Genomic DNA, 288,358 nt, shown 5'->3' on the forward strand with positions numbered 1-288,358 from the left:
GCCAAAATGACAAGATTCTCTTCACCTCACACTAGTGTTAGAGAAATCTCAAAGGTCACCTGGCTTAGTAGAGCGAAGCCAATGTGGATGGTTCTGCTGCACCTGCTGTGGTGCCATCATAAATATCTCCAACTTTGAGGAACATCTATCATGGATTACTTTTTTAGTGAAATCACTGATAGAGGAAGGACAGCTCCCAAGGGAAGTCTCCTAATAGCTAGTGAATAGGATTTACTAACGTTATGTGTGGAAAATGGTGAGCATTAAGGCAATTCACTTCACTGACAGTAGGATGGACACTAGGTCAGCGGAATGAAGCAGGAAGGTTGTGCAAGTCCCAAAAGAGGCTGCTATAAAAGGCACCCTATTTCATCTGTTCTGTTTCCTTGAACTGAGGGTAGTGATGCTGATCACCCACTTAAAACTTATGTTCTCCTAAGCAGTAATTTCCAGTCATCACCTCTATAGGATGTGTTTCACCTGCACAATGTCATAGAGCTGGGGCAGGCAACAGGACTAAGCCTTAGTCAGAAACCAGGTCTTCCCACACCCCTCCTCTCTGAGGCCACAAGGGCTAATTTTTCCTTTTCTGTGCTTGGTTTTTCTCTAATCATGTCACTTTTTACATTGTATTGATGTATCCCTTACTTGGTTCCAGAAAATCATCAATATTATGCTGTGCTGTAATCCTTGTCTTTCACACCTACTAGACTGGGAAGCCCCGGAGAGAAGCATCTTTTTTTAATCGCTATTTCCTCATCACCTTGGACCTTTTGGCACTCAATCAATGCCCGTTAATAGAAAGAGAGAAAATTGAAAGACAGCACTTTTCTCAAAGAGGAGAAATTATTACATCAATTTGGCTCCGAATAAATAATTAAAGAACAACAAAAAGAATAAAGAGAATCAAAGAAGACTGTGAAATTTACCATACTGTGCTTATGCAAATGCAAAGATCTGCCTTGTTTCATCATGAAATATGTTATGTTCCTGGACAATTTATACTGATAGTGAAGGGATTTCTCTGGCCAATTAAACATTTAGATGGTTAAGTATACTTGCACATCATTTCTTGTTACCAAAGATGTTCAGTTATTCAAAACAAAGGGATGGAATATAAAACAATAAGGAAGAGAAAAAAATTGGTCTGTGGCTCCTCCTCCCGACAACCCCCTCCCAACGGTGATGAAAAGGAGAAACTGTCTTCTCCCCCCCCCACCCCTTCTTCCCCCGGGAGACTATCCTTGCAGTATTTTAGGCTGTATTGAAATTGTTTTCCTTAGAAGCGACTTTTTTTTTTTTTGGTCTTAATATCAAATAAAGAGCTGCTGCTATTCCTTTGGCTGGCGCACCCGGGGCCGAGGACAAAGGCGGCACCGCTCCACCGGTGAAAATACACACTGATGATGGCTCAGCGTCTGGGGACGCGCTTTCCCTGGTCTGCGAAACGCACACACCTTGAGTGACAGCGACTTCTCCACAGGTTTTTCTTGAGGGAACGACCCCTCGCGACCCTTCGGTTTTCTCTAGAAAATTAACAAAGGAGGTCGCCCGCAGAAGGGGAGAGGGACCAGGAGAGGCGATCCGGGGTGCGTTTGCGGGCACCGGGGATTTCAGCCCGTGCTGTGCGCGCCGCCGCGGGCAGCGGACCGGGAGCGGGGGGTGGCGACCGAGAAGCGCTCCAGACCCGAAGGTGCAGATGGGTGTGAGCCGGCTCTAAGCCTCAGCAGCTGCAGCAGCAGCAGCGGGCCGGGAACCACCTGCAGCCGAGCACACTCCTGCTCTGGGCCAGAACGCTCCCCGCGGAGCCAGCGCCGGGAGCAGAGTGTCGTCTGGCCCCGGCGGAGGCACCACGTGGAGGACACCAGCTGCAGCCAGATGTGCCAGACACCCACTGCCAAGGAGGCCCTGGCGAACAGCTCTTTCTCGCTCCCAGGCCCCGCCAGTCTTCCCAGCTCGCAGCCTGTATCCTCCTAAAGGAAGCCCGACGCCTCCGCCCGCGCAGCGGTCCGGCAGACAGCCTTTGGCGCCCAGGCTCCAGGAGGCTTCATCTAGTCAAAACGCTTCGGCAGGAGGTTTGTCCCCGCCCGCGCGCCGTGCCGCACCGCACCGGCGGTGTGTAAAGGGCGCGCGGCGGAGATGGGCGAGACCATGTCAAAGAGACTGAAGTTGCATCTGGGAGGGGAGGCAGAAATGGAGGAGCGGGCGTTTACCAATCCATTCCTGGATTACGAGGCCGCTGCCTCTGCTGTGCTTGCCGCCGGAGCGACAGAGGAGACTGGCAGTATTCGACCCCCGCCCACCACAGAAGAACTTGGCCTCCCTTTTCACAACGACGGAAAGGTAAACTGTACCCCAGCGTTTTCCCGGCCTGGGCCCGAATGTAGGGGGTGGGGAGAGTGCTGGCATTGGTACCGTCCAGTGGCCCCGCCCCAGGAGGCGCGTGACGTCACCCGCCTGCGCCATGGGCCGTACCTCGGTCGGGTTCTGTGAGATTGTTGCTTTTCCGGTTCTTCTAGCTCCTAGGCTGTGGTGTTCCTTTTTGTTAACCACTTTGGGGTTAAGTCCCCGGTGGCATCTCTTGTCTTTGAAAGACTGGTCTGATTAGTACAGTTACAGTGCGCTCTATTTCTTGGTCCTTGGAAATGACTCCGGGTTGTGTGTAGACTTATATTACTGTTGGCTGCAGAATTTACCGACTGACCGCTTGTTCTTTACACGTTTTTCCTAAGGCGAATTTCATCACTGTACCTGACTTTATTTACGGTAAAGAAATAACAGCTACAAAAAAAAATTATGAACAGTTTTGTCATTTAGATTGCTCTTGTCTAATTATTTTACTTAATAGCACCTTGCTGTTGTCATAGCTTGATTATTTAGCGTCTTTTACCGAAGACTACACCCAGGCGTGGAAACAGGGTACCTGGGCAAACGTTAATTTGCGAGAAGAAGCTGGAAATAAAAGAAGACGTGCACATTAATATTACATTTCCTGTTCAGTAAAATCATACGTTTGGCGGTTAACAGCTTTATTGAGATATAATTCACATGCCGTACAATTCACCCATTTTAAAGTACAATTTACAGATGTGTAACCATCGCCACACAATTTTTGAACATTTTCATCTCAAAAAGAAACTAATACCCTTTAGCCATCACTCCCTACCCCACCAGCACCCTTCCACCTAGCCCACTAATCTACTCTGTCTCTCTAGATTTCCCTGTTAGTACTTTTAAAGAAATTTTTGATTATGGTATTTTATAGATAAGGGCAGAATTTTTTTCCCCACTGATTTCAATTTTCCAAGTCCGATTCACCTTCCTGGCTTCTCATGTATTTTATATTGAAAAAGGGATATTGGTCAAAACTAAATAGAAGGTAATTTTGCATAGAAACTGGTCTAAATGTAATCTTAGGCAAGTTACTTAAACTTTGTAGACTTCACTTTATTTATGATTAGAAATTGTGAATAACAATTCTGAACTCAGGGACTTTGGTGATTAAATAAAGTATATAAATTGCCTGGCAAACTGCCTGATCCTGCCTAGCAGATTCAAAAAATTTTAGCCTCATTCTTCCTTCGTTAAAAGTTAAAGTCTTTCGAGTTCTTGCCTGCCATGCCGGAGACCCAGGTTCGATTTCTGGTGCCTGCTCATGCAAAAAGAAGAAAAAAGATGGTGTCATGAAAGTCAAGGGAAAAGGACTTTGAGGAATAGATGTAGTCAAGCTGCCCTAATGCTGCTAATGAGTAAGATGGCACTTTGCATGGCTGGCTTTTTCAGGGTGGGCCACAGAGGCTCAGCAGGCAGAGTTCTCGCCAGCCATGCCGGAGACCCGGGTTGGATTCCCGGTGCCTGCCCATGCAAAAAAAAAAAAAAAAAGAAAAAAATTTAAGTCTTTTGGCTTAGAATTCGTATGCCAATATTGCTTTTTCTGTAGGTTTTTTCTAGTTTCAAATATATATATATAACTGTTACATTTGTGAGTTAGTGTTTAAATTTCCTAATTTAAATCAATCTTTAATTGATTTAAAAATCAATCTTACAAGCATTTAAAAAATCATGTTTATTACCAGTTTCTATGTCAACACTGTCCTTGGGTAAAGAGTTTCCTGCAATGTTCAGTGAAATATGAGTGAAAAGAATTCCCAACAGTTGTTAGATGATGGTAACAGTCTCAAAGACGTGGGAAGCAGATGAGTTTCAGTGTTGGCTTCGCAGATAGCCCATACTTGCAGGTTCAACACAAAGTTCTAAAGTTGTATATTTTGCTTTTCATCATTTATATCTGATAGACATGATTTTGACCTCAGCTATATGCCAAACTTACTTATGTTTAAAAGAAAATTAAACCACAGATAACTAATGGGGCTTATGACATCTCCATGCAGTTAAAATAAGTTGGGGCAGGGACACATCCCAGTTCTTTGAAGTAATGAGTTTCATGCTTTGGTTGTGATTACATGCTAAGAAAAAAGGTTAATGGAAATTGTTTTGCTCTTGAAGCTAAAAATGAAAGAACGTTAAAAGGAGAGGAATAGTGATTTTGAAAGGTGGAAAGAATGCTTCTTGACTATCAGTTCGAAGGCATATTATGAATATCAACTAAGCACTCCTGTCTTCCACATAGATACTTATATGATAGGCAAGTCTTTATATTTTTATATCTTAAAATATTATGTTATGAATATAATTAAGATGGAAGATATCAAACTGTACATTTGCTTTGATAGAAATAAAATTCCATGAAAAAGAGGGTAATTTATTCATATGTAAGTTAGGCATTGAAGAATAATTTTCTCTTGATGATGTGTGCTATTTCTGAGTAAAGATTAAATAAAATCTACCAACACAATAACAATTTGTTAATATGCATTCTTTAAGCCGTTTACCTGATCTCATTTGAATTTAGCTTTGTGCCTTAGATATGTGTGGTATAATCAATCAGTCAATCAAGTATATTTCTGATTCTAAAATCAACTGAAGTTTGTTTCTCTGAATCATATTTCCATATGAAGTTTTTTGTTATATTAGTAAAATTTTGACAATACTGATCCAATTGCTATGGAAAGTAACTCATGAATTGATGTTGAAGCAATTTTTTTAATTTTGGAAGTTGTGGAAGCATACATTATTGGTTATTTATCTAAAAATTCATTTCTTTTCTTCCTTTTTTTTTTTTTTATTTTGTTGCGGTCATAGACTTCAGGAGCTGAATTGTGATTGATTATAGGCCAGTGATTCTCAAAGAATGGTCCTCTGACCATATCAGATTACTTGGTGTATCATCAGAGTCCAGTTAGGAGACAGAAACCACACAGTAATTTGAATAGAGAAAATCTCATATAAAGAATTATTAACTGTGATGAGATTGGAGTAACAAGGAGTTGGCTCATAAAAAATAAAGAGAACTCTAAAGAGTATAGAGATAGCAGACATCAGAGCATCCATGCATCTAGGACTGAGAGGACACAGAACAGGCCCCCTATATTAGTTATCTACTGCTGTGCAACAAATTACCCCAAATCTTAGCAACTTAAAACGATAAACATTATTTCAGACAATTTCTGAGAGTCAAGAATTCAGTTGCAGGTTAGCTGGGTGGTTCTGACTCACAGTCTGTCATAAGGCCACTGTTGTAATTTGCTAGCGGCCATAATGCAACACACCAGAGACAGATTAGCTTTTAATAAAAGGGGCTTTATTTCATTAGTTCTTCAGAGGAAAGGCAGCTAACTGTAAGCTGAGATTCTTTCTTATGTGGGAAGGCAGCTAACTTTCAACTGAGGTTCTTATGCGGGAAGGCACAGGGTGATCTCTGCTGGCCTTCTCTCCAGGCCTCTGGGTTCCAACAACTTTCCCTGGGGTGATTTCTTTCTGCATTTCCAAAGACCTGGACTGAGCTGCGAGTGCTGAGATGAGGTATGCTGAGCTGCTTGGGCTGTGCTACGTTGAGCTCTCTCATTTAAGCACCAGCCAATTAAATCAGACATCATTCATTACAGAAGGCACACCTCTTAGCCGACTGCAGATGTAATGAGCAACAGATGAGGTTTAGGTACCATTGGTTCATGTCCACAGCAACAGGACTAGGTATCTTCACCTGGCCAAGTTGACAACTGAATCTAACTACCACAGCCACAGTCAGGCTTTCAGGTGGGGCTGGAAGTCTGCTTCCAAGCTCATACAATGGTTATTGACAAGTATTTTGGGCTGTTCACTGGAAGCTTCAGATTCTCACCACATCCACCTCTCCAAAGGGCTTCCTCATGACATGGCAACTGGCTTCCCCCAGAGCAAGCAATTGAAGAGAGTGTGTGCAAGGGCATCCAAGATGGAAACTGCAATCATTTTATAACCCGCAGAAGTGACATATCATCACTTCTGCCATATTCTATTCATTAGAAACAAGTCAGTAAATCCAGCCCATACTCCAGGGGAGGATATTACACAAGGGCATAAATACCAGTTGGTGAGGATTATTGGGGATTTGTCTTAGGGCAGCCTCAAAGCCCCTGCCAGGACTGCGAACTCAAACTGGCTAGCAGAGAAGTTGCTGTGATGTCATGCCAATGAAAGTTGCTGGTAATGCTTCATCCAGAACTATCAAGGAGTATTACATTTAGTGAAAGTAAATGTTGTTGGGCCACAGAGGAAAGATTAATTCTACCCAGTGGCGTTAGGGAAGGCTTTTCAGATGAGGTGAAATCCTTACTCCTTGAAAGAGTAAGTGGGAATTTGCCAGGGTGATGAGGGAACTGCATGAATAAGGATTTAAGAGACTTTTAAGAGCATGGCAAGCAGCAAAATATAACTAGAGAAGAGGGAGGATGAATATTGGGCTAGCAAGCCATCACCAGAATGCTGCAGACTCTAGGAGGAAAGCAAAGCCTGGTAATACTCTGATGTTGGGCCTCTAACCTCCAAAACTATGAGAAAAGAAATTTCTGCTCTTTAAGCAAACCAATTTGTGGTATTTCTCATAGCAGCCCTGACAAACTAAAACAGTCCCAACCTTAATCTTGTCTGCAAAGTCTTCTTTGCCATGTAACATAACATATTCACGGGTTCCCGGGGTTGGGTGTGGCTATCTTTGGAAACCATTTTAACATAAAAGTCCTTGGTATTTGATTAAAAGCTTGGAGTCTGGAGCTGGCTCCCTGGGTTCAAACTCCAATTCTGCTCCTTATCATATGTGTCCCTTGTGCTAAATTACTTTACCTGTCCCTCTGTGCCTCATATTTCTCATCTGTAAAATGGGGATAATGAGCGTACCTTTTTCATAGGGTTGTGATGACAGTAACGATGACTGATGGAAGGGCATCAACAGACTTAGGCAAAGGATGCACATTCATTTCATGGCATTTAATATATAACTTACTACAACATGACAGCTATGAAGGAGGCTCTGCAACACTTTTCTCATCAGAAAAAAAAAAGACTTCGTGACCTTCTAGTTTCACAAAGTGCTCTGCTGATGAAAAGGTCTCTTAGGTCCTACAGGAAGCACCTTTCCAGTCTCACAGTAGTGGTTAATGCTTGCCTATCCCCGCTTCATGATTCTGAACACTCGCACTCCTTGCCTCACAGAGCAAGTAAAGGAGAATAGACCCAGTAAATCCATGACGGTCTTGCTTCTGCAAGAATGAATTAAAGATCATTTTTCAAGGTATACCATTTTCCTAGCAGCTCCAGATTGTAAACATGTCTGAAGCCCACAAATATCAGCCTGCATATATGTGCAGGCTTATTATACCATATTGTATATTGCTCTTCTGGCATTTATTATGTGGTATAATTATCTTTATATTTGACTCATTAGACCAGGAATTCTAGAGCATGGGAATTCTATTTTATTCATCTTTTTCTCCCAATAACAGTACTTTGGTACATGGAAATCATTCAGTATTTGTTTTTCTAAAAGAATAACTAAATGAAATAACTTAATAATAAACCCCGAATTTGCTAATTATCCACATTTTGTTTATTTTCTCTTGATTGTTTTCTGTGTATCTGAAACTTACAGAAATATACATAATGCTGAAGTATTTCATCATATGTTAAATTGATATACACCTTATGCTTGCTAAGCTTTTTCCCAAAATAAAGAAATTTTGGGTCTTTTCTTCAATGACAAGTTTTTTTAATGTTAATCTGTCCTAATCATCAATAACATAATATTTATATCTACTTTTTTATTTTTTCCAAATATAGTACAAGACATAGCTTATGAACTTGTTGACCTGAATTCACACCTTCTATAAAATCTAGAGGTGAGGCAGAGAATTACAGAATATATGTATGTGCTCAAGTTTTAGGAAATGATAAATTAGGAAATAAATTATTCACTCAATCATTCTTGTTAAGTACATGTAAAAGTATCGTGGCTAAAGGAGAATAAAATCTCTTGAAACTTTTTTCAAAAACATAACTGGGGTAATTTTGTTTATTTAAGTATCACTCAGTGTCTGTCCCTCTCTTTCTCTTACTCTCAAACACACACACACTTATATACATACAAAAGAACTCTCCTGGTTCTGAAATTTGTTACTAGGAAAACATGGTGAAGAAAAGAAATAAATCTTGTCATAAGCATGCATTGTGCATCATTTGGAATAATAGGTGCAATGACTGCCTTACAAGGACTTCTATAACTAGTTATTAATATCCACTGCAATATATTTTTGCTTTATAACAATTTGGGCATTCTTATTTGGGAAAATTGTCTAGCATCTAGGAAGAGAACATTTCTTTCTGATTGCAATGTAACTGTTAAAAATCAATCTCAGTCAGAGATTAAACCTCCAAATTTAACTACTCCTACTGTTTCTATGTTGTGTGACAATATGTTTTTATAGACATGTGATTGAATGAAGAGTGTAAATCTTTTGAAAATCTAAATGTAAAGTGTAGATGAAAAGCCAAGCACAGAGTTTCACAATTAAAAAAGCATGGCATGGGGAAGATCAGAAGCTTTGGAATCAGTCTAGTTAGAGCTCTAAGAGCTCTGTCTCTTACTATTGCATGACCTTGAGTAAACCTCAGTTTTCTCACCTAAAGAAAATAAGAATTTCTGGGTCACTATAAAGATTAATTGAAATATCAGATATAAAGCACTTAGTACTAGGCACATAATAATTGTACAATAATTGTTAGTTATCTTTATTATAGTACCATTAATAAATTAGATGAACCAGTTATCATTTCTCCTGGTATAGTAATCTCTATAAAAAAATTAAATTGATGCATAAGAAATTTTCTTCTTTATTCCTTTACTGTAACAGCATGAAGCTTTGCTTCCGAAACAAACAAATTAAGTCTTTTTTGGGGAGATAGTTAGAAAAAGAGAAAATAGAATTAGTACCTCAGAGCAAATGGCTAAGAAATTATTTCTGCAATGAAATTTTGACAAATATTAAAATTAGAGTAAGGAATCATAGGCCTCAGAGCTATATGCCAGCATTTATGTGGAATGAAGAGTTATTGGATTTGGAGAAAGGTGATTGTTAAGCACAGAGTTGTTAAGGAATCCACAGGGGACAGAGAATCAAAGCTTAACAGGTTTATTGAAGGGAGTGAAAGCAGGCAGAAAGCAGGGAGAAAGCAGGCAGGTAGGAGCCAGCAAAAGGAAAGAAAAATGTCTCCAGCTTTCTTTCCGACAGCTTGTGGTCAGAGGAAAAACCGCACCAAGAGGGGTGAGGGGTACCATGCATTGTAGGCATAGCCGGGAGTTATCAGGCTGGAACAGACCATGACCGCATGTTCATGGTTATCTGGTCTTGCTTCTGGTGCCTGGGGCATTGATACATCCCTGCTCATCTATCTTGCCGCTATATCAGGTCCTGTCAGAGAAGCTGCTGAGGAGGGGCCCCCAAGGTCACAGAATCCATTTTATATGTCAAATTGTTTTTCTGAGACCTGACAATGATCATGACAGGGCTATCACTGTATATGAATATAACTTAGGCCTGTGTTCAGTTACGATAAAAAGAAAATTCAGCTTAGAAAATAACAATGTAATTATTTGTTCCATAAAAAAGAACTCTAAAGGTAGGTGATTATTTTAATTCCCTAGGCTGCTAAAACCAATTACCGTGAAATTGTTCGCCTTAAACAATGAGAATTTATTAGCTTACAGTTTGAGGCCAAGAAAATGTCCAAATCAAAGCATCATCAAGGCCATGCTTTCTTTCCGAAAACTAGCTGCTGGTGATCCTAGCTCCTCTGCTACATGACAAGGCACATAGCAACGTCTGCTGGTCTCTCCCTTCTCTTCTGGGTTTTGTTTCCTTCAGCTTCTTGCTTCCTGTGGCTTGCTCTCTATTTGTCTGAATTTCATTGTTTTGTAAAAGAGTCTAGTAAAAGGATTAAGACCCATTCAGATTGATGTGGGCCACACCTTAACTGAGGTAGCCTCATCAAAAGGTCCTACTTAACAATGGATTCACACCTATAGGAATGAGTTAACTTTGAGAAAATGTTTTTCTGGGGTATATACAGCTTCAGACCACCACAGTGACTCTTGGTGTTGATTCATTTCAGCCCAGTCATGGCCAGCATTCTACAATTATTTTGTTTTTTCTCCCATGTTTGCTGGGTCATCGTTCTGAATGGCTGCTGCAGCTCCAGAAATGTCCAAGTTTACAACTGGGTGTAGGAAGGAAAAAAAGGGGAGTGCCAACTGTGTCTTTCTTTTAATTAAGAAAAACAAAAACCTTTCACGAGCTCCTAGAAGACCTGCACTTAAGTGTCGTTGGCTAGAACTGTATCCCATGGCCACTACTGGCCATGAGGATGTCTAGGAATGCAAGTGACTCTTTGAGGCTGGATTCATTGCTGTTCTGAATGTAATCAGGATTTGGATAACAAGGAAAAAGAGTGTTGGTAATAGATATAGGCTAAGTACTATCAGAGAGGGATTACTCCAATTTTTTTCATGAAAATTATTCTGCATCTCTTTGGGTACAGTACAAACCAGAGGGCAAGACTAAGGAGGTTTAAGTCACCAATTTGGGGTCAAAAAGTCAGTAAATAATTAGAAAATTAGATAATTATTTTTCTTGATACATTCATTAACAATAGCAAAGTAAAATACATTTACAAGTGCATCATTAAATTTGTGGGGAATGAAAAATCCAGAAAGCATTACAGTAAGCAAGGATTGGTAAATGAAATGCTTGTATAGTATTTGTTGAATATTGAATTGTATCCGCCATAAAGGTATGTTCAAGTTCTAACCCCTAGTCCTGTCCATGTGAACTCATTTGTCAATAGGATCTTCAAAGATTCTGTTAAGGTGAAACCAAAGTGAATCAAGGTGGGCCTTAATTCTATATGGCTGGAGTCCATATAAGCAAAGGAAATTTGGACACAGAAGCAGAAGCAGAAGCCAGAGAAAGAGACAGAAGGAAATAAAAGGTCATGTTACAAAAGCAGAGACTGAGTTATGGATTGCTGGCAAGCCACCACCAAAATGCTATTGGCTTTAGAGATAGCACAGCTCTGCCAATATTTTGATTTTGGACTTCTAACCCCCCAAACTGTTAGACAATTAATTTCTTTTGTTTAAGCCAACCATTGGTGGTATTTTGTTGTGGCAGCCCTGGCAAGCTAAAGACAGTATTCTTTATATTACCTTTGAGATGGGTCAAGTTATATCAGCCCTGCATTCATTGTTATACTATCTTTATCATTTTAAGTAAGCATATTTATAAATATTTTCATAACATTGCTCTTGGCCTAAGATCTCTAACTCAGTTTTTCACATAAGAAAAGGTATTCAGCCACCATGGTTGAGTAGGAATTATTGTAACTTACCTATTACTTAGAATAACATTCAATAAAAGAATATAATTTAGAAAGCTAACTGATTTTTTCATCATGTAATAGAATCCATTGTCCAGCCCACTCATTATCATCTTAGGCAATTGGCAAATATAATGTTAAAGAAAAAATATCATCTTTGATACCTACATTATATAGAAATATGTAGCTGTAAGCGTATCCTCTTTGGCATAACTGGTTGGTCCTAAAATCAATAGTCTTATCACTAAATGCTCAATAAATAAATCACTAAATGCTACACTGATTTGAAAATGTGGATAGAAATTAGGGTGGGTTAAAGGGACTATATGAACCTGGAGCACACAAGCCAGTACATGTATTACAATTTTTTTTTAATTTAAAAGGCAGTCATAACCCAGTTTAAAAATGGGCAAAACACATGAATAGACATTTTAAAAATAGGAAATAGAAATGGCTAAAAAGCATATGAAAAGATGCTCAGCTTCACTAGTTATTAGGAAAATGCAAATCAAACCACAATGAGAGACCATTTCGCATCTATTAGAATGGCCACTATTAAGGTGTTGAAGAGGATGTGAACAAATAGGAACACTTATTCACTACTGATGGGAATGTAAAATGGTACAGACTCTGTGAAAGATAGTTTGGTGCTTCCTCAGGAAGTATAGCGTTGCCTTATGACCTGGCAATCCTGCTACTCGGTATAAGCCCAGAAGATCCAAAAGCAGGGACATGAACAGACATTTGCACACCGATGTTCATAGCGGCTTTATTCACAGTTGTCAAAAGGTGGAAACAACCCAAATGTCCATCAACAGATGAATGGATAAACAAAATGTGTTATATACTTCGATGTAATGTTACTCAGCAGTAAGAAGAAATGAAGTCCTGAAGCACATGGCAAAACGAATGAATCTTAAGCCATTATGTTAAGTGAAATGTCAGACACAAAAGCACAAAGATTCTATGATCTTATTGATATGAACTATAATATGTAAACTCATAGATATAAAATATGGAATAGAGGTTAACAGGATATAGAATAAAGCTAGAGAATGAGGAACAGTTGCTTAATATGTGCAGGATGTTTAATAGGTTGAGCTTAAATGTTTGAAAATGGATAGAGCTGATGGTAGCACATTATATGATGATAGCACTAAGAAGAATTAACAGTGCTGAATTGTGGGTAAATGTGGTGGAAAGGGGAAAGTTTAGAAGGAAAACTGGAGGTTAAAACATGGAAATGTATAATACAGTTAATCTTGCAGTGGATAATGACAGTGATTAACTGTACAAATATAAAAAAGTTATTTCATGAAATAGAGCAAATGTACGACACTATTACAAGGAGTTAACCATGGAGGGGTGTGCTGGTTTGAAAAGATGTATGTCCCCTAGAAAAGCCATGTTTTAATCTAAATCCCATTTCATAAAGGCAGAATAATCCCTATTCAATACTGTATGTTTGAAACTGTAATCAGATCATCTCCCTGGAGATGTAATTTAATCAAGAGTGGTTGTTAAGCTGAATTAGGTAACAACATGTCTCCACCCATTTGGGTGGGTCTTGATAAGTTTCTGGAGTTCTATAAAAGAGGAAACATTTTGGAGAATGGAGGGGATTCAGAGAGAGCAGAGGATGCTACAGCACCACAAAGCAGAGAGTCCACAAGCCAGTGAGCTTTGGAGATGAAGAAGAAAGACATCTTCTGGGGAGCTTCATGAAACTGGAAACCAGGAGAGAAAGCTAGCAGATGATGCCATGTTCGCCATGTGCCCTTCCAGCTGAGAGAGAAGCCCTGACTGTGTTCACCATGTGCCTTCTCACTTGAGAGAGAGACCCTGAACTTCTTGAACCAAGGTATCTTTCCCTGGATAGATGCCTTTGATTGGACATTTCTATAGACTTGTTTTAATTGGGACATTTTCTCGGCTTTAGAACTATAAACTAGCAACTTATTAAATTTGCCCTTTTAAAGACATTCCGTTTCTGGTATATTGCATTCTGGCAGCTAGCAAACTAGAACAAGGGGTATGTGGGAAAAAATGTACCGATTGCAAATTATGGCCTATAGTTAACAGTTATATCTTAATATTCTTTCATCAACAGGAACAAATGTACCATGCCAAAACTATGTGCCAATAATAGGGAGTATAAGGAGTATGGGGTGTTTCGCTTTTCTATTTTAGTATTTTTTTTTCTGGAGTAATGAAAATGTTCTAAAATTGATCATGGTGATGAAAGCACAACTATGTGATGATACTGTGAACAATTGATTGTATACTTTGGATGATTTTTAAAGCATGTGAATATATCTCAATAAAATTGCATTTAAAAAAAAGGGAAATCTGACCCATGATGTCTCATCAAATTATAACATTCAAAATAGGAAATTTTGATCTTTTTTTTTTTTTAACATGGGCAGGCACCGGGAATTGAACCCGGGTCCTCTGGCATGGCAGGTGAGCATTCTTGCCTGCTGAGCCACCGTGGCCCGCCCAGAATGACTCTTTAAGTGATTGTCATTAATGGTAAGCTTGTGAAAAGGTCTCTTGTCTAATAATATTTTGTATTTAAGAAAAACCTCACATTTTGTGGAGCAGAATGCCCTTCACACACAGAAAGTTCATAAACATTTGCAGTCCTGAGTGAATAATTGTAAACTAAGCACTAATGTAACCAGCCCCAAAGTCAAGAAAAATAACATTATGAACATTTCAAAAGACCCAGTATTTCCTTGTTCAGTTACAACCCATGCCTTCACCATTAGAGGTTGCACTATCCTGACTTTTATGTAATCACTTTCTTGTTTTACTTTATTTATATTTTTGCTACCAAGATAGGCATCTCTAAAAATTATAGTTAAATTTTCCAGTTTTTGAATTTCATATAAATGGGACCATAATGTATGCCATCTATTTCTCTGTCTTCTTTCAATCAATATTATACAGGTTCATTTTATTCACTATTATATTTTAGTATATCATTGCACAAATATATAACACTTTTTATTTCTATCTTCATTCTACCCTTAATGAACAAGGGGGTTATTTCTTGTTTGGAGCCATTATCAAGAATGCCATCATTACATTTTCTTCATGACTGCTAATGTATACGTTCACACATTTTTCTGGGACATACTCCCAAGAATAGAATGAATAATGGGTTCACACGGTATATGCATCTTCAACTTTGTAGGGTATTCTAGTTTGCTAGCTACAAGAATGCAATATACCAGAAATGGAATGGCTTTTAAAAAGGAAAATTTTAAAAGTTCCTAGTTTACAGTTCTAAGGCTGTGAAAATCTCCAGATTGAAGCGATCTATAAAAATGTCCAAACCAAGGCACCATCAAGAGATTACCTTCACTCAAGAAAGGCCAATGAGTTCAGTGTTTCTCTCTCAACTGGGAAGGCACGTGGTGAACATGGGGAGATCTCTGCCTACCCTTCTCTCCAGGTCTCTTGCTTCATGAAGCTCCCTGGGAGGTGTTCTCCTTCATCTCCAAAGATCTCTGGATGGTGGACTCTGTGGTTCTCTCGTCATTCTGTCATGGTTCTGCAGCTCTCTCCTCATCTCAAAAAGGAACTGTTCTAGTTTGCTAGCTACCGGAATGCAATATACCAGAAATGGAATGGCTTTTTAAAAGGGGAATTTAATAAGTTTCTAGTTTACAGTTCTAAGGCCGAGAAAATGTCCCAATTACAACAAGTCTATAGAAATGTCCAGTCACAGGCATCCAGGGAAAGATACCTTGGTTCAAGAAGGCAGATGAAGTTCAGGGTTTCCCTCTCAAGTGAGAAGGCACATGGCGAACACAGTCAGGGCTTCTCTCTCAGCTGGAAGGGCACATAGCAAATAAAGCATCACATGCTAGCTTTCTCTCCTGGCTTCTGGTTTCATGAAGCTCCCTGGGAGGCGTTTTCGTTCTTCATCTCCAAAGGTCGCTGGCTGGTGGACTCTCTGCTTTGTGGTGCTGCAGCAGTCTCTGCTCTCTCTCAATCTCTTTCTCCAAAATATTTCCTCTTATAGGACTCCAGTAAACCAATCAAGACCCACCCAAATGGGTGGAGACATGTCATCCCCTAATCCAGTTTAACAACCACTCTTGACTAAATCACATCATCCAGGGAGATGATCTGATTACAGTTTCAAACATACAGTATTGAATAGAGATTATTCTACCTTTCCAAAATGACATTTTGATTAAAACATGACTTTTCTAGGGGGGCATACTTCCTTTCAAACCAGCACAGGAACTCTCTCCAAAATGTCTCCTCTTTTATAAGATTTCAGTAAACTAATCAAGACCCATGTAGAATGGGTGGAGACATGTCTCTGTGTAATCAAATTCAATACTCACAACTGATTCAGTCATACCTCCGTGGAGATGACCTAATCAGGTTTCCAACATATAGTACTGAATGGGGATTAGAAGAAACTGTTGCTCCCACAAGACTGATTAGGATTGAAGCATGGCATTCTAGGATACATAAATCCTTTCAAATGGGCACATAGGGTAATTCCAAATTGCTTTCCAAAATACTTGTCCCAGTTTACACTTCTACCAGCTGTGAACTGTTTGCTTGATTTCTGTAAATTAGTTGATCATTGTCACACTTTAAAAATTTTTACCCATTTTGTATGTAATTATCCTTCATGTGGTTTGAATATGATGGGGTTTAGATTTTTTTAAATATATTTACAGCCTTTTGGAAGTTCCTATTAAAAACTTTTGTCAATTTTTTTTCAAAAAGTAATCATAAGGAACTCATACGTCCAGTAAGTTCCTACCAGAAAAATCTCCATAGTATGTGTATAATATAAAAAGCAACAACTGGAAGGCACTAGAGAGCAAATAGAAGCAGATCAGAGTGCAGCTGTTTTTTGTATTAGGTTCTAATTCTGTGATATATGATTGTATATACTTTTGTACTATGTCCAAGTTCTATAGGCTACAATTGTAGTATGTGATTGGGAGAGGCATGTCTTTTATCCTGGAGCTAAGTGCCATTTGCATAGTTCATGCAGTGGCAGCAGAGGGTATCTAAGGAATAATACGTTTTCTCTGGCCAGAAGAACCAAAAGACTGAGGCTTGGTAACCATGGATGCTAAAGAGAATGGGGGGAAAAGAATAAGCCAGAGAAGGGACAGGCCCAAAATTCTGTGTAAACTTATTTAACCACATTTTGAGCTATGCATGCCTGGAGTAGACTCAAAGAAGTTCGGCTTAAGACAGAAGGTTGGAACTGGGACCAGAGCTGCTACCCAAGAAACAGAGTTTACAATTCAAAATAGCTAAGATAAAGTCTACAAATTAACATTCCAGGTACAATCCAAAATTACCTGATATATGAAAAACCAAGAAACACATTCTCAAGATAAAAGAAAATTAATCGCATTCAACCCTGAAATGAACCAGATGCTAGAACTAGCAGATAAGAATTTTTAAGTGACTATTATAACTATACTCAGTGAAAGAAAACGTGCTCTGGGTGAATGAAAAACTAAAAAATTTCATCAGCAGGAAAATAAAAACCATAAAGAAATTCAAGAACTGATAAATATAATATCAAATTTGAAAATCATTAGATGGACTTAACAGATGGAGAGGGATGACAGAGGAACAAGTGATTGAACTTGAAAGCCAATCAATAGAAATTATCCAAGGTGAAAAATAGAGAAAAGATTGAGGAATAAAAAGGGATCAGGGCTTCTGGCACTTGTTAGAGTATATCAAACAGTCCAGTGTTGTGTAATTGGCATTATAGAAGAAAAGCAGAGAAAAAATGGGGTAAGACAATAAAGAGGGTGTTAAATCTTTAGTATTTATCTTTATTAATTTTATCCTGAATCACACACAGGTTTTTTGAATTACAAGCTAGATTTCTTATTCTTTACCAGAGCAAATAGTGAGCGTGATTCCCTGTGTCCCAGTTTTACCCCTGTACTGACACAGTGAAAGCCAGGTCAAATGCCTATACATGCAAAGTCTGTATTATAGGTGAGGAATGAAGAAAAATGATTTTTCTGTACTTTTTATAAAGTGAAAAGGACAAACTGTCTCTGCCCTCTCCTTCTGAGAGAGAGAGTCTCCTTGGAAACATCTACTCTAACCCTTTGGAATGTAACTAAACCTCTCCGAGGAAAATATAAACCCATAGTAGTCTCCAGTTTCTCTACTCAGAAATGTCACCTAGTCTAGGGCCTCATCCCCCCTTCAAATATGAAACAAATACCACCAGGGTTAAATAAACCTCTCTGGAGTTCTCACTGTTTATACAGTCGTAAATTAACTCCTAAGACTTGCTTTGAGTCCATAATCCCAAATTACAGTAAAATTTGCTCTGAACGCCCCAACTGTACAGAAACATAAATACTTCATTATGATAAATGAGTCGATTCATCAGGAAGACTTAGCAATCATGAATTTCCCAATGCCTAATAAAAGAGCTTCAAAATGCATGAACAGGGCGGGCCGCGGTGGCTCAGCGGGCGGGGTGCTTGCCTGCTGTGCCGGAGGACCTCGGTTCGATTCCCGGCCCCAGCCCATGTAACAAAAAACGGAGAAACAGAATACAATAAAGCGAGAAAGTGTTTGGAGATGTTTCCCTTTCTTCCTTCCTTCCTTCCTTCTATCCTTCCTTCCTTCTCTCTGTCTTTCCTTTAAAAAAAAAAAAAAAAAAAAAAAATGCATGAACAAAAAATGACAGAATTAAGGAGAGAAAAATATGATTCCACAATCCTGGTTGGAGATTTTACTATTCCTCAGCAGTTTTTTACTGAGATTTTACTATTCCTCAGTCTAGTAAGAACTAGACAGAAAAAACATCAGAAAAAATCTGAGCAACACTATCAATTGCATGTTTAAGAATGTTGACAAATTTCCCTTGGGATACACTACCAGCAGTGGGTGAGAATACGTGTTCACTTTGCTCTTACCAGTGTTGAAACTTAATATTTTTTTATTCTTGGATCATTTTGAGAGGTAAACCATGCTTCTTGGGTTTTTTTTTACATGGGCAGGCACCAGGATTTGAACCCGGGTCCTCTCTCTGGCATGGCAGGCGAGCATCCTTGCCTGCTGAGCCACCATGGCCCGCTCTGCTTCTTGTTTTTATTTGAATTTCATTAATTGTTAAGTGGTTGAGCATTTTTTGTATATGCTTATTTGTCATTTGATTTTTTTTCTTCTGTAAGAGATGTGTTTAAAATTTGGGGTCTATTTCTGTGTTATGTTCTTTTTCTGATTTATAATATCTTATATTGCAAATATTTTTCCTTCCTCATCAACTTTTAGCCTATGTTTTTTATGTACTTTGCCCTATAGAAGTTAAAACATTTATGTCAAATCCATCATTTTGGTTTTTTTCATGATTTCTTTCTTTGATTCTGAAGTTACTTTTTGTGATCTCACTTAAGTTATAATTTATATAGGATTTATCTTACTTTACAATTCACCTCATAGAAGCCAAGGTAGAATCCAACAAATGAAGCATTGAAGTGGGCCAGGTAATATAACTTCTTCTGTTATGTTCTTACTACTTAGACTGCAAGTTCAAGTATTTATTACAACAAAACTCTATTCTTGGGCAATCTGAATTTATCCCTTCTCTTGATTTTCAGATCGTTCATAGTTTCACAAGGCGGATCCAGAACAAAATCAAAGATCTTCTCCAGCAAATGGAAGAAGGTTTGAAGACAGCTGATCCTCATGACTGTTCTGCTTATACTGGTTGGACAGGTGAGAATATGGGTTATAAGTAAATTGTGTGTTTTATTCTTGGGTTATGACAGATAAGACTTGGTTTTTGTGGGGTCAGAGTCGTTAAGGAATCCGCACAAGACAGTGAGTCAAAGCATAACATATTTATTTATTGAAGGGAGAAAGCAGGTGAGAGTCAGTAAAATCTGCCAGTGAAAGGGAAGAAGATGGCTGTGCCTCCTTGTTCTGGAAGTTACATTTTTCAAGGAAAATTACTCCGGGAGGGGAGGGTTTCTACTACGTGGTGTGTCGTCCCTTGATTGGATAGGGGCTCGTTGATTTATGATCTGATTAGTTGCTAGGGTTCTGACGCACTACTCTCCTTTGATGTGCAGCTGCATGTACCATCAAGGGTTATCAAGCAGGAACAGGCCTTGACCAATGCCTGTGGTTTTTATCTGGTCATGGTTCATTCACCTTCTGGTGGGTAGGACGTTGGTATGTCTGGGGATCTTGCTGCCACATCTGGTTCTGCAAAAGAAGCTAAGGGGCCCCCTAGTTAAAAAGTCCTTATATGTAAAATTCTTTTTCTGAGACCTTACAGTTTTTAAGTTTTCTTTCAAAATAATGTTATATTTATACCCTTCAAATGAAGTCTTAAACTATGTCTCTGTTGATGAGATGCTTTGGAATTTTATTTCTAAAGATAAACATTCTGCATGAAGTTTGAACTTTAATATGTAATATGAAGTATATGGTATTCTCTCAGTAGTGCTAGGGAAATAGGGGCGAGGGGCAGTATGGAAGCAAGACTTCTCAACATGTAGTTTTGACTTTCAAATCTGTACATTTTTTTTTTTTAAGAAGCAATCCCTAAAACTGAAAACAAATTGAAACAAATTGGAAACATCTACTTTTAAAAGTCTGTTAATGAAAGGGAGGGGTAAGGGGTATGGTATATATGAATTTTTTTCTGTTGTCTTTTTATTTCTTTTTCTGAATTGATGCAAATGTTCTAAGAAATGATCATGATGATGAATATGCAACTATGTGATGATATTGCGGAAAGAATGCTATTCTTCAAAGATGATTGTTTTGCAACCTAGAATGAAATTATTGATAGATTGAAGGATTATCAATTAATAGAAAAGCCATTTGGTAAAGTTGATGGGGAACTCGACAGTCCAATAATGGCACACATACTACTTTCTACTCCTAAGAAGGAAGAGCTTAGCTTTACCTTGGAGCTATCAGGGTGCAACCATCCTAACCAGGTACCAATTTTAGCATCTCTAGTGGTGGAATAACCAATATTGTATGATCTCCTAATGTTATCCAAAGGTAGAACATTCTCTAGGACACTTAGCTTGGCCTCTATAGCTAAGGGAGAAAGAAACAGTTCCAAAAGAAAAGAAATGTCTTAAGGGATAAATAACCAGAAACAGATTGGATTCTGGTTTGGCCCACCCAGCCAAAAACAAACAAACAAACAAACAAAAACATTTGGGATAGTTGGGGAAGCATAAATATAATGTTTGTGTTCCCTTGACTAACATTTTCCCAATGGCTTGGCTCCTGGTTTTTAATACCTAAAAAAAAAAATGTTCAGCAAGGAATTATTTCTCTCAACACAACACTTTTGAGGTAGTGTTTATATGGCACTTAATGACTTAATGCAGTATTTTTTTATAAAACCACGTGCAGGACAGTCTTTGGTTACACTTAAATACAAATTGGCAAAACATCAGTATCAAGGTAGATGTTTTGAAAAGTGCTTCAGATGCCAAGAAAGAAAATGTATGTCTCAGAGGTTGCTGGAGTCATGAGAGGCACCACATATCATACTTGTGGGAACCATTCTCTGCAGTACCATTTTTTTGGGGGGGTTGGGGGGGGCCTCTTTGTTTTATTGTTTTTCTTTTTGCCTGATGTTGTAAATAAATCTCCCAAATGTTCAGGAAGTGTGGAAGAAAACTGTAGAGAATGAAGTAAAGCAAGTGAGGAAAGGAAAACAGTGGTAAAGGGGATGTTACTGCATGTGAGGCGACTGTTAGTTTGCACCTGTATTGTTTGGCAAACTGGAAGCCATTGTTAACATCATACATTCCAGCCTCATAAAGATTGTTACTTGTATAAAGACTGCTGTGTGTTAGGAAATTGATTGGTGGTTTTGGATTGGAGTTGAATTGTAAGGCATTATGATTTTTCCCATTTAAAACAATGAGAAATAGATTCCTAGTGAATATAGAATAAGGCATAAAGAATGTCAAATTTTCCAGAACAAATTTGTGCTGTTAAGTGGGAGATACCCGTAATTATTAACTTTGTTAGTTATTATAATACTATGGAGTATTCAGGGGTAGAATGTCTTGATCCTTGCCCTTCCCTTTTTACAGGTTTTTGTTTACTTTAAAATGCTTAAGCATTACATATATATATAATTATAGGTTTTTAGACTGACAGGTTAACTAAATCAGCATCTTATTTTTAAGATGGCTTAGTACTTATTTACAAACTTTTTTATAGTGATTATTATGTTTGAAATTTGTAAATATTTAATTTTTAGCTATCTGTTTCCTAAAATACTTACAATTAAAATTTTTTGAGTACAGAAAAGTCAAGGGGATAAGTAATTTATATTGAAGGATTTTTTTTTCCCAGAGCTTTCAAATATGCTGCCTTTAGATCTGTTTGACTTACAGTCTGTAAATGAATGGTTGTAATGACAAAATTCTCAAAAAAAACACACACAAACAGGTGATAATGTTAGAAAGAACACTGTACCTGAAGGAGGACAAACGCTCATCCGAATGTGGAGGAGAAAAGAATTTATTCATGATTTTGCAAGAGCGGGCACCCAGCCCAACACAAAATGTGGCTGGCATGCCAATCGAATGCCAAACGATTATACCCACGCCTACCTCGCAGCCCCCTCCCCTGTTTCTCCGTTGATTGGATACTCCAGAGGTTACAGCCTATCCAGATAGTCTAACTAATTTGAACTTCCCACCTAAGGTGCCCACTTTGATTATGTTTTACATTTTAATGGCCCTGGCCGTTAAGTTCTAGGCTTGCATCAGAGGACTCCCCTTTCCCTGCCTGTATCATCTTGTGTGAAAGCTAAACTTAGCTTGATTCTTACAGTAAGGACTAATTTGAAAGACTAGTAGGGCCCCTTGAATAGAAGAGTTTTAGAAGGAAAAAGCCAGCGATTTAGAGAAATTGAAGCAAAATGAAGAATAGTAAAAGTGAAAGTAAAATATTAGAGACCAGAATATTGGAGAACTTCACTTCAAATATTAATTCTTTTCACCATGATTTCATCTGTTTCAGTACTTTTACCTAAAATACACTTTATTAAGTACATATAAATACTGAAGAAGTTTTTTCTGAGCTGTCATATTAACTTCTTGGGCCCAGGAGTAAAACTGTGCTTCTTTAAGAAACCAAATATATCATTTCCTAAAGATTTTCAGACAAAAATCCCTCTCTAGTTCATTTGAAGATGTGGGTCTGTTCTTTAAAGTAGAAAAGTGGAATAGGTGACAAGCAAGCAGGTACCTCCGCTTCTTACATTGCCCCGCATAAGTATCTGGTTGACTGACTGGTCAAATGTATTGTTGGTCACTAAAGAAAATTGAGAAATAGTAAAATTAGGAAGAAGATGTAAAATCTAGAAAGGTAATCATTTGATTTGTTATAAACTAGAAGGAATTTCTTATGTGAGAAATAAAGAGAAAAGGATCCAAATTAGCTTAAGATACAAAGGAGAATGAATACAAACGAGTAGGAAGTGGTATATCGTCCATCGTCTAAAAGCTATTGAATATTTGTGCCAGAAAATTAATAAGATAATGTTTCAAGTTTTTTCCACCCTGTTTTTTAGTTTTTGAGTTTTTCATTCTAAATATATGGTATGTGTTTGGTTTGATTTGGTTTGGTGGTTGTTGTTTTTTTAATGTTGCCCCTTTGGAAACGCAGGGTTTATGTAGAAGGTTTTTCACATAATTGTAAGATACTCTGATGGTAAAAAGAAAAGGTACTAATGCTTTTCTCTGGGGATGGGGGAATTATTCCAGGCATAGCCCTTTTGTACCTGCAGTTGTACCGGGTCACAGGTGATCAGACGTATCTGCTCCGATCCCTGGACTATGTGAAAAGAACTCTCCGAAATCTAAATGGCCGCAGGGTCACCTTCCTCTGTGGAGATGCTGGGCCTCTTGCCGTGGGAGCTGTGGTCTATCATAAACTCAAAAGTGATTGTGAGTCCCAGGAATACATCACCAAGTGAGTGTTTAAAACTGGAAATCTATTTTCCCAATTCTCAATTGCAGCTTTTGCTATACAAAGATATTAAAAAAGGAAATTATTTTTAATTCATCCACTGTTACAAGCAGGCCTTTCTAAAATGTAAGAGATTATTAATCTTGAGCGTCATGGTGGGATCATATGCTTCCTTGCATTTTTTTTTGTGGAAATAAACATGTTTTTTTGAATTACTTTTTTTTTCATTTATACTAAAAGTAATTTTTGTTTGCTTGCCTTCAGTGCATGAAAATTAGCACTTATCCTTACATCCACATGATAACTAAATCTTCAATTCAACCTTTAAGCAACTGGTTAGACATACCAATTATGGAACAGTTGAGGCGTATTAACTTTTATTGCTCCTATTGTTTTATATTCATTCCTTCTTCAAGAAGCAGAAATCAGGGTCTCACTCCCAGGGTCTGGAAGAGTATTTGGCACATGCTGGTCAGCTGATGTTTGTTGAAAGGCAGAATGACTCAAGAGAATTCATAAGCAGTGGCTACATTTTAGTAGCATTTTAATTTAGATTTTAAATCACTTCCAACTAATTCTGGATTTCAAAATAGAATGTCTTCTCTTACATGGTTTAGAACAGACATAAATGTTTTGTTCTTAATTTTGACATCTGAGAGAAGAATTAGTAAGAGAAGATGTTATTATTTTCTGTTTTATACAAATTTTATTAAAATCATAGTCTTAAATAAACATAAATAACAGGTAATTCCTAAAGTGACTATGTTTCTTACCATTTCCAGAGGAGATGTTTTAGGTATTCTCCAGGAAAACAATTTTTTTCTTGTTGGTTAGACTTTTGCAGCTCCAGAGAACCATTGTGTGCCGAGATTCAGACCTTCCTGATGAACTGCTCTATGGACGGGCAGGTTATCTGTATGCTTTACTGTACCTGAACACAGAGATTGGGCCTGGCACCGTGTGTGAGTCAGTTATTAAAGAGGTATTGTGGAATTACTGACAATTTGAACCTCTTAACCATCTCTTGTCTCTACCATTTGAACCTGTTTGTTATCATAGAATTATTTTATTGAATCCACAAAGGCGGTGGATTCTTTTGCCTGATGCACTCAAATGACCAATTCCTGAGACACTGGGGTTTCAAAGAGAAAAAAGGTTTGTTACTAGGTGCATAATAGGAGAGCACCTATCTGCCCAAAGTCTGTCTCCGGAAACTGCAGTAATTCTGATAGTTTTATTAGAGAAAAAGATGGGCAAGGCTTAGGGTTATGGCATAGTGGGCCCAGATAATGTAATTAGAAGTGATCTACTTATTGAGCATATGCAGATTGAGTACATGCCTTAGTCACAGAACTTATGTAAGAAAATGGTGGAGATACAGGTAAAAGGGCACAAATGAAGGTTAATCACAAGGTTTTTACAATCACAAGGACAAAAAATAAAGGCTATACAAACATTATCAGAAATTAAGACAGCTGGACTACAATTTAGAGATTATAGGTATTTCCCTCTGTCTACTCCAGTAAACCAGAAAGCAAAAAGTAATATCTATATAATGATTTAGTAATCCAAACGTTTCATCCCTGAAAACCTAATTTCTCAATTACAAATGAACTTCTAGGTAGGATTAATTTTTTAAAGCATCTCAAAAAAAGATTTTTTAAGAAGTTCTTGTTTTCCTTTTTAAAAATCTATACTCTTCTTCAGGCTGTTTTGGTTTAGCTGTTCTAAATGGAATCAAACAGCAGCAACTTCAAAAAGATTGCATGTTTCTTTTTTTTTCCAGGTGAGACTGGCCCAAGAGGGTTTTTTTTGTCTTGTTCCACCATAGCCCAAGGGTATGTCCTTATCTGCAAGACCAAAACTAGTTTAGCTCCCATCCAGTAGACAGAGGGAAAGAACAAGTAGAGGATAAGCAGCTTCCTTTTTAATGACGTGACCGAGAAGTTGTCCACATCATTTTTGCTCGCATCTCATTGCCAGAACATGGTCAAATGGCTATATCCAGCAGTTTCTCTCTAGGAGGCCAAATGCCCATTTACAACTTAGAGGTACTGTTACCAAAAGGACGAAGGGGAGAATGGATATAGGGAAACAAATAATATCTCTGCTACATATCATTCCAGACAGGATAATCTTTTGATCTAACTAAATTCTTCATGTCATAACATATCTCATTTCATCAGCCTTTCATAGAGCCGGTTCCTCCAGCCTTTCCAGGGAAATATACTTAACCAATCTTTCTTTTGGTAGAAACATTGCAACTACAAGACAACTGTGTAGTCTATAACAATTTCTATCATAATAGAGAATACCCTTAAGAAACATTTTATAGTAAGTTTTTCTGGATTCTGGTAAATGGTTTATGGAAAGAACTTTTGATTTCTTGGTGAGGTTTCTTAATATCATTTTCTTTTCTGAGATTGTCTTCTGATTTCTCTATGCCTGCATTTATTAATTTATAAAATAAAGATAACTGTTAGCTAATAACTACGTAATGATTTTTAGATTAAGCAATAAATATATAATTTACATATAAAGACTCCACATCCTTATATAATTTATATGCATATTATATATATAATATTAACTATTTATTTATATACATAATATTAATTATATATACTATTTACTATTATGATTAATATTAGTGTTAATTAGACTAAAACAGTATTCATGTAAGTTTCTTAGATGTATGCTGTCTCATTATCTCTGTAGGTAGTCCAGGCTATTATTGAATCGGGTAAGACACTGTCAAGGGAAGAGAGAAAAACTGAGCGCTGTCCCCTATTATATCAATGGCACAGAAAGCAGTATGTTGGAGCAGCCCATGGTATGGCTGGAATCTACTACATGTTAATGCAGGTAAGTAAAACTAATCTGAAACACTAATAAAGTGACCACTTTACAATATATTAGATCACATATGAAACAGGAAATGAAATTCTTAGTACAAAATGAGCAGGCTGAAATGAAATAAGGCCTTAATTGGAATTGTGGATGTTTGAGCACTGGTTTATTAACCAAACCAGTGAATTCCTGAGAGCAGATTCTGTATGCAGTTTTGTACCAAATTTGTTGTTTATTGCCCACATTTTTCTTCTGTCCATCTCCCCTTGCTGAATGAAGTAGGGCCTTCATTCAGCAGAGAATGAATGAGGGAATTTCTTTCTTTAGGGAGCAGAAAGAAATTCTGGAATCTAGGCTGGGCCTATTGTTTCATATTCAGTTATCCTCAACTTGCCTTCCATTGTGTTCCCAAATTTCACTTTTTTATTGTTGTGGTTGTAATCTTGTCCCTCAGTTTTCCCTCATACCTACTGAATTCAGTGCTGACTCTTTTCAGGCAGTGAGAGCCCCACTCCAAATACTACCTCAGCCCACACTTCCAGGCTGTGGCCTCTGATCCCCTTCCTGCCATGTACACAGCCTACTGTTTTGTTTTGTATTTATAATGAAGGCTTCCTTTATTCTACTGTTCCCATCACGGTGTAGTTAATTAGCGTGTTCAGAATCACACAGCTAGTCTCCCTACCTCATATTATCAACAGCCCCTTCCAACATGAAAAAGTTAGAATCCCTTAGCCCAGATAACTCTTAAGAGTGGGATAGAAAGAGCAAAGGAAATAGTGGAGTTATACAGAGAAGGTAGGGTTCAATAAATCACTATGACTGCTGAATCATTATATTGATATTTCTTTTAGTCTCCAGTACCTTAGAGCAGCTAGAATTGAAAACCTAAAATTGTGGAATTGTAACCCATACCAAACTCTGAAGTCTGTCTAAAACTTATTATTGTGCTGTGCTTTGAAATTTATTGCTTTTTTGTATACAAGTTATTCATCACAAAAAAGAAAAAAAGTTGATTGTAATGACAAAAAAATATTGATTCCTTCTAACCTCCTATATTCTGGAACAACTACAAGGAAAAATCTGAGAGGATGGTATGGTAGCCCATGACAAACTCTGAAATCTGTCTTGTAACTGCTTGTTGAAGAGTGCTCTGAAAATCATTGCTTTTCTCTTTGTTTTTTATATATGTTATATTGTACAATAAAAAAAGTTAAAAAATAAATAATAAAAATTTTAGAAATCACAAAGCTAGTAAGTCAAGGAACATGAATTAGAATTCAGATCTGTTTGAGTAAAAAGTCCATGTAGTTTTTTTTTACTTCAAGTTTTTTTTTCAGTTATTGCTACTCACAAAAGGAAAACACAGATTTCATGTCTACACAGAGCTAAAACCCCTTTTTCTGGTAACTAGTTGTCTTTGTGTTTTGTTCTAGAAAGTGAAACATGCATATATTCCAATTTGTGAATTTTCTTTATAGTACAGTCACATGTTTCCAAAATAACCAAAATTCTATACTTTTTAAAATGACACTATTATTGGGGAAAGTTAGTAAATGTTGTGTTTTAAGAGTGGCTCAGGAATCTTTTTTTTTTCTTTAAGTGATAATACTTTTAGGAAAAGCATAATTATTTGAGGACTACATCAATGAAACAATAATCTAGCTTACATTCACGTGTTCAAGTTAAATTTTTTAGATGTTACAGATTTTCTTGAAAGAAACATAAATTTTAAAATTTTCCATTCATCAGCTTTTAAAGTGAAGAACATGGAAACACCATTTGGTAAATATTCCATTAAGACATTTCCATCAGTTTTCTCACAGAGACTCTTAAGCAGCATTAAGCTGAAGCTGGCTCAGAAGGGCTGACTGTGTACCTCTCTACCCTGCTCCACATCACTGCTGGTGTAGTTGAAAACACTACTCCCAGGTATCTACAGTTCACTTCCATTTGGAGACTATCAAAGCAAAAGAGCAACATGCACAAAAACTTTTATAACATCACTTAAACAGAACTCCATTTGCACAATGGCAGGAAAAAGACAGTTCTGCCCTTTCCTTGGCTTGAAAATCATCTGACCCAGAAACCTAAACTCTTCAATGAAACTAGGAGACATCTGGAACCCCCAATTACAAATACCAAGATGAAAGCAAAGTGGCAAATGACCTAACAGGTTGCAGGAAGGCCACACAGAAGTGCCTAAAGAGTACAGTGCCAGAAAGAAGCAGCAGTTTGCCCTGCAGGACCCTGAAACTCGGAAATGTAAAGCATCATGTACTGTAGGAGGTAGCATCAGATGTGTGTCTGTATGGGGAGTGAGACCTGGGCAGCTGGAGGAGCACTTGGACCTCTGTCCATACCCTGACTTAGCACAGTGAGGTGACTATTCACCCACACCCACACCCACCCTCCACTCCAGTTCCTGCTAGAGTGAAAGAAAGTAGATCTGGAAGAATTGAATCAGCCTTTTTGACTCAGGAAAGTCAGACACAGAAGAGAATTGAAATGAAGCATAGAAACAAAACTAAGCACTTGAATTAATGCTCATCTAGTAAATGGTGAGACCTCCCCTTCCCCACAGCCAATGTCATCTCCCTACTCAGCTCTAGACTGCATATAGCTAGTCTTATGTGCTACCACCCCAATTGGTAATCCTGCCCCTACCGTAGTTAAGGGATTAAAGAATCCTTTTTTTTTTTGAGAAACAGTCCAGATAAAAGATTTGTGGGTATAAGCATTTGAGTTTCCAGTGGTAAAGTCAGCTAGCCATCTGCTCACCCTTCACAATTCGACCTGCCCCCCTATGCAGAGAATACATGTAGTAAGCTAAGGACCAGGTAACTGGTCTTTGGGAAGAAAGTGTTACCTTGATAATGCTTTGATTTGTACACTTTCCAAGTCTCAAAGCTATAAGCTAATAAATTCCTGTTGTTTAAGCCAATCCATTTTGCTGAGTGGCCTAAAAAATTAAAACAACCTAGAAGTGGAATTCCCGGTTCACGTGGTAATTCTGTACTTACTTTCTGAGGAACTGCCAAACTGTCTTTCACAGTGGCTACACCATTTTACATTCCCAACAGCAGTGAGTGAATGTTGCTATCTCTCTACTTCCTCTCCAACAAATTGGAAAGGAGGTAACACTACCTAACTCATTCTGTGAAGCCAACATAACCCTAATACCAAAGCCAGATAAAGATATTACAAGAAAAGATAATTACAAAGCGATTTATCTTATGAATATAGAGATAGAGATAGAGATGTAGAAATCCTTGACAAAATACTAGAAAATCTAATCCAATAATGGATTAAAAGAATTTATGCTATGTTCAAGTAGGATTTAGCCCAGATATGCAAGGGTTGTTCAACACAAGAAAATCAATTAATATAATACACTACATTAACAGTGTATTATACTGTTATAAAACAGTTGACTGGGAAAAAAACACTTGACTGTCTCAGTTGAAATAGAAAAGGCATTTTACAAAATCTAGTATTCTTTCTTGATAAAAACACTTAAAGAAATAGGAATAGGAGGGTTCACGGGTAGTTCAGTGGTTAGAATGCCCGCCTTCCATGTGGGAGACCTGGGTTCGATTCCCGGACCATGCACCTCCTAAAAAAAAAAACAGGAATAGGAGGAAACTTCCTAGTATAATAAAGAACACATACGAGCAACCCACTGCTAACATTATACTCAGTGGTGAAAGACTGAACACTTTCCCTCTAAGATTTGGAACAAGACAGGGATACTCCAGATTCTGACGCTATGAGTTTCTGTATTCTAATTATTTCATGTCATTGAGATCATGCAATATTTGTCCTTTTACATCTGGCGCATTTCATTTAACATGATGTCTCCACTGTTACTCAACATTGTACTGGAAATTCTAGCCAGAACAATTAGGCAAGAAAAAGAAATAAAGGCATCCAAATTGGAAACAAAAAGATAAAACTTTCACTGTTTGCAGATGACATGAAAATCTTTTAAATTGTGAAAATGTTTGGAAGGTAAATTCAAAGAAATTTCCCAGAAAGAAGACAGAAATGAATAATGGAGAAGGAAAAAATGTTTAAAAGTTAGAGAATTAATCCAGGAGGTCCAACATCTGATGAATAGGAGATCTGAAAATTAAGAACAAAATGTGGTGGGGAGGAAATTTTAAGAAAAATGAGAGAAAATTGTGTTCTAGAGGGGGGGTACAAGTATAGTTCAATGGTAGATTTCTCGCCTGCCATTTTGGAGACTCAGGTTCAATTCCAGGTCCATGCATTTCCCACAAACAAGCAAGTAAAACAAATAAACAAAAACAAACAAATATCTTGATATTCTCACAATCAGTGGGGACAACCAAAGCAATAGGCTGAGCCCCCAATCTTGGTGTTTGTTCATATGAAACTTAACCCTGCAAGGGATAGGCTAAACCTGCTTTAAATTATGCCTTAGAATCACCCCCAAGAGAACCTCTTTTGTTCCTCAGATGACCTCTCTCTCTCAGCCAACACGACAAGCAAACTCACTGCCCTCCCTCTCTCTACGTGGGACATGACTCCCAGGGGTGTGGACCTTCCTGGCAACATAGGACAGAAATCCTAGAATGAGCTGGGACTCTTCACCAAGGGATTGAGACAACCTCAACCAAAAGGGGAAAGAGAGAAATGAGACAAAATAAAGTGTCAATGGCTGAGAGATTCCAAACAGAGTTGAGAGGTTATCCTTGAGGTTATTCTTACGCATTAAATAGATATCATCTTTTTAGTTAAGGTGTAACAGAGAGGCTGGAGGGAACTGCCTGAAAATGTAGAGCTGTGTTCCAGTAGCCATGTTTCTTAAAGATGATTGTATAATGATATAGCTTTTGCAATGTAACTATGAGATTGTGAAAACCTTGTATCTGATGCTTCTTTTATCTACCTTATGGACAGATGAGTAAAACATAAGGATTAAAAATAAATAATAGGGGGAACAAATGTTAAAATAAATTTAGTAGATTGAAATGCTAGTGATCAATAAATGGGAGGGGTATGGAGTGTGGTATGTATGAATTTTTTTCTGTTTTTTTTCTTTCTTTTTCTGCATTGATGCAAATGTTCTAAGAAATGATCATGATGATGACTATACAACTATGTGATGATATTGTGAATTACTGATTATATGTATATAGAATGGAATGATTATATGGTAAGAATGTTTGTATTTGTATGTTGGTACATTTAATAAATAAAATAAATTTTTTAAAAAATGATAAATGTGATAAGCCATGCACAAAGGAACAAATATTATATGATCATACTTATATGATCCAATTATAATAAGCAAACTCATGGAGTTAAAATCTAGAATATAGGGTACCAGGAGATAGAATGAGGGTAGAGAAAGGGAAGCTGATACTTAGTTTTTGCAGAATTTCTATTTAGTTTGATTGTAAATGTTTAGAAATGAATAAGGTGATGGTAGCACATTATTGTGAGTGTCAGTAATAAGGCTGAATTATGTGTGATTATGTTTGAAAGGGGAGATTTAGGGTTGTTTATGTCACCAGAATATATACATATGTTCACTATATAACACACCGAACCGTGTTGTGGATGATGACTGTGGTTAGTAGTACCAATATGTGATTGTTCTTTCATGAACTGAAACAAATGTACATCACTATTATAAGGCGTTAACAATAGGGTGGTATATGGGGAAAAAATACACCTGTACGGGTTTGAAGGTGTTATGTACCCCAGAAAAGCCATGTCCTTTAATCTTTATTCAGTATTGCTGGGTGGTATCTTTTTTATTGTTTCTGTGGAGATGTGACCCACCCAGTTGTGGGTGGTAACCTTTGATTAGATGGTTTCCATGGAGATGTGTCTTCCACCTACTCAAAGTGGGGTTTCTTACTGAAGCCTTTTAAGAGGGAACCATTCTGGGAAAAGCTTTCTAGCTCACAGAGCCAGAGACCTTTGGAACAGAAGGAAAATGCCCTCAGGGAAGCCTTATGAAATGAAGAGAGAAAGCTAGCAGAAAGAAACCATGAATTTCATCAGGTCTTTCTTTGGTGTTCAGGTATCCTTCTCTGGATGCCTTAATTTGGACATTTTCTTGGCCTTAGAAGTGTAAACTTGCAACTTAATAAATTCCCTTTTTAAAAACCAAATGTTCTAGTTTGCTAGCTGCCGGAATGCAATAGGCCAGAAACAGAACGGCTTTTTTAAAAAGGGAATTTAATAGATTGCTAGTTTACAATTCTAAGGCTGAGAAAATGTCCCAATTAAAACAAGTCTATAGAAATGTCCAATCTAAGGCATCCAGGGAAAGATACCTTGGTTCAAGAAGGCCAATGAAGTTCAGTGCTTCTCTCTTAGCTGGAAGGGCACATGGCGAACATGGCAGCATTGCTGGCTTTCTCCTGGTTCTACAAAAGGGACTCTTTCCAAGATGGTTCCTCTTTTAAAGGATTCCAGTAAGCAACTCTGCCTTCAGTGGGTAAAAACACATCTCCATGGAAGTCATCTAATCTAAAGTTACCACCCACAATTGGGTGGGTCACATCTTCATTGAAACAATCAAAATGCTCCCACCCAGCAATATTGGATGATGATTAAAGGGTATGGCTTTTCTGGGGTCCACCACGGATTCAAACCAGCACACCAAATAAATAAATGAGTAAATAATAGGGGGAACAAATATTAAAATAAATTTAGTAAATTGAAATGCTAGTGATCAGTGAAAGGGAAGGGTAAGGGGTACAGTATGTATGAATTTTTTTATTTCTTTTTCTGAATTGATACAAATGTTCTAAGGAATAATCATGATGATGAATATACAACTATCTGATGATATTGTGAATTACTGATTATATACGTAGAATGGAATGATCATATGGTAAGAATGTTTGTGTTTGTTGTTATGTTTAAAAAAATTTAAAAATTAATTAAAAAAAAAAACGGGGTCAAGGTGGCAGCTTAGCAATGCGCGCATTTTAGTTTGTCCTCCAGAACGACTACTAAATAACCAGAAATAGTGCAAAACAGCTCCTGGGGTCACATTAGTGACCGGACACACAGCGTACCCCAGTCTGGACCAACTGGACCAGCTGCGAGCCCCCCCAGAACCATGAGTTCCCCAAGCCAGGGAGGCCGGCGCCCCTCCCCCACAGGCTGCTTCCCAGAGGGGAAAGGAAAGAGACTTGACCAGCACCAGGGACTGAGCCCAACCAAACGCCAATTGTGGAATTAATTAACAAATTCTGGCAACTAAAAATAGGCCTCCAGCTCAGGTGAAACTGGTCAAAGCAGAGGTCGCTCATTTTTGCCCCGGTACCAAGGGGGCAGGGCTGACAGAAAAAGAAAAAAAAAAAGGAAACAGGTTTTTGTGGCTGTATTTCTACAAAGGCTTGACTGCCTTTGGATACAGCAGCAGGACTTCTCAGGCTGCAACCGCCCCAGGCACAGGCAGAAACAAGCTCCTTTGAGGACTTATCTGGAGCTTGTGCCTTCCTCAGGGGAGGGGTGAAGCCCAACTCAGGTGGAATCCTTCCCTCAAGGAATTCAGACACCAGGGCTTGATAATTTGAAGCCATTAAAACGAAGCTACAACCTCTGCTCGGTCTCCACCACGTCCCCAGCAGGGAGAGTCTGACAAAGTTAAAGGTACTGCATCATCTTATGCTGGTGGGACCTGCAGGCAAACAAGCACCACATACTGGGCAGGATAAGAAAAACAGAGCCCAGAGACTTCACAGGAAAGTCTTTCAACCTGCTGGGTTTCACCTTCAGGGAAAACCAACGCAAGTAACTCTTTCCTCCTGATAAGAGGCCAGTTTGGTCTGGGAAAATCCGGCTGGGGTCTATACTACCTAAGTAGACCCTCCTAAGGGGGATGGGGGTGGGGGGAAGGTACTGTACAAACAGGGCAAGAAACAAGAAAACAAGAACTGAAAAATTCTCCTCTGTTAAACAAAACCTAAGCTAGAGGTTCAGATAAAGCTGAACTGAATGTCAAAGAACAGATAGACAACAAATCCATCCAGCAAGAAAACCCTAGGTAAAAGAAGTGAAAGCAATCTCCAGAATAAACTAATTAAGGTAATAAGCCTAGATGCCAGCAAAAAATAACAAATCACACTAGGAAAATTGAAACTATGGCCCAGTCAAAGGAACAAACCAGCAATTCAAATGAGATACAGGAGCTGAAAGAATTAATTCAGAATATGCAAACAGACATGGAAAACCTCATCAAAAACCAAATCAATGAATTGAGGGAGGATATAAAGAAGGCAAGGAATGAACAAAAAGAAGAAATCGAAAGTCTGAAAAACATATCACAGAACTTATGGGAATGAAAGGCATGGTAGAAGAGATGAAGAAAACAATGGAAACCTACAATGGTAGATTTCAAGAGGCAGAATATAAGATTAGTGAACTGGAGGACAGAACATCTGAAATCTGACCAAAAAAAGAAAATATAGGGAAAAAATTAAGCAGGGACTCAGGGAATTGAAGGACAATATGAAGCCCACAAATATACGTGTTGTGGGTGTCCCAGAAGGAGAAGAAAAGGGGAAAGGAGGAGAAAACTAATGGAGGAGATTATCACTGAAAATTTCCCAACTCTTATGAAAGACCTAAAATTACAGATCCAAGAAGTACAGCATACCCCAAAGAGAATAGATCCAAATAGATGTACTCCAAATCATTTACTAATCATAATGTCAGAGTTCAAAGAGAAAGAGAGAATTTTGAAAGCAGCAAGAGAAAAGCAATCCATCACATACAAGGGAAGCCCAATAAGACTATGCATAGATTTCTCAGCAGAAACCATGGAGGTGAGAAGACAGTGGGATGATATATTTAAATTATAAAAAGAGAAAAGCTGCCAACCAAGAATTCTATATCCAGAAAAACTGTCCTTCAAAAATTAGGGAGAAATTAAAACATTTTCAGACAAAAAATCATTGAGAGAATTTGTGACCAAGAGACCAGCTGTGCGAGAAATGCTAAAGGGAGCACTAGAGACAGATGTGAAAAGACAGAAGAGAGAGGTGTGGGAAAGAGTATAGAAAGGAAGACTATGAGTAAAGGTAAAAAGAAGAAAAATTAGATATGACATATAAAATCCAAAAGGTAAAAAAATGGTAGAAGAAAGTACTACCCGTGTAGTAATAACACTAAATGTTAATGAATTTAACTCCCCAATCAAAAGACATAGACTGGCAGAATGAATTAAAAAACAGGTCCCGGGCGGGCCGCGGTGGCTCAGCGGGCAAGAGTGCTTGCCTGCCATGCCGGAGGACCCCGGTTCGATTCCCGGCCCCAGCCCATGTAAAAAACAAACAAACAAACAAAATATAATAAAATAAGAAAATGTTTAAAGATGTTTCCCTTTCTTCCTCCTTTCCTTCCTTCCATCCTTCCTTCCTTCTCTGTAAAAAAAAAAAAAAAAAAAAAAAAAAAAAACAGGTCCCATCTATATGCTGTCTCTACTCAAAGGACATGAGGGCAAGGCAACAAACGGACATTTGCACACCAATGTTTATAGCAGCATTATTTACAATTACCAAGAGATGGAAACAGCCAAAATGTCCATCAACAGACAGGTGGCTAAACAAACTGTGGCATATGCATACTATGGGATATTATGCAACTGTAAGACAGAATAAAGTTATGAAGTATGTAACAACATGAATAATCCTTAAGGACATTATGCTGAGTGTGATTAGCCAGAAACAAAAGGACAAATACTGTATGGTCTCACTGATATGAACTGACATTAGTGAATAAATTTGGAATATTTCAAAGTTTATTTCAAAATACCTGTTTGTCTGGTTGGGCAAGGGCTGGCCTGTCTGTTGCAATGAGGAAATTTCATAGAATTAGATCATGAGCATGTCAGCTACATCCGCAGCTGATTCCATTTGTAATCAGCCAAAGGGGAGTGTCTTTTGCAATGAGTGATGCTTAATCGAATCACTGGAAGCCTTTTAAGGAGGATTCAGAAGAGACAGGCTCTATTCCTGCTTTGGCTGGTGAGCCTCTCTTGTGGAATTCGTCCAGACCCTCCATCGGAGTCGTCAGCTTCACAGCCTGCCCTGCAAATTTTGGACGCTGCATTCCTGCGGTCACGTGAGACACTTTTATAAATTTTATATTTGTGAGTGTTCCCTGTTGATTCTGTTTCTCTAGAGAACCCTAACTAATACAGTTGGTAACAGAAACCATCAGGAGATAGAAATAGGGTAAGATATTGGGTAATTGGAGCTGAAGGTATACATATTGTGCAACAGGACTGAATATAAAAACTCAGAAATGAACAGCATAATACTATAATAACTATAATACAATTATGCTAAAACACTGAAGGAAGCTGAGTGTGAGAATTATAGAGGGAGGAGGAAGGCTGGGGCCATAAATGAAATCAGAAAGAAAGATAGACAATAAAGATTGAGATGGTATAATCTAGGAATGCTTAGAGTGTATAATGATAGTGACTAAATGTACAAATTTTAAAAATGTTTTTGCATGAGGAAGAACAAAGGAATGTCATTACTGCAGGGTGCTGAAAATAGATGTTAATGAATATTTTAAATTTTCAACTTATGTGTGAGACTAAAGCAAAGAATGTTTATTTGGTACAAAATTTATATTTTGACTAGTGCATTTCTTAATATAATTTATGTAGATAGCTTGGTTGAACACCATAAGTACATGGAACCTTGGGTAGGACATGAGATTTTGTTGGTTTGTCCAGAGTGATGCCCTAATGAATCCCAGAGTGATTTGATCAGTGAGTGGAAAAGTATTTGCAAAGTCCCCTTTAGGAAATGATGAGAACGGGGGAAAATTCAACCTCCCCAAGTTGAATTCTTAATATTCTCATAAGCAATGTGGACAACCAAAGCTATAGGCTGAGCCCCCAGGCTTGGGGTTTGTTCGTGTGAAGCTTAACCCCACAAAGGATAGGTCAAGCCTATTTAAAATTAAGCCTAAGAGTCACCCCCAAGAGAACCTCTTTTGTTGCTCAGATGTGGCCTCTCTCTCCAGCCAACACAATAAGTAGACTCACTACCTTCCCCCTGTCTACGTGGGACATAACTCCCAGAGGTGTGGACCTTCCTCACAGCATGGGGCAGAAATCCTAGAATGAGCTGAGACTTAGCATCAAGGGATTGAGAAAACTCTAGAATGAGCTGAGACCCAGCATCAAGGGATTGAGAAAACCTTCTCGACCAAAAGCGGGAAGAGTGAAATGAGACAAAGTGTCAATGGCTGAGAGATTCCAAACAGAGACGAAATGTTATCCTGGAGGTTATTCTTACGCATTTAGATATCACCTTGTTATCCAGGATGTAATGGAGAGGCTGGAGGGAACTGCCTGAAAATGTAGAGCTGTATTCAGTAGCCTTGTTTCTTGATGATGATTGAATAATGATATAGCTTTCACAATGTGACTGTGTGGTTGTGAAAACCTTGTGTCTGACGCTCCTTTTATCTACCTTGTCAACAGACGAGTGGGACATATGGAATACAAAATAAATAATAGGGGAAACAAATGTTAAAATAAAAAAAAAATTCAGCAGATAGTACCACAATAAGGGGATACGCACATGGAAAAATAATGAAATGTGACCCCACCATACAGCATACAAAAAAAAAAAAAGACTATGTTCTAGAATAAAAGGATATGGACTGCCTTATCGAAAAAGCCTACCGAGTTTCTGCACAAGGAAGGAGGGGAAGCACCATGGTACATCATTGTGAAAGCTTAAAATAGGAGATAAAGAGATAATTCTTAAAACTTCAGAGAGAAAACAACAAGATTCATATGAAGGTTAAAAATCAAAATGGCATCGGACTTTTCAACAACTTTATTGGAATTAAAAGATAAGGAGAAAATGCTTCCAAATTCTAAGTAAATATGATCAAGTTCTGCCCAGAAAAATTGTCAGTCAAGTGTGGGGTAGAACAAAGGCAATTTCAAACACCACTCTCAAAAAATTCACTTCCCCTATACCCTATCTCAGGAAGTTACGTTGTCTACTAAAACAAGGGAGTGCACGAAGAAAGAGGAAGACATGAGATCCAGGGAAAAGAGAATCCAATTCAAGAGATAGGGGAATGGAATCCCCTGGAAATCGGCAGGTAGAGGACAGCAGTTGTACAGAAGACCTGAGACCTGTAAAAAATTGGAGTAAAGAATAAAAGAAGAAACAAAAATTACCATAGGTTTGACTATATGGAAGCTTTATTGAGAGACTTTTTATGGAGCTGTTGGTAGATATGAAAAGGCTTAGCCAGCAGTTCAGAAAAAATGAAAAAGTGAGAAATTTAGAAAAAGCCAAAAGTTATAAAAGAAGATAAGTAATTTATTACATTCCTTATCTCAGTAGCAAACAATATTTATATAGTATTTTTATATAGTATAATAAAGAACACAATGCATATGGAATTTATCCAATGATGGTGATACAGGATAAAATTCTCTTGGGAAGATTAAGAAAGGGAAAGTATCCTTATAAGCCAAAGGGCAAACCATAGATGATCTGACTAGAATTAGTAAATCAGGACAGAATCATGTAAGTATTATTTAGAAATATTGAGGTATATATAAACAAACAGCTAAAAAAAAAACAAAAGAAGGAAGACCTCAGTGGTATCCTGGGAATGAACAATGTGGTTTTTTGTGATAAGCTTTTTCATACCTTTTGACTTTTAAACTCTGTGCATGTATTATTTGGATAAAAGTAATCTTTAAAATATCATTTTTCTTTATGCAAATATACTGCATGACCTATGTGCTTATTGTTTATAAAAAACTAATTTATTCTCTAAATGTGTGCTGTATAGAAATACCTGGCAATTTTTATAATGAATGAATATGCTTTAAATGTATTAAAATTGTTTCACCTCTGAAATTTAGAAGTACTGGTGTTCCTCAAATTGTCTCTTTTCTTCATGCTTAACAAAGCTAACTTTTTGTTAAAGAAATAAGGTTTGCATTTTATTTTATAGAAGATGAAAGGGGTCGTGTTGCAGATTTTTATTAGCTTTAATAGAATAATAAAAATTTTCAAGCAGTATTTAGTTTCACCAATATAGTTTAATTTATATCTCTTCTGGTTATTTGCCCGTAGAACCAAAAAAAATTAAATCAATGGCCAGAGACTGATTCTCTCCTCTAGAGTTTACCAATAATTCGGATTTGAGTGGACTCTAAAATATGTCATACCAAAGGCATTTAATAATACAGCTGTCCATTTGGTTGTTACCACCAAGTTTTTCATAGGAGCCTATACAGTAATTTGAGACTCTCTCAAAGTTATTTATTTATGTCCTTCATAAAATTATGTCTTAAGATTAGTATTCCCCAAGTGTGTTTTTAGTCTTAGTCTCTACAGCAAAACTTTTAACATGAATTCTATTGTAAATTCTAAAATGTGACATGTAATGAGAGCTTTTAGTAAGTAATGACTATTATTACACCCAAATTATTGGATGAATGAATGAAGTATTTTTTTCTCATTTAATCCTACAACAATTTAGGAATTATCATAGGTATCCAAACTACAAAGTGAAGGGCACAGACCTTCAGACTGTCAAGTGTGCCCAAGACTTCTCACCCCAACTACAAGGAGTTAAGATCTAACTACAGAATTGAGGCGAGAGTCCACACAAGACCACCCTCACTTCTGACAAAACTACAAGTATAGGGCGATTTCCAAAGCTGCCTTCAGGTTTGATAAGCCTATAAAGGAATCTGGGAGGGAGACTCACAGGACTCACTGAGAGCTATTACTCTACAGTTATGGTTTATCACCCAGGGAAAGGTTATGGATTAGAATGGGCCAAAGCAAAAGGCACATTGGGCAGCCTGTGAAGATTCCAGATGCAAAGCTTCTGTTGTCCTCAGAGACATTACCCTTTCTCAATTAATGTATGACCTTAAATACAGAATCCTGCCATACCAGGAAGCTCACTGGGCTACAGAGTCCTGGATTTTTATTGGGACTTCATTATGTAGGCGTGTAATTGTCTAGGTAATTGAACTCAGTCTCCAACTCTCCTCCCTCCCAGAGGATCACATGGCCCAAGGAACGCACCATGAGTCACCTTATCAGCATAAACTGCCAGGTGTGTACTGAAGGAAGGACCATGAATAGCAAAGACGCTTCTACCACTCAGGAATTCCCAAGAATTTAGTTTACCTTCCAGGAGCTGAGAGAAAGGCCTGATCTCTTGGACACACCTAATTCTTTACTACACAGAATTGAGTACTATTATTATCCCCATTTTGAAGAGATGCTGGGCATAAATAATTTTCCTGTGGTGACAAGCCAGTAAGGTACACAGCTTTTTAGGAGAAAGACTCACATGGGAAGAAATCAGAGATTCATGTTAAAGCAAAACAACGAAACAGAACGCTTCTTAAACCTAGGTTCATACAAGATTCCACTTGGTCTTCCTCACTACTCTATAGCGTGATTTTACTTCAAGTGGATACTCCTATTTCATCAAGGAAAAGAAGAATTATGTTCAATACATTTTAGCACAAATACATTTTTTTCATTAAAAAGTTGAAACAAAAAAAACACCTCTGTCAAAGTCTTCATTAACCAAATAATTAAATTAATCTTAATTTCTTTTTGTTCCTTAGTATTCCAGGTAATTGAGGCTTTATTATCTTAGGTACAATACAGTAATTTTAAGAACAAATAATTTAAATTAAGTGTTTTGTTTCTGTTTGTTTAAAGCCAGCAGCGAAAGTGGATCAAGAAACCTTGACAGAAATGGTGAAACCCAGTATTGATTATGTACGCCATAAAAAATTCCGATCTGGAAATTATCCATCATCGTTAAGCAATGAAACAGATAGATTGGTCCATTGGTGCCATGGTGCCCCGGGTGTCATCCATATGCTCATGCAAGCATACAAGGTCAGTATTTCCATCTTTTTTACAAGTATCCACTTTTCCCAGTATCAAGTTTTCAGCTTGATTTTGGTAAGCATATTTGAGTGCAAACTAAAAACCTTTTAGAATTAAATGTTTTTACAAAGTAAATCAAAAGTCTTTGTTTCACTATTTCTAACCACTGTAGTTGGTGCTGCAAATGTGTGTAGGTACGTGTGTTTAACAGATATTAAAGAAAACCTAGGTGACAGTATAGCAATGATTTTCATTCTAATAAGTCTGAGTATCAGGTACAGCATTAGAAAACATTATAAGTAAAATCCCTTTTTGTTTGATTTCTCTCTTTTTTTTTTTTCTCAAATAAGCCTTTACTGCTGGATTTTTATTTTTCAGGAGCTGGTAAATTTGAGTTTAAAATGGTGATAAATTATAAAATCAGGGAATTAAGAACATCCCTTTTGTTGGGGTACATAATTCACCTAATCGCAGCCACAATATTAATAATACTCTTGATTTATGTCCTGGACTAAGATTCATCATGTAAGTGGAAAGCAAGCAGTGCTTCTTTTGCAGTCTGAGTTTTCATTTAGGGCATCTTTATTTGTAATAGTTGATAGTAGGGATTATTGTTCATATACCAATAAAAAGTACACAACTGTGCCTACAGCTGTTCTGTTTGACACAATACTCTGGCATTGTACCTTAGGTTTGGAGGAATAGATGGAATTAACAGCAGAATTCATATTAAAGTCAGATGTTGACACTGAAAAAAATTTGGAATCTTGAGGTATTTGATGAGAATGAAGTACAATGCAATATACTCCTTGGAAATCAGAAGAATATAATGATTCATCTTCTTAACAAGACTCCAATTTTTAAATTAAAACTCTTAGTTCTCTTCAGACCACCACCTCCCCCTATTTAATAGTGCTCTAGAGCAATTATATAACCTCAGTGATGTGGAAATGAGTCTCTAATAATATTAATATCCAACAGTAGTGTCTGACTATAGTATTGGTGGTAAAGACAGGGATCCTTTAATATTCAATCAGTTGTACAAGTTTTTTGAAAATTACTTCTGATTGTCAAAAGCACAGAACCCCTTCACTTTAAAGAGGATCAACTCCAGCGTCTGGGTGCTCCTGGTGGCCCAGAAGCTCAGCTGCTGGAAATCTCTCTGGTGTTCGCAGAAAGCAGGTAATCAGGAGCCAGGGCTTCCTTTGAGGACCATTCATCCTGGCAGTGCCTTTTCCATTAGCCCTGTGACAGCCCCCTCCCCCCATTTCCACCATTGCTGTGGCCTTTGGGGAGCAAGCACAGCTGGGGCTCTGTTGCCAACAAGGCCACAGAGGACCAAGCCTGGCCATTCCCAGGAGGGCTACTGCTCAGAATACCATGTGAGCGCCTTCCCCTGCTCCCTATTTCCAATGCAGATATTTCTGTCTAATAGGAAGCATAGAGCCAGAGATGTTGAGATCCCATACTTAGTCTATGAAGAATAAGTTCTGTCTTCCTCTTTAAGATTCTCAAACATGAGGAAAGCAAGGAATATCAGACTCTTCTGTGGGTGGGTGGGTGGGTGGGTATCAAGGGTGATTTGAAAAAGCATTTCATTTTACCATTGAGGGTAAAAACATGTCATCATAGTGTGAACCACAGAAAAGAAGTATGAACTAAACCTGCCTGCCTGGTGGGAATAAGTAAGTAATGAGCTGTATCTTCTGCACATCTGTCTTTGTCAGTGAAATTTGTGTTTAGTGGAGGGGGCCAGGGGATCGTAAAAGCTAAAGAAACACAGCTCTAGACTAAATTTTCTCTCAAGTTTTTGTTACTTTAAATTAAAAGTGTCTGCATTCATTAAAGCCACCACTAAAAATTAAGAAATGTTTATCTTTTATGTAACTGCAAGTTTTCAGCCATTTCCCATCTTGGCATATATAGGCATAAGTTCAAGTGTACTTGAGGAACTTTTGCTTGAAGACATGAGTTTTTCAGGTATTTCAAAAAAATAATATCCTTTGCAGATAAAACTGTAAATTGAGTCCGGATACACAAAAATTGTTTTTCCTTCTTGAAAATGCTAACCATGTTTCAGTACTTAGCTAGGCTATAGCCTTCTCTGTATAAGCATGTATTAATTGTTAGTTAAAATTATATGATTTTAGATGGTCTTAGAAAATGTCATGGTTTTAACAATATTTTATCCTGTATTAGGAATTTTATTGCAAGTAATTTTATAGCAAATTCCATTTGTGGAGTAGAAACTATTTTGATGAGTAGTTACAGTCAGTTCTTGATTACATGACAGTAAATTATGCATAATGGTAGCAAATTCTGCTTCTGCTAATCACACATTTTGTGCCCTATAAACAGATACCAATATTGATAAAGGGAAATTGTATTTAGAGGAGTGAATACAATGCCCAAGAAAAAGATGTAAAGCATTCCAAAGTAAAGTTAATGTAATCATTTGACTCAATACTGAATATGGGAAACAAATATATTATCTCACCCTGTACCCTCCAAAGTAGAGCTGTGTTAGAAATACTGGCTGGTGGCCAACTCATGTCTATACATTAGGAAATGTTTTCATATAAATTATATTCCAAAAGCCTGTTGTAAATTGGTTATTTGAAACATGGAATGTCTTACAGGGATGTGTATAAAAGTCATCTGGAGAGGGCGGGCCATGGTTGCTCTGCAGGCAAGAATGCTTGCCTGCCATGCCAGAGGACCCCAGTTCGATTCCCAGTGCCTGCCCATGTTAAAAAAAACAAAAAAAAAAGTCATCTGGAGAGATTTTTGCAAACTATACTTTCTTTGCTTCTTCCTCAAGATTCTGATACCTCCATAAGTTTAAGCAGCATTTATGTAAATATACCACAGTTTGTTTATCCATTCTCTTATTTATGCACATTTAGTTTCTGGTTTTTTACTATATTTTACGTAAGTTGCTATGAAAGTTCTTGTATAGGCCTTTTTATAGACATATGTTTTCATTACTATTGGATTAATTCCTAGGGGTGGAATTGCTGGACCATAGAGTAGATATATGTTTAGTTTTATAAGAAACTGCCAGTCCTTTTCCAAAGTGGTTGTACCATTTTACATTCCCAAGAACAGCATAATAAAGTTCTGATTGCTCCACATCCTTGCCAGCACTTGGCATTGAAAGTCTTTATAATTTTAGTTATTCTGCTGGATAATATTTTATTACAGATTTAGTTTGCATCTTCCTGTTGATTAATGATATTAAAGCAGTTTTCTTTGTGCTTAGTAGTCATTTGTTTATCCTTCTTTGTGAAATGTCTGTTAAATTTTTTTATCCACATTGTTCTATTCGTTTTTGGATGTTTTATTTGGACTTTTTGTCTTTTTTATTACTGAGTTGTAAGAATTCTTTATATATTCTTGTCTTATAATATCTTTGCCTGATTTTGTTATCAGAACTATTCTGGCCACAAGCAATGAGTTGCAAAATGTTTCCTTCTTTTCTGTTTTCTAAAAGGCTTTGTATAAGATTGGTGTCATTTCTTGATTAAATATTTGATAAAATTCACCAATGAAACCATCTGGACATGGAATTTTCCTTGTGGGAAAGTTTAAATTACAAATTCAGTTTCTTTAATAGAATCCATTTTATGTCAGTTTGTTAATTGTATTTTTTTTTCTTTTCTAACTTTTTTTTTTTTGTATAAAGAAAAAAGCAATAGTTTTCAAAGCACTCTTCAACAAGTAATTGGAGGACAGATCCCAGAGTTTGTCATGGGCTTTATCATACCATCATCTCAGATTTTTCCTTCTAGCTGCTCCAGAAATAGGAGGCTAGAAGGAATAAAATTTTTTATCACAATCGACTCTTTTTTTCTTTTTTGTAAAAAAATAACATATATACAAAAAAGCAATAAATTTCGAAGCACCACACAACAATTAGTTGTAGAACAGATTTCAGAGTTCAGTAAGGATTACAATGTTAATTGCATTTTTTAATACATCTTGCTATTTCACCTAAATCATCGAATTTAAGGACACAGTGTTTTTCCTAATATCCCTTTATTAGCCTTTTCAAGTTTGTAGGGTCTGTAGTGATAGCCTCTCTTTCATTCTTTTTTTTTTTTTTACTTCTTTTTTTATTGTGAAATATAACATATATACAAAAAAGCAATACATTTCCCAGTACATTTTAACAAGTAGTTAGAGAACAGATTTTAAAGTTTAATATGGGTTACAGTGCCATGATTTTTCATTTTTTCTCTAGCTGCTCCAAGACACTAGAGACCAACAAAAATATCAATATAACGATTCTGCAGTCATACTCATTTGCCAAGTCCCATCTTCTCTGTTATACTCCTCCTTCTCTTTAACTAACATGTATACATAAAAGCAATAAATTTCAAAGTACATCACAACAATTAGTTGTGGAACAGATTTCAGAGTTTAGTATGGGTTACAATTCCACAACTTCAGGTTTTTATTTCTAGCTACTCAAGGGTACTGGAGGCTAAAAGAAATATCAGTATAATGATTCAGCACTCATACTCATTTGTTAAACCCGACCTTCTCTGAATAACTCCACCATCACTTTTGATCTTTCTCCAATTTTTAGGGGTATTTGGGCTAGGCCAGTCTAACTTTTTCATATTGAAAAGGACTGTCAATAATATGGGATAGGGGGATAGAACTAGTTGATGTTCTGGAAAGGCTGGCCCCTTTGCTTTTCAGGACTTAACTGGTCCAGGGACCAATCTGGAAGTTGTAGGTTTTGGAAAGTTACCCTAGTACATGGGACCTTTGTATAATTTTATATAATTCCCTAGGTATTCTTTTGGATTGGAAGGAGTGTTTTTTGTTTTGTTTTGTTTTTGTATGGTCGGGCATGGGGAATTGAACTTGGGTCTCCAGCATGGCGGGCGAGAACTCTGCCTGCTGAGCCACTGTGGTCTGCCCAGGAAGGAATGGGTTTGGTTGGGGTTTAGCAAGTTATGATAGATAGCAGTGCCTAACTGAAACATGCGTGAGAGTGACCTCCAGTGTAGTCTCTGAACTCCATTTGTACTCTCTCAGCCACTGATACTTTATTTGTTAAACTGCTTTTCCCCCTTTTGGTCAAGATGGCATTGTTGATCCTATGATGCCAGGGCCAAGCTCATCCTTGGGGGTTATCTCCCATGCCACCAGGGAGACTTTCATCCCTGGATATCATGTCCCATGAAGCGGAGAGAGCAATAGTTTCACCTGCAGAGTTGGCTTAGAGAGAGAGGGACACATCTGAGCAACAAAAGAGGTCCTCTGGAGGTGACTCATAGGCATACCTATTGGTAGGCTAAGCTTTTCCACTACATACATAAAGCTTCACAAGAGCAAGCCTCAAAATCAAGGGCTTGGCCTATTGATTTGGATGTCCCTGATGTTTGACACAGTATCCAGGGTTTCCCCGGTGGTAAAATTTAATACTTCCGTAATTTTTTTCCCGTCCCTCAGGGAACTTTTACAATATTTTTTGATTATCTGCTTAATGTACTCTAGGTTGTATCCAGGCATTACATTAAGCTATACAGGACGACAAGTTCTCATTCTTATTCTGGGCTCCCTGTGTTTGGATTGTTTATGTGATCTATCCAGGCAGATTGAATTAGATTATGTGCTATAGAAAACCGAGGTTCTAGACGTAATAAAACTTTCTTCCTTTAGTCTTTCATTCTTGATATAAGTAATTTGTGTTATCTATCTCTTGTCAGTCGAGGTAAATATTTATCAATTCTGTTGATCTTTCCAAGAAAGAACTTTTGGCTTTGTTAATTATCTCTGGATTTTGTCTTTTTTCTATTTCATGGATTGTGTTGTTCTTGTTCTAATACTTCCTTTTCTTTACTTTGTGTTTACTTTGTTCTTCTTTTTCTTACTTCTTACAGTGGAATTTTTGATTATTGATTTCATACCTCCATTTTTCTTAACATATGCATTTAAAGCTGTGCATTTCCCTATAAGCACTGCTTTAGCTCCATCCCCATTGTTATTGAATATTTTTGAGTGCCTTTCGTGATTTCTTTTTTGACCCTTGGGTTATTTAGAAGTATGTTGTGTATTTTCCAGACATTTAAGAATTTTCTAATTCTGTTGTCATCAGAAAGCATTCTGTAAGGTTTAAATCTTTTGAAATTCAATTGAGACATGTTATGGCTCGGCATTTAGTCTGTCTTGGTGAATGTACTATGTGCATTTGAATAAAATGTGTATTCCATAGTTGTTGGGTATAATGGTCTATAAATAACAGTAGGTCTAGTGGTTTTTCAAATATTCTATGACAGCAATCAGCAAACTTTTTATTTTTTTAATTTTTTTATTTAAGAAAACAAACAATATACTTAGAATCACCAAAAAAATATATCTCAGTTAGCTTAACCATAGGCATATTTAAATAAAATATCTATATAATCATTGTAGAACCTGTTTGCACAGTAAGTTTCATAAACCAATTTAAAATTAAGGCAACAAGAAAAAAATCTACAAATTCAGATATCAAGGTTCTTAAATTCTAAATATCAACACCATTTGATCAGCTATCAAAACTGAATGTTCTCAAAATATCTAGTAGAAAGCTCTTATAAATTAGCTGCATTGCTGTAGTAATGACCTACATTACTAACCATTTTTCTGATTTCAGGAAAATATGAAGATACAAATATTTTTGCAATTAACATCACCAACCACCTGAAATGGATATCTTACTTTATCCATAGGCATATTTTAAAAATGTGTCTAAGTAATCATCATAAAGCCTGTTTGTATAATATGTATCATAAACCAATTTAAAATTAAAGCAAGGAAGGAAAAAAATCTATAGATACAGATATCAGAGTTTCTCAAATTCTAAATATTAAACACTATCTTAAATACCATTTTCCATCAAAACTGTGCATTTCAAAATATCAAGTAAAAAGTTATTACAAATATCAGCTTTGCTGTAGTAGTGAGCTTGTTACTAAATATTTTCAAATTTTTTATTTCAGAAATTTATTTTGTCTAATATTACATGCCTGCCTATAGGTGTGTTTTTCTTTTACTTTTTTTGTTGTTGTTGTAAAATATAACATATATATACAAAGAAAAGAAAGAAAAAAGCAATAATTTTCAAAGCACACTTCAGCAAGCAGCTACAGAACAAGTCCCAGATTTTGTCATGGGCTACCATGCCCTCATCTCAGATTTTTCCTTCTAGCTACTCCAAAGCACTGGCAGTTTTATTAGAGTCATAATAACGGAATCAATCAGTATCTGTCCTTTTGTGTCTGACTTATTTCACTCAACATTACGTCCTCAAGTTTCATCCACGTTATCATGTTTTGGGACATCATTTTGTCTAAATGCTGCATAATATTCCATCGTATGTATATTCCGCATTTTGTTTAACCACTTTTCTATTGATGGGCACCTGGATTGTTTCCATTTCTTGGCAATTGTGAATAGTGCTGCTATGAACATCGGTGTGCAGATGTCTGTTCGTGTCTCTGCCCTCAACATTTCTGGATATATACTGAGTATTGTTATTGCCAGGTCATAGGACAAGTTAATATTTAGTTTTCTAAGGAATTGCCAAACTGACTTTCACAGTGGCTGAACATTTTACATTCCCATCAACAGTTAATAAGAGTTCTGATTTCTTGGCATCCTCTCCAGCATTTATAGTTTCCTGATTGTTTAACAGCAACCATTCTTATAGGTGTTGGGTGGTATCTCATTGTCATCTTAATTTGCATTTCCCTTATAGCCAGTGAAGATGAGCAGCTCTTCATGTGCTTTTTAGCCATCTGTATTTGCTCTTCAGAAAAGTGCCTGTTCATTTCCTTAGCATATTATATAATTGGCTATTTTGTTCTTTGGTTGTCAAGCTGTGTAATTTCTTTATGTATACACAATATCAAGCCTGTATCCGATATATGGTTTTCAAATATTTTCTCCCATTGAGTTGGCTGCCTCTTTACCTTTTTACAAAGTCCTTTGAGGCACAGAAGCTCTTGATCTTAAGGAGTTCCCACTTGTCTATTTTTTTCTTTTGCAACTTGTGCTTTAAGTTTTAAAGTTTAAGAAGCTACCTCCTATTACTAGATCTTGAAGCTATTTCCCTACATTTTTTTCTGGAAGTTTCATGGTACAGGCTCTTACATTTAGGTCTTTGATCCATTTTGAATTAATTTTTGTATAGGGTGTAAAGTAAAGGTCCTCTTTCATTCTTTTGGCTACTGTAATCTAGTTCTCCCATGTCCATTTATTGAAATGGCTATTCTGTCCAAGTTCAGTGGATTTGGGGGCCTTGTTGAAAATCAAATGTCCATAAATTTGATGGTCAATCTCTGCACTCTCAATTCTGTTGCACTGGTTAGTCTTTCTGTCTTTGCGCCAGTACCATGTTGTTTTGACCACTATGGCTTTATAGTAAGCTTTAAAGTCAGGAAGTGATAGACCTCCCAGTTCACTCTTCTTTTTTAGGATTTCTTTAGCTATTTGGGATCTCTTCCATATAAATTTGATAACCAGCTTTTCCAAGTCTTCAAAGTAGGTTGTTGGAATTTGTATTGGTATTGCCTTGACTCTAGATAAGAGCAAACTTTTTCTTGAAAAGCCAGATAATAAAATACTGCAGGCCTCCAGGCCATAACATAATCATGTTGCAATGACTCAATTCTGCTGTTGTAGCATGAAAACAGCCATAGACCATATGTAAATGAATATGCATGCCTTTATTTATAAAAACTGACTGTGTGGGATTGTAGTTTGCTGACCCTTATTTTACATCCTTTGGATTTGTTTGGTCTAATTGTTCTCTCAGTTACAGAGGGGTAGGGAAAGCAGAGGGGAGATGTTATAGTTGACTCTTATCATTACAAAATGTTCATCTTTATCTCTGGTAACATTCTTTGTCTTGAAGTCTACTTTTATATTTATTTATTTTATATTTTATATTTATACAGCCACTCCAGATTTTTTATGTTTATTGTTTGCATGAAACATCTTTTTCCATCGATTTTACTTTTGGCCTATTTGTCATTAGACTTAATGAGTGTCTGTAGTCTAACATTCTCAGGCTTTCAATTGCAATTTTTAATCAATATGTATATATATTTTTTCTTAATCCCAAGTTTATTTTTTAAAAAATACATCAAATACGAAGCAATCACATTCTACATGAAGGAAATTTGCTGAATTATTATTCAAAATTCATATAATTCCTCCTGGAAGTAAGCACAGGTAAGGAATATGACAATTGAGAACTTATAAATCTTTGACTTCATTTTCAAGAGGTAGCACTCAATGGAAATTAGAGGTAAATGCGAGTAAATGTTAACTGCATTTATTGCATGACAGTTATTTGGCCTTATTCATAACATTTTATTACAATTAATGTCCATTCTAAAATTCTTGACATTCATTAGGGTTTTTAGTACCCAGACTAACACCATCCCTTACCGAATCCATAGAATATTAAAGGTTCAAAAACATAATAACAGTACCTGTTAAAATTAACAGCACAAAAATTACCAAAATCACCTGCAGAAGTTCCAACAAATGTAAAATTCTACAGAATCAACAAAAACAAATCAATATATATTTAATGTAACTACTGATATGCTTGGTTTTAGCACTTCCATTTTTCCATTTGTCCATATTGGCTCTTTCTATTAAGTCCATATCGGCTCTCTTTTTCCCTCTTTGGGGGAGGGGTAGCAAGAAGAATTAATTGGATTTGTTTTTCTGAATTCCTTTTTAATTTCTCTGTTAACTTGTTTGGCATTTGTGTACGTGTGATTGCTATAGGGATTGCAATACACATCCTTAACTTTTCAAAGTGTACTTAGAGTTAACATTGTACTATTTCACCTAAAATATGAGAAAGTGGTAACTATATAGTTCTGTTGACCTCAATCCTTTACACTATATTCATCATATGTATTACATCTACAGCAGTATGAATACCCAATATAATGTTTTAATTTTTGCTTTAAATAATATATATTAAAGAATTTAAGCAAATTAAAAAAAAATTTTTTTACATATTTCTAATTTTCAGTGTTATTCATTCTTTCCTGAAGGTCTGGATTTCTATCTGATATTATTCCCTGTGGCCTGAAGAACTTCCCTTAACATTCCATGTAATCAGGTCTTTTGACAGCAAATTGATCTTCATTCTTCTTAAACTTTTCATTATTTCACCTTCAGTCTTAAAGGATATTTTTGCTGAATATAGAATTCTAGGTTACTAGTTCTTTTTTCCTTTTAATACTTTAAAGATACTGTTCCACTGCCTTCTGGCTTCCTTTGTTTCTGATGAGAAGTTAATCATGCTTTGAATTGTTCCCCTGTATGTATTGTGTTTTTATTCTCTGTCAGCTTTTATGATTTTTTTTTGTAATTATTGTTTTTCAGTAGTTTGACTATGATGTGACCAGGTGTATTTGTTTGTGTTTATCCTACTTAATATCCCTTGAGCTTCTTGAACTTTTACTTTTAGGCTTTCCACTGCGTTTCATAAATGTTTGGCCATTATTTTCCCACAGGCTTCTAAGGCTTTTAATTTTCGATTTTTCTTTTCTTCAGGTTGGATAATTTCCATTATTCTGCCTTCATGTTCACTAATAATTTTTTCCCTCATGTCTAATCTGCTGTTAAGCTGACCCAATGAATTTTTTCTTTGAGATATTAATATTTCTATATTCAGGCAGTGTAATTGTTAATTCTAAATTCTCAGACACTGAGCCGTTTGTATATAACATCGTCTTTCCCAGAAACTTCAGGTATTTGCGTGACACCTGAGACTCAGAGCTAGGGCTCTGAAGCTATGAAAATCAGCAGCACCTCACATAGGAATTGTTTAAAAAGTTGAAAAAGTGATCAGATATCAAGTAGAGATATGAAGAAAGCTGATCTGAATAGGACTAAGCTGTATCAGAAGACTGGGTAAAGGATGATATCCATATTTTAAAACGTCAACTTCTGTCTGAGACTAAAAAGAGAGGTATTTATTTGGTGCAAAATTTATATTTCATAATCTAGTGCATTTCCTAATTCAATTCGTATAGTCAGTTTAATTGAACACCATAAGTACATGGAATCTTGAATAGGGCATGAGATTTTGTTGGTTTGTCCAGGTTATTGTGATGCCCCGATAAATCCCAGAGTGATTTGGACAGTGAATAAAGAAGTATTTGCGAAGTCCCCTTGGGGGAATGGGGAGAAAGGGGAAAATATTCAACTTCCCCATTTGGAGAATTTCTGATATTCTTGCAAGCAGTGGGGACAACCAAATCAATATGCCAAGCCCTCGATCTTGGGCTTCACCCCTGCAAAGGATAGGCTAAGCTTTCTTAAAATTCGGCCTAAGATGGGGTACACGGGTGGTTCAGTGATAGAATGCATGCCTTCCATGCAGGAGACCTGGGTTTGATTCCTGGACCTTCTATCCCCCCACCCCCACCCCACCCCCAAAAAACTAGGCCTAGAGTCAGTCCTATTTTTTGTTGCTCATCTATGGTCTCTCTCTCTAAGCTAACACGGCAAGTGAACTCACTGCCCTTCCCACCTACATGGAACATGACTCCCAGGGGTGTAAATCTCCCTGGCAACATGGAACAGAAATCCTGGGATGAACCAGGACCCAGCATCAAGGGATTGAGAAAACCTTCTCAGCCAAAAGGGGGAAGAGATAAATGAGATAAAATAAAGATTCAGTGGCTGAGAAATTTCAAAGTTGAGAGGTTTTATCCTGGAGTTTATTCTTATGCATTATATAGATATCCCCTTTTTTGCTTATGGTGTATTGGAATGGCTAGAGGGAAGTACCTGAAACTGTAGAGCTGTGTTCCAGTAGCCTTGTTTCTTGAAGATGATTGTATAATGATATAGCTTTTACAATGTGACTGTGTGAATGTGAAAACCTTGTATCTGATGCTTCTTTTATCTTAGGTTTGGACCCAAGATGACTAAAAAATATGGATAAAAAAGTAAATAATAGGGGAAACAAAGGTTAAAATACTTTGAGTAGATTGAAATAATAGTGGTCAATGAGAGGGAGAGGTAAAAGGTATGATATGTATGAGTTTTTTCTTTTTTCTTTTGTATTTCTTTTTCTGAAGTGATGTAAATGATCAAAAAAATAATCATGGTGATGAATACACAGCTATGTGATGATATTATGAGCCATTGATTGTACACCGTGTATGGAATGGAATGTTTGCATGTCGTGAATGTTTGTATGCTAAGTTTTTACAATAAAACATTAAAATAAAAAAACATTTAAAATACTTTAAAAAAAAAAAAGGAAGTTGATGTTTTTCCAGGACCAGAACATCTGTTCTGTTCTATTTTATAATGTCTGTTTCTCTGCTGAAAGTTCCTAACTGGCCATTCATTATAAGTATAATTTCCTTTTTATCCTTTAAGGTAGTTTTCATAACTGCCTTAAAATCCTTCTCTGTTACCAGCATTTGGGCTATCTCAGAGTCAGTCCAATTTTTACATGAAAACACAGATTCAGAGAATTTTCAGAGACTTGCCCAAGTCACACAGATAGTAGTTGTGGAAAAGGGAATTCACTCCTTGTCTCTTAACTCCAGACCCCTTATTTTCCTTCCGCACTGCACTGTCTTTCCAAACTCCCTGCCATGACCCTTCCCAGGGAAACTATCATTTTAGAGAAATGATATGGAGAAGTAAATAGGTTCTATCTGGCCAAGTTATTACTACAATATAGAGCAAATGAATTCTTGATTAAATCTGGGTGATTTTTTTTCCCCTCTAATCCTTTAATTCTCAAATGTCTATTAAAAGTAGCTCTTGGCTGAGAGCTTAAAAGTCTGTTGGTAGTGTGGGAGGGGTGCTGCTGCTGCTGCTGCTTTGAGGAAACTAAAGGGTCAGTAGCAGGATGGGACATACCTCCAGTAGCCTCAGGCAGTAAGGATGGTGTGAGAGAAACCAAATTGATCTCTCTTTCAACCCTCTCAAACTCTGAGCATAGGACCAGAAGGGAGCAAATCAGATTTCCTTTGAGGATCAGCCTTGCCCTCCATATGATTTCAGCATATACCCTTGAAAACCATATATTTTCACCTACTAGCTTCAACTAAATAGTTCTCTTTTTTTGCATGGGCAGGCACCAGGAATTGAACCCAGGTCTCCAGCATGGCAGGGGTGAGAATTCTGCCTGCTGGGCCACTGTCACACCACCCCAGATAGTTCTTGAACATGGGAAAAAAGTGTTTCCCTTTACCATTAATTTTAGGAGGGTTAAGATACAAATGCTGGGGTGAAGTATTTGTGTTGGCATGTTAATATAGAAAGAATAATAATTAATTATAGCAAGTAAGTAGTTAGCACTTGCTGTATGCCAGGCAGTGTTCCAAGAGTTTTTTGTATATTACCTCATTTTAACCCTCACAACAAGCTACTGAGGCAAAGAATTATTATTAGTATTATCCTTTTACAGGTGAGAAAACTAAGGCATAGAGCGGTTAAGTGACTTGTCCAAGGTTGCACAGTTAAAGGTGTCAGAACTAAGATTCAAACCCAGGCAGTCTAGTCTGTTCCCAGAGCCCACATCTCCCCGCAGGATATGCTGCTTCCCTGACGATAAGAGGTCACCCCATTTCTGGCAATCTAGCTTTGAGAAGGGCGTTTCATCTCCCTGATGACTACATTCTACAGCAGGAAGAGTGACTAAACTGCAAATATTTCACTTGCTCTTCTCCTTCTCACTGCAGACACTGATTATAGTTCCTGCCTGTTTGTTTTTTCCATGAAGCCTCAGAACCCTTCTCAACAAAGTGTCCTCATCACTACTTATCAGTCACAATTGCATAAAACCTATTTGCCACCTCTAGGTACATAAAATCTCTATTAAACTTTTGACCTCTAATTCATTGGCCTAAACTCATTTGTGCTAGAGTGAAACAGGTCAAACAGGTGGAGAGCACTATTAACAGATGCAGAGGAAGGGACCAGGGAAACAAAATGAATGAAATGTGAGGAAAAAGAGAAGAAAATTTAAGAGAGTCTGGGGAGGTAGAAACAGCTTCCTCTTGAAAATTGTAGCTTTTGCATTCAGCCTCAAGTAGAAAATGAAGCTGAGTGCTCAGCTGGTTTATCTCTGCAGCTGTCCATATAATCACCTCAGTGGAGATAGTGCTACATTAAGTTCTACAGCTCAGTCGTAGAAGCTGTGTGCAGGTTTCCTTGTGATACAGCATGACAGATCTCACTGGTCCTAGTTGTGCTGAATTATATGGCCTGGGGGGAGAGGGAAGCATTGAATATTCTTGCTCTAGATGAAAGGGCATCTAGATGGGATCCTTTGATTGGCTCTACAAGAGCAGACGCTTTATAGTAGGATGTATGTCCCAGGAAATATAGAATGGTTTGTCTGTGACAGAATATCTTTTTTTTCTCAATATTTAAATTTATTTTTATTTTGAAAAATTTAAAGAAACACAGAAAAGTGTAAACATATATGCACCCAACACCCAGAAATAATAGGTGTTAATGTTTTATCATATGAGCTTTGTTTTTTAATTAATTAATTAATTAATTGATTTTGGTGGGGCATGGTCAGGCTCCAGGAATCAAACCCGGATCTCTGGCATGGCAGGTGAGAACTCTGCCACTGAGCCACCATTGGCCGCCCCAGAGCTTTGTATTTTTAAAATAAATTTGTCTTAGTATTTCTAATAAGTTAATATGCACTATATCTGCATACACACATGAAAACTAATTTAATCCTCATGGTGTTCTTTTTATTTCCCCCACGATAATCTTTTGACACATACCCATTATTACCCTCATTCTTATTTTTAAAGATAAGGAAACACCAATGATTTGATAGAAACTAGGCCTTGGTCACACACTAGCAAGTGGCCAGACTGAGGATTGGAGTCTTATTTTGATTGACTATTAGGTTCTATACTCCCATGTATGACAGATATCTTACCAAAGAGATGTAGCCATTTTTATTTCAATTTTAATTTTTTAAAACTGAATTTTAGGACTTGGCAAAATGATAAATTACAAAAGGGGCAAGAAGGGATGGGCTGATGGATTGAGATTATAAGTGCTATATATGGTGCTGCTAAGATTTTTTTTCCCCAATGCCATTTCTGGTTTCCTAACATCTTTGCATTTTTCTCACAAGAAGGGGAAAGTAGTTTGCCAACTCTGCATTGAAAACATCTGTGTAACACTGCTTTGTTGTTGTTGTTTTTTATTGCTCAGATTTTTAAGGAAGAGAAATACTTGAAAGACGCCATGGAGTGCAGTGATGTGATTTGGCAGCGAGGTTTGCTGCGGAAGGGCTATGGGATCTGCCATGGGTCTGCTGGAAATGGTTACTCTTTCCTGTCTCTTTACCGTCTCACGCAGGATAAAAAGTACCTCTACAGAGCTTGCAAGGTACGAACATCTCTGTCCAAGTACTCTGGACCCCCCAGAACATGAACAAAGCGCACAAATAGAAGTCCTGCCTCCTGGAGCATGTTTCTCCCAACCGTCTGTTTCCTCACGATGCCAGCCTTGTCCCTCTCTCTGTGCCGCACTAGCCTTTCCTAGAAAGTGGGGATAATAGTAGTGCCTACCTCCTAGGATTAGTGAGAAGAGTAATGAGTTCTGAACTAGTTCTGAAGTCACACTGTCTGGATAGAATTAGTATCTGTGCCATTTTAGCTCTAAGACTTGACATAAGTTTCATCTCCAAAGCTCAGTTTCCTGATCTGTAAGAATGAAAAGGAAAAAAAAAAATACTACCCACCTCCCGGAGTTGTTCCAAGAAGGATTAGTTTGAGATAATGTATGTGAAACTTTTAGCACATGCTATCTTGTTGAGGACCTCATCTTATGTTGCCTGAACAATTCAATAAACTGGATTCTCTGCTCCCACTCTTTGCACTGCAACCCACTCCCCACACACCAGCCTGAGCAACCATCTTAAAATGTAGGTGGGATCATCTGTTCTTGTGCCCTGTGTCCAGTTCTCCAGTGGTTTCCTATGCACAGCCGGTAAAACCCACACTCCTCTGTTGAATTCACAGAGCCCTATGTGCCTGGACCCTTGCCTCTTCTCCAACCCCATTACCCCGTCGTATCCCACTTTCTCATTCACTTTACTACATCTATGCGGGTTCCCCTCTTTTTATGGAGCATGACATGCTTATGCTCTTTGAGCCTTTTATCAGCTGTTTCATCTACCTAGAATGCACTTTGCCTTGAAATATGCATGGCAACTTCTTTGTCATCCAGATCCCAACTTAACCTATGATGTTCTTAGAGGGGGCCCCCAAGACTTCCTAACTGAAGGGATTCATCCAGTGATTCATGTGTATTTTGTTTGTTGAATATGTCGCACCAGTGGAATATACGCTCAGTGATTTTACTTGTCTAGGTCACTAACCTATACTGAACCCAGAACTGTGCCTCACACGCTTCATAAATATGTGTTGGATGTGTGGAATGAATGGCACAAAGCAAGACTCAGTATATGTTTGCTAGTATTTTTATTATTATACTCATCTCACAAAATATAGTTATATGCATGGAGAAGAAAAATTGGAAGAACATACACCAAAATGTTTACAGTGATGTTTAATAGATGGAGGCATTCTGAGTGACTTATTTTTGTATTTTTTGTACAGTGAATATCTGTTACTGTTATGAAACCTTCCTCAACCCAAATAGAGTAGTCCCTTCCTTCTTTGTGCCCTCTGAGACAGAACCTGCTCTCTGTTGTAGCACTCACATTCCCAGTGTGAGCAAAGTGCAAGAGGTAATGGGAGCACATTAAGAGGTGATCCCTAGGCTAGGACCCGAAGGACAATTAGAAAATAAGCAAAGGGCCTGGGTGAAAGAAGTTCAAAGCAGAGGAAATGTTTTGTACATTGGAGGTACAAGGCCCACAGTGGGGACTTCTCGAAGTTCATTGTGGCCAGAGCATAGGGAGTTGAGGATGAACAGAAGATGGAGCCAAGGAGGTGAGAGGTAGCTAGAACTGTGAAGGTTTCTGTAGGCCTTGATAATAATTCTAATAGATGATTAAATAGGTATGGGAAACTGGGAAAAACTTTTTGAAGGATGAGACCTGGCTTCTTTTTTTTTTTTTTTTTTTTAAAGATGAAGCACTTTACAGATGGGCCAGGAAATGGGTTGGCTTAGGGTGGTGGAGTACACTCCTGATAGGGAGAATAGCTTGTGCAGTGACACAGAGGCATGAAACAGTGTAGTGTATTCATGACACCATGAGCAAGTCAGTGTGGGAATGCAAAGAGAAAGAAGCAGATGCTAAAGGATAAAGTCAGGCAGGTGGGCAAAGTGCCATTGGCAATGGCAGGCAAGGAAAGTGCCCTTCCCCTTCAGAAGACTTTGCTTACACCATGGAATCACCTTGAGGAGCATGAAAATAATGTTTGGGCCCCACTGTAGGCTCCCTTAAGTGAGGGAGCCCCGGCATTTTAAGCTCCCAGGTGATTTTAATGTTCACCCAGAATTTTATACTGATTTGGAACTCCTCTCTTAGGAAGATTAGTGTGTTTAATGGGAAGAATGGGTTGGAAATTGGGTTTCCTCAAATTGTCACTTAATATTTAATGCAAGTAATGTTGCATCATCAACTGAGGCATTGGCCGTGACAATAAAGAGGAGATATTTAGAAACACTGAAATGTAGAACTGACAAAATTTAGCGAACTTTTTTTTAATGTGGAGAAGATGGAAATATCTGAATGTCTATCTGTTGTCTGATTAAGAAACCTGGTAGAAGAGCCATCAAAACAAGACAGAAGGGTGAGCAGATGTTTCCATTTGCCAGGGCTGCTATAACAAATACCAGAGACTGATTGGCTTAAAAAACAGAAATTTATTGTCTCATAGTTTTAGAGGCTAGAAGTTCAAGGTGTCAGCAGGATCATGCATTCTGAATTCTGTAGCATTCTGGTGGTGGCTTGCTAGCAATCCATAACTCAATCTCCACCTCTATCACATGGCTATCTGTCTCTTCCTTCCATGTCCAGATTTCCTCTGCTTATAAGGACACCAGTTGTACTGGATCAAGGCCCACCCTGATTCAGTTTGGGATGAGGCTCTTCAAAGATCCTATTTACAGATGAGTTCATATCCATAGAACTAGGGCTAGGACTTTACCATATTTTTGTGATGGACATGACTCAATCCATAATAGATTTTAGAGTGTAGAAAGGAGAATAAATTTCATTTGCATGTGTTGAATTTGATATTCCTTGTATTTATTACTTGTGGCTTTATATGCAAATGACAAAAAAATACTAAGTAGCTTAAGCAAAATACAGAAATTTATTAGAATGATATCGAAAACCCCATTGAAGAGGTCTGGGAAGAAAGAGTCAGAAGCTCAGAAGAAAGAACCAAGAAAGCTAGGGGATGAGGCATTTTCAGAGTGAAAAAAGTGGTCAAGTGGCATTTTTCAATGCTCTGGAGCAAGATAATGAAGTTAGCAGGAAGAGAATTGAAGTGATCAGTGAACATTACATTTTCTAGCAGTTTGAGAATGGCTGGAACCAGGGCTGAAGCCAAGTGTTTCTCAGCCAAGACCAGAGGAGATGACAAGTGGAGACCCAGCAGCTGGCAGTTTCAGAGCCATGGGTTTTTAAGCAGGATACAGTAAGTGTTTAGAGTTACCTCAGGAATTATTGCCTGAAGGGGCATGAGACAGTGCCTAGAGAGAAGAGTAGTGGTGTTGAGTTAGTCACTTTTTTCTACTTCAGTCTTCCCTACAGCCTTTTGAGGTAAATATCAACTATGCAGATGAGGAAGCAGGCTTAGAGAAGAGGGTAACTTACCAAATATCATCCAACTGAGAAGAGTTGGCTACATTCGAGCCCAGAGCTCTGTTCCTAACTGCTGTGTTGCCTGAGAATCTTTTGTTTTTGGTTTCTTGATGAATTCATTAGGGTATCTTATTTATCACCTGTCCCCCAAGTGAAATCTAGCTCATCTGTTAAAAAGAAATGTCCCCAAGTGTTGGTGAGGTGTGGAGAAATAGCAAACCTCATACTTTTGTTGGTGAAATGTGAAATGGAATAACATCTTGAGAAACAGTTTGCTGGCTCCCCAAAAAGTTAAGTGTAGAATTACCATATGGCCCAGGGATTCCACCTCTGTGTATATACCTAAAAGAACTGAAAGTAGTAACTCAAGCAGATATTTGTATAACAGTGTTCATAGCTGCATTATTCACAGTTGCCCGAAAATCCCAAGTATCCATCAACAGATGACTGGATAAACAAAATGTGATATATCCGTATGACAGAATATTATTCAGCCATAAGAAGGAATGAAATTCCGATACTGTGTGATAACATGGATGAACCTGGAAGACACCATTGTTGAATGAAATAAGCCAGAAACAAAAGGACAAATATTGTATGATTTCACTTATATGAAATATAATTTGTAGAGACAGGAAGTAGCTTAGGGGTTACCAGAGGAGGGACAGAGGTTTGGGGAGTTGTTATTTTATGGGCATAGCGTTCTTTTTGGGATGATGAAAAGTTTTGGAAATAGGAGTGATGGGAGCACAACGTCATAATGTAATTAATGTCACTATATTGTCACATGAAAGTGGTTAAATTGGGAAATTTTGTGTTGAATATATGTTACCACAACAAAAACTGAAGAAAAAAAAAGAAAGAAATATCCTTCCTTTTCTGTCTTTTTAGTTTGCAGAGTGGTGTCTAGATTATGGAGCACATGGATGTCGCATTCCTGACAGGCCCTATTCCCTTTTTGAAGGTAAAAGTGAACAAAAAGAATCATAGATTTAAGCATTTGGCTGAGTGAAATTGTTCCTTCTGTTTCATTATGGAGTAGCACTATTAAAATTGCTTTTGTTTCAGAAATACCTCTTAAACTATAAAATACTTGTTGACAAATTAGTTTTTTGTCAAAAATTATCTTGAGTCCCTTAACTTTGCCTATTTTTTGTGAACATCTTCCAAGTATTTTTAGATCTTTTGTTATATATTCAGACAGAACATAAAATGCTACTCATAATAGAAGATATAATGAATTTATTCCTCTGCATTTCTTCTATATTATGTATGTAATATTGCACTATTAATAGGAAGCTTGAATAGTTATTTAAATATATTTAACGAAAGAAGCATGCATAATTAATATTAGTAATGAGAAAGTATTATCAATAAGAATATTACTAATTAATAAAAATTACAAGGAGGAAGATTGAAGAAATTTTGAAAAGAATATCAGTGTAGGAAAATTGGTAAAAGCAACAACAATCAGAATCTTCTGCAGAGACAAAATAGAATATAATTCAGGGAAACAAAATTAAAATCCTACAAAGAGACCCAAATATTTATGTATATTTATATGTGTATATGTATGAATTAGATAATTTATAGCAAGCCACAGAAATCAAAGGGCAAAGTTTCAAGGTATTGGGATCAATTTATGATAAGTTTTAATACTTTAGAGAAATATCATATGCCAATTCCAAAATAAACTTCAGAAAGAATAAATGATTGGATCTTTTTTTAAATAAATGATATATGGGTGTTGAATTTTTCCAAACGCCATTTCTATGTCAACTGATATAATCATGTGATTTTTCTTCTTTAACCGATTAATATTGTGGATAACACTGAATGATTTTCAAATATTGAGCTAGCTTTGCATACCTGGTATAATCTTACCTGGTCATGATATATACTTATTTTTATATAATGCAGGATTCTATTTGTAAATATTTTGCTAAGATTTTGGGGTCTGTATTCATGAGGGGTATTGGCCTGTAGTTTTAAAAGTTTAATAGAATTCTCTGTGAAACCTTCTGGGCCTAAAGATTTCTTTTTTAGCAGTTTTTAAATTATGAATTCAACATCTTTGATAGTTACAGGGCTAATAGTTAGCTATTTCGTATTGAGTGATTTGTAGTAGTTTGTAATTTTTGAGGAATTGGTCCATTTCATCTATGATGTCAACTTTATGTCTGTGTAGAACTATTTGTAGTATTCTCTTGCTATCCTTTAGCTATCTGAATGGTCTGTAGTGATAAGCTCTGTTTTATTTCTAATATTGGTATTTTTTTAATGAGCAGAAAATGGGGCATTTGCTAGATCTTTTGAGGTGTATGATCTTTTTAATAACCAATCATTAAAAAAGCATTTTTCAGAAAAATTGTTAATATTCTATGCAATATTTTATTAATTTTATTAATACAATATTAATAAAATTGTTAATATCTAAAAATGTTAAAAGACAGCAGTGTACTTGCATCACACATCACAGAGTTCATGCCTGAACTCCAGATAGAGTTCATTCTGGTTTATAAATTCAAACTTATGATAACAACTTCAAATGCCAGTAGGTTACTGTCTATGAATGCTGTGGTCCCTAAAGGCTGGGAACAGATTCATCTGTTTCTCCTGGGCCTGCAAGTACATGGCAGACAGAACCAGAAATAGAGAGGGACTGACTAAATCCTGTTGGGTGGGCAGAGGGACAGTTATCCTGAGTGTCCTGTGGGCAAGTCCCTGCCGGCAGGGTGCTCATAGCCCTGGCAGCACTCCATCCATCGCATCTGTGCCCCACCCCACAGAGCCAGAAAGCAAGGCTCATTGCAGCACAGGTCCCTCCTGAGGCTGGTATGGGTCACTGTTTTGTTTTTTTTTATCTTTTTCTTCAGGGTTTTAACAGGTCAGTGGTTTTCAGGCATTTTAAATAAGCTGCTGGAACCCTTTCTTCAAACAAAAATATATAATTATGGCTGGGAACAGCTCAAATGTCCTTCCACAGGAAAATGGAGAAACAAGCTACTCAGCAATAAAAAGGATCAGACTACTGACAGGCATAAAGCATGAATGGGTCTCATGCACATTTTCTGAGAAAAACAGAAGCCAGACATAACAGGGTATATTCTGTGGAATTCCATTTTTATAAAGTTCTAAAACAGACAGAATTAGCCTATGGTGGAATAAAATCAGACCAGTGCTTACATTTAGGGTCTGGGGAGTAATAGAGAGGGGAGAACAGGCGCTTTCCTGGGGTGATGGAAAGATTCTGTATCATGATATCCTATAACCTTGTTCTCCTAAACCAAGAATATACACTTGGTTTATACAAAGTGTGCATTTGTCAGAACTCAAAGAAGTGGTTTATTACGTGTAAATTTTGTATCAAAAGCAAAACTGTAAACAAATAAAAAATCTAAAAGGGAGGACTGGCAGCATATAGCCTGGCGATAGCCTTCCCCACCCAACCTTCCCAACTAGCTTCTTGAGTGGAGTTTAAAACCGTTACTTGATTCCTAGAGCAATTTGAGGTTGTGATTTGCACAAAGCGAATGTCTGTTTCAAAACTACATTCTTAGAACCTACAGAAGGGCTAAAATGCAATTTTAGGGGGCTCTGAAAGGGGAAATTTTTTTCAATATTTTTATTTATAAACAACATACAAACACAAGTATTCTTAACATACTAACATTCCATACATGGTATACCATCAGGGTCTTACAATATCATCACATAGTTGTGTATTCATCACCATGATCATTTCTTAGAACATTTGCATCACTTCAGAAAAGGAAATAAAAAGAAAAAAACTCATACATATCATACCCCTTACCCATCCCTCTCATTGACTGCTAGTATTTCCATCTACCCAGTTTGTTTTAACATTTGTTCCCCCTGTTATTTATTTATTTTTAATCAATATTTTTTACTCATCTGTCCATATTGTAGATAAAAGGAGCATCAGACACAAAGTTTTCACAGTCACATTGTGAAAGCTACATTGTTATACAGTCGTCTTCAAGAAACATGGCTACTGGAACACAGCTCTACAGTTTCAGGCACTTCCCTCTAGCCTTTCTAATACACCTTAAACTGAAAAGGGGATATCTATAAAATGTGTAAGAATAACCTCCAGGATAACCTCTCGACTCTGAAACCTCACAGCCACTGACACTTTATTTGGTCTCATTTCTCTCTTCCTTTCAGTCAAGAAGTTTTTCTGAATTCCTTGATGCTGAGTCCCAGCTCATTTTAGGATTTCTGTCCACATTGCCAGGGAGATTTACACTCCTGGGCGTCATGTCCCACATAGAGAGGGGGAGGGTAGTGAGTTTGCTTGCTGTGTTGGCTGAGAAATAGGCCACATCTGAGCAACAAAAGAGGTTCTCTAGGGGTTACTCTTAGGCCTAATTTTAAGTAGGCTTAGTTTATCCTTTGTGGGATTTGGTTGTCCCCACTTCTTGCAAAAAGAGGGGAAATTTTATATTTTGGAATATCATAACAACAGCATCCATAACTTTTTTTGGTAGAGATTTTGATGTGAGAATCATCTTAAAATTTGAAGATACAAAATAATAATAATAATAAATTTTTTAAAAAATTTGAAGATACAATATTAAAGCCCCAAAACCAATTTAAATATAATAAATAAAAGAATGAAGACAAATGGTATCATTATCTGCTAGGTTCTAATATAAGGATTTCTACTGAGGAAAGAATTTCTGCTTTTTATAAACCATTTTGAAATTCCTTGGCACCTTTTCCCATGTCCTTACAGCCACTGGCAAAGGAAATGATCATTGTTACTTTGTTCTCACACACTGTCCTGACGCCCTTTCTTAAAAGCACCCATATTTTACATTGCAGGCATGGCTGGGGCTATTCACTTTCTCTCCGACGTCCTGGTACCAGAGACAGCACAGTTTCCAGCGTTTGAACTTGGTTCTTCGCAAAGGGCTAAAAAGGTGCAAAAAGACAACTAACTACCCATTTGAACCAAAAGCCACCAGGTCGCTTAGTGCCTGACACAGAACCAGCTGTGAATCCTGAAAAGAGAAGATCAAAAGCAAACACCTTCACAGGCCCCTTTTATTCAAAACACCTTCAAGTTAGAGCATGAGTGGCAGAAGCATCCCATCGGCATTTGTAACAGCGTTTCCCTTGCAGGTCTAAAATATGAATTCACATCCAGCCTCTCTGTAGTGTATGCATGTTTCTCAGTGTTGTCTGTAGGTGTACGTTGTTCTAAGCAGAAAGCCCTTCTCTTTACATGATTCCAGGGCAGACCATGCAAGAGTGTAAGGGTGGCAGCCACTCTCGTGTAAATAATATGTAAAGTAGAATGCCCTCTACATTTATAAACTGGGAACCAGTCAGCTGACGTCTCTCTTATGTGTCAGAAAGACTATCCACAGTGAAATCCTAGTAATGAACCTGTTTCAGCATTTGTCATGGGTACCTTTCAGATAAGCATGAGGGAAAGACCACTCAAAACAAAAGACAAACAAACAGAAACTGAAAAGAAGCCAGACAAGATAAGACGGGGTTTTGCTGGAATGTTTGGGGGAGCGTGCCTTTCCACTGTCCAGTTGAGTGCAGCCTCTTTGGGTTTGGTGCTCTCCTTAGTGTTTAAGAAACACAGCAGGTGAGCTGCAGCTCTAATAGGGCTCCTCATTTTTAGCAGAGATTTCAGGCACTTTAGGTATACTTTGAAAGGTTCATTGCAATGCAAGGCAGTTAGTGCTGCAGTGAATGGACTATATGAAGTCAGGGGTAACATTAGCTATGAATAACATTTCTAATGACCACCATGAATAAAGTAGCAGCTACTAAACAGTGTCAATTCTAGAACATTTACCCAGGTATGTATGATTAAAAGAGACTAGTTCTATTCATATTATAACTTATTGTATTAAGAATAGTGAGTACAATGTCAGCTGTCTGATCTGGCAAACAGAGAGACATTAAATTGGATCCGTGTTCTTGCAGTTAAACCTATTTTAAAAATCTGGTAAGTCATTCAAGTATAAATTTGATATGAATGCAGTCCTTATTTTTAGTCTACTGTTTGGATGATAAAATCTCACATTTGATGAAATATATTAACATGATAGCACTAGTCTGCATTTATACATATGAGAAACATAGTGTTCTAATCAAGAAAATTATGGTATTTGGCTTTTGTTAATTAAAAAAGTGGACATTAATTTGAATTAGCATGTCTTCCACAATATCATGATGTACATTTCCGTTTTTAGAAGGGTTTTTGTTATCATGGCACCCCGAGGTGGTCTAGGACTTTCACAGAAAGCTTCATCTGGCAGGCTAAGGCATGTGTCCTAAAAGACAAGATAGGACTTTCCTATGGTCTAGTCATTATCCACAGGGTACTAGCTAAACATTTTATCAGCCCTAGTTTTCACTCCTTTCTTAAGGAGAAATAAGAATACCTATTCAGAAGAAAAATCTCCTTCATGCCAGTTACAATTCTTTGGGTGTCGCAGAGCCAATTTGTATGGCTGACACACTGAACACGGGACCTTTCATTCCTAGATGATGTCTCTTCATGGTAGACACTACTGTTTCTAAGTCATAATTATTTTCTTTCATGTCAGATTGATGACTTCTAGGGTTTCCTCCCTCATGACTTTTCAGCCTGATTGTAGGCTGTCGGGGCCCCCCAGCACCCCATTGCCTGAAGGTGGGGCACATGCTGTCACAAATAAGCTGATAAGATATTGAAGTTCTTCTAGAACTTTTCATCCAGAAAACACCATTCCCCTTCTTCCCCATCCACCTCACCAAATGCAGCTCAAAAACGCCAACTTATGAAGTTTACTAATATGGTCCTGCCTGCCTCATCAACAGCTACCATTATGGCCTCAGCTTTCAGGCCCAGGCTGTCTCCTTCCTCAGTGGGGAGCTGCACACAGAGTTATCCTAGTGCCCCCAATTATTGCCTTTCTCAGCAAGGAAGTGGCAGTGTGTGAAAGCCGTGATACTGGCCAAGCATCACCAGAGCAGCAGCAGAGGGGGACACTTAGTTATCTTGACATCTAGCCAGAAACATTGATCAGGCTTTCTATCTAACATATTGAGGTGAAAAAATACTTGTGGAACGAATGTCCAAAAGCTGGATATTGCTCCAAAGGGCCAGGCTTCTGTTAGTGGAGATTTTATTTACAGAGTTGTTTAAGATGTCAGCTGGGTTGGGTTGACACCTTCCTATTTCTCAGCTAGCTCTTAAAACAGCTGTATAGTCCTGTGGTTATTTAACCCCCTTCCATTCTTTAACCCCCTTCCTTGAGTCTGATACCTGGCTTGCTGCTTGACCATAGTTAGCACACTCAACCCCTGAAGGCAGAGGAGGAATGGAAGGAAATTCAAAGGGCAGATGATTTAAAGGATTAAGTTCAATAATTCCAAGTGTTTGAATTCAGTTTTAGAGCATTCCACATTCATTTCTTGGTTTTGCCTGTGTCCAAACTGTGTTCTCCAAAATGTGTCTATACTTTAAAAATATGTACATGCACAATACCATTTTGAAATTTGAAGGGAAGAAGTTGATGTCTACAAAAAGTGTTTGGGATTCTTTGGTTTTGTTAGTAAAATTGTTGTGTGATGATGCCGTGTGGGATCTTCATTTGTTCTCACTTCTCTGCATTTGAGAGTGATGTTGGTTCTTCTGAAACCAAGTCCATGTTCTTCTGAAAATTTGGTTCTTCATTTTAAAAAAGGGCAACGCTCATGTTATGTACAAGGTAATACATCAGAGTGAGAGCTGAAGGCTCTTCACAGGCATTCATTGTTTATTCCACATGACCCTTGAAGCCTGGATGATGATGATAAAAGCCCGTTATGTGTTGAGCTTGTATTATTTTGGACCAGGCCCTTTACACTCACAGACCTTCTTAATCTTTGCAACAACCCTAGGAGATGGGTATTCCTGTTACCAGTAATACAAAGCTGATGGACTGGCCTGAGGGCACACAGCTAGGAAGTGACGGAGGCATTTCTCTCTTGCAGGGTCACGCTTTTAAATTGCACTTGACTCGGGATGCAAGGGAAGTTCAGTGGTAGATTTCTCACCTGCCAAACGGGAGTCCCAGGTTCAATTCCCAGTCCATGCACTTCCCAACAAACAAGCAAAATTAACAGACAAATAAAACAAGTTCAACAAATGGTACCCCAATAACAGGATATTCACATGGAAAAATAATGAAATGTGACCCTGCCATACAGCATACAAAAAAATAAATTGCACTTGACTACCTCTTCCCCTCCATAAAGGACACAGAAGCTAAAAAATATTGAAACCCAGGAGAGGCATGTGATTGGGAGGGTCCACTGGCCCCTGACAACTCTAATACCCACCACCTTCTTGACTAAAAAGGACTCTAATAAACATTTGTGGCATTTATGTACCACTTTTAACTTTGTAAGGCAGTTTCCCATTGATTGTTTCATTTGCTAAATCCACAAAAACAGTGGTGCAAGTTTAAAGTCCAGGTTCCCTGTATCACCTCTACACACTGTGCCCAGTTCATCCCAGCATCGTCGTTGCAGCTTCCAGGGGCCGTACCTTTTAAGGACCTCCAAGCCTGGCAAGAGACTGAGGTATTGTAGGAATAGAACCTGGATGGTCTTCAGGAGTCAACGATCACACTAAATTTTTATGCAAGGTTTTACCTGAATATGCATATGAATATCTTAGAAAAGATTCTAATTTTCTACAGAGTTTCAAAGTGTTCTGTGACCCAGGAAAAGGTAAGTGCCAAGTTGTGGGGTAAGTTACATATGTGGGCAAGATGGCTGTCAAAGCAGGGGCAGTGAATGCTGAAGAAGATGGGCACAGGCCAGGCAGCAGGAATCAGAAATCACCATGCTTACTTAGGACGACCTGTACCACAGCAGAGGATGCTGCCTGTGGTTCTCAGCTTTCCACTTCAGAGAGGAAAGCCAGATATCAATTCCGCCTGGACCGCCATCCCTGGTGTCTGTCAGCCTCTTAGCTGCTCCTTGGTACCCAGTGCTAAAGTGATGGGACGTGGGGCTAGAAAGTGCAAGTCCCGACTCAGCAGCAGTGCAGCCTTTGTGTGAACTAGACAGTGGCCTCTGCAAAGCCCTATTCCATTCACTGCCCCTTCTGATCGGAACATGGTTGCAGAATCCTGTGAGGCCGAGTTTTACAGATTCCAGCTGCCTGGGTTTAGATCACTAGAAGCACCTGGATGTCAGGTAGCTGGGGCTATGATGGGATCCAGTTTTCTTGTTCACAAAGATACTGCCCCATTTCTTTCTCCCAAGTAGGGATGGGAGGCTTGATTCATTCATTCAATGCATGTTTATCCAGCACCTTTAGTGTAGTGTGCCAGGTACTGTGTTAAGTATGAGAGTAAAAAAATTTCTTTAAAAATTATGGTCCTCTCCTTGTATAGCTCACACTGCAGCTTGATGATCCTGCCTAAATGAGTGTCCTCAAGCTCAGACGAGAGGCAGGTAGCTATCTTGACAGAACCTGAGACAGTATCCCTGCATTTAAGGGTGGGCAGCAAGCTTCCTGAGTAAAGGGTGGTATGGAGGACGAACAAAGTTAAGTGGTGGTCAGTTCCAGTGTGACATCTCCTGTCATCAAGGAGCGAACACTCTATGGCAAAGGTAAATATTCCTATTTTATAGCCAAGCCAACATAGCAGTGAGGCTCTGGAGTCAGAATGCTTTGCTTACCTTCCAGCTTAACCACTTATCGTATGAACTTGGGCAAACAATTTCCTAAGCCTGAGTTTCTAGAAAACTGAGACAATAACATCTACCTTAGTTAGTTGGTAGGAAGATAAAATGAAATAAAAAATGGAAAATGTGTCTAGCATGTGTAAGTGCCCATAAAAAGGGGAAGTGAAGGAGTTGATGTATGGCTTTTATATGAGGAAATAGGCTCACTCTCCAAGGTAATAGAAAGTAGTGGAACCAGAATGAAAGCCTAGATCCTTCTGATTCCAAAATGGATGTTCTTCTCTGTTTGGCAGGCCATGGCTTTCATCCAGCTGTGTGTGTGTGTGTGTGTGTGTGTGTGTGTGTGTGTGTCTCACTGCTTCACAGCCCTTCAAGGGGAAAAGATGCCACAGAAGCATGGATGTCCCAAACCACAGTTTGCAGGCTTACCCCAAATCCAAGAGTTCATGGAGATTGGGTTCTCAACGACTCTGGCCAGTTCTTTGTTTGGTGTCCCCATGGAGATCTACCTGTTACTGCGCCACCTCCCGCCCCTGCCCCTACCTGTTTACTCTGCCTTTCATCGGGTCACAGACTTCTCCCCACTTGAAGCTGGTAAATTGCAATGCTGGCCTCATGTCCATAGGGGTCCTACCCCAACCTTTTTTTCTTTTTTTCCTAAATCAGTGCTTTATTTTTTTAATGCAATTTTATCGAGATATAGTCACATACCATATAATCCATCAAAAATATACCATCATTGGCTGTCAGTATTATCACATAGTTGTGCATTCATCATTACAAACAATTTTAGAACATTTTCATTATTCTGAAAAAAATAAAAATTAAAAAGAAAACCCAAAACATTCCATACCTTACCCCAATCTTTGAAAGTATAGGAGAGTGTTTTAGTTTGCTAAAGCTGCCATAATGCAACACACCAGAGATAGAATGGCTTTTAATAAGGGGATTTATTTAGTTAAAAATTTATAGTTATTCAGAGGAAAGGCAGCTAGCTAGCTTTCATCTGAGATTCTTTTACATGGGAAGGCATAGGGTGACATCTGCTGGCCTTCTCTCCTGGCTTATTGGTTTACCCGGGGCAATTCCCTTCTGCATCTCCAAATGTCTGGGCTGAGCTGTGAACTCTCTTCCGACCTCTCTCTTTGAAGCCTCCAGCTAATTATATGAAACCTCACTCATTGTGGAAGGCACTCCCCTTAGCCAACAGCAAATATAGTCAGCCACAGATGAATTTCACATACTGATGATTTAAGTTCACAGAAACAGAACAATAGGGCATCATCAGTTGGCCAAGTTGACACCTGAATCTAACTACTGCAGAGAGCAACGTGTACCAAGCTACAAAACCATATATTCACCTGTAATGACACATTCACCTGCAATGTTTGCAGTTGGGCTCACCCAAAATGTACCCTAGAAAATGTTTTGAGGTTTTCATGGGGTCAGTCCAAGCTTCCTAACGCAATCCCCTGGACACCAGGTCTTGAGATGGAATAGGGCCAAGGTCTGAGCCTGAGAAAAATAACAGTCCAAAAAAAGCTGTTAGCTCTTTGACTTCCTAACTTAAAAAAAAAAAAAAAAAGGCTATTAGAACAAGCCACTTTTCTATCCTTCTATCCTTGGAAAATCACTAGATTATTTTTAACAAGGGCAAGCACCCTTCGGGGAGAAATTAGTGTTATGCCTTATCTTCAACAGATGCAAGTACTCCTAATAGTTCGAAGAAATAACCAGGCCTGCTTTTCAGACCATTTTCTAACAGAGGCTGCATTGAGGTTATCCAGCAAACACTTGATGCTGAGCAGTTGGTAACTAGGTGTGATGCCTGTAAGAGGGTGACAAGCTACACACATTCTCCCCAACAAACAAGGCACAGTCCTGGTCTCCTGGTCCCCTTGTGAGCTAGACTTCCCAAGAAGCCCTGCAGAGTCTCCAGTAGCAGGAGAAGCTATCAATGTACCATCAGAGCTTGGCTCTCCCTCAGCACCTGAGGTCAGTACTTGGAGATATTTTGTACCCTAGAGATGTCTTTATTCTGTCCTGACACTTAATTCATAGTTTGGCTGTTTATAGAATTTTGGATTAGAATTGTGGTACCTTTGTTGCAATTGGTGAGCCAGTATTATTAGTCATATTATTAACTGGTGTCCATTGTTTACATTAGGGTTTACTCTTTGTGTTATGCAGTTCTAAGCCTTTTTAAAATTTTTATTCTGATAACATGTACAACCTGAGATTTCCCATTTTGACCAGTTTCAAATAAACAATTCAGGGGTGTTAATTACATTCACAGTGTTGTGCTACCACCACCGCCATCCATTATCAAAACTTTTCCATCACTCCAAGCAAAAACTCTGTACCAATTAAGCACTAACTCCCCACCCCCAATTGGGCCCCTGGTAACCTATACTCTAACTTCTGACTCTAAGAAATTTGCCTAATTGAATTATTTTTGTATCAGTGAGATCTTACAATATTTGTCCTTTTATGCCTGGCTCATTTCATTCAACATGATGTCTTCAAGACTCTTCCATGTTGAACCTTGTATCAGATCTAATACCCGAATCTATGTATCAGAATTTCATTCCTTTGTACTGGTGACTATTATTGCATTGTATGTATATAACGTGTTTGTTTATCCATTCATCTGATGATAGTCACTTGAATTGCTTCCACCTTTTGGCAATTGTGAATAAGGCAACTGTGAACGTTGGTGTATAAATAACTGTTCAAGTCCCTGCTTTCCGTTTGTATGAGTACATACCTAGAAATGAGATTGCCTAGTTATCTGGTAGTTTTATACTTCATGTCATAAGGAACCACCAAACCGTCTTCCACAGCGGCTGCACCATTTTACGTTCCCATCAACCAGGTACAAGGGTTTATATTTTTCCACATTCTCATCAACACTTATTATTATGTTGTTGTTGTTTTTAATGCCTACTGAAATTTGAAGGTATTGTTCTGCTTATCTTCCAGTTTCCAATATTGCCTTTGAAAAGTTCATAGCCATTGTGATTGCTTTGTCATATGTGATCTTCTGTTTCGTATGTGATGAGTCTGTAAGTTGTAGAATCTTTTTTTTTTCCTTTCTCATGATAATGGACCTAGTCTTGGGTTCTTGGTGGATCCTTTTGATATGGAAGCTCATCTCTTTCAATTCTGGGAAAAATCCTTGAATTATTTCTTTAATGGTTTCTTCTCCTCTGAATTCCTTGCCTCTCTTTCTGGAACACCTATTATTTGGATATTAAATCTCCTACTATGGTTCTTAATTTCCTCTTCTATTTTATACCCCTTTTGTCTTTTTGCTTTACTTTCTGAGTAATTTTAATTTTATCTTCTGATCCTTTGAGTGTTCTTTTTTTAATTTCCAGGACTTTTACTTGTTCTCAAAGTATTTTCTTTATAGTATCTGTTCTTATTTCTTGGTTGCAATATCTTATCCCTTTGAGGATGTTAATTTGTTCAGCGACTATTCATTAAATGCCTACTCAATGTCAGGCACTATTGTGGGCCTTTGGAATCCGTCAGTGAATAAAAGAGGAAAATATCCTTTCCTTGTAGTGTTTACAATCTAGCAGGGGAGACAAACACTAAACATAAATAAGCAAATTTTCTAATATGTTAGAAGGTAATAACTAATATGGAAGAAAGATGAAGTAAGACAGCATAAGGAAGAGAGCCAATGGCAGAGGGTACAGATTACTGTTTTAAACAAGATGCTTGGGGTAAGACTAGAGACAGTGACATTTGAGCCAAGACTTGACAAAAGTGAGAGAGTTGGCCAAATGAATACATATCTGGGGAAGGAGCATACTAGAGAAAAGGGCCAGCTAGCAGAAAGGCCCTAAGGTGGGAACACGCCTCTCACTTTTAAAGAAAGTGAGGAAAATCATGTAGTCAGAATGATGTGAGTGATGAGGATGTAGTAAAAGTCACAGAGGACCACGGGAAAAACCATGCAGGGCCTTGAAAGGCCTTTCTCAGAAATCTGGCTTTTACTCTGGGTGAAATGGAAAACCATTGGAGACTTTTGAGCAAAGAAAGGGCATGACCTGATTTGTATTTTAAAGGATCACCAAGAGCATGGTAGAAGCAAGATCAGAAGACTAGTGCAGGAAAGAAATGATGGTGCTGGCTCATCACTGCTGTAGTTATGGCAGGGGAGAAGATAGAGAAGTGGCTGGACTCTTGATATATTAAAAGCTAGACCCATACGATTTCATGCGGATCAGATATAGGGTATGAAAGAGTAGATGAGGGGCTCCTTTTGTCCTGAGCAACCGGAAGGGTGGGAGTTGCAAAAAGCTGAGATGTGGAAGGCCGTGGGTGGAGGCGGCCAGGCAGGAAGACCAGGGGTTCAGGTTTTTGTGTTTTTGTTGTTGTTGTTGTTGTTGTTTTGACATGAACAGACTCCAGGAATTGAACCCAGGTCTCCAGCATGATAGGCAAGAATTCTGCCACTGAGCCACTGTTGCACTACCTAGGAGTTCAGTTTTAAGCATGCTGGGATTTGAGATGACTTCTAGACATCCATCTGCAAAACTCAAAGAGGCAGAGGGTGAAGTTTGCAGTTTGGAGAGAAATCTAGGATCAAAGTACCAATTTGGAGCCATTGGAATATCTTTGTTACTCAAAGCCGTCTTTAAAGCCATTATAGATCTCCAAGCAGGTGAGGGGAAGGAGAGAAGGGAAAGGGATGAAAAATGGAATCTTGGGCCACACCAACCTTAGAAGGTCAATAGAAGAGAAAGAAGCAGCAAACAAGGTTGAGAAGAAGCAGTCACAGACAGAGGAGGAGAACCAAGGGTGTTTCCCTGGAAGCCTGGGAGGAAAGTGTATATATGTGGAAAAGAGAGTTATCAATTGTTTCCAAAGCTGCTGCTCAGTAAGATGAGGGCTAAGAGTTGACAATTAGAAGTGATAGCATCAAGATTATTGCTGAATTCAATCAAGAATCATTTTGGTAGTTTGGGAAGGTTTGGTAATTAAGGGACATTGTGAGGAATGGGAGTCAGTAGAGACAACCCTTAAAAGAAGTTTTAAGAGAGAAAAGAAGCGAGGTCATAGCTGATGAGAGAAATAGGATCAAGAAAAAGGTTTGTCTTATATTGGGAAAAACAGCTTGTTTGTATGTTGTAGGAAGTGATCCAATGAGGAGGGAAAGAAAAACTGATGTTGTAGGACAGAAAGCAGAAAGGCAGAAGCTCTGCACGGATGTTTTTAAGTTAGCAAGAGGGATGGAGTGAGTGTCTGAGTGGCAGACTGGCTGTAGGTGGGAGTGCGAGCAGTTCATCGAGGAGGAGCAGGAGGCCCCAGTGTTGGTGAGCAGGTAGAGCGGCAGTGGGAACCAGGGCAGTTCTCTTTTGACTGCTTCCATTTTCTCAGTGCAGTAAGAAGCAAGGCAACAGCAGATGAGTGAGGAAAAAGGCAACAAAGTGTTGGGATTTGAAGAGAGGAGAGAAAGTGTGAAACACCTTTCAGGAGAGTGTGAGAGTGAATGGTCTACCTAGGGCTCTCAAAACTCAGACATGTCAGAAATCATGTCAGAAATTCAGGATGTCAGAGGTGGGGCCTGAGAACAAGTTCTGGGTGATGCTTACACCGCTGGTCTGGGGACCACACACATTCCAGGAAAACATTCCATTGGCTCTCTTCCAGGTTCTTCTAGTCACTCCAGAACCTCCTGGAGGTGGAGCTTAGAAGTATGGACTGATAGCATGGGCCCTGGGGCTGGGATGAGCTGAGACCAGTCAACATGTTTATCTGTTCTTTCCCAGCCTCGTTTAGAAATGTGTTTTGTCTTGTTTTAGTATATCTGAATTGCTTTTCCCTGCTTGTTGGCCTTAGTTTTCATCTTTCATATTAAAGGGTTTCCTCAGAAGCCTGCCCATAGGTTTAAGTGGGGGAATTCTGGATGTGGGGGAGTCTTGTCCAGGTGGTGTGATTCCAATAGATCTTCTCATCAGGGACCCCCTGCAGCCAGTGTCTTTAAGTCTTTCTTCCAGGGTTGATCTGACTCTGATGAGGAGAATCCCAGGCTCCTGCCTGCAGGGGCAGACCCTGCTGCCTTTGTTATTGGAGGGATGGGGGACAGGGCTGAGAGGCCACCTTCAAAGACCCCCCTGTTTTCAGGATGAGACTCTGACCTTCAGCAAGGTCTAATGCTCCCCTGCCCCAGCCCCAGCCAAAGACCCCATATTTTACTATCTCTAGAAAAGAAGACTCCAGTTTTGTGCTGGTAGGGGAGGGGGCAATGGGGGCTACACAGGAGGTGGAGAAGGGCATTTGACTGAGGTTTAGAGGATTTCCACCTATCCTCCTCATGAGTATCTAGGGAGGAGTATCTAGCCAGTCCCTGAGCTTTGGAGGTGGGGGTGGGTTCTGGGTGATTGTCAGGTGGTCCTTTCTCTCCATGCTTTGGGCTTAGGGTTCACTTTTGCTCCTTCTTCTCACCACTGCCCCCCAAGTCATTTGTCACCCATGTATCCACTTACCAGCTTCCCAAATTGCATGGCTGTTTTCCCTCCTCCTAGTCTCAGTCCTTTTGGGATACACTTGGAGGGACCTTACCTAATTGGTGGGCTTTGGGAGGAGACCAAAGTGCAAGTTCTCTGCCCTTGCTATCCACCCACAGGCTTACTTTTCTGGGTGCTTTGGCTGTTTAAAGGGCCAGGGAATGGCCAGGTATCCTGGAGGCTGTTCTAGTTTGCTGGCTGCCAGAATGCAATATACCAGAAACAGAATGGCTTTTAAAAGGGGGAATTTAATAAGTTGCTAGTTTACAGTTCTAAGGCCGAAAAAATGTCCCAATTAAAACAAGGCTATAGAAATATCCAATCTAAGGCATCCAGGGAAAGATACCTTGGTTCAAGAAAGTTGATGATGTTCAGCATTTCTCAGCTGGAAAGGCACATGGCGAGCATGGCAAGGTCTGCTGGCTTTCTCTCCAGGCCTCTTGTTTCACGAAGCTCCCTGGGAGGTGTTTTCCTTCTTTATCTACTAAAAGTCGATGGCTGATGACTCTCTGCTTCATGGTCTTGCAGCGTTCTGGTATGGCTTTCTTGTGGCTCTCAAAAAAAAAGACTCCAAAATATTTCCTCTTTTAAAGGATTAATGGGTGGAGTTACAACTCCATGGAAGCCATCTGATCAAAAGTTAGTACCCACGATTGGGGTGTCACATCTCCATGGGAACAATCAGAAAGCTCCCAGCCAGCAATATTGAATGAGGATTAAAGGATGTGGCTTTTCTAGGGTCTAGCACAGATTCAAACCAGCCCAGAGGCCAAGGTGGTTTTCATTTCAGTAATTTTTCTGGGACTTTTCCTTAGAAGCATTAAATGCTGCCCATCCATCCTCATTCTCATATCTGGAACAGAATGGAAGCATCCCTTTGCTCCTCTGTCACCATTATTAACATCCCCGTAATGTGCTGAAACCCTGCTCGGGCACTAGTGAGAGGTGAGACTGTTTGCCAGCTTAAATATTCCCTCATGTTGCCCCCACATCTCCTCTCATGTTTAGAAATGCTCTTGCTTCGACTTATTTTGCTGTCATCTTAATGTTGTGGTTTGGCCCCATTTGCAAACATGTTTCTTTTCATCAAATGGAAAAATTCACAGTTGAAGAATGCTTAGTGTCTACCAGACACCATGGGGACCCAGTTGCGTCACCTCCGCAGCCCTCCTGACTGCTCCGCAGACAGTGTTGTGCTTCCCTGGGCCATCGCTGAAAGAGCATCAAGAACACAAGCACTGATTCAGGGAGGAGGGAGGAAATGGGAAACGCCATGGCTGCAGCACAACTGCTTTAGAAAAGAGCCACCCCTCCCTGCCTCCATCTTGCCTCCCCTGCCTTGAAAACTATTAGCCCACATCGACATATTATGCTGATATGCCTGGAATTCCTTTATTAGGGAAAAGCCTTTCATTCCACATCTGGAGAGAAGTAGTAAAGCAAAGTGCCTTGGGGAGAAGAAGGTACTGTTTATTGGGTAATCCAGTCAGTATTTGTGGAGACATATCATACGCTAAATGTTGTGAAATGAACACTGACATCAGACTCTCTGGGTTCCAATCCAGGCTTTGCCATGTTCAATACTGCTTTAAAGGGTTGTAGGCAGAGTTAAATAAAATAATCTGAGCAAAGCACCTAGCATGGTGTAAATGCTCAATAACTTTTTCTGTTAAATAAGGGATTGAGTGACTGACATCAGAGCCTTCTCTGGGAAAGGAGTTTTTAATAATGGAACTCGTTGCTTCCAGAGCAAGTGCCCCATCAGAGAGTAGAATGGCAGTTCCCAGGCCCCACGTAAGTGACCTTTTTATTGGTCCTTTCTCTGTCTCAGCACTAGTTCCCAGTTTCTTCTGGAAATAACCACCCCTTCCTTCAGGGAGCTGCTCCTTCCACTTAGATGCTGCAGCCTCAGCACACACTCCCGACAGATGGCCAGCTCTCTCAGAGAGATGTGGTATTTAATTTTAAATTAGCACATTTTGAGTCATGTTCCCAATGGCCCACTCAAGAAAAATAGCAACAGGGGTTTTTCATGCTCTTTATTCTAGGCTCTCAGACATTTAATGGGTTTAATTGCTAGAATGCATTTCATTTCTAATGTATAATAATAATATTGGCCATATATTGAGCCAGGCACTGTGCAGTGCTCTAGATAAGCATCATCAGATTCAATTATCCCGTCCAGCCTTACTCAAGCCTGTGCATCAGATTCTCAGCCACATTTTACTACATCAAGTCCACTGAGAGTGGACAGAGTTGCCTGGTTTGTATAACTAGTAAGTTGTGGGGCAGAGATTCAAACCAGGTCTGACTTTATGAGAGAAACAGCTCCACATTTCAAGGTGAAGGATAAAAATGGGGACAAATCCCCATTCTCACTGAAAGGTGAGGGCTATGGGGAAAGATAGCAGTTCAATCATATCACAACACCTTGAAGCACAGCAGACAGAGAGAACAAAGCAGAGAAAAGTATGCTCAAAATCTAAGCAAAAATTCATGCATATGAGCTTTTTATTTTTGTTTTATCCACTGTCCAAATGAGGGTGGTTCTTGTTTTTTCAAGTCTGTGATACATTGGAAGAAATTATAGAGTATGAATTTTACTACTTTGCCTGTCCTTAATTACTACAATATATATACTACAATATAGACCTACCCCCCACACACACACACACATACACCAAAAAAAAAAAAAATCTGAATCTGATCAAGTTTTCTAACTAACAATTTACAGGAAGGACAGGGGAAAGAAGAACATGTTAAATAACACCATGGGGATGCAGCCAGCAAATTCCAGACTGTGGATAAATCTGCAAGACAAATGTCTTAGTTTCTTTTAACAACACCAACAGCAACAGCGACAAAAAAAAAAATGCAATGAGATAAAAAATATGGCAGATAAACCTAGAGCTTCAAAGAGATTCAGGAATCAATTTTACAATATGGATCTTATTTGGATCCTGATACAAACAATTTAAAAAACCAAAATTGTAAGACAAACAGGAGAAATATAAGCTCTGATCTTTAAACATGTTAAAGAATCACTGTTAATTTTAATAACGTCTGATAATGCTACATGCTGAAATATTTTTGGATGAAATCACACGATGTCTGGGATTTGCTTCAACATAATCCAGACATGGGCCAGAAAAAGTACAGCTAAATGAAACAAGACTGGTCGAGAATTAATCAGTGATACTTCAGGATGAAAACATAGGGATCCTTATCCTATTCTATGTTCTTTTGCAATTTTGAAATTTCCTCTGATAAAAAGTTAGATTTGATCATAGGACTATAATGGTCAGGAAAGGCCTGCGTGAAACCAGGATTCTGACACACAAGACCAGTTGGTTTGGCAGGAAGGGATGAGATAAGGCAGAGAAGGAGAGTGGAGTCTTTTGGAAAGAACTGGAAGAAAAGCAAGGTGTTCAGGGGACAGCCAAAATGTGTGCAGTGTTGGAAACTCAGTGCTCTGTGGAATGGAAGGACAGTCTCCAACCAATCTCAAGGCTTTGCCATTTTCCAAAACCACCATTTCAGTCTGATAATTTCTAGTTTAGGTTGATTATTCAGGACAAGCCTCCAAACTATCAGCAAAGCTCTAGACTATGATATAAAAGTTATAACATAAATAAATGAATTGATTAATTTATTCAAAGCTAGGGATCCCCCCAGATCCTTGCTGTATTAGTAATCTATTGCCATGTAACAAATTACCCCAAAACTTAGTTGGTTAAAATAATAATAAACACACACTATCTCTCAGTTTCTGGGAGGCAAAAACTCAAAAGCAGCTCGGCTGGAAATTCTTGCTCAGAGGCACCCATCAGGTTGCAGTGGAAATGTCAGTTGGGGCTAGAATATTGCTTCCAAGATGGTGCACTCAATTAGCTGGTAATTTGATATGGTTGTTGGTAGGAGATCTCCCTTCCTTTCACGTGGGCCTTTTCATAGACAGACTGAGATCCATAAGACATGGAAAGTGAATTCCCCCAGGGGAGGATCTAGGAAAGCCCAAATTGGAAGCTACATTTTCTCTGATGACCAAGCATCAGAAGTCACACCCATCAGTTCTACCCAACAATCTACATATTAGCCCCATGTAATTTAGTGTGGAGGTACCACACAAGGGCACAAGCTCCAGGAGTGCCACCTTGGGGGCCGATTACAGGATTCACATCCCTCCACCTGCAAAATACACTTAAATCATCCACAGCCCCTTGTGATGGTTAAGTTCTGGTGCCAGTGTGGCCAAGTGATGAGGCCCAGTTGTCTGGTCAGGCAAGCACTAGCCTAAACCATTGCTGCAAGGATATTTTGTGGCTGGTTGATAAACCAGAAGGTATTAAATCACCAGTCAGTTGATTGCCTCTGTGGCTGATCACATCTGTGATCAACTAAGGCATGCCTCCCACAATTAGATAATTCAATCAGTTGAAGGCTTTTAAGGAAGAAGACAGACTTTTTCACTGCTTCTTCAGCCAGCAAGCCTCTCCTGTGGAGTTTGTCCAGACCCTTCATCATAGCTGCCAGCTTCACAGCCTGCCCTGTGGATTTTGGACCCGTCCAATCCCAGTGTTGGCATGAGACACCTTTATACATCTTATATTTACAGATGTCTCCTGTTGGTCCTGTTTCTCTAGAGAATCCTGACTAACAGCCCCCAAAATGCTCATCCTATTACAGCATCAACTCAAAGTTCAGAATCTCTGGGCTCTGCTAGGCTGTGGGGACACAATGCCCTTCAGCTTCTTAGAAACCCTTGTGTTAATCTAAACAGTTCTGGAGGCATGCCCTTAGAATTTTCTGAATTCTCAACAAAAGATTTCATGGCTACGAAATGATTCTACGAGTAGCCATGAAATCTTTATATCATATTTTCCTGACAGTAACCTGGATTTTATCTTTGCCTGGAAGCCATTTCTTAATTTTAGCCTTATTTGCCATCTGGAGAATCTCAGACTTTATAAAGACAGCAAATGCAAATCCTGACTCTTTTATGTCTAATACTCTTTTCTGTAGTTTGTCTCCCTCCTCTCACATTTTACTATAGAGCAAGAAGCCAGATGGCACCTTCAGCATTCTACCTGGAAATCTTCTCATAGGTCATTCAGTTCCTTAGATACGTTTTCTATTTCTCTCTTAATAGAGATATCATGTATGGCAACAATTTTTTAAAAACAAAACATCTTGCCATATCTGTTTTAGCTTTCTCTCTCTTCACACACACACATCTGCTGCATCATTGTAGATATGATAACCCTTTACTTGCCATTATGCTTCTTCTAAAAAGATAAACACCCCACATAATTACAATACCTATATCATACCTGAAAAAACTAACCATGATTTCATCATATTATATAGCATCTAGACCATATTCGGTGTTCCCCAATTGACACAAAAATGTCTTTTAAATCTATGGTGGGTTTTCCATCAGGAGCCCATCTAGGTTCAAGACCCAGTCTAGGTTCATGCTTTATATTTGGTTATTGGGTTTCTATCTCTTCTGTTTCAGTTTCAGTTTCCTGGCTGCCAAGATAAATACCATGCAATAGGTTGGCTTAAACAATGGGAATTCATTGGTTCATGATTTCGAGACTAGGAGAAGTCCAAAATCAAAGTATTATCAAAGCAGTGCTTTCTCCCAAGAAGACTGTGGCACTGTGGGGCTGGCTGCCAATGATTTTTAGTCCTTGCTTTTCTGTCACATGGAAATGCACATGGCGGCCTTTCCTAGCCTCTCCCTTCTCTTCTGGGTCCCTGACATTCAGCTCTGGCTGCTCCTCCTGGCTTTCTTTACCTGAGGCCTTCCCTATACTATAAGGCTTTCAGTAAAAGGATTAAGATCCATCCTCAGTCATTTTGGTCACACTTTAGATGAAGTAGCTCCATCAAAAGGTCCTATTTTCAATGGGTTCACACCCACAGGAATGGATTAACATGTTTTCTGGCATACATAGCTTCAAATCACTATATCTTCTAATCTAGAGCAATCCCCCTACCTGTTTTTGGTTTGGTTTTAATGACATTAACTTTCTTAGGATTTTGGGACTATTGTCTTATGAAACTTGTCTGATTCGTTCCCCATGTGGTCTTTTAACTTGTTTATCCATCTTCTGCTTCCTCTAACCTGGAAGTTGGGTCTAGACTCCAGAGCTGCACTATCCAATGTGGTAGCCACTAGCCAGATATGTTTTTTAAATTTAAGTTGATTTAATGAAAACTAAATCAAATTTAAAATTCTGTCCAGGGCAGTGCAATGGTGGCTCAGGGACAGAATTCTGTCCTGCCATGCCAGAGACTCAGGTTCAATTCCCAAAGCCTGCCCATGCCAAAAAAAAAAAAAAAAAAATCAGTCCAGTTACACTGTCCAGCCACAGTTTACATGTTTACAAGTCACATGTGGCTGGCAACTATGGTATTGGACAATGCAGATAGAGAACATTTCCAACATCACAGAAAATTCTATTGGGCAACACTATTCTAGAGGCTCAATTAGATCCAGGTTAAACATTTTTGGCACAATGTCTTCTTAGGTAATATTTGGCATTTCATATGACATCACATGAGGAGGCCTGACAGGAGGTGCAGGGTGCCCAGAGGGACTATTGTGAACTGTGCTCATGAGACTTAGAAGTATCACACTCTCCCCAGCTTTGGACATCCTTCTCTGGTCCTGTCAGCCTGGATTCTACATCCCCTAATGGAAAAAGATTTTTAGGGAAAACAAATTAGAATCAAAGAGTTTTAGAGCAGAAGGGAACTCAGATATTATTTTATAAACAGCCAAGGAAACTGAGACTCAGAGGTTCAGGGCTTGCCCAAGGCCACTAGAGACCTTTGATGAACATTTCTGACCCCTGGCCAGACCTCATACATCAGATTAGAAAATGGATCTCATATCTTGTGGCAACTGAGATCAGCTGGTACTGCTACTACCTCTACTGCTACTAGCAATCATAATATACTTACCAATGCAAGACACTGTATTAAGCCTTTAATAAATTCCTTCACATAATTCTTACAACAGAAAACTTGATTAAATGGAATTTGTTTTTTCAGATCTAGGTATGAAACCTAGAATTGGTTCACCTGTTAAGCAGTTTAACAGTGTTAAAATTGTTGTGGTTCTCTTGGTCACAAAATGGCTGCTGCAGCCCCAGATATCACACCCATAATCAAAGCAAGGTGAATGAGGATGTGGCAATGTCAGCAATCTCAGTCCCATTTATAAGAAAAGTGAACGTTTTCCCAGAGGAGAGTTCTACGAGTTCTACATATCTTTCATTGGCCAGAACATTGTCACATGGCCACCCTTATAGCCAGGAAGGTTGGGAAAATGAGTAAGAGATTTAGCTTTTCCAGCCTCCATAGCAGAGACAGGCAAGGGAATGGGTGTTGGAAATGGGTGTTGGATATACCAAGCAACAATGGAGGTATTTCCATCTTTGTGGTTCTTCAAGGTGAGGAAAATGATGCTCAGCATGGCAGGATTCCTCACCTATGATTACACAACTGGTAAGTGGCAGGACTGTTTTGATACTAACACACATGATGAGCACTCACTGCACTCATTGAAGGCTGTGATAAGAACTGATACCACTTACACCCAGGAAAGGGTGGCAGGGGATGGTAAAATAGCATCATATATCAATATATATTTACCAAACCTACCCCATATACTGGAGTCCTCTTTACAAAAAAAAAGAAAAGATGATGATGAAGATGAAGAAGAAACAGACTTCTTAGAGAGTTCCAGAATTCAATTGTCATAAGGTGCTCCACTGTGGCTGGTTTCCATTTTTCTGATTGGGTTTCAGGCTTCCCTGGATCCTCTGCTTACTGAGGAATTGGGAACCTGGCATATAAGCTCTAAGATGCCCCTTGGACAATAGGCTCATTGTTGTGCATTCAAGGTCCTGCAGGGGACATGGATGGGGATTCCCTCTCAGTGGTTACTCTGAGTTAGGGGCCCTAGCTATGACCCAACCCTGGAGTCATGCATGCACATGACACCAAAAACCCACACGGGGTCTGTATTGGTTTGTTAATTCTGCTGAAATGCAATATACCAGAAATGAACCAGCTTTTAAAAAGGGACTTTATTATGTTAGAAATTTATAATTCTAAGGTCATAGAAATGTCCAAACTAAGCCATCTGGGGAAGGACACCTTGACTCAGAAAGGCTGATGTCTGGCACATGGGAAAGCAAATGGCTAGCATCTGCTGGTCTTTGTTCCTAGCTCTATTGCTTCCAGCCTCTCATGTCAATGGTTTCCTCTCTAAGAGTCTGTGGGCCTACACTTAGCTTCTCTGGAATACAACTCTGGGTTCTGGCTTGCTTAGCATCTCATGGGAAGGCACGTGGTGATGTCTGCTGGGCTCTCAAAGTCCTGGAGCTTCTGCATTTCTCAACGTCTAGGTCTGTATCTGCATCTGCATCTGAGGTTTCTCCAAAGCATTTCCCCTTTTAAAGGACCCCAGTAAATTAATTAAGACCCACCTGGAATGGGTGGAGTAACATCTCCATCTAATCAAAATGTGACACTCACAATTGGATGTGTCATGTCTCCAAGGAAACAATCCAATTAAAGTCACCATCCCACAGTATTGAATCAGGATTAAAACATGGCTTTACTGGGGTACATAACAGCTTCAAACTGGCACAGGGTCTGACTTGTGTATCACTAGTATCATAATTCCTCAGCAAACAGTGTGGGCAATCACAGTTTGAGGGACTGCAGTTTAATGTTTGTACTGAAAATATGTTGTGCATAAGATCTAATTATGTGAGGCCAAGCTCAGTTCCCTTACACTGAAGACAACAACTGTTGCTGCCCCTCTCCTAGAACAGGTAATGAAGACAGAGAGAAGTTACCTCTCCTCTCAGGACAGAATAGACAAGCTCTGGGGACCTGCCCCAAGCATGGAGACCTTTGTGAAACCGCCAAGCAGACAGAGGAAGGGTTAGTTGAGACTTACAAAAAGCAGGGTAGGTAGGCAGGTTGAAAGCAGTGATAACACAGTCAAATGCAAATGCAACCAGCAATAAAGTTCAAGCCACTGGGGTTGGTGCGAATAAGAAGTGGTAGAGTCGGTGAATCCTCAGAGCAAAGGGGAGAGGCAGCCCCAGACAGCCAGGCTGCCTCCATGTGTCTCCTGACTGATGGACTGAAGAAGGTCAGTGAGGAGAAGGGTTGCTCGCAGGTACCCATGGGTTTATTTGGAAAGTGGATACCTTAGAGAACTTTTATTTGCTCCACTCTCAATATACCTTTAATGCTCTAATTCATATTTTCTTCCTAACACTCTTTTTAATGAGAGTTTGATCTTGCCAGCCTTGGTTTTGCCAATCCCTGACTTTCAAGAAGGTGGTTTTCTACAGTCAAGGAGGAATTCCTGTAATAAAAGAAGCGAACTTGAACAAAAAGTGGCTTCCTATTTTCACTTCAGATTGGCAAATACATGTGGATTACCAATCATATACAGTGTTGGCAAAGACTGGTGAAATAAATCATTATAACCTTTCTGAAGGTAATATGTGTAAAAAGCCCTAAAAATAGTACATATGTTTGGCCCATCGATTTAAATCTAAGATTCTGTTCTGAGGAAATATATGTGTAGGTGCATGAAAAAAATAACAACCAAGCATACTCAGCATGGTATTATTTATAAGAGAAAAAAATAGCAACAGCTTGAGCAAAAAATGCAAATTGTAGAAAACGCATTATCTTGAAGTTCAAAATGACACAAACACAACAAAATGAAACAAAACACATACATGGTAAAATTATAAAGACAAGCAAGGGACTCAGAAGCACAAAATTTAGGGTAACGACTGTGGGTGATATGGAGGAAAGCCTCAGTTCTCTTAAGACAGAAGGTGATACAATGGTGCTCATTTTATTAATTTATTTGGTCTGTATTATCCATGGTTTGCTACAAAACTGTAGAAAAACCGACTTAGTTTGCCAGGTCTGCTAAAACAATTCTACACAACGGGTTGGCTTATACAACGGGAGTTTATTATCTTACAGTTTTGGAGGCTAGAAGTCCAACACTGATGTATTTGTAGGACTTGCTTTCCCCTGGAGTCTCTATTATTCCAGCATCTCCCATCACCTAGCAATCTCTTTCTCTGGCTTCCCCTATTTCTGGCTTCCATTTCTGTGTGGCATTTCCTTTGTTTATAAGGACTTCAGTTGCGTGGATTAAAGCACACTCTGATTCAGTTTGACCTCCTTTGAAAATCCAATTCATGATATTGGAACTCTGTATTTTATGCACGATTTTTTTGTAAACCTGCAACTTCTCTAATAAAAAAGAGAGCAATCCTGTTCATAAATGAATCCACACCTTAACTAATAGCATCTTCAATGGTCCTATCAGCAAGTGATTCGCACCCACATGACCTGGGTTAGGAGTTGAGCATGTCTTTATGATTCAAGGCCTAACAGCATCACAGTAAGGTGAACTTCTTGCGGGAGTCACAGTGCATATGGGAGTTGGCAGGCGACCTCGGCTCCATAAGGTCATCCGGGAACCAGGCCTCTGCCGTGTTCCACAGCCCCGGCATCCCCCACTGGATCTTCTGCAACCGGACTCAGGTGAGGGAGGGAGTGTCAGGAGGGCCTGGCCGGAGCTGTAGGAACAGACCTGGAACTGCTCAGGTCACCTGTATCTTCCCTTTGTTCAGCAATCCAGGGGGCTGGGAAAGTTTAGCCCAGAGAGAAGAGGGACTCGCTCTCTAGCATTGAAACTCACCTACCACATTTTCTTAGGCGTATGTTACACTCATTCTTTTGGATGTATAAAATATATTTTAATGTAAAGAGAAGAAATAAAATGGAACAACCAAAGAAGTCCAATAGAGAGGGTTGATTAAATAAACTGGGCAACCTGTGGCAGGGCACCACTTAGGCGTTAGCAATGAATATGGAAGAATGTAAAATGAAAAATGTTGGGTGGCGGTGTGTGTGTGTGGGAACGGGCTATGAAAGATTCCTATTTTGGTCCCTGTATGTGTTGTCTGCGCAAGAAAGCAAGAACATACAGAAACACGCAGAATTGTTCTGCTGAGATACTAGGATTGAAGTGTTTTCGTTTTCATTTTTTCTTTGTGCTTTTCTGTACCATATACATTTTCTACAGTGAGCATGTGTCACTTTCAGTAATCAGAAAATAAACACATGGTGTTTGTTTTGTTCTGAATAAAGAGTATCAGCAGAGGCCTTGCCAAGAAGATGTGCCTAGCAGGGACCCCTCCCGGAATCGCCCCCTCCCTGCCCCGTCGCCTCCCTGATCCCAGGCCGCAGCTCTCCGCGAGCCTTGCGGCAGCCCAGCAGAAACGGGGCGGCCCCGGGCAGGTGCGGAGCAAACGCCCCTCCGTCCGCCGCAGGTGCAGGTGCGGTGTCCGCGGGCTGGCTGGAGCAGCCAGCGGGGCCGAGTCCGCCAGGGGGCGCCGGGGGCGCGCGGGCGCCGAGGCGAGCTGGGATCTGGGGGTCCCCGGGGACACCTCGCTCCCGCCCAGCCGCCCCCAGCGCTCGTCCAGGCTGCCCTGAGCTCCCCGCCACACGGGCGGGTCGGAGAGGCCGGGGTCCGACCCTCCTTCCTCCCGCAGCGAGCCCCACGGCAGCCCCCACGCCCTATCCCACCCCCGCGGGGAGCCGGCGCTCGGCATTGTGGGCTCCCTCCCCGCTGGCTTCATGCCTCGTATCGCAACCCCTAACAGCATCCCTGCGTGCACCCGGATCCCACTTTCGAGGTGAGGAAGCAGGAACATCAAGAGGTGATGTGAGCAGAGTCATCTGGTGACGCATCGGGTGGCCCAGGCTCAGGGACTGGGTGTCCCGACAGGCCGTCCCTCGCGCTGCCCTGGACCGCCCCGACTCCGCGTGCGCGGTGGGTATGTGCCGCCTCCTCCGCGCGTCACAGGGCACGTCAGTAACGACTATCTGCGCATCTGTCCTCCGTCTCATCAAGATTCTTTTGTGCCCCTAGCCTGTCGCCTCAACCCCACCGCAAAGTCGGTGCCTCCTTAGATGCCAGAGGGCGCCGAGGCTGCCTTTAAGGAGCAGGAGAGGGTGGCGAGACTGGAACGATGGGAGCTGATGTCCGAGGTCCGCGCGCCCAGAGCTTCCCTCCCCAGACTATGGGGCTGACTCAGCAGATCAGACCGCGGGGGAATAAAGAGAGCCAAAGTGGGTAATAGGATGGTGCTCTCCCCTGAAATGAGGGTCAGGATCCCGGGGCATTTTCACACCTCAGGGTTGGGGGAGCAGGGCAGGTGAGCTTAGCTGCGCGCCTCCAAGTCGCTGTGAATGGATGGCGGCCACCTGGAGAGAGGGCCCCGACTTTGCTTCTCCTGGCAAGAGCCCAGAGAAGGGACTTGGAGAACTAGGGCAGAGAAGCAGTCAGGCAGGATTCCTCCAGCAGAGTGGTTCTGTCCACTGGCTGAGGTGAGCAAGTATCCCAGCCTGAGGGAAGGGCCTGCGGGCCTCCTGAGGAGAGTAGCCCTGGGTACCCCCAGGAGACCCCTGGACCACAGCAACCCTATGACCCTCCTACCCCTTTCCGCATACACACCTCTACACCTGTGTTCTGGGGCCCAGTCACAGGTGTCGAGGGTGTTAAGATGTCTCAGAGATCTTTGAGGTCCCTTATGAGGGTGTTAACTGAGGTGAAGTGCCCCTGGTGGTCTTTGGGGTTGAGAGCTAGGCTGAGATGAAGACGAGTTCTGAGAGCTGTCTGCACTTGGGCTGTCTTCTTGCACCTGTGACCAGCAGGTATCAGGCTGAGGAAGTGCTTCTTCCTGACTATGACAACGATGAAAAAAAAAGGACCTATTGCCTTGTCCCCCCCCCTTCCCTTTGCTGCTAGCATCATCCTCTTTTCAGGGCCATCTGAGTTTCCTTGGAGATCCCTTAAGTACGGACTTAGTTGGAGATTGCAGAGCCTGTCCTGCCTTCATTTACCAGACCCCAAGCTCTTGCTTTTGTGAGCACCACTCAGCCCGCCCCCACCCCTACCCCACAGGCTGGCTGCCCCTTCCTGGGAGTGTTCCCTGACAGCAGCTTGATGCCTTTTTAGGAACTGACCACTCAGCACTGTTGGACATTGCAGTGACGTGCTGAGTTGCTTTTTAGTATTCAAAGAATATTAGCCATTGAAAACAAATAATTAAAAATCATTTTAGCTGATAGATGCTTGGCTGATTGGTAGAAGGGCTGGTGATGTGCAATTCAGGAGAAAACTTCAAGTCCACCCGGAGAGCCTCCCTCCCACTAAGTGATAAAATGAGGGGCAGAAGATTCCTGCTTTATTATAAAACATTCTAAATAGAATGATGAGCCTTGTCTGGAAAAAAGCCACAGTGTAGTGTTTGCCACACAAAGGCAAAGGGACCCAGCAGGAGGCCCACGGCTGACCTTTTTTCCCCTGGTGCTAGGAAAAATTTCCAAGGATGCAGATTCCTGCTGATGTTGACTGGGGGATTACTGGTCATTTCTCCCAAGTCTGGGTTTCCAGTTTGCAAGGGCTCTTCGTATGACCTTTGATGGGAGATCCAGGGGCTCTGGTAAATCCAATGGGAGCCCTAGACTGGGAATGTTTTAACTTGACCGGCAATTGAGAAAAATGTCTAAACTGCTTTTGCAATGAGATAAGGCCAACAGCCAGCCTCCGAGCCCCCACGCCAGCAACCCTTACCGACAGGGAGCTCACTTTGCTGGGAAGCAGGCTCTAGGGTCATTAAATCCTGCAGCCAGCTGCTCCACACACACGAGAGTGGGGCCGAGAATGAAGGACACCTCTAGCATAGCTGTTTTCCAGAACATCCTTTAATTACCCTGACATCTGCCCACAGCCCACCTCTGCTCATTGCACTTGCTGATCCTTAGTTTCTGAGTTATAGTTCTCACCTCCCAGGCTGCCTTCTGTGCACATTTTCAATTTCCGTCTTCTGTGCTCAATCTTCTCCATCAATCAATCCCACCTGCCTTCTGTATTTCAGAAATTACTCAATTTCTGCTCTGGTCCTTTTTTGTCGTAAGAGTTGTGATGGATTTTCTTGGTTTTTTTTTTTGAAGTTCAGTGAATTTTAGAAAGAACAGATAAAAGTGAGTTCTCAGCTTATCACCTCAAGTCATGACCTCTGACTTGTAAATGACCCCTGCTTTCCTTTTACCTGACCAGAAGAGTCCAAGCAGGGTGTGTGTAAATAGTTCTGACCTTGCCACTAGGTGGCTGTGATGTGGGGCAAGTCGCTCCATGTCTTCGAACTTATTTCCAGTCCATATAAGGAAGGTCTTGGCTGACCCTCAAATCTGTATTATACCTTGTAATATACTTCTGTCACATAAAGGCAGTATTTGCAAACATAAAACAAACTGAGCCAGTACTTTTTCAGAATATGTAGTACAGTGTTGAAAAATAACGAAGATATTTTGAAATAAAAAAGAAAGCCCTGGGGAAGGATATTATGGAACCTGTGGGGTCTCGAGCTACCCTCCCAAGGGCCCGCAGGTAGCAGAGTTGGCTGCCTCGTATGGGAGGAAGTGAATCTGCAGAGGTGCCAAGGAGCTTCTGAGTGGAAAAATCAAGCCTGAGCCCTGTACATGTGAGGTTCGACATGTGAGAAATCTCTCCAGTGGATGGGCCATCCTGAGTTCTGCAGAACCTCAGAGGGCCGTAAGGAGGTGAGCCTGGAATACCAGACAGGTGGAGCAGATCAGGCCGGTGTGGTTCCAGCAAAGCACCCAGATGGGCTTTAGGGCAGCAATGGGGGCAGGCACCAGCCCTCACAGCACTAGCCCCAAGCTCCTGGGGCTCCATGGGACAGAGGCCTCAAGAGCAAGGTAACCTTTTCCTACTAATACAGACAGCTGGGTCCTCAAATGGTGTTGAAGGAAGGGGCAAGTTAGACTGGAATTGTGCCCAGGACCCAGGAAATCGTGGTTAAACAAAAAGTTCAGATGTGCACCATTTCCTATTCTCAGGTCAAAGCAATCATCGATGCTCTAAAATACGGTGTATAGCATAGCAGAGAAAGCACACCTTTTTTTTTTTTTTGCATGGGCAGGCACCAGGAATACACTGGTTTTTAAAAATGACTTTCAAAATCGTAGATTTTGTAGAATCTAGGTAGTGGGTATATGAGCATCACCTGTAATTTTTTTTCCAGCTTTTCTGCATGTGTTTACATTTTCCTAATACAGTGTTGGAAGTAGTAAAATAAAACATTTTTTGTAGTCAGGCATTTGAGGGACCCCTGAAGCATTAGGAAGCCTTCAGCTCTTGCGCACGGGTGTGGGAACCACTGGAATACATCAGCCCACTGGCCCTTCAAGCTCTCTGATCTCTAACTTCCCTAGAAGAAGCTGAAAATTCTGGGGACTCCTGCAGCTCAGCAGGCAGAGCATGGGGCTGATGTATTTTGGGAACTGTTCTACATATATTTTAAGACAGTATATATACAGTCTTAAAAGTCCCTCTATAACACAAGTTACGTTGAGGCTGCAGTTGTACGCCAAGATAGTTTTATCATAAATGCCACCTACCCTCTTTCCCATTCCCCAGCAAAACAATCAAAGCACATGGCCAAATTTACTTTTATTTTGCATACATAGGAAACAGGACCTTATCAAAAGAGAAGGGAAAAAGAAAAAGGGAAAGAAATGAGCCAAGGGTTGCAGAGGAAAAGCATGCACAGATCTGCTTCAAGTTTACTCCTAACCACCGACTCTACAGGACTCCAACACACCGGGGGTTGGGACTCGCTCTAACAGGTGCGTACAATCCACTAACAGGACAACGGAAGTGACGACAGCTGGGAATATCACCGGAAGTGGCATTTCAACATACAATAAGTGTCAGTGTTCCACTGTAGCAGGGTTCTAACAGGTTCCAGGAGAAACAGAATTTATCTTACGAAAATGGGGGAATATAAAATTGTTGAGCTTTACAAATCAATTTCTTCAGATGATTTGCTAGCAAAAAGATAACAAAATTCAGTCAGGGACGTTTGGGCGCCTATTCAGCTGCACCCTGGCCAAATGGAATTCCAGGGGTAGCAATCAATGTGCTTTCTATATCTAAATAAAAAAAGGACAGGGAGAAATTGACATTAAAAATGCAAAGTACATGACTTAGAGAAAGATGAACTTTTTGGACCTTGATTGTAAACAGCAAACATTGTGCTTTGTCTTCTCGTCTAAACCAAGGAGCAGAGCATGGGGAGGTTCTGTGGCCGGGACAGGCACACACAGGTCCACAAGGTGGTCAAAGAGACTGGAAGCATCTGGGTTCACAAACTGTGTTTCTAGAGGTTGTTTGTTTTGTTCCCAGGCATTTCCCTTGGAGTTTTCTGGGAAGCTCCCAGATTCCTTACCTTTAGGGTAAGTCCTACAGCAGTGACTTCTGTCAACGCTATTCCTCAGCCCCTCCCCCAAACAAAAACCCTGGCCGGGCATGGATGGCCAGTTCCTTGGTTTGGGGCCATGGAAACACTGAGAATCCACTCCAGTGAGAGGTTTCCCACACTGACATTCAATAAATGACAATTTCCTACCTACAAAATAAGCACCCTGCCTTTCCCACAAATACTACACATATCGGGATTTAAGTGTCCTGGCTACACTGCTTTGCCCTTAGTCTACACACCACGTCAGGTCTAAAACTGGGTTTGAATGCACTCTCAATGCTACCAACTACACAGAGGAAAACAGCATCCCTGCTCAGTGCTGTCAGTTCCTGGTGACTGCTTCAAAAACAGATCCTGGGGTGAGAGAGGTGGTTCTTACCCAGGGGTCTGCATCTCCAACCACATCTTGTTTATCATAATCTTGTTTAAATTGTCAGTGGAAAATCAATTTCATCTTCTTTGAAGAGATCTGCCCGCAATCCTGAGATTTTTGCTTTCCCATGATTTTCTCAGCAGGCTCCAATACATACCTACTGAGATCAAACACAACCACCTGGCTTGCCCCAGGCTGCAGCTGCCTGTCCTAATAGTGCTGGGCCACTTCACCTTTGCATTCTCTCTCCTAAAGGGCCCCCATGTGATTTTCCTCCTAGATGCGCCCCTGAATGGAAGAGTTCCACTTTGGAAGTGCCCACCCAACCCCACCACAGCAGAGCTGCCTTTGGGAAGGAGGCAGGAAACCCCTGGCCATGATAAAAGCCCAGATAAACCCTGAGCATCCAGGGAAGACACATTTTTGAGTCTGGTCTCAAAGCACAGGACACCGTATAAGTGGCTTCCATACACACACTAAAAAAGTTGGGGGGGAGAACTGTACTTTGTCCGTCAGACCAATAGTTCATGAAACGCAACGTTCCGGCTGGGGGTGGGCAGGAAATGACTTCCCATCAATGTAAGTTCATTTTCCTTGGAGATTTTCGGATAACTCTAGCCATCCAGTGCAGACCTGGCTCTGGATTTTATCTCCTTGCGGTGCAAGCTGCACAGGGCTCTGCCTTCTCAGCCCTGTCTGTGCAGAGAAGGCAATCTTCAGGACACGCCACTGCAACGTGCAAGGAGACAGGAAAGCATGAAGAGGTTTCATTTCGGCTGAACGTCTCTCTTGCCACTCCTTAAAGAGGAAGACTGACTGGAGAAGAGGCTCAAACACTGATCCTGACAGGTCTCATTTCAGCCAAGCGGCCGATACTCCCTGCCAGGTGGGGGAGCTTCCTGCCTGGGGCAGGGACTGAAGGGTGCCTTATCAAGTTCAGGCTGGGACGCCGGGCCCTGGGCTCTCTCCATATGTTCACTGAACACCTGGCTCTGCCTTGCCCTCTTCCTCTCCACCTCCCCCCTGAGGATCTGGCCACACCACCCTAGGAACGTGCAGCCCTTGGGGACTGTCACCACCCTCTTCCAGAGAGCACAGATTACATCAGACACAGAAGCAACAGAGGAGACACAGTGTGAGTTCAAATACTGCTCCTCCGTGGAAAACTTGAAAGGGAGCTGTGCTTGCTTTGAAGACATCAAAAGAGAAATTTGCCCTTAGTGGCTCATAAGACCATTCCTTGAAACAAACATTGAAGGGGACACAGAAGGCTGTTGGAGTCTCTCGGCCACAGGGAGCCCTCCCTGTCTCTCGGCGAAGATCCAGCAGTGCCCCGCTCACTTGGCCTTCACCACCTGTTCATACGGGGGTGGGGGCGTGTTACAGTAGGAAGGGGGAGGTGGGTAGGCCGTGCTTCCCTGGGGTGAATTGGGCTGGACCTGGAAGGCCATCGCCATGGGGTTCCCGGCAGGATTCATTCCCGGTCCTCCAGGGTCAGTGTAATACGGCGGCCCTGGCTGCTGCGCTCCTGCAAGACAGACGGCCAGATGTGAGAAAAGAAGCCAAAACCCGCCACCCAGCACACCCAGAGCATTTCCAGGCTAGAGGGCCCTTGGAGACCATCTGCCCTAATCACTGATTCAACTAATGCCATATTAAGCCCCTGTCCTCATGGAGATCATATTCTACTGGAGGCAGACAGACAACTGAAAAGACACCTAGAATCACAGCTGGTGGCTAAATGATAGGGAGGACATTAGCAGGAGGCTTAGACATCACTAACCCAAAACCTAAATAACAAAAACAAGACAGCCTGCAAAAAGCCAAAGAAGCAAGCTCCAAGGAAATTACAAACTAAGAGGTCCCATTATACATTACAGAGGCAATAAAACTGGGGCCATGGTAAGTTAAGTAAATTCATAGGTAACTGTTGGAAGAACTGGAAAAGAGGACCCTGTTTCCCCAATTTGCAGCCCAGAATTACCACCGGCAGATGCACAGCTCCTTTGAGAATACAGTTTGCTGTTTACATTTTGCTGTATCAGGCCATTTCTGATGAAAGGTCTCCACTCCCACCTGCTGGGTGAGGACAGGCTGGTTTTATCAGGATAAGGATCACCCATCATCCAGGTGAGCCTCAATTCACAGAAAGAGAGAAACGACCTCCTGAAGCAAAAGCCAGCAGGGCTGGGTTTTTGCAGAATCTCTATTGCCCCTTGATGCTGCTGGAGGGAAGTGACTCTTCAACAAGGGTGAGGAGATAGGTACAGGCCAGAGGGCAGGACATGGAGGGTCCAGAGAACACAGGAGGTGTTAGGAGAAATGGCTGGTCACCTTGGCCCAAATCTAGCCCTAACATTCTCTTTAATGGGTAGCAATATCTGAGCTGTTGTTTTTTGTTTTTTTTTAAATCATGCTTAATACTAATTGAGCTGTTTTTGAGCCTGTTTTTTTAATACAATTTTATTGAGATATATTCATACACCTTACAATCCATCCAAAGTATACAATCAGTGGCTCACAATATCATCACAGAGTTGTGCATGAGTCTATTTTTTAAGGTCTAGTTATTCTGAGCATGTGGCTGCCACTATGGAACACACTGGATAAATTTTTTTTTTTTTTGGCATGGGCAGGCACCAGGAATCGAACCCAGGTCTTCGGCATGGTAGGCGAGAACTCTGCCTGCTGAGGCACTGTGGTCTGCCCGGGATAAACTTTAAAAAGAACCAAGAAGGTGGGTGCGATGGCAGCTCAGTGGCAGAATTCTCACCTGCCATGCTGGAGACCTGGGGTCGTTTCCCAGTGCCTGCTCATGAAAAAAATAATAATAATAAAATAAAAGAACCAAGAAAAGAAGCTGTAGGAATATGGGTGTTTCCTGGGTTAAGCTAATTTCATAAGGAAACTGAAATCTATTTTGAGTTAGGCCCATGTAACCCATGGAGATACTCGGGGTGTCATACTGTGGAAGTCTCCCTCAGCCGAGGGTTAACTGAACTAGGGTCTGATTCCTGGAAAGATGCCCAACAAGGTGTGCAAAATGTCCAGCTGGCATGAGTCAAATCATGGAAATCTATTAATGTGCTGGAAGAGAGAATGTGGAACAGACATTTAAGGCTAGAACTACATTGTCGGCAGGGAAGCAGTTGGCTCACAATTATTACCTTATCAAAGACCCTTCATCTTGCACCTGCAGGACCCAGGAGGTGGCACCTGCGCCGACTGGAGCATCTCACTCTCTGCCCTGTGGTACGGTTGCTTACTGACCATTACCAGCCAAGACCCTGAGCTTCTCAAGGGCAGAGATTTTGTTTTCCTTATCTTTATAAAGAGATACCTTATACATTACAACTAAAAAGTGAAATTTAATAGGTATATGTCCCTAAAGAATTGGAAGGAGGGCCTCAAGTAGATACTTGCAAACGGATGTTCATGATAGCATTATCCACAATTGCCAAGACACAGAAGTGACCCACGTGTCCCTTGACAGGTGAATGGATAGACAACATGGGGCATATAAACACAATGGAGTATGATTCAGTCATGAAAAGGAATGAAGTTCTGTATATCCAACTACACAGATAAATCTTCAAGACATTATATTAGGTGAAATAAGTCAGACACAAAAGCAAAAATACTGTACAATTCTACTTATATAAAAGCTCTAAAATAAGCAAATTCATAGAGACCAGAAAGTAGATTAGAGGTTATCAAAGTTTGGGCAAGGACGGAATGGGGAGTTCATGTTTAATGGGCACAGAGTTTCTGTTTGGGGTGATGGAAAAGTTTTGGTAATGGACAGTGGTGATAACAGCTAAAAATTTGAAATGCAGTCAATCACACTGAATTGTACACTTAAAAGTGGTTAAAATGGTAAATTTGCTGTTATGTATTTTATCACATTTTTTTAAAGTTAAAGATTAAAAAAAAGAAGAGGGGATTTTAATATCTCAGGTAAGACCTAAAGAAGGCCTTTAAGTATCACAGAAGAGATGGACAGCAGAGAGCTAGAGAGGAAGTTAGGAGGCATCATTAAACGGACCTGAGGACTAACCCAATATGGAAGTGAATGAGAATGGAGAAAAGGTCCCAGATGAACGGACCCTGGTTCCGGGTCTGGAAAAGTAAGTGGGCCTCCACGCAAGGAAGTAATGCAGGAGAGGGCCAGGGCAGATGGAAAACTCCACACTGGACTGGTCAGGGATGGCTGAGGAGGCTTTGGGAATCTTGTGTGCAAGAGTGGTAGCGAAACATGGGTGTGGGTGAAACCACCACGTGTCTAGAGAGGGAGAAAAGATAATGGCTGAGAACAAAACCACCATTTAAAGACAGGAAAATAAAATGAATGCTGAAGGCAGGTAAGAAGAATGCCAGAGAGATAAGGAAGAAACAGGGAGAAGGAGATGAACTGGAAGATGCATTATGACAGCAGAGGGAAAAGGAGAATTTTCAAGACGGTAGAAGTGATTGGTACTCTCCAAGGTCAAAGAGAGGTCAAAACAAAAATTGCACACTTTCAACAAATGTGACATCTGGGAGTTCTCGTGCCCTCTGACCAATGGTTTTAGTACAGTGGTAGGTCCAAAACTAGGACTACGGTGGCTGAAAAGTGATTCAGGGTAAGGGGTGAAGACTGGATAACGTGGTAGCTAAGAGGGATGCAAAGGAAGATGTATTTTTAAGGATGGGAGATGCTTGAGCATGTTTATAAGAAAGGATTTCTAGGTTGAGAATATCCTTGAGATACTGGCTGTTCCTGACCTCTTGTCTTGCTAATTCCCATTTATCTTTCAAGTCTCAGCTCACAATCCCCAAGGCCAGGAAGTCCCACGTGACTGTCCACCACCTGCTTTCCTGGATGATCAGGTACCCCCTTCCCCTCTCAGCATCCAGAACAACGGATGCACTTCTGTGTCATAGCACTCGCCCCAGTGTAGTACAATTTCCTGAGCTTTCTGCAGATAAAGACAGGATATCGTTCATCTTTGTGACTTCAGAGCACAGGATAGCACCCGGCACGTGGCAAATGCTTTATAAATACATGAGATGAATGACCAAAGAAAGGATGAATGCCAGTTTTAAATCTGGGCTTTGTCTCCGTTCTATTGTACAGGGTGTGCTGGGAAGTTTCCTGAGGCACACATGCTTCTGATACCACAGGAGGCACTGGCTACCCCACCCCACCAAGCCCGGGCCAGCTCTGTCCCTTGCCCTTGAGTGTCCGAGGTGGAGGAAGGGGATGGCCACAACTCCCCATCATAGCTGATGGTCTGAGGAGCACAGATAAGGCTCAGGCTGGGTCTGGGACAAGCCAGCAGCATGGCCAAGCCCACACTGGAGAATAATGAGAGACAATGGCAAATGTGTAGAATTTAACTAGTATTTTCACTTTACAGTCACAACTCAAAGCTATTGCCACGAATATGTAGGAATTCCAGGCATTTGGAATATAGAAGAAACAGACCTTTTAGAATAGCAGGTGAAAAAAATGATGTGCTTGTCAAGAAAATGAACCCCTAGTGTGAAAAATCTGGGCAGTCACAGGGCTGGAGCATGGCTGGAAAGCCTGTGGCTGTGGCCAAAGGGCAGCAAGAGCTGAAGCTCTGGGTCCCTGGCCAGATGGAGGCAATGAGGCAAGAAAGAAACCAGCTCAGACAGAGAAGGCAGCTCCCCAACCCAGACATCTGCTAGCTGTCTGCTCATTTGGCCAAACGCAGAACTTCTGACAGACAGGACTCCGAGCTAACTGACCATTCCATCTCCTGCACAGAAGAGAAACTAAAAGGAGAGTTGACACAGTTCTGATCAAGGAGGGCGGTAGACTCATTTAGTGAAATGAACAGACAGAGCGTTCATCCCAAGTGTGAAAACCATCAAGACAAGGGTCGAGCGATGCCAGGTATGTGCCCGCAGACATATGGAAGGCAGTTTCAAAAATGTACCCCCAAATGTTAATGTGATTTCACAGGCACAAGATTCTGGAATGGAGAACACCATAAAATCATAATCTTAACTCCACAATCACAAATAAGCATGGCAAAAATAAACATTTGAAAGTTTCCAAACAAAGTCTGTATGATTGATTCTAAAGTTGGCATGCTTTCTATAAACACTATAAACAGCCATCCCCAGTCCAGAACCCGAAGCTCCAAACTCTAAAGAACAAAACTGGAAAGTGGGGTATTATAAGCAGAAACACGTATGGAATGTATCAGGAGAAAAGAAAAGGCCAAAGGAGCTGAAGCTTGGAGCAGATGTTGAACAAAAAAGAATCTTTTAAAATTTGTGCATGGAGAATAAAAAAGATTGAGAAACAAAGCAAATGGCAAAAAGAAGGATCTCAAATCTACTCTGTCAAAAAGAATGGTTTGCACAATGAAATAGGGAGAAAAACTATATAGGTGAAGGAAAACAAAAGATGAAGATTGAGAAAAGTAAGAACTGACCAGTTTTTCAGGGAGAAGACCAATTCAGATCACCTAACTCTGACAAGTTCTGTCTCAGCGTTGTGAGGGAAGAAAACCAGTCCTTAGAGAGGGTCTCATCATGTGCTTAACTCACTTTCTTGACAAATATAAGTATTAACTCACTTTCTTGACAAATATATATATACATTATGTCATTTAAGCCCTACAGAGATACATTATTCCCATTTCACAGATTGAACCAAAGGGTTCTTTTTCTCCTTGCAAGGAGGGACACTGCTGGATCTACAAGAATCAAGGAGCCATCTGGTAGCCAGTCAGAAAAGCTAGCAATGGAGGGGGCTGAGCTGCTGAGGTGGCAGTTGGGCAGATGGAAGGGACTGGTTCCCTGAAGATGCTGCTAAGCCACAGAGCGAAACCAGGAGCCTCCCTGCCTTGTGACTTTATCACAAGAAATAACAATTCTTTCTTTTTTAAGCTGGCTGACTTGGGTGCCCAAAGCACCAGAATGAACTCTCCCAGAGAACATTTTCATAATCAATAGACAAGTCTTCTTTACCTGTCCATTGTTATCAGTAGACAAGCCTTCATTATTCGCTCTTCATTTCCTACAAACCTTCCATAGTCTGGTTTGATTTTACATTGTATTTATTAATTTCCAACAATTACAAATATTTTTTATTTCAACTTCCTTGACTTCCTTTTTTTAAAGAAACCAAGAACTCCAATAGTTCTTGTTCAAGGTTATGACCAGATGGTTTACTGCATTTACTGTTTCTGTATATGTAGACAAATACACATGAGAACTGTGTTTATAAAACCTTTAACTCCTTCATTAGGTTTGGGTTGGGCTTCTTGATGTGAAAATTCCAGGCATGAAAAGGAGCAAAGGACACACTGAATTCCATTCACTCACCCTTACCATTCAATGGTAGGATGTGATAGAAAAATAATACAAAAATACTTGTTTCATTACTGGCTTTCAAGTCAGCTACAGCTACAAACACACCACAACCCTGATGTTTTCTCATTCCTAAGCCTATCTCAATGCAATCAGTCTTCCTATGTATTCATCTCCCTTTTATCTAACTAGATGAGCTGGCATGCTTTCTATACACACTGTAAACAAAATCATCCCCAGTCCAGAGTCTGAAGCAGCCAACTTTAAAGACTGCTTAAGCTCCTGTGCAAAGAAAGCTGGCCCTGGAAGCAGACACAGGTTTTTGGATCCTGGCTTCCAATTTAACCATGTGCAAGCTAGCCTAAGTGATTTTGTTTTTAAAGTAATTGTTTCCAAACAGAGATAGCTTTGTTTCTCCTACCTAATGGTTAAATATCTTTTTCATGTTAATACTTTAGTCAGAAATGCCAAACAACCTAATTTTAACTGGATTTCTTTTTTGTTTCACTAAATATGATGCTGGCAGTGGGTCTGGAATACATTTAGCTCATTCAACAAATATTTACTGAACATTTCCTATCCAAAAAGCATAGCTGGTAACTCTGGGGTATACAGTTGAGAACTTAAGCCCTTGCCTTAAAGAACGCCCAAGGAATTTCACTCCGGGCCTTTATTATATGAAGGGAGGAGACTGAAAGAGTTTTGATGAGAAATGTATATTGTATCTAAGCAACCTTTTCAGCACCTATTGAGATAATCATATTAATTTTCAACATACCTTTCAATATTAATAGCTTGCTTAAGCTTAAACTACCCTTTCTTTCATAGAAAGATCACGCTTGGTGTGTTAGTTTAAAACTGTTAGGTAACCCAGAAAAGCCATTTTCTTTCAATCCCAATCCAATCTTGTGGGGCCAGACCTATTGTTTAGGGTGGAGACTTGGATTAAATTGTTTGCGTGGAGACTGACCCACTCAATTGTGGGTGTGGCCTTTTGATTAGATGAAGATGTGACTCTGCCCATTCAAGGTGGATCTTGATTAGTTTACTGCAGTCCTTCAAAAGGGGAAACATTTTGGAGTTGCTTCAGAGCTGACACAGGCAGAGACAAAGACATCTGGAAATGCAGAAGTCCCAGGAGACGCTAGGAGCAGAGCTGACTCAGGCGCAGACATTTGCAGATGCAGAGCCCAGCAGATGTCGCCATGTGCCTTCCCATGAGATGCTAAGTAAGCCAGAAGCCAGAAGGATCCACAGGGGCTGAGAGAGCCATCTGAAAGCAGAAGTCTGGAGAAGACACAGATGCCAGCTACAGCCTTTCCGCATGATAGACATCAGCCTTTCTTGAGTAAAGGTACCTTTTTCTGGATGTCTTAGTTTGGACATTTTTATGGCCTTAAAACTTACATAAACTTGCAACTTAATGAATTCCCTTTATAAAAGCCAACCCAGGGGGTGTCGAAGGTAGTTCAGCAGTAGAATGCTCCCCTTTCATGGGGAGACTTGAATCTGATTCCTGGCCCATGCACTTCCCAAACAAACAAACGAAATTCAACAAATGGTGCTGCAATAAAGGGATACAGGGATACTCATTTGGAAAAAGAATGAAATGTGACCCCCCCCCACCCCCATACAGCATATAAAATAAAAAAGCCAACCCATTTCCGATATACGGCATCCCAGCAGCTTAAGCAAACTAAAACACTTGGTTATGATGGGTTTAATATTTTGACACGTTGTTAATTCCACTTCCTAAGAGTTTTGTATCTATGCTCATTAAATGTAATATAATTTTATCTTGGATTGGGTTTCTAAGTTACACTAACTTTACAAAATAAATCAGGCAGTGTGGGCCATGGTGGCTCACTGGTAGAGTTCTCGCCTGCCATGCCAGAGACCCAGGTTTGATTCCTGGTGCCTGTCTGTGTGAAAAAAAAAAAAAAAATCAGGCAGATTTCCCTATGTTTCTATACCATGTAGTAATTAATGCAGCATTGAGATGCTTTCTTAAAAGTTTTAAAGAAACTGTATGAATTGTAGGAGCCATTCTTGGAAAACATCTTCAAACTTTCCCTTGCTTTTTGGTTGGCTGAACATTTCAATGTCTTTATGTATCTTTGGTAATACACACTTTTGCATTTTACCAAGATTTTCCAATTCATTAGTGGGTTTTGTAATTTTACGTCTGTAAAATTTTTTAATTTCTCAGTTTTTAATTTCTGTAGCTTTTTAATTTCTCGGTTTTTTCTTTATTGATTAGACTTACCTATTATGGGGCATGCAATATCATTTATTTCACTGCTTTTTACCAAGCACTAAGTTTTCAAATCCACAATTCTATTTTTCTGTCTCGTATAATTAGTTTTTATTTTTACTGTTTGCTTCTTGTGGTTTTATTAATTTCTGAATCTCTTTTGAACAGAGAACTCAGTTCGTTTGCTTAAGACATTTTAAATTTTTAACAAAGAATAAGGCTCTACGCTGGAAGCTTAGAGAAACTGAGTAACTTTCCCAAGATCAGACATAGAGGGAAGACAGGAACTGAACCCACAGCGTTCAGTTCTGTTTTTATAGATTTATACTGTTTTACTGACAAATTCTTTTAGATGTTCCATTTACCCTTATGCTTTTTTTATTGTTTTTTTTATTTTTTATTTTTTTTCTATTATCATTTTATTTCTTTTTCTGTTGTCTTCTACCCTTATGTTTTGATCAGATTAATACCAATGCATTGAAATTCCTACATTTTTATTTCTATCATTCTTCCCTCTAATTTCTAAGTTTTTGTTTTATACACTTATAAATTAATCATTGAATACATGGGACTCTACACAATTGAATCTTCATTTTATGTGGTATTTTTATCAATATTAAAAGGTTTCCTTTGTGTGTGTTTATATTACTGAATTCATGGACTGCTTCTGGAAGGATACATAAAAAGCTGGTGGTGGAGGGAAACTGGGAAGGAGGGGAGGAGGGAGACTGACACTGCCTGTCTTCTCCTCACTCCCCAACACTGCACAGTTCCTCTTGAACCACACTGTTATCTATCATTACCAGAAGAAGAAAAAAAGACTTTCTCAGGCTCCCCCCTCAGGGTTTACAGAGATTAAAGAGCTGAAACACTGCTGAGACACACATGAGGTCTGTTTTAAGACACTGGGGCTCTAAATCCACAAAAAACAGCAGAGAGGTAAGCTTTGTGAGCAAGGCAAGGAGGAAATGAAATCCCTCCACTAAAAGTTTTTCACTTTTTCATTCCTGGTTGTATAAACCAGAAGTTGACTGTGGTTTAAAGACTGTTAGATGCACTCAAATTATTTTCCAAAAACCTACAACCTTCAGTTGGTTCTAGGCCAGATAAGTCCTGAAACCCAAAGGGACCAGCCTCTCCAGAATATCAACTAGTTCCATCCCCCATCCCATATTAGCAACAGCCTCTTCCAACATGAAAAAGTTGGAATGGGCAGAGCCCAAATACCCCTAAAGAGTGGGAGAAAGATCAAAGGAGAAGTTGGAGTTATGACAGAGATGATAGGATTTAACAAAATGAGTATAACTACTGAATCACTATAATGATATTTCTTTTTAGTCTCCAGTGTCTTGGAGCAGCTAGAAGGACAAACCTGGAATTGTGGAACTGTAACCCATACCAAACTCTGAAATCTGTTCTATAGCTACTTGTTACAATGCACTTTGAAATGCATTGCTTCTTTGTATATATGTTATATTTCACACACACAAAAAAAATGTTAAAAAAGTGATAGAGAAACAGTTTTGCTCCCTACAGATGTTGTTTTTTTAAAAATAGAAGCAAAAATAAATGTGCTAACAAAAAGAATCTGAGCAGATCCTGGAATGCAAGCCAGAAAGATGAGCAACAGGAACCACTTTATCCTGACAGAGAGAAGTATAAATTCCACTCTGGTCCTGCAGATTTTAAAGGTTCTTACACTGTTTTTAATGCTTACTTGTACGATGTCACTATTGCCATCACCACCCACCTTTCTCTTTGTTTTGCTCTTTATGAAGATTCTAGCATTTCCTGAGACAGCTACTGCCCTGCATCACCTGGAGAAAACACAGATTTGAATTCATCAGGTCCTGGGGGAAGGGGGAGGGCGGCCTACTGAAAGGCTGCGTTTCTCAAAAGTTCCCAGGGCATCTGCAAAAGTGGCTGGTCTCCACTTTTGAGTAATAAGGACTAGACACTTTATAAGTGTCTATTCGTCTTCATACAATACGCCAGGAGAGAAATCTGAATCACGAAGAGATTCGCTCCCTCCCTTCACTCCAACCATCAGTAAGTAAATCCTGCCTGCTCTAACCCCAGAAGAGACACCCCCGCCTGGTCCGAGGTCATTACCACCCGCCACCACCCTGGGCCCAACTGCTGCAGCCTCTTACTGCCCAGCCAACAGCCATTACCGGTTCCTCTGCTTCCATTTCTGATTCTCTACAAAAGTTCTCCAGGTGGCTATATAATCATCTTTGATCTCGCCACTTCTCTACTGAACAACCTCTCATGCAATCTTCTCTCTCTTCCATACTAAGCCCTTCAGCTGTCTCTCTCTTTAGAGAAGTAGGTAATTGAATTTTTTTTGGGGGGGGGGGCATGGGCAGGCACCGGGAATCGAACCCAGGTCTCTGGCATGACACGCGAGAACTCTGCCTGCACCGTGGCCCACCCAGTAACTGAATTTTGATTTTACACAACCCGATCATTTTTTTCTTCTTACAAGTGAGTTTTAACATATTTATAGTCACTGTCATATATATGCATAGTCTCCCTATTTTATGTTCATGTTTCTTTGTTATTTTCTTGTCTTTTTTAAAACTTTCTTTACTCTCTGTGCCAGTGATTTAGAATGTAGACATGTTGCTTTAATTCTAAGAGTGGATACTCGGAAGACTTATAATAAACTGTCAGAACCGATACTGGATTTTCTTTTGAGGAAAATTAGCGCCATGAACTTCATTCTACCCCTTTGCCAGTCTTTGTTACTGAATTTGAAGAAAGCCGTATCCTTTCCTCTTTCATAATGTGCTTCTCCAGTTTTTAGAATCTTGGGGGGAGGGGCAGAAATGTGAAACCGAGTTGCCCCAAAACAGGCTGCCTTAGTACTGATTTTGCTTTCAGTGAAGCTTTATGAAAACGGACTGGAGGGCACTTTGAGGCTATGGAGTAGAGAAGATTCTCCACCCATCTGCTGGGGTGGGGCGGGGCCTGGGACAGCCTCTAGGAATCCATCCAACTCTGAGATCTTATGAGTATGATTTTTCTCACCTTCTTTTTGCTTATGATGGATTAAAGGGAATTAACAGAACTTCCCTATCAGCCACAAACCCAATGATAACACGCTCTCTGTTTTCAGTAATAAGTATCTTTTTTAAGGGCTGCAAATGAATCATCAGCCCACCTTCTCACTCAACAGTCTTTCCTCAATAGAGAAGAGAGGGTTAAAATAATACCCAGCAAACAGCAGACAGAAAAGTGTTACTCTCCACCATTTGAAGTATTTTCTTAAGACATTAAAACTCTTTTCAAAAAAAAAAAAGGAAATATCTGTTAGAGGAAACTAAAAGTTTGCTGAAGATCAACTGAGAAGGTACAAGGCAGATAAAATGGAAAATGCATGTCACCTGTTCACTGAAGTGTCATGAGCAGTCTGAAGGCCTAGGAAGAGAGGAAAGGGATTTCTAGCTTCATCGTCTTTTACATTGGGCTCTATAGCTGCCACATTTTCCATCAGACCAGAGGTCAGAAGTTCCTACAGGAGCCCGGAGGGAGGCAGGGATTCTGTCTGTTTGATCACCACTGTCTTCCCGGGGCTAAGTTCTCAGTTTAGCACATGGTGCAGGTTCTCAAATGTTCCATGTTTTAGGAGTTGAATTGTGTCCCTGAAAAAGATATATTAAAGATCCAACTCCTAGCCCAGTAAATATGACCTTATTTGTACACAGGATCTTTGAAGATGCGATTAGTTAAGATGAGGCCAACTGGGTTCCCCTATTAAAGAGGAAATTTGGACACAGAGAAAGAAACAGAGAGATGGCCAAGTGATGGACTGAGATTGAGTTGTGCTGCCATGAAGCAAGCAACACCATGGACTGCTGGCCCTTCAACCATACGCCAGGGGAGAGCAGGGAACAGATTCTCCTTTTAAGGAGATGCATGGCCCTGACAATACCTTGATTTTGGATTCCGAGTCTCCAGAGCCATGAGACAATAAATTTCTGTTGTTCAAGCCAACTTGCCCATGGTACTTTGTTACAGCAACTCTGGCAAACTAAGACAGTGAGGGATTGAGGAATGAGTGTGCGTAGCACACCCAGGTGCCATTTTAGGGATCACGAGGCCCCTCCGCAGTAAGGAGCCTCTGTCTAGTTTGGCTCGTGTTGCCCCTTGCTCTGGCCACAAAAGGACCAGGTCACGGCCATGTCAGTGCACTTCCAGAGAAAAGGTGACGACAACAGACTTCAGTATATGAGACGCTGGTGGCGGGCGGGCTCTGGGAGATGAACCCGATGCAAAGGTGATCTAAAGAAGGCCCTCTTTTAAGGGACTGAGAAGAATGCAAATGAAGTGCATACCAGATCTATTGGTCTAGCCAAGCTTTGCATTTATAAATGAATGTGAAAGAAGACACTTCAGACCTGAGTTTTCCTCCCTGAGATATGGGGCAGTTTCCAAGAAAGTGGAACTGGACCAGGAAAGTGGGCTCAGATTCTGTCTCTGCTATGTGACAGGCAAATCCGAGAACAGTACACATGGGACCTAAATCTGCTAGAAGTTTCTGCTCTCCCTGATCTAAGAAGATTGTAAACATGAAAGTGGTTTGTTGTGATCGAGGCAACAAGACCGATTGCCTACCGAAAGGGCAAGATGTGAAACATGCCTTTCTTTTTGAAATATAATCTGTGTTGAAGTGTTATCTGCCCCTCCTTATAACAATCGACACCAAATGTGTCACATAGAAAAACATATTTTTATATACTAGAAAACCCTAGATGTATATGCACACTGGACAATGCAAAATCATAATAAATAGCACTTGAGTCGTTATACAAAGGGAAAGGATAGTGCCAAGGTTACAAGGAGGTGAACCAAGGTAAGAATGACAGGAAGTGAGAGACAGACCTACAAGGAGGAGAACTGGACAGACAGACTGAATTTTGTGAAAAAGTATTCCTGGTCATCAAAGTGCTATTCTAAGTTGTGAGACAGGAATGGTTTTTGGGTTTCCTACATGAAGCACCTCTCAGAATCACACCTTTCACCCCACCCCACCCCCAACCAATCACCTTCTGATTGATAAGGGATGTTCCAGTAGCTATAAGAGTATATTAGTACAGTGGCATAACTAAATATTTCCCATTACGTTTATTTTACCAAAACTATAAGTTAAAAAATAATTGCCTCTCTTCACCTCTTGAAGATGGGCACACAGAGGAGTGGGCATGCACAGTCTGGGTCCTCTCTCCCTACCATGTATTCAGTGGGGTGGGGGGCAGGGGGGACAATGAAGGAAACCTTAGAGCCACAGGGCTTAGAGAGGGAACATGTCCAACGGGTGTCTCTGCACAACTGAAGCACCGTTATGTTGAAGATGAATTACACTTACTCAACCCATCTCTAAAAACAGCTTGCGCTCACAACTGAAGCAGCCCTGCCTGTGTTTCAGCTCTGAATTGGAGGGTAATTAAACTGTCAAAACACACTCCCTAATCTTTCCATTTTTCAGGAGTTAGTGTCGTTTAGTCAAGCTACTACCATCACTGCAGGCTGACAGATTCATTATAGGATTGAGACATCAGAACAGACAGAAAACCATCAGTGAATTCACCATAAATGTACTGTTTGAAAGGAATAAAAATCTATCTCCCATCAGATATATGGATGATGGGTGAATGGATAGACAGATAGGCAGATAAGAGGATGGATGGACAGATGGATGGATGGATGGATGAAGTGATACAGCAAATGTAGCAGTACGTTAAAAGTTAGTGGATCTGGGTATCTGGATGGGGAGTTATCTGGCATTTTCTGTACGAGTCTTGTACTATTTTTGTACCTGTCCTGTAAGTTTGAAATTATTCCACAATAAAAAGTTTAGGAATGAATAATAGTGCTCAATAAGTATTTGCTAAAATTAAATATATACATCCAATGAATGCCCCATCAACATTCTTTGGGGGGTGGTACATTGTCCAGGAATCAAACCTGGGTCTCCTGCATGTGTGAAGGGCCAGGAGCAATCAATCAGGCCCAAGCAGGGAAAGTCCCCACAACATTGGGGCGGAATGTCCCCAAGAGTTAAACAATAACCAATGCTAGGAAACTGAAAGAACGGGATGTGTTTTAGCAACAACTAACGGCATTTTTCTGCTTCTATGATACACTTGCTTGCTAGCAACTGCAAAATCACAACATAATTTTAGCCTTTATAAGCACACCTTGAAAACCTCTAGCTGCTGCTCTCTGAATCTTCCTTCCTGGAAGTATCTGAGGCAGTTGCCAGCCGGCTAATAAAAACTCCAATTCAGCTTGCAGTTTTAAATTATGTGGTCTCTCTTTCGGTGCGCCCCACCACACATGGAAGGTGAGCATTCTACCACTGAACCACCCGTGCACTCTTCCCATCTACTGTAAAGTATTTCATTAAGAAAAAAGAAAATCAGACCTAAGTCATGCTAATACAGCGGTTTCCTGGCTGACTGTTCCCTTCAGTCTCTCTTTGCCTTTGTCCACCTGCACTGCTGCAATCGTGGCCATTCCACATGAAATGCTGCCCCTGCCCAGCTCCCTTCCCTAAGCATGGCCTCACAATGGTTTTACTGTAGAGATCCATCGCCTTCATCTTGGTGACCTATCACCCTTGGTGACCACATAATAGTCCACAAAGAAGAAATGCCATTACTTAATCATCATTTCCTTCTTCACCACTCAACCCACCTCCCTGCATTCAATCACCAGTTCAGCTGAGGACACCTCACTTCTCAGATCCTCAGGAAACCCAGCCCCTCCTCTCCTTACCCACAGCTCGGCCTTATCTCCGCTTCTTATCTGGTCTTACCTGTCTCCCCACCCTCCCCCCCATCTGGGTTCCTTATCATTTTTACCTTTGTTTTTTTACCACTGTTCTCAAACCCGTCCACCAGTGTGGACACAGGAGGTGGCATTGCTTAGCTAATGTTTTCTAAATGAATGGATAAATGAGGGCCTATCTTCCCTCTCTACCCTGGACAGCATAGTGGGCAGTTGGAGGGGGAGATGAATTAGGGGTAGTCATACTGGTTAAGGAACTTTGGACTTTCTCTTGCCATACCTTGCCCCCTCTGCAAATGCAGAGTAAATGAAATGAGGAGAACTTTTCTTCCTATAATTTCATTTTGCAGATCAAGGTGCTGAGGCTCAGAAGGGCTAGACCCACCCCAGGTCTCACAAAACTCAGGCCTCCTGACAACCTGTCCAGTAGATGCCTCTTTTTGTTCTCCAAACTACGACTACTCAGTTCTTCTCCTTTCCACCTCCTTGTATCCCTGCCAAGCCCCAAGGCCCAAATGGGCCCAGTGTAGGCCCTGAGACCTTGGACCAGCAGCTTCAGCCTTGGTCGCCTTGGGGTCTGGACAGGGTTAGAGCCCAATGTCTTAACCTCAGCCCCAGACCTTGTTTTGCCAGTTCCTTCTCCCTGTGCTCATAATCCTGCTGGACTGACACCTGAGAACCACAGTGCTGCCCCCATTTCTCTCCCTTCCCCAGCTTGGAGTCTCTTTGTGCAACATACAGATTCTAGGCTTTTCTCCATTCATCAGGTGATGCCGGAATTCAGGGATGATCCAGCTACAGCCCTGCTACATGTCCCCCTCTCAGTGATGGGAACCGTCCTTCAAAGCCAGCTGCCTTCTATTCTTCATTCAGAAGCAAAGCTCGGCAGAATACACCTCACCTCCCCCAGATGGCAGGAGAGGAGAAATGGAGCTATCCCAGCACCTCCACAAGCATGCACCCCCATCCAGGCAGATTCCCCCACCCTCCAGCTCTAGGTGCCCCTCCCAGAGATGATATTTATCGTATGCAGCCTATTAATGATGGTGCACTTGGCTTCTCTTTCTCCCCAGACTTCAGAGCTCCCCACCCTAATGTAATGCCCCACACATTACAAGATCTCAGCAAACCTCAGTAGCAGGAATGAACTCCACCCATGGGATCGAGCAGGAATCATTAAGAAACCAGCAGATTTTATTTCAACATCACGATTTCTTAAGAGTCAAATGAGAGCAATTACATTCTTCCCAAGTTTAGCACCGTTAACTCATGGCACAGCCCTTGATTTTGTAGTGAAATTATGGAAATTGTATCCTCCCGTGGAACAAAGCAAGCCTTATTATGTTATAGGATGTGCTGTTCTATTTTGGGATCGACTATTTCATACTTGTTACAGGCCTGTGAGGAGTAATAAAAATGGAAAGGTAGTGATGGCAAATTCAACCTGCATTTCGGGTGGAGAAAACGGCGAGTTTGGTGCAAGAAGTAACTGACTCACTACAGGAACAGAGGACCCCAAATCAATGTCTCCCAACAGGCTGGGGCTGGGCTTTCGCACCCCGGCCCCCCGGGGCCTGCACCACGGTGGTCTCTTTTCTGGCTGCTCCAGCATAACACCACAGCTTGGGGCTGGGTCACACCGCGCTGGGCCTTTGCCCCCTGCCTCGGGGAACAGCCCTTCACTTAGGATGATGGGAAGGGCCTGGGGCTCTGGCCTGGACAGCTTCTCAAATGGCAGTCATCGCTGGGTTTTCACTCTTTCCAGAGGTTCTCAATATTGTTTATTTGATGTCTCTCCTGCCCTTGATTCTCAGGTTTATTCCACTTTCAGAAGAATCCTCCACTTGGCCGTACGGTGGAGACCTGTCCTAAAGGCTGGTGGGGAAGAGAGACCACGCGGGCCTCGCTGGTTGATTCTGGTTCTCAGCCCTTCCCCCACCTCGTCCCAGGCAGATGTTCTCTCACACACTCATCAGGTCTAACGGCCCGTGGGGAAGCCATCCTTGAGCTGTACATCCGCCACCAGGTGTGTTTCCCGTTTATGAGGTCTCCCAGGGTCCGGAAGATCTTCTCCACAGCTCTAGTCAGGGCCAGTCACTATAAATGTATTTGTAGTGCTCACACGGCAAGCACACATGGTGGGGGGAAACGTGCAGTGCACAAGGGGGCGGTGAGGGCTGAGACCCGGCTGGGCACGCGTGTCCTGTGCTCCAGCAGGTAAGTGAGTCTGCCCAGACAGGCCCGGCTCCAGCTCCGAGGGGGGCCGGGATATATCCCAAGCTCCAGGCTTCCCAAGGGTGGCAGCCCCAGTTCCCTCGGCCTGCAGGCACGAGCTGAGTGCCTACCGGGTATCTGTGCTCGAATTGGGTGTGTGGGACACAGAGGGTCGAAGTGTACACAGGACTAAAGCACTCCCTGATTGATGGTGCCCAGCAGTTGGCAGAGAGCCTGGGAGAGGGAGCAGACAGCACAACGGAAGCGGGAAGCGGCCGGGACAACCTCACCACGAGGCAGAGCACCGCGGGACCCTGGAGGAGGCCTGGGAGGCTTCCAGGTCGGGTCCCAGCAGAGGTGAGGCTGGGGGCTCGGACGAGGCAGTGAGGGCCACTGGGTCTTCTGCAAAGGAGTCCAGGCTTGATTCTGTGAGCCAGTGGGGATCTTTAACCACAAGAGTAACTGATATACTTGCTGTTTTTCTTTAAAAAAAGATCTTTCTGGTGGCAATGGGAAACAGAAGAGACCAGTGTTGGGGAAAACTTTTAGCAGGCATTGCTCAGGGGCAAGACATGGGTTAAAAGAAAGCTGTAGTAGGATCCAATGAACTGTTTATTGGGTATGGTTGATAAGGGAGAGGGAGGATCCCAATTAGAGAGGCAGGTACCCTGCTATGCAGAAAAGAAAGGAGACAGGGCAAGGGAGCCCATGGGTGGCTGTTTTTCTTCTGGAAATACTGAGATACCCATGGAACATTCCTGTGGAAGGGTGTGACAGGGAGCCAGGAAGGCAGGTCTAACCACATGATCTGCTTACCACGTTCCCCCCAGTCTAGATGAGTAAGAGCGGTAGACCTTGGCCCTCATCTGCCATTTATGATTCAAGGACACATAACACACCATGTATGGAAAGTATGTGTGTGAACATTTATCAATAAAAATATCTACTTTTTTAGAAAAACAAGAACACTTAGCATTCTGCATCTGTGGGGTACAGGGGCAAGAGGCACCAAGTGGGACATTTTTATGCTTTCCCACAGCTAAAGATACAAAAGGAGAAAACTCATCTTTGCAATTGACTCTCCAATCTGCTTGTGTCCATCCTGATAAATACATATCAAAGGACTGAAAACTCTGACTAATCCAGATGAAATGCAATGAGTGATGGCTTTAGCCTCATAAAGTCCCATTTAATCAAAAGTTTGTGCATCTCCCTAGAATGAGAGTCCAAATTTGAAACTATTCTAGTATTTCAAAATGTGGAAGAACAACTTCCACTTCCATATAAAAAGTGGTACTAACCCTGAGTGAAAAGTCTAAGGTATAATTCCCACTGAATGCCTGTGTAAGAAACAGACCTTTCTGATTAACATTTAAAAAAACAATAATAAATATGATCACTTTTGTTAGTTTGTTTTTGGTATGGGCAGGCACCGGGAAGCGAACTCAGGTCTCCGGCATGGCAAGTGAGAACTCTGCCACTGCGCCACCACTGCCTGCCCAAATATGATCATTTTAAAAGAAAAACCCTGCAGAGTATCTAGTGGAAGAAAACTAGGAGAATCGATAAATGTGTGGCCAGCTCCATTTGCCCTGAGTCTCAAGAACGGCATATCCTCATAGGAAGAGAAGACACAAAACTTTTTATCTTCCCCTCTGACACTCAATCTCCCTATTTCCCTTAAAACCAAGTCATGAAGTTTCTAGAATTCTGTCTGCTCCCGTCCACAGAGCCCCGACACCACTCCCCCACCCAGGGGACAGCTATGGCCAGTGCAGAGCACGAGTCCCTGAGAGGGACACGCCTGCTTCCCAGCCCCACCTGCTCTGATTAGCAGGGGCTGCCCACCTTCCCAGGTCCCTGGTTCCCCTCCAAGGGCAGGGGAGGTACCCCACAAATGATGTCAAAGCAGGGAACCAGTCTGTGTGCTGACAGAGGCACAAATCCATTAAGAAACACCACCCCACGCCAGCCGCTGGTGGTTTGCTTCAGTCACCACCTGGCAGGGTTTTATAAGAAATACGCAATAGCCAACACTCTTTGACCTGGGATATCACTTTGGGTAACAGTCCTTAAGTAAGCCAAATATAACGTGTACAAAATACCTACACAGCAGCACTGTCAGTATCCAGGATACCAAGAAATGCTCAATAAATATTGTTGAATGAATGAATCAATAAAAAGGAAACAAAACAAACGATCAACCATAAAAGAATAACTTAACAGTATGGTGTGCGACTACATCTCCACACGACTGGATTAAAACAAAAGAATAAACAAATTCCCATTTGGTCACAGCATCAGCATCAGTCCAGAGGCACTAAGAATGACAGGGATGCTACTGTTTCTACATAAAAATGTACAGAAGAAATCATTTTTGAGGAAAAAAGACAGAGAACAATAACAGGCATATACCAACTGCATAAATATTCATTTAACGCTCGCCGGTGATGGGCGCCGGATCCAAGACACTGCCTTTTTTTTACCAGCACATGAGCAGGATCAAGTTGCTAACGGGAACTGGAAGGAGTAAACGCGGCCCGCGTTATCTCTTTCAGCACACGCGGGGGCACTGCCCTCTTCCACGGCGCGGCGGACACGGAAACCGCAGGGCGGCGGGGCTGGCTGACCTGGCGCGGCGTTCGGGGGCTGCCTGGTGTAGGACACGTTGAACGCCGGCTCCTCGATCAGCGGCGGGGGGTACATCCGCCTCCGGATGAAGAAGCCGGCTCCGCAGCAGAAGAGCACTCCCATCATCAGGAGGAACCTGGGCGAGAGCACAAACGTGAGAGGAGCGCGGAGCGGGCGGGAGGCGCAGACAGGCACATCCCAGGGGCCCAACGCCGGGACTCAGAGCTCGCGTGAGCCCAGACCTGTGAACGCTGCCCCGTGAATGGATGGATCAGAGAATGGGGCTCCACCCCTAGGCCTCCCACGATTTCGCACCCAGGACTTCCCCCAGGTGGCCGATGCCAGGCAAGTACTTCTGAGACATTCCTTTGAGGGAAGCCACTCCCAATGAGCAGCTCCATAAGTGAGCTCTAGGTCTCAAACAGCCCTAGTGGTTACCTGGGTTCACAGGCCTGGTGCGATCACTTCCCTGTCCATGGCTCTGACCTCTTAGGTCAATAGTCAAAACAGTTCCTGCCTTCCAGAGCCTTCCTGACTGCCTCGGCTGAGTCAACCTTTGCCTTGCATCCATTTCCCCCATTTTTCCATTCCTCACTGTCAAAGCAACAAAGGTGAGCATGGATCCTTCCTCACAGCTGTCTCTCCATTATTCTATGAACATCCACAAAGAAATAAAGCTACCCCTCCTACAGCACACCTTAGTGATGGAGAAACTGCAGGAATGGGGAGAAAATCCTTACCATCAAAGGAAGACCGCGGATTTAGAAACCCCTAGATTTTCAGTACAGTTGAGCATTTTCCCTACCAACACCCTAAAGTCTAACAGAAATAATCATCATGTGCTTTAAGGACAGGACCTTTGTCTAATTCATTTGAGGATTCTCAGTGACCATGGCATTATTAGCACTCAATAAGTGACTGCTGAATGAATGAATGACCTCTGCCTATCCAACATTTGACCTAGAGAGAAGGAGAGTCGTTCTGAGAAAGGCCAAGTTGACTGCCCTGCACAGACACTGCCAGGAGACTGGCCCATCTCTGAACTAAAATTATGATGGGACTCGCTGAGACTCCCCTGTCAGAACCTCCCGCATTATACCCAAACTCTGCATGGGCCAGACACTGCTTTGGAAAGGATGAGGACACCCCACAGATGGCTGCATCAGGATCATAAAAGAGATTTAAGGAAAGAGGAGATGATAAAGGCTTTGAGAATACTTTTAATTCCAACTCATTAATTCGATGTTAATTGCAAGTTCAGTTAAGTACAACCTTGGACCGGGAGGAGGACGATTGATCGGAGGTGCCAGACAGGAAATAACTTGGTACAGGCTGAAACTGTGGCCTTTCTGACCCACCCTCTCCTCCATTATTCCTCCGACAAGTCCCCTGCAGACACCTGCTGCGCCCCAGCACAGGCTGTGCATTACAGCGAGTTCAGACAGCTGAGTCTGTGCCATTGAGCTGAAGTTGTAGTGGGGGAGACAGGCAGTCAGCAACGAATCTTCGTGGCTAAGTCTTTACTTACAAGTTTGGTAAGGGCTGAGAAAGAAAAACAAGGGATGGAACAAGAGGTTTTCGCAAGGGTATCTGACAGAGTGGGGAGGTCAGAAAAGCTTCTTTTCCTTCAAAATACATCTAAGCCGAATCCTGAAGGAGACAGAGAAGTCACAGGGGAAGGAAGAAAAGAGCTAGGTGCAAAGAAGACCACTGGTGACTATGAAAACCTTGTGCCTGGTGCTCCTTTTATCCAGGGTACGGACAGATGAATAAAAAAATATGGATTAAAAAATTAATAATGGGGGGATAAGAGGTAAAATAAATTGGGTAGGTGGATACTAGTGGTCGATGAGAAGGAGGGGTTAGGGGTTTGGGATGCTTGAGTCTTTTTTTTTTTTCTTCTTACTTCTTTTTCTGGAGTGATGCAAATGTTCTAAAAAATGATCGTGGTGATAAATATACAACTATGTGATGACACTGTGAGCCACTCACTGTACACCATGTATGGACTTGGTATGTGTGAAGATTTGTCAATGAAAATATAAAAACAAGAAAAGAACAACACCAGCAAAACAGTTCTCCTGGACTCTGATATGAATCCAACTTCCCCCCCACCCCGCCTCCCTTTTTTCATTCATAGGTCTGAACTGTGACAGGCAAAGCTGAGAGAGTGAGAGGAGTGGGGAGAGTGCCCGAGTATGTGGAGGTGGGGAGGATGGAATCAGGAGGGTTTAGCAAAGAAACAAGACAATTCTCAGCATTAAGAATGCTGGAATCACAAAGAGAACAGCTTACTTAGCCTCTTAAAAACTAATTTCCTGAGGGCAGGCTCCGTGATAATCTTGCATTCAATACTGTATCCAACTGTAAACATCAGAGAGGGGATATAAGACATATAGAGCCTAAATGTGCCCAGGGGTGTTTTTACTCAAATCATGCTACTGGGAGCTTCCAAGAGATCCTGTCCCTGGGTTGGAAAATGCAGAGGCCCTCTAAGACCTTGGCCCCTTCCTGAGATGAGCCGAATGTTGGGTTATGCAGCCATAAACCAATCCCTCTACCCAAGACACGTAAAAATGACATTGCTGAGGCATGGAAGGAGGGCAGCTGCCTGTGGCCACCTCAGCCTGGCCGAAAGCAAGTGCAAGGCAGGGTCAAAACAGTCCCAGGACATGAGACAAACTACAGGCTCAAGTACGCATCATCAGATTCTGTCACTACTGAAATAGCAGTCTGAGAAGAACATATTTTAAAAGAGTGGCGCCAACAAGGGGGAAGCGGGATGAGCTTATTAAAACAAGGAAAGAGAGGAAGGGAGACATCAGTTATGGGAAAAGGGAGTGGTGTTAATAAGAAAAACTGTTCTTTGAAGTGCTGCAAGCTACAGATTGATAGTTCAGTGGATGTTCTCTTTCCTTGCAGAGTAGGTTTTGGAAACTTCCCAGGGATTAAGAGAAACAAATGTGCGTGCCTTTTCTAGCCTCACAAGTAATTTGTTTGTGGGTTTTTTTTTATTATTTTTTTTGCAATTCAATTGTTTGATTTTTTTTCAATTCTGGTCCCCCCGCGCCCCAGGGCTTAGCAGAGCAGGTCTGCACCCCGACTGCACATTCCAGTCCCTGTGCAGACACTTTAAAACAGGGACCCAGGAGGCAGCCCTAAGCACAGCAATGACCCGTGCCCACCTGGATTCAGTCCTTTTGGGTTTTCTAGCTGACTCAAGGGAGCTACTGCTCCACCTCTCTTAATCCTGATGATTTCACTCAGAGCAGATGACCTTCTTGATTAAACATTACTCAAAATTTGCGAGCTGGCAGGGACCTCTGAAAGCATTCTCCTCCAAATCCTTTGTCTTATGGGGAGAAGAGGGAAGTCCTTGAAAGCCCAGTGTGGGGCTGGGTGGCAGAGGGGCTTTCCCTTCGTGTCCACCCTCGTCCCCTTGTCCTCCGTCCCTCTCCACTGACACACCTCCCTCCACCATGTGAGTGTCTCATTACTCTCTACTCGCCTCCTACTCCTTTCTGATGACCCTGTTCCTGCAATGGGCTGTTCCTCCAGCTGGCATGCTGTGCTGGTCTGAAAGTATTATGTACCCCAGAAAAGCCATGTTTTAATCCTGAGTCCAATTTGTGGAGGCAGCCATTTCTTTTCATCCTGATTCAGTACTGTAAATCAGAAACTTTCAATCAGATTATCTCCATGGAGATGTGACACACCCATTTACGGGTGTGACCTTTGATTACATAGAGACATGACTCTGCCCATTCCAGGTGGGTCTTGATTAGATTACCGGACTCCTTTAAAAGAGGACATTTTGGAGAAAATAAGAAATGCCAGAAATGCCAGAGCCTCAGAGCCTACAGAAAGAGAGCTGACAGAAACTTCAGAGCAGAGCTGACCTGGCATCTGTCGAGAACAGAGACACAGATGTCTGGAGATGCTTGGAGCCCAGCAGACCTCACCATGAGATGTTAAGCAAGCCAGAACCTGGAGGGAGCCAAGGGAAGCCAAGAGATGAAAGCCAGCCCCAGAGAAGCAACGTGAGGAACCCCCACAGGAACAGAGGCTGAAAGCAACAGAGCCCAGGAGCAAGGGACAAACAGATGCCAGCCACATGACTTCCAAGCTGACATAGTTGTGTTCCAGACCCTTTGGCCTTTCTTGATGATGGTAACCTCTTATTTGTGCCTTAATTTGGACACTTCCACTTCCTCAGAACTTGTAAACTTGTAACTTATTAAATTCCCCTATTTAAAAACAGTTCCAGTTCTGGCATATCAAATTTCAGCAGCTTGCAAACTAACACACATGCCCTATCTCTGAAGACTCAGTCACAAGTTTTGTGTTTTTCTCTGACTTTTCTGGCACCAGAGACTCCTGGCTCAGTTTCCAGAGCACTGGTTATAGAACAACCCCACATATCTGTTTTAGACATCTCCCTCTTTCAAGGAGACGAGTTGCTTTAAGGGCATCTCCAGGAGACTTCTAGGAAAATACCTGGCATATATTAGGCACTCAATGTTTATGAAAAGAATGAATGCATGGAGTGGCATGCACACAGTGGAATACAAGAATCTTTCATAAGTCAGCTGGGGCGCAGGAAACACTCTCAAATTCACAGCTGAAGATGTTCTCTGGCAGTAGTCCCAATTTACAACCTTGATGTCAGAATTTAGCTCTAAGAACTTGACCTAATATTCTGGCACCTGCAACTCTGACCTTGCAAGAGCTTTATCTTATCTGATGAAATGCATGTGAGCTTCCCTATATATGCTGTCTCACTAAGGTGTCTGACTCAGACAGGTGACCCTGGCCGCAGCTCAGGACAACCTGGCTGCCAGTTCAGGTGCAGCTTCCTGGGATGGCCAAGAGTTGCTGTCCTCACTGCCAGGTCCTTCTGGATTCTCTGATACAAACCCAACTCCTCCCCCCACCCCCCCCACCCCACCCCCCACCATCCTTTTCAATCCTATGTCTGAACTGTGACATCTTTTCTTCATTTTTTAGGAGGGTTCCCACAACCTCATCTCCCATGCACCCAGTGCTCCAGACCCACCCAGTGCATTTCTGAACCCTTGCTGGAGTCATACCCTGGACACACCTGCCCATTTCGACCATTAAGGCCCCATGAGGGGAATGTCTGAGGGAAAGCATGCTCTGAAGTTAGGCAGAGCTCTGAAACACCAGCTCCCTCCTGGTCCTTCTCTCCTTCCCTTTGCCACTCATGAGGGATGCTCTAGCCAGCCCTACAGGAGGCCTGGTCAGGGACAGAAGTGTGACAGCTCATTCCCAACCCCCCATGATAAATGTCCATGCAAGGAGGCATTACAATGACAAGAAAATCTAAGGGAAATGGGCGTGGAAGTATTACATGTTCAAGGAGCATGATGTGCACAACCTACTCTCAAATGTTCAGAAAATAGATAAATTGATAGATGGACATCAGATCACTGATGGATAGATAGAATAATAATGATATGGCAAATGTGGCAAAATAGTAAAATTGGCGAATCTGGGTAACTGAGTGGGAGGTATGCTGGAGTTCTCTGTATGGGGTTTGTATTACTGTTGCAGTGGTCCTGAAAGTTTGAAATTATTTCAAAATAAAAAGTTTAAAGAAAAAAATATATATAAAAGAAAACCTTGGGAACTTATCGGTGGTTTCCTTAATCAAACACTGAGAGCAACTCTCAAGAGGGAAAGAGAAAATCTCACTAACTTTCAGACTCACAAACTGTATCATGCTCAGCAAAGGTCCTAAAATCTTTAAGCCTCAGTAAAGTCAGAATCTTAAAATCATTAAGAATCTAAAGTCTTGGAGACAGTGAAGTCTTAACCCTTGGTAGCATTTGCCTTGATGATATTATCACCCAAAAGTAATATGTCCATAAGGAGCAGAGGAGTGGGTGGGTATAAGAAATTCTCTTTTGGTTTTAAATAAATCTTTTCTACAATGCTCTACCATTTCTGACATCTGAAATAATATCTATTATGTACAGTCAAATAAATCTCAGAGATAACCCCAAGCAGGCATGGTCTGAGGATGTTTCTCTCTTTAACGGAAACGCACTCCCACCCTTCCTGGATGCTCTGTTTCCATCACCCCCTTGCACCTTCTCAAGGTACAACTTTAGAAACTGCAGACAAGTCTGTGAATGCCCCTGAATGGAGATGAAAGATGAACAAGGCATGTCAGCTGCTTATCTTGAAAGTTAAGACTGAGCTGACACAATGGGAATGGAGATTTCCAGACAAGAGAAACTTTATCACAAGTCTCAATTTGCTGGAGACTCTCTGATTCTTCCAGATGGTCAGCCTCAGCTCCATTTCAGTCAGTGGCCCCTATCCACCTCACACCTTTCTAGAAGGATAACTGTTCTTCCTCTGTCAAAAGCCCATGGAAATGGGAACGAGCTATCTGCAAACTTTGCAAGCACAGCTGCTTTCCACAAAGTCAACCCATACATACATGTGCTATGTTCCTGACCACGGCTGTCCCAAGGCCAGCCATCCAAGGTGCTGTAACTGAGGTTGTCTCAATACAATGCCGACAGCCCTGGGGTCAGGGGTTGGTGGAGAAAGGTGTCTGAGAACAAAAAGAAGAGTGTGACCTACCAGAAGTACCAGAGCCTCTGGATGGAGAGGGCCCGAACACAGCATCTCGACCCACAGCAATCCTCATAGGAGCGGCATCTGCAGGAGAGAGAGGCACCAGCTAGTTACCTTCTGAGATGGAAAGAACCACTGGGCCAGTAAGTGGTCCAGGTTAGATTTCAATTTAATCATTCCATAGTAGGGGCTGTGGAGGACAATGCGAGTGACAGGGCTGCCACCCCTGTACTTCATTAAATCAGCAGAGACAAAACGGAAGGTGCTGAGTTGGATACAGTCAATGGAATTCAAAGTACCGTATGTACTAAACACCCCACATGCTAAGCCACAATAGTTTTCTTTCTGGGGAGGCACTGCAACCAAAAACAGGCATGAAACCTGCCAGTTCTGCCCACCAGAGGAGCTCTTCAACAGCCCAAAATCAACACATCACTGATTCTGGCTCAAGGTTCAATACCCTACTATGGTCAAAAGATGGAAATACCACACAGACCAGTGAGGTTTAAAAACCAGAGGTTTTTAGATGAGCTGAACTGGACCCTGGTTATGCAACTTACCAGCTGTGGGACTTCTGGCAAGTTCTTCAACCTCTGTGAACCTCAGTGTATGCAAAAAAAAAAGGGTGGGATGGCAGGACCCCTTCCTGGTGCAGTTATATTTTTTAAAGCCCTCATTCTTTCATAAACTGCTGACAGTGATTATGGTTGTGTGGGCACCCCAACCCCCAACCCCACCCCAAATTCACTTGAGGCTTCAGTTCCTGGACAGAGGACAGGCTCAGGAGCTGCTCCTGACTCAGAAGAGCTGGCTGAGAAAGGATCTCACCAAGGCTTCAAAATGAGGCAACCTGGCCTCCATCAATATTTTTGCCCCTCTTCAACCCATTTTCCTTTTGAAAAGGAAAAATGCCATGAAAATTCAAGCCCTCTAGTTCGACATTTGGTATTTACAGAGAAGCTTTCATGACAGCAGATTTGAGTCCAAGGGGCAGCTGAATGGAGGGAGGGGTGAGTAAGCTGCTTCTCAGTTACATTAAATGATCGCATAATTATGATCTAGGTTCCTGCCAAATTTCTTTCTAAAAAAAAACCAAGTTGAGAGAAATATCAAATTCAATCCAAGATCTTGGGCACCAACTTTGAATATTATTCCCAAATAATTAGGCTTATTTTATGTAGAAAAATGCATGGAAAATAACTCCCTGGAAAATATTTAAGATTAAGAACAAGAAGATTATTTGGCTGCACCTCAGCAGATCCAAGTTTCAGTCCTGGTTTTCCCTTGTTTTTCAACCTTGGCAGCTCACTAGGCTGCTAGGGGTTGGTTATACCTCTTCTGAAATACCCAGTGACTTATTTTAGCTAAATCTCTCATCACTTAAAGGACAAACTGAGTGAACTGAGAGACATCCACCACACTCATACACACACACACATACATACATTTACACATACACATTCCATTTCTCCTCCAGTCAAGGTGAATTTGTTTCCATCTAATCCTTTCATGACCCATAATATGAATACAGCATCTTAAGTTGTTATGATTTAAATTGCAAACTCCCATAAGCTAGTAGTATTTGTCTCATTTCCTATAAACAGTATCTAGCACAATGAACTAAATGTGCGTTTAAAAATGTTGCTGGGTAAATAAACGGAAAGATTAAGTGCTAGAGAAATTGTGGAGAGAGAGGTATGCCTATTCAGTGTTGGCAGGGTAGCAGAATGGTGCGGTGTTTCTGGAGAGGCTTTTGGGCATCTCTCTTGACCCTCTCTCCAGGGCACTTAGGAGCTGGTCTGCACCCCCATCGTGGGTCCCTGGCCCTGTTTTGGCTGGAAAACTCTCACTTTGGAAAGTCCTCTTTGGGGTAACCCTTCTCCTTGAATTTACCATCCAGGCAAAAGCAGCGAGAGGCAACAAAAGGAGAGTTAAAAAGCTATACAGGGGGTGGACCATGGTGGCTCAGCAGGCAGAGTTCTCACCTGCCATGCTGCAGACCCAGGTTCGATTCCCAGAGTCTGCCCATGCAAAAAAAAAAAGCTATAGAGGCAAAACAAAACAAACAGAACAGATCAAGATTCCCAAAGAAGTAACAAAAGGAAAGGAAGCTTCCTCCCAGGAGTGAAACAACTGCATAAACAAAACAATCTTAAAAATTGTACTGCATGCCTATGGCAAGAATCAAATGTAGAAAAGTTGAATAAATTTGATCAGTTAAACATGGGCAACTGTAACGGTCTAATAAGCTGAACCAAGTGTTAAAGATGAGCCATAACTACAAAGCCAATCAACAACAAAACCCTAGACAAGAGAGAGAAACTGACCTACAGAATAAATACAAAAGAAAATCAGATACCTAGACAGGAGCAAAAAATTACAAGCCATGTTAAGAAACAAGAAAATATGACACAAAGGAACACATTAAAAAGATTAAGGAGAAACAGAATTTGGAACAATTAATCAAAGATGTTCAAAGAAATCTCCTAAATCAATTAAAAGAAATGAAGGAAAATAGGGCTAAAGAGATAAAGAGTATTAAGAAGACACTCTGAGAGCATAAAAAAGAATTTGAAGGTACATAACAGCAATAATGAGAATGAAAGTCACAACAGAAGATATTAAAAATACACCGGAAGCAGATGACAACAACAAATCTGAACGGGCAGAAGAAAGAATTGGCAAACTAGAAGACAGGACATTAGAAATTTTACAGAAAGAAGAACAGATAGAGAAAAGGGTAGAAAAGAAATTTCACAAGGTCTCTGTGATTTGAATGGCAGCACCCAGTGCACAAACATACAGGCCATGGGTGTCCCAGAAAGAGAGAAGGGGAAAGGCGCAGAAAGAATATTTGAGGAAATGATTGCCAAACAGTATTTCCAACTCTTATGAAAGGCATAAATATACATGTTCAGGAAATGCAACATAGTCCAAACAAAGTAAATACTAATAGACTGTTAGTCTATTAGTCTGTTAGCTTGTTTGAAGATCTGGAACAGGACAAGGATGCCCACTGTCATCACTGTTATTTAACACATGCTAGAGTTCTAGCTAGGGAAGTTAGGCAAGAAAAATAAATTAAAGGCACCCAAATTGGAAAGGAAGAAGTAAAACTTTCCCTATTTGCAAATGACATATCCTATATAGAGAAAGTTCCTAAAAAATCTACAAGAAAGCTACTAAAGCTAATAAATGAATCAGGAATATGGCAAGATACAAGATTAACACGCAAAAATCAGAACTGTTTCTATACACTACTAATGAGAAATCTGAGAAGGAAATCAAGGAAAAAATTCCATTTAGAATAGCAACTAAAAGAATCATACAATGAGGAATAAATTCAATTGAGGATGTAAAGGAGCTATACACAGAAAATTACAAAACATTGCTGAAAAAAATTAACGAAGACATAAATAAATGGAAGGACAGTCTATGTACATGGACTAGAAGATTAAATATCACTAAGATGTCAATTCTATCCAAATTGATATATGGATTCAATGCAATCCCAATAAAAATTCAAACAGCCTAATTGGCAGAAATAGAAGAGCCAATTATCAAATTTATTTGGAAAGATAAGGGGCCAAAAATAGCCAAAAACATCTTGAAAAAGAACAAAATTGGAGGTTTCACAATTGCTGGCTTTAAAGCATATTACAAAGCTACAGTGGTCAAAACAGCATGGTACTGGCATAAAGATAGACATATTGACCAATGGAATAGAATTGAGAGTTCAGAAGCAGACCCTTAGATCTGTGGTCAACTGATTTTTTTACAAGGCTGCTAAGTCCAGTCAACTGAGGCAGAACAATCTCTTCAACAAATGGTACTGGAAGAACTGGATATCCATACCCAAAAGAATGGAGGAGGATGCCTATCTCACACTTTATACAAAAATTAACTCAAAATGGATCAAAGACCTAAATATAAGAGCCAGGACCATAAAAATCCCAGAAGAAAACATAGGGAGGCATCTTCAGGATTTTATTGTAGGCAATGGTTTCTTAGACTTTACACACAAAGCATGAGAAACAAAAGAAAAAAATAGATAAATGGGATTCCTCAAATCATTAAAAACATTTCTGATTCAAAGGACTTTGTCAAGAAGGTAAAAAGGCAACCTACTTAGTGGGAGCATATCCCATAAGGGTTTAATATCCAGAGTATGTAAAATAAATCTTAAAACTCAACAATAAAAAGACAACCCAGGCAATGCAAGGGTAGCTCAGTGCTAGAATTCTTGCCTGTGATGCAGGAGACCCGGGTTCATTTCCCAGAGACTGAACATGCCAAAAGAAAATTTTTAAATAGGCAAAAGACTTGAATAGACATTTTTCCAAAGACGAAATACAAATGGCTAAAGAACACATGATTACGATGCTCAGCATCTCTAACCATCAGAAAAATGCAAATCAAAAATATAATGACATCATTTCACACCTACTAGAATGGCCACTAATAAAAAACAGAAAACTACAAGTGTTGGAGAGGATATGGAGAAATAAGAACACTCACTCATTGCTGGTGGAATGTAAAATGGATAGGTACTGTGGAAGACAGTTTGACAGTTCCTCATGAAGCTAACTACAGAATTGTCATATGATCTGGCAATCCACTGCTAGGTATATACCCAGAAGAACTAAAAGCAGGGACGTGAACAGACATCTTCACATGGATATTCACAGTAGCATTATACACAACTGCCAAAAGATGGAAGCAACCCAATGTCCATCAATCAATGAATGGCTAAACAAAATGTGGTATATACATATGATGGAATACTATTCAGCTGTAAGAAGAAATGAAGTCCTGATGCATGTAACAACAGGGGTGAACCCTGAGGACATGATGTTGAGTGAAACAAGCCAGACACAGATTGTATGATCTCAGTAATATGAACTAATAATAGCAGGCAAGCTCATAGAATTAGAATCTAGAATATAGGTTACCAGGAGATAGAATGAGGGAAAATGGGGAGCTGGTGCTTAATTTGTGCAGATTTTTTAATTAGGTTGACTGTAAGTGTTTCTAAACAGATAGAGGTGATAGTAGCACATCACTGTGTCTGTAATTAACAGTGTGGAATTATGCATATGAATGTGGTTTTATGGGTAATTTTAGGGTCATCTATGTCACCAGAAGGAAAGCTAGAGGATAAAACATGGGGCTGCATAACACAATGATCGTGTGGTGGACGATGACTACAGTTAATAGTGCAAATATAAGAATGTTCTTTCATGAACTAGACCAAATGTACATCACTATTACAAAGTTTAAAGGAGTGTGGGGGCAGGCCACGGTGGCTCAGCAGGCAAGAATCCTCACCTGCCATGCCAGAGGACCTGGGTTCAATTCCCGGTGCCTGCCCATGTAAAAAAAAAAAAAAAAAAGAGTGTGATATATGGGGAAAAAATATACCTAATGCAAACTACGGATTATCGTGAATAGTAATATTTTAATAGTCTTTCACTACTTATAACAAAGGTACTGCACCAATGCTAAGTTGTCAATAACAGGGGGTATAAAGAGTAAGGGGTTTTTCCTTTTGGAGCAATGAAAATGTTCTAAAATTGACTGTGGTGATGAATGTACAATTCTGTGATTATACCAAAAGCCGTTAATTGTACATTTTGGATGGATTATATGGTGTGTGACTATATGGTGTGATTATAGGTGTGCTTTAAAAAAAAAAATGCTGTGCTTTCTCAATGCAACAAACATTCACTGAGAAGATTCTAAGAGCCAGGCTGTGCGCTGCATCCTAAGGACAGAACATCTATACCCAGACAGAAATTCCTGGCAGTGAAAGAACTTTCCTTCTAGGGAAAGGAGACAATCAAGAGGAAATATACTAACTGTATTAGATGGTCGTCCGTGCAAAGAAGGCAGGTGCCCCAGGCTGAGAGCACGGTTGGAGTGGTAGGTAAGACTGTGTTAAGCAGGGTGTTGGGGCCTGACCCTATTGAGAAGGGCACCTAAGCAGGGACCTAACAGAGGTGAGTGAGCCATCCAAGGACCCTGGTGTCCTTGCAGGAACACTGGTTCCAGAGGGACCAGTGGCTCCCGGTCCCAGCTCTGCAGGCACCGCAGTTGGATTTGGAGAAGAGTGGTTAAGTGCAGGGTGTAGGACTGAAGAAAATGCCCAGTGCAGGGAGTGGGGGTGGGGGCTCCCCTGAATCTATATTGGGGCTGGGACAGCTGTGCCTAAGCAGTACAGGACCATCAACATGTGATCCTTGGTAACACTTCTTCCCCAGAACCTCTTTTTTTTTTATGTTGCATATACATAAAATATCCCATTTTAACCATTTTTAAAGTGTATATATCAGTGCTTTTAGTTCACAGTTTTGTGCTACCATCACCATCATCCATCACCAAAACTACTCTGGTTCTCTCTCTCAGCAGTCACTCCACGCCCCACTCCCCCTCCTCCCAGTCCCGGGTAACCTCTAGCCTACTTTCTGTTTCAATAAATTTGCTTATTCTTTATATTTGATGAGTGGAATGATACAATATTTGTCCTTTCATGTCTGGTTTATTTCACTTAGCAAAATGTTTTCCAGGCTCATCCATGTTGTAGCATGTCTTAGTACTTCATTCCTTTTTCTGGTTGAATAATGTTTCATCGTGTGGACAGACAGTATTTGTTTATCCATTCATCTCTGATGAACCAAGAATCTAAATGGTCTTAGGTAATAGCTGTAAATGCAAATGTCTATAAAGGGAAGAGGATTCAGGAGAGGTAAGGAACTTCTTGCTTTTAGAGTAGGGAGAGTTCAGACAATTTTAAACTAAAAGAGACAAGACTGTTTCCTATCATGAATTTGCAAAATCAAGAGTTAGCACCTAGGTTAGATTTGTGAAAAGTGTGATAATGTGGTTGGTAAGAGACTAAAGTAGTCCCTAAGATTCCCACTTCTGGTGGCCAGAACCGGTGTAACCCCCTTCCCTTGAGAGGGGGGTACAGTGAGTCTGGTAAGGTGGTCACTCCCTGATTAGGCTATGTTACACGCCAAAGGGGTCACTCTTAGTCACTCTTGTGATTGAAGAACGATACATAAGGTGGTTGGTAAATGAAAAGTTACGATTTAAGGGATGATTATGGTTGCTGAATCATTATATATTTTTGCTTTCTGATATACTGAGTGGACAGAGGGAAATACCTGAAATCTGAACTGTAATCCAACTGCCTTCATCTTTGAAAATGATTGTATAGCCTTTGTCTTCTGCTACTGTGATTGTAAAAACACTGTGACTAATGAATAAGCCAAGCCCTGAATCTTGAGGCTTGCTCTTGTGAAGCTTATGTATATAATGGAGAAGCTTTGCCTACCTATAGTTATGCCTAACAGTTACTCCTGGAGAACCTCTTTTGTTGCTCAGATGTGGCCCTCCTCTCTTTAAGCCCAATTCTGCAAGTGAAATCATTGCCCTCCCCTCTACAAGGGACATGACATCCAGAGGTGAAAGGCTCCCTGATGATGTGGAAGATGACTTCCAGAGATGAATTCAGATTGTGAGATCAACAATTTCACCCAGACCAGAAGGGGGCAAAGAAGTGTAATTAATAAAGTATCAGTGGTAGAGAGAGTTCAAATAGAGTCAAGAGGCTACTTAAAGGTTGCTGTTACGCAAGCTTCAGGTAAACCTTGCTACCTATCATAACCTGCCAACCCCCAACCAGGACCATTCCAGCCAATCCTAAAGAACACCTAGGGCAATATATAAGATTCCACAAGGGTTCCATGCACTACAGTAACTTTCCAGAAACCTACAACCTCCAGATGGGTCCCTGGTCGAGATAAGTCCTGAAACCTAGCCCAGCCTCTCCAGAATATCAGATAATTCCATCTCCCTACCCTATATTAGTGACAGACCCTTCCAAAATCAAAAATTTGAAATTGCCATAGCCCAAGAGGTATGGAAAGATCAAAGGTGATAGTGAAATTATACAGAGAAGATAGGACTTAACAAATGAACATGAATGTTGAATCATTAAATTGATAACTCCTTTAGTCTCCAGTATTCTAGAGCAGCTAGAAGTAAAAACCTGCAATTGTGAATTGTAACCCATGTCAAAGTGTGAAATATGTTCTTCAACTAACTGTAGTGCTGTGCTTTGAGATTTTTAGCTTTTTTGTATATGTTATTGTTTACAAAAAAAGAAGTAAAAAAAAAAGTCAATTGTGATGCTAAAAAAGTATTTAAGCCCTTTAGCCGCCTATATTCTGGAGCAGCTAGAAGGGAAACTATGAGTGGACTGTATGGTAGCCCATGACAAAGTCTGGGATCCATCCTGGAACCACTTTTTGAAGAGTGCTTTGAAAACTATTGCTTTTGTATTTCTTTGCTTTATATATATGTTTATTATACAATAAAAAAAGTTACAAAAAATGATTATGGTGATGAATACACAACTAAGTAGTAATATTGTGAGCCACTGACTGTGCATCATGTATGGACTGTGTGTGTGTGTGTGAAGATATGTCAATAAAAATAGTAAAAAAAAAAAAAAACCCTCTCGCAGCAGACTTGAGATTTTCCTGTTGGGTTTGAAGAGTTAGCTGCCACACTGTGGGAGAGCACTTGGCTAGGACCTGAAGGTGGATCTGCAGAAGCTGAGAGTGATCACAGGTCCCACAGCAAGGAAACAAGGGACCTCTGTCCTACAACCACTACTAGGATGTAAATTCTGCCAACACCTGAATGACCTGGGAAGGGACTGACCCCAAGTTCAGATGAGAGCACAACCCAGCCAGCACCTTCATGAAGCTTGTGAGATCTTGAGCAGACAAGCCCCTGTGCCATGCCAGGACTTCCAATCTACAGAATCTATAAGATAATAAATGTGTGTTGTTTTGAGCCAGTATGTTTGTGGGAATTTATTGCATATTAGTAGAAAACTAATGCAGATCAGAACAGAGGGTACAGGTTTTCAGCACTCCTTACATTCCAGACACAAGGTTATGCTGTGTCTCAAATGTCCAACTTAATATTCAAACCACCTTTATATGAGTTAAGTATTATTAGTCCCATGTTTAAAACGAGTTTAAAAACAGGCCACTGGGGAAGCCCTACCTCCTCTCAGCCAGGAATGGACTCTACCAGATCCATGAATATGCATCCTGCTGACACTGCCCCTCTGGCAATACTGAGGTCTTTCATTATCAAGGGGCCACCTTCTCTATACCCACTGGAGATTCTTCTTCTTCCTTGGCCCAGCTTTAATAAGCTGCCATGGACCAAGCCGTTACAGCTACTGATAGTGTGTTGTGATTGCACTCATTAACACAGATCAGCTTATGCTAACAAACCAACCTGAAGAGACAAAGAGATGCTGGGCAGTGAAGAATGACAGAGAAACAAAGAAGCTGAGAGTGTTTGGGGGAAGACCAAAGGGAAGGAAGGGTGTCATTGCCAGGGGGCAAATCAAGCCTGGAGGAGGGGGTGGGAAATTTGCACAACCCTGTTAACAAACAACTTGGAGGTAGACTCGTTTCCTTCCAGATTCAGCTTCTTTCATTCCCCTGGGGGTTCTGGGAGGCCTCTGGTCACTTTCTGCTGTGAATGGTACAGCCTGAAATGTCTTTTTAGCCCTCCACGCTATCTGCCTGAATGACACAGGATGGAGTCACAGGTCTGGTTATTGCCATTTTTGTTTCAAATTGTACTATAAAATGTCCTGTAATGATCAAACTATAAAATGTACAGCTCACACGGGGTTCCTCTCTACCAGGAATTCTCCGGCTTACCTGCCCACTGAGGAACAGCCCCAGCTGTGGTGGTGCTGAAGGAGGGTGGTGGGCGGCTGAAGAAAGGTGGAAAATAGGGATGGCAAGAACCTGTGGCTCTGGGGGACCCAGTGAGACCCACTGCCCTGCTGCCCTACGCCACCACAGAGATTTCTTGTTGTTACTGGACAAAGGCTGAGGATTCTTTAGCCCAATGCACTCAAATGACCAATTCCTGAGACACAAGTGTTTCAAAGAGAAAAAAAAGTTTATTACTAGGCACGTAGTAGGAAAGAAGATCGTCTATCGGCCCCAAAATCTGTCTCCCCAAACTACAGTAATTCTGATAGTTTTATATCATTAAAAGATGGGCAGGTTTTAGGATAATAAGCACAATGGCTCTAGATGATATAATTAGGGGTAATCTAATTATTGAGCATGTGCAGACTGATTACATGCTTAGTTACAGAACATATGTAAGAAAATGGTAGCCTTAATATGATGATGGGCATGATTTTTAGTATTATACTGAGGTATAGATGATTTCCAGGTTAACGTCTAAGCTACTGTGCACGTCAGGCCCATGTTGGTTAGATCCAGTCTCAGTTATCAAGATAATTTTGACATGGAGTACGTTCAATCTGGGCTGACCCACGACCCTTCATTAATACACATTAAAGGGGGACGTCTTTAGTGATTACAAGACTCTAAAGTTGAAAAACTGGATAACTGGTTACAAATGAAGGTTAGTCACAAGATTTTAAACAATCACAGGGGCAGAATATAAGGGCTATACAATCATTATCAGAGATCAAGGCAGCTCGATTACAATTTAGAGATTTCAGGAATTTCCCTCTGTCTACTCCAATATACCAGAAAGCAAAAAGGAATATATAATGATTCAGTAATCAAAATTGTCGCCCAAATCCTAATTTCTCGGTTACACTGTCTCTTTCTGGGGCCTACCCGGGACTGTATCCAGGGCTGCCTTGGCTTTTCTGAGCACAGCCAGGCTGAAGAGGTAGTTGGCGTCCATCCAAACCTGGTCAACATGAACTTGGTATGAAAAAGGAAAGCAGGTCCAGGGATAAAAATCAGTCATTGATTAAACTTTCAAGAGTGGGTTCAGCTAATAGTTATGATGACAAGGGTGCATTTGCAGGTCTGAAACCTAAAACCGCATAGCATCCTATTTCCCATGTTTGAGGAGGCAGTCGAACAAGCTCTGAGACGTATTTAGAGCTCCCTGTCTAGAAGTCTTGGCTGCATGCACACACATCGTAGCCTGAGACCATGTCTGTCCTAGAAGATGGGTAGTATAATGGATGGTGAGTTCTAATTCAAATTACTTTCTGTTGCCAAGAGTCATCATCTAAGTGCTTTTAGCTCACTTTTCAGATCCAAATTTGGAACATTCACAGCAAATACAAAATTATCCACTGATTATCTACTTTCAAAACACAGAGTGTCCTTTATGTTCCCATTTTGAGCTGAAGATCTATTCACTTCAAACATCCTTGTAGTTCATGTGAACTTCTGGTCTGTCTCCAGATGAGAATGCTTGCTGGGTGCCAGCCACTCCAAGGAGCATGCAATTGCTCATGGCGGGACAATGAAACCCCGTTCTCTTTGCTGTTTCCTTCCAGTGAACCTGCTGGTAAATTGGGACCTTAAGCATACACCTGCTGACATGCCAAACAGCTGCAATTATAAAGAGAATGCTAAGTGTAACATTGAGCTTAATTAAAAGTAGTAAACATTAGCAGGCAGTCTAGCACACTAAATAAACTCATCTTCTGATACAGAAGATCTAGGCTTGTAGTGACCCAGGCTTTAAAATGTCACTGGTACTCCAGAAAGCATCTGCAAGCCAAAGCCCACGGCTGGTACTGTACTGGATGCAGAGCAGTTGAGGACGGAGAGAACAGGATGTTCTCTTCTCATTCCACTCTGTGTGTCAGATGTACAAATCTCAGACTTTCAGAAGAAAGAACAAACATCACTCTTAACTAAATCCACCCTTCAGCATTTCTAATTATAGGCCTTGGACTGTGGTCACTTCACAAGAATAAAGGGAGCACTTAAATCAGCAGAAATGGATCCCTGGAATTGTTTCCTGTTAGCCAAGTGTTTATCACAGCACGCTAGGATCCAAGCAGAGACTTCCTACATGGAAGGTGAGAGAATGGGGCAAATCCCTTCTGAGCAAGTATATTAATTTCTAAGCAACTACAACACAAGAGATGAAATCAGGGTAGAGAGCCTCCCTCCTCCAGTAAATAGTAGGCAAAGCATCCTTATACTGCATAATGTAAAAGGAAGGATATGCTTGGACGTATATGTGCCATATGTTAAAAATGTGTCATAACAGTGACTAAATGCAAATATATCAGGGATGGTTCCGTTTGGAGTCTCAAGAGTCTAAGAAGGACACACAATACAAACAATGAACTCCAAGTAAACCATGGACTATAGTTAATAGCGCAATTATAAAAATGTGTTTTCCATCAACAGTGACAAATGCATCACACTAATGCAATGTGTTAACAATAGAGTAGTATATGGAAACTCTGTTTTTTATGCATGACTTTTCTGTAAACCCACAACTGCTTTAATAAAAAAAAAGTTTAATTAAAAAAAAGTGTAAGAAGTAAGCATGTGTCACACTTAGCACTATCTAGGAGGGAAAGGGTCTGGCCATTAGACATATGCATTCTTAGCCTTTGGATCATATACTCTCAAAAGTAGAAACAGATAACGTATCAGGTCAGGAAATAGTATTTCTAAAGTCAAAAAGACTTTCTATTAAAAAAAAAAATAGCCAACATCAGCCCATAAATGAGGACAATCAGAACATGGCATTAATACATGCAATGGAATATTATGCAACCATAAACAGGGATGGAGTTCTGCTACATGCAACAACACAGATGAACCCTGAACCTTAAAAAATGCATATGGAATGAAATAAACCAGGCACAGAGGGCAAATATTGTATGACCTCACAGATAATTAGAATAAACAAACTTATAGAGTAAGAACCTAGAACACAGGTTACCAGGGGATGGGGTAGGGGCAGGGAATGGGGAGTTAATGCTTCAATGATGCAGAGTTTCAACTTGGGGCAATGTTGGTGATGGATGGTGATGATGGCGGCACAACACTGTTAATGTAATTAATAGCAATGCATTATGTATTTTTGTGTGGCTAAAAGAGGAAATTTTAGGATGTATATATGTTACTAGAACAAAAATTTAAAAAAAAAACTCATAGGACTGCATAATACAGTGAACTCTAATGGAAATCATGGACTATAGTTAATAGTACCATGGTAATGCCATTGTTTCATCAATTGTAACGAATGTACCACACGAATGGAAGACATTAGTAATGCTGGTATGGGAACTCTGGATTTTCTGCATGATTTTTCTATAAAGCTACAACTTTTCTTAAGGAAAAAAAAAAAGCTAGATGTAAACTTTTCCATGTAACATCAAATGGTAATTCATTAGAATTTGTAATTTGTTCTCTTTAGACCAATTTGTCGAAAATCATGTCTGCAACCAAGGAACAGCTAAAACACAAGTAAAATATTCAAGATGAGTCTACACAGAGATAGACTCCGTGGAGGCTGCAATTTCTTGGTGTTAAATAACAGGGCATGGCTGAAAAAAAAAAAAAAGAAAAAGAATAAAACAAGCTAAAAAAAACCAACTTAATTCCTTAAAGAAAATGTAAGCTAATTCCTGTCAACCCCATTCTTCTTACAAGGCAATCTTCTCCCCACAACAACTCCAGTCCCCACTCCCAGCTTTCCCTTCACCCTGGACTGCAAGAACTGAGTCTCAGAAGGCTACTGTCTTCCTTCTGTATACTTGCCAGTATAACACTTTCTTCTTATCCAGTCCCAGCTGGTTTTGTTTGACAGGTTGGTTAGTCTCTTCGATCAAACTGTAGGTTCCCTGATAGCAGGACCTTTTTTTTTTTATAGCCTATTATATTATCATCTGTCAGTTTCCCCACGGAGCTATGGGCAGATGCTCAAAGACAGCTTCCTGAGTTAGAATCCTTGAATTAGAGGGTTATTGGAGACCTTCAATCAGCTGCCTTTGAGAAACGAGGCTCCTTGTAAAAACTAAACCAGGACCAAATAAGATTTCAGCGGAAAGCTCCAAACGGGAAGCAGAACTCTGGAGGGTGGGGGCAAGGGTCTGGCTTGGTCCTGAGCCCACCCACAGGCTCTGGATGAACCTCTCTGTGCAAACCTGAAGAGCTCTGGGCCTTACTTGTAGCAAGGATTTCACTTCCTCATTACACTCAGTGACTGAACTTCCCTTCCTGCTGAAGTACCTCCAGCCACAAAAACTGCCTCTTTTCACTGTATGTTGTTCCTTGTTAGTACCCAACATATAGGACCGTGAAAGAACAATCCTGTCCATGTTTGAAGAGGCTCTCATATTTTCCCACATCTCTTCTCCAGGAAAGCATAGACAGTTTGGATACAATGTTGATTTTCCATCTTCAGAGAGGATTTCAGATCAGTCTCATTTCCACAATTACAGCAGTCTAAGACAGTATTTAGCTATTTATTTTAGCAGCCATTACACTGCTGACTCATAAAAACTTTCTTTCAACTGAAACTTCCAAGCCTTCCTCAGTCAGTACATCCTGCCTTCCCTTCCTGTACTGATACAACAGGATTTGAGGATCTAAATATAGGACCTTATACTTATCCACAATAAAATTTAATCTTATGAAACCTGGCCCATTATTAGCTTATCAGGAGCTTTATGGATCCTCATTCTGTCACTCAAAACATTCACTATTCTAGTTTTCTGTCATTTAAGAGAAGTATCTGAGTCAGTTTGGTTGGGACCTAGGAATCCCAGTAGGTGCCCATCCTTTGTGCCATGACCCCGTGGCACACGACTCATGGAACACACTGCAACCCGATACCTCCACGATAATGTCAGGTGGAACATGAGGCTTGGACCTGAACACTTTACATGCCCTAAAGCTGTAATCCAAAACTTTAGATCTTCCCCAAAGCCTGGCACACGGTGTGGAGTAAGGAAATCAGAGAGAGAGTGAGAGAGCAGGAGATGGCCACACACCCAAGTGCATCCTGGCCTTGCTGGTCCAAGTAGTTGCCTGGAGGGGAGGCACTGTCGGAAGGAGAAGGCCTGATGCAAATGTTCAAACAAATGATCATGGTGATGAATACACAACGATGTGATGATATTGTGAGCCACGGATTATAACCAGGTCAAGAATGTTTGTATGTCAAGAATGTTTTTATGTTTGTTTGTTGTTGACAATAAAAATATTAAAAAATTAAAAATTTTTTAAAAAAGAGAAGGACTGAGAGGGAGGGAAAGGTAGAGAGAAGGGAGACTGTTAGCACCATGCAGAGGCCCAGACCCAGCACACAACTAGAAACTTCTAATTGGCTGTTCTGGACTCTGATCAATCAGATCAGTTTTACCTCCTGGATAAAAAGAAAGCAAAGGTGAATTTTACAGCATGTGAATTACATTTCAACTAAAAAAAAAGAGAGAAGGGAGTTGTTTTAGTTTGTAAGCTGCCAGAATGCAACATACCAGAAATGGAACAGCTATTTAAAAGGGAATTTTAGGGCGGGCCATGGTGGCTCAGCAGGAATAGTTCTCGCCTGCCATGCCAGAGACCCGGGTTCGATTTCCAGTGCCTGCCCATGCAAATAAAAATAAATAAATAAAATAAGATAAAAGGGAATTTAAGTTACAAGTTTACAGCTCTAAGGCCATGAAAATGTGCACATGAAGGCACTAGCAAGAGGTTACTTTCACTCAAGAAAGGCTGATGCCTTCTGGAACAGCTCTGTCAGCTGGGAAGGCATCTGGCTGGCATCTGCTGGGGTCTCTGGCTTCCAGACACCTCTGTCAGCTGGGAGGGCAATGGCAACATCTGCTGACTTTCTCTCCTCATTCCATAAGGCTTCCACAGGGGCACCTTCCTTCCGCATCTACAAAGGTCTCTGGCTGTGTGGGCTCCAAAGCTTTTTCCAAAATGTTTCCCTCTTAAAGGGCTCAAGTAAGCAAACCCATCTTGAATGGGTGGAGACGCATCTCCACAGAAACAATCTAAAAGATCCCACCCAGCAATTATTGAATGAGGATTAAAGAATTTGGCTTTTCTGGGGTACAAGACAGTTTCAAACTGGCACAAGGGTGATGGATCAATTGTTACAGCACATCGTTTTCATTCAAATTATGACAAAATATTGAATAGGGAACCAATAGTGAATTCCACTAGAGGCCTTCCTTGCAATCGCTATTTTAGTAATCATAGTTTTATAGGTACAACTAATGCCAGTTACAAACCCACCTAAGTGACCTATGTATTTAGACTAGAATCGCTATCTATAAGCTGAGATATCAAGTGAGATGCTGTAAAACATCTCCATGAAATCCAGATACACTAGCAGGTCCTAGATCACCCAGTCTCACAATTTCCTTAAAGACAATGAGACAACCTGACAGGACTTCAGAGGGGCAAACTCAAATTAGTTCCAAAGGACCACCAAACATCTCTTGAATGATCTATCCCAGATGATTCTCCCAATGGCCCCCACAGAGGCTCTCTGTGGTTGTGGGCAGATGAACCTACTTCCCTCCCATGTTTCACACGTGTCCTCTTAAAATCTGAGCGTGGTAGAGTGCTTGCTTCCTGGCACACTGGCTTCCTCTCCTGTAAACGAGATCATTTGTGATCATCATTACTTTCAGAGCATTTTCCACTAAATTCTCTTAAGGATTCTACCTTTCTAGAAGCCTAGCAGTTGACTCATGGCCATCCTTTCCCACCATCTATTCCTATCTTTCATCCAATCTATCATCCTAATATCTATTACTCACCACCCACTGTATAATAAGTGCTCAAATAGATTATTTCTTTCCAGCCTTATTACAGTATAACCTGGCAAAGTCTACGTCCAGCCTTGCCTGTGGGTCTCCAACCCACCATAGGGAAGTTCTCTTCATTTGACTGAGTCAGCAATAAGCCCCACACCCTGCAAGCCCCTCAGATGCAGGCACAGCTTAATAAGACTAAGGGAGGAGGAAGCCCAGGACACACCCCAGGAGCAAAAGGTGGGTACAGCATAATTAAAAAAAAAAAAAAGTGGGCACAGTCTGCGAAAAGCACTCTGGAAAGCCGTGATTCAACACTGGCTGCATATCAGAATCTCAAGGGAGCTTTTAAAAATGCCTATGCCTCTGTCCCACCCCCAAGCATTCTGATGCAATTGTTCAGGATTCTTTTTTTGGACTCCTCAGGTGATTGTAGAACACAGCCAGGATTAAGAACCAATGACTTAACTTCGGAGCCTCATTCCATTACTCCTTTCTGGTGTGTCCTGGGGGCGGTTGTCAGGTTATCAGAATGGCTTTTCTGGTCAGTTTTAAAATTGCATGTCTGCAAGAAACCTTTTTTTTTTTTTTTTTTTTTTTAAAGAACCTCTATCTCTACAAACACAAAGATTTTGGACTTTTCATCTTTCTTGCTGTCATCAAAAACTTTTACAGACCTAAGGTGGACTGATGGTTCTTTTTTTTTTTTCCTTTCCGTTTTCTTTTTCTGTCAATCTCAGTGGACAAGTCATGTCAGAATCTTTTCCTTCTTGCTCTGAGTTTGTTTCCCAATCTGGCCTGCTGAGACCAATGATCCTTTTGTCTCTTCCAGATTTTTTTTCTTTATTAGAGAAATTGTGGGTTTACAGAACAATTACGCATAAAATACAGGGTTCCCACACCCCGTGACCACCACCTCGCACTGGGGTGGAATATTTGTTACAACTGATGAAAGCACATTTTTATAATTGTACTATTAATTAAAGCCCATAGTTTAACTTAGGGTTTACTGTTTGTGTAGTGTAGTTCCATGGATTCTATAATTTTTTTCTGTTGCCATATATACGCTCCAACATTTCTCCTTTCAATCATATCCAGATAAATATTTCAGTGCTATTAACTGTGCTCACTGTGTGGTGCTATCAGCACCCCCCTCCCTTACCAAACATTTCCATCATTCCAAGTAGGAACCTGTATATTTTAAGACTTAATTTCCCATTCCCTATCCCCACCCCATCCCCTATATTCTATATTCTGACTGTGAGTTCACTTATTGTAATTGTGAGAATAAAACAGTGAGCGCATACAATTTTTGTCCTTTTGTGCCTGGCTTATTTCACTCAACATGATGTCTTCCAGGTTCATGCATGTTGTCGCATGTATCAGGACTTCATTCCTTTTTATAGCTGAGTGATATTCATCATATGAATATACCACATTTTGTTTTCCCATTTATCGGCTGAAGGACACATGGGTTGCTTCCATCTTTTGGCAACTGTGAATAACGCCGCTATGAACATCAGTGTGCAAATATCTGTTCGAGTCCCTGCACTGAATTCTTTGGGACACATGCCCAGAAGCGGGATTGCAGGGGCACACGGTGGTTCTATACTTAGCTTCCTGATGAACTACTAAACTGTCTTGCACAGTGGCTGCACCATTATGCATTCCCACCAGCAGTGAAGGAGTGTTCCCATTTCTCCACATCCTCTCCAGCATCTGTTCTTTTCCTTTTTTATAACAGCAGCCGTTCTACTGGGTTGGAGGTTATACTGCTTTTGATGCTCTTTTAACTTTGGCTTGGTCTGCACACTCCACAGCAAAGTCAAACATTATAGACTCTAAAGGAGGAGAGTGTGGTGGGATGGCCAGATCAGACCACCTTGAGGATGCCTGTCTCTTTAAGCCATTCCTCCAGGACCTCTATCATTACACACCTTCCCAAACTTCCATAAACCACAACGGCTGGTACTCGGGGTGGCATATGGGATTTACTTAGGGAAATTTTACTTTTATTTCTGTGGCAGGGGGAGGCACTATATATATATATATATACTTACTATAATAATTGCTAAAAATCAGTAGACTAAATGGGTTAGAAAGTGCTCAGTTCCTTACCATTTTAGCCCTTGAATAGCTCTTGTCTCTGAGCACAGCCACATCCAGGGTTGTGGTGAGGCGAGTTGGCCTGAGCGGCTTTGAAACTACTCCTCATCTTTGCTAACTCCAGGGTTTCTGAAATTCTATCCTTGTGTTTCTGGTATAGAGGTTTTTCTTCTTTTCTTGTTTCAATAAATTGCTGGTCACTTAAAATCAGTTCTATTCAACTCTATTCTAAAAAACAAGGGTCTGACCCTGCTAATTAGTGCTTGATTAACTGTACAATGAAAAAATCGAAGTCCTATAACCATAAAGGATTTTAATCTGATAATAAATTTCATGTCACTAAAAGAATGCAGGCATGATAAATGCAAATGGAATGATATGAGTTTGGCAATGAGATCCAGAACAGAGACACAGTCTGGCATCTATTATCTCAAAACTCTGGAAACTTCGATTCAGGCTGACACCCGGCTTACTTTCTCAGTTTTGCTTGGACTTGAGTTGCTTGCATATTGTCTATATGCTCAGGACTCTTAAATCTATATATTCTAGCTCTGAGGCTCTCTCCTGAGCACCAGAAGCTAATTCCCTGCAATCCATACTTTCTGGATGTTATACAAGAATTTAAAACTCAATATATGCACAATTGACTTTCTCCACTTACCCTTCTGCTAAATCCTTCTCTAAACCAGCTCTTCTCATGGACTCATGTCTGCTCGATCAGAAACCTCTTTCTTATTTGACTCCCTTCAGCTCCGAATCAGTTCTTTTGGAAAATACTTTGCAAACCCACCACCTTTTCCCCCATCCACATTTCCACTGAGTCAGGCTCTATATTTTTCTCTGACCACAACAATAGCCTTCTCATTTCAGCCTCCACCTCCCATCCAACTTGCTGTAACATCCAACCTGTAGGTATTACCTTGCTATTTGCAGAATCAAGTTTCAACACCTCAAAAGGTCATTCAAGACCCATTTCTTGATGCTTCACTGCAATTTTTCCAACTCAGCTCCTGTCATTTGCCAAGCAGTCTCAACTCTAGCCTCATGGTTCCCCAAATGTACCATACACCTTCACACTTCCATGCTATTTGTTCTGAAACTCATCCTCACCCATCAATGGTCGGCCAAAACTGTTATCCCCTCTCTGGGGCCTTTCTCAACACCATCTCCCAAAGGTCTTTGCTGAACCTCCATTTATATAGCTCTCACAGTGTGCAATATTATTGTCAACTGTCACAGGCACCTGTCTTTCACACCCCTCCACGAACTTAAGAGCAATCCTGCCTCATTCATCTGTGTACAGGCACAGCACCATACCTAGCATGGCTCCTGGCACATCATAAGTGTTTTGTATTAAGCAGGAGTGACATTGCCGTAGGAAGGAAGTTCACCATGGACGGGAAGAAACATTAAATAACATGAACTCAAACAGTACAAAGTGCATTCAGATTAAATGTTAACAAGCAGTGCCGGGGAGGATGCTTTGAAACAGGTGCTCTCACCCGCTGATGGCTAGACTGTATCAACAACAACCTTCAGGGAGAGAAGGCTGGCAGTATTTATTAAAATATAAAGTAAGTATAATCTTTGATCCAGCAATTCTATTTTTAAAAATTCATCCCAACATGAAAATAAGTTCTGGTACATAAAGATATATGTTGTTTACTGCCGCACAGGGGCAAATCCATAACCTCTTTGGCAAAATTCCTGGAACTAGATAGGTAGAGAATTCAGAATTTGGGGGATTAATGAATAAGTTACACATATGCTCTGTATTACATAGTACCACTAGCTAGAATCTGCAGTGAGCTACACAAGACATCATACTAAGTGGAATTTAGAAAAGAATATAAATAGCCTCATGTCTGTTCAAATCCATTCTTGCTGCCAAGTGAATTATTTAAAAATGTGCTTATAGCGCCATTTTAAATTTCAGAATCACAGATAAGGAACCATGGACCTTTGAAAGTACAATAATTATAGGGGAATGCAAAAGTGACTTATGGTATATCCCCAGGGAATACTCTGCAACTGCTGAAAAGAATGAGGGTTGATTTATATACTGATATGGAAGAATAGTCGCAATTTATAGCTAATGAAAAAAGTCATGTTACAGAATATACAGAAAAAGGTCACATTTCAGGGATCTAAAACTGTTAAGTGGAGAATCGCCAGAAAAAAATATTTCTCCCTGTTCTGAGGGCAGGAAAATGGCTCCAACGGACTCCATGAATCTTCACTGACAAAGCCAGCAACAAGAAGCCAGGGAGAACAGAAATTCTGCTTTAGAACATCCTCCCCAGGCTGCTAACCAAAGGGTGGGCCGTCGCAGCAGAAGCACTAGTATGTGGAGAAAGGCTGTGTGGACTGCACCATGAAGGAAGGCCACCCCAACCCTTAGCTCCACTTTTTCATACTGCACATCCTCAAGCCCAAACCCTACTCCAGAGAGAGGCTGGCAGATGGATTTCTGCCACACAGAGGGGAATCTCCATGAAGTCAAGGGTCTGACTCCGGAGCTGCAAGGGGAGACCACACCAGCATTTCCTACTGGACAGCGGCAGCCTCATGTCTCTGAGACCCTGGAACTGACCATAGCATGTCCAACTCAGGCACACAGGCCAAGTGACCGAGGCCACTGGCTCTGTCAAGCTTGCCTCTGGGATCTCAATCTGACACCTGAGAAGAACACTTCACTCACTAACAACATCAATTATCCACAATCTAGGAATGAACCCAGAGCAACAATCACGTGGAGTAATCTGAGTACTTATAGAAAAACAGTCCAATGGAAGACTTGGGAATAGGGACTGAAAATGGCCTGGTCAAAACTGACAGTTGGAAAAGCGCAGTATTGGAACAAACAGCCATGCCCAGGGATGGACACTCACTGTTTTTGGATAGAGTGAGGAACCATGAGCTATATGAGGGCTAGCACGAGCCTCAGCCATCCTTGACTCATGGGGACCCTAAATGTTGGATCTCTCTCCTTTTAGGGGTGTGTGCTGGTTTGAAATTGTTGTGTATCCACAGAAAAGCCATGTTCTTTATCCCTGATTCAGTATTGCTGGATGGGATCTTTTAAGTTGTTTCCAGGGATATGTGACCCATTCAATGGGGGGGGAGGGCTTTTGATTAGGTGGTTTCCACGGAGATGTGTCTCTACCCATTCAAGGTGGAGCTGCTTACCGGAATTCTTTAAGAGGGAAACATTTTGGAAAAAGCTTTAGGGCCCACGCAGTCAGAGACCTTTGGGGATGCAGAAGGAAAATGCCCCTGGGGAAATCCTTTGAAAGGAGAAACCTGGAGACAAAGCCAGCAGCATGTGCCTTCCCAGCCCACAGAGGTGCTTCAGACTCATCAGCCTTTCTTGAATCAAAGTATCTTTCTCTGGAATCAAAGTATCCTTATCTGGATGCCTCAGTTTGGACATTTTAATGGCATCAGAACTGTAAACTTGCAACTTAATAAATCCCTTTTTAAAAGCCATTCTGTTTCCGATATGTTACATTTTGGCAGCATTGACAAACTAAGACAGGGTCTGTCTGGAAATCACAGGTATTCAATATTAGTATATGAGATGAATGAATGAATGACTCTAATAGGTGCTATTAATTCTGTTCAACATATCCTATCTTCCTTCCTTGAATAGGTGAAGAAAATGTTTTTCATCCATATATTCCCTTCCATTCTCTCCCTTGAGCCAGGCGTTGTGTGGATTCCTTCACATTTCGGTGAAGTTATCTTCAAAAGTTTCCCCTATATACTTGATTCAGATCTGACCCAACAATTCAAATTTGCACACCCAGAACCCAAGTGCCCTGCTTCTCTGATGCATCCACATGGCAGCGAGAGGTGTGACCATTATATAAAAGACCCCTGAGCCATAGGCTAGCACGGCCGACTGTGCTGAAAGGTCCAACCACTACTCACACCTAGGCTCATCCGAGGAGCGTAGTTCCAGACCTTACCGAGACTCCACCAGCATTCCTTGAGGCGCTGGGCTGGATAGCCAAACACGGGCAACTGGGCAAATCTTTCAAACAGCGCACCCGCCTAAGACAGAGACGACGCCTTTAGCTGCCCCGCTGCTCAATGACGGGTAAGGGTTAGCGCTTATACTTGCTTGCCCTGACCTAAGACAGGCACAGTCCCCCCAAGGCAGGCCTTTCTTGTCAGCCGATCCTTGGTGTTTAAAAATAAAAAAGGGGGACCTGTGGGGAGCTGCCTAGGGCATCGGTGATCTGTCGGCCATTTCGTATCCTGAAGCCATCTTATGTACTAACCCAGTTAAGTTTCTATTTCTTCACTTCTGCTCTGCCCTTCTCGTAAATCAGCTGACCTACTAGAGCACCAGGGACTTTTCCGTATTTCCTTTTAAATCAGCCTATAGTATCATAGAGCTCTTCCACATCAGCATTTACTCACTTCCTCCTTTCCTTTAGTATAAATACCCTCAACCTGCCCTCAATAAATGAGACTTGATCAGAAAAAAAAAAAAAAAAAAGACCCCTGAGGATGCTGAGGGTATCAGGGTAGATGGCTCAACATCTCCAGGTGTTGGGTATTTCATCTGTACACTAGGGAGTTTCTTAAACTGCTCTCAACTTTCTAATAGAAGAGGGGTAAATCAGGGACCACAGTTGGGTCAAACCTTTTCCACCTGTCAGCTCTCCAGAGAGCCACTGGGTTATTCTCACTTTTATATCACTGGGATCCAGTCAAGAAGAGTCAACTCACTTTTAACCTGCCCTCAATTTTCTGGGAGGAATAGCAGATTTATTTCTAGTAATCAAGAATGGGAAACTAAGCCATCTAAGCCATCAGCTTTTTCTGTCTTGCTTAAACACACATGAAGATAGTCATCTGAATAAACATCCATGCACCTGCCTGCCAGAAAACTACAGCTTAGCAACTAATAAGATGTTTGAGGAACCCTGAAATCTGCAACAGCAGCTGGTACCAGGCTACAAAGATTCATGTAGACTGACTATGAGGTTTAATACCTTTTTTTCCACTGCCATGTCAGGACCTGCAGGAGAAAGACTCATGGCTTTGAAATAAAACATTAGGTGGTTGCTTTGTACTTGGCAAGCAGATTAGACCCTTAATGAGCTAAAATCCAACTCACATTTGTCTGCTTGTCTCTAGCTCCAACACATGAGTCTGTTTGGTCATTCTTTTCTTATTCTCTAAGAATATTCTCTTCAGCCAGACAGAGAGTGTCATGGAAAAAGCAAGAAGAGACATTAGAGATGAACAAGCACAGAAAACTGGAGCCCAGAGAGGTAAAGAGATTTGCCCAGCATCACACAGCGACCTAATGGCAGAGCTGGACTAGAGAAGGTCTCTTGATTTTCAGCTCCTAACATACTTTCCATCATCCAGAACGTCACCCAAATCCCTCTTTTCTTCTCTGTCCCTCCTCTAGCCCACCACTTGTTTCGGTTATGAAATGTACCCTGAATGCCTCCTCTGTGCCAGGCACTGTGTTAGCACAGACAACATAAAAATCAGTAAGACAGAAGCCATGCCTTCAACCAACTCAGACCAGCATGGTGAGTCAACATGAGACATTAACACATTGTTTCACGAATGTAGTAGATCCAGTGATGGAGTATATACTCCATCAGCACCAAAGAGAGGCACCCCTTCTACTGAAAGGGAGGGAAGAGAGAGAGCCCATTATCGGAAGCTTTCTGGAGGAGATTATACTGTTTTGAAAGAAATGCAGGACATCAATGGGGGGAAAAATGTGAAAAGGAGCTCTGAGGAAGGCAAGCACCATGAGCCGAGATAAGGAAACATAGGAAAGCATGGGGTACATGGGAGACAAGCATTAGTAACTGTTGCTAGAACATGAGATGTGAACCCAGGAGGGGAGAGGTGTTGTCAGGTGGGAGCCTAAACCACTGAGCAGCCTGGACGTCATAAGTAGACAATGAGTCGCCTACAGGCTTTTAGGAAGGGAAAGCGACGTCCTAAGATTTGTGTTTTAAGATGGATCGCTCTGGTCCATAGTGTGAAAGGCAGTTTAAGGGGAGAAAGATTAGTTTTGGGGAAAACCAGTTAGAAGACTGTTACCAAGCACAGATGAGGGAGGATGGTGGCCACATTTTAAGGCCAAAATTAAAGCAACAGAAAGGAGGTTAAGCCAAGGCAGAGAGCCTGGAGGGATTCCTAGGTTTGGGGATCTAGATAATGGAAGGCTCTCGTTACTAAGAGAGGGAGGAGGTGGTGGCAGGTGGGGGTGTGCAAGTCTGTGTGTTTGTGCAGATGAGTTCAGCTCTGACAAACTGGCCTATCCAAACAGAGATGCCCAGCCAGCCGCTGAGAAACTGACTCCAAAACTGAGGCAAAAGTCCAGGCTGAAGATAGAAAATGGGGGCCATGGACAGTTGAATCCGTGGGAGTGGAGGAGAATGTGCAAGACCCCTGTCAGGTGAGTAGAGCAGTGGCTCAAGGATGATTAAGAAATGGGAGAGGAGGAAATCACAAAAGGGCTGAGAAAAAAAGCAGAAGATCCAGGAGAGAGAATGATCCAAGAAGTTATGGGAATAGATAATCCCAAGAAGAAAAGAGAAGTCAATAGCATCCAACACAGGGAGGTCTGTGATAATGACTGAACAGTGAACGCTGATTTGGCATGGCCTGTAACAGTTCAGGGAAGAAGCCAGGGGAAAACTGCAAGTGGAGACAAATCTGACAAGGAAAGGAAGACAGTGGTAGCCGAAGGGGTATAGGATGAGGAGAGCTTATTTTTTTTTAGGACTGGGGAGACAAGTATGCTTTACACAGAGGGGGGAAAAGGGGCAACTGAGAAAAAAAGGACATGGCAAGAAGGTAGAACTGACAATTCCTACTTCTCACTGGACTAAATATTTATATGTTCTCTCCCCAACACCCAAACCCAGCTCTAATTTCTGAAAGCAGAAATCATGTGCGCATGGGTTCTGGGGCCAGACTGCGTGGGTGTGAATCCCAATTTACCAGTGACAGGTTACAGAGGTATAGGTTAGAAAAAGCATTCATCCTCTCCCTACCTAAACATCTTTGAAAACTGAGATCAGAAATGAGCCCATTCATAGGGCAGGCGGGAGGATTAAATGAGTTTATTCACGAACTTGCTTAGAAAACCGAATGGCACAAAGGGCTCGGTAAGCATCGGCTCTAGTTATTCACAATATATGTGTTTCAATTCCCTCACGATTGCCTGGCACAGCTGGCGGTCTCAGTCTCAGTTACACTGGGGGGAAAGTTCAGGAAGAGCGCTGCTCCATGCTGGTCTGAAGGGAGCAACGGGGGGACCTTGGGGGGACTCCTGGGGTGCGGGGAGAGTCAGGGCTCTGTGGTCCTGCTGTCCTCCCCACGTGACGTTCTACCACTGTTAACTCTGGAGGGCCCTGAGTTCCCTCATCCTCACTCTTGGAAAGGCACATGAGAGTAAGCCCTGTGCACAGACATCACCCCACCTTTCCTTCCCCTAGCCTCCTCCCATTCTCCAACCGCCCTAAGGCCACACCCTCCCTGCGGCCACACCCCCAAGGCCACACCCTCCCTGCGGCCACACCCCCAAGGCCACACCCTCCTTCTGAAGCTACACCCTCCCACATAAGCCAGCTGCCCCCAGGAGAGCCTGGAGCGGACTGCAGAGCCCTGGGGCTGGAAATCTTAGAGCCAGAAATCTCAGCAGAAAGAGCAACATTTCTCAAAGACAGCACAGATGCTGCTCCAATCCAAGAGGCCCCACCACCGCACATGCAATCGGCTACTTATGGTGCATGCCCTGTGGCCACTCAGGCACCAAGAAGCCCCCAGGAAACCTGAGGCAGACACTGGAGGCAGCTGGGAAGGAAGGACTCTACAAATAAGTCTTCAACAGGAGGCCACCGGCGAGATCTGTTCACCTCTTCAGCTCCTCTGTTTCTGCAATCAGAGGTCTGAGCTGGTCACCTCTGGACACTGGCCCACGGACCCTCTCCAAACTTCAGTGTGCTCACATCTACCAGAACCACGTTACAAATTCTAACGATGACATTTACATTACAGACCTTCTCAGAGTCTCTACTCCCTGCCTCACACACCGTCTTGCCTAACCCTCACAGAAACCCAAAGCTACCATTTCCTCAATATAAAAGAGAACTAAAGGGCGGTGGCTCAGCAGGCAGAGTTCTTGCCTGCCAGGTGGGAGACCCAGGTTCAATTCCCAATGTCTGCCCATGCAAAATAAAAAAGAGAGAGAGAGAACTAAAGCCTGCCCAAGACACTCAGCTGGTGAAGCTTTCTGTCTACACCCACCAACAGCACAGGATTCAGAACCCGTGACCGGGCAAGAGCTCAATAAATCTCGCTGTCACGGAATCTCCCAGCTATTTGACAAGTAAGGACTCTCAGCACTTCCTGCAGCTACCTTGGCATGAAAACAAGTGCTAGGATAGGAAAATGTATTTATACCCTTCTCTGACAAATGCCTTTTTTCTTTTTCTTTTTCTTTTTAGACAGAACTTTTTAGACTCTAAACATAAATAGAGAAGAAAATGCTCTTTTGGATCGATGCAGCCCCACACTTACCAGGTCCCATCACGTGCTCCTTGCAAAGTTCTGCATGGTATCTTCCCTCTCTTGCCTCACTAACATTCACACTGTGTTCCAAGCCACGCAGATAAAAGGGCCGAGTGAGCTAATGCAGAACCTCGCTGGTAGAGCAACTTAAGGAGGGAAAGAAAGGAAAGGAGCGGGGTTTGGTGAGTCCACATGCCTGGCCTATTTTTAAACCAGGAGAGAGCTAGTAAATCCTGAACCAAAGTACAAACAAAAGGCACATTTTACTTAAGAGCTTTTACAAGGGCAACCCATAAACAGGAAAGAAAGATGGTGAAGAGAAGGAAGGGTAAACGGAAAAAAATAACAGGTGACAGGCCTGGAATCCACACTGCTTTTCTGTTCCGATTCCAAAGGGACTTCCTCATAAATAAGGGGAATATTTTGTTTCTACGGATAATATACAGTCTCCCAGCTCAACACTGACAGAATAACAAAGAAATGAGAAAACCTGGACTAACGGAGGATATAATACAGCATAAAGAAATCAGAACAGGTGAGAGTGATTAAGTCTAAGACGCTATAGTGAAAACCTAATATTTTAAAATCTGCTTCTATTAACTTAACTTGAATCTGGAATGAGATTCAAGGGACAAGCAGAAAAAGCAAGAGAAGTGAAATCAGATTTTTAAATATAAGGGTAAGGAGAAGGTACAAAATGGAGGAAGAATGAAAAAGCTGGAAAGAGAGACTGGAATGAAGTAGGTGGTTACTTCTCTGAACCAGAATGGACAGTTAGAACACGAGCAAAGTGCCAGAGGAAGTGCCAGGCATTCAACTTTTGCAAGTGGAAGCATCAACCAGTGACCAGCCCCTCAAGACACTGCCCTGAGTCAGTGACTGCAGAAACCACTGCAGCTGTGGCAATGCAACGTGGCCCAGATTCTGGGAGCAGTTAGCTGGGGCCAGGCCTGGCAGGGGAAACCTCCTTCTCTAACAGTTAGGGCTGGGGGCTGAGGTCTGGTGGGGATCGATCAGGGGCCATGGCAGAAGGTAGCCCCATTTGGGGGTTCCAGTCCCATTTGGACGTAAAGAGCTAATCTTCAGAATATCCAGTTCTCAACCAAAAATTACAAAATATACAAGGGGACAGGCCCAGTAATAGGAAAAAATAAAATAATCCAACAGAAAACATTCCAGAAGAATGATTACTAATCAAAGATCTTAAATCTCGAAAATAGAATCAATGAGCTAAAGGAAACCAAGGACAAATACCTAAAAGAAATCAGGAAAACAATCTATAAGTACAACAAGAATTTCATTAATGATAAAGAAACTATATAAAGAACCAAATGAACTGTAACACATACCATAATTTGAAATTTGCTCTACAACTATTTGCTAAGTTGTGAGTTGAAATTTATCACTTTTCTATGTACTTATTTCACAATAAAATGTCGGGAAAAACAAAAGAAGAAACAAACAGAAATCCTGGAACATAAAAGTAACATAGCTGAAGCAAAAAACTCAACAGAGATGTTGAAGAGGAAACTGGAGGAGACAGAAGAAAGGATCAGCAAACTCAAAGGCAAAACACTTGAAAATATCCAAGTTGGGGAGCAGAAAGAAAAAAGAATGGAAAAAATAAATAGCGTCTACAGGCACCATCACACGTACCAAGATATGCCTCATAGGATACCCAGAAGGAAAACAGAGGGGTAAAAGATAAGAAAAAAATATTTGAAGAAACAATGACAGAAAACTTTCCAAATGTGATCAAAGACATGACTATACAACTCCAAGATGCTCAACAAATGCCCAACAGGATGAACCCAAACAGATTATGCTATAACATATTATGATTAAATTGTTCAATGCCAAGGACAATGACAGTATCTTAAAAAAACTACAAGAGTATGTTCTCTCACTGACTTCTGGTCTCTCTTGATTCTATTGAGAAATTGGATGTTAATCTTATTACGGATCCCTTACATGTGACACCTTGCAGGGTTTTTTTAAAACATTTTTTGTTGTAAAATATAACATATATACAAAAAAGCAATTAATTTCAAATTACAATGTAACAAGAAGTTATCGAAAAGATTTCAAAATTTGGTATGGGTTACACTTCCACAATTTTAGTTTTTTTCCTTCTAGCTACTCCAAGACATTGGAGACTTAAAAAAAATCAATATTGATTCAGCAGTCATACTCATTTGTTAAATCCTATCTTTGCTGTTGTAACTCTTCTTTCTCCTTTGATCCTTCTCCCAGTCTTTAGGGATATTTAGGCTATGCCCATTCTAAATTTTTCATGTCAGAAAGGGGTGCTGATAATATGGGATAGGGAGATGGAACCAATGATGAGGCTGGCCCCTCTGGGTTCAGGACTTATTTGACCTAGGAACTACCTGGAGGTTGGAGATTTCTGAAAAGTAATCTTAGTGTATGAAACTTTTGTAGACTCTGAGTCCAAGGTGTCCTTTGGGATTAACAGGTATGGTATTGTTGGTGTTTGGCAAACCAAACACAAGCTTCAGCAGTATCAAGCTGATGTTTGTGTAAGAGTAGACTCCAGAATAGCCTCTCGACTCTATTTGAACTCTCTTAGCCACTGATACCTTATTTTGTTAAATTTCTTTTTCCCGTTTTGTTCAGGAAGGTGTTGTTGAACTGACGGTGCCAGGGCCAGGCTCATTCCTGGGAGTCATATTCCACCTTGCCAGGGAGACTTTCACCCTAGATGTCATGTTCCACACAGGGGAGAGGGTAATGATTTTCCTTACTGAGTCGGGCTTAGAGAGAGAGAGAGAGAGAGGCCACACCGGAGGAACAAAAGAGGCTTTCTAGAAGTAAATCTTAGGCATAACTATAGGTAAGCTAGCTTATCCACTACAGAAATAAGTTTCATAAGATCAAGCCTCAAAACGCTGTTTCTTCCTTTTAATATTTGCTTTGTTTTTTGTTCTTCTTTTTTTTTTTCTTCTTCTTCTATCTTTGCAGAAAAATGGAAATGTCCTCATATAGATTGTACGCTGAAAGCATGGCTATGTGATTGTAATGAGAAACACTGATTATTTCTTGGATTGTATTGTATGGTGTATGAATAAAACTGTTTCAAAATTAACAGAAAGATACAAGTGCTGGAGAAAATGTGGAGAATGAGAAGTACCTATCCACTGTTGGCAGGTGGTGTAGCCCCTCTGGAAAGGAGTGTGGTGGCTCCACAGGAGGCTAGGGGTGGGGTTACCATATGATCCTACACCCCGTCGTTAGATGAATACTTGGAGGAACTGAGAGCAGGGACACGAATGGACATTTGCACACTGGTGTTGATGGTGGCAGTGTCCACGATTTGCAATGGACTGAGATACCCTAAGAGTACATCAACTGGGGAATGGAAGGAGGAGCTGTTGTGTACACAAACAAGGAATATTAAGTGGCTGCAAGAAGGAATGAGGTTGTCAGGCATCCAATGAGGTGAACGAACTTTGAGGACAGTATGCTGAGTGAAGTAAGTGAGAAATGAAAAGACAAATATTACAGTGCCTCATTAATCTGGACTAACTATCATGTGCAAACTCTGAAAATTTAATTTGAGAGCAAAGGTTATCAGAGGGAGGCCTATTAAAAAGGCTCCTAGACTGTAAGTTCTTATAGCAGATCACATCTATTCTAGAGTTGTAATGGTTATTTCTAAATACTGAGGTGCTGAGGTATTTGTGTATAACTTGGTCATCCCCTGAAATTTCAAGTATCTGTGTGACACCTGACACTCAGAGCTAGAGTTATGATGCCATGAAAGTCAGCATTACCCCACACAGCAGCTGTTAAAAAGAAGCTGAAAAAGTGATCAGATTTCAACTAGAGATATGAATGAACCTGATTTAGGACTAGGGTAAATCAGACGGAAGGGTAAAGGATGATATTGACCATATTTTAAAACTTCAACTTTTGTGTGAGAACAAAGGAAGAGATGTTCATTTGGTGCAAAACTTACATTTTTGGTAGCACACTACCTAATTTAACTAGAATGTCAGCTTTTGTGAACATCATAATTACATGGAAACTTACAGGTTAGTATGATGCGCCAGTACATCCCAGAGAAATCTGAGCAGATGATAAAAAAAAAAAGTATTTGCAACGTCCCCTTGAGCGACTGGGTAACAATGTGGAAATATTAAACATCCCCACTTGGGGAAAACCTGATGTTCTCACAAGCTAGGGACTGCCAATTTGATGAGCTAGGCCCTCAATCTTGGGACTTGCCTTTGTGAAACTCATTCCTGCAAAGGAGAAGCCAAGCTTACTTATGATTATCCCTAAAAGACACCCCCAAAAAACCTCTTCTGTTGCTCAGATGTGGTCTGTCTCTGTAAGCCAACTGCACGGGTGAACTCACTGCCCACCTTCCTATGTGGAGCATGACTCCCAGGGGTGTAAGTCCCCCTGGCAACGTGGGACCTGACTCCCAGGGATGAACCTGGCCTTGGCACTGTGAGACTGAAAAATCCTTCTTGACCAAAAGGGGGATGAGAAATGAAACAAAATAAAGTTCCAATAGGTGAGAGACTGCAGACAGAGTCATGAGGTTATTCTGGAGGTTATTCTTATGTAGTATATAGATGTCCCTTTTCAGGTTTTGGTGTATTGGAGTGGCTACAGGGAAATACCTGAAACTGCTGAACCATAATCTAGTAGTCTTGATTCTTAAAGATGACTTAATAACTATAGAGCTTTTACAGTGACCATGTGAGTGTGAAAACCTTGTAACTGACACTCCCTTCATCCAGTGTATGGACAGATAATTAAGAAAATCAAGACAATAAATAACTAATGGGGGGAGGTGGATGATTTGGGTGTTCTTTTGTACTTTTATTTCTATTTTTACTTCTTTTGGAGTAATGAAAATATCAAGAATTGATTGTGATGGTGAATGCACAGCTATATGATGACACTGTAAACTACTGACTGTACACTTTGGACGACTATATGGTATGTGAGTATATAGTAATATATCTCAATAAAATTGCATTTTAAAAAATCAACTCAAAATGGACCAAAGATCTAAAAATAAGAGCTAAAACTACAAAACTCTTAGAAAAATAACACAGTGCAAATCTTCCTTATCTGGGATCAGTAATGGATTCTTAGACATGATGCCAAAAGCATAAGCAACAAAAGACAAAATAAATTTGATTATATCAAAAATTAAAACTTTTGTGTATCAAAGGAAATTATCAAGAAAGTATAAAGACAACCTACAGAATGGGAGAAAGTACGTGCATACCATATGTTGGATAAAAGTTTAATATCTAGAAAATACAAGAACTTTTACAACGCAACAACAAAAAGGCAAAAACTGAATTTTTTAAATGGGCAAAGGATTTAGAATCAACTTCTCCAAAGATGATGTACAAAGGGCCAATAAACGGATAAAAAGATGTTCAACATCATTAGCCATTAGGGAAATGTAAATGGAAACCACAATGAGATACGACTTCATACCAACAAGGATGGCTGTTATTTAAAAACTGGTAAACAAGTATTGGAGAGGATGTGGAGAAATTGAAACTCTAGTGCACTGCTAGTGGGAATGTAAAATGGCACAGCCATTATGGAAAGCAATATGGCAGTTCCTCAAAAAGTTAAGAGAATTACCACTGGACTCAGCAATCCCACTTCTAGGTATATATACCAAAGAGAGTGAAAAAGGTTCACAAACAGATAGATACCTGAACACCAATGTTTATAGCAGTATTATTCACAATAGCCTAAAGCTAGAAACAACACAAGTGTCCATCAACAAATAAATACAAAACAAAGTGTGGTACATGCATACAATGGTATACTGTTCGGCCATAAGAAAAAAATGAAGTTATGAGATAAATGCTGCAACATGGTAGAGCCTAGAAAACATGCTCAGAGACATAGCAAGACACCTAAGGACAAAAATTTTATGCTATCACTTGTAAGAGATAACTAGAAATGACAGAAGGCAGATTAGAGGTAGCCAGGGAAAGGAAAGGTGGAGGAAGGAGAGTTCATAAAAATAACAGGGGAAAACAAGAAAGGAGAAAGCAGGGCGGGCCACGGTGGCTCAGCAGGTAAGAATGCTTGCCTGCCATGCTAGAGGACCCGGGTTCGATTCCTGTTGCCTGCCCATGTTAAAAAAAAAAAAAAAAAAAAAAGGAGAAAGCAAAAGACCAGACAGACTGAGGGGAGGCCTAAAATCTGTGAAACAAGTTGGCACCTAGATGCTCTCCCCCCAACACATTCCACATGGTATATTATAATCACAAGAGAGGTGTTGTTTAGACTTTATTTTCCACAAGAGGAAAAAATACCTGTAACAGAATAAAAGGATGCCGTTGTGAGTCAACCTTTCTTTAAGGAATTTTCTCTTACAAAAGCACTTAATCCCAAAGAAATTGGAGGAAGAATATACAGGAAATATATTCTTTAAATGAGATGTTATGATTCAATGGTTCTTTAATGTTAAAGATGTTGCAAAAATAACTGGTCAATCAAACACAATTATCCTGACATTCTCAGAGACACCAAATCCTTCTCTGCCCTGCACCCCACTGTATCCTCAGCAACGGGCTCCTGGCAGACACTCAACAATACTTGTAGGTCAAATGAATGAAATGCAGTTGTCATAGCCCCCAGAACACTGCCTTGTACCCTAAACACTTGTCAAGAGGCCAGCTGGTGCAGTGTAAAGCCAACACATGGCTGAGTCAGGATTCCAGTTCTTTCCCAAGCCCAGAACAGCAGGGTGAGCTCAGGCTGTATGTGACTTTCATTACAGTCACCATAGTCTGTGCCAACTCCACAGAAACCATGATGAAGCCTGCTTCAAAACCAGCAACGTCCTCCAAGAGATTAAACCTCAAGACAACCACTTCTTTAGCAGCCCCAAGCACTTGTCTTCAGCAGGGGCTTTGACCTTTCCATAGCTATGATCTTGCCTGCAGTAAATCTATTCTTGGGTAAGACAAGCTTGGATGGAGTCAAATATAGCTAATCAATTTCTCTTTGCTCCCCTTGGATAAAAATGCTTCATTACCCCAACTTGATGGAAAGCAGGGGAAGAGCTTTCACGTGTTAAATATCCCCACTGTCTAGGGTACTGATGAGCCATTCAGTGTATGCAGATTGCCTGAAAAAGAGACTGTTCTCCCAGGCACTGCTCCCTGCCTAGAGTTGTGTTATAACTCTGACATTCTTCCTGTGTGCAGGGAAGTGGCAAGTTCAGTTTGTAAAAGAACTAATCTTTTGTATATACTCAGCAGAGATATAAGCTGACCTTGTGTAAGAATATTTGCAGACATGATTTCAGCCCCAACCATGTGCGCTACAAGCCTTGAAGCTCAGCATTTGTGCTCACATTCTGGAGAGAAAGTAACTAATGGACAAGGTCAAAGAGCTACTACAGAACAGAACAAATCTCCCAGACCCATGCACCCTCACAGCCACATTCTCCCTGCTGCTGGGCATCCATGTTCATAGGCACCAGCATAGCATCCCCAACCTGTGCCTAAACCCATGCTGCAACAAATCACTGCACTGTTGTGCCCCGCCCTGAGCCCTGCATCCTGCTCCACATCCATCCTGAAAATACAAGGCTTTAGATTCCTGAAGGAAATCAACTTCCAAAGTAAACCAATCAAGATATTTACATGCCACAAAAACAGCAGAAGTTCACTGAGCATAACATGATGCAGACAGATGTAGCCCAGCCTAATGACCAAATGAAAACATCAGAGGAGACACAGACGTTGGAACAACTAATCGGAGATGTTCATACAACTCTGCTTAATAAAATACATGGGATGGCTAATGACATAAAGGAGATCAAGAAGACATTAGAAGAACATGAAGAAGAATCTGAAAGAATAAATAGAAACATAGCAGATATCAAGAGATTAAGGATGCTGTAGACCAAATAAAAAGCATAGTAGAGACACACAAAAGCAGATTTGAAGAGGCAGAAGAAAGAGTAAGCAAACTAGAGGAACAACTGATTTCGAACACTCAAAACAGCAAATGGCAAAAAAGATGGAAAAATTTGAATTGGATCTCAGGGAAAAGGACAAAACAAAGCACACAAATAAGAATCACTGGTGTCCCAGAAGGAGAAGAGAAGAGTAAAGGGTTAGGAACAGTAGTTGAGGATATAATAGGGGAAAACTTCCCAACCCTTATAAAGGACAGAACAGAACAAATATTTGAATTTTGATCTTTTGGATTCTGAAGCTGTACACTTAAAAATCTATACATAAGGAAGGGTGCCAGAATATGGAAAATAAAAACAAAAAGAGAGCTGGTAGAAAAGTAAACTGCACAAGCATAAGGACAAATACCAAGGATTGTGTACTACTGTGCAAAGTGCCATGGTTAAACAATGAGCAAATGATGGTTCCCATCCTAGAAGTACTCACAGGCAACACAGTTTATTAGATGTTGGTGGCAGAGAACATGCAAGGTGCTGCAGCAGAGTCATAATGAGGAAGGGCTGGTGAATTCTGATGGGGGAAAATTTAGTCATGGAAAGCATCCCAGAGAATGAGAGGTCTGCCAGGAAGAGACCTGGGAAATAACAAAGAGTAAAATACACGAATGCTGACTGTATGGTGGGGATTGGAAGGAAAAGCATTAACCTAACATTGGGGGGAGTCCACTGTGTATGAGGCAACATCTTAGCCATTGGCAAGTCAAATATTGAAAGGACATGGTTCTTGCCCTCATGGGATTCTCAGTTGAGAAAGATGAGGATGTTGGAGACCTACTATGAAGGTAGCTAAGAAGTTGGACTTGGTTCCTGATGTGTTAAGCTGAAATGTGCTGTGAAAATTTTGGTAATCTAGGAAGAAAGCAGAGCAGGAGGGAAGAAGAGACCAAAAAGAGGTCTATTAGAAAGGTATGAACACGTTCAGATAGGCATTGATGAAGGGTGAAGCCAGGTGATGGCAAGGAGAACCAAGAAGAGGGGACCAGAAAGAGGAGAGGTAGACTCAAGAAGACTCATCTATGGAGTTGGGGTTCTCAAGTGAATATGATACTAACTGATAATAATTCATGAAGGGGCCATGGAACAATGCCTGGCCTAGCATAACTGCTCAATGAATGTTACTTGCTGCCACTGTGATGTTGAGTTTCTGTACTACAATACTTAGAATGACTTTACTCTTTTTTTTGTCAGGATAGTACCTCTGGGGGACTCTGGACCATCCCGCTAGGAAGAGAGAGAAGCGGGGCTCACAGGAAGGGAGGGAAGAAGGGTTCAAACCAGGAAACCAAACTGGCAGCTTCTGAATGACATTTTCAATATCTAGTTTAATGCAAATATTTCCAGCATCTCGTTCAATATGGAAAGAGAATAACTGCTTTCAAAATATTTACTGAAGAGAGAATGAATAAAAGAGCAAATGAACAAATAAACACAACAGCAATGAACTCTGACTCCCAGTCTCTAAAAAAGGCAGGAAACAGTTCATCAGTTGATCTACAAAACAAGAAACACATCTGTTTTCAAGGAAGAACACATCAGGGGACATGGATGATCCACATTTGGGTTAGAAGCTGAAACAATAAAAGCTTACTACTGAAAATGCAATTGTGCTAAGGAGAATCAAAATATTTTATCTCCCTGTTGTCCCATAACCATTTTTCTTCAACCTGATAACTCTGTAATTAGAGTCAAAGTCTTCACGCTGCTGCTATATTTTCCAAATGGGCTTTGTCCCTCTGCAGCTGCAGAAGCTTTCTGCCAGGACTACCACGATGTGGGGCGTTAGGGGTTCCTCCTTATCAACAGGAAACAGAAGCAACGAAACCTGCACATTTCCCTGCCCTTCATCCCTATTCACAGACAGGCAGCCTTTCTCCTTCTACACTGGTCTCTGCAAGATGACAAATGCCTCCGGGAAGCACAGGTAAGACAATGCACATCCTGGCCACTTCCGAAATAACCCTCATTGATTTATCTTTCCTATCATCATGCATTTATGTCCAATCGCCATAGACTCTAAAACCCTTCTGTGAATACCTATGTGCTAAAAGACAGAGTGCTTCTGCTTTAATGCCATACATATGTTCCTGAAAATGCTCACACTTAACAAAATTCTATACTAAAAATAACAGAGCTTTGGGGGAAAAAAATGGTTTCAGGCTTTCTGCTCAAAACCTACAGAAGTCCAAAACGTAAAGCTTAAGAGTTAATCTGGCCACCTAGGCAGGTTGCACAGCACAGGTAGAGGTATAACATGGTAGATATTAAAAATATACTAAAAAAAAAAATATATATATATATATATATACAAAAAAAAAAGAAAGGGAGGGGTAAGGGGTAGGGTATGTATGAATTTTTTTCTGTTGTCTTTTTATTTCTTTTTCTGAATTGATACAAATGTTCTAAGAAATGATCATGATGATGAATATGCAACTATGTGATGATATTGTGAATTACTGATTATATATGTAGAATGGAATGATCATATATTAAGAATGTTTGTGTTTGTTTGTTGTCATATTTTTTTTTAATTTAAAAACTAATTAAAAAAATTTTTAAAAAAAGCAAACTCTGAAGAGTCTGCTGAAGAAATTCTGCCTCAAGGTTAACAGCATTAATTCCTGCCTGAGTTTTTCCAACCAGCCACAATCGTGTGAGCCAATTTCTTAAAATAAATCATATGCATGTATGTAAAAAAGAATAAAAAAAAACACACACACACACACAGAGACAGAGCGGAAGGGGTGACAAAGCTTTCATTGAGGCAGGGCTAGCTGAAGAGGAGGGGGACACAGGAACAGGCATTACCTGTCATAAGCCAAAGGCCATGCTCAGCTGTCTCATGAACCTCTCTGGGAGGAGCCCAGGGACAGGTGAGTGATGTTATTTTGCACTCACATGCACTAACACACACATAACACACACATATACACAAACTGACAGCAGCTGAGCTGTGGACATTTTCTCTTCTTTCTGCAGATCATTGTGCTGGTTTGAATCTGTTGCATACCCCAGAAAAACCATGTTCCTTTAACCCAATTTTGTGGGGACACACCTATTTTTGGTGGGACTTTTTGATTAGGTTGTTTCCATGGAGATATGATCCCACACACTCAAGGTGAGTCTTAATCCGCTTGTAGGAGTCCTTTAAAGGAGAGACATTTCTGGAGGGGGGCACAGAGACAGAAATGCCCCTGGAGGAACAAGCGAGGACATACAGAAGCCCAGAGACATTTTGGAGATAAGGGCCAGTAAATATCGCCATGTGCCTTCCCATATGACAGAGAATCCCGGATGCCAACAGCCTTTCTTCAGTCAAGGTACCATTCTCTGGATGCCTTAATTTGGACATTTTCATTGCCTTAGAACTATATATTTGTAACCTAATAAATTCCCTTTGTAAAAGCCAGTGCATTTCTCTTCTGGTACTTTTAGCAAACCAAAACAATCATAATTCTACTCCTATTATGCTCCCTCCCTCTGCTTAGGAAAACTTGTACAAACCAACACAATTTGGGCCTTACCCAGACATTCCTCCCTTTCACCAAGCATGTATGACCTAATCTGCATTGGAGAACTGAGCATGAACTATTTCATAAAGTCCTTAAAATAACTGTTCAAGTCGGTTATTTGGTTGAATGACATCTGCAAGGTCATCTGCTCACCAGGCAGGCAAGACTAGGGCTGGGAGTGACAGTGGGCAAAGCAGAGCCCAGGCCTACACCTATTAAAGAAAAGATTCTAAGACATGAACCACAGAATCAAACAAACAGAAAAGGGGAAATACTTACATATAATATGTTGGGTAAAGTCCTTCAAAATACCAGCAATGCTTTTTGGCTTCTGTGCACTGGAAAAAAGGAAAGAAACTATCAGTGAGAAATAATCAGCATATTATTGAAAAGATCTCATAGATTTGTACTCAGAGAGGTAACAAGGAAATGTGAGTGCTGAGAGCTTAAAACTGTAAAAAGCTGTGAGTTGGTGAGAGTAGAAGGAGATCCATCTCCCTTTTCTTGGGACTTTTTTTTTCTTCAAAATGTTTTAAAAAGGAAGTAAATATAGATGATTATCTATTTTCCCACTGATTTTTCTAGCTTTCCACATGTCTAAGTATACTGAGCATGACAGTTTCATTATTAGGCTAAATTAAAAGCAACCAATTTATAAAGTCTATATAGCACACCTCACTTCAGATAACTAAAGAATGGGAGAAATAAAGTACTCATAGCTTGAAATGTCTGTATCTTGATATTTCAGAATATTTCAAAAGCCACACTAGAATCATTAATCTCACGTGGGGAATGACATCCATCAGACACGGTACATCAAGATTCACTTGGAGAGACAACAGAAGTCCCCCCATGGGCATTCCCAGTAAGTCCATCCCTGGGCCTCCCAGAGGCGGGTCTCAGAGATGAAAAGGGCAAGGCAAGTTGGTCCGCACACGCTGGGGGAGAAACCTCAGGACCACTCCAGGAGGCTGGACCAACTCCCACACACCTCCAAGGAGCAGAACGAGCTAAGTGTCACCGCTTCTTAGGGAGAACTCTAGGCTCTGACCTATTCAAAGATGTCACCCAGGAGGATGGATGAACGACTGATGGGAAGGAGGGAGGGAGGGGGGGAGGGAGGGAGGGAGGGAGGGAGGGATAATACAGCAGATGTGGGGAAATGTTAATAGAGGTGAATCTTGGTATCTGGGGTGAGCAGTATATTGAAATTCTCTGTATGGGTTTTGTTTTATTTTTGCAACTCTCCCATAAGTTTGTAGTTACTTCGAAATACAAAACATTTACCAGCAGAAGGACTGTAAACAGAATAGAACTGAGAGTTCAGAAATAAACCTCCATATCTATAGTCAACTGATTTTTGCCAAGGGTGCCGAGTCCAACACTCAGTGGGGAAAGAACAGCCTCTTCAACAAATTGTGCTGGTAATACTGGATGTCCACACACAAAACAATGAAGGGATTAAAAAGTAAAATTAATTAATTGATTAATTTTAAAAAACCAAAAACAATGCAGGGAGACTTCTATCTTGCCTCACATATAAACATGAACAAATCCTAAATATAAAAACAAAACTATGAAACTCCTTGAGGAAAACCTAGGGTAACCTCTATAGGACCTCGTGCCAGGCACTAGTTTCCAAGACTTCACAACAAAAAGCATGAGCAACAAAAGAAAAACCAGATAAATGGGACTTCATCAAAATTAGAAACTTTTGTGCATCAATGAACTGAATCAAGAAAGTAAAAAGACAACCTACCAAATGGGGGGAAATATTTAGAAACCATATATATGATGAAGATCTAATATCAAGAACATGTAAAGATTCTTTTAGTCTCCAGTATCTTCGAGCAACTAGAGGTAAAAACCTGAACTTGTGGAATTGTATAACCCATACCAAACTCCGAAATCTGTCCAACTAATGGGTATGAAGTGCTCTGAAATTTATTGCTTTTTTTGTATATATGGTATTTTTCACAAAAAAGTCGAGTGTAATGGCAAATGCACAGCTATATGATGATATTGTGAACCATTAATTGTACGCTTTGGATGTATCAATAAAAAAAAACATATAAAGAACTCCTACAAATCAACAACAAAAAGACTAGCAACCCAATTTTAAAATGGTAAAAAAAAACCCACCCCAATGAAGATGGAAGAGTGAGATGTTACAGGTTCCCATCCCCCCACAGAAGCTTTAAACAACCAACAAGAACTGAAGCAACATAGTTCTCAATGCTTCAGAAAATCAGAAAGCACTGCAGTAACAGAGTCAGTGCTGAATCAAGAACAAGGCTACCCAGATGTGGAAGGATCTTGTGGTGCCATGGCTGGCCCCTCCCCACTACTCGCCAGCCCTGCATGGAGCCAGTCCATGTGCAGAACCCAGTTCCAGAAGAAGCACAGTAACCCTCACAGACATACTGGGAACATGGATGTCTGGCCCACTCTGTCTGGTGTGGCCTGAGGGATTCACTGTCCTGGAACTTGCCCTGTGTATAGAAGAGAACTACCAGAACTCTCCAACCGAACACTGCGGGAGAGCCATGGAGGCCAGCCCCCTGGGGCAAGGGATTGCCAGCTCTAGGACATACAATGCAGTGCCCAAGGAAAAAAAATTCCTAGGGAAGGGAGGCTATTCAGAACCATGTAAATAGGGGATTTCCTATGGCTACAGCCTTATGCCCAAGAACAAGAGGTACATTCGAAAAGGACGAGGGAGGCCACTACTCTTTGAGCTAGAGCTATTCTGCTCACTCGCTGTATGGATAAGTTCTGAAGGACAGCATTGGCATAGATCAATCTGTAAGGACTGGAACAAGTGTTTCCTTTTTGCTTCCTCCTCCTTCTTCTCCCCCAATCTCCTCCTCCTCCTTCACTAGCTGGATACAAGCTTCAAGAACAGATGTCTCAGGGTCTAAATACTAGTGATAAAAGTTAAAACACCAAAATGTCCAGGTTTCAACAAAGCATTACAAAACATACAGGAAACAGGAAGAAAGAGCATAGGGAAAAGAGATTAAAGCATCTTCTTTAAATGAGGACCAGACCTGGGACATACAAGACAAAGACTTTTTAAAAAATGGTCCTAATGCAGCCCCCTGTAGGGCAGTGTGGTGGCTCCACAGAAGGCTAGGGGTGGGGCTGCCACATGATCCTGTCAACCCCGCTGTTCAGAATATACCTGGAGGAACTGAGAGCAGGGACAGGAATGGACATTTGCACACTGGTGTTTATGGTGGCAGTATTCAAGATTCACAATGAATGGAGTGGCCTAAGGGTACATGACTGAGGGATGGGAGGGGGAATTGGGGTACATACATACAACAGGCCCCAAGAAGGAATGAAGTCGTGAGGCATGCAACTAGGTGAAAGAACCTTTAGGACTGTATGTTGAATGAAATTTCAGGAACAAAAAGACCAATATTATCATGTCTCAATCATGTGGACTAACTATAATATAAAAAACTTGGTGAACTTAAGTCGAGAACATGGGTTATCAGGTTGGGGCCTAATATAAGGGGTCCTAGATTGTAAGCTCTTACAACAGTCACATATACTCAGGAGGTGTAACTGTTCATTGTAAATTCTGAGATACTGAGCTATTTGTATGTAACCTGGTCATTACCAGAAACTTCAGGCAATTATGTGACACCTGAGACTCTCTCTCTAAGCCAACTCAGCAGGTGAACTCACTACCCTTCCCTACGTGGGACATGACTCCCAGAGATGTAAATCTCCCTGGCAACGTGGGACAGAACTCCCAGGATGAGCCAGGACCCAGCATCATGGGATAGAGAAAGACTTCTTGACCAAAAGGGGAAAGAGAGAAATGAGACAAAATAAAGTTTCAATGACTGAGATATTTCAAACAGAGTTGAAAACTTATCCTGGAGATGATTGTTAGGCATTATATAGATATCCCTTTTCAGTTTATGGCATGTTGGAGTGGCTGGAGGGAAGTACCTAAAACTGCTGAGCTGTGTTCCTGTAGCTTTGATTCTTGAAGATGACTGTACAAAGATATAACTTTTACATTGTGACTGTGTGATTGTGAAAACCTTGTATCTATTGCGCCTTTTATCCAAGGTATGGACAGATGACTAAAAAAAAAAATGAGTAAAAAAATAAATAAATAATGGGGGGGCAAAGAGTAAAATAAATTGGGTAGATGGAAACACTAGTTGTCAATGAGAAGGAGGAGTAAGGTGTATGGTATGTGTATTAGTTAGGGTTCTCTAGAGAAACAGAACCAACAGGGAACACTTGCAAATATAAAATTTATGAAAGTGTCTCACATGACCGTAGGAACGCAGAGTCCAAAATCCACAGGGCAGGCTGCGAAGCCGATGACTTGAATGGATGGCCTGGACGAACTCCACAGGAGAGGCTCACCAGCCAAAGCAGGAATGCAAACTGTCTCCTCTGAGTCCTCCTTAAAAGGCTTCCCATGATTGGATTTAGCATCACTAATTGCAGAAGACACTCCCCTTTGGCTGATTACAAATGGAATCAGCTGTGGATGTAGCTGATGTGATCATCACCTAATCCTATGAAATGTCCTCATTGCAACAGACAGGCCAGCGCTTGCCCAATCAGATGAACAGGTACCACAACTTGGCCAAGTTGACACCTGTCCCTAACCATGACAGTCCACCCCTTGTCAACTTGGCACATATATATATATATATATATATATATATCACCTTAGACCATACTTAATTTCCAAATGAAAACAAATAAGCACACATTTTTTCTTTTACCTGACAATACTCAACTGTCCTGCATATAACTGGAAACACATTAAATCTCTCCAGAATAGCGTGCAAATCCTTGGGCAACATTCATTCTTAAACTTGATATCTTACAACTTAAATAGTATAACACAAACAAAACAGCATTACAGTCCTCGTTTCTGTAACTGATCACGTGGTCGAAGTTCATATTTATCACTACCTTCTTCCACTACCCATTCCATGTTCCCTTTCCCCTCAGCAAGCACTTCAGCTGGCCGTGGTTCTTTGCCTGGTGGGGTGACCCAAACCTTCATTCCTGAAGTCTCAGAGCCATTAGTGGTCCTGCCTGGATTGTGTTGTTGCAGTTTTCCATTGATTTTAATCACAGGGCATGGTAGTACTAATAGACGCCCCAGGGGATCTCCTATATTCCAAGAAAACTCTTCTTTACCTCCATTACGTAGTTGCAGTCCTACTTCCTTCTGATAGTCAGGGTCAATTACCCCAGACAATAATGTAATCCCCTTCTTGGTGTGTTGATTCAGAGGCATAAGTAGCCCAAAGTGGCCAGGTGGCAATCTTAACTTCCAGTTCAGTGGTATCACTGTTGTTTCTCCTGGAGAAAGCACACCCCGTTTTGGAACTAAAACCTGTAGACCAGCAGAACTCAGGGTAGCAGGGACAGGAAGCAAAAATTTTCCTAGTGGATCACTAGGAGTAATAGTGAGTGGCACCACACCCATTTCCACCCCTTGGTTCCTGGACCCATGGATCCTGGCTATGGGAGAAACAGCACCATACAGCGGACGCTGATTCAGAGCATACACAGCTTCCTGGAGAACATTACCCCAGCCTTTCAAGTTTTTGCCACCTAGTTGGCACCGTAATTGAGTTTTCAAAAGGCCATTCCACCGTTCTATCAATCCAGCTGCTTCTGGATGATGGGGAACATGGTAAGACCAGAGAATTCCATGAGCATGTGCCCATTCCCGCACTTCATTTGCTGTGAAGTGTGTTCCTTGATCCGAAGCAATGCTATGTGGAATACCATGACGATGGATAAGGCATTCTGTAAGCCCACGGATAGTAGTTTTGGCAGAAGCATTGCGTGCAGGGAAAGCAAACCCATATCCGGAGTATGTGTCTATTCCAGTTAGAACAAATTGCTGCCCCTTCCATGAAGGGAGTGGTCCAATGTAATCAACCTGCCACCATGTAGCTGGCTGGTCACCTCAGGGAATGGTGCCATATCGGGGACTGAGTGTGGGTCTCTGCTGCTGGCAGATTGGGCACTCAGCAGTGGCTGTAGCCAGGTCAGCCTTGGTGAGTGGAAGTCCATGTTGCTGAGCCCATGCATAACCTCCATCCCTACCACCATGACCACTTTGTTCATGAGCCCATTGGGCAATAACAGGAGTTGCTGGGGAAAGAGGCTGACTGGTATCCATAGAACGGGTCATCTTATCCACTTGATTATTAAAATCTTCCTCTGCTGAAGTCACCCTCTGGTGTGCATTCACATGGGACACAAATATCTTCATGTTTTTAGCCCACTCAGAAAGGTCTATCCACATACTTCTTCCCCAGACCTCTTTGTCACCAATTTTCCAATTATGGTCTTTCCAAGTCCCTGACCATCCAGCCAAACCATTAGCAACAGCCCATGAGTCAGTATACAAATGCACCTCTGGCCAGTTTTCCTTCCAAGCAAAATGAACAACCAAGTGCACTGCTCGAAGTTCTGCCCACTGGGAGGATTTCCCCTCACCACTGTCCTTCAAGGACACCCCAGAAAGGGGTTGTAATGCTGCAGCTGTCCACTTTCGGGTGGTACCTGCATATCGTGCTGAACCATCTGTAAACCAGGCCCGAGTTTTCTCTTCCTCAGTCAATTCACTGTAAGGAACTCCCCAAGAGGCCATAGCTCTGGTCTGGGAAAGAGAAGGTAATGTGGCAGCAGGAGTGGAAACCATGGGCATTTGTGCCACTTCTTCATGTAACTTACTTGTGCCTTCAGGACCTGCTCTGGCTCTATCTCGTATATACCATTTCCACTTTACAATAGAGTGCTGCTGTGCACGCCCAACTTTATGGCTTGGTGGGTCAGACAACACCCAACTCATGATAGGCAACTCAGGTCTCATGGTAACTTGGTGGCCCATGGTTAAGCGTTCAGTCTCTACTAAGGTCCAGTAGCAGGCCAAAAGCTGTTTCTCAAAAGGAGAGTAGTTATCTGCAGCAGATGGTAAGGCTTTGCTCCAAAATCCTAAGGGTCTGCGTTGTGATTCTCCTATAGGGGCCTGCCAAAGGCTCCAGACAGCATCTCTATTTGCCACTGACACTTCCAGCACCATTGGATCTGCTGGATCATATGGCCCAAGTGGCAGAGCAGCTTGCACAGCAGCCTGGACCTGTCGCAGAGCCTCCTCTTGTTCAGGTCCCCACTCAAAATTAGCAGCTTTTCTGGTCACTCGATAAATGGGCCGGAGTAGCACACCCAAATGAGGAATATGTTGTCGCCAAAATCCAAAAAGACCCACTAGGCGTTGTGCCTCTTTTTTGGTTGTGGGAGGGGCCAGATACAGCAATTTATCCTTCACCTTAGAAGGACTATCTCGACATGCCCCACACCACTGGACACCTAGAAATTTTACTGAGGTGGAAGGCCCCTGTATTTTTGTTGGATTTATCTCCCATCCTCTGACACGCAAATGCCTTACCAGTAAATCTAGAGTAGTTGCTACTTCTTGCTCACTAGGTCCAATCAACATGATATCATCAATATAATGGACCAGTGTGATGTCTTGTGGGAGGGAGAAACGATCAAGGTCTCTGCGAACAAGATTATGACATAGGGCTGGAGAGTTGATATACCCCTGAGGTAGGACAGTGAACGTATATTGCTGACCTTGCCAGGTGAAAGCAAACTGTTTCTGGTGGTCCTTACTAATAGCTATTGAGAAAAAAGCATTTGCCAGATCAATAGCTGCATACCAGGTACCAGGGGATGTATTGATTTGCTCAAGCAATGATACTACATCTGGAACAGCAGCTGCAATTGGAGTTACCACCTGGTTGAGTTTACGATAATCCACTGTCATTCTCCAAGACCCATCTGTTTTCTGCACAGGCCAAATAGGAGAGTTGAATGGGGATGTGGTGGGAATCACCACCCCTGCATCTTTCAAGTCCTTAAGAGTGGCAGTAATCTCTGCAATCCCTCCAGGAATACGGTATTGCTTTTGATTTACTATTTTGCTTGGTAGGGGCAGTTCTAGTGGCTTCCACTTGGCCTTTCCCACCATAATAGCCCTCACTGCACGAGTTAGAGAACCAACGTGGGGATTCTGCCAGTTGCTCAGTATGTCTATGCCAATTATACATTCCGGAACTGGGGAAATAACTACAGGATGGGTCCGGGGGCCCACTGGACCCACTGTGAGATGGACCTGAGCTAAAACTCCATTGATCACCTGGCCTCCATAAGCCCCCACTCTGACTGGTGGTCCAGAGTGACGTTTTGGGTCCCCTGGAATTAATGTCACTTCTGAACCAGTGTCTAATAATCCCCGAAATATCTGATCATTTCCTTTTCCCCAATGCACAGTTACCCTGGTAAAAGGCCGTCGGTCTCCTTGGGGAAGACTTAGAGGAAGGTTAACAGTATAAATTTGTGGCAGTGTAACAGGTTTCTTCCCCATAGGGACTTGGCCTCCCCTTCATTCAAGGGGCTCAGGGTCTGTAAACTGTTTCAAGTCTGGAAATTGGTTAAGGGGCCGTGACTCTGTGTTTTTGTAATTCAGGTTAGACTTCTGTTCCCTTGACCTAGAACTCTTTTGTTTATACAGCTCCAACAAGAATTTAGTAGGCTGCCCTTCTATTGTATTTCTAGGCACCCCATGATTTACTAGCCAGTGCCACAAATCTCTGCGTGTCATATAATTTTGATGCCTCCTTTGAGTTTGTTGTCTATTATAATACCCACGTCTACCCTGTCTTTGGTGATTAAGTGCTGCCACCTGGCTTCTGCCAACTCGGGATCCTGTCATCCCCATTGTGTTTAAGGATTCCAGCTCAGTGACAGCAGTTCCTACAGTAATATCTGACCTACAGAGAAGTGCAACCACAGAGCTCTTGAGGGATGATGGTGCTAGTCTCACAAATTTATTTCTCACTGTTCTGGTAAAAGGTGCATCCTCTGGACATTCCTGGGGTGTAAGAGCAGGCTTTGCATGATAAATCCACTCTAACATCCCAATCTCTCTAAGCCTCTGGATCCCCTCATCTACATTATACCAGGGCAGTTCTGGCATTTCAACCTCAGGTAATGTCGGCCACCTTTTGATCCATGTTTCAACCAACCACCCAAACAAGCTGTTAACACCTTTTCTAACTGCTCTAGCTATAACAATGAATGCAGAATCTCTGCTTAGTGGGCCCATATCAATAAATTCAGCCTGATCCAGCCTTATATTCCTCCCACCATTATCCCACACTCTTAACATCCATTACCACACGTATTCCCCTGATTTCTGTCTATATAAATTGGAAAACTCACACAGTTCTTTTGGAGTATAACAGACCTCCTCATGTGTGATACTTTGTACCTCACCTTTAGGGGCCTGTTGGGACTTTAGTCTAGTTATAGGTCTAGAAGAAATGAGGGGTGGTGGGGGTGGGTCATGAAAAGAATTAGAAATATCTTCCAAGCCATTTGCTTCAGGGCTTTCATTTGCAGTTTCATCTGGTGAAACAGGATTAATAACTCTAGGGCTAATCCCTTCAGGAGGAGGTTGGGCGGCCAATTCCTCAAGGCAGGCTGGAGGTGGGGTGGCTATGTCCTCAGGGCAGACTATTACAGGGTTATCTAAAGAAGGCTCAGCATGGTCTAGGGTTTCAACCTCACCCCCAACATCATTATCAATCCATATGTCACCATCCCATTTTTCAGGGTCCCACTCCTTTCCAATCAATGCCCTCACTTTAACGGCAGACACCATGCAAGACTGAGATTTCAGTTTACGTTGTAAAGTTGCTACTCTAACAATAAGATTCTGAGTCTGATTTTCAGAGATCTCAAGTCTACGGCTACAGGAAATAAAATTTTCCTTCAGGATACTCATAGAAACCTCTACATCTTTCAGACGGCACTTAAGCTTCTTGTTTGAAGCCTTAAGTCCATCCCTTTCACCCTTTAATGTAGACAGTGTATCTAACAACAACCAACCAACATCTCTATAACTCTTATTCCTACAAAACTCTGTAAAGGTGTCAAAAACATTATCCCCCAGAGTCTGGCTTCGTACAAGCGAAGCATTAGGAGAATCGAATGATGATATTTTGACTATCTCCTTTGCCAACTCAGTCCATGGATTGGGAGTGTCATTCTGATTAGAGGAATCAGAATCCTTAGTGTCTCTGAGCCCAGTCAGAGTAGAAAACCATTTATAAAAACCCATTTTTAAGATTCTGTTCCTTAAGAACCACTCCTGGTACCAAGATGTATTAGTTAGGGTTCTCTAGAGAAACAGAACCAACAGGGAACACTTGCAAATATAAAATTTATGAAAGTGTCTCACGTGACCGTAGGAACGCAGAGTCCAAAATCCACAGGGCAGGCTGCGAAGCCGATGACTTGAATGGATGGCCTGGACGAACTCCACAGGAGAGGCTCACCAGCCAAAGCAGGAATGCAAACTGTCTCCTCTGAGTCCTCCTTAAAAGGCTTCCCATGATTGGATTTAGCATCACTAATTGCAGAAGACACTCCCCTTTGGCTGATTACAAATGGAATCAGCTGTGGATGTAGCTGATGTGATCATCACCTAATCCTATGAAATGTCCTCATTGCAACAGACAGGCCAGCGCTTGCCCAATCAGATGAACAGGTACCACAACTTGGCCAAGTTGACACCTGTCCCTAACCATGACAGTATGTATGAGTTTTTCTTTTTTTCTCTTTATTTCTTTTTCTGGAGTGATACAAATGCCTTAAAAAATGATCATGGTAATGAATACACAACTATGTGATGATATTATGAGCTACTGATTGTACACCATGTATGGAATGTATGTGTGTGAAGATTACTCAATAAAAATATTTTTTAAAACAGGTCCTAAAAATGCTCAGAGTTCAAGGAAAATGTTGACAAAAGAAATAAAGAAAACACTAGAGGAACACAAACAGATTATCAATAGAGAGATGGAAATTATGAAAAGGAACCAAACAGAGCTAAAGCCCACATAACAGAAATTAAAATTTCCCTAGAAGGAATAAACAAGAGATTGTAGTTGGCAGAAGAAAGAATCAGTGAATTTGAGACACCCAAAAAGACTCAGCCCATGGCATATTATAATCAAACTGGTGAATGTCAAAGATAAAGAGAGAGCTCTCTTTCACCACTGCTGGTTGGAGTGCAGATTTTTGTACTCTTTCTGGGCTATGGTTTCTTTCTAGACTATCTCATAGCTGTTTGAGGACCTTTAGCATCAACTTCCTACTCGGACCCAAAGATCTCAGAGGACTCTAGAGCTGTGCTAGATCTCCATGGACCCAACACAGAAGCTTAACCCAGCCTCGACCCAGGAGTTTTCCCTGATGTCTATTGAAGACGGTGCCCAGAAAGACTCGGGTGAGACCGCGGCCTCTCATCCTTTCTCCTCAGAATTGTTAATAAAGAACCTGAGCAACTTGACTCTCAACCCTGATAAGCAATTACTTTCCTCCCCACTGGAAGATCCACTCCAACAGCAGGACGGAGAAAAGATCAGAGGGGAAAAGAGAAATAAGTTTCTCAACCACAGGCACACAGTGAGGACAATGTTATCTCAGCGCAAAGAAGTGATTGAGAGAATGGCAAAAATGAAATATCCCTACCCCAACCGGTCTTACCTGGTTAAAAGAGAGTTAATAAGCCCTCCATATCAGAGAATTTTGGATAGAATGAGAGAAGCAATATTACGCTATACCTGTTTTCTTTACCTGCATTATGGCTGGATTCTTCTGAAAATGCTAGAATGGAGATTAATTAAGACAAATGGAGCCAATTTAGCCATAAAAATCATTCTGATACTGTCCTTTCTTGCGAATAACTTTAGGATCACTCGACAGCAGGCAAGGAAAACTACTATATGCTATGACAGGTTATAGCTTTTGATGACCTGTGAGTCATATACGTTTTTTTCCATCTCGAATCTTTCCTCCCTACATTGTTTATAAAGAATCTATATAGTTTGAATGCCTTGCTGACATTAATTTACTTTAGTTCTACTTTGTATATAGAAGAACTTATTAAAATTCAGATGCATTTGAAAAAAAAAGATAAAGAGAGAATTCTGGAAGTCGCAAGAGAGAAATAATATGTCGCATACAAATGAGGCCTCAATAAAATTAAATCCCAATTTCTCATTCAAAATCATGAAGGCAAAAAGGCAGTGGGACAATATGTTTAAAATACTAAAGCAAAAAAATTGGGATGGTGCACCAGTGGCTCAGTGGTAGAATTCTCACCTGCTGTGCCAGAGACCCAGAGCCTGCCCATGCCAAAAAAATAAAAAAATTGCCACCCAAGAATTCTATACTCAGCAAAACTGCCCACCAAAAAATGAGGGATAACTAAAGAATGGGAGAAAGATCAAAGGTGACGGTGGAGTTATAGAGAAGGTAGGGTTTAACAAACAAGTAGGAGTGCTGATCATTATATTGATATTTCCTTTAGTCTCCTGTATCTTAGTTAGAAGTAAAAACCAAAATCGTGGAAATGTAACCCATACCATACTCTGCAATCTGTTCTACAACTAATTGTTGCAATGTGCTTTGAAATTTATTGCTTTCCTGTGTCTATGTTATCTTTCACAAAAAGAAAAAAAAATTCTTCTAGCCCCCAGCGTTTTGGAGCAGCTAGAATGAAAAATCTGAAATAGTGGAATGGTAACCCACAACAAACCCTAAAATCTTCTCTGTAACTACTTGTTGAAGTGTACTTTGAAAATCATTGCCTTTTCTTTCTTTTCTTTATATATATATGCTATATATCACAATCAAAAAAAAGTTTTTAAAAAAATGAAGGAGAAATCAAGACTTTCCCAGAAAAACAAAAGCTGTGGGAGTTTATCACCGCTAGACCAGCCCTATAAGAGATACTTAAGAGAGATCTGCAGATTGAAAGGAAAGGGCAATAGTCAAGAGATCAAAGCTGCATGAAGAAATAAAAATCCCCAGTGACAGTAAAGACAAGGGTATATATAAATGCCAGTACTGTTATATTTTTGGTTTATAACTCTATGCTTTACTTCTTTCAGGATCTAAAAGGCAAATGCAAAAAATGAAATGAGAGATCAGTGACTTTGGGTTCATAATGTATGAATGTGGAATTTGAAAAAACTACATAAAGTGAGGAGACCAACAGGTATAGGGACAGCTTGCGTGTATTACTGAAGTTAAGTTGACGTCAAAAAAAATAAGATTGTTAAAGATTTAGGATGTTAAATTTAAGCTCCATGGCAACTACAAAGAAAATACTGGAGCATATGCAAGCTCATAAAGACGGAACTAGAGTAGAGGTCACCAGGAGTGAGGGGTCAGGGAGAATGGGGAGTTAAGGCCTAATGGGTCTAAGGCTTCTGTTTGGGGAGATGGGAAAGTTTTAGAAATGGAACATGGTGAGGGTACAATACTATAAATGTGATTAATCCCACTGAATGGTTTGGGAATAGTTGAGATGGGAAAGTTTATGTTGCACATATGCTCCCACAATTAAAAAAGAGGAAGAAGAAAGAGCAACTAAAGAGACAATGACAATTAAAGGTAATACACTATCCTGGATGAGATGTAGCAAAGCTGGAGAAAAAGCTAAAAGGGGTATTATTTAGACTTATGAAAAAATTGGAATATAGATGGTAAGCTTCATATCAACGTTAAATTTCTTGAACTTGATAACTGCACTTAAGGTGATTACATAAATCAATATCCTCAGTCTTAGGAATGGACTGACAGACATAGATAGATGATAGATGATAAAGTGATACAAGCAAATGCAGCAAAATGTTAAAACTATTGGATCTGGGTATGTGGGGGGTTAGAGGCATATTGGAGTTCTCTGTATAGGTCTGTATTATTTTTATAACTATCCCATAAGTTTGGATGTATTTCAAAATAAATTTTTTTTAAATAAAAAAAATTGGAAAAGACTTAGACATTTCTCCAAAGTAAATATACAATTGGCCAACATACACATGAAAAGATGATCAATACCTCAGTCATCAGGGAAATATAAAACAAGACCACAATGAGAGACCATTTCAAAACCTCCAGAATGGCTACTATTAGAAAAAAAAAGGAAAATAACAATTATTGGAGAGATATGGAGAAATAGGAACCCATATACTGTTGTTGGCAGGAATGTAAAATGGTGCACTCACTCTGGAAAACAGTTTGGTGACTCCTCATAAAGTTAAGAATAGAATTGCTGGCAATCCCACTTCTAGGTACATACCGATAGAACTGAAAGCAGTGAGTGGACACCAATGTTCACAGCAGCATTATTCACAATTGTCAAAAGGTGGAAGTAACCCTAGTGTCCATCAAGAGATGAATGGGTAAACAAAATATGGTCTATCCTTGCAATGAAATATTATTCAGCCATAAAAAGGAATGAGGTCCTGATATATGCCACAACATGGATGAAGAAATCAGGTTGAGCCAAATAAACCAAATACAAAAGGGCCAATACTGCATGTTTTCACTTATGTGAAAGAAGCAGAATATACAAATTCATACTCAGAAACCAGAATACCTATTACCAGGGGACAGGTTGGGATAGGGAAAGGGGAGGTAGTATTTAATTGGTACGGAGTTTCTGTGGACTTATTGGGAACTGAATCATACCCCCCCCAAAAGGCATATTCAATTCCCCGTGTGAGTATGAACCCATTTATAAATAGAAAGATGTTATTAGTTAAGAATCATCCAAACTGAATGAGGAGAGCCCTTAATTCAATATAGCTACAGTCCTTATAAAAATTAGAAATTAGATATGGAAGGTAAAGTCTTGGAAAAAGAAACAAAAGTCACTGGAACTGGGAGGAGAAAGGGAGGCTGCAACACGCAGTGCTATATGAGAAAAGCCACGGATCAAGAATCTCCAGCAGCCAGCTTAGAAAGCCAGTCTCTGGCGAGAAAGCATCAATCCTCTTGCTGACTCCTTGATTTTGGGTTTCTCCTAAACTCAAAATCATGAACGAGTAAATTCCCATTGCTCAAACCAACCCACTGAATGACATTTGTTTTAGCAGTTGGCAGACTAAAACATGGGTGATGGAAACGCGTAGGCAGGCCGTGGATGATGGGGACGGAGGCACAACTCCGTGTATATAGTTCACACCAGTAGATAAAATGGGAAATTTTAGATTGTAATAAGTGACCAATAAAGCAAAAACAAAAACAAAGTACAGAATTTTACTACACAAAGGGTGAACCCTAATGGAAACTATAGGCTATAGTTAATAGTATAAATTATAATCATAATGTTTTATCAATTGTAACAAAGGTACCACACTAACAAGAGGGGAAACTGTGTGTGAGAGAGGGAGGTATATGGGAACACCATACTTTCTGCATGATTTTTCCTGTAAACCTACAGCTGCTCTAATAAAAAAAATTTTTTTTTAATCTTTAAATTATGGCACTCATTCCTTTTTTAAAAAATTCAGTTTCCTAGGTCCATGATCCATTTGATTGGCTTCTACATGTAAATAAAACCTTTGAAATATTACAGTGCAAAGCGTACAGGAAAACCAGGAAGGGGTACAGTGAGGCAAGGTTTCTCTGAACCAAGCAGGGCCCCAGGGCAGGCAGCTGGGCAGAGGCAGCCTGGGGCCAGAGGTGGGGATGGGGGTCGGCTCCTTGCCAGTGCCTATGCCTTGGTGTCCATTCCTGAGATCTAGCAGGTATATGCCCATTCCCCACCCCCCACCCTGTGCCCTCACAGACACCAGCAAACAGTCTGCCTGACAGTTCCAACCAAGTTAGAAATTCACCCAAATGCTGACGTACTCGTTGAGCATCCATATCTACAGCAGTGTGCCAGGAGAGGGGTGAGTGCAACTGCTGCGTGTATGCTCAGTGTTTCTGAATGGGCTTTTAAGACTTCACAGATGCACACTCAGGCATCCCAACATGATCCAATTTTATTAATGGAAAGGGAATTTAAATTAGACTAGGTTAGTCCCTGTCCAGTTCAAGAAATGAAGTTCAGACAGCTAAAGAAATCAATTTATTTTGACAAGAGCAATTTCAGGTCTCTGCTGCAGATTACAATTTATTTCCCAGAGTCTTCTGTTAGCAACTGAGAAACTGGCTCTTTCATTCGTGGTATTTTAAAGGTTTCTTCCTTTAGTCTCAATTACTGCCAGAGACAGGCAAACTTTCTTGGAATTTAACATTCCAGCTTCAAGCAATCAAGAAATGGCTTCACCTGATGCCAGCTGGCACCAAAGCTCATCAACACTTGAAATCAGGTCTGAAAAACCCATCCCACCTGCTGCCCTGGCCACTCCTATAGATACCTCAACAGAGATTCCTTCCCACCAAGGAGAAAAAGACAGCGAGGGACAGTGATGCTGGGAAAAATGGATGCTGACCTGCTCCCACAGCCACCTTTTCCCTTAGCTAAAAGAGCTCCCTAATCTGAAAAAGCCACTTGGCTGATACCCCAGAACCACATTTTACAATTGTTAATGTAGAAATGAAAGGAGCATTAATGCATTGCGGTTTTTTTCTTCCTTTTTTTCGATATATTGCATTTTTAAAAGGGTTTTTTTTCCCCGAACAGCCAAAGTCCATTCACTCTTTTGAAGTCACATCATCTCTGGGATATGAGACTATCAAGAATATCATTTCATGGATTTAACTTGGGGCCCCTAGAGAGTATCTTACTCCCAACATTTCTTTGTAGCAGCAAAATTAAAATTTGTATGAGCTTTGGTTCTCCAGACTAAACATTTCCTTGAGGAATCTACTTTGCTCACCTCCAGTGCCACCCTGTGCTGTTTGAGGACTGCCGGATGATGGGACGAGAACCACAGTAAGACATGAAGGATCAGCACTTGCTCCTGTTTCTGTCATTACCAGACCCAGAGATTTGGGGAAAAGCATGTGCTCCCATCCTTGGCTTTCCGAACACCCACCTTCCAGCTCCACCACCCATTTATAACAATGCTTATACACACGTTATATATATATATATTCTAGGCTGCTTTAGTTTGCCAGCTGCTCCTACAAATACCTTCAATGAGTTGATTTAAACACTGGGAATTTACTGGCTCATGGTTTTGAGGTTAGAAGAAGTCCAAAATCAAGGTATCATCAAGACAATGCTTTCTCCCAGAAAACTGTGGCATTCTTGGGCTGGCTGTCAGTGATCCCTGGTCCTTGGCTTTTCAGTCATATGACAATGCACATGGTGGTATATCCTGGCTTTTTTGGGTTGACTCTCAGCTTCTTTCCTTGGCTTTCTTACTGTGTCTGAATTTCATTCTGCTTATAAAAGACTCCAGTATTAAGATTAAGTTGGTCAACAGGGAAAAGCAAGACTATTAAATAAATGTTATTGGGACAACTGGGTGGGCATCTGGAAAAAATATAAAATTCAAATGTTATTATGTACACCAGTGTGGTAGTTAGATTCAGTTGTCAACTTGGCCAGGTGAAGGCACCTACTTCTGTTGCTGTGGACATGAGCCAATGATACGTGAACCTCATCTGTTGCTGATTACATCTGTAGTCAGCTAGGAGGCGTGCCTGCTGCAAGGAATGATGTTTGACTTAATTGGCTGACATTTAAATGAGAAAGCGCAACGGAGCACAGCCCAAACAGCTCAGCATACCTCATCTCAGCACTTACAGCTCAGCCCAGGCCTTTGGAGATGCAGAAAGAAATCACCCCAAGGAAAGTTGTTGGAACCCAAAGGTCTGGAGAGAAGGCCGGCAGAGATCACCCTGTGCTTTCCCACGTAAGAAAGAACCTCAGCTGAAAGTTAGCTGCCTTTCCTCTGAAGAACTAACGAAATAAATTCCCTCTCATTAAAAGCCAAAATAAAAAAAAAAAGATTAAATTGGGCTACACCTTAACTGAAGCAAATTTATCAAAAAGTCCTATTTCGTGGATAGACTGAAATACTACAGGTCAATGAGAGGGAGGGGTATGGGGTATGGGATGCATGAGTTCTTTTTTTTTTCTTTTTCTGGAGTGAAACAAGTGTTATAAAAATGATCATGGTGAAGAATACACAACTTGATGATTCTGTCAGTCACTGACTACATCATATGGTTGAATTGTATGTGTAAATGTATTTCCTAATAAAAATATTTTCAAGTATAAAAAAATAAGAAACAGATCATTCAAATAGCCCTATATCTAGGAACAGATATTTTAAAGAAGACAGGAATGGCAAGTAAGCACACAAAAAGATGCTCAACATTATTAGTCATAATTTGTTAGTTTCTTATAAAGTTAAATAGACACATTTAACCCCCCAAAATAAAAACATATGTCCGCCCAATGACTTGTACCCAGATGCTCATAGCCGCTTTACTGATAATAGCCAAAACCTGGAAACAATCCAAATTGTTGAATGGATAAACCAATGGTGGCACAATAGGACAATGGGATATTCCTCAGTAAAAAGAATGAATTACTAATATGCCTAACCACTAAATGATTCTCAAAAGCATTATTTTAAGTAAAAGAATCCAAACACAAAAGGCAACATACTATGTGATTCTAGAAACTGAAATATAATTATATAAAATTCTAGAAACTGAACTTTGGGTCAGAAAGCTGATGAGCATTTGCCAGGGGGAGGGATAAGGGAAGATTAACTGCAAAGAGACTCAGAAGGAACTTTTTGGGGTAATGGAAACATTCTTATATCATGAATGTAGTGTATAAATGATTGTATACACCTATATAAAATTCATCAGACTGCACCCTTAAAATTGGTGCATTGTACTATATGTAAATATAATAAAAAGAAATAAATAAAAAATTCTTTTTATTTCTCAATAAAAAGAAACAGTGCATGTTATTAATAAATAGCATATTATTAAATTATATAGCATATTATAAATAAAATGATATATATAACATATTATAAACAAAATTCATAAAGAGTCCTATTTGGATGGGTTCACATGCACGAAATGGATTAATTTTAACAACATGTTTTTTCTGTCATACAGAGCGCCAAGCTCCCACATATATGCTTAAAACTGCAAAGGGTTAAATAAAAGTACTGAATTGCTACATATGGCAAAACTCCCAGGCACTCTCCTACTGTTCCTGTCGGGAAGGACATTTCACAATATCCAGCTTCCTGCCGGGAAGGACGTTTTACAAGATCCAGAAAACTATTAATGCGTTTCTCTTTAATTGCTGATTTCCCTCCACAAATACGAAACACCATGTGCACAAGGTTATTTATTGTAGCATAATTTCTAACAGTGAAATCCTGGAAACAACGCAAATGCCCATTCATAGAAGGCCGGTTAAATAAATCAGTGTATCCACACAGGGAGTCCTCTGCAGCCAAAATGGAGGAGGAGCTGTGATCTGATACGAAATGATTTTCAAGACACAGTATCAAATGAAGAAGCCATATGTAAAAGGGTACATCTACTATGCTACCTCTTATGCAAGAGAAAATGATACATTTAGCTTGGTTCATTTTCTTTTTTTTTAACTAAAAGGAATAACAGGAAGTGCGGTAGTTTGAAGCTGTTATGTACCCTAGAAAAGGCCATGTTCTTCTAATCCATTCCTGTGGGTGCTGACCTATTATGGGTGGGAACTTTCAATTAGGTTATTTCGATTGAAATTCAATCGAAATTCAAGGTGGGTCTCCACCTTCTTGCTAGCATCCTTTATAAGAGGATAAAGCACGTACGGAAGTTAAGGGATGAAATTCAGAGATGCTCACAGAAAAAGCACCAGGAGAAGCTGGAAGCAAAGAAACCCGGGAAAGAAGGACTGACAGACATTGCCATGTGCCTTGTCATGTGAAAGAGGAGTCCAGGTTGCCAGCAGCCTCTCTTCAGAGAAGGCATCATCCTGCTGATGCCTTAATTTGGACATTTTTCATGACCTGAGAATTGCAAACTTGTAAACTAATAATCCCCATTGTTAAAAGCCAGTCCATTTCTGGTATATTGCATTTTATCAGCTTTAGCAAACCAAAATAGGAAGGACACAGGAACGACAAATGAAAATGGTTACCCTGTGAGGGACAAATGGGGTGGGGTGGAAGAGATAGAGACAAGAAATGAGATTTTTTAGGTATGTTTTCTCTATAGTTTGACTTTTTAACTAGGTAAATGTGTTTCATATTCAAAAAATAAAATTAAGTCAAAAAGGATTTAATGTTCTAAAAGTGATCATGGTGATGAAGACACAGCCATGTGATGACATCCTGAGCCACTGACTGTAACTATGGGTGGACTGTATGTGTGTAAAGATTTCACAATAAAAATATAAAAAAGGAAAAAAAAGGATTAAAAAAAATTCTCCCAAGACTGCAAATGTCTACCAAATATTCCCATGACATTATTGCACATATCACTTTTTTTGTCAGGTGCAACCAAGCAGAACAGATTCCTGAAAAATCAGCGCTCACAGGAAAATTATCAGAAAAACACACTGTCCTCTTGGAGTCTCTTCTTGGTGCCGCACAGATGTTAACAGTACCATTTTCATCTCACTATTCCTTTAATCTCTCCCCATTTTTCTCTGATATTTTTCTGGGATATTCATTCATTTTATATATGTTAGTTACTTTGTGCCTACAGTTAACTGCTAATAACCTCTTACGATTTTAACTGAGCTATACCACACATGAAACATATTTTGAAAAATACTGACCGCAAATAATTTGTTCCTTTATAAAAGATTCTCTTAAGAAAAAAAGTTGTGGATATATCGCCAGAAAAAAGTTGTGGATATATCGCCTGGGACAGAAGAGACAAAGCCTTAAAAACACAGCTACCTAGAACTGAAATGTTGTTTCACTTTGTTGCTATGGAAACTAGTTTATATTTTTTAAATCCGCAAATATCCAGGAATCCTCTTCATTATTTTTGGCAGGTGGAGTTTTATAACAGTTTTCCTCTAAGGGATGTCAATATGGTAACAATACACATATTTAACATCATAGGAGTTAATACATGGTATTCCATTTTATAGCTGGATAACGTGAAGAACACAAAGACATGTCTGTTATGAACCAACACTGAAGATCACTGAAGGAGCACTAAAGAGTTATGATTATTTTCGTTGCTGCGCCCTTTCTTCATACATGTTTGCTAACTGAGTACAGCTGTCACGGCCAGCCTGCAGAGTAGATGCAGTGGGACTATGGCCTTGGAGGTGAGAATGGACATTAGGTTCTCCAGGAGGTGAAGGGAAGATCCCCCTGGATGAACAGCATAGGAAAAAAAGGCATTGAATTAGTTCCACTAGAAAAAGGTCTTATGTTGGGGGATAGAGAGAGACCCATGGAAGGAAGGATGAATGAGAGCACTAGAGAGCCAGGTTCTAATTCTGACACTGCCACCAGGCAGCCATATCATCAGTCAGTCTGGGTTTCAGCTTTCTTATTTCTAAAACAGGAAATGCTGTCTGCCCTGCTTAATTTACAAGGTGGCTTTATGAAGTAACCATATTGCAAGCATCAAAACGTCAAGCCAGTTCAGGGGGCATATCTGAGCAAATCACCCAGCCAGCGAACAACTCTGCCCCTAATTGTGTGTCTTGAAGGAAGCTTTCCTAATTCTCTGGAACAAATCCAAGAATCCTTTCACTGTGATCATCAATCATCTAAGCAGAAGCAATGCTTCCAAACTACTTAAGGACTAGTTTTCTGAATATGCAATACCTTTCATGTGTGTAATACGTAGTATTCCGAAATCCCCCTTAGAAAAACAAGCCCTACTCCCCACAAATAGTTTAAAATATGTATGAACTAAAAAGAAAAAAAATGAATAAATCTCAGGGTCTTATGCCTACCCCTAAAAGGAGATCCACCTGTTTTGCAAAAATACTGCCATGGTTTCTTAAGGATTGACCATCTACAGAAACTGGATGGAAATATCAGCTGCTTTCTGTTACTGATGGGCTAATCTCTGTAGTTAGGACCCTGTACTAACTAGATCCTAGATAAACAGAAGGCCCTCAAAGAGCTCATAAAGTAAGATTCCTTCCATGTACATACTGGAGGCAAGGACACACATGTAAACATACCATATATTTCTTGAAGAGATCATAGAATAGGGACATACAGTTTATAAACAATTAGCAATGCACAGTAAGCAGGATTATGAGGAAATGCTGCTATCAGACAGGAGCAATTCAACTAAGGGGAATATAAGATTTAAATTGGAAGGACTTGTAAGAAGTCGGCACTCGGGAGAATTCTGGCAGTCAATTATTCAAGTCCTAGACTAACTACAGATGAAGTTAAGCCCTCCTAAATATAGTTGCCCATACTTAGCCAAGATTGAATAAAGCACAAAGGAACAAATCCTTGCTAATCCCCTCTCATCATCCTCACATTGACATAAATTATTCTACATCTCTCTGTACGGAATATTAGCAGACACAGGATCCCATTCAAACGGGATATTCAAATGGCATATTCTTTCTTGATTCCAAGTTAAAACAACAGTTGCACCAGAATAAGACAAGGACGACTCTGAGAAAACTGAAGCCTGTGGCTTTGGAGCACAAGGAATTGAAGAGCAAATCATAGGGGATTCAAAACAATGTGGATTTTATCTGAATTCCACACCTTCTCCATTTGTTTGGTGTGCAGGGTAGAGTGAGATTTTTAAATGAAGAGCGGGCAAACCAGCAAACCAGCATTAGTCCCACAGACACATGCCAAGTAAGGATCCTTATTTTACTTAGCATGATTACAGTTTTAGTCAAACAGCCTGTCCTGGGCCAACAAACCCACAATTTGCTTCAAAATGTGGGAAGGCCCCAGGAGGATCACTGAATGACTCTCTCTTTGTCAAAGGGGAGAGGCACCCTGCTGTGCCCCGCTGCTGCTTTCACATGCATCAAAAGCCGAACTTGACACGCAACAGCAATGAGATCGCAAGCTGCTTTTAGTTCCACCCCAATTAAAGTGGGCACTCCACACAGACTCTGAACAAAGGAAACCTCGCGCAAGCTGACAGGTTTGATGTTCAGGACCAAGGACAGAGACAGAAGGCAGTGAAAGGCCTGCTCGAGCCAAAAGAGGATTCAAGGAGGGAATGACAGGTAATTATCTCAAGGTCTGTGAATTTCAAATAAGTAGGAAAAAATCATGCCTTTAAATTTATGTGTTGGAATTCTGATCAATTCCTTGAGTGCTAATTACCTAAGTCCTAGGTTTGTGGACACCGTTTTTCAGGAACAACTCATCTCCAAGGAATTTTTATTTTTTTTATAGATAGGAGCATGAGGATTCTCATAAATATCATTCGTTAAAGGAAAAAAGAAGAAAAACTCTTAAAGAGAAAAGAAATAAAGGATCCTCAACTGTATTATAGAAGAAAGTGCATGAGGAATTCATACATTGCCGGCAAATAACCATCAGGGATATCGCATTGCTTATTGATATCCTGAAGATTCCGGGAGAAGATGCAAACCACAAAACACAAACTAGTCCCAACTGCACATCCCTGGAAAAATGCTGTGAACTCTCATAACTTATGCTGAACAAAATTTCTTTGTTTTGCTTTATTTGCTTTGGTTTTTCATAAAAGAGAGCTACAGAAACAGATTTCTTCAGGGTCCCTAAATTCAAGCAGGTAAAGACCCTGACCTTCAGGAGATAAAAATTAACCAACAACCAAAATTAGAAGGCAAATAACAGAGGAGAATATTCAAATCTCAAAGCTTATATCTTTAAACAATAAAAAGCTCACACAACCCAGGAAGATAAAAATTCCAGTATGAGAAATTACAAGTAATTGGTATGAGTTATTCAAAGAAAAAAATACAAAAGTCTAATAAACATATTTTGTGGCTATTAAAAGATAATATTCATCAGTAATCAAAGAATTGCAAATTATAATAATATGGCTTTTTATCTATCAAATAGGCACTTAAAAAAAACTAGGATCCACTACGGCATGAAGGAAAAGACAAATCACCTAACCCTGTTGGAAACAGCATGTAATGTCTCAGGTGGACAATTTTTCAATACATATCAAAAACCCTTTAAATGTACGTAATTTGATATGGTTATTAGACTTCTAGGTACTTATCCAATAAATAATATTAATAATTGTGAACAAGTGCTATATATTTTTTAAAACTGGAAATAACCTAATTTTTTTTAAATTGGGGTTGGTTAAGAAAATTATAATACATCCAAGACATATTAGTAGGGATTCACTAAACAGCAGATTATAGAGAAGGTATATAAAATAGTATGGAAATATTTTCCTAAGGGAAGAAAAAACAAAACGGTATATCATAGAGGAGAAAAAATAATATGGAATATACACACACACACCAAAATATTAAGAATGAATTATCTTTTTGGTGGTATTAGAGATGAATTTTTTCATTATACATATTGGTAATCAGTTTCCAGGTTTTTTATAATATTTTGTTTTTAAATTTTAATTTAAAAAGCAGACTACCTGGTGACCAGTAAATAAAGAGGAGTGGGTATGAAGAGATATTTAAAATAAGGAAATAAAACTGGTTAAAAAAAGTGAACATTATCTACATAGGAATTACATAAAAACTAACAGATAAGCAAAGTTTATGAAAAAATAATATATAAGCATGCAGTGAAATAAATATTCATATAGTAAGCAACTAAAACTATTTATAAAAAGCTTGCCATGGAAAATACTCATTTTATCCAGTCAATTTAAAACACATTACATATATTTAACTCCAACTATGTAAACATAAATGTATGTTCATAGGAGAATGGAAGAACATGAGCTTACACTGACAGAGCTATTTTTGGATGGTTTGACTTATTTTGAGTCAATTTAAAACACGTTACATATATTTAATTCCAACTATGTAAATACAAATGTGCATTCATAGGAGAACGGAAGAACATAAGCCTGTATTTATAGAGCTATTTTTGGATGGTTTGACTTATTTTGAGTTACCTTTAAAATATCTTGAGCTTGAAATTCCACTAACAATAATGAGAAGTTGTTGTGGCAAGAGGCATGGGGCATTAAGAGTCCTAGATTAGAGCAAAGGATGGAATTCACTGAAAGACCGAAACCGCATTTAAGTGCTCAAGAGCTTCTCCTGATGTTCAGCTGAACACAGGAGTTCTGAAAACCATGCCATCTTCGAATCACAGTTATCAATGTATAGCAAAATTTATGATACTCACGTGATCCAAGTCCTATTGGAGGTTGAATTTAAATATCATAAAAGTTATCTACTTTCAATGTACAGTTTGATGGATTTTAAGAAGTTTACACAGCTGTTTAACCATTTCCACAGTCCAGGTTTAGAATAGCTCAATCACCCCACAAAGTTTCTCCTGCCCCTTTGCAGTCAATCACAGCTCCCACACTAGCCCTAAGCAACCACAGATCTACTTTCTATCTTCATAGTCTTTTTTTTCTACAAGTCAAGTAAATGAAATCACACAATTCATGGTGGTTTATGTCTGGATTCTGTCCAATCTTATTGTTACAAGTTCCAGCAGTACACTTTATTGCTGAATTATTATCCATTGTATGCCCAGACCACATTTTGTTTGGTCTGTCCACCAGCTGATGGGTATTTGTGTTGTTTCCACATTTTGGTCATTATGAATGATGCTTCTATAACCATTCATGCACAAGTGTATGTGGACATGTGTTTTCAGTTCTTGAATAGATACCTAGGAAGGTGTATCAGTTGCAAGGGCTTTCTAGAGAAACAAAATCAGCAGGAGATATCTGTAAATCAGAGATTTATAAAAGAGCCTCGACTTCCGGAGAAGATGGCGGCTTAGTAAGATGCGCAGGTCTTAGTTCCTCCTCCAGAACAGCTAATAAAGAAATAGAAACAGCACAGAACAGCTCCTGGAGCCACGACAGAGAACAGAAACACAGCGTACCCCATTCTGGAATGGCTGAACCGGCTAAGAGAATCCGCTGTGGTGAGGTCCCCGAGAGGCGCGCGCTTCCCCGGGACGTGGCGGCTGGCGGCCAGAGACCCTCCCTCCCTCCTTCCCAGCCGGCTGGGAGATTTGGATCGGCGGTCCCTCAAGTCATGGTGGCTGGCGCCCCCCACCACACGCGGCTTCCCGGGCTGGCTGGGAGCTTTGGATCGGCACCCCCCCCAAACCGCGGTGGCCGGCGCCCTGCCCCCCACGCGCGGCTTCCCAGGCCGGGTGGGAGATTTGGATTGGCACTCCCTCAAGCCGCAGCGGCCGGCGCCCACCCCCACGCGTGGCTTCCGGGGCCGGCTGGGAGATTTGGATCGGCACTCCCCCAAGCTGCGTCGGCTGGCGACCCTCCCCCACAGCGAGAGTCTTCCAAAGTTAAAGGAGCCACAGCATCTTTTACTGGTGGGACCCGCAGACAGACGAGCGCCACGAGCACCACATACTGGGCAGGATAAGAAAAACAGAGCCCAGAGACTTCACAGGAAAGTCTTTCAACCTGCTGGGTCCCACACCCAGGGAAATCTGATTAAATGCCCAGACACCAGCAAAAAATAACGGATCACACCAGGAAAATTGAAGATATGGCCCAGTCAAAGGAACAAACCAATAGTTCAAATGAGATACAGGAGCTGAGACAACTAATTCTGAATATATGAACAGAAATGGAAAACCTCTTCAAAAACCAAATCAATAAATTGAGGGAGGACATGAAGAAGGCATGGGCTGAACAAAAAGAAGAAATGGAAAGTCTGAAAAAACAAATCACAGAACTTATGGGATTGAAGGACAAAGTAGAAAAGATAGAAAAAACAATGGAAACCTACAATGGTAGATTTAAAGAGACAGAGGCTAGAATTAGTGAACTGGAGGATGGAACATCTGAATTCCAAAAAGAAACAGAAACTATAAGGAAAAGAATGAAAAAATTTGAGCAGGGGATCAGGGAATTGAATGATAATATGAAGCGCACAAATATACGTGTTGTGGGTATCCCAGAAGGAGAAGAGAAGGGAAAAGGAGGAGAAAAACTAATGGAAGAAATTATCACTGAAAATTTCCCAACTCTTATGAAACACCTAAAATTACAGATCCAAGAAGTGCAGAACACCCCAAAGAGAATAGACCCAAACAGGCATTCTCCAAGAAACTTACTAGTTAGAATGTCAGAGGTCAAAGAGAAAGAGAGGATCTTGAAAGCAGCAAGAGAAAAACAATCCATCACATACAAGGGAAACCCAATAAGACTATGTATAGATTTCTCAGCAGAAACCATGGAAGCTAGAAGACAGTGGGATGACATATTTAAATTACTAAAAGAGAAAAACTGCCAACCAAGACTTCCCTATCCAGCAAAATTGTCCTTCAAAAATGAGGGAGAAATTAAAACATTCTCAGACAAAAAGTCACTGAGAGAATTTGAGACCAAGAGACCAGCTCTGCAAGAAATACTAAAGGGAGCACTAGAGACTGATACAAAAAGACAGAAGAGAGAGGTATGGAGAAGAGTGTAGAAAGAACGAAAATCAGATATGATATATATAATACAAAAGGCAAAATGATACAGGAAAATATTATCCAAACAGTAATAACACTAAATGTTAATGGACTGAATTCCCCAATCAAAAGACAGACTGGCAGAATGGATTAAAAAAAGGATCCTTCTATATGCTGTCTACAGGAAACACATCTTAGACCCAAAGATAAACATAGGTTGAAAGCGAAAGGTTGGGAAAAGATATTCCATGCAAATAACAACCATAAAAGAGCAGGAGTAGCTATACTAATATCCAACAAATTAGACTTCAAATGTAAAACAGTTAAAAGAGACAAAGAAGGATACTATCTACTAATAAAAGAACAATTAAACAAGAAGACATAACAATCATAAATATTTATGCACCGAACCAGAATGCCCCAAAATACGTGAGGAATACACTGCAATCACTGAAAAGGGAAATAGACACATCTACCATAATAGTTGGAGACTTCAATTCGCCACTCTCATCAATGGACAGAACATCTAGACAGAGGATCAATAAAGAAACACAGAATTTGAATATTACAATAAAAGAGCTAGACTTAACAGACATTTATAGGACATTACACCCCACAACAGCAGGATACACCTTTTTCTCAAGTGCTCATGGATCATTCTCAAAGATAGACCATATACTGGGTCACAAAGCAAGTCTTAACAAATTTAAAAAGACTGAAATCATAAACAACACTTTCTCAGATCATAAAGGAATGAAGTTGGAAATCAATAATAGGCGGAGTGCCAGAAAATTCACAAATACGTGGAGGCTCAACAACACACTCTTAAACAACGAGTGGGTCAAGGAAGAAATTGCAAGAGAAATTAGTAAATATCTCGAGGCGAATGAAAACGAAAACACCACATATCAAAATCTATGGGACGCAGCAAAGGCAGTGCTAAGAGGGAAATTTATTGCCCTAAATGCCTATATCAGAAAAGAAGATAAGGCAAAAATGCAGGAATTAACTGTCCACTTGGAAGAAATGGAGAAAGAACAGCAAACTAATCCCAAAGCAAGCAAAAGGAAAGAAATAACAAAGATTAGAGCAGAAATAAATGAAATTGAGAATATGAAAACAATAGAGAAAATCAATAAGACCAGAAGTTGGTTCTATGAGAAAATCAGTAAGATTGATAGGCCCTTAGCAAGACTGAAAAAAAGAAGAAGAGAGAGGACGCAAATAAATAAGATCAGAAATGGAAGAGGAGACATAACCACTGACCTCACAGAAATAAAGGAGGTATTAACAGGATACTATGAACAACTTTACGCTAATAAATACAACAATTTAGATGAAATGGACAGGTTCCTGGAAAGGCATGAACAACCAACTTTGACTCAAGAAGAAATAGATGACCTCAACAAACCAATCACAAGTAAAGAAATTGAATCAGTCATTCAAAAGCTTCCCAAAAAGAAAAGTCCAGGACCAGATGGCTTCACATGTGAATTCTACCAAACATTCCAGAAAGAATTAGTACCAACTCTGCTCAAACTCTTCAAAAAAATCGAAGTGGAGGAAAAGCTACCTAATTCATTCTATGAAGCCAACATCACCCTCATACCAAAACCAGGCAAAGATATTACAAAAAAAGAAAACTACAGGCCAATCTCTCTAATGAACACAGATGCAAAAATCCTCAATAAAATTCTAGCAAATCGTATCCAACAACACATTAAAAGAATTATACATCATGACCAAGTAGGATTCATCCCAGGTATGCAAGGATGGTTCAACATAAGGGAATCAATTAATGTAATACACCATATCAACAAATCAAAGCAGAAAAATCACATGATCATTTCAATTGACGCAGAGAAGGCATTTGACAAGATTCAGCATCCTTTCCTGTTGAAAACACTTCAAAAGATAGGAATACAATGGAACTTCCTTAAAATGATAGAAGGAATATATGAAAAACCCACAGCTAATATCATCCTCAATGGGGAAAAATTGAAAACTTTCCCCCTAAGATCAGGAACAAGACAAGGGTGTCCATTATCACCACTATTATTCAACATCATGTTGGATGTTCTAGCCAGAGCAATTAGACAAGAAAAAGAAATACAAGGCATCAAAATTGGAAAGGAAGAAGTAAAACTATCACTGTTTGCAGACGATATGATACTATACGTCAAAAACCCGGAGCTAATAAATGAGTACAGCAAAAGAGCAGGTTACAAGATCAACATTCAAAAATCTGTAGCATTTCTATACACTAGCAATGAACAAACTGAGGGGGAAATCAAGAAACGAATTCCATTTACAATTGCAACTAAAAGAATAAAATACCTAGGAATAAATTTAACTAAAGAGACAAAAAACCTATACAAAGAAAACTACAAAAAACTTTTAAAAGAAATCACAGAAGACCTAAATAGATGGAAGGGCATACCGTGTTCATGGATTGGAAGACTAAATATAGTTAAGATGTCAATCCTACCTAAATTGATTTACAGATTCAATGCAATACCAATCAAAATCCCAACAACTTATTTTTTGGAAATAGAAAAACCAATAAGCAAATTTATCTGGAAGGGCAGGGTGCCCCGAATTGCTAAAAGTATCTTGAGGAAAAAAAACGAAGCTGGAGGTCTCATGCTGCCAGACTTTAAGGCATATTATGAAGCCACAGTGGTCAAAAGAGCCTCACACAACTGTGGGAAGGCAAAAGTCCAAGACAGGTAGGGCAAGACACAAGGCTGGCAATTCTGATGAAGGGCCTCAACTAACTTCACAGGGGAAGCTGCATGACTGAAGAAAAAATTAAAATTCTCTCTTCTCCCATAAAAGTTTTCAACTGACTGGACTAACTCTAACTGATTGGATTCTCTCCTTGTGGAAGACATACCCTTAGTTGATCACAGATGTAATCAGATGCAATCAACTGACTGATGATTTAATAAACCAACCTTCCGGTTCATTAACCAGCCACGAAATATCCTTGCAGAAAACTGGGCACCATTCACCTGATCAAGTTGACACCTGGACCCAACCTTTAGAGTGGAAATTCTGAATTATATGATAGCTCTACATTCAACTTTTTGAGGACATGCCAAACTGTTTTCCAGAGCAGCTATATCACTTCAAATTTCACCAGCAGTGTAAGAGGGTTCCAGTTTCTCCACATCCTCACCAACACTTATTAGTATCTATCTTCTTTATATTACCCAGTCTCGTGGGTATGTAATGGTGTAATTGTGGTTTTAATTGGCATTTCTCTAATGATTAAAGATGTGGAGCATTTCTTCATTTTAGCTCATTAAAAAAGTAAAAATTGTAGCTGCCATTTATGGTTTGGCAGATGGCTTTCATGTGAAATCTTATTTAACATCATAACAACTCTGAGAGTTAGGTGGTATACGCGTTTATGAATGAGTAAACTAAGATCTCAGACAAGTGCATTAACACAAGAATCAAGTAGAAAGTTAGGATCTGACCTAAGGTCTACTGATCCAAACTCTGTGCGTTTTCTCTGGAAATATATACATATTGCAATTTCTTGTGGGACCATGTCCCATAATCCCATTCTTTGGAAGATGTGTCACATCTCTCATGGGGAATAGAATGAGTGTTGATTTTAGTCATTATTTCAGAGTCTAGAACAAAATTAAATGCTGAATGAATCTACATACCCCTTGTGCTGGTTTGAAGCTAGTGTGGACCACAGAAAAGCCAAGTTCTTTAATCCTCACTCAAAGTTGCTGGGTGGGATCTTTTTATTGTGTCCATGGAGATATGACTCATGTAATTGTGGATGGTCAACTTTTGATTAGATGGTTTCCATGGAGTTGTGTCTCCACCCATTCAAGGCAGGGTTGCTTACTGGAGCCCTTTAATAGGGAACCATTTTGGAAAAAGCATTAGAGCCCACACAGTCAGAGACCTTTGAAGATACGGAAAGAAGGCACCCCTGGGGAAGCCTTATGAAATGAGGAAAGAGCCAGCAGACCTCACCATGTGCCTTCCCAGCTCTGTTGACAGAGGTGTGCAGAGCCCAAAAATCCCATCAAACACCAGTCACATGACTTCCCAGTTGACAGAGCTACTCTGGACAAAATCAGCCTTTCTTGTGTGAAGGTAACCTCTTCTTTGTGCCTTAATTTGAATGTTTTCACAGTTTTAGAACTGTAAACTTGCAATTTATTAAATTCTTTTTTTAAAAGCTATTCCACTTCTGGTATATTGCATCTGGTATCTTTTAAACACCTCTCTATTAGCAAAAATTAACCTCTTATGAGCTATTAGGAATACCTTTCAGCAACTCGATCATTAACTGCATCTCCAGGAGCAAAAAATGAAGCACAAGGAAGCCTAACAGCTCTGCTGAGGAGGCTGTATCTCTGTTCAGAATGGCTAACTCCTACAAACAAATCACAAAGCAGGGGAGCCCAAAGCCCACCCAGAGGGCAAACCATGAAATCATCCTCATTCACTCTCAGAACAGAGTTCTAAGCTGTTAAAAATACTCTATGGTGCAACTTTGGGGCAGAAACGTGAAATGAATGGATGGGCCATAGCCAAAAAGCTTTATGTGACAAATTTTCCAAATGCCATAAAGCATCATTCATTCAAAAACTGATGACTGGGAGATTTAATTAGAATGGTCTGAAAGCCATTAGCAGATGGAAAGAACAGTGCTACTGTTATTTGCTGGCAACAAATGAATATAATCAACCTTGCTTATGGGCCCACTTCCAATAGAAGCACTGAATAGAGACCAAAGCTTTAGATGTTCTCCCTAAGCATGTAATCTAGAAAAGTCACCCTTTTCTGATGACTGAGAATAGTGAAAAGCCAATATTTTCGACTATATCACACAATCCCAAAAGGGGGGGGGGGGGATATTTTAAATATAAAGACTTATCCAGTCATGCCTAAATCTTTGCCAGTGGACCCAAAACGTAACCACCAGACTAAGGTTGTGCACTTATATTTTAGAAGGAAAATATGCTGTATTCTTTGATACAGAGAAATTCCTGAAAATCTTGGATTTTAACTGCACTGGTTTAAGAAACTGATAAGAGTTGAGATTTAACTAAACAATATGACTAAAGGCAGAACAAAGGGTAGTACAGGCCTCATTCAAAAGACAATGTGCATTGGGAACAACCAATTTAATAGGCCAAGCCCTCAATCTTGGTGCTCACCCCTATGAAACTGATTCCTGCAAAGGAGAAACTAAGCCTACTTATAATTTTGCCTAAGAGTCACCCCCAGAGAAACTCTTTTGTTGCTCAAATGTGGCCTCAACTTCACAGGTGAACTCACTGCCCTCCCCCTACATGGAACATGACTATCCAGAATAAGCCAGGACCCAGCATTATGGGATTCAGAGAGCCTTCTTGATCAAAAAAACAGGAAGAGAGAAATGAGGCAAAATAAAGTTTCAGTGGCTGAGAAAGTCAAGAGGTTATCCTGGGAGTTATTCCTATGCATTATACTTGACCACTCTGTTGTCTACGGATGGGTCTAGAGACCAGCCTGCTGCTCACACAGAGCACTGCCTCAAGGGCCACCACTGTCCACCCACAGTGGCCTATACATGGTGCCTTAAGAACTATGATTTAAAATACCTCTTCTCTGTTTCAGATTTCCCTTTACCAAGAGAGGAAAGCCCCCTACTCTGAGTCAGACTTGGGAATCAGGATTATTGATTGTGTGTTAATTGCCTTGTGCTTCTAGCCACAAAAGAGGAAGCATAAGATATGACACCAAAGAACCTTCACAAGCCAAACCTCAGGCTGCTCTAGAAAAATTCCCCTGAGTTTCAGCTTGCAGACTGTGAGAAACAACATTGCCAACTCAGAAAACCCCCTCATCCTATGCATCAAATGAAATTCCCCAAAAGGCAAGTTGGATATAAATAAGCTAAAACAGCAACAACTTGTACACCAATGTTCATGGCAGAATTATTCACAAGAGCCAAGAAGTGGCAACAATCCAAATAACCATTGAAGGATGAATGGATAAACAAAATGTGGTCTATGCATATAGTGGAATATTATTCAGCCCCCAAAAGAATGAAGCTCTGATACATAAGACAACATAGATGAACCTTGAAAACCTATGCTGAGTGAAGTAAGCCAGACATACAAGAACAAATATTGCATTACTCCATTTATATGAAATATCTAGAATAAGCAAGTCTGTAGACACAGAAGGAAGAGTAGTGGTCACCAGCCTGGGGAAGAGGGAGGGAGAGTTATTGCCTGATGGGTACAGAGTTTCTGTTCTGGATAATAGAAGATCTCAGTAATGGATGATGGTGATGATAACACAATATTGTGAACATAACTAACAATGCTGAATTGTACACTTAAAAATGGCAGATTTTATGATGTGTGTGTGTGTGTGTATGACTACAGTAAATTCTTTTTTTTATTTTTATTTTTTGGCTTTTAAGAAAGGAAATTTATTGAGTTGCATATTTACAGTTCTATGGATGTGAAAATGTCCAAAATAAGGTATCCAGGGAAAGATACTTTGGTTCAAGAAGGCCAATGACGTTCGGAGTTTCTCTCTCAGTTGGAAAGGCACATGGCAATGTCTGCTAGCTTTTTCTGCAGGCTTCTTCAACGGCTTCCCCGGAGCTCTGTCTATTCCATTGGCTCTGTGGGTTCTGGTGGCTCTAATGCTTTTTCCAAAATGGTTCCTTCTTAAAGGGCTCCAGTAAGCAACCCCACCTTGAATGGGTGGAGACACATCTCCACGGAAATCATCTAATCAGAAGTTACCACCCACAATTGGGTGGGTCATATCTCCATGGAAACAATAAAAAAGATTTCACCCAGCAATACTGAATGAGGATTAAAGGACATGGCTTTTCTGGGGTATATAATAGCTTCAAACCAGCATACAACCCTAACTTTTTTTTTCCATTATTGCTTGTGTGGCATATCTTTTTTCATCCTTTCACTTTCTTTTTTCTTTTATTATTAATTTTTTAATTTTTTTTAAATACCAAAAAACACCAAACAAACACAAACATTCTTAATTTTTGATCATTCTGTTCTACATATATAATCAGTAATTCACAATATCATCACATAGTTGCATATTCATCATCATGATCACTTCTTGGAAGACTTGCATCTATTCAGAAAAAGAAATAAAAAGAAAACAGAAAAAATTCATACATGCCATACCCCTTACCCCTCCCTTTCATTGATCACTAGCATTTCAATCTAAATTTATTTTAACACTTGTTCCCCCTATTATTTATTTTTATTCCATATGTTTTACTCGTCTGTCGATAAGGCAGATAAAAGGAGCACCAGACACAAGGTTTTCACAATCACACTGTCACACTGTGAAAGTTATATCATTATACAGTCATCTTCAAGAAACATGGCTACTGGAACACAGCTATACATTTTCAGGCAGTTCCCTCCAGCCTCTCCACTACATCTTGACTAACAAGGTGATATCTATTTAATGCATAAGAATAACCTCCAGGAGAACCTCTTGACTCTGTTTGGAATCTCTCAGCCATTGACACTTTATTTTGTTTCATTTCACTCTTCCCCCTTTTGGTTGAGAAGGTCCTCTCAAGAGTAAGTTCTTTTTTAAAAAAAAGTTTTTAAGCCAGCAAGAAATGTTCGCTGCATGGATACAGATGAAGTTCATTCTGATCCCAGGTCTATGGCTGGTTTTCCCTTCTCAGTCATCAATAGAGTAATAACAGTTAAATGGTACATGTTTGATGAGCAAATTAAAGCAAACATATTCTATTACAATCTCACGTAAGCCAGCAAAGTGATATTTTAGAATCACAAAACGGATTCTGCCACAGCCTCCCAGGGCTCCCAGGATGGCATGGCCCAACAGGTCCACCTCAAACTCTGCATTTGCTGAGCACCTCCAGCCCCCTCTCTGTCCCCATGAGCCCCAGGCTGTTTTCTGGGGCTGAAGTTTGCCAGTACACCCTCACCCCACTCCCACCCCAATTTCACCTCACAGCTATACAGCCTTCAGATCTCAGCTTAAATATGCACATCTCAAGGAAGATTTCCTGTCCATTCACATATACAAGTCCGATCTGCCCCACTGCTATGTTCTGTACTTATCATTTGGGGACTTTCCTGTGATCACTCTGCGAATGTACAAAGGAGTGAGCTCTGGCATGGGGGGGGCAGTGACTGTGACTCACTTCCACCAACTCTCCTAAACACGGGGGCAGGGACGGGTCAGTGTAACATCACATCGGTGTCCCCAATGCTAGCACGCTGCCTTGCACGTGTGGTAGGCTGCTTAACAGACCAGTTTCAAGAATGAAAGGGAAATATGCACTTGAAACGGTCTCTGGATGCACAGTCAGAGGGCCCTTCTTTCTCTACCTCTACTTACGGCTACACTCAACTGACCGCACGGGGCTAACCTTCCATGGCCTTGCTCGCTGGGTATTTTAGGCACTGACCTCCATCTCTTCTGCCCCTCCCAGCCTTTTCCTGCTTACCTTTTCTCCTACTGAGTGTTTGGGATGGGACTGAAGGAAATGAAAGCACAAAAGAAGGGATGCCAAATGCAGGTCTAAGGGGAAAACGACACAACACACAGTGTGTTGTGCACAACAGTGGCTCTTCTGCCAGAAAAAGCACATTTCTGGAAGGATGGAAGGGTATCACGAAACCCTTTATAGCCCTCTCTCCCAGCTCTCCAGCTATTATTTCTAATAGCTGTCACTGTGTCCCACTTTTTAAGATCTATAATGGAAATAATTTTCTCTGTGTGTGTGTGTGTGTGTGTGTGTGTGTGTGTGTCTTTAAGAGAATGAGAGGAAAGGAAAATGAAGTGACTAGCAGAGTAAAAAAGTCAATGTAAGCAGGTGACAAAAATGTCTATAAGTACATAATAGGTGGACATGGCCTGGGTTTCTCTTTCAAATGTCTAAATTCCATTGGCAAACTCTGGTGTCAAAGGACAATGATTTAGGGTGTGTGGGTGGTTTAGTGGTAGAATTCTCACCTGCTGTGCAGGAGACCTGGGTTTGATTCCCAGCCCATGCGCACACACACGCACACGCACACACACACGCACACGCACACACACACGCACACACACACACACCCTATCCTTGCCCCCCTAAAGACAATAATCTGTTGCTTCATTTCCCATACAATTTTCTACATCCTCCGGTCTCAGAACGTACAAGATACATGGAGCTGTGTCCTGGTAGCTTGGTCAGTTCTCTTTACCTGGTGTGCAGGTGCACTCAGGAGGTGGGGCTGCCTGAAGTTGCACTCCAACTGGATGCAAGCTCAGTGAAGTTTCTGTGCATTCGTCATGCAGAGCCCAGTGCTCAAGCTTTCGTCCTGACTGAATGTCTGCTTCTGGGCTCACGCTGCAGTTCTGACATAATGGCAGGGCTCAAGAGCTGTCAACAACTTCCTGCATTGCCCCACCTGTGGGCCTCTCGCCGGTGTCCTGTCCACAAGGACAGAAGACCAGAAATTGTGCCATGCTAGAGCCTTCTCTTGAGCTGGAGACCTAAACCTCATATAAAATAGCTCCATAATGGACAGGCTCCTCCTTCTCCTCGTGTTCTCAATTCCAGGGAACAGCATTGCAGCCCACAAAGACTCACAGTAACCAAAAAGCTCCTGCCTATCTGAGCTTCATTCCAGGGATCTGCAAGCCCCGGCTCTCTCCAGTCCTTCCCCCATGTCATCATCGGGGAGGCCACCCTTGCTGGCATTAGGGACCAGGAGATGAGAGACAGAGCCCACCTGTCTGCCGGTAGTATGGCAGGAAGAAGTAGGTAAGATCGGTGGAGACAGCAAAGCCATCATAACCCCAGCAGCATCTCAAAGGGCCCCACAAGGCACCCAGGGACCAGAGATGCCTGGCTGGGAGCCATGGAGATTGCACCTGCCTCCCTACTTTCTCTATGCAACATCACATTACAAGCTCCAGGTGCCAAGTAGGCTCCACCCAAGACACCTGAGAAGACCTAGAACAGCACATCAATTGCTGCTTTTAAAACCTCTGATGGCTCCCCATTCATTGTGGATTAATTTGTTATGTGGTGTCTTTCTCAGGTTACTGTTTTGGTTTGTTAAAGCTGCCAGAATGCAATAAACCAAAGACGGGTTGGCTCTTACAATGGGGGTTTGTAGCTTGCAAATTTATGTCAGTTCTAAAACCATGAAGATGTTCAAATTAAGACATCAACAGGAGGATACCTTCCCTGAAGAAAGGCTGTCGGTGTCTGGGACTCTCCTGTCATGTGGGAAGGCACGTGGCTGGCATCTGCTGCGCCTTCTCTCCAAGTTCTGTTGCTTTCAGCTTCTGGCTTCAGTGGCTCTCCTTCAGCTCCTCTGGGGGCTTTTCTCTCTCAGCTCTCTACAAACTTCTCTGGGTGTTTCTCTCCGAGCTTTTTCTGTCTTTTATTCTCTGATGAAGGACTCCAGTAAAAGGACTGAGACCCACCTTGAATGGGATGGGTCACATCTCAATTGAAATACCCTAATCAAAAGGTCCTACCCACAACAGGTCTGCACACACAGGAATGGATTAGAAGAACATGGACTTTTCTGGGGTACAAGCAGCTTCAAGCCAGCACCACAAAATGCTGTCGGTTCAGATACAATCCTATCCGGAGCTCCATTACACAAACAGACAGAAATGGCAGGGTTCTCACTGGAGCTAGGGTGAAACTTGAGAGCGCTCAGAGAGCACGGCCTGCTGGGGCTGCTCTTGGAAGGCTGAAAATGGCTCAAAGACAGATGAAAAACCAGACTGGGCCCGCAGGGAAGGGCCCACTCCGTCTGAGCATGTCCACACTCAGCAGCAGTACCTCCTGCTCCTCCCCTGCCTCCCCTTCCCTGGCTTCCAGCTCTCCCCAACCCTAGGGCACCTGCTGTCCACCTGCCTCTAGACAGGAAGCTTCCGGAGGCAAGTCTGGGTCTCGAACTCTTATTTATCCAGAGTGTCTTTCTCTCTAGTTGCAGCCGGGCATATCTGTCTCTTCCCGTGGGGCACAGCCTCAGTGTCGCGTAGGTGCAAACATCCCTAACTTCCAGAAAGTTCATTGTTAGTGTCTCCTTGGGGCTCTGACCAAATTTGATATGACAACGGACACCTCAGTTGCACAACAAATTTTCACTTGCGTTTTCTTCTTTTAACCTAAAAATGCTGTTGTAACCGGCCAGCCTGCTGTCAGCCAGGAAATCATGCTCGGAGCCATGTATGCCGTCCCACGCAGTGCTCGCCCCAATCTGAGTGGGCAGGGGCTGCTCCTTCTTACAGAGAGGAGCTGCCTGGACCAGCCAGGCCTGCGGCCACCACCCCACAGCCATTCCCACAGTGACCGTCGACCGCTTCACCCCTCTCCCACCTGCCTGTATTATCACATGAATCTGAGATCTCGTCTCCTCTGCAGATCACAAGCCTCGGAAACTTAAGGCCCCTCTCTCCTTCCTCCTGTGAGCCCCGTGTCCGGCACAGGGCAGGTGTTCAGATTATGCTCATGGAAATGAACCAGGATGAGCTCATCATCCATCCTTTTCTGCAAACCTGCTCATTATTTTTTTATATATTTTTTTCATGGTGACATAGATATGACTTAAACTTCCCGATTTTAACCACTTTCAAGAATATAACTCGGCAGCATTAATGACATTCACAAAGTGTGGCTACCAACATCGCCACCTATTACCAAACTTTGCCATCACCCCAATAAAAGAAACTGCCCCTATTAAGCAATAACCCTTCTTCCCCCCTCTTCCTAGCCGCTGGTCTTCTCTAATCTGTTTTCAGTCTCTACGAATTTGCTTCCTCTAATCATCCTTAAAAAGGAATGACCTTCTGATACATGCTACAATGAGAATGAACCTTGAAATCACAATGTTGAATGAAATAAGCCAGACACAAAAGGGCAAATATTGAATGATTCCACTGATATGAAATACCTGCACATACATTTTAATTTGATTTGACTAAATACACTGAAATTTGAAGCCTAGCACTGATTGTTTTCCATGGGGTGATTAAAACCCAGGAAAGACTTAAGACAGCAAGGACAGAGACCCGGGTGTGCCATGTGCTGTGTGAAGTACTGAAGGAAAGAGACAGACACAAACTGGTCTCCTCTCTCAGGAAGTCTTCATGGGAGAGGAAGGGAGAGAATGATGGAGAAGCTTATGATATCATAAGTATAAGCAACAGGGAACACTGGTCCAGGTATTGGGGAGGCAGTAAAGCACCACCTTTGATCACTGCTCAGGCAAAATATCCGCTGCAAGGAAAAGACACACTCGCCCTGTTTTGTTTAATGCAGGCACCGAGCTTCACTCTCAGCAGAACAGGAAATTCACTATAACTATCTAGAATTGTAAAATAAAGTGAACAGAATGGAATTTAGACAGCGTGAAATCCGTAGCTCTTGCAACAGAACTGGGGAAGGAAGCAGCAATAACTGTGATTGAAAGTTATGGCTAAGAAGTTGAGAAGATTTCACAGAAATTCTCAGTTACTGGAAACTTCTGGGGGGTGAGCAAAAGGGCTGACCCTTCTGACCGCAGCCTGAGTAACGATATGTGAATCGAGGTCCTCTCAGCCTGATCCTACCTCCCAACGTGGGCCCGAGAGGAATCACTCTTCCCAGCCAAGCTGGGCCGACCTGGAAAGGCTGCTCCTTTCTTCTCTGTGACATCTGTTGTGTGTCGGTCTCTACGTGCCTCTTCATCATCAGTGCTGACACTCTGCTCTCGACTCACACTGACTTCTGCTGATATTCTTGGGCCAAACACACCATTTTGTATCCCGAACAACCCAGAGCACTCAGCAATGTCATCGAAGAGGGAACCAAGCACCTTACCTAAGGCTCTCTCAGACTAGTCAGCTGGAATGTGAGCAGAGACATTATACCCGGACATGGTTTTGACTATGAGAAAATTGACCTGGCTTCTTAGCAAGTATAGACATATAAGTCAAACAAAGGAACTTTGTGTTCAGTTTTTCTGGAAGATAATGTACAGCATCCCAGCAGTGCTCTTCTCTCTGGGAACTGAAGTCTAAACTACCAGCCAGGCTTCAGGAAATTTAACCACCAGCTGACTGACACCCTAAAAGAATTAAGAATAGGCTTTGCAGTTCAGCACTGCCCGGGGTGTTAAGAAATATGCAAAGCAAAGAAGCATAGTCCCGTGATTCACCTGAGGTCACCTGTCACGGACCAGGTCACTTTAATGAAACAAATTATAGAATAAAAATAGAATTTTTATGCTTGACTTTAGTTGCTGACTCTGCTAATAATCTCATCTGTTAAATGCAGATTATTGCATCGACCTCATAGAGGCTACTACACAGACTCAATGTGCCAGGGTGTGAAAGCAAAAAAATGGGACTTCCAATCCCTTTCCCATGCCATTAAGAAACAAGTATCTTTCAACAGCTCCTACTGCTTTCGACTTTAAATATTCCAAACCATTTAAACAAAAAGACAACTCTAAAACCACCCACAAAAGTTCATTCTCCCCCAAACCACTTACTGAGCATGTACTAGTCAGTGCCAAATACTCTGTTAGATACTGGGGCGGAGGCAGAGGTGAATTAGTGGTTCCTGCCCACAGTAACCATTCATCTCACTTGTTTCTTAACCACAAACCAATGAGGAGGCTGAGCAATCAAGCTCTGCTCAAGAGGAAATGGCAATATTTAGTACTGCAATCAAAATGGGTAGATGCTAGTCACAATACTATCCCTTGTGCAGTCTGCACTTTGGACAAATAGACCCATGCAGAAAGTTATTTCCTACCTGGAACTCTCTTCTAATCAAATTACTCCTTTTGGTCTATTCCCAAACCCAGGGGAAGGTTTAGCCATGGTCCTTTCGGCCGCCAAAGCATTCTAAGGCTTCAAAGAATAAGTCCAACATTTTGAAATGGGCAATATGTTAGGTCCTTTTCTAACATTATGCTCAAGATCTCCTCAAAATATGAACCACCAGTCATTCCTACCAGGATGCACCCCAACTCCACACAAGGAACCAACCACCCTACAATCCAAAGTCTCATGATCCCACAACTCACACTGATATTGCCTCCTCACTTTAAACTGACCCTCTAAGGTTTAAAGACAAACATAATTAATTCATCAATTCATACTGGCAGAAGAACATGACATATATTTACATAAGAATTCCACAAGTCATTGTTTGTAATAGCAAAAGACTAAGAACTACTTAAAATGTCCATCAGGAGGAAGCTGATAAAATGAATCATGAAGCACTCATATAAAGGAACACGGTGTAACTCTAGGTAGAATGCAGGAGCTTTGTGCATGCCGATATGGAAATGTCACCAAGAAATATTTCTTAATGAAAAACAGCACGCAGAACAATGGGTACAGCATGATTCCATCTGAGTACCTTTCCTAAAATATTTATTGTGATAACATATATGTACCATTCAATTTGCCATTTTAACTATTTTTAAGTGTAGAACTTAGTGGCATTAATTACTTGTAAAATATTGTGCTGACATCACCACCATCCATTACCGAAAATTTTTCATCATCCAAAAGAGAAATTCTATACCCAGTAAGCAATATCATTTTATGCTTTTAACAACGTTTTGAAGATAAAGCACACAAAAAATCAGAGGGCTACACAAGAAACTTAGAGTAGCTACCTCTGCAGAGAAGGTCTAGGGTTGAGGAGGCAATAAGGACAGAGGACTTCACATTTTGTTTCAAACTTCATATGGTTCATATTTTGTATTCCTTTTGATTAAAAAAATAAAACCATCAAATCAAGTATCTATGGCAATAAGGAACAAGACCAACACAGATGAAAGCCCAGATAATTTGAGACCACTGTTTCAATTGGTATTCTCCCTTTCACTAAAGCTTCAAACTGAATCGGGAATTTTCCTCTATCCCTCTCTCTCCTGTCCTCTAAAACAAAACCAATGAGCTGTGAAACAGCCAAATGTGAGGTTGAAAGGAGAAGAAACAAAGGATCTGAATAATTCACAACTGGATAATCAGCTCTTCTACGGGCAAAAGCTGACAGTCCAACAGAGGCTCTGAATTGGATGGAGTTCATGTTCTCTCCTAAGGGACCAGGAGGTTTTGGAGGACAGAGGCCCTGGATAGTCTGCCTTTCAGCAATGGTCCTGGGACAAGGATGGCCACAGATGAGCTCAACAAATTGTGGCTGGATCTAATGTACAGACAATAACTGGGATATGTGCGTAAGAAATTATTAAGATGACGGATGGATGGATGGATGGACAGACAGACAGACAGATGAAGGGATATAGATGACATAAAACTGAAAATACTAACACAGCCCCCATATAATAGAACAGCTACTAAAAAGAACACTAATGAATAATCACAGGTAGTCTACCACCACCCCAACTTAGAAACAGATAATTCTAAAGCCTATTTCTCATCTGATGATTTGGACCTAGGACCCATTTTCTCATGGAAATAACATAATAAGTGCCAGTTATATTTCCTGACTGGCAATAAGTTTCTGTTTGCCCATAAAATAACAGAACCACCATTCTGTCCTTACATCTGACGGCCCACAGTGTTACTGAGGAAACCCTGGCTGTGTGTAATTCCCCCTCAGCCCAACTCCACATAGAAGTGAATGACCACCCATTTAGGATGTCTCTGGCTGGACCACTTAAACACTCACAAGGAGGGCTTTGATTCTGCCATTCATTAGTCTCGATGACAATCTTTATCCCAGGTTCTACCCACTGCCTACCTGAGATACACTAAAGAAAAAATTTAGTTCATTTCCCAGATCATGCACTCCCCCCACCAAAAAAAAAAAATTTAGGGAGGACTGCCTGAAACCCACCAATCCCTTTAAAGACACTGGAAGCTTCCCTTGGGGCCGACTCTGGACCCCGTACAGCCACTTTATTACTGCTGCAGGGCAGCGTCAAGTTATTGCCTATACTGAAGGGCCAGAGAACTCATCCATGCCTTTCCTGTAGAAATGGTACTGGGGACAGAGACTTATGCAGTTCAGCTTTATTTATTTTTAAATCTGTCTAAAAAGGTCTGAAGAAATAAATACAAGTTAAAAATATAAGGGAAAAGTTATGACAACAAAAGCAAAAGTGACAAAAGAAAAAATAGATCCATGAGACAATATCAAAATTAAAAACTTTTGGGCTGCAAATGATATCATCAAGAAAGTGAAAAGAATGGAAGAAATTATCCCAAATCACATATCTGATGAGGGACTTGTATAAGGAATTTTTATAACTCACTCACAAAAAAGACAGCCCAATTTAAACATGAGCAAAGAAATGACTGCTAATGGGTATAGTTTCTTTTTGGGGTGATGAAAATCTTTTTGGGGTGTCCTAAATTGATTATGGTGATGACTGCACAATTCTATGAGTGTCCAAAAAATGGAAACAAGCCAAATGGCATGAAGTACTAAATACATGCTACACCACGGATGAACCCTGAAAACCTTATGCTAAGCAAAAGGAGCCAGTCACAAAGAATCACATACCATATGATTCCATTTACAGAAAATGTCCAGAATGAACAAAGTACAGCTATAGAAAGCAGATTAGTGGTTACTTAGGTCTGGGGCTAGGGGTCCAGGGCAGAATGGAGAGTGACTGGTAATGGGTAAATGGGAATTCTTGCAGGGGAGAATGAAAATATTCTAAAATCGGATCATGGGGATGGTGTTGCACAACCCTGTAAAAAATATTGATATGTACACTTTAAATGTGCAAAATGTAGGGTATGGAATTATAATTCAATGTAGTTGTTTATAAAATACAAAGAAAACCCAGCATGTATTCTTTTGTATTGTTTTTACGAACATTTGTATAATGATGGCAGTTGATAAAATAGGAAAACAAGGATGGGAAAAGATGACAGCATAACAAAATAAATACACAAAGTTTTATGTTCGGTGGGTTTGGGGGGAAGGGAGGTGGGGGTAGGACCATGCCGTCAGCTGCAAGACACTTAAGGGCCCAAGCAAAGCAGGAAGCATGATCTGTTACAACACTGCAATATTTATCCGATGAAAACAGAATACTCGAGAGAATAGTGTTTCTGATTTCGGAATGCGATGGATACAGTCCTTTGGGTCTTCCAAAGAACACACAGTCCCAGCTGGCATGAAATAGAGGAGGATTCCAGGAACGACTTCACCACAGGGGAAAATGGGTCTGATAGATACAGTCTGACAGTTAAGATTCGGGAAAATTCAGTTGAGGAGTTCTATAGAGCTGGCAGAAAGCTTGGGAACTTTAGTCAGGCACTCCAAATAAACTAAGCTAATGAAAACTTGAGGCAATTTCTAACTCCAGGGAAAACAATAAAGCTTCATGATCAAAGAAATGAAATTTTAGTAGACCACACAGCTCAACAGTCAGCAAAATTTGAGTCAAAATAATGAGGATACCAAATGTGCGGTGGGGAGGGGGAAGGGGAGGCTGAGCAGTTAACATCCACAATATCGAATCAAGGGCTAGACCTATTTGTGTCTTATTTTAAAATTTAAAATATAGAGACAAATATTCAAAAGAACCAGCTAAAAGTTTCAAAAATAGTTGCCGCTGGGAAGCAGGCCACCAATTTGTGGGCCTGAGGGGGCTGTTATTTTTAGTTTTCAGCTTTGGCACTGTTAAATTTTTCAACGCACATGCAATTATTGCTTGCTTAAAAACTAAAAACTAATTTGAAAAATAAAATCAACTTGTTGCACAAAGAAAAATTCGCTTATGGTCAGTGTTACCCATGATCATGGTTTCTCTGATGAAGTACCAGGGCAGACCAGGTTAGGAGAAAGACTCCTTAGCATCAGCCTGCTTGGTTTTCCTAGCCCTGAAGAGGGGTAGAGGGGGCTGCTTCCGATCAGCCCCCTTCCAGTGTCCTCTCTTAGGATCAGCATCCCGCCTTTTTGATGTGGGCCTAGACCATCTTCCCCCAACACACAGCAGCACACAGTTGACATGTGCTAGGAATGTGCACGGCACAGTTCACTTTTCTGGGGAAGAAGTGTACTCTTCCCTGTACCCTCTTTTTGGTGCAGCGCACACAGGTGAATCTGCCTTGAGATGAGTATAGGTGTGATGACACCACAGGGTGACAGACGGTGCTGGGGGGTCCCAACCAGTGGGTCACGCTGGTTCCACACATGACAAAAGTGCTGGGTGGATTTGCTGTACCTACACACCATCAGCTCTTATTCTGTCTTTAAGGCTGCTGTCCTGTGAAGCCCCAGACAAAGTTTTAGGTGGTATGCCCCCTAAGCTAACAGAGCTATCATCTAGGGGGGAATAGAGGCTCTTAGATTGAAACAGGAAGTGGCTTCCTTGAGTCCAGCCATTCATTCCATTTACAGAAGTTCTGGGCATGTGCTAGAAACTGGGAAGATAAGAGAGAGTGAAGCAGAGATGGTTCCTTATCCCACTGAGTCTACACACTAAGTCTGATGAGCAAGGGGAATTTGAATAAAATCAGCCTACAGTGATTATACAATTTCCAAGGAGTTACGCTAAATTGAGGAAAGTTGTCCAGACAAAATGCTTAAAGAAAAGGGAAAGACAATTACATGTCAAGTGGTAGGATAGAATTCAGACAAAATGGAACTAAGCCTAAATTCAATGTGGTATCCTGGATTGGATCTTGGAAAAGGAAAAAGAAAAAGCACATTAGCCGAAAAACTGGTGCCATCTGAATAAAATGTGGAGTTTAGTTAATAGTAACATGTCAGTGTTGATTTCTTTGTTTTGGCAAACACGCCGTGGTAATAATATAAGATGTTAACATTAGTGGAAATTGGGTAAAAGGTATATAAGAACTCTTTATTATCTCTATAACTTTCTTGCAAATCTAAAAGAATGCCAAAATTAAATGTATATTTAAAAAAAAGTACCAAAACAAAAAAAAAGAACACCTAAATGACCTAAATGAAGACTCCTGCTTCTGAAATACAGAGCAAAGGTGGGGGTGACAGGAGAAGAGGCTGCCGGCAGGAAGGAGGGTGTAGACCATGCAAGCCTTAAAGCCACATGTTATAAAGATTATGGTCATAGCTTGAGACCAGTGGATACACACTCAATAAATGGAAGCTCCTTTTGGGCAGTCTCTCCAGCACACCTCTGGGGCACAAAAGGAGCTGGGAGCATTCTGTCCACAGATGAATGAAGCAGCAAGAGCAGAGATTACTCAGCAAGAGAAAGAAGAGAATCAGCTCTCCTGACCCACATTATGCCAAATGCCCAGCCTGGCGGAAGGCCAGCAGTTAGTAATCACTCTGACCTGGATTTCAGCAGCCCCGGGTCAGCGGTAAAGACGTAGGAGGAGCTGGCGTGGCTCGGGGAAGTCGTGGGGGGTGGGGTGGGGGCGGGTGTTGGACACTGATTCCACTTTTCTCATAGTCACCTCCCACCCCATGCCCACTAACATCTGAGTACAACCCTGTCTACCTCATTAAATTAGGGAAAAAGACAAAACAGACTGCAGAATTGTCACAGATAATAGAATCCTGGCAGGACCAAGGTGGCTTCCCCACACACAAAGCAGGAAAGTATGAGGAGCAGCTGGGTCAGGGAACACCAAAGGTTCTTTCCAACTCTGATGCCAAACAGACACACACTAAGGCAAGGCAGGAAACTGGCTAATTTTATAGTGAAATCCTTTTATTTCCTGGCATATAAGGACCAGGACCTACAATTTAAACTCGAGTCTCAAAATACCAATGAATCTCACCACTTTCTTAGGCGCTACAGAATCACATGTATTATTCTAGCCTGCCATGCAGGAGACCCAGGTTCCATTCCCAGCCCAGGCACCTCCGGCTCCGCGCCCCCCCCCACACACACACACACACATTCAACAAACGGTGCAGCAATAACAAGATGGTCACATGGAGAAAGAATGAAACGTGACCCCCACTATAGAGCAAACAAAAAAAAGAAAAGAATCACATGTATTATATCACCTCGAGGAACAGCAAAGTAAGTACCAAGCAGTCAGCCCCTTCTTGGACAGAGAGGCCTAACTGGGAAGGGACTTGGGAATTATCTCCAACTAGCCACCTAGAGATGTGCTTTGTGTGCCCCAGAATATTTTTCTAAAAAGGAAATTTTTCAGAAAAGAAATCCAAATTTCCAGTCGGTTCTGAAAAACGCAACCACTTGCCAACAATCAGACCTGAGAGGTGCTCAGCCCCCACATGCAGACACAGCTTTTACAGGAGATACCTTTTCTGGTTTACTGCACTTCCCACCATTTCCTACTGTACACCTCGCTGGCTGCACCTACGAAGGCTGCTTCCTGCATCCTCACGCACTTGGACTCACGACCTTCTGCACCTCAAATTGTTTCACTTCCAACTTTGCACAGTCGCCTGCTTGGGTCTTCCGTGCGTGAGTCTCAAAATTTCCACCAAAATACCCCTGACAGCCTAAGAGCCTGACCATATATTCTGGGCATGGGTTTGGGTAAACAGAGGTGTGGTCTTAAATCATATATATATTTACAAATACATATATAACATATATATATATATCACATATATATATATTTTTTACAACGTGACTGTGAAAACTTTGTGTCTGATGCTCCTTTTATCCAAGGTATGGACAGATGAGTAAAAAAATGTGGATAAAAATAAATAAATAATAGGGGGAGATAAAGGGTAAAAAAAAATTAGGTAGATTTAAATACTGTGGGTCAATGAAAGGGAGAGGTGAGGGGTATGGGATGGATGAGTTCCTTTCTCTTCCTTTTATTTCTTTTTTTGGAGTGATGCAAATGTTCTAAAAACGATCATGGTGAAGAATACACAATTAGGTGATGATATTATGAGCCACTGATTGTACAATATTGTTGGACAATGTGTATGGATATTTCTCAATAAAAATGTAATTTTTTAAATCCCTTTGCCAGCTCAAGCCTTATCTTAAAAACTCACACTCACTGCCTTCGACTGCACTTACATCTTACTTTCTACTCCATGATATATCCGCCTTAATCTTCATACATATTTTCAACTCTTTATCATTTAAAGGACTATTTTTTCTTTTTTCCCCCCAAAAAAGTTCACGTTAAATGGAGGCTCCAGGAAGACATGGCAGGTTTACGCTGTGTCTTCCCTTCCTCTCAACCCACCACACCGGACCCCAGCAATCTGAGAAGCTCAGCTGCCAACTTCACTGTCCTCAAGAGGCTGGACACTGTCCCTCAGGCTGGGTACCTGAGGGGTTGGTGTAGGTCCCTGGCATGCCTCCCTGCCCCTTTTTTCACATCAGGGGCTGAGATGTGTCGTCACCCCTGCCAGGGCCCTACACCCTCATTCTATTACGAGAAAACCTCCCGCTCAGGACACAGATGCCTTATGCACACCCAGCAGGCTGGCTTCTCCCGATGGGCCAGCTAATGAGGTGCACAGCGCGGGGGTAGTAAACGAGGGTGCTGCCGGCTGACTGCAAAGCTCTCTTTCCTAAGGACTCTCGCTAATGGGCTCTAATTGCTTTTGACTTTGATTAGCCTTGTGCTGGGCTTTACCACATTCTTCTTGGCCCAAGACTGCATACAGAAGTCCCTAATTACAAGCACTCTTAGCATGATAAATTAGAAGGACGAAAATTAAAGATAAACGAAAGCTAGTGAACATTATGTATTTTGCAATAGGCACATCAGGGTACTAAAACCCCAAAGTTTCCCACTACACAGCAAAATTTTATCATCATGGAGGGACCTTGGTTTTTCATTGTTTGTGTCTAAGGAATGACTTGGGGTGACCCAATAGGAGAGGTAGTACTGAGAGGAGACCACCCTACCAGGCTCAGGGGTTGGGGGCTTTAGGCACTGAGAACATCCAGCAGGAAGAACATCACATCCTGGGGGCTGCCTGACAGATAATGGGTGGTCCACACAGTTGGAAACCAGATGTTCCAAATGGAAGGTGAATTAGCTAAAGGGACAAAGGAGCTGGGATCAGTTCATTGCAAATCATTCCCACGCATTAAAAACAGCTAGGCAAATGTCCTTTTTAGATGGGTAGCCATGTGACAAAAAAGTTGGCAAGGGGTCCCACCCCCTAAATTCACCTTTTATTCAAAGCAAGCAACCCCTAAAGTTAGACATACACACTCCCTTGGAACAAGTATGTCTGATGACAGAGGCAGGTGACCCAAGGCTTAATTTCCTTTTTTTTCTTTTTTAATTTTTATTGCAAAAACTTAAACATACAAACAGTCCATACATGGTGTACAATCAACAGCTCACAGTATCATCACATGGTTGCATATTCATCCTCACAATCATTTTTTTGAACATTTGCCTCACTCTCACAAAAGAAAGAAAAAAGAAAAAAGAAAAAACTCATACATGCCATACCCTTTACCCCTCCCTTTTATTGACTACTAGTATTTCAATCTACTCAATTTATTGTAACCTTTGTTCCCCCTATTATTTGTTTATTTTTTAACCATATTGTTTTACTCATCTGTCCATACCCTGGATAAAAGGAACATCAGACACAAGGTTTTCACAATCACACAGTCACATTATAAGTTATATCATAATGCATCATCTTCAAGAAACATGGCTACTGGAACATAGCTCTACAGTTTCTGGTACTTCTCTCTACCACTCTAATACACCATAAATTAAAAAGGGATATCTACATAATGCATAAGAACAACCTCCAGGATAACCTCTCGACTCTGTGTGAAATCTCTCAGCCACTGACACTTTATTTTGTCTTATTTCTCACTTCCCCCTTTTGGTCAAGAAGGTTTTCTTAATCCCTTGAAGCTGGATCCTGGCTCATCCCAGGATTTCTGTCCCACGTTGCAGGGAGGTTTACACCTCCCTAAGTCATGTCCCACGTAGGAGGAGAGGGCAGTGAGTTCACTTCCAGGGCTCAATTTCTATTAAATCCCAACACTCATGGCTAGTCCGGACAAAAGCTTAGAATCAGGTGACCCTCGAGGCAACTGGGACTGTGACCAGGACTCAATTATTCTCAGGTACTTTTCCCTGTTTTCCACCCTCAGAAACAGGGTCTGCTCCATCCCCCCAAGGTGAAGCAGAGAATACTGGTTAACTTTAGACTTGGGCCAAGTGCTAGAAAACAAAAGGAGGAAGCATCTGCCAAAAAGAATAAGGTTTCATCTACTTCCTTTCCTCCAAACAGCACCTTCTAAGCACACACACATCCAGCTGCACAAAGAAGCACACGTCTTCCTTCCAGACCAGACAGCATGAATATATTCTTTAACAAATCGCCCTCTTAAAAAAATAATAATCATAAGTATTTGGATGCCTCTAGGAATATCGCTATAGCAACTTGAGTTCAATTTACAGAAAAACAGTGTCCTCCAAATCAGGAAGAGGCTTTGGCTCATAACCCACCCTGGTCCCCATGGCCACTGTAGGGAGCGATTGTCCCCACAAAGGAAATTAGTTCCCATTTCCTGGGTCATCTAGAGCAAGAATTTTAGACACACCCCCTACCCCACCTCCCACCCCAAAACTCACACTACACAACCCAGTTCCCTATGCCCCTCATGGGGTGAGCCACAGAATGAGGGAAAACACTGGGAAACCCCTATGCTTCTATGCTTGGGGGCAGGGGCACCCGATGTTTCATTTACTGCATACATCCAACAACTCCAGGCAGAAACCAACTTTCTGACATACCATAATTCAGCCATCAGAACAGAGGGGCTAACCCAGCCCAAAACAGCCAATTCACCAGGCATGGGGAACTGGGCAAGATTCTGGACTTGTCATCCTCTCTCTCAGAAGAGAAATCGGCCAACACCCAATTATATGTAAATAAGTGCATGCTAAGATTTTAAATCCCTATATTTCATAATACCGGGAAAGCATATTTTTGCCCAAATAAGTAAAGATAACATATCTGACCCTGGAGTCTCAAATATTGGGGAGGGAGTATAAATTTGGTCAAAAAAAGCAAAAACTTTCTGATTAATCAGAATGGTGATAGATATTAGATGCCTCTAAAACTATCAATAAGCTCTGGTCTAGTTATTCCAGTTCTAGAAATCTATCCTTTAAAAACCCAAATGAACATAGATGTCAATCTTAGGGTTCTATCAGCACAGGAAAACTGAAAAGAAGCTAAATTCAACATCAGGACTGGTAAGTCAATGGTAATATCTTCATATCGTGAAATATTATACAGCCACTAAAATGTTTACAGGTGATTTTTAATGGAATGGAAGTGCTTATGACAGGAGAAAACGAAATTGTACATGTATCATGAGCACTGTCTGAAAACTGCAAAGAAAATGGCTGGAAGGAAAACATTATGAAGCGTTACTGGTGAACTACAAATGCTGGATAATTTTTAATATAACTATTTCTCAAATTTCCAATTAGTCCCCAATTGGAATGCATTAGTTTTATTTTCATAATAACTAAAGTTATGTCTTTTTTTTAATAAATGCAATTTTATGTTATATATTCACACAGCATACAACCTATCCAAAGCATACAATTGATGGTTGACAATATCACATAGCTTATTACCACATTCAATTTTTTTATCATCACATAGTTGTATATTCATCACCATGATCATTTTTAGGACACCAGAAAAATAAATAAAAAGAAAAAACCCATACATTCCACTCTGCTTACCCCACCTTCTCACTGACCACTAGTATTGCAATCTACCCAATTTTTTATACCCCTTGCCCACCCACCCCCATTATTTAATTTTTTTTAAGCTTTGTTTTTCTTACTCATCTGTCCATACCCTAGATAAAAGGGAGTGTCAGGGGGCAAAAGGGTAGTTTAGTGGTAGAATTTTTGCCTGCCATGCAGCAGACCCGGGTTCAATTCCTAACCCACGCACTTCCCCAAACAAACAAACAAGTAAACAAAGAGAAAACGAACAAACAAATTCAACAGATGGTGCTGCAATAACGGGATACCCACATGGAAAAAAAATGAAATGTGACCCCACCATACATCATATAAAAAAAAAGTGTCAGCTACAAGGTTTTCACAATCACATGATCACACTGTAAACGCTATATAGTTATGCAATCAAATCTTCAAGAATCAAGGTAAAGCCATGTCTTAACTATGAAGTTTAAAAATCAGAGATGACATTGGCTTGAAGAAAACAGGATAGGCTTCCTGGACAAGGGTGAATTTATGAGAAATGAAAGACAGAGACAGCATTCTAGGAGGAAGGATCAGCATGTTGAAAGGCAAAGGGGCAGAAAAGCAGAGGTTATGAATTAGGAAAACACCATGTGCCCCAGTTTGGTTGGCAAATTACCTACCCGGAGTGCAGGGACAACAAAATAAAGTGCATGTGCCCCCTTCTTTACCCACAGCACACTTGGCTCATCAATTACAACACTCTTTCAGACTTCTTTCCAACTGGGCACTCCAAACTGTCGCTCCCAATAAGACTAGCCAGATTTCACACGCAACGAAACCTACTTGCCATGCATGCTGTGGTTTAATCACATCTAGAGTGGATGGAACTTTTCATTTACATCAAAGTAATGCCTTGGAATATTAGGGCATGAAAAGTCAGGCCCAAAGATTATAATAAGTACACCCTTCTGTACATCTGTGCTGGCGAAAATTTCCCACTGGGCTAAAACAGCACAGAACGCTTTGAGAACTAAATCAGATTCTGAATGCTTCCCAAAGCATGTCTCAAAAGTCAATTCTCCCATCCAAAACTGATGTCTAAATGCACAGAAAAGGAGAAGTGAAGTCTTATACCTTTCTCCTGGGGGAAATACTGAGTGGGAAAGAGATAAACCACATGGTCCCTTAGGGCAGAGGGAGAGAAAGAGAACCTGGCTTTCCCTCCTTATGTAGTAGGAAGGCAGACACAAAAACACTAGAGGAGAAAATTCAAGTTGAAGCTGAAGAAGGAATACAAAATGGGTATTGAGTTGACAGGTTGAGAGAAAACACATTATTTTGGTTTAGTAGCCAACAGTGGAGCTAGGGACCTATTTATGGTAGAGGTCTCTGCCTTTCACTGGATATTAACATACGTTGCATGGGTAAGACAGTCCATTTACTGGACTAGATGAGAAGAACAAATGCACACACATTTTGGATTTGGAAATAGCAGTTGAGAAATGCCTCTGATTTTAAAACCTGTGCAAAATGACAAGAAGCTCATATTGCCTTCAAGGCTGTTCTCTTCACACTGTTCCTAAGAAAGGGTGGCAAATATTTTCTCATTATCATTTTAAATTAAACCCCTGCCCCTATCAGAGAGCAGAGGACACACATTAAGACAGCAGCTACTATTTATTAGACATCTACTGTCTGTCAGACCTACACACTCACAGGCTCTCTAAGTCCACGTGGCCCACACATCCCCTGCAAGATAAGCATGCTTTCCCCAAAGTTACAAATGAGGTCCAGGAAAGCTGAATGACACGCCCCAAGAGAGAAAATGCTGGAACCTCATTCAAAGCCAGGTATGCTTGACTCCAAAGTTGAGATGTGACACTGCCTCCAAAAACTGGAGGGTTCTCAGGTCACAGAGCCCAACCTCACCCCAATGTGTGGATCTAAGCTACAGACTGCTGACATAACAGAATTTACTTGCAAAAGCAAACTCTAACGGGAGACTTAGGTTTGATTCCCGGCCCATGTACCCAACCCCCCAAGAAAAACAATCTATAAAACACCAAACAGAGCCCTGTTCTCCCAAGACACCAGCCAGAGCTAAATACAGACAGTTTACAGGAGCACTGTGAAAGCAAGACAAGAGACTTCCTAGACCCGTGATCCCCACCCCACCCCCCAAAAATATGCAGACTGCTGGTTTCAAATTGCCAACAAAAGCTCAAATGCTCTAGAAAAACTGCAACCAAAATCTGTACCTTAAACTATTCTAATCAAAGTCAAGTTTTGAGCTTTCGTCTGGGTTTCAGTGTTGTTGCTACAGCAAAATGACAAAGGCTTGACAACATAATTACAACTGCCAATCTTCCTAAAATAAATTAAACTTGGAAACATTCAGGGAGTAACAATACAGGCCCACAGTTAATTATATCTTCATAACCTCATTCCCAATATATGCATTACCCGAGCAGGAGGCATTGTCAGAAAGTAGCAGCGGTTCATCTGTTATCCAGGCTATTTTTAAATTTTGGATTCGAGATTTTTGTTTTCAAAAAGGAGGGGGTTAGGGGAGGCAGCTCTTAATGTAATCCCTCACAATGAGTTCTGCCGCCTAGTAGAATTTTCTTGGGGATACATTTTAATTTCCACTTCTGCACTCCTTGGAGGAGTCAGGCGGTCTGTCAAATCTAAGAGGCCCCTGGTGGAATTCTCACCACTTAAAAATCTTTGTAAGGGTCCTGCTTCTCAAAGTGGGGAATATAAAAAACTAGCCCAGGGAGGTGAGAGGCCCATATCATTAGGATGTTTTCCTATACAAATCCCCAGTGACAAGGTTACTAGGTGTGGCTATAAACTCCAACTGACGGGCTGCAAAACAAATAATGGTAAGATTATAGATCTAGGCCTAACAATTTCCGGTTTGGTTTCAATATTTCCCCTAAAGAAACAAACTGGGGCCAAAAGTGGCCTCCCTCAACACTCTCAGAAGCCATATCCCCTGTCCACACCCTCCAACACCTCCCCAGATAAACACACGCTTAAGTCACAGGTCACCTTACAAGGAGCCCCTACCCCAACTCAGATTCCATTGGCATCACTATGCTCCCTTCTGCTCCACCTTAAACACACACACACACACACACACACACACACGCATGCACACTCACTCACTCACACCCTTCCTAGGCCTAGTAGCCAGGCATCATTTCTTCGGAAATCCTGGAGCCTCTCGGCGGGGCTACTCCCAGCCTCATCCTGTTTAGCCCCACAGGCTGTGCACTGAACAACTTGAACATCATTTATAAGGACTCAGCTACGCGTGCCAGGTCTGGGCTGCTAAATTTACAGCCTTGGACCTCTCCGCCTTACACCCTTTGTGATTCCTAAAATGCAGGAGCTTATCCAAAATGTAATCACTGGTAATGGAGAAAGCTAGAGAGGACTCCTCATACCAGGGTGCACCTCCCCAACCCACTTACTGCTGACGAGATAGGCTCTAAAATAAACTGTTTAAGTAACCAATCAATTCCCAAAAGATGAACCAGTTAGAAACGTGTGATGTCTACTTCTGTGGCCATCTAACATAGCACCTGAGGAAGTGCAAGGCTGTGCAGTCAGAAGGCCTGGGGGTGCTGGGCGGGGGAAGGCAGGCTGGTTCCACCATGTGTCAGCTAAGGAACTAACAGGGTACTGCAGGGCATTGTGAAGGAAGCTAAGGTTGGATAGAAGTCTTTGATTAATGGATTCTTAAATAGGGAAGTGACCAATGCGATTAGGGTTTCAATCTCATGAGCAGACAAAAGACAGATTTTTAAGAACTAAGGGCTACACACAGCTACAATGGTCTGGACTAAGGCGGGTATAGAGAAAATTGCAGACCAGGGAGGGGCACATTCTAGAAATATGAAGCAGACAGAATCGACAGAAGCCCCGACTACAGGAGGCGTGAGACAGGGTGGGATAGGCATGGGCTAAGGTTTCAGGAGTAGGGCCCAGGGTGGGCAGTGGTCCGATTAGCTGAGATAGAAACAAATGGAAGAGCAATTGAGGAAAGAGTGAGTTCTGCTTCAGGTGATTAGGAATCTGAGCGGCCCCCAGGTCACACCAGTGGGGATTTCTATTAGACAATTGGATCAATAGGGTCTGAAGCTCAGGAGGGAATTCTTGGGCGGGAAATATAGATTTTGGAGACATTAGCATAAATGCTGTCAAGGAAGATTTAGATGAGGATGAGATTACCCAGAATGAGAAGAGAAGGAAGTTCTCAACCCAGCCTAGGAGACATCAATATTGAAGGGGGCAAATGAGGGGTCTAGGAAGGTAAGGAAGAAGCAAAGCACAGCCGCCGAGGAGGGGATATTCTATTGCATCTCAGAAAAGAGAAAATCAGGCTAACGGTTTTTTCCTAAAGAGGTAGTGTTTCTGAATTAACCATTAACTAAAGCATGCTTCCAAGCCATAGAAATATCCTCCTGAAACTTGTTACACAAAGCAATATACACTTAATACAGTCTTTGAAAAAAACCAACAATCTGTCTGCAGGCTCATGTGAAGGAGCGGAAAGAAGGGAAAAGGGAAGCTGAACACCGGAGCTGGGAATGAAGGGGGGAGAGGGAGGAGGGAAAAATGGGAGGGCAGATGGGAGTGATGGGGGGCAGGGGCTCCTCTGAGATAAGAGCCAGCTACCCTGATGCTACATGTCCCCCCACTGTCCTGATCCCTCCTCTTTCCCCAGCTCAATCATTGGCCGTTCAAGGATAAAAGGGTATAAGAGTTAAATGGCTGATGTGGGACAGCCACTAATCTCCAGTTCCTCAGTTTACCCACATATAAAAACAGTAAGGAATAACTCCTACCACCTCTTCACTGCACAGGCCACCTCTGATAAATCATTTAATCTCTCAATCTCAGTTTGCACATCTGTAATATGGGAGTGTTGATACTTACAAGGGTCACTGTGACCAATGCAAGAAGATATGACTCTTATTGGCGGCAGTGCCATTGTACTCCAGTGTATTGTTCCATCTTTCTAAGCCCTAAAAAAATCAAGAGCTCTTCAGGTATTTCAGGCTCCTCCTCATTTCCCTGCCCCACACCCTCTTCCTAAATATAACAGTAGTGGTCAATTTTTTCTCTCTCTTTTTTTTTTTTTTTTTTTAGACAGGCAGTATGCCCTTGGCTGGAAACATAATTCTTTATGAGTTTTAAATTAAAAATCAAACCCCACTTGCATAATCTGTACTTACAAAGGCCTACCAAGGACTATAATTTTACAGATGCAAAGACTGTCTGCACTGGATCTGACAGTAAACAAGAGCTTTTTCAGTTCTCCATTCAATGAGCTCTGCTAATGAAAATAAAACCATAAAAAATATATGTAAGTGAATAACCCAAGAGTCCATAAATGCAAACCCACTTGACTGTTTTCTTTTATGTGTTCTAAGATTTTTCCCAGTAGACTTTTCCCTTCTCAGTAGATTGTAAATGGTAATGAGAAGATGGTTTGCACGCCAGGAGCCTCCCGGCTTACCTGGGATTTAAGAGCAGAAGGCCTCTGGGTTCACAAATGCCCCTGCAGACTCCTTCTGGAGTCATCCTCTCCCAGACAGCGCCAGGCACAGAGCATGAGGCACGAAGTGGGGGAGCAGCGAGAGGCAGGAGCTTGACCCCAGAGGACTCAAAGGCTGCAACAATGACCCAATGTGCTGGTTCTGGAGTCACCTTCCAGTTCTCAAACTTGTTCACCCATTTTTGGATTTCACGGGCCCATATTCTCATCTTTCAAATTTCCATGTTCTATTTACAAGAAAGATACATCAAGGAGAGTAACGTGGCTGAATTTCTCAGTCTCTAACAACCAAAATGCGTAACACAACCTGAGTCATCCAGCAGGAACTTCTCCCGGGCCAGGACGTCATGGACTCCCAAGGGAGAAAATGCTAAGATGATTATATAAGCTTATCAACACGGGGGAGGGGGACAGCATTTAAGAACACAGACTCTGAAGTCAATCCGCTGGGGTTTGAGTCTTAGCTCCAGAGAATATCCTGGCTACTTAATCTCCTGTGCCTCAGTCTGCTCACCTGAAAAATGGAGATGATGACAGCACCGAACTCAGAGGTGTCGTGGAGCTTAATAAGGCAAATTGTTTAAAACAGCAGGTGGATCACAGAGAGCACTCAAAATAAGTGCTAGTTATCATATCATCACCATCATCTTTGTCAAATCGGGAGAAATGAAAAAACACTGGGAGATTCTTAACACAAACATACTCAAATTAAGATGGTTCCCCAAGAAAGATTATCTCCCAAAAATAGCAAGTTATCTTCTTGTAAAAAAAATAAATAAATAACTTCATTTGCTAGCTTCAAGGTTATCAGCTCTGGCTGCGTCTGAATTACTGGCTGAAGTGTTCATTTAATTTGAAATTTGAAAATGCTGACTTTTAAGGACCCATCTCGCACCATCCCCACCCAAAATGAGTGCCCTCTTAGGAAATATGCGGGAGGGGAGAGAGACCAAATACTTCCTGGCCACTACAGAACAAAATACATCCATCTCCTAAGAGAGACTCTCAGGAAGAAACAGTCTCTTCTTCCTCTGAGCACTGACATATTTGCAGGTTGCCAGGAACTGCTACAACCGATAATGCAAACACAAGGACAGAATCAACCCCCAGAGACCGCAGAAGGGAAAGTGGGAAGAGCCCTTGACCCCCGCAGGCACCAGCCCCGGGATAACCCCCACGTCTGGACCTCCTCCCACACAAGGTAATCAATCTCCTCACAGTTTACACCACTTGAATCAGGTTTCCGGCTACTCGGAGCTGAATGCATCCTAATCGATACAGTCTATAAGTACTCTATGGGGCATTTCAAGCAGAAGAAAAATCTTTAATTGCTTTTTTTTAATGTTTACTTTGAACTTCCCCTAGAGATCTAAATTTAAACTCATACAAATAATGTACATGTTTCACACCTACTAACTTTTTTATACGTGCACAAATGCATGGATGGTAGACACTGCTTTCATCACTGAATACGCCTCACTGCCTCGGAAATCTTTCTGAGTGCCCATTTCCAGCCATCTCTGGTCAACCTCCCGAGAATTGTGGTTTCATGGGCTGAGCCTATGCACTGTGCAATCCCCGTCCCCCCTCGCATATCCCCCCATCCATCTAGCCGCGCCCCCAAATTGTCTATCTAGTAACCAAAGACCCCATGAACAAGGACTTCAGACTATAGCCTAAAATATACTAAGGCTAATAGGGTCGGCACAGACTCCAGATGATTCTTCTTCATGGGTAAAGCTGGCAAAGAAAGGGCTATTTTAGTGTTCTGAGACCTTTCAGCAATAAAGGCATGCAGACTTGGAAAAAAAACAAAGGAGAAAGCAGAGGAAAGGATGGAAAGCAATATTCCATGTTAGAGATGAACAAGCCTTAGTGAAAAGTTTTACACTACTTTAAGGCTTTCTTCTTAATTGTACTAATTACATTATGTACTCAAACTACATCAACGACTTAGCCAGGTCAGTAAGTGTGGCATATACATTACAGATTTCTCTTGGTCTTCATCAACCTCTGGGATGATGTTTTCAATGAGATGCTCATAAGCTATCCTTCAAAAGAGAAACTATACACAAAATTGAATTTGTAATAAAAAAGGAGAGCACCCAAAAGTTATCAATTCTAGTTGCAGCAATCACCACCACATAAACCTTCCTCCACTCTTAGCAGCTTTGATAAATATAACATCAGTCATGCTGACACTTTGTAGGGGACCACGTCTACCCTGAATTAAGAGGCCACACCTTTTAGTCTTCTGGGAGAAGTGTGACCTGCATCCATCAGCCAGACTTCTAAGGGCACGCCAGGCAGACCCACAAGCCAGGACAGCGGCTGGCCTCTTACTCCCAGGCTCAGATGACCAGAGCCCACACATCTTGACCCCAAAGACAGGTTCCTTTTTGACCAAGAAGTGGTCGAAAGCCTCAAGAGCATCACGTAACCTACGGTCTCAATTCTGTCCAAGGTTTCCATCTTAAGAGAAAGCCCCCTCTATAACTATGAATCATCCTCATAGGCAATTCAGAGAAGTCGGAGGTGAATCTCAGCTTCCAGGAGTGACAAGCTATTAATAGAACCACCACGTATTTCTTCTGGGTCTTTCTATCAAGAACTCAAAGCGTGAAACAGACCTAAGACCTATAATAATTAATCTTCTCTCTGCCCCAATAATAAACTGCAGTAAATTATGGTACTCACTTTCACTCCCTGCCCAGTTCAGCAGGCTCTGAACTGCATAGTTAAGTGTCCTAAAGAATAACCCACTTATGTGTTAATGGATGGAAAGAACCTTCCCTAACAGTGATCTATTAGAATATGTTTAAAGCAATATATTTTTTTCAACCTTGCAGCAGACAGAATAAGACCTTCCCTTTTCCATGCCCTCCCAAAGTGTTCACGTCCTAATTCCTGGAGCCTATGATTATGACACTTAATATAGCAAGAGGGACTTTACAGAGGTGTAAATGAAGGATTCTGAGAGTGCCCTGGATTATTTGAGTGGACCCAATGTAATTACATGGGTTTTGTTTGTTTGTTTTTGTGATTTTACTGAGATACATCCATATACCATATAATCCATCCAAAGTGTCACAGAATCGACACATACTTGTGCATCCATCACCATGATCAATTAATTACATGGGTTTTTATAAATCACAGAGGGAGGCAAGAGACAGAGATCTGGAGATGCTCCCCTGCTGGCTTTAGAGATGGAGGAAGGGGCCATGAACCAAGGGATGTGACCAGAGTTGGAAAAGCCCTGCCCACACCTTTATTTTAATCCAGTGATACTTTTTCAGGACTTCTGATTTCAGAACTGTAACATAATCAATTTGTGTTGTTTTAAGCTGCTAAATTTGTGGTGGGTTGTTATAGCAGCAAGAGGAAACTAATGCAAACTGCACAGCAAGTTCTCTTCTTGTAGCACGTCCTCCCTCCCTTCTCCAGCAGGCTCCTACCAGCTCTGTCCCATAGCCCCACCTCACTTCCACGTGACTGTTTTTTGCCACCACACCCTCTTTATTTTCCAAACTGACAACCCTTTCTAATTTCTACTCACTCCAACAATGACTCTACATCAACCACTTTAACAAAAATCCCCTAGAATGCTTAACTCTTGAGGAACCACTCTTCTATTCTGTACTGCTAGAAGGCAGCCTGGACACTGGGCTGTACCCACAGGACTATTAAAAATTCTCACTCTAACTGTGGGACTGTGAAAACCTTGTGTCCAATGCTCCTTTCATCTAGGGTATGGACAAATGGATAAAAAAAATAAACAAATAATAGGGGGGACAAAGGTTAAAACAAATCGGGTAGATGGAAATATTGGTAGCCAATGAGAGCGAGGGGTAAGAGGTATGGTATATATGAGTTTTTTTTCTTTTTCCTTTTTTATTTCTTTCTAGAGTGATGCAAATGTTAAAAAAAAATGACCATGGTGATGAATACCCAACTATGTGATAACATTTTGAGCCACTGACTGCATACCATGTATGAAATATTTGCATGTTAAGAATGTTTTTATGTTTGAATGTTAAGTTTTATCAATAAAACTATAAAAACATCTCACTCCACACCTCACCCGTGTGGCACAGGAAAGCAGCTTCCTAGCAGTCCTAACCACAATGGCCCTCTCATACCTTTGCCATTTTCAAGCTTCAAATCCTTTCTAGCTCACCCTCATGGCTTATTTTAATGAAAAGTTCTGCGGCATTCCAATTTTGCCCCCAGCCTCTTTTCACTAAATCTCAGATACAGCTGCCCTTCCCTCTTGCTCACCTCCCCTTTTCCCAGAGAAAGAAACCCCCCCTCCTCTTTCCCGAGGCTAGTCCCTTTACCAAAGCTCCAGATCCCATCCCTTCTGCCTCTGCCAAAATCTTCCTTCATTCCTGGGCCAGGCAAGTACTCCAGGAGCCTGAGATCTAATAGGCTCATAGACAACAAGCAGGCAATTAAAATACCATGGCAAAGAGCCCCTGGGAATGGCCTGCTGTGATGGGGGAACTAATGCACAGATGAGGGCCCCATGGAGTGGGTTGCCTGGACATCAGACCTGAGGGTCTTGGAGTACAGTCGTGCTGTCTCCTTTCCTGTTCCCCCTTTCAGGTTCACCCTTTCCCCCACATCTGGCCCATTCCTAATCTCACTAGGAAGCACAAGCCCAGAAAACGTCCAGGGCCATGCCACCCACTGGTGTGGACGCTGACCTTTGCATCTCAGGTAGTTTCCAAGTCTGCTTTCAACTAAATTGAGAGATGACCTAATCATAGATCGCTATGAGGCTCTGGCGCATTATTCAGGAGTTCAAAGAACTGAGTGAAGCTGTTGTAATGAAATGTTTTCCATTTCCATCACTGATACGCGCACTAATGGGAAAAAAAAAAAGCTCATTTATCTCATTTAGAAATTTATTTCCAGCAGATTTTGTCTATACTTAATAATATTCAGTTTTTAATTTATTTATAGTGTTTTCATCAAATATGCAATAATTGTAATGATAATCTGTTAGTCATTTTTCAACCTCCTAGCTGATGAATTTTGAAAATTAATTTATTGACATATTTTTGTTATAGAAAATGATGAGAGGATGAAAATAAGCTTTCAAGCATAAATATATATTTCATTAGAATGAAATTCTATGGAAGAAGTAGAATGGAAGTAGAAATTTAAACAGAAAAGGAAGACCTGTTATACTTCCAAGTGTTGGAGAAGAGCTTCTTTGCATATTTTTAAAGAGTAGTAATTGATATCAAATCACTAATGGTCTAGATTCCTCTGAATACACTAAAAGAGTGTTATCAGTTTAATTTTAAACAATTTTTACAACACACAAGATTTAATCCACTGCTACTGCTTAAAATCGATAATAAACAAAATTATACATGTCAACTTAAAAATATGTGAAGGAGTACATAGCTTTTGAAAATTGAGAGAATGCAAGCAAAAAAATATGGCAACCTCTGAGCTAGAGAAAACTGTTTAGGGGATAGAGACAAGAAATAAGTATAAAAAAAAATGGAGGAGCAAGTTCGAGACATTACATGGTTTGAATTCATCTTGAGAGCAACACCCATCTGTGAAGCTTTTATAAAGGGAGAGAAGATCCAGAGTTTTATAAAGAGGTGGTCAGGCTGGACGGGCTTTGCTATAATCACTCCACACCCTTTCCCTCTACAGACCTTTTTCTGAATCCTATTAAAGGAGCAAGGAACGAGGTAGCCTCTACGGACAGCAATCTGACAAGCCACACATATTCACAAACCGTTCATTCGATCTGTGCCAGAGTTAAATTCCAAGGGCGGGATTTTTCCAAGCATCTCCCTTAACACTGAAACAGGTATTATTATTTCTCCTTCCACAAAAGAATTAATTGAGTCAATGAGAACTTAAGTAATTTACTCACAGACTCCCAGCTCACTCAATAGGAACTGAAGTTCTACACAACATGATCACCATCCACACAAAAATCTTCATCATCACCCTGATTTCCACTATGTTTCAACTAAGCAATCAAGCGATTTCAAACCTGATTTATAAGAGAATATCTCCTTGTTCTGGTTGTCTCTTGGCAAGAGTTTTGAACTGAGCTGCTGTACTTCCCGCAATAATCTATATACATTCAATGCCTCCCTGTCTTCATTTGCCACTTTACTCCTTAAGCCCAACAAGCAAAAGTCACCACTTCCTAAACACCAAATACCATGGTTCCCAAGAGTCTCCTATTCGCTACCCTGCGGCATTTGAGGAGAGTCTTCTTTTCATCTCTGAGCAAAGAACTCCCAGATTTAGATATCCTGCTTCTGGGTTCTAGGCTCCCCATTGTTCGATCTCTCCTCACCACAGGCAGACAAACAAACGCTTCAAAACCAACATCAACACATGAATTCTGACTTTTTTTAAATAAAGGAATCACCATTCTCCAACTCAAACATCTGAGCCACCCTATCTCAACCTGGATGCTGGTCTTCATCTTTGACCCTGCTCTGTCCATGGTTCTTATTAATCAGTTGTATAAAATCAACAATGGCATGTTAATCAAATCTGTTTGTGGCACAAAACCATAAAGGATACTGGGTGGACTTTAAAAAATCGTATCCAGACATTTTGACAGGCTTAAGAAGAAAAGATGAATGAAGTAATGGGAAATATAATTGGGACCAGCACGCAGTCCTCAAATTAGGATTAATATTAAATAAATAAACAGTTCTACAAGTTGTGTGGGGAGCTGTAGGTTAGCAGTAGCACAGGTTAGTATGACCTAATTATCACTGCACACTCGATGTAAAACTCCTGGCTGTGTGTGGCGGGGGGGAGGGGGTACCTAATATAATCTTTCTTTTCTGCATAGAAAGAAAGTCAAAAGAAGGTGGTGATAGTGCTAATGAGACCACAGCTGTAGAAAACAGTGTTCTCATTGTTCAAATAAGTTCCTGTAGGGAAGACATTGGAGGCCAATGTCAAAGAAAAAACTGCACTGGACAATGTGAAACAGGCAAGGATGACATTACACAAAGTTATATGCATATAGAGAAGAGGGAGAGATCAGAAGGCTATTGTGAAAGAGAAAGAGAGAGCAGTCTATCACAATAGGAAATAGAGAAGGGGCTCAAACTTGAAGCAGGTGGCGGGAGAGGTTTTAAGGCCTGGGATAAACTACTGGAGGAGGCCTGGAGGGGAAAGTAAAGCAATGGGGGTGTGTCCATGACATGATGTTATCTCTTGAGTTTATTGTCCAAGACAGGTGGAACACGTTGCCTCTGAATTCTGTAAATGCCAAGGTGAAGGAGGTCAAAGGCCTACAAAGAAGGAATAGGCTGCCTAAAGTATTGTCAAGCTAAGAAGTTGCAAGATCACAGGGTTCAGGTAAAACTCAACATTGTCACCAGCCAAAACCTTCATGACAACATGACAAAAAATATGCCGCACTGAACTCATTCTGGCTAAAAGAGCATGCAAAAACCTTGGCCCACTTAACGCAAGCAGCTCCACAATCAATCTCAGATCACAGAAGAGGACAACCCAAATCCCGCACCAATGGCTGGCAAAATGACCTCTCAAAAAGACACGGTACCTTGGGAAGTCAATGAAAGTGGCAAAAGAGTCTGGCAGGTAGGTCATTAATAAGTGATGACCCAACAGTTTACCCAATGGAGAGTGATTTTAAAAAAAGGACTAAGAGAGACTGTTGGGAGAGGGAACTGATGACTACAGCAAATAGTTCTTAAAAAGAAATGTCCAATACCAAGTAAAGATAACCTACTACACATCATAGAATTTTGAAATAAAAACTACACTCTTCCCCACCAAAAAATGATCCATAATTCTAAAATTGAATACTCAGGATAAAATACACTTATTTTTACAATTCAGGCTTTGTTTTTAAAAATAAAGTCTCAATCAAACTTTTTCCTGCTAGCAACTATGAAATTTTGAGTAACTATGAAACCAGGAACTATGAAATCCATTTTAAGTGGATTCAGTTTGAGTGGCCTTCTCTAGGACCAATTATTTCTTAGATAACGAGGATTTCCTGTCAAATGTCCAGTTCAGCAGAGTTTTGAAAGGGCAGCGACGAGGATGCTGAGATGATTCAAAGCCACATTAAGAGAAGAATGACTGGATGGAAATAAAACCTGGAGAACACAATGAGAACACAATTAGTGGGGACTAGAACAGCTCTGTTCAAATGTTTGAAGAGCCATCCTTGCAATTAAATTTCTTCTTATGTAGAACTGGGACCAGACAGAAACAATGGGGAAACTTCCCCTCAATATAACAGAAAACTGTAAAAATCACAGCTGTCCAAAAGCCAATACTTCATCTTGAGACAGAGTGATCCATCACTGGAGGTACTATAGCTTAGAATAACTCTAAGTCTTGAAATACCTAGCCCAAGCACTCTCCCTCCCTTTAGGGAGTCCAATTGATGGTAATCAATTACCATTCCCTCTTCTGCTATAGGCTCACTCAGCTCCTTCCTTCAGGGCCACCACCAATTGCTATACTCATTCAAATATGAGTTCCTACTAAGTGCCAGGTACTTTTCTAGGAGCTTAGGACATTGCAGTTAACAGAATGGAGCAAAATCCCTCCTCCCATAGTGCTCACATGACAGGAAGTAAATTCCATATTTTGAAGGTAAAACGTTATCATGGGTGGGGGGAACTTGGTCAGAATAAGGGAGGAGAACTGGTTTGCTTTTTAAAGAGACATCATCAAGATAGGCCTAAAATAGATGAGTTAATAATATGGATTAAAAAATAAGTAAATTAATAGGGGGAACAAATGTCAAAATAAATTGAGTATACTGAAATACTAGTGGTCAATGAAAGGGAGTGATAAGGGGCATGAAAAAAATAGGGGGAACAAAGGTTAAAATATATTGGTAGATAGAAATACTGGTGGTCAATGAGAGAGAGGGGTAAGGGGTATGGTATGTATGAGTTTTTTCTTTTTTCTTTTTCTTTTTCTGGAGTAATGCAAATGTTCCAAGAAACGATCATGGATCAACTATGTGATGATATTGTGGGCCATTTATTATACACCAAGTATGGAATGCTCATATGTTAAGAATGTTCGTGTTTGCAAATGAAATCAGAAGGAAAGATATATGATACAGATTGAGATGGTATAATCTAGGAATGCCTAGAGGGTATAATGATAGTGAGTAAATGTACAAATTTAAAAATGTTTTGCATGAGGAAGAACAAAGGATTGTCAATGATGTAGGGTATTGAAAATAGATGGTTAATCAATATTTTAAAACTTTAACTTATGTATGAGACTACACCAAATATGCTTATTTGGTACAAAATTTACACTTTGACTAGTGCATTTCCTAATATAACTTATGTGGACAGCTTAATTGAATACCATAGTACATGGATCCTTGAGCAGGGCATGAAATGTTTTAGGTTTGTCCAGAGTGATGCCCTGATAAATCCCAGAGTGATCTGAACAGTGAATAAAAAAGTATTTGCCAAGTTCCCTTGGGGGAATGGTGAGAAAGGGGGAAAATTCAACTTCCTGAAGTGGAGAATTCTTGATATTCTCACAAGTCATGGGGACAACCAAAGCAATAGGCTGAGCCCCCAATCTTGGGGTTTGTTCATAAGAAACTTAACCCTGCAAAGGATAGGCTTAGCCTACTTAAAATTAGGCCTAAGAGTCACCCCCAAGAGAACCTCTTGTTGCTCAGATGTGGCCTCTCTCTTTCAGCCAACATGACAAGCAAATTCACTGCCCTCCCCCTCTCTACGTGGGACAAGATTCCCAAGGGAGTCTTCCTGGCAACTGGTATAGAAATCCTAGAATGAGCTGGGACTCAACATCAAGGGATTGAGAAAACCTTCTTGACCAAAAGGGGGAAGAGCAAAATGAGACAAAAGACAGTGTCAATGCCTGAGAGATTCCAAACAGAGCCGAAAGGTTATCCTGGAGGTTATTCTTATGCATTAAGTAGATATCACCTTGTTATTCAGGATGTAGTGGAGAGGCTGGAGGGAACTGCCTGAAGGAGTGGAGTTGTGTTCCAGTAGCCATATTTCTTGATGATGATTGTATAATGATGTGGCTTTCGCGGTGTGACTGTGTGATTGTGAAAACCTGCGTCTGATGCTCCTTTTATCTACCTTGCCAACAGACGAGTAGAACATATGGAATAAAAATAAATAATAGGGGGAACAAATGTTAAAATAAATTTAGTTTGAAATGCTAGTGATCAATGAAAGAGAGGGGTAAGGGGTACGGTATGTATAATTTTTTTTCTCTGTTTTCATTTTCTTTCTTTTTCCATTGTCTGTTTATTTCTTTTCCTGAATTGATCAAATGTTCTAAGAAATGATCATGATGATGAATATGCAACTATGTGATGATATTGTGAATTACTGATTATATATGTAGAACAGAATGATCATATATTAAAAAAAACATATATTTAAAAAAAAATTAAAAAAAGATAGGCCCAGAGATAGAGTGACATTGAAGAAGCCTGTTTGACAGAAGATGAAAAACTGCTTTCTATGAAAATGACTTGCCATCCAGGACTGGATATTCAGATGACCACAGCCCCAACCCTGTCCACTGCACTTACCCTGTCCTGGCAGCATACCTTCCAGAGTCGCTTCCCGGCAATCCACCTCTATAGCTATGCACAAACCAAATGACAACAGAGGCCAGTTAGAGACCCAAGTCTGGCTCCTATGCCCCTTGCCCTCTGTGCACACCTGGATTCAGGTACTATGCAGCCTGTCAGCCTTTCCCTGCCCTACCCAATTATCACTGCCTCTTCTCGTCCATCAGCACCCAGCCTCCCATGGAACTTCCAGAGATAACAAAGTTCCTACAGGTTTCTTTTTCATTCAAATTGCATGTTGCTCAGATTCTAAAAACTCTAAAGAGTAGGCGGGTTGAAGAGGTTTATTTCAGAAAATTGGCAGCCAGGGGCTGCCACATGCGTTGGAATTCCAGGGTACTAAAAATATTGGCAAGAGACAAAAAAAAAAACGCCCTTAAACATAACTTGGTTCTAATTTCCAGACTTCCAGACCTCCAAATACACAGGTCTTTATTATCCCCAGTTGCAGGAGATTATGTTCACTTTCCAACCCTCTCTCTAAGAGATGACCCCCTCCTTTTCCTAGCCCACAGAGGGCTGCTCTTTTGTTGAGTAACTTTGAAGCACACAGGACCCTCGCTTAGAGGTTTTTGGCTTTTGGTTCGAAGGCAGGATTAGAAACAACTCCATAGATATTAAAGCCAGGCCCTTCAATAAAATGATCCAGTTTACAAGCCTCCAACCCCTCCGTCAATGCAAGCAGCATTTGCCGCTGGGGGGTTTTATACTGAGAAGTATCCTACATACACATTTCTGGGCTCACTTCAAGAACAGAGCCCTTCAAACAAATACGAAGTGTATTTCAAATGCGCCAACACTCTAACCTCTAGAAAGAGACTCCAGTGGCGATATCTAGAAAACAACTCACTCTGATGAAAACCCAGAGGAGGCATATATGATCGAGATGTAATTACTCCCCAAGCTCAACTAGAACACAGGATGGTTTGAACTCTCTCTCTCTTTTTTTTTTTTCTGCTGGTTTCCAAGCTGCTGCCTCAGCCCAATGAAGGCCACCGGGAATTATGTTCACCCAGGCTACTGGGAGACGGCTCAATAACTTCATTCGCCCTGCCTGGCATTATTGGCAGGATCTCATATATACCAGCTGGTGGGACAGAAGCCCAGAACCTGACGGCTGTATGAGTCAAAAAGGCTTTGGGGTTCCCCTGTTTCTGGGAACTGGAGCTTGTGGCCACCCTTCACATCTTCCACATCGGTGGCCCAGATGCCTGGACTTACCCAGCCCACACAGAGTGCCTGGGAAGAGGAAGAAGAAATGAGGGCCCTCACTGGCTTACCATGAAATTCACAGGAAACCCAAGAGAGTTAACAGACAGGAAAGGTCCCTTGAGAAATGAGCTCTCAAGAACACTCCCCACCCCTGGGAAGTGATGGTCAAGTGGCCTGATCCTAAGTAAAGCCCTGGCCTGGGGTTCAGGGTGAGCACAGATTCAGGACACCCAGGCAGTCCCTGGTGAGGCCTGTTATCCAGGCACAGCTGCCCGATTTATTCACAATAGCATTATCGTCTGGCTGATAAACTACCTGGGCTCTAAGAGAGGGTGACAGATCCTAGGGAACATTCTATGTGTTTATCTGTTTCATGGGATGCACAACTCTGCAAGCCCACCGTCCTTGGGACATACCATGTACCAATTCTCTACATGTCACTGTCCACACCACAGCTGCCGAGTTAGATGGTGAGAGGTGCTGACGGTGGCCAGACCTCCTGGGGTTAAATCTCAGGCCCCTCATTACCCAACAAGAGTATGACTTTGAATCAATAATTTAACATCTCCCAACTAAAATAAAAATGGGACTAAACTTAACAATTACAAGGATTAATGAGTTGGTATATGCAAAGAGTTTAAGACAGCACTTGGCACAGAGTAAGAACTCTCTCAATATCTTCTGGATAAAAAATAAGTATGGAGTCTGTACGTCTAACAGGAAAGTAAATTTCTATAAAGGACGGTGAGGGAGGGGAGGAAAGTCCTTCTCAAAACACTGATTTTAGATTCCCTCTCCACTCAAGGGCCTCTCCCAAGTACAGAAAAACTCTCTGGCCAATTTCGCAGTGGTCTGGGACAGAGTGCCAGGGGATAGGAGACAGGCTCGCAGTAACCACTGCCACCAGGGCACGCTGTACTCCAGCTGTTTTATGATCAACTACATCACAAATGTATTACCTCGAAACCAGCTCAGGCAGAACAAAGAAACCAAGACACATGTCCCAGGTTGCAGCCGGCAGTCAGGAGCCCTCCGGGAGCTTCCCCAACTGTTTTTACCCACTCAACTTGAAGACAGCAGTTTGCTTCCCCTCCAGAACAGCAACTGTAATTTAACATTTGTCTAAGTGATTCCGGACTTCAAATGTAGTCAAGGTGCTTTGATAAAGCAGATTCAGAGCAAGCAATTTAAGATTACAATACCGCAGATTTAAATCTCACACAGAAACCTCCATCTGATGAATTATCAAGATTTCCCCTTAATTCCTCCAAGAGACTCCATAGCACACTGGGCAAAATAAGTGCTCAGATGAATGATTATTTAAAAGTGGGTTACCATGAAACCATCAAGTTGAAAAACAAAATAGCCAGTCACTCAGATGACTGACTCTTGTGAAGGCATCATCTTAGTCACTCAGGTTTTAGTTTTGTCAGCCTGCCTTTAAGATCATTTCAACCATTGAGTCATGATTTTTGAACTCCCTGTATTAAGGATGATAAATTCCTATCCAACAAAAACAGCTATTTTGGAAAGAAATGAATTCCCGAGGCGATCTAGGTTATATACACGGCAGGGTAACAACATAGCAGGAGAAGATAACTGAACACAAACAGAATGGAGGAAACGTAGATAATTTCTGAGGTCAAAAATTAAAGGGGAGGGGGCCGCAGGTACAAAGGCATTAGGGCACACCCACAGTTGTTTTTATGTAAATCATGGTCTCTGATTCACTTCGTTGTTCTCCCTGGTGAGTCACGAAGGGGATGTGATTCCTAAGGTTTTCAAAATCTGAACAAATGGAAAGAATGCAAGCAGAAAGGCACTCCACAAAAACATTAAATGCCAAGCCAGGGGGGATGTTTCGAACAAAAACAGGAAGTCTTCGCTTTGGCGGTGCCTGGACAAGGAGAAAACTTTTCCATCATCAGTCCTTTCAGGAGGGCTAAGACTTCCCTCCCCACCCCATCCCTGTCTCTCCCACCCCTCCCCCTAATATTCTGTAACAATTACTTTTAATAAATGGAGAAGACAAGTAGCCATTTCTAGCATTAACCTCCGCCTCTTAGAGGAAAGAGCTTCACAACCCACTTAAATGGAGAGGACGGCGACCTAAGTTACCCCTCATTACGCATTTTACTTTAACTTCATTAATTTAATGCAAATTTCCTTCAAAATAACTAAACTGAGTAGACTTGGAACAAGCCCCAATTCAGACACGACACCCCACAACCCCATTTGCTCCAATTTTTAAAAAAGCCGCTTTGGCAAGAAGGGAGGGGCCCTTCCCTCAGAGGGTGCGACCTTCCATCCCGGGGCGGCCTCGGGCCCCACGAGGGTTGGCTGTCATTTACCGGACGCTTTCACCCTCGATCGACTCAACAAGTTCGCTTTCTCGGCTTCAGCTCCTCACATACACCACCCCGGCTCTACATGGAATTTTCCTCTAGCATCTGAAGACTCTGTTTCATTTTCACAAACAGGAATTCTTCCTCCTTTTGCTCATGCCTGGTATTTTCTTGGCATTCCCGTGACATTTCCCAACTTCACCTCCGCCCGCTTGTACCTCCACCCCCACCCCCAGCCCACTTCAACCCCGAACTGTTCGGCAGCCGGGACCCTCCACGCCTGCTCTGCTCCCCGGGTCCTTCGTACCACCCCACCCCGGACTCGATCCCGGGTCCCTCGACGGGGGTTGGGAGGTGGGGGAGTGGACTGCGCACAAAGGTGACTCCCGAGTCCTCCAGACGCGGGGCCAGCAGCACAAGAGCTAAGCTCTCCGGCGGGCCGGGGACAGAGGAGGCGGGGGGTGGGGGAGAGAGGAGCAGGGGAGGGGCCGGCGAGCCTCCCAGCCACCAGAGTCCCTAACACCTTCCAGATCACCGGGACATATGCAGGTCCAGGCGCTCGGGCTCTCGGCTGCTCGATCTTCCGGGCTTTCCCAAATGGTCCTCCCGAGGCGCCTCGGCTCCCCGCATTGTTCGAGATCCCGGAGCGCATCTCAGAGGCGCCCCGGGCGGCGCGGCCCGTCCGGGGTCCCTACCTCCACCAGCAGCCCGAGCAGCAGCGCCGCGACCCTCCCGGGCAGGCGGTTCATGGCTCCTCGGCGTCCTCTCCGGGCGCGCCCGGCTGTCGGGGTCACTGGCACAGGTCAGCGGCAAGTCCCCCACATGACTGGCGGGCGCGGTGGGCGGGCGCGGCGAGCTCCAGCCCAGACCGGCGAGTGCTGGGGGCGCGAGGCGGCGGGGCCGGGAGCCGGGATGCGCAGCGCAGCACTCCCCGCACCCCGCCCCGCCTCGCTCCGCCCCGCCCCGCCCCGCGCTCCGCCCCGCTCGCGCGCTCCCACCGACACGCCCGCCTGGACGCGCGCCCACGAGCCCGGGAAGCGGGAGACCAGGCAGCGCGCGGTCTGGCTGGGGGCGCGGCTCCGGGTCCCCTCATCCTGCGTCCCCGAGCCTCCAGCCGCGCTGGGGCAGCTCGTGTAGCTCTGGGCCATCCTGACTCCGGGATGTGGAGAGGTCAGGAACGAAGAAAGGAGCCGCAGGGCCAGGGGAGTTGGGGAGGGGCTGTCTCCTCCCCCGCGGGAAACCCTTCTGTCACCCCAAGATACACCAGGAAGGGTTTTAAAAAAGAAGCAAAGTCTCCGCGGAGTGAAGGTTGTTTGCAGGGAGGTAGCTGTAGATAAACCCATTTCTCCATCTGGCATCCTCAAGCATGCTCCTGTCTCCTACTGGTTCCTGTGAATCACGGTGGCGGTGTACCCTTCCCTGTGTGACAGGGAAGGACAGCCAAATGGCGAGGGAGGCTGGGAATGGAAACCTCCTGGCACCTCACCAGTCTGCTCTCTCACTTAGATATCTAGGAATTTGGGCCTAGGAGTACTTTTTATGCCCACATCCCCCTGACATAGCCTGGACTTCACCACAAGCCCTCACCTTGAACAGACTCTCCAGCCACAGGCAACTGCTGCTTGAATTTGCAGTCCTCGCCTCTGCCCTAAACCACCTGTGCACCCCCATTTTTTCAAGGTCACATTTTTTCACCACTCAGCTCAGATCTCACCTCAATCATGCAGTTACTGAGCAATAATTTATTGAACTTGTAAGATGTCCCAGACCCTAGGCTGGAAGCTGAGGATGCAGAGATGGACAAGAAAGCTCTGTGCCTGGAGTCTTGAGCGAGAGAAAGTCACTTAAAACACTGTGAGACACAGTGCTGAGTGCAGAGTGAAAATAGAAGAACACAAGGGACACAAATCTACTGGTGACTAGGGATGGAGAAAGGAGGGTCATTGAAAGGGATGCCACCTGAACTCAGTCCCAAACCCTTTTCCAGTCATCAACCAATGTACTCATCTGGTGAACAGAAAACATGCACCACCAGATTCTACTTCGTAGAAAACACATCCAAAACCTGCAAGTAAAACAGAAGAGATGCCTGTGGTCTTCATTGTCATGCTAGGGCTCTGCATAACAAGCATGCCTGGGGCCAGTGGACTCTAGTAACTCTGACTTGCTGTTTACAATTAATTAGGACATTTCACAACTCATTAGGGGCAGAGGTTAACTTGTAGAAAGTTAAATAGCAATTGTTAATATACAGATGCAATTTTTTTTCCCAATGAGGATACAATGATCTCATCCTGTAAAATGTAAATGAGGCCTGCTAATGTTGGAAACTTAACCAGTTTTCTATCTAAATTATCAATCTCATTCCAAGAGGGTTTTTTTTTTCCCTTTTTCACTGGCTGTAAATATATCCATTGCCTGTATTCTCTTCCAAGCAACTTTGTCACACTCCTGTTTCCCTCATTAATGGGTTAAAATAAAACTTTGGCATGTGTTCACTGTGTGTTTCAATGCCAATTAGGATTTTATAACATTTTGAAAATTATACTAATGTCATGACATAATCCCCCTCAGGCCTCTGTATCTCCACCAGAGAAGACTTTTGCTGAGTTAATTTACTGTGATTTGTATAACTATTTTTTCGAAACATACAACTATAACATTGACGATGCTTTTTCAAATCCGGATGCCCTTTTGCCCCTGGAGTCTACACCTCTCTTGTGTGTTCTCTGCCTCCACTAAGTGATGTGGTGGGTGCTCGGCCTGGTGCGGAATGGGTAATGAAGTGGCCAGCCAGGTTGTTCCCTTGAGTACAAATCTACAGGGCACACAAATATTGCTGAAGAAGTAAAAAGATGAAGAAACTTATATTTACAACTCTTAGAGAGGGTAATTACCAGGGGGTGGAGGGGTTTGCAAGAAATCCTCTGATATGCTGCTTGAGGCAGCAGACATGCTCCAGGCCTGCTCAGGTATCTCTGAGGAGGGAAAGAAGGCCCAGGAACGCTGGCTTTTGTATTGCCTAAGGAGACAAATAAAGGCGAGGCCGGGTTTGACTTCCTCCCCCTTTTCCTTCCTTGCAGAACTCTCCTGTCCTCTACATGGAGTCTATGTGAATAACGAACACGTATTTCATTTATTCAACAAATATTTATCTGTGCCTACTTTGGCCCAAGCACTATTCTGAGCACTGGGGGATACAGCAGGAGCAGAACAGACAAAGTGGCTGCCATTCTCCCCACCCCCACCCCCGCACATTCCAATCTAGTGAGAGGTCACGGATAACTAGGGTAAATAAGTAAATATGTATATGTCAAATGGTGGTAAATGCTAGGAGGAAAATTGAATTGGGTAAAGCAATTGGGAAGTACAGCTGAGTGCTATAGAAAGCAGAAAAATCAGGCCAGGCCCAGTGGTAAACTGCCAGGAGCAGAGACTTCGGGGGGGTGAGGGGTGGGCTACAGGATTTTTAATGAGGACCTGGTGCAAGGGCAGCTGGACACCGGGGGAATTTCAAGATAATCTGTGTGGCTGCTCCCCGCCAGGTGCTGGGAAGTGGATTGCCAGAGGAAGTGGGTCCTGGGCTTGTAGTCCACTGTAAGACGTTGGCGGTTAATTCTGAGAGAAATGGACATCATTTAAGGATTCTAAGTTGAAAAGTAGCATGATCTGATTTATGCTTTAAAAGAATCCTCTCCACCTGCTATGTGGGAAGAGGGGGCAGGGTGGAAGGGGCTGAGGGCAAGGCCAAGGCAAGTGATTGATTTGATCTCAGAGTGGAGGTGGTGAGATTCCAGAAGCTGGGAAGCTGGATGTTCTCATGAAAACGATTATAAAACCTCAGATGAGGTATGGACACAGCACACGTGCTGGACGTTGCCCCAAGGGTTAACAGGGATTGGATTTCAGGAAGCTTGTTCTAAGTGAATTGCCAGAGGGTGCGAGCCATTCAGCTAAACAAACTGACAAGCTCAGAGAGGACAGTTTAAGTCTCCTCACAAAAATGAATGATGCCTGGGAGTGCGCAGGTGGTTCAGTGGCAGAATGCTCACCTGCCATGTGGGAGACCACACACCCAAAAAAAAAAAAAAAAAACCAATCTGAGAAAGAAAAATGAATGATGTTGATCTGGGCAGGACTGGAAAGAGCTATCTTAAATGCTCTCTAAAGTGTGTGTGTGTGTGTGTGTGTGCGCACGTGTGCATGTGCGTTTGTATATGTGTGTAGGAAACTGAGGAAAAGGTAAGCAGTTAGCAGCACAAATTTACAAATCGTAGAGAGAGATAACATTTAAAGGTTAGGCTCTGCTCCTTTCCTATCCATGTTAAATTGAACTCGGTGCCTTAGTTGGCTCATCAGTATATGGGGGCAATAAATGTGTATGTGGCAGGGTTGTCGTGGGATGGAAGTGTCAGCAGGCGAGAGGGGGCATCCCCTTAAAAGCCAGGGTTGGGATGAGAAAGTCCTTCCCATGCTGCCAGTGTGTCCAGCACTAGGGTGCTTCTGGGGTGCAAGACCAGAAGCTGAAATCTATGCCAATTTGGTCCCACAGTGGCATGAGGACCCTCGTCCATCACTAAGGGGAGGCCGTGGGAATGGGGAAAGGGGAGAATAATTGACCGGTCCAAGAGAATTTGTGAACGAGAAATTGACAAGATTGGATGAAGAATGCGGAGGTTTGGAGATAAAGATTTTTATAATCAGAACAATTGGTGGTGGCTTCCACACTCCAGAGATTGGCTTTGTAAAGCTGGCCCTCCTGGGGCCTTCTAATTTTTCTTACACTAGATGTCAATAAAAAGATCACAATTCCACTTATAACTTTTTTTCTTTAAAATTTTTATTAAAATAGCATAATGCATTAAACACTAGGGTCAGGGGAAGAAATTTGCATTGACTGATCACATCTTGTGCCCCACATACCCTTTGAACACAATGTAGATGTTAATGGATCAGCAACTGTGGCTAGTAATTAACATAATGCCCTTTCACTGATTAGGTACTATAGTTGAGGGTGGGGAGTGGGGGGGTTGGTTTGCAAAAGCAACCTTCCCAAATTTGTTAACTAGTGGAAGGTAGCGATAGATTGAAAGGGAGGTTTACAGGCTCCAAATCCCATCCATCCTGTTTGCACAAAGTCCTCCTCAAAAGCAGTAAACAGGAAAGCATTTCCACAATCAGGATATCCTCCATAAATTCATGGTAATACTGCCAGAGAGGCATTTGAATAAGCAAAAAGAAGCATCAAGACATGTTAATGCCTCACTGTATTTCATCATTTAGGGACTGTTCTAGTTTGCTAGCTACTGGAATGCAATATACCAGAAATGGTATGGCTTTTAAAAAGGGGAATTTAATAAGTTGCTAGTTCACAGCTCTGAGGCCGTGAAAATGTCCAAATTAAAGAAAGTCTATAAAAATGTCCAAACCAAAGTACCATCAAGAGGTTACCTTCACTCAAGAAAGGCCGATGAATTCTGCATTTCTCTCTCAACTGGGAAGGCACGTGGCAAGCACGGTAACAGTCTGCTAGCTTTCTCTCCTGGCTTCCTGCTTGATGAAGCTCCATTGAGGACATTCTCCTTCATCTCCAAAGGTCTCTGGCTGGTGGACCCTCTGCTTCTCAAGGCTGTGTCCTTCTGAAGCTTTCTCCAAAATGCTTCTTCTTCTTTTAAAGGATTCCAGTGAACTAATCAAGACCCACGTAGAATGGGTGGAGAAACATCTCCATCTAATCAAGTTTAATACCCACAATTTATTAAGTCACATCTCCATGGAGATAACCTGATCAAGTTTCCAACCCATAGTACTGAATAGGGATTAGAAGAAACCATTGCTCCCACAAGATTGATTAGGATTAAAACATGGCTTTTCTAGAGTACATAAATCCTTTCAAACCAGCACAGGAATAATTTTAAATCTCTGGCATCCCACTAATTGCCAAGCCATACTTTTCACTGGCTTTCTTTGCTACTAAGGATGGAAAGGCCCTAAATTAGTTTTTGGTTCCACAGGCCTCAGACATATTTTCTAAAGGATCACACAAACTGGTATCGCAGAGCACAAGGCAGGAACATGTCATATGTTCCTTCCTCCCCTCCCAGGGCTCCCTGCCCACATTTCATTGTCAGTCATGGGGGCAGCCCCTTGCTCTGACAGCCAGCTGTGACAGGGCTGGATTTGTCCATTCCAGCCAAATGAGTTCTTCTAGGACATTCCAAGGGGCAAGAGACATCACTGTTCAGTGAGTGCCTCTCTCTTTCGTAGCTTTGATCTAACACAGTACTAACCTGTCTCTTTCTGTAGTCTTCCTGTCTTCTCATCCTTCCTCAAAACTAGGCTGAGATCAAACATTAGGGACACCCAAACCAATAGGCTAAGCCCTTCATCTTGAGACTTACTTTTGTGAAGCTTATGTAGATAGCAGAGAAGCTTAGCCTACCTATAGGTATGCCTAAGAGTTACTTCTGGAGGACCTCTTTTGTTGCTCAGATGTGACCTCTCTTTCTCTAAGCCCAACACTGAAAGTGAAATCATTGTCCTCCCCCCTACATAGGATATGACATCCAGGTGTGAAAGTCTCCCTGGCAGTGTGGAAGATGGCTCCCAGGGATGAGTCTGGCCCTGGCACTGTGGGATCAACAATTCCATCCTGACCAAAAAGGGGGAAAAGAAGTGTAACTAATAAAGTATCAGTGGCTGAGAAAGTTCAAATAGAGTCAAGGGGCTACTCTGGAGGTCACTCTTATGCAAGCTTCAGTTAGACATTGCTACCTATCATAACTTGCCAACCCCCAACCAAAACCATTCCAGCCAATCATAAAGAACACCTAGGGCAATATAGAAAATTCCACAAAGGTCCCATGCACTAGGGTAACTTTCCAAAAACCTACAACCTCCAGATGGGTCCCTGGAACAGGTAAGCCCTAAAATCTAGAGGGCCAAGCTTCTCCAGAACATCAGGTAGTTCCATCTCCCTTCCCCATATTATTGACAGCCCCTTCCACTGTGAAAAACTTAGAATGGCCATAGCCCAAATACCTCTAAGAATGGTATAGAAAGATCAAAGGTGATTGTGTAGTTATACAGAGAAGGTAGGGTTTAACAAACGAATTTGACTGCTAAATCATTAAATTGATATTTCTTTTGCTCTCTAGTATCATAGAGCAGCTAGAAATAAAAACCTAAAATTGTGGAATTGTAACCCATACCAAACTCCGAAATCTGTTCTACAACTCATTGCTGTGCTGTGCTTTGAAATTTATTGCTTTTTTGTATATAAGTTATTTTTCACACACAAGAAAAAGGCAATTGTGATGATAAAAATATATTTATTCCTTCTAGCCTCCTATATGCTGGAACAGCCAGAAGGAAAAATTTGGAAGGATAGTATGGTAGCCCATGACAAACTCTGGGATCTGTCTTATAACTACTTGTTGAAGAGTGCTTTGAAAACTACTGTTTTTTTCTTTCTTTGTTTTGTATATATGTTATACTATTCAATAAAGAAAAGTTTAAAAAATAAAATAAAATAGCATTAAAGGAAAACAAAACACTAAGCTGAGATCCCTGTGCCTAATACATATGCCAGATTCATTTTTGTATCCCTCAAACCCAGTACAGATGTCAAATGCAGTAAGAGGCTTAGAACATATTTTAAAAAGGAGGGGATAGAGCGTATGTCAGCGAAATGAAAGGAAGAAGGGTGTTTAGGAATATGGAGTATGTGTATAAACCTGAATTTTACAGTCCTGGTAATTTCCCTCTTAAGGCACCTCTGCTACTTTTGTAGTATCTACATTAACACTCAGGCCTAAAGTTTAAAGTGTTGGGAAAGTTTGGTTGTCAGAAACTTTGAAACAGTTCAGCAAATAAAATCCACCTCAATCATCCACCAAAAGTTGTGCTATTAAAACAGTGACAAATCCTAAGCATAACCTTTCCTCCATCCCCTGCCCTCTAGGAGCCCCATGGCACTCCCCAAAACCCAGGTCTCTGAGGAGCTGTGCAAATTTAGCCCAAGTGCTCCTTGGCAGTTTGTCTTGATTTGATAGCTCTTAACTTAACTCTGCTCTGTCCCTTCAGTTCCTTAATGTCATTTTCTTCTTTTCTGTCTTCCAGAAATGTCACTGCGCTGAACAGCCACTGATTATTTTCTTTTTCAGACTTAAAAAGCTCCCCTGATTAAGTTCATATTCTTTCAGGATGGCAAGGAAAAGAGACAAATGCTTCAGAACCACTACTTTTCCCTTGTTTATTGTGTTCTTATGTGTGATGGTCAGGTTCTAGTGTTATCTTGGCCAAGTGATGATGCCCAAGTTATCTGGTCAGGCAACCACTGGCCTGACCATTGCTACAAGGATATTTCATGGCTGACCATAAACCAGAAGGCTGGTGTGTTATTAAAGCATGAATCAGTTGTTTGTATCTGTGGCTGATTATGTCTGTGATCAACTAAGGCATTTCTCCTACAATGAGATAATCCAATCAGTTGAAAACTTTTAAGGAAGAAAAGAGACTCCTTCACTCTTTCTTCAGCTAATGAGGCTCTCCTGTTGAGTTCATCCAGAATCTTCATTGGAATCACCAGCTTCAGTCTGCCCTACAGATTTTGACTCTTCCATTCCCACAGTTGCATAGACACCTTTATAAATCTCCTATTCGTTCTATTTCTCTACAGAACCCTGACTAACCCATTATGTTACATCAAGCACTGTTGGTGAGAACAAATGCAAATGTCTCGAGGGTCCAGGCATGTTCCAATGTCTTAAGCAGGAAGCAGTGCAGTATAAGGCAAAAGAGAGAGTTGGGCACTGTGGACAAACTGAAGAGTAGATTTCTAGCTGAATATCTTTTCAGTTTTTTTTTTTTTTGTAATGAGATATATATAATATGAAATTGGTCATTTTAACCATTTTTAAATGTACACTTTGGTGGCATTAAATTACATTCCAATGTAGGATAACCATCACCACTATTTCCAAAACTTTTCATCACCCCAACCAGAAACTCTTGTATCCATTAAGCAGTAACTCTACATTTCCCTTTTCCCTAATCTACTTTCTGTCTCTATGAAGTTGCCTATTTTATGCATCTTCTGTAAGTGACATCATATAATATCTGTCCTCTGGCTTCTACATTATCCCACTCAACAGAACGTTTCAAGTGTCATCTATATTGTAGCATGTATCAGAATTTCATTACTTCTTATGACACATAGTATTCCTTTATACGGATCTACCTCATTTTGTTTATCCATTTCATCTGTTGATGGACATTTGGGTTGTTTCCATGTTTTGGCAATTGTGAATAAAGCTGCTATGAATATCAGTGTACAAGTCTCTGAGTCTTTGCTTTCAATACACCTAAGAGTAGAACAGTTGGGTTATATGGTATTTCTACTCTTATTTTCTGTGGCCCTCCCAAACTGTTTTTCACAGTGGCTGCACCATTTTACATTCCCACCAAAATCACAAAAGGATTCCGATTTCTCCACATTTGCCCTTCCCAACACTTGTCATTTTCTGTTTTGGTTTGTTTTCTTAGTCTAGCCATCCTCAGAGGTAAGAAGTAGTAAATCATTGTAGTTTTAATTTCCATTTCCCTAGCGACTAATGATGTTGCATTCAGTTGTTTTCAGAACCACCAAACTAGTCAAATGGAACATGTTTACAATTACTATAGACCCCATTTGGTTTGTGATTCCTGTTCTGTACTGTAAGTCTGACCTAAATGCAATCGGCTGTGAAGGGATATCTGGAGCATTATCTCCCCAAATTACCACTATCTACTTCAATTCCCAATTCTCTTAAAGTGCAGATCAAGTCTAATATTCATTCAGCTGCTTCACATTTAACTTGCCCAGCACTTTGTCATTATTGACCAAACAATTGAAAGAATTGCTGGTTCTTACATTTGGGCTCATGAAGAACTTACAGAACCTGTGTAAGATAATTTAATTCTTAACTACAGATGATTTTCTAGTTCACTGTTGCTCAATCTTAATACATGGATCTTTTAAAAGAAAAAGTTCTCTCCTCAGGCTCCAGAAGCTCTACATAGGTTGTCATACAGTCTGCAAATTTTCCTACAATATCAATTCTCCTCTTCTTCTATAAAAGTAGAACTCCAGATTTTAAAATAGTGATTACATTTTCCAGTATCTCTTGCACTAAGTGTTTCTAGGTGACATGCCACTGGAATGCAAGTAGAAATGTCATGTGGCAGCTTACACAAATCTTTAAAAGACCAGCAGCAAAAACTAATAAATTTAGAAGGATCAATAAAATTAGAAATTTTACATCTTATGAGCTCAATATAGCTATTGAGCTAGCTTGGGGAATAGGATATGCACATAAGGCCAAATTATCACCTTGCAGATGATTTATACATTACAATAAAAAAAAAAAACTACCTTTGCAATAGAGATTTGGGATGGACAAAACCGGAAACAAATGACCAAACTTTACAACATTAATTGAGGGACAACTTGATGTCATGTGCATCCTGATGTGATGCAATATAAAGTACACGACATCACCTATGAAGAATTTTTGCCAAAACTTACCCTGAAACTAATCAAGCATCTAGGCCTAACTCCCAGTTTGCAGGAAATGGAGAGATAGTAGAACAAATTAAACACTACCACAAAGAAACAATCAGACAATTCCAGAATCTTGGCCATTCTCCAAATCAAACTGATCTGGACTCTTCAAAAAGTTCATATCTTTAAGAAAAATAATTGAAGTGAACGCTTCTAGATTAAAAGAGATTGAAGAGACATAATTAAATATAGTTTGTGAACCTTGATTGGAACAATTAAGAAAATTTTAATATGGTCTGTGTGCTGGTTTGAATCTGCTGTGGACCCCAGAAAAGCCATGTCCTTTAATCCTCATTCAATATTGCTAGGTGGGAGCTTTTTGATTGTGTCTGTGGAGATGTGACCCATCCAATTGTGAGCGGTAACTTTTGATTAGATGGCTTCCATGGAGATGTGTCTCCACCCATTCAAGGTGGGTTTGCTTACTGGAGCCCTTTAAGAGGGAACAATTTTGGAAAAGGCTTTATAGCAATACAGCCAGAGACGTTTGGAAATGAAGAAGGAAAATGCCTCCCTGGGGAGCTTCATGAAACAAGAAACCTGGAGAGAAAGCTAGCAGACATTACCATGTTTGCCATGTGCCTTTCCAATTGAGAGAGAAACCCCGAATGTCATCGGCCTTCTTGAACCAAGGTATTTTTCCCTGGATGCCTTAGCTTGGATAGTTCTATAGCCTTGCTTTAATATTGGACATTTTCACAGCCTTAGAACTATAAAATTGCAACTTAATAAATTCCCCTTTTTAAAAGCCGTTCTGTTTTCTGTTATATCGCATTGAGGCAGTTTGCAAACTGGAGCAGTCTGCATACCAGAGAATATTATAATTGTTAATTTCATTAGTTGTGACAATTATATTGTGAGTAGGGAAGGAAAAGGTACTTATTCTTAGGAGATGGAAAATGAATTTTGTTTTTGTTTTTGTTTTTTGTTCATGGTCCAGGAATCAAACCCAGATTTCTGCTTGACAGGCAAGCATTCTAACACTCAAAATGAAATTTTTAAGAATGAAATGTGATGTCTACAACTTATTTTCAAGTGTTCCATTATTTGTAACAGAGGAGAAATTTTAACAACTGATAATTCTAGATGGAAATTGTATTTTTCATTCTTTTTCTACATGTGAAAAAATTCATAATAAAAAAATAGAGAATAAATGAAATGAAACAAACAACCTGAAAGAGCTGATGCATACTCGTTTTCTTTGTCTGTTCCCTCATCCAGCTGCTTTCTGGGATCCAGACTGCTAACTTAGTCAACAAGCATAAGGGTCTTACCCTAGGAAAGATGGGAGCACAGAGCTTGCAAGATCCTGGCTCCCTGATCATTTCATGGATGCAGAACTGTCTTTCTTGAATTTGGCTGCCTATCTCTGGCCTTTTCCTTAAGAGAGAAATAAACTTTCATTTTGAATAATAAAATGTAAGCAACTCTGGAAATCTGACTCCCACCCCCACCCCCAGGGTTTATTGTCAGTGCTACTTTTTGCAATTGTAGTTGTTCATTTGTTTAAGTGAACTTTTTTAATTCTGTAAAGTTTGTTTTGTTTTTTGTCTATGAATAGAGGTTTAAAGTCTTTGCTCAGTTAGCTTAGTGCTCAGATGTTATAGTTTGCTAAGCTACTCAAAGGAGATACCATGAAGCGTGTTGGCTTTAACAATGGGAATTTATTCACTTACAAGCTTATAGTTCTGAAGCCAAGAAAGTGTCCAGATCTGATGCTTTCTTCCCAAAGATGAGCTACCAGTGGTCCTGGACTCCTCTGTTACATGGCAAGATACATGGTGGTGTCTACTGATCTCTCCCTTCTCTTCCAGGTTTCCTTGCTTTAAGCTTCTTGCTTCTGTGGTGTTCTGTCTTTGAATTTCTTCTCTTATAAAGGACTCTAGTAAGAGGTTTAAGACCCATCTTGAACAAGATGGACCACCACTTAACTGAAGTAGCCTCATCAAAAGATTTTACTTAACAATGGTTCCACACCCACAAGAATGTATTAACTCTAAGAATATGACTTTTCTCTGGTACATACAGTTTCAAACCACCACATCAGCTAATGACTGGACAGAGATTTCCTTAACTTCCTGAAACCAATAAATCTCTCAGCCTTTCTCTGGGACTCTGTAGTATAGAAGAGAGGAAGGAGAACATGAGGCATTGTCAACATTCAGCAGGTGTTTTTTTGTTTTATTTGCCTGGGCAGGCACCAGGAATCGAACCTGGGTCTCCGGCATGGCACGCGAGAACTCTGCCTGCTGAGCCACTGTGGCCCGCCCTCAGCAGGTGTTTTAACAACTCTGCCTTAGCTTTCATTTTCTGCTCGTCCAGACCCTCTAAGTCAGCTGGAGGTGCACAACTTTCCAGCTCTTTCCTGAGCATGTGCTTAGCCTTCAAGATTCCCAGGAAAATGTCAACGCTTTTCAAAACCCCTCTGAACACCACATTTCCCCCGCCTTTCCTTTTAAGCTTTCTGTTACTCTATTGTTAACCCCAATTCTTATTCACTCTTTCAGGCATCTCCTAGGTTAAATGCTTGACGGTGATTGTTTTAACATATGCCCCCAGGGAAAAGATTTTTTGTAGTCAATATACATTACCTTTGCAAGTAGCATCGTCCAGAAAAATACCAAACAGATCAACCAATGACAACTCTTTGGGACCGATTTTGAAAAGCGCCCACCATTTCTGTTCCTCTCAGACCCTAAAGCTACTGGATTTCACCACAAATGCAAGCTGTTATATTTCAAGATTACCAAGGAGCTGGAAAGCAGGCAAACAGGATTAGGGCAAGTTAAAGTAGGGCAATTAAGCTTGCTGCTCTTGCCAATATGCAGTGGTTTTTCTTGAACAAATGCTTACTAGGTTGCTGCAAGCATTTGGTTAATTTCCAGAGTTCTGTAAAAATTGATTATGAAAGTTTTTATGAGTTTTCTCATTGTTTTTAATGGCAGAGAGAATTCTCAGAGGTCCTTACCCCACCATTTTTGCAGAAGTCACCTTGTAAATCCAGTGTGAGAACCTCTGCTCTAATTGTTCATCTACAATCCTCTACTGTACTAGTACAACTCTGGGGAAAGAGCATGTTCTTTCCTCCAACATGAACATAAGAGGCTGAAAGCAGGACTAGATCCCAGTTATCTTCAAATGAGTATGCAAAGTTAGTAGGGTGTGTGAAAAACATGTGCCCATGTAACCAAAAAAACACAGGTTTAAATTCAGGCCGACTTTCCTTTAGTGTTACAAAACCTGTAACCTAGTTAATAAAACCAGTAATTGCTCTGAGCCTTTTTCTTATCTCATCAGGTTGTAATAGAGATTAAATGAAATATGGATTAGTTCGTTTGGTGTGTAATCAGCAAATGATAGGCATGATTTTTGTTTAATTGTTATGCAGGAAAATGCAAAGCACAACCAGAGTAGGTGCTAAATAAAAGTTTTGAAGTGTTTTTTTTTTAAAGAACAACTCTATCCAAAAAAAGCACTTTGCAGGTGTTCAGAAATAGATGTGTGTGTGTATGTGTGAAAAAAGGAGAGACATATTGACTTAAAAAAAAATTGTCTCTGAAATTTATCAAACCATAACTCTATTAAATGAAAAAATGTCAGGAATTTTTAAATGAACTGCTGTTGATTCAGAAACTATCTCTGAAGTCATTAGAATTCTGGCACTGAATTTTTTTTTTTTTTTTTTTTTTTTTTTTGGCGTGAGCAGGCTTTGGGAATTGAACCCCAGTCTCTGGCATAGCAGATGAGAATTCTGCCACTGAATCACCATTGCACAGCCCTGACCCTGGATTTTGACTTCCCCTCCAATTTCATTTTTTCAGAAGAAAATTCCATAGCTGGGAATCCAGTATTTATCACAAGTAAATAATTTAACTGGGAAACATGAAATTGAATTTTTATTTGATAGCATTTCAACTTAAAATAACACCTATCTGTTTAAATTTCATCCCTTTAAAGGGTCTTATTTGTTTAAAGAGTTATTTACTCTGACAGTTTATCAGACCATTTTGCTTTTTATAACATCATAGTATTACATTATCTAATGTGAGATAATAGTTGTACAATGAAAACATCCTGACTTTCTGCCTCAGAAGATGCATTTCCCAATATTTAAATGTCTTTTGTTAAAAAAAATAGTAAGAATTTCTTGGTGCATGGGTGGTTCAGTGGTAAAATGCTCACCTTCCATGTGGGAGACCCAGTTTTGATTCCCAGACCATGCACCTGCCCCCCTCAACCCCTCCCCCACAAAAAAAGAATTTCAGATGAAAATTTCTTAAAAATGTTTTAAAAGGTTATAAAAATAAAATTCTATGTGTGTGATTTATGCTATTTGTGGTAAGATACTTTCCCACGTATTAAAATCACAATGACTACCACACAAGTTTTGCAAAACAACAACAGGCCCCACCCTAATCAAGATGACCAGAAGAAGATGCTTTAAGGACCTGTTCCCCCTCCCCCCCACCTTACCTCCAGAAGCTTTGAACAACCAGCAAGAACTGGTAGAAACATCTTTCTGAAAGCTCCAGAAAATGGTTAAAGGACTGCTTAAAATAACAGGATGAGCACTGGATCAAGATAAAGGCCACTCCTCTCCTCCAGCCAACATGACAAGCAGTCTCATCACCCTCCCCCTCTCTGCATGGGACATGACTCCCAGGGGTGTGGACCTTCCTGGCAACGTGGGACAGAGATCCTGGAATGAGCTGAGACTCAGCATCAAGGGACTGAGAAAAACCCTAGAATGAGCTGAGAATTAACATCAAGGGATTGAGAGAACCTTCTCGACCAAAAGGGGGAAGAGTGAAATGAGACTAAGAGTCAATGGCTGAGAGATTCCAAACAGAGTCGAGAGGTTATCCTGGAGGTTATTCTTACGCATTAAGTAGGTATCACCTTGTTGTTCAAGATGTAGTGGAGAAGCTGGAGGGAACTCCCTGAAAATGTAGAGCTGTGTTCCAGTAGCCATGTTTCTTGATGAAGACTGAACAATGATATAGCTTTCACAATGAGACTCTGTGAATGTGAAAACCTTGTGTCTGATGCTCCTTTTATCGACCATATCAACAAAAGGGTAGAACATATGGAATAAAAATAAATAACAGGGGGAACAAACGTTAAAATAAATTTAGTTTGAAATGCTAGTGGTAAATGAAAGCGAGGGGTAAGGGGTATGGTATGTATAACTTTTTTTTCTCTATTATCGTTTTGTTTCTTTTTCTATTGTCTTTTTATTTCTTTTTCTGAATCGATGCAAATGTTCTAAGAAATGATGACTATGCAACTATGTGATGATATTAAGAATTACTGATTATATATGTAGAATGGAATGATATCTTATTGTTTTGTTTGTTTGTTGTTAATTTTTTTTAATTAATAAAAAAATAAAAAAAGATAAAGGCCACTTAGTGGAAGAATCTTACGGTGTCTTGGCTGGCTCCTCTTCCACCCCTCACCAACTCACCTGGCCTTAGATCCCTGTGTGTATCCCTGTTCCCAGTTCCAGTGGGAGCAAAACGACCCTCATGCACAAATTGGCAGCATGTATGTCTGGTCTGATCTCTCTGGTGGTGACTTGAAGGACTTGCTTTTCCAGAAGTTGCCCTGCAGGTAGAAGATGGCTCACTGAGCTCTCCTACAGAACACTTTTGGTGTGTAGTCAAATTTTGCTGCCTCTGGCAAGAGATTGCTGACTGTAGAATATACAGCACAGTGCCCAGGACCCTGAAAAAATTGTTTCCTAGGGAAGAAGGAGCATTCATAACTGGGAATTCCTAGGGCCATGTGCCTATTTCAAGATAAGAGGATCAGAGAGGCTCCTATGCTTTGGCCTGGAGTTATTCTCCAGATTGTATGGTTAAACTCTGAGGCACTTTCACAGGTCAATCTGCAAAGACTGGGAAAGCTGTTCTCTTTTTAACAACTCCTTCTCCTCCTCCTCCTTTTCCCCTTCTCTTTCTTCTTTTTCTTTTAAGCATTCAAGGAAAGCTCTGTCATAACATTAGCTGGATGTAAGTTTAAGGAACAGGTGCCTCATAGTCTAAATTCCTGTAATAATAAACTAAAATATCAAAATTTCCAGATTTCAGCAAAATATTGCAAAACATATAAAGAAACAGAAAGCAATGGCCCAGACAAAGGAGAAGATTAAGGCTTTAGAAACTATCAATAAGGAAGAAGAGAACTGGGACATTCTAGACAAAGATTTTTAAAAAATGGTCTTAAAGATGGCTTAAAGTACAGAAGAACTATAGATGAAAATAAAGAGAGTATCATTTGAAAGATGGCAATTGCAAACCTTGGGTTACCATTAAGCATACCTATAATACATGCATTGTGGGAGTCTGTGCCAGTACAGAAACTATATGTACCCCAGAAAAGCTATGTTTTGATCCTGAGCCAATCTTGTGGGGGCAGCTGTTTCTTTTAATCATGATGCAACATTGTAGGGTGGAAACTTCTGCTTTGATTATCTCCATGGAGATGTGACATGCCCAATTGTGAGTGTGGACTTTTGATTAGATGGAGATGTGACTCCACCCATTCAAGGCAGGTCTTGATTAGTTTACTAAAATCCTTTAAAAAGGGAAATATTTGGGAGAAATCTCAGATGTAGATTCTTGGAGAACAGTTACTCCAGAGCTGACAGAGACACAGATGTTTGGAGATGCTTGAAGATGCTTGGAGTACTGACCAAGAAAGCAGATGCCTAGATGTGGGCAGAAACAGCTCAACAGACATTGCCATGTGCCTTCCCATGAGATGCTAGTAAAACCAGAACCCAGAGTTGTGTCCCGGAGGAGCTACGTAAAGGCCAACAGATGGTTGGATAGGAAACCACTGGTATCAGAAGCTGGAAGCAGTGGAACCAGGAACAAGTTTCAGAAGATGCCAACCTCTTGCCTTCCTAGATCACCTTTCTTTGAGGCAAGGTATCTTTCTCTGGATGCTTTAGTTAAGACATATTTATAGCCTTAGGACTGTAAACTTGTAAGATTAAATTCCCTTTTTAAAAACTGTTCTATTTCTGGTACATTGCTTTCTGGCAGCTTAACAAACCAAAGCTGGGTGTGATCTAAGACTGCAGAGTCCCAGAAGGAGGAAAAAGAGAGAAAGGGGCAGAGAGAATATTCAAATAAATAATGACTGAAAACTTCCCAAAGTTAACAAAAGACTTAAATATTCACATCCAAGATGCTCAATAAACTTCAAATAGGATAAACCCAAATAGTCCTATGTCAAAGCATATTATAAATCAAACTGTCAAATTACAAAGATAAAGAAGAAATTCTGCAAGCCACAAGAGAGAAGCAGTACGTCAGATACAAGGGCGCCTCAATGAGATTAAGTGCTGGTTTCTCATTCGAACCCAGGGAGGCAAGAAGACAGCAGGAAGACATACTTCAAGTGCTGAAAGCAAAACATTACTGACTAAGAATTCTATATCTGGCAAAACTGTCTTTCAAAAATGAGGGAAACACTTTGGATGATTGTATAGTATAAATTGCATTAAAAATGAGGGGGACAATTTTTTTTAATTAAAATAAAATAAAGAGAAAAAAAATGAGGGGGAGATTAAGACATTCCCAACTAAATGAAAGCGGAGGGACTTCATCACCAATAGGCCTGCCCTACAAGAGATGCTAAAGAGAGCTCTACAAGTTGCAAGAAAGGACACTACACAATTAACTGAAGCCAGATGAGGAAATAAAGATCTCCACTTAAGATGATGATATGGGTAGATAAAACTACCAGTACTATTGTATTTTTTATTTCTAACTCTACTTTTTACTTCCTACAATTTCTAAAAGACAGATGTGTAAAATACAATGGCAAAGCAACGGTTTGGGATTCATAATGTTTAAATATGTAATGTGGCAAGAACTAAATAAAGGTGAGGGGACAGAAAGTATAGGAACGTAGCTTATATGCATGGTTTTGAAGTTGTTAAGTTGGTATAAAAGCAAATGAGATTATTATAAATTTAAGGTATTAAATTTAAGCTCCATGGTAACCACAAAAAAATATCAGAGAATATACAAACTCTAGAGACAGAAGGTAGAGCATAGGTTACCAGAGGTGGGGGCAGCAGCAATGAGGGGTTAATGTAAAATGAGTATAGGGTTTCTTTTTGGGGTGAAGGGAAATTATAACAATGTATGCTGGTGACTGTACTGCAGCTTTATGAATGAGATTAATCCCACTGAATGATGTGCTTGGAATAGGTTGGGATGGAAGGTTTATATTGTATATATTTTTCCACAATTTACAAAAGAGAAAGAAAAAAAAACTAAATAAATAATGACAATTAGATGAGATACATGATCCTGGGTGAGATCTAAGAATGGAAGAGAAAATGTTCAAAAGGACATTATTAGGACATAGGGAAAATTATAATATAGATTGTAAGCTTTATATCAATATTAAATTTCCTGAACTTGATAACTGCACTTAAAATTTTCACATCAGCAAATATCTTTATTTGTAGGAAATATAAATGGAAGCATTATGTGTTCCAGAAGTATGATGCATGCAACTTGCTCTTCAATATTCAGAAGATTAGATATAGATGGATAGATAATAGGTAGATGATAGATAGATAGATAAATAGATAGATAGATAGACAGATATAGAAAGAATGATATAGGAAAGTGGCAAAATGTTAAAATTAGTGGATCTGGGTATCTGGAGGTGGACGGGGGTGGTATGTTAAGTTCTCTATATGGGTTTTGTATTGTTTTGACAACTGTCCTGTAAGTTTGTAATTATTTCAACAACAACAGCAAAATCTCTGCAATTTGATAAAGTCACGATGTGGTATATTGGAAGATATGCAATCAACTTTCCAAGTTTGATAGGAGAGAATCATTTTGATTCACAGTAAAATGTAATTCATTAGGTTGATTTAGATTGTGTTTTACTTGTTGAGGAGGAGAGGAGAGGCTGGCAGCTAAAAGGATGAGTTGCCTGGATCCACTGTGGTCAACAGCTGATCTGATCCAGCAAATGTCCACATCTTGGAAAATAATTAATAAATCAGTAACTGGAAATTGAAACAATGGAATTTGCACTGGGTTGGGGATTGAGGCCTAAATTCTCCTCCTGGTTCAACTAGAAATTAGCTGTGACACTTCTGGCATCTCCAGGCTTTGTTTTAATACATGTAAAAGAGAGCACTGGACTAAAGTAATGGTTCTTTAGCTCATCCCTTTTAGTACCTTAAAATAATATTCATAAATTATATAACCTGCTGGCACACCTAATTTAAAGTATAAAGCAACAAGAAAAAAAACACACAATAATCTAATTGTAATATAAAGGAGAGATTAAAAAAGTGTTTTAAACAGTAAAATAATATTTATTTTGATATTTAAATGTTCAGCACTGGTTGACACAACAAAGTGGTTAAATGTTTGCATTTATATGAAAAATCACCGTGAACATAAATGCCACTAATGCAGATGAATCCAGCTGTGCTGTGATGGCCCTAATGATATTACTGCTGGTGATATGAAGGAATGAAAAACTGTTAGTATAGTTGTAAATAAAGCAAGTACAATCTTCCCTCATGTTTAGACAGTGTTTGCATGTTTAAAAAATTCAGTGTATGTTATAGGGTACAAAGACTACTTTATATTTACACATACAGCAGAGTCTGATTCTAGCCTCAGATGATTAAAAGCAGGTTTTTCATTGCATGAATGTCCAAGCAGTCAACTCAAAAATAATAGTGCAGAATTCTTTAGTGGATGGCACTGTGGAAGCCAACCTCGGAGCTAGTTGCCAGCGATTCTTGCCATTTGATATTCTCACCCTTGTGTAGATCTCTCCCACATTTATCTATGGAAGTGACAGTGTGAGACTTTTGAACTGGTTCATAAAAGACCTTGCCACTCTCTCGTATTCTCTTGAGTCACTGATTCTGGTGGAAACCAGTGGCCATGTCATGAGAACACTCAAGTAGCCCTTTGGAAAGGTTCATGAAGTAAGGAACTGAAGCCCCGTGCCAACAGCCAGCAATAATTTGCCAGCCATGTGAGTGAGCCAATTTGGAAGTTCATATCTAACCCCAGTGAAGCCTTCAGATGACTTCAGACCCTGACAATGTGCCTGTAGCCTCCAGAGGGCCTGGACTACCCAGCTAAGTTGTTCTCTGATTTATAAGAACAGTGAGATAAATGTCTTTGTTTAAGCCACTAAGTTTTGAGGTAATTTATTACATAGCAGTAGATAAGTCATAAAATGGACATGATTTTCCCTAACACTTCAATGGCAGTATAATTTGATAAGATATTGATCTGGATTTTGTCCTCAATGTCATGAAGATTGAAACTGTTCTTTGTTTCTATGTTAAACAGTTCTGGGACTAGGCATACTTTCCTGTGTTCGATAATACTGGAAACAAGCAAAAGTAGCTTAGCTTTTTGCTCTAGGAAATACTGCTCCCAGAATATAATATCGTAAGCCCATTAAATTGCTCACTTATCAAGTCTAAAATCTGCATTAGGTCCAATAAACTTAGTTTTGCATAATCAGTGGGTTTTTCTGGTAATCTTTGGGAGAGTCCACAGTCTATAACTACTAACAGATGAGAAAGGGAACTGAGCCTTTATTTTCTGATTCTGAGCCCCCTGGACTCTGGAATTTGTTACTGACTTTAATGTTTCTAAGCAAATAGGTGTTTCCATGTACTGGTAGATGCACACCTTTCCTTCCCCCTCTCCTGCCCCTCTTTCTTCAGAAATCTAAGCTTTCTTTTATTTTTGGCATGGGCAGTTTCCGAAAATCAAACCTGGGTCTCAGGAATGGTAGGTGAGAATTCTGCCATTGAGTCACCATTGCACTGCCCTAGAAATCTAAGCTCTTAATGAAGAAGAGAAAGAAATTGATTTAGGGAAGACATCGGAGGGATGTAGGAACAGGGCACTTAGACTTCTTTCCCATGCATTATGAGCTGTTAGGCAGTAGACCTTGGAGTCTGTAAAGTGAAAGATCCCTATTTGAACACTTTGCCCAGAAGAAGCAGAGCTACCTATTCCCAAGTAAATAGGAGCTTAGACAATGAACTTTCAACAGCTATCATGATGGAGGGAAGAACTCAAGCCCTGTCCCAATTTCTAGACATTATGCCAGGACAGAGGAAGGGCTCACTCTCTCTCTTTTTTTTTTTAACCTTTTACCACAGGTCTTTCTTTATATATATTTTTATATGTTTTATCAATAAATCTTCACACACACATTCCATACATGGAGTACAATCAATGGCTCACATTATCATCATATAGTTGTGTATTCATTACCATGATCACTTTTTAGAACATTTGTATCACTCCAAAAAAAGAAATAAAAATAAAAATTAAAAAACTCATATGTGGGCGGGCCGCGGTGGCTCAGCGGGCAAAGTGCTTGCCTGCTATGCCGGAGGACCTCGGTTCGATTCCCGGCCCCAGCCCATGTAACAAAAACGGAGAAACAGAATACAATAAAAACAAGAAAATGTTTAAAAGATGTTTCCCTTTCTTCCTTCCTTCCTTCCTTCTATCCTTCCTTCCTTCTCTCTGTCTTTCCTTTAAAAAAAAAAAAAAAAAAAAAAAAAAAAACTCATATGTACCATACCGTTACCTTTTCCTCTCATTGACCATTAGTATTCCCAATTTATTTTACCCTGTATCCCCCTATTATGTATTTATTCTTTATCCATATATTTTTACTCATCTGTCCATATCTTGGATAAAAAGAGCAACAGACACAATGTTTTCACAATCCCACAATTACACTGTAAAAGTTATATCATTATACAATCGTCTTCAAGAATCAAGGTTACTAGAACACAGCTCAATAGTTTCAGGTATTTCCCCCCCAGCCACTCCAATACACCATAAACTAGAAAGGGATATCTATATAATGCATAAGAATAACCTCCAGGATAACCTCTCAACTCTGTTTGAAATCTCTCAGCCACAGAAATTCTGTCTCATTTCTCTCTTCCCCCTTTCGGTCAAAACTGTTTTCTCAATCCCTTGATGCTGGTTCCTGCCTCATCCCTGAATTTCTGTCCTACATTGCCACAGAGATTTAAATCCCTGGGAGTCACGCCCTATGTAAGACAGTGAATTCACCTGCCTAATTGGCTTAGAGAGAGAGGCCACATCTGAGCAACAAAAGAGGTTCTCTGGGGATGACTCTTAGGCATAATTATAAATAGGCTTAGGCTATCGTTTGCAGGAATAAGTTTTATAGAGGCAAACCAGAAGATGGAGGGCTTGACCTATTGATTTGGTTGTCTCCACTTCTTACAAAAATATTAGAAATTCTCCAAATGGGAAAGTTGAATATTTCCTCCTTTCTCCCCAGTCCCCCAAGGGACCTTGCAAATACTTCTTTTTTGTGTGTGTGTATTTGTGTGTGTGTGTATGTGTGTTCACTAAGATTATATTTCAGTCAGGTCAAAAGCTAGGTGTAAGTAATAAGTAAAGAGACAAAAATTGTAGGTAGTTGTTCATATTATAAAATAACATCGAATATGTGTATAAAGTAAAATAATCAAATCTAAAACAATATAGACAAGCTGTTCTAGACACTTCTTAAGAGGATTAGGGAGGTAGTTTGAGACTCACCCACTGAGAGTAGTGACTGATATTCTCCAGCATCACATCTCTGAACAGCTTTTCTGGGATATACCCATCATGGTCCACTCTCCCTGAGTGAATTCTGTAACTACATCATTCAAGTTCTCTAATTCCTAAAATCATCAGAGATATAAGAGTTCAGAAAGGGCCATCTGCCAATACCCACAATAGAATTGAGAGCACAGCACTGAGGAATTGGTGACTGTTGACAGAAAGCTCAAACCACATTTGAGTTTCAAAGTTAGATGATTCTCAATGTTGAACAGTCATCTGTTTTTCACAGATATGGACACATACACATATACACACTGACTATTTAAGACTCAATTGTTTAAAAAAAAATCTCAGAAGACACATGGTATAATATAACCTGGACATTTCCTAATAAACTGGTCATTATGACTTGCAGATGGTGATGTAAAATTTTCACTTCAGCATTTATAATAAAAAAAAACATTTTCCACCTATTTCAAGTAAATATACAGACTTATCACAAGACAGTGAATACCTGTGTTTTGCTACTTTTATAACTATGGTTAGATTATTGACCAAAATGACTTCATTATTCTCTCATCTATGAAATCATTTCACACTTTGTATCTGAATATAATGTATGTGTATTATATAGGTATATTATTCAATAGAATGGCAGCAAACTTTGCAGCTAAGTATAGCATTTTGCAGAACTAAACAGGTATCACAGACAACTTGGAACAGTGTATGCTGCCTCACTTAACTCTCCATAATTTAGGTATTCATAATAACATACAAGCATGGACAGATCAGAAGCACACTCCACAGACTCCTGAGACTCCTACACCAAAGGATGATCCCAGCTGGCCATTCCAGGGATATGAGATCTTTCAAACTCAACTTTCCTTGGGCTCTTCAAAACCCATGTTCATCATCTTTCTTCTATCTTCACCTCCTTTTTCTTCAAGGGTAAAAGAAGGCTCTCAAGCCATGCTGGTCTTCCAATTCTTCGAGAATTTCACAGGGCCAAAACTTTTACCCTCCCAATATATTCCTAAATGCAAGCAGTAGCTGCATTGTCAACAGCTCAGCTGACAACCGTCTTCCTCTGGGTTTACACTCACAATAAGATAAGCATCATTTGTACCTGAATCTCCGTAAGCAATGTTGTATTAAATGTGCTTGGAGATTTACATTTATTTACTCTTCAAATTAACCATGTTAAGGCAGATTTACTGATGATGCTTTCACCAAATTCCAGTGCTCAGAAGTTCTTTACCACTCTAGAAAAAGTACCATGGAGGACTTTCCTTTAATGCAGCTGGCATTGTCATCATTCATGGATGTGGCCCAAGTACTCCCCGATTGCAAATACTTCTCTATTCACTGCCCAAATTACTGTGGACTATATTGGAGAATTACACTAACCTGGGCAAACCAACAAGATCTCACAACCTACTCAAGATTTCATGTACTTATTGTGTTCAACTAAACTGACCATACAAGTAAAATTAGGAAATACAGTACCCAAAATATAAATTTTGCACCTCATGAACATCTTTCCCTTTGATCTCACACAGAAATTAAAGTTCTAAAATATGGACCATATCATTGGAAGGCCTTTCTTGAGGCAAAACTTAGATTTTATTTCCCACCAACATGGTAAGAGGAGGCTCAAAACCAAATTTAACTTTTCCATCCTTATTTCATATTATATTTAAAATCATGACATATTTAAGTAGACACTGAATTAATCTGATTCTCTACACATTGATTCAGAGGCAAGAATGTGATTTGAAAGATAGTCCACCACAAAAGGGAAGGAAGGTCTTGCCTCTAGTTATGCCATGATGGGAGAGGCCACTTAGCTACTAATTATTTTTTTTTTTTGCCTTCGTCCTTCTGGAAGAAACTTGATTGTCTATAGATGAATCAATTTAGGCAAGAATCATAACTTCTCTAGTCCTCAGTTCTCAAAGTCTGTATGGGTAAGTAAGTCAGGAGTGCCTTAGCTGAGTTGTTCTGCCTTGGGGTCTCTTCTGAGACTGCAGTCAAGATGTCAGCTGGTGTTATTGTCATCTGAAGGCTTGACTAGGGCTGCAGCATCCACTTTCAAGATAGCGCACTCACATGGTTAACAAATTGATGATGACTGTGAGTGGAAGACCTCAGTTCCTCTCCATGTAGGCTTCTCTGTGGGGCTATTTGGGTGTCCTTACAGCATGGAGGCTATACAGGATCTATGAAATCAGATTTAATTTGATTTTGGAATAAAGTTAAGTAGCATGACTTTTTTGTATCTAGGTGTTCTGAAGCAACCTCTATTTTTGCTTCATCAGATGAACTGGGTTATCATGTTCCAAGATCTCATTCTCCTACTGAGAACCCAGAAATGCATTGTTGCCAGTGCTCAGGTTGTCCAAGCACCAAGGAAATAAGATGCAGGCTAACTGAAGATGATGGTGGGCATCAGCAGGCCTACTTATTCCCTGTTCATGGGAATGAACTCTAACTGGAACCTAAAGACTCTAACTAGAACCAAAAAAGTCCACACGAGCAATGCTTTCTCCTCACCTAATCCAGCTACGGGGCGTGTGAGCACAGAATCAAAACAAAAGAATTTCAAATTATCTTTCCAGCAATACTGGGATGTATGAGGGACTTGCCCTCTAGTGTGTGGATAAGATAGTCAATGTGTCTGGAATATTTCAGCCCTTTGGCTAAGAGTCTCTATCCCCTGAATATGCTGGGTATTCAATGCCTACACTGTGGGCACGTTGTGCTTCTGCTGCTCCCTTTCTAACTGCGAGTCTTGTCATCCTCACAGATCCCCTTTCTTGCCCCTTAGACGTATTGCCATGTAAGCATTCACATGCTAACATAGTGAAATTTCACCGAGGACTTTCTCCAGGCTGCCTGTTTGTAGGAAACTCAGTCATCCACTAATTTATGAGAGCTCAGTTAGGCTGATGCTTTTAACAGCTGACCAGAATTCACAAATTCAACTGTCAGAGGTGACTTTTAATTCTCAGATCTTGGGAGGTTTTCTCTAGCCTGCAAGTACTGACGTTTGTGGGAATTCAAATTCCAATAGTCTTTCACTGTTGTAATTGCTTGAAATGTCCTCTAAATTCTTTTCAGTTGATTTCTTTGTAAATCCAACAGTGAAATCAATGTATCAAATCATATATTTCATATTCACACATATCTTTTCAGAAATAGCAGGAAAAGTAGGAAGTAATTTCGGAACAAAAGCTGCATCAAATGACATTAGCTGGATGAATAATCATTTGCCTTTTCTATATCAGCAAAAGACTTTATATATTCTAGAAGATACTTTAATTTACTGTTTTTCTCCCCAAAGTAGAAATGAGTTTATGTGGTGCCTGGGTGAAGGTTATTATCTGGAAACTCAATTGGTACCTTGCTTTTGGTTGCTGCATAACTATTTTATTGTTCCTAAAAGAAAGTTTTATCACAGCCTTGATTCTACACATATACTAAGCCATCATGAACATGTAAAAGGTTCCATTCTATACTTGGTATTTTCACCCCCATACTTAAAAAATATTTCCTTTAAAAAGAAGAATTTTGTACTTCTAACTGATTTCTTCCTTTCTTCATGTCCATCCCATGAGAAGTGAATACGCATGGAGGAAAGAATATGCTATGAGAAAGAATACACCTAATAAACGAGTTGCTCTGAAATGAGGCCTGGCTTCCCAAGGGATCTTAACTGGTACTTCTTTTTTTTTTTTTTTTTTTTTTTTTATGTTTTTTAGAATTTATTTATTTATATTTAAAAGGAACTATTGGACAAAGATTCACCAGAAACAACCCGAGCAAGCACGAAAATTCAGTTAATACTACTGAAACACTACCAAAGGAATTCCAGGAAACACAGTTCTGGACACGATAAAAATCTCTGATATGAAAACTGCTGCATACTTTTCTAAACACACGGTGGTATAAGTAACAATATCCAAACACTTCTGTTCTTTCATAAACACATAAAAATTAAAATACCCATTAAAAACCAATATATCTTCTCTTTAAATGTTTCTTACAGATACATTTTCAATCAATAGTGGTGTGGTTTCTGAATGAAGCTGAATGTGAGAAGGATAGAGGGAGGAGCCCTAGGGGCACAAATGAAATCAGAAGGAAAGATAGACGATAAAGACTAAAATGGTATAATCTAGGAATGCCTGGAGTGCATAATGATAGTGACTAAATGTACAAATTTAAAAATGTTTTTGCATGAGGAAGAATAAAGGAATGTCAATACTGCAGGGTGTTGAAAATAGATGGTAATTAATATCTTAAAACTTTAAGTTTTGTGTGAGACTATAGCAAAAAATGTTTATTTGGTACAAAATTTATATTTTGACTAGTACATTTCCTAATATAATTTATGTGGACAGCTTAACTGAACACCGTAGTACATGGAACCTTGAGTAGGGCATGAGATTTCACAGGTTTGTCCAGAGTGATGCTTCAATAAATCCCCAAGTGATCTGAACAGTGAATAAAAAAGTATTTGCAAAGTCCCCTTAGAGGAATGGTGACAAAGGGGGAAAATTCAACTTCCTGAAGTGGAAAATTCTTGATATTCTCACAAGCCATGGGGACAACCAAAGCAATAGGCTGAGCCCCCAATCTTGGGGTTTGTTCATAAGAAACTTAACTCTGCAAAGGATAGGCTAAGCCTACTTAAAATTAGGCCTAAGAGTCACTCCCAAAAGAACTTCTTTTGTTGTTCAGATGTGGCCTCTCTCTCTCAGTCAACAGGACAAGCAAACTCACTGTCCTTCCCCTCTCTACATGGGACATGACTTCCAGGGGTGTGGACTTCCTGGCAATGTGGACAGAAATCCTAGAATGAGCTGGAACTCAGCATCAAGGAATTGTGAAAACTTTCTTGACCAAAAGGGGAAAGAGTGAAATGAGACAAAATAAAGTATCAATGGCTGAGAGAGTCGAGACAATATCCTGGAGGTTATTCTTATGCATTACATAGATATCATCTTTTTAGTTAAGGTGTAATGGAGAGGTTGGAGAGAACTGCCTGAAAATGTAGAGCTGTGTTCCAGTATCCATGTTTCTTAAAGATGATTGCGTAATGATATAGCTTTCTCAATGTGTCTGTGTGATTGTGAAAACCATGTGTGTGATGCTCCTTTTATCTACCTTATCGACAGATGAGTAAAACATATGGATTAAAAATAAATAAATAATAGAGGAAACAAATGTTAAAATAAGTTTAGTAGATTGAAATACTAATGATTGATGAAAGGGAGGGGTAAGGGGTATGGTATGTATGAATTTTTTTTCTGTTTTCTTTTTATTTCTTTTTTTGAATTGATAAAAATGTTCTAAGAAATCATGATGATGAATATGTAACTATGTGATGAAATTGTGAGTTACTGATTATATATGTAGAATGGAATGATCATATGGTAAGAATGTTTGTGTTTGTATGTTGATATGTTTAATAAATAAGATAATTTTTAAAAAAACAGTGTCGTTTAAGAGATTTTTCCATTCACAAATGAAACAACAATCCATCCAAAAGGAACTGATAGTCTATATAGGTTCATAGTGCAAATAAAGAGTTCTCTCTGCTGCAAATGAAGTTTCTAATATACAGAACAGATAAAATTCTTACATGCACATGCTATACTAAGCAGATGGTCATGCAACTAGAACATTTAATAATTTTGCTGGTGATGTCAATGGGAATCCGAATATTTCCAAACTCTATCACTCTATCAACTTGACTTGAACTCTTATTTTAGGCTTTGTATTTTGCTTTTACAGTTTTGCTAATGATTCAAACATGATTCAAATCCCTGAAGTATTCATTATAGTCAAAGGCATATCCTACAACACACTTGTCTGGAATTTCATATCCAACAAAGTCTGGTCTATGTCCAACACTTCCAGCAATCCTTTTCACCAGTAAGCTTCTGACCTTGACTATCTTTGGACTATACTGCTTGGCCAAAGGAAAGCAAAGTTTACATTGTTTTGCCGGTGCCAATTATATCTTCAACAATCAAGACATTCTTTCCAGTCAAAGTTGAGAGATTGTCTCCACCAATTACTTTTAGGTCCCCTATTGATTGATCATTACAGTAGCTCTGTAGTCTGATAAAATCTACAGTCATAGGAATGGATCTATCACTATTTCAGTTCAGTGCTTTGATGTAATTCAGTAAGTCAGCAAAGAATTTATAGCCCCCCTTGAGCACACAAAGGGCTACAATGTGATGTCCTCCCATCTCCATCACACCTCCAGCAAGCCGTTGGGTTCTGTCCATAATTAGTCCATGAGGAATAAATGCCCCTTCCCAATCTTCAGCATAATGATCAGGTATATAAAACAAATTTAGGTCAAAACCTAGTTCATCATCGCTAATGAGGACACTGGGACCATAGGTCACCATAATGGAGCATGGCAGAGAAGGAAGCAGGAGGGGAAAAAGAGGAAGCAGTGGAGGTGGAGAGCATTGCGCGGGAAGGCCGGGGGTTGGCGAGAAAGCTCTAGGTCACCGCCGCTGCCACCAGTGCTGGGAGCAGAGCTTTACTGGCACTTCTTAATGTGCTTTATCCATTTCTATGGAGTTTACAATGGTCTCTGTAAGCTTATATTTGAAAAGGAACCTCCGTGTTTGGACCATTGAGGCAATAATCTCTTGCTGACGACCAGGAAGAATGTCCTGCCTTTGTGTAGCACTGAGAAAGTACCAGATGAGATCATATAATTTGTTCAAGATCATATTCACAGCTCAGAAAAGTCACATTCATAGGCACGACTAAATGGATTTGTTTGTTGTGGAATCTTTAGACTTTAGCACAATCCCTGGGACCTTATAAGCCTTCAGCAAAGGCTTATTGATAAATAAATGAATAAATTAAATTTTCAGAAGACCAGTTATCCTTACTCTAACTTAAATACCAGAACATGATAATGTAACCGAGAAATTAAGAATTAAAACAAATGATTATGATTGCTGATAGATGTTCTTTTCTTTCTATACTGTAGAATAGGCAGAATTTAATATCTGAAATTACTGAAATGCAACTAGTCTTGCCTTGTTTATGCTTATTCTAGCCTAGTCTCAGCCTTGCAGATAATTACTTTTGTAATGGTAGCAATGCCATCCGCCCTGTTTGAATCCATAAAAACCCTTTCCTTAGATTCAGGGAGACAGATGTGAGGGCTGATAGGCCATCTGATCTGCTTCGCTTGTAGCAATCAACTCTTTCTCTCTTTGAAACCCTGGTGTCAGAAATTGGCTGTATGTGCATGGGACAGAGAACTCCACATTTGTACAGTATCAATGATGTCATTTTAACACCTCACATTTGAGGTGATGTGAGCTGGGCTGATTCACGGATTTGCTTTCTCAGTAGACTAGAGAAAACTGGCTTAGTTAAGTCTGATCTGATTCCAGGCAGAGGAAAGTTAGTGTATTTATCTCACCCTTTCAATTGGAAGCAGTGGTTCTTCGTGTAATTGTTTTACCTGTTTCTAGACCCTTCTGACCCAAGAGTAGAGTGAGACTTAGGCAAGGACGGTGTTGTGGTTTCTGTATAGGCCAGCTGTGGGCCAGCCCCAGCCCCCTGGGAATGAAGGATAAGGTCCAACGCTCTCTAAGAGAGTTAGCTATTGTCCAGAGAATCCAGGAGGGCATGATGGCCTGCCAAACTCACTAGGAAGTTTCAAAGATCTCTGAATTGCAGTACCTGCATCATTTCCTATGGCAAGAAAGATAGAAAAAATGGAACATACCCTACAGGGTTGCAGATAAACAATGCCTGGTAACCAACCAGTCTTGGTTCAGTAGAGACAGCCTATCCCATGGATAGGCATACCATACTAATCTGCTCCCCACTTTTTAAGAGGCCCCTATGTGAAATGGAAACTTGACACCAGCCAAGTAGAATTATTTCTCACTTGAGTCCACATTTGACCTATATAAGCTCTTCCTTCCCACACTCTAAGCAGAGCTCTCTCTTACTTTCTGAAAGAGATGCTATCCAATTCTTAAATTGCTCAATGAAGCTGTGAGATATTTGTTTTTCTTTATTACAGAAGTTGTGGATTTATAGAACAATCATGCATAAAATATGGAATTCCCATGTACCATCCCACCACCAAAGCCTTGTATTGGTGTGGAACATTTGTGACAATTGATGCTAGCACATTTTTATAATTATATTATTAATTAAAGTCAATGGTTTAACTTAAAGTTTGCTGTTTGTGTAATGAATTCCACGTGTTTTTTTATCACTATATATACAGTCTAACATTTCTCATTTTAATCATGTTCAGATATGTATATTTCAATGCTGTTAATTGCATTCACAATGTTGTGCTACCATCACCCTCATCCATTACCAAAATATTTCCATTCCAAACAGGAGCCCTGTACATTTTAAGCCTTAAATTCCCATTCTCGATCCCCAGTCCATTCCCTGGTAAAATATATTCTAGATTCTGCTTCTATGACTTTGCTTATTCTAATGGCTTCAAAACAGGGAGATGATATAATATCTGCCCTTTTGTGTCTGGCTTATTTCAGTCAGCATGATGTCTTCAGGGTTTATCAATGTTGTCACATGCATCAGGACATCATTCTTTTTACAGCTGAATAATATTCTATTGTGTGTATATATCAAATTTTGTTTATTCATTCATTTGTTGATGGACAGTTTGCTGTTTCTATAGTTTGGCAATTGTGAATAATGATACTATGAACATCAAAATATGAATATCTGTTCAAGTCCTTACTTTCAATTCTTTTATATACCCAGCAGTGGGATTGCCAGTTCATATTAGTTCCGTAAGCTTTCTGAGGAACCATAAAACTGTCTTCCACAGTGGGTTCATCATTTTATATTTCTACCAGCAATGAATGAGTGTTCCTATTTCTCTGCATCCTCTCCAACACTTGTTAGTTTCCATTTTTTTAATAGAAGCCATTCTAATGGGTATGAAATGGTATCACACTGTGGTTTTGATTTGCATTTCCCTGATGGCTAATGATGTTGACTATCTTTTCATATGTTTTCTGGCATTTGTTTATCTTCTTTGGAGAGGTGTCTGTTCAATCATTTTGCCCACTATTTAATTTTTTTTTTGTCTTTTTGTAGTTCAGTTGAAAGTTTACTTTGAATATTCTAGATAGTAATCCTTTATCAGATATGTGGCTTTTAAATATTTTCTCCCATTGTAGGCTGTTGTTTTACTTTCATGATAAAGTCCTTTGAGGAACAAAAGTTTTTAATTTTGGTGAGGTCCCATTTATCTGTCTTTTATTTTGTTTCTTGTTCTTTGGGTGTAAAGTCTAAGAAACCATTGTTTAACACAAGTGAAGATGCTTACCTATGATTTCTTCTAGTAGTTTGATAATTCTAGCTCTTATATTCAGGTCTTTGATCCATTTTTAGTTGATTTTTGTGTATGGTTAAGGTAGGGATCCTCCTTTTTTTCCATATTTGTAAATCTCCAGTTTTCCGAACACCATTTGTTACTATTCTTTCCCAACTAAGTGGTATTTGCCCCCTTGTAAAAAATTAGCTGGCCATATAATTCAGAATATAGAGGTAAGGAAGACATCGTATTTTAGAACCTCATCTACTCTTTGAGACCAAAGGAAGGAAGACTTATTTTGCCCAGAACCTAAATTTTCTGTAGCATATACTCTAACTCAACCTGTCTGGGTAGAACATTTAAATAATCCAACCATAGGAAGTCAAGAATAAGAATGAGGGCCTTTAATCCTGTATAGCTTAATGTAATGCCTGGATAAATCCCAGAGTATATTAAGCAGATAATCAAAAAGTACCGGCAAACAGAAGCAAAAGGACAAATACTGTATGGTTTCACTGATATGAACTGACATTAGTGAATAAACTTGGAATATTTCGTTGGTAACAGAGACCATCAGGAGATAGAAATAGGGTAAGACATTGGGTAATTGGAGCTGAAGGGATACAGACTATGAAACAGGACTGAATGTAAAAACCCAGAAATGGACAGCACAATACTACCTAATTGTAATACAATTTTGTTAAAACACTGAATGAAGCTGCATGTAAGGATGATAGAAGGAGGAGGGCTGCGGGCATAAATGAAATCAGAAAGAAAGATAGATGTTAAATATTGAGATGGTATAATCTAGGAATGACTAGAGGGTATAATAACAGAGACTAAATGTACAAATTTTAAAAATGTTTTTGCATGAGGAAGAACAAAGGAATGTCATTACTGCAGGATGCTGAAAATAGATGGTAATTAATATTTTAAAATGTCACCTTATGTGTGACACTAAAGCAAAAAATGTTTACTTGGTACAAAATTTATATTTTGACTAGTGTATTTCCTAAGATAACTTATGTAGATAGTTTGATTGAACACCATAAGTTCTTGGAATCTCAGGTAGGACATGAGAGTTTGTTGGTTTGCCCAGAGTGATGCCCCGATGAATTCCAGAGTGATTCCATCAGTGAGTGGAAAAGTATTTGCAAAGCTCCCTTGGGGGAATGGTGAGAATGGGGAGAAATTCAACTTCCCCCAGTTGAATTCTTGATATTCTCACAAGCAGTGTGGACAACCAAAGCTATAGGCTGAGCCCCTAGTCTTGGGGTTTGTTCACATGAAACTTAACCCCACAAAGGATAGGTCAAGTGTACTTAAAATTTAGGCCTAAGAGTCACCCCCAAGAGAGCCTCTTTTGTTGCTCAGATGTGGCCTCTCTCTTCAGCCAACACAACAAGAAATCTCACCACCCTCCTCCTGTCCACATGGGATATGACTCCCAGGGGTGTGGACCTTCCTGGCAACATGGGACAGAAATCCTAGAATGAGCTGGAACTCAGCATCAAGGAATTGTGAAAACCTTCTCGACCAAAAGGGGGAAGAGTGAAATGAGACAAAGTGTCAATGGCTGAGAGATTCCAAACAGAGTCGAGAGGTTATCCTTGAGGTTATTCTTACACATTGAGTAGATATCACCTCGTCATTCAAGATATAAGGAAGAGGCTGGAGGGAACTGCCTGAAAATGGAGCTGTGCTCCAGTAGCCATGTTTCTTGAAGATGATTGAATAATGATATAGCTTTCACAATGTGACTGTGTGATTGTGAAAACCTAGTGTCTGATGCTCCTTTTATCTACCTTGTCAACAGATGAGTAGAATATATGGAATAAAAATAAATAATAGGGGGAGCAAGTGTTAAAATAAATTTAGTTTGAAATGCTAGTGATCAGTGAAAGCGAGGGGTAAGGGGTATGTAGGTGTAAGTTTTTCGTTTTATTTCTTTTTCTACTGTCTTTTTATTTCTTTTTCTGAATGGATATAAATGTTCTAAGAAATGATGAATATGCAACTAAGTGATGATATTGTGAATTACTGATTATCTAAGTTAATTTTTATTTCATTTGTTAATTTTTTTTTAATTAATAAATAAATTTTTTTAAAAAGTACTGGCAAAGTCCCTTCAGCAATGGGAGAAAAAAAATGGTACTATTGAACTTTACTGCCGTGGTAACCCCAGAAACTGTGTCAAACATTAGGGACACCCAAATCAGTAGGCCAAGCCCTTGATCTTGAGGCTTGCTCTTGTGAAGCTTATGTATGGAGCAGAGACGCTTAGCCTACCTTTAGGTATGCCTACCAGTCACTTCTGGAGGATCTTTTTTGTTATTCAGATGTGGCCTCTCTCTCTAAGCCCAGCTCTGCAAGTGAAACCTTTGCCCTCCCCATGATGTGGGACATGACATCCAGGAATGAAAGTCTCCCTGGCGACATGGGAGATGACCCCCAGGGATGAGTCTGGCCCTGGCACCATGGGATCAACAATGCCATCCTGACCAAAATGGGGAAAAGAAGTGTAAGAAATATGGCATCAGTGACTGAGAGAGTTTGAATAGAGTTGAGAGGCTACTCTGGAGGTCAGTCTTACATAAGCTTCAGTTAGATATTGCTACCTATCACAGCTTGCCAAACCCCAACCAAAACCATTCCTGCCAATCCTGAAGGACACCTCAGGCCTTATATAAGATTCTACAAAAGTTCACTAAGGTAAGTGCACTAAGGTAACTTTACAGAAACCTAACAACCTCCACATGGGTCTATGGGCCAGATAAGTCCTGAAATGCACAGGAGCCAACCTCTCCAGAACATCAGCTAGTTCCATCCCCTATCCCATATCGTCAACAGCCTCTCCCAACATGAAAAAGTTAGAATGGGCATAGCCCAAATACCCTTAAAGTGTGGGAGAAAAATCAAAGGTGGTGGTGAAGTTACACAGTGACAGTAGGGTTTAACGAACGAGTAATGATTGCTGAATCATTACATCGAAATTTCTTTTAGTCTCCAGTATCTTAGAGCAGCTAGAAGTAAAAACCTAAAATTGCAGAATATGTAACCCATACCAAACTCTGAAATCTGTTCTACAACTAATTGTTGTAATGTGCTTTGAAATTTACTGCTCTTTGGTATGTATGTTATTTTTCACAAAAAATGTCGATTGTGATGATAAATGCACAACTACATGATGATATTGTGAACCATTGATTGTACACTTGGGTAATTGCATGGTATGTTAATATATAATAGATATCATTTGAAAAATCTTAAAGAAAGGCAAACCTCCAAAAAATAAAAAACTGAAGTATTTCAGCTACCTTCTACTTTTTGATTAGTTGATGGAGTTTGTGAATATATAGAAGCTCTTATTAAGCAGTCTTAATAAACATAATATTCAGAACCATAAAAAAAATCAATTGGCCATAAATACAAGTGTTGATTTCTGAACTCTTATTTCTATTCCATTGGTCTATATGTTTGTCCTTGTACCAGTACCATGCCTACTCCATTTTTTTAACCAAGCTTTTTTTTTCAAACATTTTTATTGACAAATCTTTACACACATACATTCCATACATGGTGTACAATCAATGGTTCACAATATCATCACATAGTTGTATATTCATCACCATGATCATTTGTTTAGAACATTTGCATTACTCTGGAAAAACCAATAAGAAAAAAGACAAAACTCATACATACCATATCCTTTACCCCTTCCTCTCATTGACCACTACCCAATTTATTTTACCTTTTGTCCCCCCTATTATTTATCTATTTTTATCCATATTTTTTTACTCCTCTGTCCTTACCCTTTCACCATGCTTTTTTGATTACTGTGGCTTTGTAATACGTTTCAAGATTGGGAAGTGTGAGTCCTCCAACTTCATTCTTCTTTTAAAAGATGGCTTTACCTATTCAGGTGCCTTCCAAATAAATTTGACAAACGGCTTTTCCATCTCTGCAGAGAAAGTTGTTAGAATTTTTATTGGGATTGCATTTAATCTATAAATTGTTTCTAGGTAGTATTGATATCTTAATGATGTTTAGTTTTCCAATCCATGAACACAGAATACCCTTTCATTTATTTAGGTCTTCTTTAATTTCTTTTAGCAATGTTTTGTAGTTTTCTGTGTACAAGTCCTTTCCACCCTAGATTTATTCTTAGATATTTGACTCTTTTAGTTGCTATTGTAAATGGAATTCTTTCCTTGATTCCTACCAGTTGTTCATTGCTTGTTTATAGAAACACTACTGATATGGGGGCATTGATTCACCCAACAAATAAATTCACCCAACAACTTGGTGAATTTATTTATTAACTTGAAGACCTTTATGGTAGATTTTTCAGGATTTTCAGTATATATAGGATCATATCATCTGCAAATAAGGAAAATTGTATTTCTTCCTTTCTGCTTTTGATGCTTTTTATTTCTTTTTCTTGCCTAATTGCTCTGGCAAGAACTTCTAGTATAATGGTGAATAATAGTGGTGAAAGTGGGCACCCTATTATTGTTCCTGATCTTCAAGGGAAAGCTTTTCAGTTTTAAACCATTAACACAGAAATTAACTCTGGGCTTTTCACATATGCCCTTTATCATGTTGAGGAATTCCCTTCTATTCCTAGTGTTCTAAGTGTTTTTTATCATGAAAAGATTCTATATTTTGTCAAATGTCTTTTCTGCATCAATTGAGATTATTGTGTAGTTTTTCCTTCAAACTGTAATGTGGTATATTACATTAATTGGATTGTTATGTTGAACCAACCTTGCACAGTAGGGATAAATCCTACTTGATCATGGTGCACAATTCTTTTAATATGCCATTGGATTCAGTTTGCTAATATTTTGTTGGGGATATTTCCTTCCATATTCATAAGAGCTATGTGTCTGGAGTTTTCTTTTCTTGTGGTATTTTTATCTGGCTTTGGTATGAGAGTGATGTTGGTCTCATAGAATAAGTTAGGTAGCGTTCCCTCTTCCTCAATTTTTTGAAAGAATTTGAGCAGAATTGAACTTGAGCCTTCTTGGAATGTTTGGTAAAATGCCTGTGAGAAGCCACCTGATCCTTGTCTTTTCTTTGTTTGGGAAGTTTTTAATTACTGATTCAATCTCTTCACTAGTAATTGGTTTGTTCAGAACTTCTATTTCTTCTTGAGTCAATATAGGTAGTTCATGTATTTCTAAAACTTTGCCCCTTTCATCTGGGCTATCTGATTTATTGGTGTACTGTTGTTCATAGTATCCACTTATAGTCCTTTTCATTTCAGCAGCATTGGTAGTAACATCCCCCTTTACATCTCTGATTTTTGTTATTTGGTTCCTCTCCCTCTTTTTTCTCTGTCAGTACATAATGGTTTGTTGATTTTATTGATCTTTTCAAAGAACCAACTTTTGGTTTTGCTGATTCAATTGTTTTGCTGCTGTTGTTGTTATTATTGTTTTCTATTTCATTTATCTCTGCTCTTATCTTTGTTATTTCTTTCCTTCTGCCTTTGGGCTTAGTTTGCTCTTCTTTTTCTTATTCTTCCAGTTTTGAGATTAGGTCTCGGATTTGTAATCTTTCTTCTTTATTCATCTAAGCACTTAGAGCAATAAATTTCCCTCTCCGCACTTCCTTCACCGCATCCCTGAGTTTTGGTATGTTGTATTTTCATCTTCATTTGCCTCAGGATATTCCCTAATTTTGCTTCTGATTTTCTGTTTAAGCCATTGGCTGTTTAAGAGTACTTTTTAAATTTCTACATATTTGTGTATTTTCCATTTCTTCCTCTCATTGATTTCTAGCCCTAGCTTCATTTTCATGGTTTTGATTTCAATATATTTTAATTTATTGAGACTTGTTTTGTGACCCAACATGTGTCTTCTCTATCCTGGAGAAGGATCCATGTGCACTCAAGAAGATGTATAGTCTGTTTTTTTTTTGGGTGCAGTGTTTTATATATGTCTGTTAGGGCCAGTTTATTTAGTCTATCAGTCAAGTCCTGAATTTCTTTTTGAAGCTGTGAGGTCTTAAACTACATGAAAACTCTCTTTTAACAGAAGTATGGCATTGATGGTTTGAGACTTCTATTCAACTGTTTACCAATTTTACCTAAGTGCTTACTATGCATAAGTTTTTTTCTAGGCCAGCGATGGGAGAGAGGGAAAAGCACAAAATAAATGAGATCTAGTCTTCACTTTCATGTTACTGAAGCCATCTTTAGAGCAGTATTTCTCAAAATTTCCTATGCAAAAGAACTGCATAAGTTCTAGTCTGAAATATGGATTCTTGCCACTGCACTATACACTTAAAACTGGTTAAAACAGAAAGTTTTATGTTATGTATATTTCAGAACAGAAGAGAAGGGGGTTGGTGGGAGAACTGCTTGAGATCATGTGACAAAGGAAGCTGTCTCCAGAAAGACTTCTGGACAGAGAAATGGATGAGGTATCTGGGTGTGTGGTGGGACAGAGGCTCATTGCTCTGAACACTTTGGTTGCAGACAATCCAAGATGCATGTGCTGGACTTCCTGTAGCAGCTCTTTGGTGGGATGTCAGGAGGTATATTGCAAGTTGTCATAAGAAGCAGCCATAGGAAATGAATGCTTTGTTTTGGAGCAAGGATGAAGTGGAGAATATAGTTAACTAAATTGTAGTGTATCCTCTGTGTATGAGCCCAGGGAAGAGAATTCTCTCTGTTCTCAGTGTCAAGAATAATCTGCCTCTTCTTAGTGACTCCTTTGTTGCTATATCACACACATGAGCCTGGTCCTTCATTGTGCTTCCTTCTCTTTCTAATGGCTATTACAAAGCTGAGAGGCAAATTCAAGGTCCCCACCTATCAAGGGCTCCATAGTATGTGATTTTAGTTTGTAGCACAATTTCTTCCTAGCTCCACCTTACTTTCCCACCTTTATTTCTCCTTGTTTCTCTTTTATTTTCTATTATGAAAATAATACAGACTCATTATTTTCAAACCTTCTGGGAACAAATAAAAATAAAGAGAAGAAAACAAATATAAACTCACTTTGCAGAGACATCTATAACTGTTAGCTGCATTATCTTCTGTCTTTCTAATCTTTCCTTAGACATATGCATAGCTTTCAAAATTAGGATTATACCTGAAATGCACTTCTCTATCCTGATTTCTTTATTGCTGCTATATTACTAGCATTTTCCCATGTCATTTGTTTCAGAAAAAAAAATTTTAATGACTGTAATATTTTAGCATGTTACTTAACTACTCCCTTATTTTTAGATACTAATTCCAGTTTTTGTCATTACAAACCATAAAAGATCACTCTATCTGTCCATGAATCTTTCTGCTCATCTCTAATGATTTCCTCCAGATAAATTCCTAGCGGCAGAGCCATTTGGTCAATTCACCCCCATTTTCTTATTTATATATAATTTTATAATATACTAGCATTGTATATCTATAACATTCTTTACAATAACATTGTGAGCCCTCTTAAATACTCTCATGGAACAAGATTATGTGTGTGTCTGTATATGCAAGCCATAAGTAAACAACAAATGTCATTATTTTCTCAGAACTTCCATTTTAGAAATTCAGTGAGGTCAGTGTTTACATTACTTAAATTGCTTGTTGGCAATCAGTTATACCTTACACAGCTGTATATATTTAATCATTCTTCCTCTTCCTTTGAGTCACAACTATACCTCCTATATTTATCAAATAAGCACAGTCCTCCTTTGCCAAACCGAGCTTTTCTCCCCAACTCTCAGTGAGTGAGATTACTACAAACCTACTACAGTCCACCAGCACAGCCAAGGGCTGAGTTCGCCCATCTCCCAGCCCAAGAACCGATCTTGAGGCGATACAGAAAGGTAGAAGCTGGGCAGCAAGATGATTCTTACAATACTGATTGATGGGCGTTGACTTGTTCCATCAATGGAAGACATGATGGGTATGCAGAGGCCCAGAAGTTCTCAGCAAGGTGGCCTTGGGTCTTTATTATTATACAAACCCACACCCATCCTGTCTTTGTTCCCTCTTTAGATTCCACCTGACTTCCCACCCAAAAAAATGCCTGGGCAGGAGGGCTTTTCAGGAGTGTTGTGGATCTTATGTAGAAAGAGAGACAACATGAAAGAACTGCGATGATGTTGTGCTGAGTTAAGAAAGCCAGACACCAAAGGACAAATAGTGCATGACTCCACTTCTGTGAAATATCTAGAATAAGAAATACACAGAGGCAGAAAATAGATTACTTTCCGTCCTTACCCGGGTCTGGGGGGAGCAGGGAGTGAGGAGTTATTGCTCAAAGGGTATAGAGCTTCTGTTTGAAGTTATGAAAAAGTTTTAGGAATGGATAATCGTGATGGTTGGAAGCATTATGAATGTAATTAATGCCACTGAATTTGTACAATTAAAAATGGTTAATTTTATTTTATATATGTTACCAGCATACAACTAAGGATAGAGAGAATGCATTGACATTACCATGATTCTTCACTGAGAGAGAGAAAGAGAGGATGCATCGACATTACCATGATTTCATTTCTATCCATGGGGAAGAAAAGGGGAAGAGTGAGTGGGATGTGCTGGAGTATGTACATTTGGGTTAACCAGAGGCTCTAGAGGCCATGGGAATTGCCTCTATTTCTCTCCTTTCTATATATCATATCTCTGTATCCTCAGCTTCCTTCCTTCTTTCTTTTGTGCCTCTGAGGAAGTGTACCTTCCTCTTTCCACACGTAATCCCTCCACCCCAGTTCTAGAGTCCACCATCTCCTATCTCACCAAGACTATCACTGTGTGAGTAGTCGCCTTCTTACTTCCATCTTGAATATTTCTCTTTCTGATTCTTCTTTTCCTTTAGCCAATGATTTATGGGAGCAGGACAAAACTTTGTTCTATAAATAGAACTTTGTATCTCATCCTTTTCATTTATATTTCATTCATTTGTTCATATATGTTTTTAATCACATGCATCATTAGCAGCCATCTCATCATCTTACTCCAGAAAAGTTGGACAAGGAGAAAATGAAAATAAGAGAGACAAACTGAATCGAGGAGTAAATTTAATAAAACACCTGCCAAAGATGTCTTTATATTCACTAGAATTGTTCACGAATTTGATTCCAGGCTTTCTAGCAGGTAACCCAAAATGTGAGACCTGATCACTCACATATTCACAATGTTCATAAGGTAAAAAGTAAGCCATTGGCTCAGGAAAAGCCTGAATATTCCTAGAACAGAAACCAGAGACACTTCCCCGAAGATTGACACAAAGTGTGCTTTGTGAACCTGATGTGTTCCTCACATCCTCCAACCGTCCTTACAGAAGAAACTGCTATGTTGTAAACAAAAGGCAGGAGGGTTGTGTTTTAGGGCCAGGCACCAGGGCTTGGTTTGGGTGAGGGAAAAATAAATGAGAGCAATGAAAACACTACCCAAACTAATGTCTCATTTATTTTCTTGCTATATCTCTAGTGAATGGATCATTTGAAAGTTCTGCACTAACCATCTTATCTTCATCTCTGTTTTCTAAAAAGGAAGAGGAAAAAAACGGAAACAAGATACCATGTTTGGGCTGAGACCATGTCTAAGTGTCCATTTTCGAATTGGGCTTTTGTGACAGCCTTAAGAGGAGGGCATTACATCCACATCTTTCAAAGATGGCAATGGAAACTCAGGGAGACTAAGTGACCCAACCATCGCCATACAGCAAGGAAAAAAATCCAAGAAGGTCTATCCGCAAAAGTCTTTCTTCCTTTTTTTAACTCAGAAAACCTTCTAGAAAAACTGATATACTAATAAAACCGTTCAAATGTTTTTGGCTCCTTCCTCCCTGTGATGTGACTTCTCAGGGGTGAAGTTCAAGGTGGCCTTTTCATTTCACTCAGCCTAGGGATTAAGCAAGCGGCTGCTTTGCCTGCTGCTCTACCCCATTCCCGACACAGACCCAGGCCAGACTCTCATTTTGTGATACTAAGAAGAAAAATTTTTATTTCTTTCTTGCTATGTAGAATTATACGTGGTCATTAAAAATTATTGTTTGGATCTATATTCACTAACATAGGAAAATATATTGTCACAATATATTAGAACAAAGAATCTATGTTACAAAGAGCATGTAAGACATGAAGAAAATATATACAGTCAAAGAAAAAAACAGATATAAACAAAACATAACAGTACTTATCTCTATGAGGAAGAAGTAAGAGTGATTTTTCTTTTGTTTTGTTTTCTTATATATTCCAACTTTTCTATGACTATAAATTTCTTATAAAAACTTTTTTTTTTTAAAGTAGAAACTGCTCAGAAAAAAACAGCTTGGCCATTCCTCATAAAGTTAAATATAGAATTGCCATATGATCCAGCAATTCCACAACTGGAATTGAAGATGGGTGTTCAAGGGAAAACTTGCATGCAAATGTTCACAGCAGCAGTATCCACAAAAGCCAAAATGTGGAAGCAACCCAATGTCTATCAATTGATAAACAAAATACAGTTTGTCCGTACGATGGAACATTATTCAGCCATAAAAGGAATGGTGTTCTGATATATACTCTACAACATGGATAAACCCTGAAAACAAGCTAAATGAAAGAAGCTAGTTCTAAGTTCATATCAGAGAATTGTTCTTTTTTTATCTTCAAAATTACAGTTTTACAAGTTAATAAAGGTATTGAAAGTAATGAGGGAAAAAAAAGAAGAAAGCATGTTTCTTTAACCAAAAGCCTTACACAAATTTTGGAACATACATACATGAATTTGTTTCATTTATTTCACTTGTAAACAATGATTCACTTGGTCTTTTTAAAAATAAATAGCCAAGAAAACTATGTGTCTCTCTCTGCCAATTAGTAGACAAACTGAAAGCATCAAGATGGAGTTTGAAATATTGATGAAAATGGTAATTTTTCTAGTATCAGATATTCACTAATTTATACTGAGGGGTTGAAAGAACATATGAAGCTGTCTTGGCAGTTAAGACGAATTAAAAATATGCTGTTCAATGCACTTTTCAAAAAAAATCTGCTTTTCCTCTTTCTCAACTCATTTTTCTAGAATTTTAAAAAAAGTGTATTGTTCTAAAGATTTTTTTTCTCAGAGGTACATTTTGTTGTTTTTTTTTTAAACAATATTCTATGTCTGCCTGCATTAAAAGTATTTAATCTAAACAATTCTGGCAAAGGAGGTAGAAACGCAGAGTGAAACCCAATTTCAAACTGACATTTTACTCATCAATGCGGGGGATTTTCTCAAACGGGCATGCCCGTGGGTCACAGATGGGGCACCGTGCTGGGGACAGGGACGTGACAGCAGCCCATCTGCTGAAAGTTTCTCACTGGTGCTTCTCGTTCTGTCCTCCGCCCTGGCCCCCCATTTCTGCCCCCCCCGGGGGGGGGCTGACTGTGTATTGCATCCACAGGGATTCTTGCCCTCTGGTCTCCCCTTGGGTTTCGACAAAGAAAGGCTCTGAAGGAGACTTCGAAGAGGCAGAAGAAGGAGGCAGAGGAATATACAATCCTGCCCCCGCAGCCCCTAAACTTAGGTTGGTCAAACCCCCAGCGCTGGCCAGAAAGTCCCTGTCCTGGAGCTCCTGGCTGCATTCCAGGAACAGTTCCCTCCCCCGCACCCTAAGGCCCTGGGACTGTCACACTCTCAGGGTGCTGCTAGCCCCAAGGTACTGCGTCCTCGTCCTCGTGCTGTTATCTCTTAAGCTTGCCCATACCTTTGTAAATAACTCCTTTATTAAGGAAAATAATTCCTCCAGAGGAGGAAGGTTCAGCCAATTCTAAAGCAGGGTGGGGGTGGAGGGGGCGGGATTGGGACAGCAGTTTCCAAGGAGAGATGGTAATATCCCAAGAAATCTTTAAGGCTGAGTAGGCTCTAGCCAGCTGGGACAAAAAAAAAAAAAAGGACGTAGAGTGTTCTAGGCAGAGGAAGCGCCCCGTCAAAGGATGGATGCTTGAAATGACCTCGTGCTAAACTAGGTGAATTCAGTGAGGCCTGAGGTAGAGACCCAGTTCTCAGGGGCTTGGACCTTATTCCCTTGTTGGGGAGGTGCTATTAAATGTAGCTCCTGGCCAAATGTGTACTTTCGATGGTTCCTTCAAACAGTTCTGTGGAGGGTAGATTTGAGATGGACAAGAACGGAGCCTGGGAAATTCTTTAGGAATCCATTTAAATACTGCCTGGCAAATACAATGAAATAATGAGGGTGGAAACCCAGCGACGGAGATAGAAATGAAGAGAAAGGGATGAATTCAAGAGCGATTTCGGTAGCACAGCTACTCTGGAAAACAGTCTGTCACTTCCTCAAAACAAGTAAGCGTGGAGTTACCATCTAACCCAGCAATTCCACTCCTTGATATATATCCAAGGGAAATGTAAACATATGTTCATGCAAAAACTGTTTGCAAATGTTTATAGCCACATTATTCACAACAGCCAAAACGTGGGAACTACCCAAATGTCCATCAACTGCCTAAAGTGTGGCATACCCACAGAATGGAATATTATAATTCAACCATAGAAGGATTGAGCACTTATACATACTACTACGTGGATGAAGCTTGAAGACATCATATTGATTGAAATAAGTCAGACACAAAAGATAACCAATGTATGATCTCACGTGAAATGACTAAGATATGTAAATTCACAGAGACAGAAAGTAGATTATAGGGACCAGTGGAGGGGATGGGGGTAGAAAATGGGAAGTTTACGTTTACTGGGTTTAGAGTGTATGCTCAGAGATGATGGGAAACTTTGGAAATGGGTGGTCTTAATGATAACACGAAACTGTGAATGTTATTAACAACCACTTAATTGTATACTTGAAAGTGGCTAAAGTGGGAAAGGTTATGTTGTGTGTATATTATCACAGTAAAAATTTAAAAAGAAGAGTAAAAAAAGAAAAAAGGAGGAAAGAATCAGGACAAACAAATGGCATATCAGGAGCCCTCGCCAAAAAAGAAAGTCACTAAAATGCAGATAAAAAATTAGAAACAGTCAGATCATCGCATATTCTCAAACCTTTGGTAAGTGATCTCTTCTGTAAGAAAATGGTCAGAGAAACAAAGGCCCAGAGACAATCTTGTGAAACAAGAGAAGATAAAATATCTGTCAAGATTTGGATAAGACATTATAGAGTAAAGTAAAACCATTACCAAAAGAAGGTGAAAAAAATCTCCGCTGAACTGTATACTTCAAATGGGTGAATGGGATGGTATATGAACTGTATCTCAATAGAGCTTTTTTTTTTTTTAATACCCTTTTTTTTTTTTACATGGGCAGGCACCAGGAATCAAACCCCGGTCCTCTGGCATGGCAGGCAAGTGTTCTTGCTGCTGAGCCACCGTGGCCCGCCTATAGCCATTTTTTAAAAAAGAAAGAATTATTTAGGAGTTAAATCAGCAAGATTTGGGATTGATTCAACATGGGAGCTAATGGATTGAGGAGCTGTACAGTATTAATTTTCTAATGCTGTATAAGAAGCCACCCCATTATGAACTCCTGTACATGTATGGCCACTTGGGGATGGCATCTAACTCAGCCCCCTGCTTCACAGTATTGACTGTACAGAATAGCACAGGGATTTCAGACTGATGGCTCCAGAAACGAATGCCAAACTCCTTGTAAGAAAGCAAAAAAAGAATGAAAGGATTCTGAGGGCTGGCCCATCAAAGGTGGTTACTATACTTTGGAAGATCTGAGGAAAATGGAGCATCCAACTCATGATCCATGCTTTTGATTAATTTTATTTATTCCACTGATTTCATTTGCTGTATATCCCTTTTGGGCTCTTTCTCCACTTTCTGCCTTCCTCTGCAGCCCCTGAGGTACTGGGATATTTTCAGCGTTCAGTTTCACACCCCCTGACACTCCATTCTTGCAGCTCAGGTTTCATAAAAGTGAACTGACCGGTTTAAAGTAAAAGGTCACATACTAGACCCAAGTGTTCTCATAATTCACTGTGAAAACTCCTGGTCTTTATTTTCAGAGGAACGATGGCATCTGCAGGAACGAATAATTGGTTCACAAAGAAAAACAGCCTTGCAGTGAGGTGTAAAAATAAAGAAGAGAGGGTGCACGGGTGGTTCACTGGTAGAGTGCTCGCCTTCCATGAGGGAGACCCAGGTTCGATTCCAGGACCATGCACCTAAAATAATAATAATAGTAATAGTAATAATAATAAAGAAGAAATAAGTGCTTTCATTTTTGGTCACATCAGTGGCGTAGAGGTATCTTAGGTTTCCAGGGCTTCTGTAACAAAGATCATAGAGGAGTTGGCTTAAAAAACAGAAATGCATTCTTCTCACAGATGTGGAAACTAGAAGTACAAAATCAAAGTGTTGGCAGGGCCATGCTTCCTCTTAAAAGGGAGAGCCCCTCCCATGCTTCTCTTAACTTCTGGTGGGTGGCCAGACGGAAATCCATGGTGCTGCATGGCTGTGGCGGCATCACTCATTCTCTGCCTCCATCACACTCCAAATCTCCTCTCCTTACAAGGACACTAGTCATATTGGATGAGGGCCCCCCCAATCCAGTTTGACCTCATCTTAAGCAATAGCATCGTCAAAGATCCCGTTTACAAATAAGTTCACCTTTACAGGACCAGGTTTAGGGCTTGATCATGTCTTTCTGTGAGCCATGATTCAATCCATAACAATGTTTGTTTTTGTTTTTAATATTGTTATTGACAGATCTTCACATGCATACCGTCCATACATGGCATACAATCAATGGCTCACAATATCATCACATAGCTGTGTATTCATCACCATGATCATTTTTTAGAAAATTTGCATCACTCCAAAAAAAGAAATAAAAAGAAAAAAGAAAAAACTCATACACCTTACCTCTCCCTCTCGGTGACCACTAGTATTTCCATCTACCCAGTTTATTTTACCCCTTATCTCCTCTATTATTTATTCATTTTTATCTATATATTTTTTTCTCATCTGTCCATACCCTGGATAAAAGGAGCATCAGACACAGGTTTTCACAGTCACGTAGTTACATTGTAAAGTTATATCTTTATACAATCGTCTGTAAGAATTAAGGCTACTGGAACACAGCTCCTCAGTTTCCAGTACTTCCCTCCATCCACTTCAATATACCATAAAAGAAAAAAAGATATCTTTTAATGCATGAGAATAACCTTGAGGATAATGTATTGACTCTGAAATCTCTCAGCCACTGAAATTTTATTTTATCTCATTTCTTTCTTCCCCCTTTTGGTCAAGAAGGCTTTCTCAATCCCTTGGTGTTAGTTCCCAGCTCATCCCAGGAGTTCTGTGACACATTGCCAGGGAGATTTACACCTCTGGGAGTCATGATCCACATAAGTGGGGGAGGGCAGTGAGTTCACTTGCTGGGTCATCTTAGAGAGAAAGGACACATCTGAGCAACAAAAGAGGTTCTCTGGGGGTGACTCTTAGGCATAATTATAGGTAAGCTTGGCTTATTCTTTGCAGGAGTAAATTTCATAGGGGCGAACCCCAAGATCAAGGGCTCAGTCTATTGATTTGGTTGTCTCTACTGCTTGCAAGAATATCAGAAATTCTCCAAATGGGGAAGTTGAATATTTCCTCCTTTCTCTCCAGTCCAGGGACTTTGCAAATACTTCTTTACTCACTGCCCAAATTACTCTGGGATATATCGTGGCATCACACTAACCTGGAAAAACCAATAAGAGCTCATGCCCTAGTCAAGATTCCAACCATGGAGCTTTAATTTTATACCCTCGGAAGGTAAACACAGCAGAGAAATAGCTGAGAAGTGGCATCCTGACCTTCAGAGGCGTGAACACTGCTTGGAATTCCAGCTCAACCACTTACAGCATGGACGTGGGGAATGACTGAGCCTCTCCAACCCTCAGTTTCCTGCCAGTTGGGTCTATTTCACCACTGCTGTGATGAAGATTCAAAAAATTAACATAAAAGCCAGTTTTCAAAAAAGAAAGTTTTTTGAAACTTTTGTCAAATGTTGCGCTAAACATCAATTTCAAGAATGTTCTGCCTTTCTGCAGAAACGTTTGTGGGTTGGGTGTTTCATAGGGAGGAAAACTTCAACCCCATGTCTCATTTGGGAGTTATGAAAACATGAATACAGAGAGCTCGTAGCTGTCAGCAGTCGGATGTTTTGCAAGCTTCCAGTGAGGGACTGGCAACACACTACACTGGGTTTCTAATGGAGCCCTTAAATATCTTACTTCTCCAGGAAAATAATTTTGCCTTGTCAGGCACTCGGATGCCACGCCTTCTCTTATCTTCTGTAAGGAGGTCCTGTTCTTCTCTGGATTCGCCAAACCACCTCCTGTCCTTATTTTTTCAGCCAAATTATAGCATTGCTGCTTTTCCCCCATCAATGTATAAATGGAAAAGATGGAATCTTTGAGAAAAACTAGTCAAGAGTGGGTAAGGAAAGCCCCAGCTATTGCCATGGGTTCCTGTGTCTTTAATAAGTATTTTCATCTTGAAATGAATTATGCAAATATGCATTCTCCCTGACAGAATCCTCAGGGAAAGCAAGGATGACAGTGAATTTACCCAGAGCACCAACACAGTTAAACCTTGTTAAAGTGCAGTTTATTCAAAATAGCATGTAATTCAGCAACGTGGTAATCCACTCCCCCTTCAGGAAAACTCTGTTCATTTTCATCCATATATATATTTTTCCAGTCCTTGCGCTTCAAGGCAATCAAGTTGTGCTATGATGTGGTAATGAGCTTGGTTAGAGAACATAGGAAAAGTGGTGAGAGTATAATCATGCAATTGTAATTATTTAATTCTGAGGTTGTTTTACAACGAAATCATCTAGACTCACTTTTTCTGTGTTATTTGTGGTTTTGTTTTATATTTTCCCTTTCTAACATTTTTTAATTTTTTTAAATTGCTGTTGAGGTACCATATATACAACATAAAATTTCCCGTTTTAACCACCTTCAAACACCCACATCAGTGCTGCTAATTACATTCGCAATGTTGGGCTGCCATCACCACCACCCATTACCACACGTTTCCATCACCCCAGCACCCAGCTTTCTGTACCCATTAAGCATTAACTCCTCATTCCTCACCTCCATCCCCGGTAACCTGTAATCTCCTGTTTCTATAAATTGCATATTTTAATTATTTCATGTATGTGAAGTCATACAATATTTGCCCTTTTATGTCTGGTTTGTTTCACTCAAAAGGATGTCCTCCAGATTCATTCATATTGTCACATGTCTCAGAACTTAATTTCTTTTTATGGGTAAATAATATTCCATCATGTGAATACACCACATTTTGTTTAACCATTCACCTGTTGATAGACACTTAGGTTGTTTCCACTTCCGGCAATTGTGAATAACGCCACTATGAACATTGGTGTATAAATATCTGTCCTAGTTCCTGCTTTCAATTCTTTGGGGTATATATCTAGAAGTGGAATTGCTGAGCCATATGGTAATTCTATACTTAACTTTCTGAGAAACTGCCAAACTGTTTTCCACAGCAGCTGCTCTATTTTACATTTCCACTAACAATATATGTGTTCCTGTTTCTCTACGGCCTCATTAAAAGTTATCTTCTATTTTTTTTCAATAATAGACATTCTAGTGAGTGTGAATAGTATCTCATGGTTTTGATTTGCAGGTACCTAATGAGTAATGATGTTGAGCATCTTTTCATGTGCTTGTTGGCCACTTGTATATATTCTTTGGAAACATGTCTATTCAAGTCCTTGCCCATTTTTTAATTTTGTTTGTCTCTTTGCTGTTAAGTTTTAGCAGATATTTATATATTTTGGACATTAAACCCTTATCAGATATATGGTTTCCAAATATTTTCTCTGATCGCATTTGTTGTCTTTTTACTTTCTCAATAATGTCCTTTGATGCACAAAAGTTTTTAATTTGATGAGATTCAATTGATCTATTTTCTTTTTCTTTTGGTGGAAACTCTAAGAATTAATTGGTTGATACAAGGTCCTGAAGAGATTTTGCTGTGTTTTCTTCTACAAGTTTTATAGCTTTAGTTCTTATATTTAGGTCTATGATTCATTTTGAATTAATTTTTGTATATGGTGTGAGGTAGGAATCTACCTTCATTCTTCTGCATGTGGATATCCAGTTTTCCTGGCATCATATTTTGAAGAAACCTGGTACTCTCGTCAAAATCAGTCAGGTTGAAATAAGCCAGGCACAAAAGGATCAATACTGTATGATTTCTCTATATGAAATACTTAGAATAGGAAAATTCATAGAGACAGAAAGCAGAATAATGGTTACAAGTGATGGCTAGAGAAAGCAATGGGAAGTCTTGTTTGATGAACATGAGTTTTGGTTTAGGATGATGAAAATAGTCTGGAAATAGTGTTGAAAGTTACACAGTATTGTCAATGTACTTAATGTCAAAGAATTGTCCACTTAAAATGGTTAAAATGATTTTTTAATGTAATGTATATTTACCACAATTAAAAACAAGTTTCAGAAAATCAATTGGCCTTAGCTGTATGGATTACTTCTGAACTTTCAATTTTGTTCCAGTGTCTGTATATCTGTCCTTATGCCAGTACCACACTGTTTTGATCATTATAGCTTTGATTTAATACATTTTGTAGTTGGGAAGTATGTGTCTTCCCTCTTTGTTCTTCTTTTTCCAATTGCTTTGGTGTTGGGACCTCTTGCCCTTCCATATGAATTTGATGATTGTCTTCACCATTTCTGTGAAGAAGGCTGCTGGAATTCTGATTGGACAGACTCACTCTTTTTTTTTTTAATTTATTTTATTGTATAATATAACATATATACAAAGCAGAGAAAGAAAAAAGCAATGGTTTTCAAAGCACTCTTCAACAAGTAGTTACAGGACAGATCCCAGAGTTTGTCATGGGCTATCACACCATCATCTCAGATTTTTCCTTCTACCTGCTTTGTGAACTTATGATCACCAGGAAGCTTTAAAAAAACTCAGTCAGGTGTAAACCTTCCTGGCAACGTGGGACAGAAATCCTAGAATGAGCGGGAACTCAGCATCAAGGGATTGAGAAAACTTTCTAGACCAAAAGGAGGAAGAGAGAAATGAGATAAAATAAAGTGTCAATGGCTGAGAGATTTCAAACAGAGCTGAGAGAATATAGGAGGCTAGATGTAATAAATTTTTTTTGTCATCACAATCGACCACTTTTTGTGAAAAATAATATACATACAAAAAAGCAATACATTTCAAAGCACAGCAGAGCAACTAGTTGTATAACAGATTTCAGAGTTTGGTATGGGTTACAGTTCCACAATTTTAGGTTTTTGCTTCTAGCTGCTCTAAGATACTGGAGACTAAAAGAAATATTAATATAATGATTCAGCAATCATACCTGTTGTTAAACCCTACCTTCTCTGTATAGCTCCACCATCATCTTTGATCTTTCTCGCACTCTTTAGAGGTATTTGGATTATGTTCATTCTAACTTTTTCATGTGGGAAGGGGCTGTCGATAATATGGGATGGGGTATGGAACTAGTTGATGTTCTGGAGAGACTGGCCCTTCTGCATTTCAGGACTTATCTGGTAATCAGGGACCCATCTGGAAGTTGTAGGTTTCTGGAAAGCTAGTGCATGAAGCCTTTGTGTAATCTCACCTAACACCCTAGGCGTTCTTTGGGATTGGCTGGAATGGTTTTGGTTAACTGGGTCTTTTTTTTTTTTTTAATATATATATTTTTAAACAACAGCATAGAAAAACAAACATCCCTAACATATGATCATTCCATTCTTGGTATATAATCAATAACTCACAATATCACATAGTTGTATATTCATCACCATGATCATTTCTTAGAACATTTGCATCAATTCAGAAAAAAGAAATAAAAAGAAAAAAGAAAAAAACTCATACATGCCATATCCCTTCCCCTCCCTCTCACTGATTGCTAGTATTTCCATTTACCCAATATATTTTAGCCTTTGTTTCCCCTATTTTTTTCCTATACCCCTTATCACTCCCTTCCATTGATCACTAGCATTTCAATCTACTAAATTTATTTTAACATTTGTTTCCTCCATTATTTATTTATTTTAAATCCCTATGTTTTACTCATCTGTCTATATTGTAGGTAAAAGGAACATTGGACACAAGGTTTTCACAATCACACAGGCACATTATTAAAGCTATATCATTATAGAGTTATCTTAAAGAAACATGGCTACTGGAACACAGCTCTACAGTTTCAGGCACTTCTCTCCAGCCTCTCCAATATACCTTAACTACAAAGGTGATATCTATGTAATGTGTAAGAATAATCTCCAGGATAACCTCTCGACTCTGTTTGAAATCTCTCAGCCATTGACACTTTATATTGTCTCATTTCTCTCTTTCTCCTTTTGGTCTAGAAGTTTTTCTCAATCCCTTGATGCTGAGTTCCAGCTCATTCTAGGATATCTGTCTCACGTTGCCAGGAAGGTTTACTCTTGAGGCGTCTTTGTAAAGCATCCTGGTGATTATAATTTCATAAAGTTTTAGGACTACAGACCTACAGGACCCCTCTTTTCCTCCTGTTAGAAGATAATTTTTAAAAAAAATTATGACTCATATATAGATATAAAATGAACAGGTGTTCAAGATTTTATTTTATTCATGTAGAAGGAATGCAAATGGAGGCCAAACTTTAGCTTCTTCCACAGTGGAGGAGGGAAGTCCATGGAAACTCCAGTGACATTTGCTTGTCTATAAACAAAAATTATTTTGCATTGAAATTCATTATCTGCAATTTACAGAGTTATAAAATGAAGCTGTTTCCCCCTACATTCCCCTGTACTCAGGAGTCTGATTAGAGTTTCTTAACCCGTTTTTGTGGGCACCCACAGCTGCTGAGCAGTGTCTGAGCCTGAAGCTGTGCTGTCTGGGCCCCCACATCATTGCCTGAAGACTGCACCTCCAATTTGGAAAGCACCCGGAGGCCCACCTTGGGCATAGGCAATTTGCCTCTTGGCTGAGCCTGGCTCCCAGGCCTTTGCAGCATTTCCTTGCCTTATCCACCAAGCCACCTACACTTTTTCCAGAGGCATCCTCTCTGACTCCATCAAGTGGCCCATTCAGAGAAGAGGTCAAGAGGAAAACCTTAGGGAGCTTCTCTCTAACTTGTGTTTAATGCATGCTTTTAAAGACAGTGATGAAAACATGCAAGTCACAGAAAAAAAAAAGTCATTACACTGTGGGACAGGGGCTGGTGAGACCAGAGTGGGAATAGGGGGTGGGGATGGCTGCAGGAACCAACTTTCAATTTTTACAAACAAAAATTCTGTCTTGTCTGGATTGTTAAAAATCATACAAAGCAGCAGCAGTTTAATGGATGATGTAGGTCAGTATGTGCTGATGGGGAAAGATCTCTGAGGTATGTCAGGTGAAAAAGCAAGTTGCACAAAAATAAATGCAGTTTGATGCAATTATTTTTCAAAAACAGAAACAAAAATGCAAAATTAAACTGTATTTCTGTATGTGCACATATGGAAGTATATTTAAATATGTTGTGGGGGCCCAGGGGTCAGGATCCCTCCCTTAGGGAAAAAGTAGCACCTCCCCTAATTACTGTTGGTAGCCAACTGTCCTGGGCCTCTGCTGAGACTTTGTTGCAACCAAATCTCTTGAGATTCTGTTGACCCTCATAAGCAACTACCCTCCTCCCTCCCACCCCCACCCCACCCCACCCCCACCCCTGCACTCTCTTTCTCTTTTGTTTTTTGGGGTGGAGTGCTGATTTCCATTTCCTAACTGGCTGCCTTTGGGAAGAATTTTTCACCTGTCTGTAAGTCCCTAATTAAAATTCATGGCTGATTTTCTACTTGCCATGTTCTTTAGTCTTAGAGTTGTGCTGGCTAGAATGTATGTACGTCTCTAAGTACCTGAGAGAAACCATATCAAACTGACAACAGCAATTGCAGCTGGGGAGAGTGGTGGGATATGGGAGGGGGAAGGGGAATATTAGCTTAGTCTGTACTATTTAAATTTATGTAAAAATAATTTTTTCTTTTTTCTTTTTTTTTTTTTTTTGCGTGGGCAGGCTCCGGGTCTCTGGCATAGCAAGTGAGAACTCTGCCACTGAGCCACCGTTGCACACTTCTGCAACAATAATTTTTAATATAGTATTTTCACAATTAATTTTGAAATGAATTAATTTAAAAAATTAAATGTTGTAATACACTTTTTTGCAATAAAATCATTTTTTAACAGAAGGAAACCTTAACATAGCAATCTCAGGTGAAATGCAACTAAATGGGCGAAGAGAGAAAAACACTCTAAAAGGAATAATAATAGCTTTCATCAATGAGGGCCTTTTGTGTGCAAGGCATTTTATGGATACTGCATCATTTAATCCATTGGATAGCCTCCCAAAGTGGTTACTTGACAGAGGAGAAAAAACAGGTCCAGAAAAGGGGACTAACTTGCCACGGGATCACAGGGTAGGCCTGAAATTCAACTTTTGGTCACAAGCTTGGTTCTTTCTGGAATATCATGTCACCTCATGTTAAGTTCTGCAGATGCTGCCAGGGCTGCTTCCCTGAGCATGGAAGGAAATGTTCAACCTTTCACGTAGAGTCTTCTACCCTGCCTTGTTTGAGAAGAGAAATAATAGGGTATGATGACTGACGATTCCAGGCTAAATGAAGAAAAATGTTAAAAGAATGGAAATACCAAAAAAGATTTCAGGAACTTTGTTGATCTCAGTTTTCTTTGTAAGGCTTTGTGACAGAATGTCCACCAAATCATCCTTAGCCATTCACCGATTGTTATTTTCCATTGAGGGGAGGCTGTAGGAGAGAGCTCGTCTAGGAAGGAGAGAAGGAAATCCTACTGCTTCTCTTTTGGTGAGTCACCAGGCTCAGACCTACCATGGAGTCTGTCTTGGAGTTCTGGACACTCCCCACCATGGACCCCCCCATACTCCCCTCCTCCTTCATGAATACCCACTCTCTTTTCCTTTTATCATCTGCCTCTTCTTTCCAAGAACACTCTTCTTAATCTACCCTCATACAACCTCCCCAGGCCCCACCCTCCCATGTCTGCTCTGTGGCGCAGGCTTGTACCTGCTGGGTCCACTCAGGTGGGAAGACTGAAACGTGCCCAGGTTACTGCAGGGGCTTGTAAGAAAGGAAGGAAGCATGGGCACCATATCCAAAGCCATGCATCTGCCTTCTAGATGGCGCCTCTTCCCTCAGTGTAGGATCCTAAGGTTGGTGGTCCAATGGCTTAGCCCCCTGCTCACTGGTTCTCCCCTCAGAACTGGTTTTCATTTGCTCCGTTCCTTCTCTGTATTGTGTGTCAAATGCTACAAAATGCTGAGAAGGATGAAGGCGAGAAACCCCAGCATTGAGACTTGGGAGGCTGGGAGCATCACACTGTTTTCCTTGCTCAGGCTCTCCATAGGAGAGTCTCCCCTTCTTCATGGGATTTTTGTTTGTTTGTTTTTCTTTTTTGTCTTTAACTTTATAGGTTATTTGGGAAGTCATTTTGGTAGTTAAGGTGATTTGGACAGACAGGCCACCTAATCTAAAGCCATTTTGCCTAGTGGTCAACTGACCTAATGCACCACTCAATCTCTTTTTGGGAGTATGTATTATTGCATCCTTTAGGGATCCTCCATGATGTCAAGATTTCCTCTAAAGCTATAGTAATTAAGATACAAGAATAAACAAATATCAGTGGACAGAAGTGAGACCAGAAATTACCTATACTTGTATGGTCAGTTGATTTTCGATGAAGACACCAGTGCAATTCAATGGGGAAACCAAAGCCTTATTCACAAAAGTGCTGGTACAACTGGATATCCATGTGGACAATAATGAAATCCTCAACCCCCATTTCATATCATACACAAAAACTAATTTGAGGTGGAACACAGACATAAACAGTTAAATTACAGATATAAAGTTTCTATAAGACAACACCAGGGAATATGTTTGCAAGCTTGA

General features: G+C 40.6%; 2 protein-coding genes, 2 long non-coding RNA genes and 1 pseudogene across 6 annotated transcripts in view; 2 read left to right on the plus strand and 3 right to left on the minus strand.

Moving 5' to 3' along the window:
* The first annotated feature begins 1,670 nt into the window (after positions 1-1,670).
* LANCL2 (LanC like glutathione S-transferase 2) lies at positions 1,671-92,455 on the plus strand. 2 transcript variants are annotated; one of them, XM_077119337.1, is made up of 10 exons: positions 1,671-2,343; positions 19,434-19,551; positions 23,592-23,799; positions 24,631-24,778; positions 26,515-26,661; positions 41,388-41,570; positions 56,802-56,978; positions 61,267-61,339; positions 65,224-65,321; positions 92,244-92,455. In XM_077119337.1, exons 1-10 carry the CDS (start codon positions 2,140-2,142, stop codon positions 92,397-92,399), a joined length of 1,512 nt encoding a protein of 503 aa, XP_076975452.1. In that variant the 5' UTR covers positions 1,671-2,139; the 3' UTR covers positions 92,400-92,455. The 2 variants fall into 2 exon arrangements, with proteins under 2 accessions (XP_076975452.1, XP_076975451.1); XM_077119336.1 differs by lacking the exon at positions 92,244-92,455 and having other exon boundaries at positions 1,694-2,343; positions 65,224-67,979.
* VOPP1 (VOPP1 WW domain binding protein) lies at positions 92,208-232,744 on the minus strand. Of its 2 annotated transcripts, none has more exons than XM_077119339.1 (5): positions 232,552-232,744; positions 160,322-160,380; positions 121,249-121,326; positions 114,633-114,769; positions 92,208-94,938 (listed from the first exon to the last, which is right to left on the minus strand). In XM_077119339.1, the coding sequence occupies exons 1-5, from the start codon at positions 232,603-232,605 to the stop codon at positions 94,748-94,750; spliced, it is 519 nt and encodes a 172-aa protein (XP_076975454.1). In that variant the 5' UTR covers positions 232,606-232,744; the 3' UTR covers positions 92,208-94,747. The 2 variants fall into 2 exon arrangements, with proteins under 2 accessions (XP_076975454.1, XP_076975453.1); XM_077119338.1 differs by lacking the exon at positions 232,552-232,744 and adding an exon at positions 232,392-232,538.
* On the plus strand, positions 134,059-146,408 carry LOC143649023 (uncharacterized). Its single transcript, XR_013158907.1, has 4 exons — positions 134,059-134,147; positions 137,917-138,106; positions 145,404-145,530; positions 146,286-146,408. It is a non-coding gene; the product is annotated as an uncharacterized LOC143649023 (long non-coding RNA).
* Positions 232,745-260,858: 28,114 nt separating the features above from the next.
* Positions 260,859-261,513, minus strand: LOC143684946 (hypoxanthine-guanine phosphoribosyltransferase pseudogene; annotated as a pseudogene).
* Positions 261,514-285,023: 23,510 nt separating this feature from the next.
* LOC143649120 (uncharacterized) overlaps positions 285,024-288,358 on the minus strand; it is a 20,357-nt gene continuing 17,022 nt past the window's right edge. The window contains exons 2-3 of the long non-coding RNA XR_013158928.1: positions 286,832-286,998; positions 285,024-285,116 (exon numbers count right to left, since the gene is read on the minus strand). This is a non-coding gene — a long non-coding RNA (uncharacterized LOC143649120). The remainder of the gene's footprint in view (positions 285,117-286,831; positions 286,999-288,358) is intronic.

This window comes from Tamandua tetradactyla, chromosome 1, assembly GCF_023851605.1.
Source record: "Tamandua tetradactyla isolate mTamTet1 chromosome 1, mTamTet1.pri, whole genome shotgun sequence".
NCBI lineage: Eukaryota > Metazoa > Chordata > Mammalia > Pilosa > Myrmecophagidae > Tamandua > Tamandua tetradactyla.

Bases quoted from the DNA above. Each gene is read 5' to 3' on its own strand.
- LANCL2 (XM_077119337.1), top strand. From the start codon at position 2,140: ATGGGCGAGACCATGTCAAAGAGACTGAAGTTGCATCTGGGAGGGGAG. The intron at 19,552-23,591 runs GTGAGAATATGG...GAATTATTCCAG, and splicing joins TGCTTATACTGGTTGGACAG to GCATAGCCCTTTTGTACCTG. The intron at 41,571-56,801 runs GTCAGTATTTCC...TTTATTGCTCAG, and splicing joins TGCTCATGCAAGCATACAAG to ATTTTTAAGGAAGAGAAATA.
- VOPP1 (XM_077119338.1), bottom strand. From the start codon at position 232,508: ATGCGCTCCGGGATCTCGAACAATGCGGGGAGCCGAGGCGCCTCGGGA. The intron at 160,381-232,391 runs GTGATCTGGAAG...CCTTTTTTCCAG, and splicing joins CTGGACCTGCATATGTCCCG to TGCACAGAAGCCAAAAAGCA. The intron at 94,939-114,632 runs GTCAGCCAGCCC...TCTGTCTTGCAG, and splicing joins GCCCCCGAACGCCGCGCCAG to GAGCGCAGCAGCCAGGGCCG.